At 46.3% G+C, this 260,707-nt stretch overlaps 2 protein-coding genes, 1 long non-coding RNA gene and 1 other non-coding gene across 5 annotated transcripts; 3 read left to right on the plus strand and 1 right to left on the minus strand.

Moving 5' to 3' along the window:
• Positions 1 to 1,607: 1,607 nt before the first annotated feature.
• On the plus strand, positions 1,608 to 131,695 carry LOC8032723 (protein 5NUC). The gene is made up of 9 exons (XM_029976679.4): positions 1,608 to 1,847; positions 81,830 to 81,967; positions 84,683 to 84,899; positions 94,623 to 94,823; positions 99,167 to 99,361; positions 117,891 to 118,150; positions 125,955 to 126,126; positions 129,486 to 129,689; positions 131,410 to 131,695. Exons 1-9 carry the CDS (start codon positions 1,644 to 1,646, stop codon positions 131,616 to 131,618), a joined length of 1,800 nt encoding a protein of 599 aa, XP_029832539.3. The 5' UTR covers positions 1,608 to 1,643; the 3' UTR covers positions 131,619 to 131,695.
• Positions 131,696 to 160,584: 28,889 nt separating this feature from the next.
• On the plus strand, positions 160,585 to 161,346 carry LOC121836690 (the record flags this gene model as incomplete). The annotated part of the gene is made up of 1 exon (XM_042291653.1): positions 160,585 to 161,346. A coding segment is annotated over exon 1 (762 nt), but the record flags the coding sequence as incomplete, so codon positions are not given.
• Positions 161,347 to 224,413: 63,067 nt separating this feature from the next.
• On the minus strand, positions 224,414 to 227,662 carry LOC121836426. Of its 2 annotated transcripts, none has more exons than XR_006077931.1 (3): positions 227,631 to 227,662; positions 224,676 to 224,734; positions 224,414 to 224,552 (listed from the first exon to the last, which is right to left on the minus strand). It is a non-coding gene; the product is annotated as an uncharacterized LOC121836426 (long non-coding RNA). The 2 variants fall into 2 exon arrangements; XR_006077930.1 differs by lacking the exon at positions 227,631 to 227,662 and adding an exon at positions 225,117 to 225,274.
• A 27,187-nt stretch (positions 227,663 to 254,849) lies between these two features.
• On the plus strand, positions 254,850 to 259,869 carry LOC115317128. The gene is made up of 4 exons (XR_006078045.1): positions 254,850 to 256,527; positions 256,783 to 256,884; positions 256,978 to 257,157; positions 257,611 to 259,869. It is a non-coding gene; the product is annotated as an uncharacterized LOC115317128 (transcript).
• The last annotated feature ends 838 nt before the right edge of the window (positions 259,870 to 260,707 follow it).

Genomic DNA, 260,707 nt, shown 5'->3' on the forward strand with positions numbered 1-260,707 from the left:
AAAACTATCGATACTATCAATAGTTTTTCCAGAACTATCGATAGTGTCGCAGAACTATCGATAGTCAACTATCGATAGTACTGTCGATAGTTTTTCGGTAGTCGACTATCGATAATTCTGCGACTTTATCAATAGTTTTATTACTATCGCTAGTCAGGTTTCTGGCGACTATCGATACTATCGATAGTACTATCGATAGTTTCGCACCACTAGAGTGAACACAGTTGCCGCACCGCCGCTCGACCCCCTCTCCTCCTCTCTTTGCCCGAACTCCCGTCTTCGGCATCACTGCAAGCTGAACCAAAGTTGGGATATGGGCTTGGGCTAGTTGGGTATCCCATTTGAAAAAATAAAGCGAGAAACAGAGAAGAGGGAGCGACGCAAAGTACAAGTGTCGCAAAACTATCGATAGTAAACCGTCGACAGTACCATCGATAGGTTTACGATAGTCGACTATCGATAGTACTATCAATAGTTTTTCGATAGTCGACTATCGATAGTACTATCGATACTTTTTCGGAACTTCTTCGATGGTCGACTATCGATAGTGCAATCGATAGTTTTTCGATAGTTGGCTGTTGATAGTACTATCGATAGTTTTTCGATAGTCGACTATCGATAGTACTATCGATGGTTTTTTTTACTATCAATAGTCAAATTTCTGGCGACAATCGATACTATCGATAGTACTATCGATAGTTTTGCATTATTAGCAGGTATACGACGGGAGAAGCGGCCGACGTTTTGCGACTGGTTGGTCATCGTCGTCTTCTTTGTCTTAGGCCTTGACAGAAGTAAGCCGAATATAGGAGCCTATCCCTGGGTGCTTCCGCTGGCCCGAGTTTCAGCTTCCTCGTAAAGTGGTCTTCTCACCGGCCTTGGAATCGGACTTGCACTGCGGGCCCCGGAGGAGACGCTGCTGTGTTACTCCGCACCTACACCAAAATGTCACGAATGGAAAAATGACGAGGCGGCGAATAACTAAGGAAACTAAACGTTTAAATGGGGCCAGCTTGTGCACCAAACAAAATAGAAGGTGAACGTCGCAGGCGACGGCGTCGCCAATACAGCAGAATTGAGCGCTGGGGCGAGACTGACTCCGGCTCGACACGGGGAGGCCGTTATGTAGACGCGTGAGCTTCTGTAACAATCAGCGAAAAAGTTCGGCGTGTAGAACATTCTAACCTCGAATAAGCAACAGGGCTCTCGAATTTACCAGAAAGAGACATTACAGAAACAACAAAAATATGTATTAGCGGCCAGGAGTTGGAACCTCGGCTTTTCGCGTGGGAGGCAAGCACAATAACCGTTAGGCGATGGGCGTGTGGCAATATTAGCGGCCGCCCTTGTGCCCAGCTGATAGCCGGCGGCGCTTGACCGACTGCTCTTCGCTGCCTTGGCCGCTCGCCGCGGACACCGGCGACTGGTCGAGGCCGGCAGCTAAGTTCCGGTCGTCGCGACGTCATCGTCGCTGCTCCGTGGTTCCTCCCCCCCTCGCTGCGCTCGCCAGTCGGCTCAGGAAGGCAGCGCAGGCCGTGGGATTCCCAGCGTACTCCGACGACGCAAGCGTCGTTTGTTCGCTCGTAGACGTTGCGGCCGGCTTGAAGCACGCGGCGACCCATCGAGATTGCAACTGGGAAAGCATGGCTGCGCCGGTGTGCTGGTTGTTGGTTGCGGCGGCGCTTGGCGTCGTCAGCGCCGATGGTGCGGACTTCTCGATGACGGTGCTGCACACCAACGACGTGCACGGGCGCTTCGAGGAGATCAGACCCGACGGCACCCGCTGCCCCAAGACCGACGCCGAGAAGGGACTCTGCGTCGGAGGCATCGCGCGCCACAAGAACCTGGTGAGATATGAGGGCTCCTTCATTTTCCCTCTTTGTTTTCTGGACGCGATATGACAGCTTGCAAGTAAAGCTTAATGCCTGCAAATCGGCATAAAATTTGTAGACCAATAAAAGTACCTCGGCGTAACCTTCGATGAAAACTTATCGTATGTTATCAACGTACCGGCTCCAATATAATTATATTGCAGCCGGTACGTTGATAACATAAAATCTGCATGTTAAGAACATTGATCAAGGGTACAGGTCAGTTACTTAACTCTTAAGGCCATGTCGCTCCAAGGCAACAGTTGGACAACTCTATCCGGCAACACGAGTAATCATGTTGCCGGCGATCCTGTCACATTGCGGCAACAACAGCGGTCGGGCAACATGTTGCTGCCGTCCGGCAACCGTGTTGGCCGAGTTGTTGTCCGGCCACCCTGTCACACCGCGCTGACGGCGTGGACAACACGGGGAACACTCCGCCATCTTGATTGTTTACTTCGTTCCTGTGCAGCGTGGCGGCGCTGGAAATGTGCTCTACAAAGCGCTAGTGCGTTCGAAAGGCTGGAAATTACTAAGGGACGACGTCAACCAGTGACTTTCATTAGAAACCTTGACACGGCGAGAATTTTCTGCACTTTATTTTATAAAAATCTTCTTCGATCGCTGATAAAGCAGATACTCATAACTGAAGAAAGTCAGATCGTTCATATATATGTTCGGGATTTACGCCACTGTATAAAGTCTTTCGCCCGGTTTCTCCCATACAAAAATAGTCTATGGTCGGCTATAAAAAAATCTTTTTTTACGGTCGGCTATAAAAAATTGGCCCAATTAGCTATAGCCGCTTCTATGGCTGTCTATATCTTTACCTATGGTCTCCATATGGCTGTCTATAGCTTTTCCAATGGAAAGCTATCGAACTTTGTATGGTTTACTCTACGCACATTTCTAGAAAGAATGGCTTTTGTTTTGGTTTCTTTAGCTTCTTGCATGGTATGCTACAGCGATAAGTATGGCTTACTTTATGGATATTTTTAAACAGCGTGCTATAGCAGCCTATGGTTTTTCCTATGGTTTCTTTAGTCGCCTACGTTTCTCTGTGTGGTCCGCAATAGCTTATTCTATAGCTCCTTCTATGCTTCCCTTTACCATCGTGCTAAAGCTGCCTATGGTTTTTTTTTACCGCAATCGCATGAAACGCACAACAAATTATTTTTGTCACTGTAAATGTTATTGGAAAAAAAAAACGCCGACATTATATTTAGGTAGAAAAAAGGCTGGCATCTTAAACTTATTTAAGACGTTTTGAACTTAAGAGACCCATCTAAAACGTTGAACAAGCCCTTCAATAAAAAATATGCACTGCCTCAGGTGTTTTCAAAAGGCAGGTAAACGGACACAAGGAATTGTTTTTAAATCTCCTAGAAGTTTATTACACACAACCCATTATGTAGACAAGTACAAACAAAGCAATCTGTAATATTGGAAGAGGTACTACTCAACTGTTATACAACTGAGAAGATTGCAAAGCAAACATAACCGGGGTAAATCCTGGGTAGTGTCCAGTCTCCCGGCAGACGTTTTTCTCCGAAATTCTACCGGCAGTCGCCACTCATTGGCGGTGCGATCAGTTCATCGAACGACATTTCATCAACAGATCGTTTCATCAGCATGCAATGTTTCATAAACCGCCTAGCCGCTGCATACTGACCACAAAGCAGCGCGAACGGGTGGGCTGGGTTGGTGAGCACGCGCCTCAGGAATGCTCGCGCGGCGAAATGTCTCCGTGCAATTCGCGTGGCAAATGTCGATGAAACGCAAATGTCTACGAAACGTGGAAAGGTGTTCATGAAACGTGTTTTCAAAAAAAACGCAGAGAGAATAAGGAGGTCAGTATTCATTCTGCAGTTGGGACATGGTTTCAGTCAGGTAACGGCAGGCAACGGCCGGTAGAATTTCTGGGAAATTATTCCCGCGGCTGCCAGGAGATAGACACTGACTAATTCTACAAGTATTCTGGAAGAGCGCGCACTTACGTTGAAAATACCGAACTTGAAAGATTTAGTCCGAGATATATGTCGACACGGGAACTGCAAATTAACCACTTGAGCAAAAAACGAGAAGGAAGGGATCCATGAAGATTCAACACGTTGTAGCACACGCTGTCATTTGCCGAACCAAATCACTAAACGCATCGCAAGAATATCTTGGGCTTCTTCGAAGAAATCACATGTTGCCGACATACGGGTGGGACATTTCGAACGAGATACCATTTACCACAGAAGCGAAATTCACAGCAGCCCCGCAGGCCGCACCGCGCTCGAAACTAGGTCCGCAAGCAGGCATTCCGGGATTGTCAACGGATAATGCGTCATCCGTCAAACCACGTGATCACGCTTCTGCCGTCAAAGTCTATGGTTGATTGGTCCGGCGATTGCGCACGTTCTGCCACGCTTTCAGCGTAGGAAGAGAGAGAAAAAGAAGTAAAGAGTAGAAAAGCAGCAGGTCTTTCAAGGCCAGGACAGGGGTGCCCTCGCAAAGGTTCATCTTCAAGGGCATCCCAACAATCAACACAACGAGATAATTTCTCACTTGTAACCAAGGTTGATAGTGTAGTGGTTGCTATGTTTGGCCTTGGGCTTCAGGCAGGTGCCGTGTTCTGGGTTCTGCCTTATCACCAGCTTCGAGACTAAACCGCGCACCGGGACAGAATTGGCCTAAACCACGCATAGCCTTTACCTTGTCGTCAATACCGAGTGAACAGGACAGTTTCATGAAAGCCAGCTTTTGGATTTTTAAAGAAGCTGCCCAGCCCAAAAGCGGCCCAAAATAGGCAAGTTTGAACATAGTGTTTTGCATAGTATAACCCATATTCTAATTTAAAAATTAAAAACTAACTGCGACTAGTTTTCGCGCACGATGTCTACAAATAAAAGAACTCGTTGTTGGGCTAGTTGGTGTTGACTGTATTGAACCATGGTTAAAAGCTCTAAAAGCCGTACACAAGATAGAAGACAAGCACGGGCGCTACTCACAACTGTATTGAGAAAGAAAGACGGAAGTACATATATATATATATAAAGTTGAAAATCCCAAGTCAGAGAAACAAAAACACGGAAGGTTTATTTCAACGTTTCGGCAATAGTCTTGCCTTCGTATATATATATATATATATATATATATATATATATATATATATATATATATATATATATATATATATATATATATATATATATATATCTGATACAGTTATCGTCATCGAGGCTACACACGCGCGAGATACAAGAGCATAAATTCGTTTACCCATATATTTATCGAAAAAACGAATCTCAGCATTATATAATGCTATTGACGTGTCTCTGACGCACTGGGGTCCCCTCTTGATAAAATATGCCTCTTGTAGTTCGCGTGCCCTTTGAATTCTGCTTCTAACGAGAATCTTGGTATCGCCGAAGCGTGGCTCGCATTTGCAGGCCCTACAGTGCGCGGGCAAATGTGCTCCGTCATTTGCCTTTAAATTTTGCGCGTGCTCTCTTAAACGGTCATTCGTGCATCTTCCCGTTTGTCCAATGTAAGATTTTCCACACGTTAGGGGATTTCATACACGACCCCCGTGACGCACTCGACGTACGGCCTGGCGTGCTTCGTGCCACCGCCTCGCTCGTTCCTGCTTTCTTTAGCAATTCAAGGGCAAAGTTGGCCGAGTTTCTTTGGCGCTGAAAAGCTACTCCTCTCGCACAACCTTCTTGGGGTTGTGCGCCATTCTGTGTACATATGGTACAACCTCTGGCCGCATGCAGGCCAGCTTCCACAACCAATTGACTGGGCTATTGTCAGCGGGCTTCCCTCAAACGGTCTTGACGAGTGTGGCAGAGGCCACCCTACAGGAGGTAAAAGGTCACACAGCCAGGAAAGTGACGCAGTCGGCACTGAGCAACATGAGGCCAGAGGTTAGGCGCCCATTTCCGGCTTGAGCGGCGTCGGCGTAACCGTGCTGTGCATGATGGGTAAATTTCTCCGTTAAATTTAGCTTAAAATTTTTCCCGGTAAATTCAGCGAAAAAATTTTCTCGCTAGATTTATCGCAAAAAATTTTCCCGCTGAATCTAGCGAAAAATATTCCCCGCTAAATTTAGCAAAAAATTTTCCCTGCTAAATCTAGCGGAAAACTTTTCCCCGCTAAATTTAGCGGAAACAATTCCGCGCTAAATTAGCGGAAAATGTTTTCCTGCTAAACCTCGCGGAAAAGCTTCCTCGCTAAATTTAGCGGAAAATTGTCCCGGCTAAATTTAGCGGGGAAATCTTTCCGTACCTCCGTACCTCCCCCCCGCCCCCCCCCCCCCCCCCTTCTCCTCAAGAGCTGTGCTCTAATTCGGCGTTACAGGGAGTTGTAGACGGGTATTTTTTTTTTTCCGACTGTTAACATGCGTTTTTGTGTATACTTGGTCGTTCTCGACGCGGGCGTCGAAGGACATTGCACCCCTGCTTACGACCCTGCCGAGGTAAGCTCTGCCGTTGTCACGGCACTCTATCGCGCTATAGATTCGTCTATTTGGCGAGTCTATAGCCTCTTCAGTAAGCTCTCGATAGCCCCACGCTCGCATTTCCGCAGAGCGAGCGCGGCCGGCCAGATCGAGGCGCAGTCGGCTCTCGCGTCACGACTGCTACGTCGTTGCTCTGCCTACTCTGATGACATGTGTACTGGCAGTCGAAGCAGCACTCTCGAGACTTCATTCGAGTCCAATAGATGACCTTATAGCGCCGTAGATTGTCGTGACACGGGTAGAACTCACCTCGGCCGAGGCGTACGTAAGCAGCGGCTTCATGTTTGTTGACGCCCGCGTCGAGAAAAACGAAATATACGCAGGAACATTAAATATAAAAATATACAGCACGTAGAAAAAAGTAGAAACATGGCAGGGACACGGACAAAGTAGAAGACGTTAACGCTACGAAATACATATACTTACAAAATACACTGCAAGAAAAAGAAATAATTAAACAAAAAAAGAAAACGGGATTGTCATGACTTCAACGCCGAGGTAAGACAATGCGAAGGGAAGCCGGTAAAACTGCTATAGTCCTAAAGGCAGCTAAGGACGCTTTTGTGATCGCGGGTGTATTGCTTGCCGACGTACGCCCCATTAAGCGGGCTCAATAAAACACTCGCCCCGAGCGATCGCATGAATGACACGTTTCCACCTTCCTGCCTCTGCAGTGCAAAAAAGAAGGCCGCGGATCTACAGCCTAAGCGCCCGGCTAAACAAATTGGATGGTCGCGAGTCTCTAGCTCGAGATGTGCAGTGTTCTTGGACGTGTCGAAAGCTTTCCACAGCATAAATCACAAAAGTATTTGCTCCGAACTATACAAACTGGGCTTTCAAAATCCGTTTTTTTTTCTTTAACTCTTAAAAGATTACTTTTCAAGACGCTCCCTGATTGTGGTTTTTTAAAAACCACGAGAGTAGTAGAACTTTTTTAACGGCTGGAGTACCGCAACGTTCAGTGCTGTTTCCTTTACTTTTTTAATGTTTATATAAATGATCTCCCTAGTGCTATTTCACAATGTAAACTATTTCAATACGAGGACGACGCAATGTTGGTGTCATGTCATGCAGATTACTTTATCGTCAATCAACATCTTCAAAAGTATATTACTTGTACAACGGACTGGTTTACTTCGAACCTGATTAATGTGAATGCGTCAAAGAGAAAACTGGTTTGTTTTAAAAATCCACTTAAGACCGAAGACCAGTTCGCGCTTTCCCCTTTTCTCCCGTTTCCTCCTCTCCCTCCTTCTACCTTGTCCACCGTTGCCTGTTTCCTCCTCCTCCAGGGTGAGGAGGATCTTCTGCCTTGCAGAATCTGGTGTCCGGCCATCGGCTTTTAAACGGGTTGAACTCCCACTTCCTGTAGCGCTGCATACAGCTGCAGATTTTGTCATTGCGAAACTATCGAATCTGTCAAATCTCTAAAATACCTTGGAATATACTTCGATAGTGTACGCACTTGACGTATTTGTGCAAAAAGTTAGGAAGCGTTTTGTCCTTACTATACAATCTTAAAATGTTGCTGCCTCTTGGTTAGGAAAATGGTAGCAGAGGCTTTGGCATATAGTTATTTACGGTACAGCATAGCAACTTTTATGGAATATGCGTTGTTCTGGCGCGCAAGAGTTAATTCGTTGTTGAAAAGTATTTTGAAAAGTGTCACATTTGACATACCAGACCTCTCAAGTGCAGATATATTTCAGGAGCTTCACATGTCGTCTTTTGATGGGCTTTTTAGGGAAACCGTGCTGCTGCGTCATTTCTGAAGCTCCAATTTCAACGTTTCTTACCTTCAACAGCGTCCAATGAGGCGATCTCTTCGTTTCGAGGTACCGCGTATTCGAACTCGGTAGGGTGAGCGTGTGAGAGTGTATTTTGTGCCGCAAGTATTTAACCGCCTACCAGAGTCAATGCTCCTTATAAGTTATAACGCCGAGAAAAAAACTTAGGAATGCGTTACGGAACTTAGAGGAACAAAGCTAAATTTAAAAGTGCATTTTTTTTTTTTTAACATTGCGGTTGCAGTGTGTCCGAGGTGTTTGTTCGGTGTGTACGTATCTTTTCGGGTTGGGTTAATATGCATTGAGGTATCAGAGAACGGGTGTGCTATAAAATGTAAGTTGCAATGCTTTCAATTAATCTTCTTCGTTATGTAATCTATATGATTTCGTCACCTGCCGAGCCAGGTACACAAGCCCTGGAGGCTTATTCCGGCTCGCTATTGTATTTTGAAGAATGGTGTGTTCTATGTTCTAGACACACATCCCTCTATAGCCGGCTAAAGCACATTGAAAGTTCGGAGGCCTATAGTTTTTGGTGGCATAAAGCACTATTCAGTCGGCTTAAAAAATTCAATGGTCGCAAGTCTATATATTTAGGGACATAAACCGCTTTATAGCCTGCTAAAGCACGTTGAATAGTCGCGGATCTATAGCATTGAGGACATACATCTTTTTATAGCTTTTTAAATGCAGTTTAATAGTCGGGAGCCTATAGCTTCATATGCACATATTATTCTATAGCCACCTGTAGAAATCTGAATGGTCGAGGTTCTATAGCTTTGAAGACATAGATTATTCTGTATGCGGCTATAGCGCGTTTTAGGGTTTCTATGGCTGACCGTAGAGGGCCATATACGGAGATAGCTCACCATAGGATTTTCCATTGACGTCTATAGACCATTTTTGTATGGGTTTCTTTTATGCAATTTCCATTTCTACTGTAAAATTGAGTTAGCACCGGCAGTACCCAAAAACGTAATTTGTAGCGTTGTGTTCAGCTGAACTGACAGTGCTTAAGAGCTGCGACACCGACACGATCGGCCTTCATAACAATCGGTGGAATACATACATTTCAACGCTGTCTATTTGCCTACCTCCTGCTATGCGATGGCTTCGTTCCCCAAAACGTTCTGGGTGTTTTTTTAAAGAAATCAGGAGTCTGGTAGCGGCTGTTTCCAAGTTCCAAGCATCAACAATCATTATCAAAGCAGTCGTTAAATGCTTCGATTTTTCAATGTTTGCTTTTCTGGGTGATTTTTATTATGCTTCATCAGCGCGTGAGTAGGCATGCCACTTATCTGACTAGCAGTAAGAGCTGGTATCTCGGCAGTTCTCAGTTCAACACCAGTCTGAACGTTACGACCGGAGCTGTGACCATTCGGACAACCGCTTTCCGTAATTACGCAGTAAAAACATTCATCACATTATTTTAGCTGCATGCTAGCATTAATTATTTTTAAATAACGTTTTCAGATCCTTTATTTGAGTAAGACGTTATTGATAGGGAACTAGCTCTGCCATCAAAGCTATTTATGTTGTCGTTTTGCCGGCCCGAAATTCCCACAGCCAGCAATCAGGGCAACGCACGTCGTCCAACACAAGTTGCTGCTGTTTTGTTTTTTTTGTTGTTTTTTTTCGAAGGTTGTTATACTGAGGCAAAATTTTCGTTGTCATCCATGCTGTGCTGCTGTTACCGCGATGTGAAAGGTTTGACGGACAACACGGAGCGCGAGCAACAAGTTGCCCGACTGTTGGACAACGTGTTGTGTTGCTGTTGCCGTTGTGTTGCCTCAGTGTGACAGGGCCTTTAGGCTAGCCTTGAAATTAACAAATACGAAAACGAAAAGTATATGCCGTATAAGACACATACTCCGTTCACCCTTAAGCTGAGACTACGGTGGAGCTAGGTTCCCACCGGACCAATCAGCCGCCTCCTCCTTATCACCTCACCCGGCTCTCTGCGCCTGAGTATGGGCGGGAGCTTGGTGACGTGGCGAAAAAGAGGCGTACGACTGGTCGAAGGAGGACTCAGCTTAGGGGTGAACGGAGTATATTTAAACCAATGCTGTAGTGTGCTAACAATATTCGGTTTCCCCACATGACCGAAGGGCCCAGAAAACGCTTATGAACATTTTTCTCGAGTTTCTGATAAAAGAGTCATTGACAAATACCATGGAGCTCATTTGACTTTCTTTAGATTTCTCGTTGAGCTTCCTGATGAGTACTTGATGTGCTCTAAAATATATTCACCACCAAATGTCTAAGCTATTTTTTATAAAAAAAAAATATTTTGCCTTTTTATCACTGATAAGTCACATAGAAGTCTAGAGACTTTCTTAAGATTTCTTGAGGAGTTTCCTCGTGAGTTCTTGATATATTTCTAGAACATAATGCCACCGTATGTTTTTTTTTAATCCATGCATTTCATTATAGTTTGACCAATCAAGAAACATTATTAGGTGAAGCGATAAAACAATAAACACACGTATGGAAAACTGCTAGAGGGGAAACGAGCCTAGGGGTTCATTTTAATACTGGACATAATTAATTTGTTTGTCTACCCATTGCAACTATCCACTTCTGATAATATCGCGAATGTCAAAGATGCCTCTTAGAAACGAGCAAGGCCAAAATAGCGCAAGGAAAACTTTATTTGTAACGACCATTGCAACCAGTATGCAAAACTAAGAAACCAATACTATTTCGAAAGGTGGCCTCGAGACGCGACACATCGCACGGATTTCGATGACGGAACGCACGAACGAACGTGACACGTGAATACAACTTGACGGGGTACTTACCATAAAGCAGCAAACACGAATGTATGCGCCGCATAGCACAAGCAGAAATCAACCCTTTGAATTACACTCGACAGCGCTTGAGACGAAGCGCGGTAAAGTTGTACAACCCATCCCGCTGCCCCGATTCTCGAAATGGACGTCTGCCAGGGTCTCCCGAAAACAAGTGCCAAAAAGGCTGGAGGACTTGGCAGTCTGTAGGCAGTTGGACTTGCGACTAACTCCGACCCCGGGCCTACGATCCGGGTCAGCCGGATTGCCTCTTCCTCGTCCTCGCCCCACGCCGTTTCCTCAGGACAAATTCAGCGCTGCTTCATCGGCAATGCGCTGACTGCCTTTGCAGATGTAACCGGGTGCTTACGTGCTGAACATTCACTTGGACTCGGACTGCTGCTGCGAAAAGGGCAGCATCAAGAAGCACCAGTGCTGAGTGTGGCCACTTGCGAAGCCGCAAAAAAGTTAGTCCAGCACCTCGGCTGCTAGGCCAGACGTGTACAAAACTCTCTCTTGTCAGACGCGGCCGCGGAGATGAGTTTCGCGACCCTCGCTTATTTTTCGAACGCACGGGATTCTCGGTTAAACTACAATCACGGCCATCCGACCAAAATGCCTAATACTAGCACATCAACGCGAACAAAGTCTCACTTAACGCAGCCCTGCAGACAACGCCTACCTCTACAAGAAGCCAACGCGTTCTCCGATGCGTCCCCCGTCCCCTCCCGGACTGACGGTCAGAACTCAGAACCTTGGCGCGGCAAAGATAAGAGTCTGCATAAAGGCTGCGCTCCCTCTCCTCGCTGTTAATTTTGTAAAAATACAACTCGAAGGAGGGTAAGGGGGCGCTGACGTTTCGGCCGCCAATCAGAGCACGCGTTAATGCACTACGCGCAGCCTCGTAGGCGCTACTAAAAACAAATTAACCGCTTACAATTAAAAACAATTAATTAAAAAAGTGCAAGTTATTGCAGTTATCAATAACTACATCCCAAAAGTAATTGAAAATTTATCAAAGACTAACTGGTTACTTTCCACGCTAGTTTTTTTTCACTTTTCGGGCTCGATGTTCAGCTGCGACGTGTACAATTGTTTCCATCGACGCCGCCGAAGAGAAGTCGAGTTTGCCTTTTCAGGTTTCCGAGCCGCTTGCAGTTGTACATGTCGCGACTCTTCTTGGGGCCGTGACCCACAGTTCTAGAAAAAATGTATTGATCTATTAACATATCTGTATTCCTTCTTCCGTTACAAATTCAAAATCAACGCTGAAAAACATGTCACCCTTTCACTCTGTACCGTCAAGGCTCATTTACGCAAGATCAAGTTATACAGATTTAGACACGTTTTAAAACATTACTTTTTCCCTCGACCAATTTAGAATTAGAAATTCCTTACAAATAATAACGTGTTTTTTTTTGTTTTTTTTTAAGTTTCTACTTGTGCACTCCAAGTGTCTTTTTATAATCGCTTCCCGAGTGTTCCTTTTCTTTTTATGCACATTTAAAAACGGCACCTGTTAAGATTTTTTTCACTCTTCCAGTATAGACGGATCTTCCTTGCAGTAATCACGAAGGGCTCCTCTCATCTAAGAATATTGTAGTCTAAGAGCCCCCCTGGGGTTTTTGTTTCTTGTAATATAATAGTCATTTACCAAAGACATGAAAAAATTGGAAAACATGCTACTCTATGGCGCGAGTCGCAGCGCGATTCAACGGGTGGCTGCATTTAATTAACATCCACTCATTTGAGGGGTTGAGCTAGAATCATTTATTGTCTGGCAAGGTGGTATAACAAGATTTTGTTGTCATACTGCCGGAAGTTCGTCAGCTTCAATAGGCATCTGGTGAAGCTGTAAATGAGCAATCGATAAAATGTGTACGATCTTTGACTGGAGTGATCCCTTCCAGCAGCGCAGAATTTGGTCAATGGCTGCCGATGGCCTTTGAGCCAATGGCCAAAGAGTGGCCATTCATCGGCTAATGCATGGCCGATTCCTGATGGCCAGTGGATATTGGCCAATGGCCAGAGAAAGGCTAGTCATCGGCCAATGGCTGGTCACTGTCTGGCCACTGGCCAAAGGACCATTGCCGGCCATCGGCCAATGATTGGCCAAACCTGTGCTGCTCGGGTTAAAGGCGTAGCAGAATATAGATGAACGAGAAATATTTTCATAACACTACGTGTAACCGCGAATTTGAGTGGCCTCGCTCAAATGGGTGTGGCAAAACGAAAAAGAACCTCCATCTTGCGCTATCGCGAGATCGGCTTCTTGCAAGATTTAGCGCGGTGCAAGCTCCGCCCATCCGCCAAACTCTCTTTGTGCAAACGGCTCTACTTACAAGTAGTGACATTTTTGAAGCGCCGACTGCGTGACGGGGCAGGCTTCAGAAGCGAATAGCGGCACACAGCAGAATTTTGAACTGAATGGCGCCGTTTGAGTGCTTCGTCATTCGTATTGGTTGCTGTTACTTGTAAAATGAAATATCGGGGGATTTTTTTAGACTATTTGAGACATTCGAAGTCACAGAACGACGCAGCAAAGCACGAGCCCAGGCATTCAGCACTAAAAATAAATGTAAGTTTAACATGCGGGATATTTTTTAGGCTTTACATAATGCTCAAAAAAAAAAAAGCAGCGAACGATATATGCTCCTGCTGTCGGTGCAGGTAGGTTATATGGCCAGGCGGACATAAATTTGGGCGTAATCGCCACGATAAGTCAAATATTTACCTAAAATTAGTGAATTTTCTCCTTAATTAGCGGAAATAAACAAGTGGTTCCGATTTCAAACTGCCTTAGCATCATGGTAAGCAATTAGATCAATAAATTGTACAAATATTTATAGCGCATGGGTAGTGCGTTGGTGAGATGAAGTTACCGCTGAGGCAACATGCTCAAGACATCCCCGTGCTCGCCATGTGCTTCAAGTTTTTTCGTTTAATATTTACTCATTTCGCCGCTATTGATAACGCCCAGTAAATTTCTACTTGGAACCATATATTTATTTTTAATAGTGGAAAAGTTAATAAACACAGTTTAGGTAGTTATTGAACTAATTGTGGCGATTAACCACCCTGTTATGTCTCCCTAGTCGTATAGCTCACTCGCATTGATCAGATTGTGTAGCTTTCACAGCTTTTTATTTTAAAAACCCTCTCTAAATAAAAAAAAATTACACTTTGCGTATTTTAAATTTATAATATATTTATTTTAAGATAACTGTAAACCGGAGAGCAACCTTATGTTTACAAAACAGCTCCGATGTTCAGCAATCGCTGTATGGTACTTCCAGCACTTCACAAGGTTTTTCGAGTAAACAATCATATAACTCTACACCCACTCACAACGTTAACTCTGTCATGTCGGTTCTAGATTCAGAACAGGAACGTTTCTTTTTTTCGAACACGAGTGCATGGTGGTATACATTAGCGTTTGGCGCAGTTCTGCAAGGCTTTTTCTTTTCTAAACACACTGCAAGGACGGAAGGTGAGCCACCCCTGCATCTTCTTCCAAAGCTTAGCTACTCTTCTAGCTCTGATGATTCCTATGATTCAATGTCCAAATTATATGTGAGCTTTTTAAAAAACCCGAATGCACGTGCGCTAGTGCTTCCAGAAGTGATTCGGTGATTGGGCATCGAGCGCAATGTATTCGCAGCTTTCCCGACATTTAGGAAGCGGACTGGCGCCTACCGATATGTAGCGACATATGCCATGCATAGAATAATAATACGGGGTTAGGTCTCTGCACGTCAGTAATTTTAATTCCGTATGCGTCACGTAAGTAATTCGACACAAGAGACATTGGAGTCCACAATTTCTTACCAGGAAAGTTATAGGAAGTATCTTTATTTTGAGGTCGATCATCTATGAACTAGATAGAGTCATTCCTGCCCCGCGGTACCCAAGTCGTTTCAAGTTGCGAGTACTTTTTGCAAAATGCATTACTGCCTCGTTAGTCGGGCAGCAAGCGTTTCGTGTCGAGAATTTGCGTGTGTCGTTCGAATGAATGCTCGAGCAACTAGCGAGGTATCAACTAGACCCTCTACGTGAACTGAACGATCAACGGGCTTATCAAAACACTGTGGTCAGGTTTACAGTTCTGAGTTGATTCACCTTGCTGTGTACACAATTACCTGACGCGAAGGAGTTGCTCTAAAAAAATACAAAACGATCCATTGGTGGATTCTTCAGAAATGCGTTAGCGGGACCCTTGGAATACGCTTCAGTTCCGACTGCGCCAAACACACGGAAGCCTCGGTTGCATCACGTCCTCGGGTATCGGCAGCAGTATAGCAAACGAAAAACTAGAGAACCCTCGGACTTCAATTAACGCCACCGAATACATTCGGGTGCTGCTTCTCAAGGAATGGTACACCATCATGCGCGCAACTTCGGATGTGGACATCCGGGCTTCCGGGCAACACCGCACCGAAACCTCCGTAAAAATAATGCGGAGCGTCAAGGTATAGCGCCCATCAAGCCTCTACGAACAATGGTGCTATAAAAAAAGGGAGCTGTCGTATAAGGAAGCACTCTTTAGAGAACGCGCGTGTACACGGAACAGAGTAAAACGGTTAAAGAGCAGGCTAGCTGGTGTAAGTTATACAGATCGATTGAAACCTGAGATTATGGTTTGAAAAACTGAAACTCATGGAGGAGGAAAAAAAATAGACAGACGCGTTGTCTGCCCCTTTTTCTTCCTCCTTCACGAATTCACACTTTTCAAACCAGAGTATCAGGTTTCAATCGTCATGTATAAGGAACACAGTTTGGGATGCGAACGCCTTCAGGGCAGTGTTCTAATAGTATAATCGGCTGGTGGTTTTCCAGCACTCCAATTCTCTGAATCGAATCTATGAGATCCGGGAGCGTCTCCAGATCCGAGCTAGAGGAACGGCGCGCCAGTCGAATGCTTGGCAACATTTCTGAGGGACCACACCGCCGATAAGGAACCGGATACCGAGGGCAACTTCCCCAAACGCTCCACTGCCATAGCGCAAGCTACTGCCCCATACGAAGGGTTTATCCAATATAACTCAACCGTTCATTCAGCACCCTTTCATGTCTCACCACCAGCGCCACCACCGCATGTCCACTCAAGAAATGCCAGGCTTCAATGCGCGCACTTGTTTTCAATGCGAAAGTCCTCCGTCAAACACGGAACACCTCCTGTACTCACTGCACAGCGAAATTGGTGCGCTATTTAAATGCGGCGGCACCCGACGTTTAGCCTCTCGGCCGTATCGGCTTCTTTCTCTTTTAACCAACAGCGGAGGCGGCTGGAGTCACGTGATCAGTCCTTTGGCACGCTCTCCCGCCGCTCCCACTTTGAAGTCAGGGCGCCTTACAGCGCTACGAGTCAGAGGACGGCGCGATCCGAACATTTAAGAGCGCTCTCAACAAACCCGCTCAATATAGTGCGCCCGATTTTGACCAAACGAATAGGCACCTACTTTTCAGAGCGCTACAAACTTCCGGAAAGCGACCAGCCGCATATACTATGAGTCACTCTTGGCTCCAAGTCTTCCCGGCCAGTCTCTCGGTAACGTGACAATACGCTGAGTGAATTCCATGCAACTGAAGCAAACTCTAGTGTAGATTTGAGAAGTGTTGATAATAAATCAGGTATGCATGCAACCTTTACAAAGTTTCGAGGTATACGAATGATTAGTTCCAACACTCTAACGGCAGGGCAGGCAGTATTAGTGACGTGGCAGCTAAGGCGAAAAAAAATAAGAATGATTCAAATACACTTCGAGATCACGAATCACTATTTTATTAGAAGGTTTCAAGCCACCTGACTCTTGAAGTTTATTTTGTCGAACAAATGAGATTGCCGTATAGCGTGCCTAAAAAAGTTCATAGCCCGCAGATATCACATGCTAATTTGTTTCTCTGAATATTAGATATATGCCCTAAATTGAGAGAATATTTTGTTGTAATAAAGCTTGCTTTATGTTCTTGATTTAAATAATAAATATATGCGCGAGTCGGGAATTTGAACAAGAACGACAGATACACTTCTTATTTAATTTCTGGGCTTTTTAGCAAGCAAGAAAACTTTGATCAAATGTGACTGTGCTTGATTGCAATAAAATAAATAAATAAAACAAAAATATGTTAACATGCGGCGAAAGTGTTTAGAGTCTACATCAATTATGCTACACGAATAATGCCTAGCGCAAATGCGAGTTCTGTTCTCGACCCCTCAGCGGAAAATTGCCGTATCCGTTTTGTAGACCTCAGGGTCAAAAATGTATTAGCTTCCATCGGTCGTTCCTTAAAATCTAAAAGTATTGTTTGTTTGTTTTCTATACCTTTTTTTTAATTTTCACGTTTCCGTCGGCTGACATAAATCATCCCAGTGAACAAGAACCTCAAAGTTTGACGGATTTGATTTCTAAATCAACGCTAAGAAGCAGTTCTAGGTTCTTCCACCCGGATAACCACCGAGGATGTGAGTAACATCCTGGGCTATTCGTTGTAAAACTTCGTGATTGGGTCCATCTTTATTGCAAAATTTTGATAAGATACTGTCTCTTGTATTTGCTCAAGCATTGTAAAAAAAAGCTTGAGGGCAAAGTTTATTGATCAAGTGGGGCAGATATATGGAAGAAACCATTTGTAATTGGCGCTGGGTAAAAGCAGTTCTCTTCGATTTTTTGAGAGATGAGCATTTTAAAAAAAGCGTGAAGGTGCTGTGTACAATATCCGAGTGCATTGACGCTACCGCGCGAGGTGCGCCACAACGACAGCATTTCGGCCCTTTGGCAATTCGCTATCATTGTGGCGCCGTTGTGGCTTCAGCGCCACCGGCTGTGCACAATTCCGAAAATTTTCACGCCATTTTCGCTTCTGCTCTTGATCCCATTCCCGTGCCTCATGCGCACTTCGTCTACGACGAATCTCTTTGCCGCGTCGTAACTGAAATTCGCGTCTTTCGGACCTTCTACGGACTTTTTGATGCCGAGCCATACGGTGTGCTAGTTCGTCTGCTTGGATGGTCGTGAGCCTGCGCCGGCACCGCAAGGTGTCGACTACGGGAAAGGAGAGAAGTGTCGTCACATTCGAAGGCCCAGCTTCCTGGACGCGCTCACTGCCTTTTGCCGTGCACGAGGGCTCAAAGCTCGGGAGACACCAAAGCCTTATCAAAAGGCGTACCGGCGTTCACGAGAAAAGTGAACCCTGTGTCTCGGTCCGCGTAAAATCATCGCAGAGAGCTAAGGGTGATTCCACGAGCGATGGAACCTGCATGTCCACTCGACATGTTTATTTTATCTGTTTTTTTTTAATATATATATGTGATGTACACACAAACTAAGCGCACGAGTCTGAACTTTTTGTCACGAAAGAACGTTTTAACTACGAAAATAAAAAATGCTTTAAGATTACGCGACTGCCCTGCTCCCACCGCGGACTGCAGTCGTTGCCAAATTTGCGGTCCTGTGAAAGGCATGCAAAGTACGCCAAAAATGTTCCTGTTTCCTGTAACGCACAAAGGTTTAAGTGAACTGCATGCAATTATTAAGTGCTCTATGAATTAAAACAGTATATAAAAACTCAAAACTTTGAAACAAATACACTAAATTTGAGACCTTCTACGTCAATATGAATGGCATTAACTTGTTTGAAAAATGCACATAGAATAGACCAGGGCATCTAATATATTACTGCAAAATATGAACTTCCGATAAAGATATAAAGATAAAAACAATTATTTTGAGAATCACATTTAAAAAAAGTCTCCCTATTGAAAAAAAAACTGTCTCGATTTTGTTAAAATTTTGGTATACTACTCGTACCGCCAGGCAAAAACGAAGTACAAAAACGTATTGTACCATTTCCTTGGTGCAAACATTCTAAGCCCCCTAAGTGACGGTTGCGAAGCGTCTGGACTCCGGCGTTTTCCGCTTCATCCCGCTGCTAATATATTTTTTGCCACAAATAAGAAATGTATGTGTAGTATGTACCTTTTTGTAATTAAAAAAATATTTCCAGATGTTGTTGTTTTTTTCTTTTTCTTTTTTTGCTTGTAGTTGTTTACGGGCGCTCATGAAGGTTTACGTTCATGCGTGCAGTGCACGTTCTGGTGGAGAACCAGCACATCCCACTTCCGTGTTCGCATCAGGTTTCTAGCTGTTCCGGGAACTTGTGAGGAACATACCCGTTGTCTAGAAGAGTGGCCAGGATTTTTAAATCGACCGCAAGAGTCGGTTTCTTTACCTATCTCGCTACGATTTTGTGCAGCGTTGCCCAGAGGTGGTCCATTTTTTCTATAAACTTGGCAAAGAGCGAACCTACCTGTGGAAAAAGTAAAAAAAGAAAAAGGCCTAACTCCTATGGAAACACAAAGAAGCCACCGGTATTCAAACAATAGGGCGCCCTATGCGGTTTGAAGATCGGCTGGTTCGTTGCGTTTTAATAGGAGTAAGCCTTTGGGTTTTCTTACTTTTTCCTCGGTTCGCTCTTTTCAAATTTTATAGAAAAAATGCCCCGCCTCTGGGCAACGCTGCACAAAATCGTAGTGAGATCTGTTAAGTTTGGGGGATGAACAAACGCTCGTGGTGCGCAAGCAGAAGATGAACTTGCACGCCGTATAGACCATTCAATTTAGCGCTCTCTGTGCGGCACCATTTTGTTCGACAGCAGCGCCCCCTCCATACATCCGGGAAGTTCAGTGGGTTTGGCGGGGTAAAACGAGGAAGAGGGCACGCGCCCTAATCCGCTAGCAGACGACAAGCCGGGAGGTTGCCATTCTCCATCTTTGGGCTGTACCGGCGGGCTGTACGGAACATCGAACTCTCGCTCGTGGCTGCCGTTGTGAAGTGGTTCGCGTTCTTAGAATAGTTATGGCTACTCCAAAATCAGCCTATAGCTCTCTGTTGTTCTATTTCGGTAAATGATCAACTAGCATATCTTTGTTCCGTTACTTAAATAGCAGTTGAGTCAGCCGGCAGTACTATCCTCAACTACTGCGTGTATTGCGGCAGGAGAGCACGTTTTTATTTATTATTTCAGACTTCCACTCATGGTCGCTAAAGGCCTACACCAGTACGAACTTTGTATAGTAAAAAAGGTACAGCAACCGGATTTACTTTTCGCCGGAGAGACCGGCCAGTATGACACAGTTTTGTCTATTTTTAAGTTTTATTAGCACGCAGGTAATAGAGCGATTGGACCCTGTTAGTATTTTTTATCTAACATAGTATTACACGATAACTGGCATACCAAAATCTGCGCATCTGCGCTTGAAATTCTTATAATGACGCCATTTTAAACAGAGTTTGCACTCCAGCCGGATGCTACGTACAGCCCACTCGGCGGTGCAGACGACATCAGGGGTGAAAGGGCGGGCATTTTTTTCTCTCTATTACCCTGTCTGCTATGACCCTAATGGAACGGTCTATACATCGAGGGTTTTTTCGCCTGTTCACAATGGACACAATTTTGGTGAGAATGTCTCACCAACATAAAAATAGCGAGAGAGGTCTTGCGGTCTTTGATGTGCTTGTCCTTGGTGATCCTTCGTCGATCGGCCGATGTCGTAGCTTCCGTACGGCAGCAAAACAACCTGAGATTTGCAAACAAAGCGCTAGTTGTCAACGGCACCGAACGGGAAATAGCAGTCGATCACAATTTCATCCTGCATCCTATCTGACTCCGTCGCAGCGCTCGCTTCGTAGCGGACGATAAACTTTTTTCCCGGTCTATTTTTTTTTTTTTTTTTACGCCTGCGAATGGCGCTTCGAGCGAACGAAGCATCTGGGAACGCAATCTTGGCTCTCTCCGTGAAAGGCAAATTAGATCTCGCTCTTGCTCTTGTGGCACCAATATCACACCCCTGGCATCCTGTCAAAGTCATGACCGGCTGCAAATTGCCTTTTTTTATTTCTTTTTTTTTTATTTGACGCATTTGGATACTTGGTCGTTGCGGACCAAATATCCAGAGAAAAAAAAATGCATACGAAAAAAGAACGATACACGTGTTCGCCTCGTCCTAGTGCTGAGATGAGTCAAAGCGCACCTTTTATTAAAATTGTTACGCATCGTCTATTCAATGGTCAGTGTATTTCAAAATCAATGCGACCCGTACCTACTCGTCACATCTGTTCACTGCGGCACATATCTTTGACGTTGGAAAACTGGTAAAACAATATGATTTCATTTTCTATACGCACTGCAGTGCTGCGTTGGGAAAATGAATAGTATTTTCCCCACTCAGAGACGGCTTTTCGCGAAACATAATAACGCGCGATACCGCCACGGCATCCGAGAGGGAGCCGGGGGACCATCGCTACGGCGCTTTCCACTTCTGGCGCGAGAGGGTAAGCGACGAGCTGGGACGCGAATAGCTCCTCACCAGACAAGAGGATATAAAGAAACCTACATATTTATATCCGTGTTACGAAATCACTCACGGTTCGAAGTTTACGAAATGTTTGCGAGAATTATACCCATACCCGTTGCTTTCCACGGTTACACTCAAGCGAGGAGACGCCGTTGTGGAGATTTTCTTTTTGCAGTTCCTAGGAAAAGTGGCACGTGTACAGAATGCGAAAAATATATCTGTCAGCATCCATAGAGCTGAAGCATAGCGTGCGTGGAATTCTTTCTGACGAGGCTTTCTAATGAGAGTCGACGATTGCAGCCGTTGGAGCCTTGACCTCCGGAGCAAGTGGTTGTTTTGCGACGTGACTAGAACTTGTTTGGCTCTTGCAGCGCGGATCGAAATTGTTCGCGTCTTTACCGCGCATCTTGCAGCATGTAAAAAGTCTCGTCATAATCGTATATTTTCCAGCACTTGTAGAACAAGCACCACGACGTGCTCTGGTGTGCTCTTAACACCTATTCTGGACCTGTGTCTGGTAGACTGGCCACTCAGACATGCTAAACCTGGGAATGCTAAGCGTGTCAGTCAGTTTTGACGACCGAATGAGTACGTTTCAGGAGCTTTTCTAGGAATTCGAGCTTCTGCAGAGCGCCTACGAATCAGTTGGCTTTGTTTGATAATATAATAATGATGGAGAATCCTTTTGATTATCTGCCCAGGAACAAGCAGACGGCATTGGTTCTGGCGTACCGAAACTTCCACGCACTACAAATCGCGTATAAACTGAAAACACACAAAAAAAAAACACAACGACTACAGTGAAAGTACCGTATTTCCTCGAGTAATAGCCAGTCTTTTTATAAACAAAGCTCCAGGGTCTGCTTTCCCGCGGAGCATGTGAAAGGGAACCACACCGATCGCTAAAGAAATGGCACCGATTTATGGGACAGAGATAAAGTCTTCACGCGAAAATGATATTTCCTCAGATGGCATTTTTACGGATAATCGTTGTCTTAACCTTGTTACTCGCTGTTTTTTTTTCTGTTTTTTGACAGAGCGGGATGATACGTTGTATATGTATTTTGCAAGAAAGTAGACGCATGACCTTCTGCATAAGTGCGGCAATTACTTGAGCAAGTACGGTGCATACACACATACATAATTGTACACCGAGTAGAAAACGCAGTCCGATGTGCATGGCATGAATATAAGTAAATAAATACGTATAATGAAACGAGAGTAGTGTACTTACGGCATTTACAACATAGTACAAAAGTCCGAAACATTTGAGTATACTGGCCTTGAAGACAGAAAATATTCAAGTGTTGATTTGAGTGCCTCAGCACCGTAAAGTAAATACACTTCATATAATCCAAAGAGAACCAACTGCAGCCGCATAATATGTGAGGCTATTCGTTTAAATAATTCGTGTTACTTAGTTCCGTGCCGACACGAACAGGAGCTTAATCTGTTTACCAACCTTCTGACGGCGGGAGTTCAAAATATCCAGTTATTCGGTATAAACGTTGTAACACTCTAATAGATTATATATTGGGTTGAGATGACAAAGATTCTAGCAGCGTAAAATCTCGATTTGAGCCGTGTAGACACGCGTAATGCTCTAATACACACTTCCTAAAAGAGACCTGAAAAATCAATCAAACCACACACAGTTTTAAAACGGAACAACAAGTCTGCTTCTTCCGACGTTGATGTCAGGTAAGTTCGCGCGTCCCAGCACAGCCTCATGGTTCAGGCGATGCTCATTCTCATTAAAATATTGATAATTGAAAATGGAGATTCATTTTTTTTACCCACGCTCTATTCTTAACGAGTTAGTTTTGCAGATGCCTTTCCACCCAACTGACTCATATTCGAACTGGGGGCGACTAAACTAACAAGAGAATGCCAGGAGTGCAGATGGGTTGTCAAACTTCCTTGTTAAGCGCAGACGTGTGCCTATGTTAGATGATTCACTCAACATACTGTATTTCAAATACTTTTGGTAGTATTTAGGTATCTTGCAAATACATATGGGTGGTTTCATATCAAATCGGGCAGGCTAAAATGATCTAATTTTTTTAATTTTGACGAAACAAATATATGTTTTGGGGGAATTTCTCAAATGAAGGAGGGCGCAAACCGCATGTTCCCCAGATTTTTGGTTCCCGAGTTACGAAGCCGCAGTGGCAGAAACTAGTGTTTTTGCCTGCCGTCGCAGGTCGCGTGTTTGACACCCTCTGCTGGCGCTAGTGTTTTTCCTACACCCTTTTAACTTTTCCCCTCATTTAATAGGTACTATAAAGCTACCTTCAGGTATTCGAATATTTTTAGGAATTTTATTGTTTGCGAAAACAAATGTCTAACTCGTCGGTCGCTTTTTGGTCACCTTTGACAGGTCATTACTTTGTAGGTACTTAAGGTAAATTTTCTTTCTTTGGCTCTACAGAAAGCCTAAAGCAAGCCCATTATAGGTATAATAATATCATTATGATCTGTTGACTAGCCGCTCCGCCACCTTCACGAAAACGTTGTAAAAGTTAACAAATGTTGAAAGTTTGAAATCGATTTTCTCAAAAAACCCATATTTGTAACATTTTGTTTTTTATATTATTTTAGACATTGGTCGACTGCAAGAGAAAAAACATTCTAGAAATGTAATATTTTGGTTGTATGTTTCCTATTTGAGCCGCAATCACGTGAAATGTGTGAACATTTTTTTTTTTTTTTACAACGTTTACGTGAAGGTGCCGGAGCGGCTACTCAGCAGGTCATAGTGATATTGCTCTGTCTATACTAGGCATGCTTAGGGCTTTCTATACAGCCATAGAAATAAAATGTACCTTAAAGGGGTAGGGAAACGAAATTTCAGCGCTCATTTTCTAATTTTAATGTGTTGCATGTCGCACCCTAAACTCAAAAACACCAGTCTTCCGTTGAAAAGCACAGGAAAACTAATTTTAAAGCTAAATAAACGACTTTCAATGTGCACCTGGTGGATGCATGCGGAGCCTATTCGGGAGGTAGTCTAGCAGCGTTGTGGAATCTGCTACGTAGTCGTGACGTAGCAGATTCCTTCGGAGCAGCGCCGCTCTTTGGCATTTCAACGTTTTCCTTCTTAGCTTTTCTCCTGAGCTCACAAATCGCGTATTGTACCAAACGGTCCAAGAAGACGGAAAGGGAGACTCCTCTCGTTCTCGGACCCTCGTTCGTGCAACCGGACACAACCATTCTCCCCCTAGAAGATTAGCTCGTCCCTCAAAACTCGAGCAAAAGTCGCTTTCCCCACCCCGTTCAGCCCTAAGCTGACAGTGTTGTGGAAGCTACGTGCTCCATGGACCAGTCACACGCTCGTCACCCCACGGGTACTTCGAACAGCTCGGTTGTAATGCGCTGACGCTATTAACACCACCACAACGCTGACAACGCCACCAGGGGCAAAGCTCATAACCCCGCCTGCTTTGCTACTCCACGAACGCGGGAAATCTTTTCTTTCTGTTTTTGTTTGCGCCGGATATCCCATGACGCATCGCGCTCTCCGTTCGCTTCTCTTCGAGCGCTTGCTCGAGTGCACCGTTTGAAACGAAAAATATGGCCAATCGTTCGAAATACAAACGCGCGATTATCATTTACGGTTATTATCCGTCATGCTTGACTCATTTCCGAACGAAATCTGAATATTTCAATTTATGTTTCCGTACCCCTTGCGGGCATCTTCCAGCTCCGATTCCCACAAACCCTGTCTCCGGATGAATATGACACTTCAATGCTTCGCTCTCGGCAAAGGGTTTATTCACTCACTCATCACCTTGGGGGGCTTTCGGGATCGGGGGACGGTCATCAGCGAGGCCGGGGGAGAGTCAGCTGCCCGTGCAGCTTCTCCGAGTCCCAGCGGTGGTCGTCCACACCGCGTCATGGGGACGTCGTCGTCCAGGGTCGTTGTCCGGTCCGTTTGTCGAGTCCGCCACTCGACGTAGTGCCCGCACTCCCTGCGCCAGCGTCCAGCGCCGTCCGAGCTCGCCTCCATGACCCGTCCCTTGTGAAGTCGGCAGCCCCAAGCCCTCTTCCTTTGTCTCCGTTCGTCTTTTAAGACTTTCCCAAGTCCTTGTCCCGCCGACCGTCCAATCGGGAACCTTGCTGCGAGCCGACCCTCCGACGTCAGCGCTGGGTGAGGGGGCGCTTGCCCCGTTCCTCCCGGAGAGCTCGGACGTTCCGCGACAGGACGGCGACGGGAAACGGGAAGGTCACGGGGAACGAAGGAGCGCCCGACAGTACGGCGGCAGGGAGCGGCAAGGTCACGGAGAGCGGAGGAGCCAGGGAGAGGGTCCCCACACCTCCCCTCCCTCAAGGCTCGGACCCCGGGGGGCCTGAGGTTGCGTGGTCCCCAGGACCCTTGGCAGGGAGCTCGTTCAGCTGAGTGTCACCGATGACGACGAGCACCCTCGATGATGATGATGGCATCAAACCAAGCAGGTCAGCGGTGAACGTTGATTCACTGGGAAGCTCGTGACCGACGGAGCACGGTCCACGAACTGGTCCGGAGCACCACAGCTCACAACACGGACGGGCACTCAGGCACACACAACACGCCGGCACTTAAAGTTCGCTTCCGTCCCTAATGTAACAGACAGCGAAATGCGCAAAAACGAATAGCGGCACGCTATATCAGACAGCGAGACGAAACCAAAATCTTTCGATCGTTGGACATGCCACGAAATAAAAACAAAACTTTTCATTTCAATACTAACGGGCAGGCAATCATCAAGAACGTCAAGCTACACGTTCAAGAGGTACATGAGAGGAAAACCATTCCTTAACTAAAAAGTATGAGCACTCATTGTATACTCAAATCGTACATACGCCCACTATACAACATTTGCTCCTATTAAACTCAACCGCATTCTTTTAAAACAGTAAGCAATCTACCAGAGCGTCAGAACCGCACACCTCTGACAACAGTATTAATATCCAACACACTCGCGAATAACGCACAAAACCTCAAAAACTAACAATAACCTTCCGTAAAACAGAAACAGCACAAATCCTGTCCCGTTCGCGAGGTGCGACTCGGAAGGAACACGCTGCCAACAACCCATGACGGGCACTCATGCACTCGGCGTTCATTCTACCCGAGCTACAAACACGCTACAGCCAAGCAACGCAGCACGCCTTCATCAGAAGGTGTAATCACCTTACTGAGAGGCCGTTGTTCCGTGGTACCGGCCTCTTACACCAGTACAAAGGGAACAAACAGTACCTGGATCGTGCGAACAGCAGATCTCATTGGACAGCCTATTTACACGGCTATGTCCGTAACGTCTGGGCATGTACCAGACGTTACCGCTTCACCGCTCGGAGGTGACCACCCAACAGGAGCGACGAGCGCGTAACGGCGGTCCGCACCGAACCCCGCACGGGCTCGACAACCGCGACAAGCGCATCGACGCACGTTAGAGTTCTCCCCCGGCCAAACCCCGCCACCGCATAACTAAAAAGTCTTCCAGCTGATGTCAAGGCCGGCCGGGATCGAGCAATAAAGGTACGCCGTCAACGCGTCTCGCGACTCTTTAACGTTCTCGAATCGAGCAACGTGTCCACATACAAACGCAGTAGGTTACGCACAAAGCTCGCCCCCAGCCAAGTCAACACGCCGCATGACTGAAAAGTCTTCTTGCGACTGTGAGGACAGGCAGGGTCGAACAATGTAAGTATCCCACACGCGCACCTCTCAACTTCCGCGCAACGAGCGCGATACCGAAATGCCAAATAATCTAACCGGCCAGTCTTGGAAATGGACGAGCTAATAAACTATATTTGCTCTGCATAAACAGTTTCCGCAGCGTCGAAGTGTCTACAGCATTTACCGCCGCATTCCAAAACCCGCTACCTATTCATGCAAAAGCTGCAGTTACTACAGCGACGGGCTGACCCAACGCACAACAGTTATAGGCCGCCGACGGCCATGCCGCTGCCATAATTTCTAGGCTTCCCGGGCACGTACCCGCCGACGTAAACCGTACGTTTTCGCGGGCCAACCGCGCATCTGTACAGGATAAAACTTTGAACAACTCGTCACATCATCGCAAGACCGCCACTCCCCTCGTGCAGGTCTTCACTGCACGAGCACAGCTCTTTCCCCACCTAGCTGTCTTTTCTCCCCTAAATTTATAATTTATCTCTAATCCAGGCCTCTGCACGACCAATTACGCTCTTGCCGCCGCTCCTCCGGAGGCGGAGAAAACGAAATGAAAGAGTGACTCCCGCCGCGAGGCTCAACCATCGATATGGCGGTGTGAGGATCCGGAACCAACTGTGCGCACAATTAAACGGAATCAACCTCACATCTCTACAACCAGAAACGCACGGGTCATGTCCATCGCGTCAGACTGGACTCCACGGAGCATTACACACGCACAGCCCCTGATAAAGTGAACACGGAAACTCTGTGGTTTTCTGGATTCCAATATCTGCGCACCAGACATCGCGTATCCGGCACGATTTAGTGGGCTTAGCCCCTAAATGTAGCCTCTGGCCACAAGGTACTCGCTCAAAGCGATCTTGGTCGGAACCACAAGAGCGCATCCGTACCTTGAGACGCTGTCAACTAACGAAGCTCAAAACCGCGCTGACAGCTCAAGCAAGGCCAACTGGGAGCTAGCATGCGGTCAAACCGAGACGCTAGTCTCCACACGGACAAAATGCAATGCGGGAATAATTTCCAAACACAGTCCATGCAACCGCCATCCGCAATGGGAGCGTTCTCCACCCAAAGCGATGCCTCTTTAACGCGTCCGATCAGTAACAAGCGTTACAAACCATTACATCGATACGCGAACAAAGGCGGTTAGGCGCGTCACATCTCCCAAACCGTGAGCCGGCATCTTTCCCAGCGGACGTGAAGGGCCGGAGTCATAGGTGGGGTAACGCCCGAAGCTACAGGCATCAAGAAGTGCAGTAATTTCCACCCACACGGCGCTCTTGCGCAGCAGGATCAACCTGCCAACATCCAACGGTGCGCTGAGAAGCAAATACTCAAGGCGCTTCTCGTAACGGGGGATAAGCAAATTCCTGACAGGCTGGGGAAAAGGGTTTATCCCTAAAAACAGCGGTCAAAATCCGCGCCTCTATAGTCAGACAGGCGATAATGTCAGGGCCTCCGTGCGGCGCTCCCGCAACAAAGATGACCCCAAAAACGAGCGGGAAACAGTGCCCCAATTCGACCGGAAACAGGTTAGGTATCGGAATGCCAGCCTGATCTAAAATCAGGCCCCACGTTGCGGCGCCAGTTTATGCGGGCATCTTCCAGCTCCGATTCCCACAAACCCTGTCTCCGGATGAATATGACACTTCAATGCTTCGCTCTCGGCAAAAGGGTTTATTCACTCACTCATTGCCTTGGGGGGGTTTCGGGATCGGGGGACGGTCATCAGCGAGGCCGGGGGAGAGTCCGCTGCCCGAGCAGCTTCTCCGAGTCCCAGCGGTGGTCGTCCACATCGCGTCATGGGGACGTCGTCGTCCAGGGTCGCTGTCCGGTCCGTTTGTCGAGTCCGCCACTCGACGTAGTGCCCGCACTCCAAGGTCACGGAGAGCGGAGGAGCCAGGGAGAGGGTCCCCACACCCTTTAAGTACAGACAAAGTAATGACCTGTCAAAGTTTACCAAAATTGGACCTGATTGACGAGTTTGACTTTTTTTTTTTTTTAAACTCAAACTATTAGAAATATTTGAATACGTGAAGGTATCTGTATAGTACCTATCAAACGAAGGGGAAAAGTTAAAAGGGTGTGGAAAAACACTAGCGCCAGCAGAGGGTGTCAAACACGCGACCTGCGACGGCAGGCAAAAACGCTAGTTTCTGCCACTGCGGCTTTTACGCTTCATTACTCGAAAACGAAAACTCTGGGGGAAAAGCGGTTTACGCCCTCATTCGTTTGAGAAATGCCCCCAAAACGTATATTTTTTTCGTGAAATTAAAAATTGGACTCTTTCAGCCTGCCCGATATGGTTGGTTTCATCTCAAATGGGACTAAAAGGATCTAATTTTTAATTTTCACGAAAAAAATATGTGTTTTGGGGGCATTTCTCAAATGAAGGTGGGCGCAAAGCGCATGTTCCCCAGTTTTTTTGTTCTTCAGCTACGAAGCGTAGAAGCCGCAGTGGCAGAAACTAGTGTTTTTGCCTGCCGTCGCAGGTCGCGTGTTTGACACCCTCTGCTGGCGCTAGTGTTTTTTTCTACACCTTTTTAACTTTTCCCCTCATTTAATATATACGATAAAGATTCCTTGACGTATTCAAATATATCTAATAATTTTATTGATTTCTAAAACAAACGCCAAACTCGTCACTCAGGTCGATTTTTGGTCAACTTTGACAGATCATTACTTTGTCTGTACTTAAGGTCATTTTATTTCTTTAGAAATAAAATGTACCTTAAGTACATTTTATTTCTAAAGAAATAAAATGAACCTTAAGTACAGACAAATAAAAAGCTAAAGAAATAAAATGGACTTAAGTTACATTTTATTTCTTTAGCTCTATAGAAAGCCCTAAGAATGTCTAGTATATATATTATAGTAATATCATTATGATCTCCTAAGTAGCCGCTCCGCTACCTTCACGTAAACCTTGTGAAAAATAACAAATGTTCACACATTTCACACGATTGCGGTTCAAACAGAGGACATACAACCGAAATATTAAATTTCTAGACTGTTTTTTTCTTGTAGTCGATTAATATGTCTAAAAGAATAAAACAATAAAAATGAGAAAACCGACATTTGTTATTTCTTACAAAGTTTACGTGAAGATAGTGGAGTGGCTAGTCGACAGATCGTAATGATATTATTATATCTATAATGGGCTTGCTTTGCGCTTTTTGTAGAGCCAAAGAAATAAAATTTACCTTAAGTACAGACAAAGTAATGAACTGTCAAATTTGACCAAAAAGCGACCGGAGTGACGAGTTTGACATGTTTTTTTAGAAAACAATCAAATTTCTAAAAATATTTTAACACGTCAAGATATCTTTTTAATTCCTAATAAACGAGGGGGAAAAGTTAAAATGGTGTAGGAAAAACACTAGCGCCAGCAAAGGGTGTCAAACACGCGACCTGCGACGGCAGGCAAAAACACTAGTTTGTGCCTCTGCGGCTTCTAAGGCTCGTAACTCGAGAACAAAAAATATGAGGAACATGCGGTTTGCGCCCTTTTTCATTTTAGACATGCCTCAAAAACATATATTTTTTCGTGAAAATTAAAAGTTAGACCATTTTAGCCTGCCCGATTCGAGATGAAACCACCCATATGGTCTAGAGTATTTACAACTCTATCTTTACAACATTTGTTTCTATCTTTTACTGAGTATCTCAAACACATTTTTCTACATTCGAAAATATTTGTCGCTGGGACATCTACGAAACTATGGATCGTCAAACTCAAGGCAAAGCGGAACCGATTGCAGACTTAAAGGCGAACATAGAGCCAAGCGACCAAACACGGGAGAGGAAACAAGGCGCGAGCTTAAACGCACTCTCCGAACGCTACCAAAAGACCAAATGGATAGACCCAAGAACACCCGCCTTTATGTAGCCTCCTGCGCGTTTTTTTTTTTTTCTTTTGTCTTTTTCAATTTTTTTTTTTTCGAATTACACATTACTCTTGGGGTTAGCAAAATGCTGGTGACTTCATCGGGATTTTTCACTTCTTGTTTGAAGCTAGCATGATTCCGTCAGAGGGAGATTGTGATGCCTACCGGAAATCGCCGCTTCAGGGGTCCTGGTATGAAAATGCGCGACCACGTTTTCGAGTGAGCGCGAACACTCCCTCGGCCAAGGAAACTAGATCCCTGACTTTATTGACCTGCAGTGAACTAGATTGGGCATGCCCTAAGCCCCTTAAGTGCCTATTGTGGCTCAACTTTGGGTCCCAAGTTCGTTCAAAGGCGTTCTCTTTTTTATCTTCTTCCGAGTGCGCACATTGTTGCATCCTCGGATTCCCTCAACCCATTTTTTTCGACAGGTAGAGCAAGGAATGAAAAGCGGTCTCGTGGACACTATCTTGTGTTCCTCGTGTAATCCTCTTGACCTTCCTAATATTCATTGGCAGCTTGAAGGTAGAGGCGCTCCTCCTCGCCCTTGGCTGGGGAGACAAAATACTTGCTCTTGGTTCCTGATACGCGACAGTGGCTCCTGTCCTCTAGCCTGTGTTTCACCTTCGCGTGCACGTTTGTCATTCAGCCGCTTACTCATCATCAAGTATGGCTGCCTGATCAACTTCTAGTTCGGCTGTTAGGGACATGCGATGCCGGACTACGTGGCACGTCCACCGAATCGCGTCAAGGCACGTGACAAACTTATTACGAAATGTGTCATGAGCCTAGCCTGCCGCAAAATGGAGCACGCCAGTTTCCATGCCTACAATACGTCAGTCCCCCTTGTGCCTAAAAACGTTCGGTACCGATTATATAGCATATCACGAATTATTGCAAAGTAAACTTCGACTGCAGTGGCTATGTAGCTTCTTCAAAGTCATAAAGATCACAACAGAATGTGATTTTCAGCGAAGTCGTAATAGAGCGCCCCGTTTGAATTTTTTTTGTATTCTTATATAACCAGCTTGCTGCCTACTGGTCGAGTATCGTAAAATGTTATTTAATTACTTTTTCAATATATTTGTGCTCTACTCAAAAAGTTCGTAGTAAAAGTAACTTAAATACTACTCTAAATACATATTGAAATGGGTATTACGCATCTTATTTTGGCAGAATTGGCAGAACACTGGTTAAGCGACATGCAAAACCGAGAGCTCGTTAAGGCGCTCCAACTATTTTGTTTACGCGGTTATCAAATCGTAGGCTCGAATCAAATGTAACGCAGATATCTCTTGCATTACTCACGCGACACAGTAAATCTCCACGAATGCGGTAAGGAAAACAGGCGTTTTGAGTTTTACAGACAGATGGCTAGGTTCCATCCAACATAGAACCGTGTGCAGAAACATGGTATCCGTGTGCAGAAACTAAATTGCATGTAAACGCGCTTTCTTGTACGAAAAGGCCTATACGCTCCGTCATTTCGATATGCATTTTGACAAGAAAAGACGACGAAACGTGTGATAAATGAGAAACATTCGAGAACAATGGGCCTTCTCCCACTCGAGTCGGCCAAAGTCACTGCTTTACCTATATAGAAGCAGGAGCTTTTATACATGTAAAGCAGAGCTTTTATATATGTAAAGCAATATATGTGTAGTTCCGGATCAAATACAGCGAAAAAGACGAAGGACCGGACGAAGAAGTAACACGGACGCAGCGCTGACTTATAACTAAAACGCATTGCGGGCAGGTGTGACGTCGACGTGTTATTCTCTGCTCCGGACAAGTTGTTAATGTTGTGCAGAGCCGCTAACCCCTCTTCGAGGGAGGCACAGCTTGCAACACGAAGCAATATTTATTACATGTTACCCCGCAGCGCCCAGAGGCATTATTGCAGGGGGGAGGGGGGGGGGGGGGGGGTGAGAATACATGTGCACAAGAATTAGAGTCGTCAAATACAAAACACATAAAAATCGGGATCGCTTCGTCGCGTGTTTTGAGGGTGTTGTTTATTATCTTCCCCTGACGTGTAGCAAGCGTTACGTCGGCGAGACGGGCCGCTGTCTGAATGGCAGATTAAAAGAGCACGCCTACATTGCCTTCACATCCGTGTCTGGTCATCTTGGCATTCATTGCCGCGACTGTGGTTGCCTATTCGACTTCCTACGGTTGGTAAGCGTCACAGGGACCAGCTTACTCGTGAAATTCTGGAGGCTGTTGAGATTGCGAGGTTGGGCGCTGCATGTGTCAGCAGTCCTTCTGTCGCCCTATCAGGCAGAGAGATGAATTTTCTAGCTCCTTGACTTGCTTGTTTTTGAACATGTGCTCTGCACGGCTGTGTCATGGCTTCTTTTTTGTTGGTGATGTATCGCGTGGGCTGAATTCCTCCTTCAGTTTCTCTTCTTGCTTTTTGTTCGTGACAACGCATGTAGGCTATATATTGCGATTTTGCGATCAATGAACTCAGTTGTAAGTCAGCGCTGCGTCCGTTGTACTTCGGCTGGTCCTTCGTCTTTTGCGCTGTTTTTAATCCAAAAGTATGTCGTACCAACTCACCCAGGCATCAACCTTAGTAGATGTATGGATTTAGGTTTAGCAAAGAATCTCACCATTGTTGTAATGAAACCCATTAGTGTATATCATAGTGATCACAAAGCAATCACACTCTAAAAATAGGGTGTCTTGGGGTACACCCATAGGGGTGTAAGTGCTTGTCACATATACTACACCCTTTGGGTGAACACTTGCACACCCCAAATATGGGAGCACGTGTACACCCGCTGATGCGGTGCACATGTACGCCTTTTTCCTATACAAATCTCACACGAAGGAAACACAAGCGCACCCAATCAATGGTGTACGGCTACACCTCTTTCTACACCCAATGAAATGAAAGGGAACACAGATGCACCCCGTTCGAAGGTGTACCATGCACCGCTTCATAAACCCGCCTCACTCAAAGGGAACACAGATGCACCCCGCTCAATAGTGTGCCATTACACCCTTTCTACACCTACTGCTCTCAAAGGGAACACAGGAGCACCCCGTTGAATAGTGTACTGTTCCACCTCTTTCTACACCCACTGAATTCGAAGAAAACACAGATGCACCCGCTTCAAAGGTGCATGGTCACACCACTTTATGCCATCCGCTTCATAACTAACTTCATAAAATGTATGCGCCCCGGTGATCGCAAAAAGGCCGGTAAACGGACACACAGGATTGTTTTGAAATCTTATACAAGTTTATTAGACAGCCTCGTAAACAAGTACAAACTTGCAAGCAATCCGTGATATGTGAAGAGGTACGAAGAAGCTGCTACACAACTGAGAAGACTACTAAGCAAACAAGAACCGGGGGTGAGTCTTAGGTAGTGTCTATTCTCCAAGCAGTCGGCAGAATTATTCTCACGAAATTCCACCGGCAGTCACCATTCATTCATCGAACGACATTTCATCGACAGCTGTACCCGCCAAGTGACGTGTACGGGGAGGACAAGTTGGTTAACATTTTTGTAATGAGCCGCCGCAGACTGTCGTCACGAAGCGGCGTGAACGGGTGGGCTGGGTCGGTGAGCACGCGCCTCAGAGATACACGCGCGACAAAATGTCCCTACAGCGTGCATTTCCCGTAACGAGTGACGATGAAACATTAGTGTCGACGGAACGTGTCTACAGAACAACGAAAACGTCTTTTCACAGAACGCCAGGATAATAAGAAAGCCAGTATTCTACCTGCAGTTGCGATGAAAAGAGCACTTACGATGAAAATGTAGGACTCGAAATAAGTAATCCGAAATATAAGTCGACACGGGCACTGCACCACAACAGAAACCCAAAAATGAAAGGAAAGGGGTCCGTGAAGATTCAACACGATGTGGCAGAAGCAGTAATTTGCCGAACCAAACACTAAACACATCACATGAATTCCTTGCGATTTTTTTGAAGAAATCACTTGTTGCCGATGTACAGAGCGCGACACTGTTAACGCGAACAAGCGATCGCCGGTTTTTCCAGTTTTTCTCTTTGAAACCAAGAGTTGTCATCCAAGTTATTATTGCTAGGGAAAGAGCTTATTTAGTTCTATAATGTAAGCGATAAAATTTTGTGCTCGCTAATACTATTTAGAAGTAAAATGCGAAAATGCGCCGATGTCGTGTTCGCGTTAACAGTGTCGCGATGTGTACGCGTAGGACTTTTCAAACACTTGTAGCATTGGTACACTCGAATACGTTGCCGCGGACGAAATCTGCGGCAGCCCCGCTGGTCGCAGCACAGCACACAAAAAACTAGGCCGGGAAGCAGAGATTCCCGGATCGAAAAGAGCTACTACGTCATCCGCGAAACCATTACCACATGATCACGTTCCTGCCGCCACCCGCGCCCATACAGCGGAGTCGAGGGATGAAAAAGTCTTCGGTTTATTGGTCCGGCAACTGCGCACCTTCTTCCATGCTTTCAGCTTAGGGAGAGAAAGAAAAAAAATAGGCCAAAAGGGGGGCGCCCTCGCAAAGGCCTATCTTCAGGGGCAACCCAACAATGAACACAACGAGATGATTTGTCACTTATATCCTCTTGAAAGTTCGACCGAAAGTTAATAGTGCAGTGGATGCTATCCATGGCCTTGGCCTCCAGGCAGGTGCCGTGCTCTGCCTTATCTCTAGCTTGGAGACTGTAGTCACGTGATCCTACCTGGAGACCCGATTGGCCGAAAACAAGCATAGCGTCCACTCTACTGTCAATACCGAGTGTACAGGATAGCTCCATACTTCCTAAGAAACTGCCCAACCCAAAAAGTGACCCCCAAGAGGGAATCCAAGCACAAACGGATCGGCGCGCGTGGCTAGCGTGAGGGTGCACTGATACACCTAGAGGTTCTTAAAGGGCCGATGAAACGAATTTTCGGTTGGGATAAATCATTTTGAATTGGGATTTTACTAAAGGCACATCGTTCAGTGGGCCAAAAGGAAAAAGGTAGAAAGTCAAAAGTCTGACTTTCAGTGCGAAAATTTGAAAACACAGCGGACTACTTCGTACCTCCTCCCCTTCGTAAGCTCCCTCCCTTTTCACTGTGATACATCCGCGGTCCCAAAAGCACGTCATCGGGTTTAAACGCCCGTCACACGAAACCGGACCTCACTTAGTCCCTTCACCCCTACACACTTAAAATTTTTACACCCTTATTCGTGTAAATGGCTCGTCCTCTGGCTAACGCCTTTATTCGTGTAAGGGTGTTAGCCGCCGGAGGTGGTGAAAATCGTGTTAACTGCTAACACCCTAAAAACAATATGGCGGCCAGTATGCGACAGGCGATACGAGCCTGGCGAGCCGTACGCGGGTTCTCGCTGGAGCAAGAGCATACGGCTCGCACGCTCGTTTGGTGTCATCTGTAGGCGCAAAAAACTTTCCGAACATCTCTATGTCCAAGCGCCAACACCGCAAATAATACGAGTAAGGCCGAAACCGCAGGAGAATGAACAGCTAAGACTGTCGCCGAAGTCTCGCTCGGCCTGCTCGATGCCGGTCGCATTTTCATCGCATCAGAAGCGCTTATAAAGAAGGGGATAGCTTTACAAAACACTGACAGGCTGGCTTTATTGAACAAAGCGCCCGCTTGCCGTGGACGACAAGTTGACAACGAATCGCTCCGACACCCTCTGTCGACAGCGGCTAGGAGGTATCGCACTCGCGCTCCGTGTGGCTCTCGATTAACTATTGCCTGTGCTCACCTCTGTTACGTGCGTTATCCACTCATGAACGCTTGTGCGTGAACAGCGGCAGTCAGCACCTAGAACACGCGCTGGGGAAGCCGCCTAACCTCCTTTTGTGGCAATCGGGCAGCATAACACAGTGTTGCCAGATGGAGAAAAAAAAACTCAGCAGATTGATCCCCAAAAAGTCAGTAGATTTGCACAAAAATCAGTAGATTCCACGAAATATGTGTTTTGCCATGTTTTGCTATCTCCATTAATACACACTTAAAGAAATAGTATAGAGTAACAAATAACATGGTAATAAACACAAATAAAAATGAAAGAAAAAACAAGACCAATTCTCAAGTAACTCTATATGAAGGACAAATTAAAATGACACCATAAATGTTTTTGTTTTAGTCATTATTGACTGTTTCGAGGATTATTCTTTAGAATCGAGACTGAGGCACTTTTGGATCACAGATGAAGGCGACAGTGCGACGTCCACCTGTCGCTATGATTGAAACAAAACCGAAACAAGACGCTCCGGCAAGTGCGCGCGAACATGTCCAATGGAAGTCCTCTGCATGCTGCCATCTTTCCTCACTGGGCTGTGGAAGGTTTTTGAAGCAACGCTGTTGGTCCGGAGCACTGTTGAGGCTACGCGTTGTCTGCTACGAGCTTATTTCTTTTTCGCCTGACCCAAAGTTTGCGTTCAAACGTGGCGAAACTTCATTCGTTAGCTTTTTAAGCCACCGAGGAATAGGATTATATCATTTTCTTGCCACGGCCTGCCAAATAAAAGCAAATAACTGAAATTTGGATGTCGATCCCATGCATTCCGCCGAACGAATGAATGAAAATTGCGGCTCTCTCCGCTCAACTCGAAGCTATTCTAGTAGATTGTATAGGAGCAGCCGAGAGTTCAGGCGCATGCGCAAACACCTCTCGCTCTGCGCCGCGGGCTGATTGGCTCACTCGGGAGAGGGACGTTACGGCGAGATCATAGACTACCCAAACTCTCTCCGTTTATGGCTCTGGCCCGGATGTCACCGTCGAACCTGCCGAACCTGCTCTGGGTGAATAGATAGATGAATATACGACTACGTCACTCGAATAGGACGGGCTTCTGGACCATCTAGCCAGTGCTTCGTTTTTAATTCTGGGACATTATGAGTTTCCTTTGGTGGGCGGCACTGGGAACTGAAGGGACCATATAATAAATTTTTAATATGTTTACTAAAAAAAAGTCAGTAGATTTTCTTGTTTTTCAGTGAATCAGTAGACCCGGAACGGAATCAGTAGATCTACTGATAAATCAGTAGACCTGGCAACACTGGCATAACACGACGACACAGCTACTAGCAAAACCGAAAAACTCGGAGCGATCAACATGACGGATGGACGGAGGCATCCAGCCCTCTAATAGTTATAGACCACCAACCGGCACACTTTTCGAATTGGGCGGCGACAGCCCCCATCTAGCGACGAAAAAAAAAGGTGATCAACATTTGAAAAAAGAAAACAGCAGATTTTTTGCTGCCCTCCGCGCGGTTACATTCACTTACGCCATGGACATACACACAACACTGTACATACATAAGGGCATACGAGCACTGATCAATTGAACAATACACAACACATAGTACATACATCCTACTTTTTTTTTTTTTCTTTATTGCCGTTTTTACAAGTCACTCACTGCGTACATGTCTGAGGTAGTAAAACAGCAGAAATGACAGTGTTACTTTCTACCAGCCGGCCTTTGGGCTAGTAGAATAAATTAAAATGATTTCAAATGCCTAACGGTTTCCGCACATTGAATCCAATCTGGCACGCAGCTCTGTGCCTTGTGTACTTCTACAATCAAGGCAAGACTCTCGCCGAAATATTCCCGAGCCTCACGCGCGTCGATATCGGCATGGCGCGTAGCCATCCGAGACCGCCAAATACTATGCAGGCCCAGTAACATAATCATATCAAAGGGCTACATACATCCTACTTATACAAACCTACAAGTGCCCCGAGCGGTATATATGCCCTCCTATTTCGCGCATCGGTTAGCCCGGTGACCACGCTGGTCTTAATCAAGATATGAAAAGATTACGCCAATTTTATTTTTCAATAATATTTTTTCTGCATTTGTCTTAGGTAGGTACACATATCCCTTAATAACTTCTTACAGCATAACGTATTATAATGATACGCGCCTGACTTCTAGTAACTCAACGTGAGTGACGAGAAAAAAAAAATCGTGTGAATTCTGTCTGGCAACCACACTCGCGGCGTGGTTGCTATGGCGACGCTGTCGGTACGCGCGCCGGCAGCCGTCCAGCTGGTTCGGCCGTTCGGCTACGGCCGAGTGCGCGAGTCCACGGTGAACGCCGCGAACGCAATCGAGAAAACAAAGCGTCGACTACTGAAGCTGTACGTAATCTAGTTTCCGCCCGTTCGCTGCCGAATTCTTCGTAGTCTTCTTCCGCCCGCTCGAAAGGGAGCAGCCTACCAGTCCCGCCGTGGCTTCAGTGGCTTCGTCAGCTTCATCTTCGGAGGGAACTGTCAACTGAATTAGTTCCAAAACGCGGGTGCAACAGGCAGCGCAACGTGGCGCGGTCCACGCACAAAGTCGGTAAGTAAACAAAACACTCAATGCCGTTCCATTCTTTTTTTTTTTTTTTTTCTCTCTACGGGGGCGCGCGGTGTTTCTGGGTGGCTCAAGGTATGGGAAAGCAACCGGAAAAATCGGCGCCTAATCGACCATGGGGTGAAAATTTCAAGGCGTATCGTATGCAAACGACAGCGTTTGCCAGTGGAAGACTCGGTCGTCCGTGGCGAACGCATTTTTAGTATTTTTAAGGATGTTCTAGCTGCAAAAGAAAGGAGCGCCTTAAAATTTCACAAGGTAAAATACACTGCTGAGGAAACGACGCCCCTTTGCGTGCAGGCGCCGATTTTTCCGGCAGAGTTTAGCACGCTGTGAAATGCAGTGTGCATTTAGGGAGAGTTTTGGCATAACATAATGTTGCTCATTGGAAATAAAAAAAAGAAATGCTGGCATCATATGTTTACAGACTCTTAGTTATTTTTGGAATCTTAAGTACCCTTTTTGTGGCAGGTATTGGACGCCAGCACATTTTACGTAGGAACGAAGAGTGGAATCCGGCCAATTCCCTTCCACATTAACATCAAATGAGTGCTGTGAAAGCAAAGAAGAAAGTGAGGGTGAAACAGTTCTTGCAGTAGTAAGTGCCAGAAACAAGAAAAGTGCCCCGAAATGGAAAATATACTCCCTTGAAAAGGATCCAAAAGAAATAGAAGTTATCAGGTATACCGCCGAGCGTCACAGACCTGGACACTCCATTTCAGTTTTTTAAATGCCCATGCCCTGATGAGCTGTTTACAGCAATATTTGAGGGGACCATCCTGTATTGAACTCAATGCCACCATGAACACCATTTTAGGGTTCTGGTCACACCTCCACGCAGGATGTCCTGCTTCAGATCAAGGAGGATATCCTTGACAGAATCTCCTGTACGACAACGCGGGCAGTCCTGGCCCTGGATATAAAGGGCGCCTTTGACAACGTCAGTCACACGCTGGTGTTCGAGAACTTGGCCTCAACTGGGTGCGGGCCCTGGATGTATGATTATGGGCGGGACTTCCTGAGCAACTGGATGGCCACCATCGGAATCGAGTCCATCCGCTCAAGCACCATCCCGATACCGAGCAAGGGCAATCGGCAAGGCTCGGTCCTGTCACCCACCTTGTTACCTGGCGATGTGCAAGCCGCCTCCTCTACTGGAACGGATTCCCCGGATGAAGCATACACTCTATGCCACTCTATGTGGACGACCTGACGATTTGGGCTAAGTCGAGATCGGACAGCGGGAAGCAAGACTTCCTCCAAGAAGTCATTGAGACGGTGCAGAACTACCTCGAGGCCGGCAACCTCCAGCGCGTCCCCGATAAGTCTCAGCTGTTGCTCCTCCGCGCGGGCAAGCCAATTCCCGAAGAAGAAGAAGGCGGACATCCGCCTCACGTTAAAGGATGGTACCCCCGTGCCGGTGGTGAAGCGGGTTCGTATCCTGGGGCCTTCACCTCCAGCGGGACGGCGGACCCAAGTACACGGTCGACCGACTCGTCAAGACAACCACGCAAGTCATGCGCATGGTGAGAAGGATAACGAGTCACAGACACGGGCTCGAGGAGTCGGACCTGATCCGGCTGACCCAACCACTCGTCGTGAGCCACATCGCCTGCGCAAATCCGTATCTCAACCTGCTGTCGAGAGGTAAGGGCAAGATGGACGTGATTATTCGCAAGGGGTACTAGCTGGCACTGGGGGTGCCGCCATACGCGTCGAACACCAAGCTCCGGCGGCTAAGTGTAAACAACACCTTCCAGGAAATCGTCAACATGCACCTAGCCAGTCAGTGGGAGCACCTGGCCCTCACACTGAGTGGGCGGCATGCCCCGAGCTCGCTCGGCATCCCCATCCCCGCATCGCAATGCGAGGCTATCCAGCTGCTGCTGGCCCTTTGGGACAAGGTCCAGGTGGCACCAATCCCGTGGAAGCTGAACCCATCTTTGCATCCAGGTCGCTGGATGGCTCCCGGTCCCTTGATTCCGCTTGGTCCCATCGTGTAGCACAGGGCCCCTGGTAGCAATTGGGCTAGCCCAGCATTTAAGCATACTCCAGCCTTTTTGTATGTAAAGCAAAACAATTACTGCAACTGAATACTTCTTACCTGACAATAATCGTAGTTTGCACTGCTCAATGCCCTTCCGTTTTATCTAAAATACTGCAACTAAATACTTCGAGTACTGGTCGGAGCACTGCGGTGCAGGTGAAGTTTCTACTTCAGCTGTTGCCCTTCTGTTTTATCTAAAGTACCGCAACTAAGTACTCCGAGTACCGGTCGGAGCTCTGCGGTGCCAGGTGAAGTTTCTGCTTATAAAAAAGTGTCTGCCCAAAAGCTTGCTTCGGTACCACAAGCTGCAACAGGAAGCCTGATGCAGAGGCTTAAAGAGCAAGCTCCATGCTTTGAATGTTGCTAAGCATGCGCGCTTGTGCAGTGCAACTGTCGTTAAGGACAACGTGCTCATTCTTGGCATTTCAGTTTCACTTGCACTTAAAGGGATGTTGAACCGAAATCTGGATTCCATAAAACACGGCGGCAAAAGCGTGTAACAAGATGCTACAAACACCAAAACATCACTCATACAGCGATATTTTGAATGGATGACCTTATTTTTAAAAATAGGAGGCGCATTTGACAGATTTGTTTGTCTTGTTTCTCCGAGAAGGAAAGGGAACGACCTCGCGTCTCCTCCACCTCGCCGCCTTGAAAGGGCGAAGCAGAGAGAGGAGAAAACGAGATATCTCGACGTCACGCGCCTCATCGGTCTCGTTCAATCTCAACCTCTTTCTCCAAAAATATGGCCGTCCATTCGAGACATCGCCTTGTGACTACGAGTAGTGTTTTAGGGATTGTAGCGTCCCGCCTACGGCTTCTGCATCGTTTTCTGAAATCCAAATTTCGGTTCACCAGCCCTTTAAAGGGAAACGGAGTGTGGCAGCGATGGGATGATTTCTTGTGTCAGCCGGAGTTGCCTACCATTACCACTGTAGGGGAACAAAGGCTACAGGCATGCAAGAGCGACTTTGAGAAGCGCTTTCGCAGAACAAGAGCTTGCGATAGAGCGTGTACTAGCTCGCACTTGTCGCCTTCGACCGCGCTGTCACCCTGGCAAGCCTTCGGCAACACCTTCAGAATGCCCGCATTCTTCAAGAAAGCCACAATGTTATGAATATACCACAACAATGCCTGGCTTTTATTTTTTTCTAAAAAAGAGCATTTATGAAACTTTGAAAATGCAGCAGTGCACGCTCATTACCTTCGGTACTGCTGAGTACGTGCTCACTCACGCTCACCTTATCCAGGCTGAAAAGCTTGTGCTCGGACGGGGCATATTGAACACTGGTGGTGTCTTTTGACTGAAGTAATATACAAAGTATGAACAGGAGTGATAAAGAAACACAACATTTAATGCAGGTCATCTCCACTTTTAAAAAGTATCTCAACGTGAGATTAATTTGACATTTCGTAGTAAGGGTGATGAATTCCAGACAGGGTGACAAACCGTTTTGATAAAAACGTAAAAACAAAATGTAACTACTCCATACAGGTGCCTAATACCTAGTTTGATGACTAGGAAACAACACGGAGGGCTAGAGAAATGTGATGAATATAAACGAATAAAGCTGATCATGAATTGAAGCATACTTAGGTATGTGAGCCACACAACTTGCAGCTGCCATCTCAAGAAAAACAAACAAAGCCTTTAATGATTTCGAAAATCGGAACAATCCTGGCAGGAGTTTCACAGACTTTGGCGATTGCACTCTGTGATCAGCAATCAGGCTACAGGTGTTTTCTTGATTGTATTAATCACCTTGATTGCAACTGGCCGTAGCTGTGAGTAGATTCCCTATTGAAAATCGCTCTGATGGGACTTCAGGATTTTTTTAAAGGGTGTGAAAGGGACTTCAGGAATTTCTGAGATGTTTGACGGGGGCACCGATATTTCCTGGTGGGTTCACTGGCCCCGTCAAAGGCTCTCCTGAAATGTCTAAAGTCCCCTTTACGATGCCTTGAAATGTCTGAAAGCCTGTCAAGAACTTTTCTAATGGGGTCGGGAAAACCTTCAGGCCTCTTGATATGTCTGTGTGGGCAACGGCCCAGGTGGAAAAAACACATTTCGCAGAATTAATGAACATAGCTGCTTATTGTACGCTACGGGGGAAAAAATAAGTATTTGGAGAATGCCGATCGTGTGTGAGTACGGTCAGATTTTTATTACTGCTCTTCTATCAAATACGAGTGGGCTCCTGGACCCGTCTGTCACTGCCCGGGTGTTCGGTCGCGAAAGAGCTACTGAGGGCGACCGCCCATGTGGAGAATTGACGAGCCGCGGGCCGAGTGGTGTTGGCCGAGCGGCGTTTTGAGGCGAACGCAATCCTGTCCGCTCGAGGCGAAATACGTGCAACCATGTATAAAAAAAAAAAAGAAAAAAAACAAGAAAAAAAGAAAAGAAAAAAAAAAAGAACAAGCCGAGAGCAGTGCGCGCTTTCCAGGAACAGGGACGCACGCGGGAGCGACTCGTTCCGGGAACCGGTCCCCCCACGGGGGACTGTCCCCAAAAAGCAATCGCCTCTCTCCGCCCGGCGATGGGGAGAGGGTGCAGGGCTGCCAGGCCAGCGGTCGGGGGGAGGAGGGTGGTGTGTGCAAGCGGGGGAGGCCATAGCCATTTTCTCTCTGCTCGTGTGCGGTTCCGGTTATCCCACGAGCCGGGATGTTTGGAGCGGACCAATTTCCTCCAGGAAGGTGAGCATGCATGGTTTTGAGGGCTCGCCCCTTGGTCGGTTTTGATCCGTGCAGTTTCTTTCTTGGTACCGCAGGTGAACCATAGTTCGGCGCAGGCCGCCTTCAGCACCGCTCGAGCGCCTTTGTGTTCAGCGCATTCAAGGAGATGGTGGCCGGTGTCGGCTTACTCGCTGCAAAGCCTGGCAGTCGGGGTCAGCGTCCCACCGCATGTTGTGCCTGCGCACCGGGATTATGGCACTGTGGGTGTTGAGACGGTGGATGACGGCCGCTCTCCGGACTTGTTCCTTGCGCCTCTTCGTCCGTCCGACTTCAGACCAGCGAGCAAAGAATACGCCGAAGACGCCGGCGCGACGTCATCATGGACGAAACCGTGACTGTGCCCGGGATTTCTCAACGGCGGCGGGTGCTGCTTACGAGTTTGTGGTTTTCGCTAAACGTGCTTACTGAGACTGTGTATGTGTCCGTGAGGTGCACCTGCTCGGTTTTATTAGCTGAACTACCGTACATCAGGAATATACCCAGCGGCATTGTGAGTACTTTGAAAGGTATTTTTCTTTGTGATAAGGATGTCAGTGGTCCCTGTTTGATGTGATCCCTTTCGTCTACAGCTCCTTGCGCCGGGTTTGAACAAGCGTTGCTTATTGAGTTATAATATGCATGTAAAACTAAATGTCGGCAATAAATTTTCAGTGTTTTGACCTGCATTTTTGTCTATGGTTCACAGTCATTTGGGCGTCTAAAGGGTTGATGGGCTAAAGGGCCTGACGGGTTAAAGGGCTGTGGGGCTAAAGGGTTTTTCTATGGGGTATCCTTGAAGGGTTTTTCTGTGGGGTATTTTTGAAGGGTTTTGAAGGCCTGTGAGGTCCCATAATCCTTCAAGGCTGACGGGCCCTTTAGAAATATTTTCAATAGGGTTAGAATAAGACAAAGCCTCTCAAGAAGGCAGCTCGTATTGTACGTCTTTTGGCCATGGGCGAACCCGAAAAGCCAGTCGGCCGCCATGATTACAGTAAAGCCTTCGAAAAGCCAAATGGTTCCCTCCTGCATATAAAAGCAGAATTGATTCAGTCAGAGAATAATAAAGGCCGCACTGATGAGTATGATTTTAAGCATGAAATGCTTTTAGCTCCCGGCCACCAAACTGATGACATATCTTTTTGGGAACTAATGCCAAAAATCACTTCAAAACATCCCAGGTTTCGAAGTTGACTTTTGCGTTGGTTTTCTTATTTGAAACCGGCTTTGAAACCTACTGGGTCTCGAAGTCAGTTTTGGATCAGAAAGGTGTGCACTAGCAGGGTTCAAAATTTACTGTCAAAATTTTGTTTCCTTGAGACAAGGAAACAAAAAAGAACATACACACCACCGTCTCAAAACCAGCACAGCATACAGCTGTCATTTATTTCCACAAGTCTTCTTCCTTGTCATCCCACACGCTACACATGCTATGGAACCTATTCCTATACACACTATGAAACCTATTAATTCCGAACTACAGCTTTAAAAAAATTATCCAACATTCAAATTACTTTTTTGTATGCCATCTCACTACCGAATTCTAAACCAAGAGCGCATCATTCGTTTAAACCGTTTGAAGCAATCGCCTGACGAGGAGCCCGTTGTCGTTACGCTTTGACGGCACACTTTAGTTCACCTTTCTGCCGCCGTCTTGGGGGGGGGGGGGGGGGGGGTCTCAGGCATCGTCCCCGCGCGAATATTGCCACAACTGTTTAATTGATTGGTGCGGCACACAAACTTCTGTTCGGGCTGGAACTTGGTCAACAGTGTCTGAGATGAGCCCGACGCCCGATTCAGACGTCAAATAAACTTTCGAAATTGCTTTTATAATCTCTTTAAGAGTTTGAATGCAGGCGTCTATAATTCGCAAAATTTAGTGGCCGCAATTATGTCCTCTGTGACCGATTTGCAAAAATAAGTGGCTTTACAGTAATGATTCAGATTGTGATTTATTGGGAATTAACCAGTGCTGTTAATAACATGCTCTGTATTGTCCGCTCTGCTGGTGTTTTTTCTGCCGTCATTGCATCCACGCAGCTTGAAAGTGCACTGCTTTATGCGACAGGTGGCACGCACACACCGTGGCACTCACTTCATAGCGTGGCATGTGGTGGCAGCAAAAGCCTCTGCCAAAAACATGCTAAGCACAGCATTTGTGGCGGCAGAAAAGATACAAGGCTATTATCTTGTTCCCGAGAGTATGGTATGTTGCAGGTTAAGACGGTACGGTGAGGGGAAGAAGCTCCGTCTACACTCTTTCCACTTTAGCAGAAAGGATGCTATAGAGAAAAGAAGGAAACCGCCAATCGTGGCAAGCAAACCCTTTTTGGACTGGCAGAAGTGATGGGAGGCGGCAGGCAGTGTAGAAACAGGGGAAGGGGGCGGGGGGGTGGACTGCAAACATGTTTACCAAGAATAAAAAGGGGGAAGAGTGAAAAGAGGTATTCTTCTGTAGATTCCTTTTTCTCCCGGAGCTGTGAATGTGCCATGGCCGGGCTGGGCTCAACTCAATGCCCCAAATCATATTTTTAAAAAAAATTATTGCCGGCAGAGTTTTGCGGACTCCTAAAATGCCTTTACGGAGAGGTTCCACGAACCCTCTTTCCAGAACCGTTGGCCTAAATTGCGGGCATGGGCATCTGCAGTACGTTTTGCAGGAAAAGGAGGGGGAGGGGGGCAAACCTTGTTTTCTTTTAAAGTTATAGGTTTGAAAGCTACACCCCTTCAGAATAATCCCGCCCCCCTTTTCCGCCACTTTGCTGACGCCCCCGATTGTGGGCACCTCATCACTTACAAAATGTTTCCTAGGACCCATGTGTAGAAAGTAGGAGCCACCATTCAAGCCCCTGTCATGACTACAGTGCAGACATATCACAATAGCAGGGAAGAACAATAAATAATAATGGACAGTCTGACCGGAAACAATATTGGTACAGTTTCAGACTCGCCACTCAGCTTGCCAGCTGAGCCAGGCTAGAAAAACGAAATTGGCAAAGTGAATGAGTTGCGAGTATAAAGATGCAACAACAAAACCCTACTGGCATTCTTAAAAAATGCTGGGGCCTTCTTGTCAATGGAAAAGGCACTCAGTAATTAAATCCAATACTCTTTCGGATAGTGAGATTGATATCGTGGTAGGGTGGGTGCTTGTCCCAAGCTCTTGTTTTAGCACCAGTGGGTGTCAAGTTACACACAGCCAGAAAACAAATCAGCATAGCCAAACGAAGCACAGGACAATTGCACCCGTAAAATAGCCGATGTTCCATATTTCAATTAGTTTTTGATCTCACTCCGCGCAGCACACAATTTATAGCAGACGATTGTCCCTTTTTGGCTCTGTTCGCAGATGACTTGCCAGACTGTTCGTCGTTTTGTTTCTGTCAGAGAATGATACCTACCTAGTAGCAAACAAACTCATTATTATTCCCTCATGTTAGCAGGCGATGCGTCTGGTAGCGGTATTTTATAGCGAGTTCGTTTCACACGCACTGGCACCGTTCGAGTTCTCTCCCAGAATGCATCGCACTCGCAGAGTGTTGCACTGAAAACTAGACTCAAACGAATTCGCCAAATGCACCAAGTGCGGAAGACTGATGCTGCCGCCATCTATGTTGTAGAAAGAATACCGACCTCAAACCGAAACTGGCGCCTTGCTGTTCGGAATGATGGGTGGGAATGCGAGAGTACAGTCGCTACCAACGATTATCTACAAACGTTGGTCGCTGCAGCCTTTAGTTTATAGTTGCGATTACTTCAAGCAACACGGCTGTCATAGGGATAGTTACAGACGGCGTAAATTTCCGCAACCAGCTGTCTACAAAGCAGCTGGTTGCGATCTTTCAATACTCATAACCCTTTACACTGAAGAAAATGGATGATGCTGTCCGAGCAGAAGCTTGATCCATTTCAGCATGGCATTATGCGTGGACCACTGAAAGGGTACGCATTAAAACTAGTCTGCTGGAATACCCAGCAAAACTTTTCGATTTCGATCGTCATTACAGGTGGATCAGATATTAGCTTTGGTGAGGGCGTCGAGAACGAGAGCTTTCTCGAACAAAATATGACGGGGCAAGTTAGCTGAAGTAGGTAAACGTTAAACATGATGATGTTGCCCAAGCCTCGGGTAAAATCACTAAATTTAGCTTTCTCTGATGCTTATTGGGCAGTCAAAGTTTCTGCTGGGGCAGTTTTTTCGACAAATGTTAAATTTTTCACCCGCACACGTTGGTGATAAACATCTCGGGGGCCGCTGATGCATTTGTTCTGAGCATTTCTTTACACACTGGTATATTTCAGCGTTTTTATGGCAACAGAGCGACTTAAAACCTCCAAATAAAGCACAGTTTGTCAACTGCTTCCTTCATGAAATAGGAGACGCTCACAGTTCAAGCTCGCGTTTGATTCCGTTGCCCGCGGGACGCAATTTCTATCAGAAAATCTACTTTTTTTCCTTTCAGTTCTGCGACACATCGTAGCAGACAAACTTTCGTCATCTGCTCCAGCACCTTGCCGGCCTAGCCGGAGCGAGGCACGACGGGATTGCATTTTGGCGCAATCTCGATTTTCTCAGTGCAGCGAGTGCATGCACGCGTGGGGTGTCAGCAATGAAACGAACTCGGAGAGTGCAACCACTTGTGGAGTGCCGGCTGAAACGAACCCGCTCCACGCTGCGAGTGGACACGCGTGGGCACGAGTGCTGTGAAACGAACTCGCTAATACTTCTTCAGTGCAAGCCGGTTGAGACCTCAATGACCAAAATCGGCCTCTCGGTGAGATGGAATGGCAAACTGAGAATGATTTCATGACCAGGGGCCAAACAAATAACAGGTGCATTGTATGGTGAGAGTATTAGCACCGAGAAGTTTGGGTGGCGACCTTTTACAGCGAGCCGGGGTGACGTCCTGCTGAGGACAAAATTTACCCCCTCACTCGCCCTACAAAGGCCGAGACGGCGTTAGCTGTCGGCAAATTACTTTCGGGTTTTTTTTTGTTTTTTTTTTTTTGTGCGCATTTTACGTAGGAAATGTGAATTATTATATGCGGCCTTATTGAGGTATGGTCTGTAGCTGCAGGCGAAACTTCAACCAACATTCCGAGCATGGTTTCCAGGGCAGACAGTGCATGAATCACAGATGGTATATGAAAAGAAAGAAATGCCACCACACTTGCAGGAGCATTGCAATATATTTACATCCTGCACAATCAACGCTGCTGATGATTTGAATAAATTAAGAGGTTTTTTTCAACTTTGTTTCTAAACAAAAACGTCTCAGCGAAAAAGCTGCACTCTGCTCGAGCAACATGTTAAATATATTCTGGGCCATGGGGAGAAAATTAGAAGTGAGACCGCCCAAAGGCCTTTGACTTAAATGCCATTTGTATGCCCGCAAAGCGGGGTCTGATGTTCTCCTAAAGCGCGAGACAAATGGACGGCAGAATCGTCCAATTCGACAGTCCGAACGCCGCTCCGAATTGAGACACACGCACACACTTCCGATCTTGCAAGCGACACAACGATCCGTTCGGCTCCGCCCAGGAGATCCAACTTCCAAGCACTCCAGCGGAGGTCCGCGTTCATAGATCTCTGGTCCCAGATTGATGGTTTAGCTCGCACGAGCGAAGCTAGGAGCTCGTTCTTGTTAGCGCGTGCATTCTTTGCCGGGGCCATCTTTCTCGAATGGATCAGCGGGATCCACGCGTCCGGCTTCCCGTCGCCCGTCCCGTTTTCTTATTCGTCCCGACAGACCAAGTATGTCATCATGACGTCCGCGCTAGCTGTGCTGTCATTGGCTGGACGCATCCGACAATCTGTCCGCCGTGCAAAACTATCTGGCGCGTTTGACGCATGTCGGATCGCCGATCTGACGCCTGAAGCGACCAAATTTTTCGGATCAGGCAGTCGTACTGTCGGATCGGACGTCGGATCGAATGGATTTTTCGCGCATGTGTCTCGTGCTTAACTCATGAATCTGCAAAGAACAGAATTTCAGTGTCTGAAACATTTACACCGCCGCTTCCACAACCCCTTGCACAACCGCCTTATATCGTGTGGAGGGGGCAGGGGGGGGGGTTCATCGACGGGAGTTGCCTCCACCGATAGCTTTGCATACTTATAACCCAATTATAAGGGTAAACGTGACAAACACGGTTGGAAAAGCTATGAAAATTCTGTCGGCATAAGTCTCACCCAGTGCCTTTTACACTGGGTAAACGAAGCCCCGCTTCTCAACGTGCTTACAGCTCACAACGGCCAATGTTGACGGTGCCTTTCCCATCCTTAGTCTGACTGTCCATGCTCTTTTTAATCTCAAAGTTTTCGGGTGGTGGAATATGATACCAGCTTCTTTTTGGAAATTGCATTGCAGCGCTGAGCAGTAGGTTGATCACAAACCTCCGATCGTGAGGAAACGGGCGCAGGGAAGCCAGCCAGATGCCAGAACGCGAAGCGGAGTCCGTCACCAGACGTCACGGTACACCTGACCCAATCAAGACGTGGCGACCGCAGCGACACTTGTGTTTGCTCTGAAGACTAATAGTACGCCGTGCAAGCAATACCATTGATCTCCATGACAATTTGCTGAATCGCGTGTCTCCGCTTGGTCGTTGCAGCTCAGGTGCGGCCACCGGATGGCCACCTTGGGACAAAGATTATCAGTCAACCTTTTGGAGCGTTGCGGAGGATGGGCGGCAGTAAGCTGAAGACATGTTTTCTGCTCGTTCGTTGTCATTTACCGAAGAAGTTTGTTAAAACCCCGAACGGTGAGAATTGCGTTTGAGAACACGTGGAAATTTTTACGAAATCTCAGCACCGCAAGAAAAAGGGGCAACTCATCTAACGCAAGTCTTACCGTTCTGGCGGCATGATCAAAGCTTCCTTGGCATGCCAAAGTGCTGCATCTTTGTCTTCGCACGCTTGAATACCGATCAAGAATTAACGCCGTGTGGATTTGTTTCGTGAGTGCAAAGAGCATGAAGATGCATGTGCCTCTGGAGCAGCATTTTACTTTACTCTTACGACTGTATTTGTAACTTGCGGCACTTGCAGTCCAGAAGCGGGCATGATCCAGTGGCGACAAAGGAGCGGTAGGAAGCTATGGCGACGATGACAGATTGCACACAACCATATGGACGGGCCACGTTTGAAAAACTTCAGATATCGCCGCTTCATACTTTTGCCTTCAAAAACCTACCTTCTTCCACAGCATTGCTCTATTTGTGCTGTCATGTGATCCATTTAAATAGATTTGGAACATAGCCATGGTTAATCCATAATAGCAACCACCGATTTCGTTTCCTATTGATAGCAACTCGCTGGAACAGCTGGGTGATAGAGAAGACGCCTATGTGCGACATACCTTCAAAGCTCTGCCATGGCATCGATTCTTGATAAGTATCCAAGCGTGAAAAGGCACAGAGACGCAGCAGTTTGGCAGGCCCAGGAAGCTTTGATCACGCCGCAAGACCGGCGAGACTCGACGTTCGACAAGTTGTGCCTTTTTCTTGCGGTGCCGCGCTGTTGCAAAAAATTTTATGCGATTTCAAAGGAAATTCTTATAGTTTACACATTGCGAGCGTTTGGCGCTCCTTTCACTAAACAGAGGGGAGCACCGCCGGAGATTGACACTCGAGCGTGCTCTTCGTGCTCCGAGCATTTCTTGGAGCACAAGTGACTTCTTTGCGCTCCGTGATGTGACGTCCACAAACAAGATGGCTGTGCCATTGTTGAGATTGTTGAAACAAAAGGCGTAGCCAAACAGCTGCTCCTTTTCAGTCATTAGTGGTTAATCCAGCAGGTAAAAACAATTTGATTTGAAAGCCAACCCTATTGAAAAAGGCCAATATGAACTCGGCTTATTGGAAATATTGTATTCCAATGAAGTTGATGGAAACCAATAAATACTTATTGTTATCCGATTAACCCAATACGCACGATGGGAATTCATATCGGAGCACAATATCCCGATATAGTATGCGGTTATTGGTATACAACAGGATGTTGGAGCACAATATCCCGATGTAACTTGCGGTTATTGGTATACAACACGATATCGAAGCACAATATCCCGACAGAACGTACGGTTATTGGAATAGAATACGACACCGCGTGCATATTGGTGACCGACATGGACATACTGTGCGGCCACACGATATATAAATATCGGTCGTCGATCACGGGCCCAAAGGAGAATACAATATCGCCTGGATAAATCTCAGAACGAATTCCAAGTTACCAACATGAATTACGTCGGCATATACCGCGGACTAAGAGGATACGTAACACAGTATTGATCGCCCGTGAAGCAACATGTGGATATCGGTACGCCCACATATACGACATCGCGTGAATGATATCGTAGAACGGCAGGAGTTACCATACGGCAATACGAGAGAGAACGATATTGGAGGTGGATACACACAGAACACAAACGTTCCGCGTTGCAAACACATTCACATTGATCGAAAGCGCAAGTGTACTACGTACGGCACACAGTACACACAGCCTCGAGCGCTTGAAATGCTAGACAACCACCAAACCATTCAGAATAACTAGCTGGGACACCCGCGACCTACCTTTCAATGAGAAAGCCCAATAACGACGTGCTCATTGGAGTGATCGTTTTCAAACAAATGTTTATTGCAGTTTTAATGCAACAAAAGGTAGGTTACCGATGTTGGAACCCAAATCGAACGCGATACGTGACAATGCCAGTTCGCACGATAAAATAATGAGGATTAATGGGCTTGACAGGTCACGTGCTTCTTACCCGCACATTTATCGATATTGACCCACCTTTCTGAGTAATCCTACGTGGTACACAAAATCCACGACGACATGCGAGCACATTTCACCCACCACTTTTCGTCGCCTGTTTCGCGAGATTCACACACTGTCCAAAAAACGACGTGAAAAATACGTGCACTGCGCCATCAAACGATACGTTACAGCCTCGTTTCTCGAGAAGACAGTTTCCAACGCCAACACGCTCGCGCGCGCAGTTTGGACTTCGAACTGTTCGAACTTCGAAGGGAGCGAGCCCGGCCGCCCGGCTGGCCCGTCGCGATGCCGGCGTGCTGGCGAGCCCAGCGAGCCGCCAAGACGAGCATGCGCAGTGCGCATGAGTGCGCAGCGGGCGGGCGTCGGTTGCGCCACTGTCACCACTGTGTCTGTGTCAACGGCTGTGTGTTGCGCGACCCGGCCAGTCGGCGTGATTGGCGTTCGTCGCGCTCTGTACTCGTGGGCATCGAGCGAAACCTACACACTTTCAATTGCTTCGAAAGGTACGTATACACGACTCTATTACTTGCAGCATTGAGTGCTTTGGCGTACGCGGATCAAAGTAAACACCGAAGGACAGCAAGGAGACGAAGTTTTTAAATCGAGGCCTTTTTGAACGCCTGTGTCCCCTGTTGAAAGCACCTAGCTGTGCTCTGTTGCAGGCGTCATTTCGACTGCGTGTGCTCCAATGTAACGTCAGTCACTGTTCACACTCGGCTAGCTTTGCCAGTTTGTTATCTCATGTGCGAAATAGACGTAGAAACCAGCGCCGCGTCTCTTTCGGATACTCTGCCTCCAGCCTCCTTCCTTCCGGCGTGCTTTCTGCCGCGCCCGTTCGGCGCATTGGATTAGCGGGCGCGTCAGGCTCGTTCGAAGAGGCGTCGTTTGAAGCTGACGAGTCGCCGAAGTGTACCGGAGCTTCTCTTTAGGAAAGTCGCAATCGACGCTCGGCGGCTCGGCTCTGAGCTCGTACTTTTCTCCTCCCGGGTATACCATGAGTGCCGACGAACGAATTTGAAAAAGCGCCAGCGAGTGACTTTGTGACGCCGCCCAACTGTCCTTCTATCAACGGCGCAGAGCAAATGATGTACAGAAAAAAAAACAAAAAAAAAACGCGTTTTTTATATTTTGTTGGCCATGTTTCACCTCAACACAAAATGAATCGCGGCTGTACGTCGGTTGACTCATTACTGTGCCAAGATTGTAACGGAACCTTTTTGGTGTGATCTTATTCTGGTATCGTTATATCTCGCCTTTTCATCTTGGCTGCACACCTCTAGACGACATTCTACACATTGCACTCCTTGTCGACATGTCGCTGGTGCTTGAGACTAATTGGAAGTCACTGTTTGCTCACTCCTTGGTGCACACATTTTATGTTCAACATCAGTTATCTGAAGGAGGCTCCATGAAACCCTGGAATTTGTTTAGAGGTACCTCTACATACTGTGTTAGAGTGCTGTTTTGTGCGTTGTAGGTTCGCACAAAACCAAATTGCACCTTGTAATATACCCTTTGACTGTTTACTACAATTAAAGTTGCAATGAAACATTGGCCACGAGAGGTGACTCGGCCAACGTGGCCAACAAATTCCTCACATAATTTTCTCCATGGGTCATTTTGGATGTTGACAAATTTTCTTGTGAATAATTAGTGTTATGCACGTATGTTTCTTCTACTTTTCAGACAGGTACTTAGCTAGATAAACCCCAGCAAAAGCAGCAAGAGAGTCTCGTAGGGTCACACCAAGGATAACGGCATTCCTGCTCGAGTCCCGGGTCTTCTCACCGAACTTCACTGAGCATAATGGGACATTCCCTTTCCTTAACTTTGTGGGAGCCAAGGGTGAAAGACGAGGCAGAGGGCACGTGACAGGCGGTCGGCGGAGAAAGAAGTCACGAGCTGGCGCGAGAAAGTGCGTGCTGAGCGAGGCTGGAGCTGGGCAGGAACATCGGAGCCGGGCTGCCCAGCTTGGAGCGGTCCACCAGCGAGGTTCAAACCGGACCGGTAGAAACGGCAAGTCCTGGCCATCTAGCCTAGGCCACGACGATCCCGGGGTGGTTCCGCAGCGAGACTCGGGCAGTGATAGCCCGGGACAGCCAGCCTACGCAGCGCTGGCATGGGAAGGACGATCCGCAGGCCTGGACACCGACTCCGACTGTGAGCTCTGATCGACGGACGGCAACAAGGGTTGGCGTGCCTGGACTGCTGGCTCTGAACGACGGGCAACCGTGAGGTAGTAAACTTATTCGCTGTCTTCTCGGTGCTGTATGTCACTCCCTGGGTGACGGGCGGAGCGCATACCGATTGGGCGGTGATTATTAGTAGCTAAGCGAACTCCATAAAGAAACCAGTAATAAAATGGCACATCCAACGTGGGGCTCGTTCGGTATGCCTCTGCTTGTAGTCGTCCCCAGGGAGTCTCACGGATTCGTTGAGCGGGTTGTTCACTAACGCTAACGATGCCCGTTGAGACAAATATGTTGGAATTTTGGCGACTTGTCTCACGGCAGAGCTCAGCAGGTGTCTCCTCGAATCAAGTACCTAAAGGGCTCGAAGAACGAGGTTGAATACACGCTTTCTCGGGTACCCTAGAATAGTGGTTGGCAGGAGACGGGGAGTGCGGTTAAGATGTAAGAAAGTCGTCTCCAGAGGCAGAGGAGAGTCACGGCATGTTCGCTGGAAGGCAGGATAACGAGTGGCGGGAGGGGAAACAGCCAGGACTCGTTGCAGATTTAGGATTTAGGCTTGGGGTGATGGGGTAGGCAAGTAAGCGCTTGTCGAGGCCTGGAGTGCAGATGGGTTTTTGACAGTGGGTGTTGGAAAGATTGCGGAAATGGCAGTTGACACCGGGAACACTGGCAGACGAGATTGTCAGCGGGTGTCGGGTAAACTGGCGGAAATTGCGGTTGGCACCTGGAACGCGGGCAGGCGAGTTAATGAGCACTATGATTTGTAACTGCTGGGCCAAGACGGCTAGTTTCTTCGCGTCAGTCCAACAGTCGACAAAAGGCGGAGGGACGACTCTCCCTTGAGGGGGGTCGTTCCAAGAAAGCTACGAATTGATTTAGATGATTCTTTCTCGACTTCACTCTGGCCGGTCGTGGCACTGGCAGCAGGACTTTTAATAAGTTATGTCGCGTCACGGCCTGGCCGGGGATGGGGCGGTAGACATTTAGGTGGCTTGTAGCTGTCCAGCTTGCCTTGAGGTGTGAACGGTTGAAGCGGGCTTGCTCGCTGAGCGTGAACGGTGGAAGCAAGCCTAAGGCCCACTTCAGACGGGGCAATTTCCCCCAGCAACTTAACGTCGCAACACCAGCAACACAGGCCGCCTGCGTTCAGACGCTGCAACCAAATTGCTACGACTTGCCATCATCATCATGAAATTTGATTTTTCTTGCACTATATAGCCGCACAACTACGTGCTAAAAACATGTTTTTATATCTTTGACTGGCATTAATACTCACTCATGTTTCTGGAAAAGTTTATTTCCAAAAACGATCCATTTGAAACCAGGACCAAGTCTTCAGCTGTCATCCTCACCACCACAGGGGTGTCAAGTGAAAATATTGCGTCCCTGATTGGCTGCTGCCGCTTCAAACTTTTCCAGTTTGTTCGAGTTGCGTGTCTGTTTTAAGCTGAACCTGATCTCAGAAATTTGTGCTGATCTGGGAAAGCCTAGGGAACTACCCGCCAGCAACCTCAAAATTGCTAGAAAAGTTGCCCCATCTGAAGCGGGTTTTAGGGAACTGAAATCAAGGGCGGTGGAGCTCTGGGCTGAAACCCACCTGGAGACGTTTATTTTTTTTTTTGCCTTTTTTTTTTAGTATACAGTAATATATATATATATATATATATATATATATATATATATATATATATATTTATTTATTTATTTATATTTATAAACAATACTTTTTTTTTTAAGTTTTAACGTATAGACGCATAATTTACACACTAATTCACATTCAGAAGTGCTTTTATTCACACACTGTGGCTTCCTAGTGCTTGCAATAGCTTCTTGCTAAGCTATTGCAAGCTCTGCAAAGGGAGGGGCTGTAAAGCTGTGGCTTGCACAGCTCTAGCAGGTCGCACCTCGCACACTGGCTCCACCATCAAGCATAGGGGCTGCATGAGTCGCGCCACACCGTAAGGCTATATACGGTCGGGTCACAGCACCTGGGACCATTCGTCGCTGCATTCAGCTGTGGTATGGTGGCATGGTCAGGGCATGAAGCAGGGGTACAACTTGGAAATGCTCATCTTCATCACATTTGAAGCACATTTTTTTATTACTTTTGTGTCGAGTTGTCAGCATTTTAAGGGTGAGGAAGCAAGCAGCAGCGAGAGCAAGAAAAAAATCGAAAGCCGCTCTTATTGAGAATTTATTACAAGCACTAGGAAGCCGTGGAGTATTCTTAAAATGCTTCTAAAGCTGACTTAGCGTATAAATTATGTGCTAGTGCCTCAAAAATAAAAAAAAAAAAAACAATTTAAGTATAATTAATAAGGATAAAAATATACACCAGGAGGACTTCAACCCGAACAACACAGTCTGTAAATTTGAAATTTGACACCATAAACCGCTTGGCCACCACCCAATTTTATTTTTAGGTCGTTTATCGAGGTATATGAATTTCGTTTGCAGCTGTGGGCTGCAAGAGAGATAGCCTTATTTTCATTTACTTTACTATTCCCATCAAATATGGCAAGTGACCAAGAATAGAACCTCATTTGTCGGCCGAGGCACTGTGCTTGCATCAAGGCAAACGAGCCTGGCTTGGTAGGCTTATATTTTGTTTCATCACCCGTTTAGGATTCTGTTGTCGCTCATCAAAAGAAAAAAAAAAACTGACTAAGTCTGACTTATTCTGGTGTGCAGGTACCCTTGGCAGTAAACTCTGCTAAATGGGGCAAAATATAAATTATACATTTTTTAGCAAATATGCATTGTTTTAGCAAAATGAGCTACACTATTTGACTAAGGTGAAACAGAACGAGCCTTTCCACCTGGGTCTGTTTCCATCTTTCGCAGACACCATTTCCTGGTTTTTGTGGTTTGTATCAGACTTTTTTGTCTCTGACCGGCCAGAGTGGTCTTGCATTAGTATTTTTTGTCTCCATTCTGCAAAAACACCCAAGTTTGATTAAGACCGGGTTCTTTCTTATACATGCAGGTCTTGGTGGCAAGCACCAGCCAATCAAGGCCAGAAGTTTGCTCTTTGCCGCTCATCGCAAGTGTTTTCAAGGTGAGTGATTGATGCCTATCTGAGTTGTGTGTTTTATTCCTCACAGACCCTCTATTTCCGGTCTTTATAGTGGTCTTGTGTCAGGCTTTTGTGTCTCTGTCTGACCGAAGCATCTGTATTAGACTAAGACTGGGTTCTTTAGGAAATGTGCAGGTATCCTTCGCAGCAAATGGCTGCCAATCAGAAACACGAGTTTGTTCTCGGCCACCAAGAGCAAGTATTTTCAAGGCGAGCTATTGCCCGCCTATATCAGTGATGTGATGGCTGCGCCAATTGCGCCAAACTGCACCAAGGGGCTAACCCTGCTACATTTTGTCAAAATATGGGTAATCTGCGCCGAGCCTGCGCCAAAGGGCCAATTTTGGTCGCCTTTCAAAACCGAAACTAAACTAAGTACCGTAATTGAGCATGCATGAGCTAGGCGGCACAAACAACCGCCCGACACAAAATATCCTGCATCAATCGTCCATGGTTTTTTTTAATGGTCTTTTCCCGCCATGCCGTCTCTTCTTTCACGCTCTCGTCGTCTCGTAAGCAATAGTCTCGTCTCGCAATTTTTTTTTTTTTTAGCGATAGATGTTGGCGTGTGTGTGTGCTGCAACGCTAGCGTGCTGGGTACCAGCCATGACGTGGCGCTGTGAAACGAAACTATGTTTTGGCGCGGCGGGAGTTGCTTTTTGAGCTGAAGCTCTCGCTCCTGAAATCAACGGCCACACGACATTGCAGATATGGAGCTTCCTAAACTGAAACATAAGGACCGCCGCATGTTCATCAACATTCATGTTCTTGTTTAAAACATACGCTGCTACAAAAATCCCTCTCTAACTCAAAGACTGCTGTGTCGAAGTATCGATTACCTAGGTTTCTCTTGGTGGGCTTTTTTTCGAGAGGGACCCCGGTACGTGAAAAATGTGTTGTGAAGAAAAGTTGAAGTGAGCTAAAGCAAAGAAGGGAATGTCCGCACGCTGAACCCGCAGAGAACGCTTGTTTGTCTTGAGTTCAGTCGTTGCACAAAGCGACCCTGGCTCGCGATGTCTTGCATCAATGCGCTCAGGTTCTTTTTTTCTGTGTTTAGCTCGTACCTCGCCTGCCGGCCTTGCAAGCACGCGGCGCTGGACTCTTTTTTGTCGCATGCTGGGCAGTTATATTTTGCATAGATTTTTGGCAGCCAGTTGGGACGGAGCGGAGAGGCATGCTTTCGGTTTCGATTAAACAGCCGTTTCGCTTGCGCGACAAAGCACGTGCACCTGCAAGCCTGCCAAAGTTGCCCTCGCATGCATGCGAACCAACGATGCGAACATAATTGCACGACAGAGGCACCAGCCGGGACGCTTGCAATTCAGTGTTTTACATTTAATTACTTTTGTTGAAAATCTGGCATGTCGACAATCAGTAAAACGGTGGCAAGCGGTTTTTCGGAATTGCTTGGCAATGCCTACAGCACTGTACACTTGTGGGATGTTGCAATGTCTCTTTGGAGACATTAAAATTGGACATTCAATACTACCCTAAGCTAAAGCAAAGCTTGCTCCAGCTTTGCAGAATGTTTCGAAAACCAAAAAGAAATTTGTCATGTCATTGGCATTTCAGTTACATCTTGAAAGACTCCCAGGTGGCCAAACTTGACCATAATTGGTTTATTTCGGCGAGCAAGGTTCCTTTCGCGTGTCCAGCATTTAAAACAAATATTTTTATTTTTATTAGACTATCTGCTTTAAAAGCTACTTTTGCTGCTCCAAAACACTGTTTTGGCTGCTCCGAAAGGTGCTCCAAAACGGCTTAGGCCAATCACATCACTGCTATATGAGTTTCAGCATTTGTCAAGGAGCGCAAAAATCAAAGCCCGGGGGTTGGCCATTGCAAAAATGTTGACTCGGAAGCGCATAGGGAGGAAGCTTTACAAAAGTATCCACCTGCCTCTACAAGTGAAACCGAAACTAAGGATGTGGGTTCCATTTGAAAAAAAAACATTGTCAGCCCGAATTAACTTGGGGGCGGCTCGAAGCAAACAAGCCACGTTACGAGTAGGCTTGGTTCAGGCTTTTGTAGGGGTGGTCGATGACTCTGTGTTTTCTAAAAAGCATCTTTTTCTAAAAGTGTGGTGGTCGAATATTCGGGGATGGGCATTGAGTCGGGATGTTAAGGTAAAAATTTCATCCACATGCTGGGATTCATGTGCCTTGTCCCCCTAGCGAGGTGGACAAGGCCTTCAAAATTTTAGGTTCGCAAAATTGGTGCGTCAGTATTGACGTCTCATTTTACATCAGGCCTCTCATTTTAAAACTCACTATAACTGACATGTCTAAAATTCGGTTGGGTGTACTTCCTTCCAGCAAGTATATGGTTCTGTCTCAAAAGGTCTAATCTGATGTTGACTGCACCTCAGGTCTCCACCGACAATTCATCAGGACGAGACCCAACCGGGACATTAGGGATGAGTGGCTTAAGCAAGGAGGGCTACATATACGACAGCTTCTTGCGGACAAGAACCGAAAATAGATAGACGGTGGATGTTTCATTTGCTATGCCTTTTGGCATGCACATTCTGTTTGTTATGATTGAAGATTCCTGCAGAGTTCAATTTCAACTATTGTAAAAAACCGAGCATGCGCTCAGATCGCAGAAGCGCCTACCCTCTGATTCGAAACGATCCGCAAATAAGCAAAGGGCATACCAGACACCCATACACTTGCATTGAGCCATGCTCAAAATATTAAAAGAGCACATCAAGCGCCAGGTGCTTTGGCGTCTTTGCCACAATGGCGCCGGTTGCAGAGCTGACAGACCCGTGACTGGCACAAGCCATGGCATGGCCTTTGGGAACCAGGGAATCGAGATTTAAAAAGTAGCACAGAAATTGGAGGCGGGTGGTGAAGGTGGGCAGAGTTAACAGAAAACAAGGATGAAGGAAGTTCGTCGCATGAGGCATCTATGTCCCGTGCATATAATTTTGAGTGTGCTGTAGTTGGCTACTCAAAAAAATTGTTACTTGGACGTAACTAATCGCAAATCTCTTGCAGTTTCCACGGCCCACAAGCCAGCAGGCGCCAGTTTATTCTTGTTCAAAGGTGAGGATTCTAGATTTTCTAGATTGCTCTGAAGCAGCAATACTGAAGCCAGACAAGCGGTACGGCATATTTAATTGACGGAGCCCAGAACGACTGGGGACGCTTTCACTGAAGCTTGTTTTGCTGCAATACACGCTTGTATTGCAGCAAAACAAGCTTCAGTGAAAGCGTCCTCAGTCGTTCTGAGCTCCGTCAATTAAATATGCCGTATCGCTTGTCTGTCTGGCTTCAGTGTTGCTGTAGGCGACAAAACATGTGCCAAGTTTTGTCACAAGAGGCATATTATGTCACGCACATGTAATTTTGATTTTATCCGGCTTAGTGTGCTGTAGGTGGCTGGTCAAAGAAATTGGTACTTGGACGCAACTAATCGCAAATCTTTCTGGCAGTTTCCAAGGCCTAAGGGCCAGCAGGTCCCAGTTTGCTTTTCCTCAGAGGTTAGAATCCCAGATTCCCGAAGCAGGAATACTGAAGCCAGACGACTGATACAGCATTTTTAATTGACGAAGCTCAGAATGGCTGGGGGCTCCTTCATTGAAGCTTATTTTTCTGTAATACACGCGAGCGCAATTGACGTATGCCTAGTTACGTCGCAAGAGGTTATCTATGTCCCGCGTATGTAATTTTTTTAATCTTTCCGACTTAGTGTACTTGAAGGTGACAGCGCAGGAAAAATCGAACTCACACCAAACACTCAGGAAGACAAGCACACGCGCTGAACTTACAACTCTTGTGTATTCGACTGCTTCATTTTTCTTTTCAGCGTCTGGGTTGACTTTTCAGAACGTGATAAGTAGAAGAAGTAGCACGAAATACAAAGGAAAATTCTAAAGAGAAGGCAAAAGAACAGTAAAAGAGAAGACAAATGAAGAAACAGAAAAAATATCTATACGAAACACATTTACAAATCGTCCCTCTCCCTCATCGCTATCATTTAGATAGAAATTGCAGCTCTTTGGTCGACAGCGCTATAGAAGGACTACTTACACACTTGTCCTTCAGCTGTGCTATCCTTTCCGCTTCCATTATTTCTCTAGTCAATGCGTCTCTACTCCTACCTATTACAGAACAATTTTCAAAATGTGCTATACAGCCACAATCGCGACAATGGATTCCCAAGTGTCCAGCTACAACTCTGGCCTACATACTCTCTAACACATGAGAGTGGGACAAAATATACAACTCCTTCAGTGCAATTTACAAAGCTCTTTTGGTGCTTTTTCGAACAACCAACTTCCCGGTGTGCCGATCCGTTTACCTTCCGGCACAGGCTTAGAAGCTTATTTGGTGCTGAAAAAGCAACATTAATGTTAATGCGGTTACCTATCTTTTTTAGACCGTGCGAAACTTTATGTATATTTGGAACAATGGCCGTCCTTTTCTTTTCTGTATTGCGTTTAGGTCGTTCACCCCATCTTATTCTCTTTAATAAATCCTCTGCCACGGCTGTAAGTAATGCACTAGGATATCCTGTGGACTTTAACCTGGCGATTTGAGCATCAAAGCTAACCTTAATTGAATGAATACATGACTTATTGCTTTTCAGACCGCGTCAGGATTTTTGCAAGGTGGTTTCCTTGAACTGCTCACCGTATATTTTAAATCTATGTTTGCGTGTTGGGAGGGTAACACCTTTCTCCAAAAAGCAGGGGTATGCATTGGTTCATGCATAGTACCAGTTTTGAGTAACCTTTACCTCGCGCATCGGGGCCGGATCCTTTCACGTAGCTTAGATGCTTCTTCTGTTGTGAAGGTGTTTTGTTTTGTAGATGATTTTTTGATTGTGCTAGATTGTGCAGCTAAGGACTTTCAAATAATAGTCTCTAATGTTCTTTCCTGTAGTAAATCCTGTATAGATCCACCAGAAATCACTCATGAGCCCTCCACAGAAGGTTCCTTACGGTTCTTGGAACTCAGATTAATTTTTTCGGAGCATCATGTATGTTGGTCATACAAACCGAGAGGGAAGAAACCTCTTAATTTTCAGTCAGCACACTCCAAGCTTGTTAAGCGAGGCATTGTTAAATTATGTCTCACCAGTGTGCTTAATAAGTCTTGTATTCATTCACTTAAGGTTAGCTTTGATGCTCAAATTGCCAGCTTAAAGTCAAGAGGATATCCTAGTGCATTACTTACAGCCGTTGCAGAGGATTTATTAAAGAGAATAAGATGGGGTGAACGACCTAAACGCAATACAGAAAAGAAAAGGACGGCCATTGTTCCATATATACATAAAGTTTCGCACAATCTAAAAAAGATAGGTAACTGCATTAACATTAATGTTGCTTTTTCAGCACCAAATAAGCTTCTAAGCCTGTGCAGGAAGGTAAATGACGGCACACCGGGAAGTTGGTTGTTTGAAAAAGCACCAAAAGAGCTTTGTAAATTGTACTGAAGGAGTCGTATATTCTGTCCCACTCTCATGTGGTAGAGAGTATGTAGGCTAGACTGGAAGGTGTTTGAATGATCGTTTAAGAGAGCATTTTTATAACACCCACCGAGGCGTAGCTGGACACTTGGGAATCCATTGTCGCGATTGTGGCTGTATAGCACATTTTGAAAATTGTTCTGTAATAGGTAGGAGTAGAGACGCATTGACTAGAGAAATAATGGAAGCGGAAAGGATAGCACAGCTGAAGGACAAGTCTGTAAGTAGTCCTCCTATAGCGCTGTCGACCAAAGAGCTCCAATTTCTATCTAAATGATAGCGATGAGGGAGAGGGACAATTTGGAAAAGTGTTTTGTTTAGATATTTTTTCCGTTTCTTCATTTGTCTTCTCTTTTACTGTTCTTTTGCCTTCTCTTTAGAATTTTCCTTTGTATTTCGTGCTACTTCTTCTACTTATCACGTTCTGAAAAGTCGACCCAGACGTTGAAGAGAAAAATGAAGCAGTCGAATACACAAGAGTTGTAAGTTCAGCGCGTGTGCTTGTCTTCCTGAGTGTCTGGTGTGAGATTAATTTTGCTGCGCTGTCACCGCCAAGTATGGTTCACCAACTCGCCCAAGCTTCCATCCTATCGACTTAGTGTACTTTACGGGGCTACTCAATGTAATTGCTACTTGAACGCAACTAATCGCAAATCTCTCTCCCAGTTTGTCCCAGTTTCCACGGCCTACAAGCAAGCAAGCACCAGTTCGTTTTTCCTCAAAGGTGAGCATTCCAGATACTTTAATTAGGTGCACGGTGTAAGATAATACTCTTCAGGTGAGGACAGCGCGCTCTTGGCCCCGGCCCGATGAAGTTCGCTCTTCACGCTCTCTCACTTTGGTTTCAAGCAACGCCAGCAGGTGACTCGTCGACCCGTGGGCACGTTCAAGACGGCTCGTGCCGCCTTATCTACCACACGCGCAGAGCTCCAGCGAGGTTGTCACACGTGCAGAAAGACCCTGGTGTACCAGGGTGTCATGACAACGAGATGTTTTTTTGCTGTCACACAGTTCGGCCGTTTGGCCGCCGGTGACACTGTCAGTCGCGGGCACGGTGGCAGCCGAATGATGCAGTCTTTCGGATGCCCGTCGAACGAACACTATTTGATTCCTCGCGCCGCGCGTTCAGCCCCGGCGTGTCCTCACCTAAAGAGTGTATCTTTCACCGTGGTTAGGTGCAAAGCAGGAACTGTGAAGCCAGACGAGCGGATAGGTGTATTTAATTGACCGAGCTCAGAATGACCCGTGGCAGTGGAATGGAAGCTTATCTTTCCGCAATCAAACACAGACATAATTTTGAATCTATCCGGCTTGGTGAAGGATTGCTACTTGTCGCGAACTAATCACAAATTTTTATTTTGCAGTTTCTATATGGCTACAGCTAGCAGGTGCTGTTTTCATTAAGGTGAGGATTTCACATTCTGTTTTCAAACAGCAAGTTTTTGAATGAGGGTCCTAAACAATTAACTTTCTTTTGCAGTAAATGCCAGATCCTCCAGTTCAGGAATATGGTAAATATATTTGCTATGGATAAGCCCAGTGTTTTGCTTCTTTATTCATAATTTGACAACAGCAACATTTTTATTTTATTACTCGGAAATACACACAAGAAGAGACTGCGTTGCGGAGAAATGCTGCGCTGAACGTGATTTTCCAACTCGTGTATAGTTTTATTGGTAGCCGATATAATATATTGGATTCCAATATCCATAATACGCTGAGTATATTGGAATCATAAACCCTTATTGGATCCCCATACGACATATGGGGATCCAATAAGGGTTTATACGGTATTGGATTCCAATATTTTCAGCGTATTATGGATATTGGAATCCCATAACAAATCCTTATTGTAATACAATACAGTAAATGTAATGTTTTCCAATACACTGTCTATATTGTATTGCAATACAATAAAAAGATATTGTTCACCAATATCCATAATACGCTGTTTATATTGGGGTTTTCCAATAGGGAAGACAGCAATTAGCATTGCGGAAAAGGTTTGTTCATGTGCCTTGCCTGAGAACAAAGTGATCTATCGAACGAGCGTGCTGATAGCTCGGCGACAGAAAAGTTGCCGGCCGAGAAGACAGTGGGACGGCTGCCCTTTTTAAACTGCTTAGTCCAGCTGCAGCGAATAAAGATACTTAGATTGGAAAGCCGAAGCATCAGTTAGCATTGCGGGAAAGGTTTGTTCGTGCATCTCGCCTGAAAACGAATTCATCTATTGAACGGAAGGTTACCGACAGCACAGCGACAGAAAAGTTGTTGAGATGAGAAGACAGTCGGAGCGCTGCCCTTTCTAGGATGCTTTGCCCAGAGAATCAAGATACTTCGAATGGAAAGCCGAAACATCATGTTCATGTCTTGCCTGAAACGAATTGACGTGCTATCTATTGAACGACGGTATTCCGGTATCGGCATAGCACATCAACAGCTTCCATCGCATTCCGTCTCGCTGCAATACGGAACCACGAAATATCTGGCAAGTGTGAGGGTTTCGTGCGTCGACAAACAAGTTCAAGAATGTTGTCTTTAATTCAAATATAAACAGCTTACACGGTCAATAAGTAGATCAGCCAAGGTGCCTTTCCCCGCACGTGCTCGAAGCGAGTGTCCAAACGTCTAAGAAATACTTAAACGTTCGTAGAAACTTCATAACGTCGCCGTCTCTTTTACTTTGTACCCTGCCGCTCTACACTGGCTTTAATTAATTTACCACCGAAATAATTTGGGCTTCTCCCACCCGTATCCACGGGATGCCAGGTTCGTCAGAACCGTGCGATGGGAAGGAGCTTGTGCGGCTCGTCAATAGATTCGGTGTGTCGCGCTCCTGTACGCCATGCGCCGTTTAGTTGCTGTGCCTGGAGTATGAAACTCGGAGCGTCAGAGTAGGAGTAAAGGAGTGTGGACTTAAAGGGGAGCTGCAATCATACTTAAGCGTCTACCTCTTTTGCGGTTTCCACGTCTCTTTGGGTTCGGGTAAGCCAGCGGGCACGGAGAGAATAACTAAATATCAGTGAGTCATATTTTAACCGGACGACGCGGAAACCTCCTCCACCTACGAGGGTGACCCGCGTTGCCGAAAGCGCGAAATATGTGACGTCTTTGGTCCTGGGCTTACTACTGGTCAGAGTCGCTAAAAGCTTTTTTTTGAAGTCGACATACAAAATACAAGTGTCGTGAACCGTTTCAATTATGTGTGAAAGTAGTTTTTGTTCAGTATTTTAGATCAGAAAAAAAACAAATGCAGTTTATAAAGTACGGAAACAAGAAAAGACCCGTCGAAAAACCCGCCACCAAGCGTTGAAAAAAACGGCGCATACAGTAAAACCTCGTTATAACAAAGTTGAAGGAGCGGTCGTAATTATTTCGTTATAACCATTAGTTTGTTATAGCCAATGTCCATTTCTTCCCACTATTAGCAAGCAAGGGGAATTATGATTGCTTTGTTATATCCCGTTTTGTTATAACGAGGTTTTACTGTACTAGAAAGGCGTAGTGGGATGAGGCTCCGACGAACAATGGGCTTAGAAAGGTCCCGGATGTACGCGGTGGCGCTGCGGTCGTATACCGGCTCGAGGATCCGACCGGTTCCGAGCGTTCCCAAGGCTTTTGGCGCGGGCTTTGCTGGCGATTTGACCCTTTGGCGGTATGGCAGCGCGAAGTGGCTCCCGTTCTGAACTGATCTTTACCCCGTGTTTACCGTCGTTTGTGGCCAATGAAGTGTTATGCCGAATTAGTCTTTAATCGCGCGGCAAATGCAATGCGAGCTGCCCTGGCCGCCCACTTCATACAGCCTAGTCAACACGTGCTTTAGTGGCACCCTCTCGAGCCGTCGACACTGAGTGCGGCAGCCGTGAGCGCTCGATCAGCTCACTACTTCACGGCCACTCAAACCAGGACCTACGACGTCATGAAGGATGTTATTTTTTGCTTGTTTTTGTAAGTCTAATTTGCCTATAACTTTTAAAATAAAGCGAAATTTGAGAAAAGTTTTTTTAAATTACTACGTTCAGTGCGCTCAGGTTCAGTCCAAATTAAAAACCAGTCCAAAAGTTATTGCAGGGCCACTTTAACGCTCCCAATGGCGACAAACAAGCAAAAAACATGTCTGCAGCACGCTGCCGGCCAGCCTCTGCAACGCTCCAGAAGGTTAATTTTCCACGTCCCAAGATGGTCGTCCGGCAGCCGCAATCACGGAGCGGGGAAGCGCAATTTAGCAATCGTTGCAGAGATCAGTAAAAAAATATGGAATGCATACCCTCCTAGCATCCATCAGGTAGGGATAAGCATTCTGTGCAGTCTATATGCCCATCAATATCAACGCATGTAGCCATTTGCAGGCAGTCGCATCCTTTCGAAGATCAATCTGGCCTTCGTCAGGCACCAGCTTTCGCTCTCAGCACACAGCCACTGTTGGTGGGCTTCGAGGCTGCTCGCATCTTCACCCTCCACAGGCGGGGCAGCCCCGGTCTGTAAATGTAGAATATGAATATGGCAGGTATTATTTGATAACACTTTATGTTTTGGCCGTGTAAAGAAAATCTGCATTCCATTTTCTAACATATCTGTTATGAAATAACAAGGTCAGGTGGAACGGCTCGAGTTCGCTGACTGAAAGACAGAGGGCTTAGCCTGAACCAATATCCTAGCAGCCTTCGATATTGGTGTGGGGGAAGAGAAGGCTGAACCTCTAAAGATGTCTTCAAATGATTCTCTAATTGCTTAACTCCAAAGTTTCAGGCTGCTGCACTTTAACGTTCTGAACTTTTTCCAACATATATTTGCGCTGTCGCTAACCATGTTCCATTTGCCAATTTTTTACACGCCCCTTCTCCTCCAATCAGAACAGCACGAGAGTCCGCCGTGAACAGACTTGGCATCATCGTGTGTCATATATCCCCGATGATTGCCTTCCCCACTAAGATGCATTAAAGCCAAGGCTCGAGCACAAGCTCTTAGCATCGCTAGATGGTCGCACTGCACGAACCCTCGTGCAGCCTGAGTATCTACTAGTACTGGTAAAAGCGAGCGAGTTGAAAATGAATACTTAAAATCGAAAGAATAAAGCGCGAGGGACAAGCCCAGGACAACCACGTAAAGCCTGGTTCAAACAGTTGCGTTTGACCGCGTTGCGGCTGCGAGAAACCAGGACATCCCTGCTGCTTATATCGCGTGCCAAGATGATTCTTTGAATTGGAATCCACGCTTCATACGAAGCACAGATGTGCCGGTGACTCGTTTTCGGTTCTAAACGCAACGCAGACAAACACACTCAAACGCAAGTGTCGGAACCGACCTTTACGGTACAGGCTCACAGTAAAGCTGTGAGCCCAAACCGTCTCGCACGTCTAGCCTTCGCTTTAGTACATCTCAGGATGAGACGGAATGTATCATAATAGAACCGATGTGGTCTCACCATTCTGAGCAGAAGTGCGTGAGTAACCGATGCTATTTTCGTGGTCGCTTGCACGTAAACAACCAAGGAGCTTGTACACAACGCCGGCATTCATCTGGCTTGAAAACAACTTGAGCGTTGGCTTGGCTTGGATGTCAGCTGCCCATTGTGCTTACTTGAACTTCACGAAATCCTCTAAATTGAGCAGGCTGTTTCTTGACTTCTGCTGTCGGTGCGTATGTCTGCAATTCGGCGGTTTCCGAGTTCGACGATTCGGAAATCATGGGTGTACCACCGCAACACCCTCTTAACACGATTTCGGTAGCCATAGGGTGTAAAAAGGATGTACGAAGGGTGTAGGCCTTTCCGTACACCCTTGGATATTCAAAAATCATGTAAAAATGGTGTAGGAAGGGTGTGAGCTCGGAAAAACACCCTTTTAACACGAACATGGGTGTTGAAATTTTTAGTGTGTAAGCTGACATTGTGGGGGAAGCTACACGCCTGCCGGACCAATCAGCCGCCTCCCTTTCATCACCTGACCTCATTTTCTGCGCGTGAGTATGCGCGAAGGAGCGTGATCACGTGGCAAGTATGGCTGGCCCAACGAGCACGTAGGTTCCACAGCACTGTCAGCTTCGGGGTGAACGAGGTGGGCAAAGCAACTTTTGTCTGAATTTTGAGCGACGGGCTAATCTTCTATAGTCAGTTACAGGTTAAGAAGGTAGCGGCAAATGCCCCTCAAAGGGAATCAGATATCCCTCCGCCACCTCCGCATCCAATAGCGTCCCACCGTTTCCGTGACGTCGCGGCCAACGCGCGAGGAGGGTCTTGCCTTTCTTTACATATTTGCTTTATCTTTCGACTTTGACTTAGCATTGTGGAAGCCACGAGAGGGAGATTAGAGTTTTACCCCACCGACGGAAACAAATACGACTTTCGGGGATTAGCTTCCCCCCTCCGATGGATACAAAGGCTGCTTTCAGGGGCTCGGTTCCCCCTTCAATGAATACAAAGGTCGCTTTCTGGAAAAGTGGAATCGGAGACAAGTGGGAAACCATTGAAGCGGAACAAGGAGCGTTTCCAGTGAACTCTTCTTTCGACTGCGGAGAGATTTGAAACGGGCGCATCACCGCTTATGGGAGGAGCTTCTCCTACCTTCTTGACCTGTAACCGACTATAGGGCAGTGGTTCCCAAATAGGGGTCCGCGGACCAGCCACTTCTAGGGTCCGCGAGATCCTCAACAAAAATTTTTTTTTTTTTTTAGTTGGCACCTATTTTGTAGTTTGAAGCGCGAGTGTGCCACGTATTGATGAACTGACCAGAATGAAGTGATGTGGCACCTTTGTTTTATGTTTTTCTGCTACGTAGCAATAAAAGGCACCTGTTTCATGCTCTAGATGTGTTAACTTACTAACGTCCCCCCTCCCCCCCGCCGGAAGGGGTCCCCCATAACTGCCAGCGGGTCTGCAAGGGGTCCCCGACACATCCATGGCTGGGAACCACTGTTCTAGGGGGACAATGGCTCTGTCCGGGTACATAAACCAGATTCCGAGCAGGAGGGGCCCCCCTCTTTTCGTCTTCTTGAACTATTTGATGGAATGCGCGATTTTTGAGTTGAGGAGGAAAGTTAAAGAGGAAAAAGTTGTAAAAGCGTTTCATGACCCCTTGAAGGGAGAGGAGGATGCTCATTGTCGGTGTACAGGTGCACTGGCTGTGCAACGCAGGGTGCATATTTCAGGAGAAGGGTGCATGTGCGCCCGATGCACCCGACTACACCCTTTTTTTCTTAGAGTGCATAACTACCGTTTCGAAATTATGTATATATACTGTAAATAAAATGTGGTGAAGTGCTTTTGTGTGTTTCTTGGTGAATCATTTGTGGTGGTGCTTTATAGCTTCGCTGGCTAACCACCTTCACACATTGGAATGGCTCACAATTTTGTGGAATAAATTTCATTACTTCTATTTGTGAACAAGACGACGGTTATTTTGTCATCTCTATTACTATGGCTCATTTGCAATTGACAAAAAGGGCGGACATCCACCAGTTTTCCCATGAGGAGATATTACTGGCAAAAAAAATGAGAATCATTAAAATATGTGATGTTTCAACGTTGTAAAACCGGAGACGTCTCGGGTTTTACAATGCTGAAAGTTCATCAGCTCGCTTGCGTCTTCTCTGTAATTTCTATGTGATGTGTTTGTTGTCTCTTAGAGTAATGGAAACATAGATGGTTCCAATTTTATTTGATCTCACATCAACTGTATTAAAAACAAATACATATCAATGGATAAATTGGCACATTGCCACCCGCAGGGCCGAGAAAGCAACGCTCGGTCACAAACTTTTAGAAGATTCGCGTTTATTCTTGCTCCGGACGTAACTTTTCTCATTTCGTCCTGCTTTCTTGTTCACAAAAGTGCATGTTCATTCTCGCCCTGGTCTCGCGACGCTCGAACCTCCTTTTCTGAATTTTCGAAATAGTGGCGTGCTGCTGATAAGGAGCTGCGCGGTACCTTGTCGAGTCAATCTCGCTCTCGCTTGTTGTCCCGCCGCCAAATCACCGCCCGCTTTTCTGCTGCCACGGCGTACGATATTTATTTTGTTCGGCACAATCTCGCCAATTAAACCATTATTTTCAGCTCCCTGCTCATCTTTTCGTCGCCTTCATTCGTGACACTTCTGGTGGAGGTGCGTGGTAACGCAGCCCATGAAGCGTGCCCCTCTGAGGCCTCGCAGCGCAAGCCCAGTCCCAGGCTTAGGAAGACCGTCCGTGGAAACGACCGAGACCCGAGGAAGCCGCCGTATTCAAAGTTTGCCCCCGGAATTCGGTCCACTGCCGAAGAAGGCCCACCAATCGACGAAGCCGACGATGAGCAGCCAATCGTCGCAGGCTCCTGCCGCTGCCTCCCCCGTCGTTTCCCTGCCCGTTGCCCTTAGAACTCCGGCGACCTTCAGAACGAGATCTGTGAAGACGTCGAAGACTGGTTGCAGCAGTACGAACGGGTGGCACTGGACAGCCAATAGATTCCCGAATAGCGCCTGCAGAACGTCCACTTTTCCCTCACGGGAACCGCGCGACGCTGGTTCGAAAATCACGAAGCGTCACTTACCAACTGAGAGGTCCTTAAGGCAGAGCTGCGACGAAGCTTCGCCAAGCAGCAACGACGGGAGCGCGCCGAAGAGAAACTGCAGTCGAGAGCTCAAGGACCAAACGAAAGTGTGGTGAGCTTTGTCGAGGACGTTCTTCGGTTATTCAGCCACGCGGATCCCAAAGTCGCATAAGAGAAGAAACTAAGGACCCGTATGCGGTGCGTCAAAGAGACGATCTTTGTGGGCCTCGTACAAGACCCACTTACTACCGTCGATAGTTTCGTAAAGGAGGCAACGAATATCCCGAATATCCAGCGGGCCCACCAAGCCCGTGCTGTTCACTACCAGCGACTGCCCAACGTCGCTGTTCCTGCGCTCTCTGGCCTAGACGTCGGTTCCAGCCTTGCGTGTATCCGAGAGATGATCCGCGACGTCATCCCGGGGGAGCTGAAAAGATTGCTGCCGGTTGCCGAAAGCCCCGCTTCGCTCTTTGTCACCGAAGCGGTCCGAGAAGGGGTTCAACGGGCGATCTAAACAGAGATCCCCGTCAGCATCACGGCGCCCCAGGAACCGACCCTGAACTACGCCGCCATAGCCCGACGACCGCCGCAAGCTCCTCGCGAACTCTCAGCGCCATCGGGACGAGCCACTGTAAGGCAGCAGTATCTCCGACGCCAAGACGAACGCCCTCAGTACGCTCGCCTCGAGCGACCGGGACCCAGAAAGACCGACGTGCGGACGGCTGCAGACCGGCGCCCAATATGCTTCCACTGTTGTGAGGCTGGTCATGTCTATCGCCCCTGCTACTACCATTAGCGTGGGCTCAGAGGTCTTCAGCCGAGAGACCGACGCCCAAGGTACGGCGAGCAACCTTGGAACATCGAGGAATTCCTCCGTCGATCGCAATCCCCGGGACCGTCTCCCCGCCGCTGCTTCCGTTTGCCGTCACCTCACCGCCCAGCATAACATCTACGCAGGTCCCGCCGTGAGAGCCTGTCTCCCCTCGGCCCTCGTTGAGGAAACTAAGTGCGGCAAGCCCTGGAGGGTGCAGTTGCCGAAGGCGACCATCGGAAACATCCTCCAAGAACGTCGGCGATAGCTTTGTCGTCAGTTTATGATATTTAGCAGTTTCAATCACTGTACTTTAAGAAAAAAAAAAAAAAGATTGACGTATATCTAAATTTTTGCGTGCCCGTAAAAAAAGAAAACAAATTGTTTGACAACCACGCGACAGTGTTATCGGGAGATGACTTTTAAAAACAGCCGCTTTTCAGCTCAGATATCAACGGCATTTGTCGTCATACATTCAATGACGTTGAAGCAAAGGCAAGGAGTGATAGATCTGAGAGGATCAATGACGGGGAGAACAGATAAGACATCTGAAGAAGAAACCGTTATAGACCCCTTTCGGAATTTTGGCAACACTTAAAAAAATTTAGCCAGAATAGTAAAACATCTAGCAACATTGGGTGATTGCCGCCATTACGCAGGGTTCGGCTCATTCGACCGGTGGGCATGCAGCGTAGCCGCCGTAGCGTTTTGAGCTATGGCTTGTACAGGTGTTTTCCCGATCACCTGTTGGTCTAATGATCTGTCGATACTGCCACATATAGGTGACAGAGAGGTGGAGCAGTTTTACACGAGCCGGTCAGGCACAGACCGGTGCATGGAAAGAAGCTGCAACTTCGCCGAAGCATACGTGGTCCCCGCATCGATAAGGGCTAACTACTCGCGGAACAGGCAAGTTTCTTGTTTTGTAGTGATTTCTTTTTTAGTAACATTCCATAATTTTATTACAGTTAATCATAGTGATCGCGCTTTTAGCGTGGCCACTCCGAACGACCCGGTACGCTGCCCCCGTCGTGAGCTTGTCGGTCGGTGACAGCCGAAAACTCGCTCGTTTCGTTTTTCGTACCCCTCCAATAAACTTACGACCGCGTACCAGTAACTGCAAAAGGTACCTCACGAGTCACAACCTTGAGTGTTCAAGAAATCGCAATCGCAGATCGTACAGAACAGCAGAAAAGGTTCTAGGGGTGGGTGGCAGGCAGCATTTTAAATTCCTTCCTCGGTAACCTGTTGAAAACTAAGAAGTTAAGCGGTTTGTGGCAGTCCTCACAAAGTTACAAAGTAGTCTTTCCAGAACCACTGATGTATTGGGTTTATTTCACGGCGTTTGTAAACGTACCACGTTTGTTTGAACCCACTCAAAATGCGACATTGCAAAAAAAAAAAAAGTGCTGGGGCTGATTTTTATTTGCACAGAAAATATGCACAGCTGTTTTGGAGTGTAAAACCGGTGTATAATTTTTTTTTATCCCATTTAGTGCAGGAAGATTCTTCATCAAGGGTTCCCGCGACCGAAGCAAGAAGAAGACCCAAGAACAACATACAATGTGTTCAGGAATAACAACCGTTGAACAGAATAAAAATTGTTGAACATGCTCTAAACACCAACTCTTTGGCTGCATTCTCACAAATTTCCAAACTCATTAGTAGCGTAACGTCCCTAAACGTCTAGCGGTACGGCCTTGGCACTCTGTTCAGGCCACCACTCCAAAAGTTTCCATGATCGCAAGGCGGGTTCGAGTGATCTTCAGATTCGGTGTACACTGCATTTAGTCTGTACCCTACGTCTGTATTTTTGGAAAACTCTTTACCGGCGTGAGTAAAGAAAACGAACTTGCGGAGGAAGTAATCGTGCATCTACACGCCGAACACGCCGAACGAGCAAAAGAGGAAATGACCACGGGAGAATGGGAAAAAGCAGAAAAAGGGTTCCGGCTGGAACTGCGACAGGTCCAGACGGCATATCAATTAGATTGATAAAAGTTCTAGGCAAAACAAGCTAATTGAAACTAAGGCATGTGATTGACCGGATCATTATGGGCGGGGAGGTACTAGTAATGCGAAACTATCGATAATACTATAGATAGTATCGATAGTCGCCAAAAATTTGACTATCGATAGTAAAAAAACTATCGATAGCACTATCGATAGTTGCCTATCGAAAAACTATCGATAGTACTATCGACAGCCAACCATCGAAAAACTATCGATAGTCGACTATCGTAAAACTGTGTACTGTCGACGGTTTACTATCGATAGTTTTGTGAAACTAGTAGTTTGCGTCGATCCCTTCTCTTTTTGTATCGCTTTATTTTTTCAAATGGGACACCAACTAGCCCAAGCACTTACCACGGTGTGCAAAACTATCGAGTACTATCGATAGTCGACTATCGATAGTTCTGCGGCACTATCGATAGTTTTGGAAAAACTATCGATAGTCTTGATAGTCAATTTATCGATAGTTTTGCATCACTAGGAGGCACCCAGTGACTGGAAATTGAGCAGAAGGAGATTATTAGATAAGGGCAAGGGAGACAAAGACAGTATCAAATCATACCGACCAATCACACTAACTTCAGTAATATACAGACTATAGCTATGCAAATTGTAAAAGGGAGAGTGGAAGAATGGGGGGCAAAGAGAAAGCAGATTCTGGGGGAGCTTCACAACGGTTTTAGGAGGGATAGACGGCTAGATTATAACTTATTCGTAATCACTCAATGCATATAGATAGCAATGACAAGTCAAAGGCCATTATGGGCAGACTTTTTGGACATCAAAGGGGCATATGACAATGTGAATCAGGAAAGCTCTGGGACAACTGAAGGGATATGGGCTAGGGGGAACCATGGTTAAGTTTCTAGAACGGGTATATACGGAGAATAGGGTGATTATAACATGGGAAGCCGAAACTACAAGACCAGCAGCAATAAAAAGAGGACTTAGATAGAGTGGCCCATTGTTTCTTCTGGTCTTTATGATATACGTCAAGGAGATAGAAAAAAGATTAGAGCTGTGCAATCTAGGTTTTAATTTGCCGTACATGAAGGAAGGACATAAGGTAAATCAAGTATTGCCAGGGTTAATGTATACAGTCGACATTGTACTCGTATCAGAAAGTCGTGAGACAATACAGAATCTAATTAGGATTTGCAGCAGAAAAGGAGAAAAGTTTAGGCCTAAACTTAGTAGGGACAAGTCGGGTACAATAGTTTTTAACGACGAGAAGGGGGAACCCCTGGAGCTACAGGACACAGTGGTAGAACACGTAGAAAAGTACAAATATCTGGGCGTATGGTTAAATGAGGGAAAAAAGTATCTAAAAGGACATGAAGATATTGTAATAAAGAAGGGGAAACGAGATTCAGCTATTCTGAAACGCAGGGCAGTATGGAACTACCATAGATATGAAGTCGTTAGGTGTATATAGAAGGTGTACGTAACTGAACCCGCAACCTGAGATTTAAATACATTCGACAAGATAGAGCCGATCAGAGCATATCAGTAAAAAAGAGAGTAAAGGAAACTGAGAGGAAATTGTGGGAAGAGACAATGCAGGGGAAATCAGCTTTAACCATATACAGGGCACAAAAACAAGAAATAAAGAATAAAGTTGTACGACAATTCAGTGGGGAGCTCTTTGTTGTTTGAAGCTAGAACGGGGGTGCTAAGAACGAAAACATATAGGACTAAATTCCAAGAAATAGACACCCTGTGCGACGTATGCAACTGCGGAAGGGAAGCTATAGAACGCGTAATTTTAAGGTGCACGGGGCTTCGTCCCACCCTCTTGAGGGGGATGACTACGGATTTGGAGGAGGCACTGGGTTTTCCGGACATGAATGGACAATGGATAGGAAAGAATTGCGGTAACTAAGAAGAGATTGTAAGATTGTTGGAAAAGATCTAGGGAGGGGTGAAACTACAGGTAAAAATAAGCAAGGGTAGCACTTTAAAAAAGGCAGGGGGGTGTTAAAACAAAATTCATACAAATAAAAATAAATGATGAAATATTAGGCTAGGTGGCGTAAGCTGCCGCCCGCTAAAAAGGATAACGCCTTTACCATCCATCCATCCATCCGGAGGTTAAGATGGTCCGACGCCACTTCATGAAATCACGCTTGCTTGAAATTATATAATTTCTGAGCTCGAGATATAATTCTATACGGAGCGTCGGTTTCGGGATTGCTAACGGCACAAATAAAATATAAAGGTGTCTGGTCATTTATTTTTGAGGTGTCGCGTGCAGGGAAAAACACTTTTTATTAGAAAGTAGTGAAAATTACTCCGATTATTTTAGAGGACACGCGATTTCTAAAAAAAAAAAAATATATTGTTAATAGGAAGTTTTAGAATAGCGCACGCTAAATCTTTGCGTACGCAAAGAATATCGTCGTTGGCACTGCGCATGCGCCGAACGCTAACCACGTTTAGCGCATTGCGTGCGCTAAATTAGCGTGGGCTATTTTTCGGAAAATGCGTGAGTACGCAAAGAGTTTTCTGCGCTTCTCCAAGGAGGATTCGTGATGAGAAGTTGGTAAAGCACAGAAGAGCACAGTTAAAAAATGGCGGCTCTCAGGACCATGGCTGTGGCCGCTTTGGCGGCGGCGTGAACGCGACGTCGGCGGCATCCTCGTGACTGCGATTTCTAATACAGGACGACATTGAACTCGGTTTGGCAACGATCACGCGAACATTTCTCGGCGAAGGCAGCGAAGGTTCGGTGTGCGAAGGTCAGTACACCTCTCTTGCCCAGGCGACGCAAGCGGACACGGCCGGTCGACCGTTCGCGTCGCATTCTCATGTTTAAACAAATCGAAAATGTTACTCTGGATCAAAAAAACTTGTTTGTTTTTTTGTTAACATAGCAGCTTTTCGTTGCTCATTTTTAACACACACTACAGCGCACTATTGCAAACAACACTCACTCCTTACTTTATTTTTCTTTTTTTCTTTTTTTGCTTTGTTTTTCGTGTGTAAGGAGTGAGTGTTGTTTGCAATAGTGCGCTGTAGTGTGTGTTAAAAATTGTTTCTTTTCTCAAGTTACAGCATTTCGTGTGTGAAATAAAACATGTGACTGTACCTTGGTGGCGTTGCAAGCGGAAGATGCTTGGGTTTTTGCGTCGCGGCAGAGTAACGCTAATCTAAAACTCTCTTGCGTAGCGTGCGCTAACGCAAGCGCTAAATTTAGCGCTAGCGTGCACTAAAATTGCGTACGTCATTCTAAAACTCCCTGTCTAGACATACCGCGTATATCGCTATTATTTAGTGAAATATTGTTGACGTTTTGAAAGCCATTTAAGTGATTCCGAAACAGGCGTATTTTTCGTGGTCGATGTCTCGGAATAGCTCATTTCGAAATCGCTTTTAACTAAAAATGTGTCTCGCGACGTTTATATCGCGTTACAAAAATTAATAATTTGCTTTGTTTTATGAAAAGTTTTGCTTGGGGAATACAAATTGTATCTAGAAACATGAAAAAAATGTGTATTTTTTAGAGTGCAGTGCATTTTAAATTATTGGATGTGTACGTTTGGGCAGGTAAGTGTTTGTTCGCTTCGTATGCTGCCAGAATAAATAACCATATATTAAAGTTACCTTCGGATAAATATACCTTCGTTCTCTATTATATTTAGCGGAAAGTTTAGCAAAAATGTTTCCGCTAAATTTAGCGGGAAATGAAGCGATGATTTTCCCGCTAAATATAGCGGGTTGAGTTTCCCCTCTAAATTTAGCGTGGAATATCGCCGCTCACTTTAGCAGAGAAATTGTTCTGCTAAATTTAATGGGGGTGTCCTATAATGCAACGCGCGGTTACGCCGACAGCGACACCGCTCAACCCGGAAATGGGTGCCTAGGAGCTACGCTCGAAAAACAGATTACATTTTGTCTGGCCTCATATGAATTTCTGTTAATACTGCAATTCGAACACGAGCGCTCTAACCAATAACTAAGAAGTTAATTAACCTACCTCCCATGACAATTATCCTCTCATCTAGTGCCCACCGAGCGTGTTCGAATTAACATTAAGCACGCTGCATAATATTCAACTAATGTATTTTAATATGCCAAACATACTGAGCCCGATTGCCGGCAGCAACCTTGGATAGACCCCTTAAATTTTTAGTAGTTTGTAGCAGACTATTTAGACGGTCTGTGGGAAAAAGAAGGAAAAGTGCTGTGACAAAAAAAAAAAAAGAGGGAAACGAATGAAGGGTCAAACTGGAACAAAATGTATATGTTTCAAATATATTTGTTTGCACAAATCTTCACGCTTCAACTCTCCCGGATTCACCTGGCGGTTAGTTAGCACCACACGTGGAACCCACTAACTTTCATTTAGATAAGAAGCTTGTGTTGCGGATAAATGAATATAATGGCTTTTTCTACGCTGACATGAAAAATCCAAGTTAGCATTTTAAATACATTATAATAGCTAAAAAATAATAGTTTGTTTCTCCTAATGTGCATGCGAAGCCGAAGCTACAAGCGCGAGCACTTTTTCCTACACGATCCTAGCACTGTACGAGCAGTCATGCTTTGCAGGGATGCTGAAAGCCAGAAGCTCGCTCCTGTATAGCTTTTGATACGCTCGCACTAAGAGTGAAACGGTGTATAGTGTAGTGTTCCTTACAAAACGGGCCATAAGTAGTGACTTATATTTTAAATTTTCTTTATCGGCTTGGACTTTTACTCGGATCTTTGGGTCGTGAGACCCGAAGATCCGAGTAAAAGTCCAAGCCGTATTAAGTAAAAGTTTTGTTTCTGCATTGTACCGTATTTCATTTTATTTCATTTATTTTACCCTCAAAGCACCCGAAGGCATTACATGAGGAGATCATAAAATACACTGAAAGATGGTAGCAGAAAAGTGAAGAACACATGGCACAAAAACCAGTATGTGACAGATCGCGCAAACTTATTCACAGCTACACGCGAAAGGAGCCGATAAAATCAAAAGGACTTCAATAATTCCCCCAATCCACTTCTAAACAGAGAAAAATTTCGTGTGCTTACAGCATTTTCAGGGAACTTATTCCATTCATGAATGTCCAACACCAAGGGAGATTCGGAAAACTCTTTCGTGCGACGTAAGTCTAGGCTGATTTTGTGCTGGTGGTCGTGCTGTGGAAAGATTCGTTGCGGAGGAAGTAAAAGTTCACTTTTAATGTATGAATTACAATAATACATTGGATGGATAAAATTTAGGTGTGATACTTTGCGCTTATTGCATAGGTGATCGAGGCCAAGTCTGGAATTTAATGCTGAATCCTGAATGCTCAGAATGCACAGAAAATGGACCCTTCAGAGGTACCGTATGTTCGTGGAACTGAACTACGAGAGCTCTGTCGGGCCCCAGGGGTATTTTTACATATTAGTAAACATGCCCTAATTATATTCAATAAGACCACTACATGATGGAGGCTTCTCGGACGGCATTTTAAAATACATATAGAAAGAAAGACGAGTATTGCACGCACGCTCATATTTGGTTATTATTACTTCTGATAGCGGCTACTGCCGCCAAGGTGGTTTAAGGGTTTATTTCGAGGAGGACAGCAGCCAATAAAATCAGCCCAGCCGTAAAAAGGGCTTTTAGGGTTCTTGCCCTCAACATAGGCAATGCTGATAGTCGGCGGGGATAATTAAATTGAAAACACCTTAAAACATTGCACCTAAAATTAAAAACAAAAACAAAAAAAACGTGAGTTACATGATATCGGTTTTCCATTTTCGGAGTATATTTCGTGGTTTGTTTTGTGACATTTAATTTTAACTTTATTCTCGACCAATTTTTAATTCTAATTTGACGAGGAGATAATTTCCCAAGCAGTAGGGACCTGTGCGAAAGGTTTTTCGCAGATAAAAAAAAAATAAAGAAAAAAAATTTAATTATATAGCAGAACGGTCGACACGCCCAATTTGTTCACTATCACGTTTTTTCGTTATGCAGTCGAGCATGTTCGGGGCATCGTAAAAGCACACAAAAACGTTATCTACTGAAAGCCCAGGCGTTTCAATCGGCCTTCCTATGAAAGAGGAAGGCATATTGTGTACTTTTCGCAACTCAGCCCTCTCTCGAGCTCGAGGCCAGAAGTTCCGCGACGTCCAGCTCCGTGCCGAATAAGCATGGTCTGTCGGGAGCGACACTTCTTGAAAACGATTTTATTTCTTCTAGAAGCCTAAGACGTAGCACATGCATTTTGCTAACTTTTTTCCCGAGTTCTTGAAGGTGGCACGGAATCATAAATGAAACGAAGGACGAGACAAGTTCGTGCCATTAAAGTCTTTCGAAAGTTCGTGTTTCAGGGTCAAGCTCAGTTTCCGTGCTAAACACAAAAAGAGCTATGATTGCGGTTGAACTACGTCTCGTGCCGCAGGCTCGAAGCCGCGGTGTTCTGTGTTCAATCCACTTTTGCATGTAAGTACGCGACAAAGAACTGCTCCGAGTCGTTGTGACTTGACGACTCGACATGGAGCGTAGAGTTTTCTTTGACGCCAAAATCGCACGATTCGAGATTAGTTAATAAAAGAAAAAAAAAAAAGAAAACGAAACGGCACTAAGACGACTATTCAGAAGGGAATTTCGATTAAGAGTCTTCTCTGACTAAGAAAAGCGAGTAAATATTACTGACAAAATAAGCAAAAGATGCCATGAAGCGGGTTCACGGATACATATGATTTTTTTTATTTTACTTCCCACGATTAAAGTGTCATACAGCAGGAACAACTAGGCAAGCCCTCCTTTGACTTTGTGGTGGGATTGTCGTTAATTTATTTTGAAACTTCCCTGCAGTCTGGGCTAAGGACAAATACAAACTAAGAATTTGTTTTATTTATTTAAAGTGTATGAAGACCAACGACGAAAAATCTCGTTAGGTCACATACCAGCTATCGACGTAATTTATTACGCAGTCAGACTTACCTGTCTAGTCCCTATTGTCCCTTATCTCGGCGGTTGCTTTCTTCACAGGTGAACGAAGTTCGGAAAAAGGGAGGGAACGTCTTGTTTCTCAACACGGGCGACTACTACCAGGGCAGCCTGTGGTACTACTTGCTCGGCGCCGAGATCGTCGTCGAAGCCGTCAACTACCTCAAACACGACGCCATGGTCTGTACACTTCTTTATCGTGCCGGCAACGTACGTTCTATCCCAGAAGCATTGCCGATTCGGACGCCAAATTTCGCCTTGGTAGGCAAATTTAGAAGCACTGGATATAGTTGGGGCGTAAAGAACGCAATACTCCTATGGACTACAAGCAATCGAGACCGAAACCACTAAGGAGCAATATAGCTTAGAAAAATCACTTACAGCGTCTTGGACTACCTTACATGGTAAGAACAGTGCAAATTTGACGAAGTACAAGAGCCAGAAAGTGCAAAGACAGAGCGCTGACTATAAATTGAAGGTTTATTTCCCAGAAAACCAGAAATTCAAACAGAAGGGAAGGAATGCAAAAAGGAGGCCATAACATAACCCATAACAAGACTCCTTCCGCGCCATATCATTTTTACGCAGACCTTGCCATGTAAGGTTCACAAGAAAACGCAACCTTCTCCAGTCAACGTACACTTTATACGGAGAAACTTTACTCGTTAAAAAAGAAGCTAAATACTTGGGGGTAATTTTTTCTAACGATTTGAGATGGCTTTTACATGTGAACTACGTAACAGGGAAAGCTAGTAGAACGCTGGATTTTCTAAGGAGAAACTTCTCGCGCACTCCACCATCCCTCAAACAGACTCTCTATTTTTGTGTGTGAAGCCCATTCTCGAGATATATGCTTGCCTTGTATGGATCCATCTCAACAGTATCTCATTGATAAAATTGAAAGAATTCAAAACCGTGCTGCTAGAGTTGTGACAAATAATTGCAACTTTCGTAGCAGTGTCTCCGCAATAAAAAAGGATTTACAATGGAGATCACTTGCAGTTAGGCGTAAGTATTTGAGCCTAAAATGTGTTCAGAGTATTTTTTATGGTTTATCTAAAATTGAAAGATCACATTACCTGTTTGAGCCCTTTCATGTATCGCGCAGAGTAGATCATGACCAAAAAGTTCGGGAGTACACGTCAAAGTCGGATTTGTTTCGTAACTCTTTCTTCCGACGAACGATAAAACAATGGAACAGCTTGCCAAGCGAGATTGCTTCCTTGCTAAGTCCAGATTCGTTTTTTTTCGCAACTCGAGCATTGTCTCTGAACAATATATTTGAGTGTACATATATTATCAACGCATTTGTGTTTCTTTCCATGCAGACTAAGGTTGTTTCTTTTCTATGTATGTTTATATGCGTGTGCGATTTTGTATATTACTTAGCGTACTTCAGAATCAGAATCAGAATCAGTGTATTTTTGTCACAGCGCTTTTAACACACCATAGGTCATCAAGACACTTATGTGTCTTGATGACCTGTGGTACGTTAAAAATCCTTTTTTTATTGTATTGTGACTTCTCCTATTGTAATGCCCTCCGCCGCGCTGTAGGAAAGATATAAATAAATAAGTAAAAATAAAAATAAATTTAACAATTTTTAATAAACAAACATCGTACCCACCCGGAATACCGACGGCGCTGACACATTGGTCTGCCCCTATCTATAAAAGAAATAAAGCCGAATCGGTTTTCATGGAAGTTTTATTTCTGTTACACGCCGAGGTCGTCGAATCATTGAACGAAGGGACACAGCCTCACCTCCTGCAATGTACCACAAGTTGGCATGCGGGGAAGGAACGGAGAGAAAGAGAATGCTCTCTCGCTCTCATGTTCGCACATTTCCCCGTCTGAGCAATGTACACTCTAGCACAAATGTGGGGCATTTACACAGCACCAGTGGCACGTGGTATGAGGGGCGCGCGTTGGTTGACATCACATCGAAAGTCACGGGATCCGCCTGGGTTAACGACTGTGCACAGCCGATATAACTTCCGCGGTGCCGAAAATACCACCGGCACATTGTAGTTGTTGGCGGGACGGTTGACTTGGTGGGGAAGGACGTGAACATATTTCTAGCACCGGTCTCGATATTGGTTTGTGCCTAACCTTAGTGGTGATTCGACCCCTAAACATTTAGCTAGGATTTAATCCTTTCAACAGAACGTTTCCTCACATAAAGACAACCAACTCTGTCCGAAATCTTACTACAGTCCCATCCAATTTCGATCGCCCGCTTCACCAGCTTGAAATGCGCCGAATCATATGGCATTATCCCCTTCTCTGACCGTGGTTCATAAGACAAACAGATGTAAGATGGATCAAGAGTAAGCTGTAAGTAAAAAACAGAAGTGAAAAAACCTTACTCGTGGGAGTCTCACACTTTAACCCGGGGTCTCACTTTAACCCGGAGTCTCACACTTTAACCCTTAAAATAGCCCAAAATGTCCAAACAGACACTTAAGGAGCCAAGAGTCTTGCTGTCATTCCCACTTCTTCCTCTCGGTTTCTTATACCTTTTCTCCCTGACAACTTTTAACAGAGACTCAGCCACTTCGAGAACTGTCGTCACAGAGAAACCAAATGAGGTCAGCCTGGACACTTATATACGTAGGCTGTTCTCATATTTACGTCAGCATGGCTTCAACGATGAAGATCGTATGCCTGATGTAGCGATCGCCCCCTTTACCAGCTTAGAATCACCAGAAAAATCAAAGCGAATCATGTCTTCAGACAGTATGAAAATGGGAGAGGACTGTCGTATGGGTGTGTGCATGTTGCATTAGCAGTGTGACCATCGCTTGAGTTCTTGTCCTCGCTGAGCCACCGTCAGGTTTTCCTCGATTCCCAAGAGGGAGCGAGAATCCAATGCCAGGCTCTGGGCGCATGCAGACGCTGGGCAACCACGAGTTCGACAAGGGCGCCGAGGGGATGGCGGACCTGGTGCGCAACAGCACGGTGCCCATCCTGGGCTGCAACGTGGACTTCTCCGGAGAGCCGCTGCTCAGGGACATGCCGCTCAGGCCCTCCATGACTGTGACACGCGGGGGCCTCGAAGTGGGGCTCATCGGCTACGTCACGCCCAACACGGCCTCCCTCTCGCGACCGGGTGAGTAAGGCGCTTTCGTGGCTAGTCGGGGCTAAAGGAATTAATACCATCTAGAAGACAAGCGCCCCCCCCCCCCCCCCCCCCCCCGGCAAACGTCAGCACCGGTGGACTCACGCCGCACCCTCACGTCAACGTTCGCGACAGCTCGCATTGCAGCCTCTCACGACCAAGGCCGGATTAAGATACGGGCTAAGGGGGCTGCAGCCCTGGGCCCCAGGCTGTCAGGGGGCCCCATGATGGCCCCTGGAAATTTTAAATTGTTAGTCTTATTTTACTTAAGAAAGCTCAGACAGAGAGCAGAAGAAACACACCAAAGCGCCAAATCTTTTTTTTTTTTTTCAAGAGGGGTAGAAGGATGTCATAAAGTTTGCACCTCTAGACAAGCTGGCGTTTGTGAGCTCGTTGTACAAGAGCGTTCCAGAACAACAAAACGTAACACGACCTCCTATGCCCCTTGTTAAATGGAGTGTTTTCTAATTGAAACTCGATGGAAGGACGGTCATGGGGCTTTCTTTTGTTCTTAGGCCCCCTTGGCGTACTGTTTGGAGAGAACAGCGCAAAAAGGACGTAGGACGAGGTCGAAGAAACACACAGACAGGGCGCTGTCTGTGTGTTTCTTCGACCTCGTCCTACGTCCTTTTTGCGCTGTTCCCTCCAAACAGTATGTACCACCAACTAGCCCAACTACATGCCTTGCCCCTTGGCGTGTTTTGCGGACAATGGTGGGCAGGAAGTTTAGCAAGCGTCGCCGAAGACTACTCGAGCAACACAGATGGTTCACACATGTTGTTTTAAACCTTTTCGCGAAACTCAATCTGGAGTTTATACCTTGTTCCAGAACAATACGTTTTGAACAAGCAAAAAGGTGCCCGTAAATCATCCGGACACCGTCTCTATGACCACCAACAAACAGGCGTTTCAAGGGGCCGGCTCTTGCTCCTGAGACGCCCCTCAACAGTTTTTGATTTGTACTGACTGCAACCATGAGATATAGAGTCGGTGCCTGGTATACCAGTGCAACTGAACACTCTTACTTCCAGCGACTGATACGAATACTGCAATCGTTTCACCAACCTTTGAGGTATAAGCTTTTATTTTTTTTAACTTTGAGTCATACATCAAAATGGCCGCTGACGTCTAAATTACTGCATTTAAAAAGAACAAGATTACCACAAATTTGATCAAAACATTTTTCACATTCAAAAAGGCAGCGTGTAGCTACAACAAGAAAATATATTCTCTGTTCTCATGATAAATTCTTTAAATGTAAAGATCCTCGAACGACAGTGGTTGATGTCTTAAAATCGCACGCAGTTTCTCCTATGGTTTAAATGTAGAAGTGTGTGTTTTTTGTGAAACGAGGGTTCAGTTATTAGAAGAGCGTTTACGAAGTAGTTTGATCCCGATAAAGACTGCTTCAACCAGTGAAATTGCTTTCTTGCCTATATCACTTCCTTCACTGTTCACACTAGTAATTAATTACCAAAAAACTATTTAGACTTCCAATAATTGGGAACAATTACAAGAATAAGTGCTTTAGGTGTTCGTGACAGTTGTCGAGTTCCGAGGCATGGTCATTTGGGGGAAGCGAAATTTTAATGATAATTTTGCAGGTGTCTTTTCGGTTGCTGCATAACTCAATTCGTGTGTGATTAATAATGTCACTAGACATGTTAGCAAGAGGGTCACCTGTGTTACAAGTCGACATAATAATAAATTTGTGCAAACTGACCCGGGCATGTACTCTATTAATCTAGCTGTAATTCTAATCAAACAAGTTCAAGAACGCATTCAACAATTTAAACGGAAGCAATTTAGTTCTTTGTTTTTTCCTGTTAAGTTGCTGGATGTGAACAAAAAAGCTCAATATTTTCCGCAATGTTTATTTAATTATAATTTTGTATCTCAAAATTACTATATTATAGAGTGATGAAGCGGTTGATTATTTCCAAAGTAGATTCTAATCAACGATCGCATCCGTCTCATTGTCACCAAGGAAAACTTGAATTCCATTCAATATACGGATCTAAACAAGGTTCGACTTTAATCGTTAGATGAAACATATCCTGAGTTAACAAGTTAAAAAATGTACATATTTCCGTCCTCATCGTTACCTCCACCACCCCCATCATCGTAATCACTACCACCACTATGGTTATTATTAATACAATCGGTAGGGGCCTCATAACAGCCTTAGCCCAGGGCCCCCAAATGCCTTAATCGAGCACTGCTCACGACGAGCAAGGCGTTAGCACAAAGCGAAACCAAAGACGCACGCGTCTGTCGCATTGCGGCTAAATCGTTTAAAATAGATACGTGGTAACTTAGATAAGGGTTGTTCGTGTTATATGTGCACGAAAGGGAAGATACCGGTTGTCTAGTTCCCCCTGTCGGATATTTTCCTATCAATATATTGTCAAAGTTTAATCAACGAAAATTATGGGAGTCATATAACACGCAACCTAACCTCCACTGCTGCACCACCGTGTACGTCTTGGTGTGATATGGCATCATGATTGGCGAACTGTGGCTGCGTGCTAACCGTTCTTGTAAGCCCAGTGCATTATTTCATAAAATGAAGAGTGTATCACTTTACCATATCATTTTTAAAAGTCAGCTACGTTGACGACGCTCTCGTAAACACTAAAGCGATTATAATATAACGGCACATTGCTATAAAATGGCGAAAAGGAATAGCGGGTATTGATCTACGTCAGTATTTTTTCCTGGGCGAGGAAACCTCATGTTCTTGTCATGAGGCTCAACTTCCTGAATATAAAAGGCTGAAGTTGTCTCGATTTCATAGCTTACAAAGCAGCCATAGGGGATGTCGGTGACAAGGCTAAGAATTGCGTAGATGTTCCGCCTCCAGCACGGGGACCTCGCTGCCTCCCGCCGCACTTTGGGGCGCCAGTGGCCGAGGGTTATCGAAGGGACTCCACTGTAGGCTGAGCATCTACGCCATTCTTTGTTCGAGTATAGATATTCAAATTACAGTTCTTAGGGTTTGGACGACGGCAACTGATTGGTTCAAACATGCGCGTGCCGCGGAGAAAAAGTCCATTCGAGCGCAAGGAGTTAGCAGTTGATCTGAAAATAGGTTATTTTCAATTCACGAGATTATGCGGAATCGCTTTGAACATGGTTATACTGTTGAGAACTCTAGACCAGGGTTCTCCAAGAACTTAGGGGCCTTGACTGGAGATCTGTTGCTGCATCGAGGGTCAAAAGAATATAAATGAGGAAAACAAAAGAAGCCTAGCTAGATAGATACAAAATTAATGTCAGTGAAAAAATTTTAAAAATTACAGTTGTATGAATACTACTTTATTTTTAACATCAATATCTAGCTAGTTATAATATTACTCGATAACTGGGACCCAGAGGACACACCAGACACGAATTAAAGCGCATAAAAACTTGGACATTTTCGCACAGGACAGAAGACTAGAGATAGGACTAATGCTGACAATATGAAATAGATACGACGCCGGACACTAAGCGCCATATACATTTGTTTGTGCATTTTAGCATGCGCTATTACCCAGGTATAAAACAGGGGACTAAGAACAGCGATATTAGTCATGACAATGTCCAATGCATAATAGGAGGCAACACGCATAACGATAGCTCTCTCGTTTTTGAGCGCAGCACTAAAGCGCAGACCGCATGGCGCGTTTTTGCTTGCGATTCAGGCGCGTCGGCGTCGAACTGACGTCATTTCCTGCGCGCGGGCGCGCGTTTTCGCGTGAGCGTTGGTTTCTAGCCGACCCAGAAAAAGACGCGCGCGCCGAGGCGTCGAAGCGGCTCTCGCCCAATGAGGGTCGGTCGAACTATCACGTGATCCTGCGCGGTCCACTGTTTCGTATTCAGCACATTTCAAGGTGTTCAAAAGCATTTTTATTTTCCATATAAAAATTGAAAAGGTGTTTCTTTTAACACACAAACCCGTTTTATTTAGTTATTTGCTTATATAATTCTCATTTTGTAGTACTTGCGTCAACATTAACATCGCGTGTTGGGAATTCTGTTATCTGGCAAAGCTGATAACGCGCGGCCGACGGTGCTTGGCTTTGTCTGCATGCGGGTGCCCCCGCGTCAGCTTCCGCGCGAGCGTTCATAGCGCGTCGCGTTTTCGCGTGTAGAAAAACGGGCCATGCGGTCTGCGCTTTAGGCGCCGTTTCCGGGTTTCAAGGCGTCGGCGTAACGGCCCCACTAAATTTAGCGGGAAATTGAATTGCTGCTGAGGTCATGCGACGTCAATTTTCCCGCTAAATTTAGCGGCGAAAACGACGTCACGTGACTTCGAGTCACGTCACCCATAAACAAAATTAGTTTCTCCACTAGATTTAGCGGGAACACTGACGTCAGGTGACCTCAACAGCAATGCAGTTTCCCCGCTAAATTTAGCGGTGAAAACAATGTCACATGAATTCGTGTCTCGTCACCCATGAACAAATTAAGTTTCTCCACTAGATTTAGCGAGAAAACTGACGTCACGTGACCTCAACACAAACTTGAATTGTGCGGAGGAGGAGGGAGGGGCATACTATCCCCTCCTACCCTCACCTCCTCCTCCTCAAGAGCTGCGCTCTAATTTCGCGTTAAAAATATTTGTAAACTTCTTTTTTGTTTGTATCTTCGTAAACATTATTGTGCGAAAAAAAGAAACGCCCCCGCATTCCGCATCAAATGTGTTAGAGTTAGTAGCAGTGCGCTTTCTGGGAGCGGCCTGCAGGCCGGGCTTCATTGGAGAAACCGCGGCCAGTCACGGGCCGGTCAGAAGACGTCCGCGGGCCGAATTTGGCCCGCGGGACGGGGTTTGAAGAACCCTGATCTAGACTATAGTTACAATCAATTTTTAATTTGTTATGAATGCACATTGAGTTTGCCGGCGTTGGATAGATGGCATTAATGGCAATGCAATGCTTCATCTGACTAGTATATCGGCGTTAAGTATATAATAATATTAATATTTAAATATAATATTGTTTTTTTTCAACAAAAGTAATACCTTTTGGGTGGAGACTGGGGAAAAGCCTTTGAAACAGCTTGAATAGCCCCAAGACCCAAGACACAGAAGCAGAGCCTCGTAAATGAAACTTAGATATCGAGATACAACTAAAAATAAAATTAATGTAAGAAAGAAATATACTATACACAAAAAGCACTCACACAATCTTAAAATAATATTTGGAAAGAAGGCGCAATACAAGGAAGCACCAACAGACTACATTAATAAACTATAGTAACTAGGACGCAAACGAAAACGAAAGCATAGGGAAGAACAGTAACTGTTAAAATGCACGCAATTCGGTTAAAGAAAATCAATTCGATCCGCTTAGCGACAGTGTGGAAAGTTTTAGTTGTTGTGGACTAAGTTTATTAAAATTGGTCGGGAGGGTGTACGCTGTAGTTTGATTAATGTAATTTGTTATAAAAGAAGCTATTGACCAGGGTTTTGTAACACGTGTTAGGTATAAATGTACTTTTATTGCTAGAGCAACTAAGTCTACAAAATGATTCGTTTGCATGTGCAATTCTCTCTTATATTTTAAGCATAGGCGACAACAGTATGAATCAAAACAACATCCGTTGGATAGTCGACTCAAACAATGCAATACACCTCCGTACTTTCTTTTTCTTTTCTTTTTTTGTGGGAATACTGAGCAGTCATACCACGTACTAAATGACAATTGTTTATATATGAATAAAACAGTGAGTCATATACTAACAACTATGTTCTGGGAGACAAACGATATGTTTGTGGCGATATATCTGGCCAATTATGCTGGACAGTTTGGATGTGCTGTACTTTATATGACCATTCCATAATATTTCTGTGAGAAAAGTACATTTAATTCAATTTTAAAATAATTCAAAAGGATGTCATTGCTTATACTAACATATATATTCTTCGGTCGAAAAGGAACTGCCTTAGCATTATATTCACATTTGTTTTTAAAGCATTGGACTTGTCCATTTGTCTAATATTTCTAGTGTCGCATTATCTGTGAGTTCTGAGCGCTATCACCAGTGAACAGTAAACTGGTATGACCGACACAAATAATCACATTCGTTGATTTGCTTATGTTGGCAATGTCATTTATATAAAGATTCAATAAAAAAGTCCCCTGATTACTCTCTTGAAGAACGTCTGATTCAATTGCTTTCATTACAAACCTATGACCTTTTATATGAACATATTTCCAATGCGAAGACAAGTACGAGCTAATGAGCAGTGACTATTGACCACAAAATCTCTACATATTTATTTTTTATTCAGCAAATATGATCAAGATAGTCAAAGGCTTTTGTAAAATCATGAATGAACCAAAGATTATCTCTTTTATTTTCAACATGTCTTCGAATATTTTATTTTTGTGTAAGACCAGCACGTTCGATGGATTTTTCTTTTTGCGAAATCCTAATTAAGAAGAATTTAAGCTATGATGATTTAAAAAGGCTTTAATTCAAATAAGTTTTTTTTTAAAGACCTTTAGAATGCATTGGCAAGATTGAAACATGTCTGTAGTTGCCAATGTCATTTTTGTTACCTTTCTTATATAAAACTCTTACTTTTGCCAGTTGCATTCGTCTGGGAAACACCACATTTATATGCGTCAAGCAACGGGAAATTATATCAATGACATTTTTCACTTTGGAGACGATGTGCGGGTTAAAACAGACTAGTCTTCTCCATACAGCATTGGATATTTTACCACGAACCAGATAAAAATTGCAAAAATATTTTCATCTAACGTTTTAAAGTTTTTTTTTTTTAGTTGGTTTCGATAACGTCTAAGAATGGTAAGATTCTGAATCTCCTGTTTTACAAATACTTTATATAAAGTAGGTTTTGTGTTTATGTTGTAAGTAATTCTTTCGTGATCCATATATATATATAGTTTATAACCTTTTCCAGAGGCGCCTCTCAAAGTAGAGGGAAAGCAGCTTGACTAAAGTTTTTAAAACTTAGTCATAAACATTTATAAGCTTTATCAGCATCCGCTCTTTGAAGAACACCGCTTCAGTTCAGATACGATCATTGAAGTCTAAAGTCGTGTAAGCTATTTGGCGTTATGTTCTAATTAGTTTATTGGCCACAAACGATTTTTTTATACTGAAATATATACTAAAGTGATCGTGTATGTTAGCTATTACGATGCCAGATTTAGTTCGTGAGCATTTGAATGTCAGTTTATTATCAAAACCGATGGTTTTTGGCCAGCACAGTACAATAAAAGGCGCGTATTAATTGCTAAATCGCTCGTGTTTGCACGTAATTTGACCTAGTCGTGGTTTATTACGAACGTATTAAATATTAATCTTATATTAATGCCTTTCACACATACCGGATTAAATAGGTTATAATATCTCGAAATCAACGACTTTGGCGGTCTCTTTTAGTGACTTTCATTTCTCAAGCTCACAATTTGCTCATTTTGTTTTTAGTGTTTTCATCGTACCATTTCAAACAGTCGCAGAATACAAAATCTTTTCAAAGCGCTTTTCCTATGGTTTCTAAAATGGAATGCAACAGCCGTCATCGAAGGTTCGCATAGCCTTTTCTAAATAACTTCTCATTAAAATGGAGATTTGGGCCAATTCGTCCATTGCAAACGAAAAAAAAAAAACAGCGCCGAAAAATACAGGGACACAGAGAAGGGAAACAGGACATGTACGCCTAAAGCTAATTTAGGGCTGTGCACAACTTTTTGCACTTTAACTCATGCACAGATACGGACGCCCTTCAGAAGGCCTTTTGAGACCTGCTTTGTGCCTGGAAACAACAGACGCTTTCAAGGAACACACGCGAAGCAAAGCCACGTCGCCGCCTTTCAGTCGACGGAGGTGCAGTTGTGATGATTGCAGTTGGCGGGGTTTTCTTCTTCTTTTTTTTTTGCAATTTGTTGCCTTGTGAGCGCAGTTGCCATTTTTTTAAGGGCGCTCTAAAAATGTTTAACGGAAGTTGATTCTTTATTTAACTGTGCCCAGCACTCAGATGACAAAGGCAAGTTTTTCAAGGAAGTCGGAAAACCCTGTATAGGATCTTCCAGAAAGGAAGGGATGTTGTAAAATAAGCACTTGAGATGTTCTGTCGTGACAATTCGTTGTGATATTGACTTTTGGTTCACCCTCAAATTAAATTAATGCTACGATTTTGCCATATATTTTACGTGAACGGGCGCATCGATGCACATCTTAAAATCAACGGTAAAATTAATTTTGCTGCGTTTTAGTGGCAGGAGCAGTGGAAATATTTTGAAACAAAGTACGTTGATCGCCTAGTTGGTTGAACACCATAAAAATATTAGCGCAAAAGAAAAAGGAAGCGAGGGCAGGACAGGAGAAGCGCTGTAAAATATTTGGCTTTTACTTATTCGTCTTATATTCTTAATCGTCTTATATATATTCGGCTTATTTGTCTAGTACTTTTATCCGTTCAGCATGAATGAAATGAGTTCGACAGGATCGTCAACATTCGAACGGGTTTAGTCATTCATTTACAATGAATTTAAAGATACCTTTATAAACTAATAGGGCCATGTTTGTTGTCCTGAGTGTCGGTGTAAAGCGATTTTTGTTTACTTCAAATCTTTGTGCACAGGCAAAGATTCACATTCGACTCACTGTCAACACTTCAGTGAGGTACACAATATGTAGGTAGATGCTTAGGTAAAGCTGCCTCGTATTTGCCAAATACGAGGCAGCTTTGTGAAGCCATAGCAAGAATATGTCGCAATACCTCCGATCGCGAAATCACCATCTCTCAGTTAAGCGCGGGAAATTTATTTTTGTTTACGATAAAAGCTTTCAGAATATACAGTTTCACCGCGTGTTCATCAATGCCACAAAACAAATTGCCATTGACGAAAACGTAAGGAAAAAACACCTACTAAAACGGCCAGCAGGATAGCCCTTCCGTAAATGGCCAACTGCAGCCCTTTTTTTTTTTTTTGTATTGCTTATTTTGCTAAGTTTTACTGACGAAAGATGTCTCTCAGAGCGGTGGAAGCTACGAGCCCGTTGAAGCGGTCATTCAGAGCGCGTAGCTCCCATCGCAATCAGAGTGCAGAGTATAGCACAAGTTTCGTGACTCTTGGAAGGGTAGCAGTGCGTTTCCAGTCTCGAATATTTCTCTAGGCCAGTACCTAACTTTTGTTCTGGAGCAGCAGTGAACATAAACGTAGAATTAACGGGGTAATAGGTTCTGTGGGTAGGTCTAAACATAAACCGTTTGCTTATTGTTTTTTGTAGTTGAATGCTTTGCGTACTACATCGCAAGTGCTAGAGTCCAAGAAGCAAACACACGACAAAGAATCTTGGCCCAGTCACACAATTGCTTTGCGCGAGATGCTGCAGCCGGTTTTCTTATGCCACGCTTGCGGAGATGAACATAAAACCCTTAGATTATTCGCATACTAGGCCTCTAGTAAGGGGGTAGGCTTAGCGTCTCAACCAATTGTGTATTATCAGTTTACCGGCATAATAAAAAAAAACAGGAAGAATGGGGTAGCGTGAGCCCTAGACTCGAGCAGTAAGGTAAAGAATGGTGGGACCGATTGTATAATGCACACAGATTACGCAGCAATTTTTATACATAAGAATACATTGAAAGAGCTAGGAAACCTAATAGCTTTATGGCATCGCTGTGAATAATATAAAACACATATTAAGGATTTCACTCATGTACTATGTCTTCTGCACGTGTCCCTCCAGGCAAGATTCGCTTCACGGACGAAGTGGAGTGCGTCCGAAGGGAGGCCAGAAAGCTCCGCGCCCAAGGGGTCAAGGTCATCATCGCTATGGGACACTCCGGTCTGCCCAAGGACAAGGAGATTGCCGAGGCTGTGCCGGAGGTCAGCCTCGTGGTGGGTGGACACACGCACACATTCCTCTACTCCGGGCCCACCACGGGAGGTGAGTAGCGCCTTCTGGCGTGGTCCATCAGCAGAATGAACTCATTCAAGAGACCGCGTCCATTTGAAACGGTTTCTTTTTTTTTTTTTTTTCAGCCCGAACACATTTTTCTAAGGAAATCCCCGAAATCTAATTACGGTATGTGCAAGTGATTATACGGCAGGGGTAAAATACAAGGGGATAATCGTGAAAATAATTACATAAAATTCGTTCATTAGCTTTTAATTATTAGTTCGATGGGCCACGTTGCCTTTGAGAATGGACGCCAGTTATGTATATCGATTAAAACGATTTAAACCTCTTTAGAGGCGCTAATGTACTTCGAGATAATCGTCGATGAAATCCATGCTTTTCCCTTTCAGCAACCAGGCATTGGAGATAGACATAATCTTTTTTTGGTATTGGTGAATATCTTGGCCGTTCACAGGCGGTCCACCAAGGACGCGCTTCCGAGGTCTCGTGCGCACTGACTAGAAGAAATTTACAGTCCGAAAGTTGTTTGCTTTGAAATCGAAATTGTTTACGCTGCAGCGCAAGGAATGTAACGCGTTTCGCGTGGCTAACGGTGACACCGATCTCTTTCGGTCCTCTATTTCGCTTAGCGAGCAGGGCTCCTTTAGGTTACTAAAATCACCAATCGCAGGCTCTCACAGGTTCGGGTGGGAAAGATCCCATAAACAAACTAATTTGGGATTTGAATTGGACCGCTGTCCAGCTGCTAGGGCCACACCTTGGCGATGGACTTCCAGAAAGGTGGTAGGAATTGAGAGCGAGTCGTGCCTGGCGTTACGAACACCACTTAACAGCAACGTAATTCAAAAGTAACAAAACGTGCACGGGGTGAGCACACACTCGGTGAAAAAAAAAAAAAATAGAGCATATCTTGAGAACGTTCCGCGCTTCGTAACCGCAACAAGAAAGAGCCCAAGGTTTCGAAAGCGTAAGAAAAGGAACAAAAGTCAAATCGAAGCCGAAATACAGTTCGGAGGAGGAGGGTACTCGAATCAGAGTCCCAAGATGTCGGTGGTAGTCCGGTTCAGTGCGCAGTCGGGGTCGAGAAATAGTAGTGGCTTGAGTGTTTAGAGTGCCGAACAGCGCCCACTCACAAGAACACACGGACCGTCGAAGACTTGCTCGAGGCTGACCGACCACACCGCCGAAGGCTTGCTGAGAGCCGCCACACCGCCGAAGCCTTGCTCGGGGTTCGACCAACCACCCGCGCGCGGCTTCCAGTTTATCCTTTTTTTTTTTTTCCTCGAAGCTCGCCCGGTAAAATCCTAAAGTAGGCGGCGCCCGCGTCCTCGGCGCTCGCGCACCCCACTCACGTCCCGAAACTAATACCCGTGCCACACCGGCAACTCGAATGCCATTTACAACGAATGACATTCGTGTGATCAACGAATCGACTCGTAATCTGTCGCGCGTGGAACGCCTCACGCTCGGAGTGTCGCGCGCTGATTGACCGATCGTTCAAATGTCATTCGTTGTGAATTGCATTCGAGTTGCCCGTGTGGCACGGGTATAAGTGATTAGTAATAGCAATTCCCACAAATCATCGAAATATACTCATATTTCCATCCGCTTTGCTTACGCCCATTTAAACCCCCAAATACACCGAGGACGTTAAAGGGACCATGAAGGCAGTTTCGAAGTTTTATTCGACGATTGAAATGGATGGCAGGCACGTCTCAGATACTGTTGACCAAGTTCTAGCCCGAACAGAAGTTTGGGTGCCGCACCAATCGAGCAAACAGGCGCGGTAATAAGAGCGCCGGGAACGATGCCTGAGACCCCACCGAGGCGGCGGCAGAAAGGTGAACTAAAGTGCGCCGAAGCGTGACGACAACGGGCTCCTCGTCTGGCGATTGGTTCAAATGATAGACGCGCTCTTGGTTTCGATTTCGGTGGTGAGATGTGATGAAAACATTTTATTTGAACGTTGGATAATCTTTTGAAGTTGTAGTTGGGAATTAATAGGTTTCATACCGTGTATAAAAGCATAATCTGAAGCGATCCCTCCGTTTGTCACTGGTTGAACGCATCCCGTACTGCTACCTCGGCCGCGTAAAAAGCATCGACCAACCATGGACAAAAAAAAAAAGAGAAAGGTACGAGCGCCGGGGGCGGCGGACTTTTGGTTTTGGTTTCGTGCGTCGTCTCGTGTTCGCTTTGCGAACTGGTGTCTCACCAATCATGCCGCGTTTATGTGCAGTAGTAGGTTGCGCGAAAGGTCGGCTAAAGACGTGCGGTCGATCGGGCGACGTTAGTTTGCATAAACTGCCGACCGATGCAGCAATGCGCAGCATTTGGTTGCGCGCCGTCGTCTTGCGTAGAGTTATAGACAGCGGTGTCAGGATTTGTTCGTTGCATTTCCGACCAGAAGACTTTGAGCAGCACCTTCACGTCAGCCGGAGTCTCGGTAAAAGTGGGGCGGGGAGTCGCTCTGGAGGCGGCGACCGAGGAGTTGGTGGTATGTCCAGGGCGCCCTCGTAAAGCGCCAATCCAGGGTTTGGCGCAGTCTTGTACACGTTACAAAAGAAAAGTAATCGATTACAATTACTATTACTCTTGGCTAAAAAGTATTCGATTAGATTACTTGATTATTCGACAGCGAAAGTAAAGGAACATTACTTAAAGAAGTAATCGTTACTTTTCCGATTACTTTATTGTGTGAAGACACATCTTTAGCGCTCATAACAATGAACTACTTCCAACCTATATTTCACATTTGCACAAGTATTGAAGAAGAAAAACTGGCTCCCTCTTCGTGGTCGTTGCACCTTCACAATGCGGACACAAGCATAAAATTCGTTTGAAGACGTTTAATGATTTGGGCGTTCGCCAGTGTGTGTGTGTGTGCGGGGGGGGGGGGGGGGGGGGAGCGGAGGGGGTTCTAGATCTTGTTAAGCTTGAGCAAGGCTTGTCGCTCAAAGTTTGCGTCGCTCATTTTATTATTCACATGTGGATGTTATACAAAAGAGCAGCAGCCCCAGGATTTGAAACGGATCATGTGTAGTATCGATTAGCGGAAGAGATCGCCCCGACCACTACTCAACTCGAAACATTGCTTGTCACAAAGACCATGTAGGGGAAGTGGGGAAATATTTCAACTGCCTTTGTTATATTTTGCATCCGCTTTATGCACTCTTCGGTTCTGGTTCTCCTACGGGCTGCGAGTAGGTACCCTAAGCAGGAGTTTTTTAATTTTTTTATTTATGTGTGTGTATGTGCGTGAGGGGGCTAGTTTGAACGAAGGACTCACAAAGCTACATTCTGCTTCCTCAAACTTCGCCCTGAATGGCCTTTGTCACGCACTGTGGCTTCCCTGGGGCTTCCCACTCGCAGTCCCTGCTCGAAAAAAAAAACAAAAAACAAACGGACATTCTACAGAAACTGTACATAGAAAGAGATTGGCCTCGTTTTCTACAGCTCCACAAGAATCTTTCTTTTTTCCGTTCGAAAAAAAAAAAGCAAATTTTATTTTTGTCCTTTCATAAAAAAAGGCGTGTGCCGGGGGGGGGGTCCCGTGGACAAATTGTAATGGTTACAAGTAATTTTTTTACTTCAAAAAGTAATCAGATTACTCGTGTGATTACTGCCTAATAAAAGTAATCAACTGATTACAAAATTACTCCAAAAAGTAATCGATTACAAGTAATTTGATTACTTGTAATGCGTACGGTACAAGTCTGGTTTGGCGTCTTTAGCAGCCTCTCCCGTTCAGTCGGCGTGAGGTCGCTGAACGGGACCTCAAACTCGTTTGCGAGCGCGGCGTTGTCGTCCATTTCTTCCAGGTTTTCTCCACAGACCGCAGTGCACTAGAGCGAACCACGGAAACCACGCTGAGTGTGCACTAAATCCTACCGATGCCGATAGTGCTCCCTGACGTCACTTCTCTTTCCAGAGGCGAAAAAGGGAAAAAATCGGAATGTTTGTTTCGGTTTCGCAAATTTATTTGCAGGTACAGAAATAAGAGTCACAACGTTCTAGAAAAAATTGTGTGGCATGCCAGGACCCCAATGCTTCCGAAAACACCTTCTTTTAAAAAAAAAAAAAATTAAATTGCCTTCATGGTCCCTTTAATTCACTATGATCGTGAACTTGCACCCTACACCTGTCACAACCTCGCTTAGGTGTGAACAGTGTTCATAAATAAATAAATAGCACGAAGACTCTTGCAAGGTATATCCTGCAACTTTGGTGTCTTCGAAAGCTAAGCTAAATTAAAGCTCCGTTCCTTTCTTTGTCGCAGCATGAGTTAGCCAAATCTCGTGGCCGTATTGCGGGCCGCGGTCCCGACAATGCTGCACAATGAAGTGACTCCTCGCTGTTTTCCGGCTTAGGCAAGATCTCGGGCAACGCACCCCAGGGTCCATACCCGGTGGTGGTGAAGCGGGCCGACGGCACGCGCTGCCTCGTGGTCCAGGACTTCTGGCTGGGCAAGTACATGGGATACATCAACGTCACCTGGGACGCGCGGGGAGAGCCGCTGCGCTGGGAAGGGCAGCCCCTGCTTCTCGACAACAGCATCAGGCAGGGTGAGAATTGCCGAAACACACGCGTCATGGTCCACTTTCTGGAGTATCCCGTGGAATAAAAACATTTCGAGGAAGTATGAAAATTGGAATCGATTTGCGTTCTATGATAACCAGGCAATTGCACTCCTGGGGAATATAAGAATCTTTTGTCAAGAAAAGCAGCAATTGATAATTTTGTGAATCTGGCCTATATACTCGATGCCACAAAAATTGTAGAGCCGTGGAATTAAAAGTATACTTGTCCAAAAGTATGATAACTGCTTATTGATATTCTAAGACTGTCATTTAAAAATATTCCCGGGACGCATTGCGATGCTTGTTGTTCAGTTGGAACTCTTATTTTAGTGCATGCGTTCAGGCATTGATATCCAGGGTTAGGTATATTAATCGGGACTCCAGCAGCGTGCATTGAATTCCCTTCTATGAGTTTCACGATTCTGCCACGAGGCGTCTCGAGTTTTTGCTGCATACCTCTAGAGAGCCTAGATTGAACTGAGGTCCCATTTCAAACCACGAGGAACGTTTGCAATAGAATGGTGGACGCCTTGCGCGGAAATTGGTTGGAAGTACGCATGCGCTGCGTTGTCTTGTGGCGAGGAGGAAAGCAGGTGGAAAGGAGGAGACGTTAGCAGACGGTGGTTGCTTTCGCCTCCTCCTCGCACCTCGTTTTGCAAACGCGGCCCATAAACATAACCCATGTGGCGCTCATCGAGCAGTTGGAAACTCTATGTAATACAGGTTCTCTACGTACTTCGATACGCGGTATCTTCCTGCTTCTCTCCTTCACGTCTTTTCCGTTGGGTGGCGTCGCGCCTCCTGTGGAGTTGCGAATAACTAGGGCTTCTTTGGGTTTTTTATTCGTTTTACACCGGGTTGAGGAGCCTTTTGATGTACTGAAATAATTATTAATAAATCAATTGATAATAATGTGGTTTTTAGTGACATTTATATTATTGTTCTCCCAAAGATACAGATTTCTGTCAAATGTTCTTGTTGTAACCTTAAGCATTATCTGTAACATTTCTATCCACCGTTTCCTTAAAGTAATTAGTTGTTACTTGTATATAGAGGGGTAGGTTAGTCTGTCCGAGCATGGCGACATTGTTACCCACTGTAGATGAGCAATATAGCCAGTGCAGCACAACCGCTAGCCTGGGCTCTTTAACGTGCACCACGCAGTAGTGATACTCGACCGCACGCCGGTGCTATGCCCATCCAGGTCGAAGCCGGCAGGGGTGGGGATTGAACCCTCACCGTCTTCCGTTGATTTCGCTATATTTAAGGAATGGCGTACGTGTAGAAATTGCGGGAGAGAAGGAGAGGAAATCAGCGCGCGGGGACATCGGATCACCCAGCTCTTGCCGGGCACCGCCGTTCGGCTTTCGAATGCTTTCAAAAATTGATTATAAGAAAAAAAGCAGCTAGCTTTAAGCCCACCCCATAACTCTTCAGAAAAAAAGAAAACAAAAAGCTCGGTGTTTCGATGTCCCCGCGCGCTCTCATTTCCCCCTCTCCCAGAGTTTCTACCCGCATAATCTCCGTCGTTGAGCTGCCAACGAGCCAGGGACTATTTTTAGAGCGAAACTCTTAGGCGCCTGTTTCCGGGTTTCGCGGCGTCGGCGTCGCCGCTGGCGTAACCGCGCTGAATTTAGCGGGAAAATTGACGTCGCGTGCCATCAACATTAATTCAATTCCCCGCTAAATTTAGCGGGGAAAATGACGTCACATGGCTTGGTGTCACATCACCTATGAGCAAATTCAGTCTCTCCGCTATATTTAGCGAGAAAATTGACGTCACGTGACTTCAACAGCAATACAATTCCACGTTAAATTGAGCGGGAAATTGAACTGCTGTTGAGGTCCTCTGGCTAAATTTTTTAGCTAAATTTAGTGGGGAAACTGTGGGAGGAGGAGGAGGAAGGGCATACCCTTCCCTATGTACCCTCCCCTCCTGCTCCTCCTCAAGAACTGGGCTCTAATTTCGGATTACAGAGATTTGTAAACGTCTTTTATTTTTTGAACTCATGGTGTATAATCAACAGGGTAAAGTTGTTGACGACGTATTACCTGATACGAAAAAGACCGCCTTTTAGCGCGCTCACAAAACAGTTGAGGCTGCATTCGGGGTTTTGTTTTCATAGGTATTCAGGAATCTTTTTCACCTGTAATCGGGGATTCTTTTTCTGACAGGAGCATAAGGTACGTAAAAGTTAGAAAAACAATTCCTTTGGCACACAGATTAATAAAGGATCGGGCGAGCATTTTTTTTTTTATTTCCAAATAAAGCATTCAGTTCCACTTAAAGAACAGGGAACACAAGCTAACTAAACTATTCATTCGTGCAACTGATTCATATATTCTTACGGAATCGTGAAATAAATGATCCACCCGATTTTGACTTCTTTTTTTTTTATTTTGCCCTGGTTTGTTTTTTAACGTGGTTTTTCCGAATTCAAGGAAAACATCGCGTCAGGGTTACTAACAATGCTAATGTCACGCAAAATATGCAGCTGGAGCAAAACTGAGTTACGAGTGGCTAACGCTAAAACCAAAGCGTCAGAGAACATTCGATGGCGTATAGGCTCTGATTATATCGTAGTATATGCCGTTGCATTTAATGAAACTAAAGAATAAAAATCTTTCTAGAATATGCATGTCCTTCTACTAAAGTGGCATTTGAATTAAAATAATTCATACGCAGCTTGCATTCACCGAATCGTATTTTGGTATGGGTTTTATCTAAAGACAATGACCAATTTGGCCCGTAAAAAACAAAACAAAAAAAAGAAAACGTGAAACGAGCTTGGCATTTTAATTTTAATTTTGGAAAATGCCTTTTACCGAAATATTTCGCATGAAATATAACATTTGGTCACGGTTAAAACATTAGATCTCCTCAGCTGCGTCTAAAAACTTCGGTCTCGCTTTGATATTCCTGCCCACGTTGCTTTGGTGTCGGGTGTTCCCAACTCTCGGTGCTGCATCGTTCTGTGTCACCTTCTGCACTGATCGACCGTGCAGGCTCGTGATGTCGTCAGTCCGTCTGGTTTATGCGTCGTTGTTCTCACTCCAGCAAAAACAATTTCCAAACGGGCCTGCCCTAAAATTTCTTGAAAGTTTGCACTGCCGTCGCCAAGTTGGAAGAACCACGCGCGTTTCCAAGCCCTTTTATTGGCCGAATATGGCGCGTGATCCAGTTCATTCCGCTGCTGCCTCGCCACGTCCCCTTAAATGCTGCTTTACCCCGTCAGACCTGGACGCACTTTTGTTCTAGGAGCGTTTCTCTTGGCCAGGGGGCGTAAGCCCGTCCACGAAACGCGACCATGGAACGCTGGTTATCTCCCAAGGCCAGGCCAGGACGCGGCCGCGCTGTGGCGTCCGATCAGGCACGAGTCAAGGTCGAATACGAGCCCGTGCCAGCGTCTCTCCTCTCACTGTGACCAAGCGTTTGAAAAAAGAAAAAGAAAAGAAAGTTCAACCAAACAAAAGTGCAGCTTGAGGCTTCAGCGTCCTTGACCCGATAAAATATTTGTTTTAACTCCTTTGCGCTTGTTTTGATATAGGCTTCGTAAGCAATCTTGGGCAGCTAAGTCGCACAGAACAGAAACACGACATAAATACATATTGAATTTGGCACGCCAGAATTCGAAATGTGAGAGCTACAGTTCTACGGACGTTCGTGAGATTCATCAAGAAATGCGAAAGCGTAACGATGAAATCTGGGCCGGCTTCTTGGCATCAACGTCTCGGCTAAGACTGTGTGAAAGAAAGCACCGCCAAAGCTAGCCCACGAGCGGAGTGGCACGTGAAGTCGAGTTTCGAGGGCTACCGCCCCCAGGCTCGGCATGCTTTCTTTCATGCACAGTCTAAGCTGAAAACTGCTTCACACGGAACCCTTTTCCTACGTTACGTTTTAAGTCACCGAAATATTCGTTTCTCCAATATCGCGTGCCAGGCTATCTGCTTAATTCGATAACTTAATGAATTCAAGAACCACTCACAGGCGGCCATATCCGTGTACGCTGCTGCTGAGTGCGTGCTGACGGCGAGCTTCCGCAGTCCATTTGGAGCGTGCATTTAGCACCATCAAGGTTGCCGGTCTTAGCAGGCTATTAATGTGAGCTCGTTCTGAGCATGCGCTCTAAACATCGCCCTCAAATATGGCGTCCAGTGAATACCTCCTATAGGGACGGTTTTAACAGTAATGCCTTTAATTATATGAAACATGGGTTTGAGAAATCTATTTCTGAGCCATGATACTGATGTGAAATCTGAACTGTTTTTTCTAATTGAATAACTGTGGAAGCTGCGATGCAGACGTATAATAATTAAGTCAGTGAAATATGTTTTAAATTTGATATCGCCATGTTTAACTTATTAATTCAGCATCTGCTTATCAAAAGGAACCTTCCCTAAGCGAATGCAGCTCGAAGACGAACCAAAACGACATGGGAAACTACAGACCTGGGTTGATTTAAATCAACTAAAAAGCGTGCAAAACTACCTTTCTTTTTTTTCAAAGGGACTAAAGAGTGTTAGCCTTTCCAGAATGCCTAATTTCTGCGATAGGCATTCTACACTTAAAGCAGCCCAATATGTTGTTTTTCTTTCGGAAAATCATCGGTCAACAGAACATGCTCTTTTGGAACAGAAATACTTTATTTTGAACTTGTTTGAAAACAAGATAATGAAATTTTGGCATTTTGATGAATTTCAAGAAAGCTTCCGATTACTCAAATCATGCTCAATAATTAATGAAACTTTATAGGTATTGTTTTCCTGTAAAATATTGGAACATGGATGCTCTTCATGTCGTATTTACTCAATCAAAAATAATTTGTGCAACTAGAGGTCATTGTTCCAATGGAAAACTAATTTAACAGGTGTGCAATAAGAAAACATTATCAGTCCGTTCATTGTTTAATGTCTATTTGAACGATATCATAAACATAGATAAAACTGCAAAAATTTTTATTTATGCAGATGACACTACATTATTGTTTACAAGTAAATGTTCTCCCGAACTAATTACGAATTCCGATTAAACCCTTCTAAATCTGGAAAAATAGATAACATGTAATGCGTTGAAAATAAACGCACATAAAACAAAAGCTTCTTCAAGAACATAGGTGTATGTATCTCTAAAGGCATCAGGTTGTGCAACTCAAAAATGGAAATACAGCAAAATCCCGAGAGGTGCCCCAAACCCCAAAGGTGATCTATCCCTACTTTTGGCTTTATTTGGTATTTTTTTAAACACCGAAAGATAGCCCGCTCCTAGTAATCATAGTAATCGAAGAAATCATGACCTCGGCGTAAATGCGCCTAGGTAGCTTTGGCGGGATATAAGCGAACATTGCTGACTGTCAAGTACAGTCATTTTTGCTTCATTCCCCCCCGCCGCAATAACATATTTGACAGAGACACATAATCGAAAAATAGAATTTTTGTCAACTTTTTTTAGTGCAGACCGAAAGTTAGCCCACTCCTTATTTTCGCACGATTTGCTCTCGATTTTAGGTGGGCTATCTCTCGGGCTGTCGCATTTCCGCGGTGCTACGGGTCTCGTGAGCTAATAAAGATTAAGATTATTATTATTATTATTATTATTATTATTATTATTATTATTATTATTATTATTATTATTATTATTATTATTATTATCATCATTAGTATTATTATTATTGGTATATTACGGTCGTCAACGCCTGTAAAACGCTTGGCATGTTATTCACAGAACGGGTGACTTGGGACGACCACACAATCTATATGTCACGTCAAAACTTTCAAGCATCGTAGGCTTAACCTATAGACATCGTCACACTGCACCGTCTGCAGTGAAACTTCTTCTATACAGCACACTATTTTATTCGCACCTAAATTACTGTTATTAAGTGTGGGCAAATAGCAATCTCAAAAACGTACAAAAAGTTTACGCATAGAAAACATGCTCTGAAATATAGGAAACGTTTCATATGACCACCCTTCTGCTGCACTGATTCAGAATATTGAATAATGTACACTCACAACATGTATTCCTATCGTTCAAGCTTGAGTTAAAAGCACGAAATATTAAAGGGACCATGAAATGACCTTTTTACTTTTTCCAGATAACTTTTACATTAAACCGTCAATGTTCACTGAATGCCGAACAGGCATCCGTTCTCGTCTCGGTTAATAAACTTCTACACAAGAAATTAATGAAATATCGACTTTTTCTTTCTCTCCATCTGACCGCAAAACAAGCCGTGACGTACGCTGTTTCCGGAACCGGAAGGTTTCTCGGCAGTAGGAGAATGGGAGCGTTAGCGGCGACGAGTTGGGGTGCGCCGGTAGGTTTTACTGCGCTGAATGTCACCGACGTATTTTCTGAATCGGCGCCTCTCGTCGCCGCATCGCAGCTGAGCGAAATTCAATGAGATATGTTGCGCTACAGCGACAGCATGGGACTAGTCCCTTACGCCGGTATGCCTGTTGGGAAGTGCAGCGAGTCTTCCGGTGAGGACTCCAGAAGTCAACCCAACCGTCATTGTTGGTAAAAGGCGGCCCGTGTCAGTCGTTTGCAAAGCGACGTAGATGGAAACAAATTGCCGCGGCGTTTTTCGCGGCCTCGGAGATGCAGGAGCGAGCCTACGTTAAAAAAGATACGTTTGAACTACGAGTGTCTGCAAGAGTCACGTAAATACCTGTTCACACTTGGAGCGGACGCGCGCGTTTGATGGAAGTGCTGTATTCGCGCTGTTGGTAAGGGCTTCGGGACCGATCTTTTACGATTGCAACTCGATACTGACGCGACACTCGGCAAAGCAAGGTAGAACCGGCAGTGTACGTATACCTCCCACGAACTGTTATAGCTCGACAGTGACGTGTAGTCTGTCAGAATAAAAATGGCATACCAATAACAAAGTGTACATACTGTGTTACGAAGGTAATCTATACGGCGTTTAATTCAGCTCTATATCACACAAAACAAGAAGATAGAATCGACGAGTGTTCGTCAACAGTGCCTCGGAAAACAAGGGGAAGAGATTGACCTCACCTCTTAATCTAAAATTGAGGTCAGCGATCAAACTATAATACGGGAAGGGTCCACAAGCGTAGCGCGGGCATATTCCATTCAGCACGCCAGTCGGTCGTAGGCAGACGGTCTTGCGACGAAGCAACGCTGCGCCGAGTCGGAGTGCCTGCTAGGCCTATATTCTGAGCAGCTCGCTTCGTCGGAGTCGGTGGATTCGTCGCCGTTGTCGCTTTTCTCGGGTGTTTGTGGATCCAGCGTTCTTGTTCGTCGTGGTCTGTTTTAAGTACTCTTTTTTTTGCTGCTTCAAGTCGGCACGCACGAGAACACGTAGAAAAATAAACGCTCAGTCAGTCAGTGTTTCGAGAGGAAGGAAATCAAAGGAAATAACCGTACGTCGGTCGTCGTGACCCAAGTAACTGAAGTCGGCCCTGCCCTACTGCGCACGCGCAGTAGTTGCTTCGTTTACCACACGATAGATGGCGCTTGGCTCTCAGCATTATCAAATTTGGCAATTTTCGCCACACATCTCTAATTATGCTACAAAATGTGGATCTGAATATTATTTAACAAAACTTTTAGGAAAAATTCGCCGGCTATTTATTGTTTACGATCGCGGTGCTGGTGAGGTAGACTCTTACCCAATAGGCGACGTGGATTCGGCTGACGTGCTCCGTTTCCGCGGATGCATCGTAGTGAAAAGGCAGCGAGCTTTCGAAGTAAAGAAGGCGCAAAAGAGTCCAGTTTTCTTTTAAAAGTTCTATAGCAAATAATTTTTTTGGCTCCCTATTTTTGGGTTTTTGTGTTTCTTTTCACACTTTCTACGACGTGCGGTGGATGAAATTCAATTTTAAAATCCTTTCATGGTCCCTTTAAATGATACGCTTTTTCTTGTTCGATCAGCGTGTTTATATAGAAACACGGTCACTTATTCCACGCGTAGCAACGGCATTTGGAACACATTATTCGTGCAAAACTACCTACGGTGAACAAATGATTAATCTTAAACTTTCAGAATTTAGAATTTATTGAAAAATTGCAATATACGACTTGATTTAACAGTCATAAGACATTTGAGTTATTATTTTTTATGCGAATATGACTCAATAGAATTGCAAATATTGACTTTTTAAAACCATTTATAGTCATTATTTGTGTTCTTTCGTTGTGCTCTATTTATTTGCCTCTGTTTAAATCTGTTGCATAATGATGTGTTTTTTTATATAGACCCGCCGTCCCCCACTGCGCGGCGCCGAAATTGGCGAAGTAGGGCGTCGCCGGTGATCTTCGGTTGCTAGGTGTTACGTCACGGCGTCGCTCCTTATAACCAGCCAATCCTGTTCGGCCTTGGTCGCTAAGCGTCCTATCTCCAAGCCTCTCGAAATATGTGCCCCGCCGCCATCTGTCAGCGCCTGCAGAATGTGTTTACTAGCCAGTTTCCATCCCGTGACGATGTAACGAATTTGATTTACGTGTGCGCCAAACCAGACCAAGTTCAGCGCATGTGCCAGGGCACTAATGCTAACGCATTAAAAACAAAAACAAAAATAGCGTAATATTTACGCCGCCAGGCACATCTTAAGGTAGGAGCGATTTAAAGACTAAGTTCGATTTCGAAGCCAACGTGTCAAAACCGTCGTTAAAAAAAAGTGAATGGATATAAGTTTTGCAAAACGTTTGCGGCGCCGGAAAGGTTTCCTGGAATATTGTCGCGTGCAAGATCGAGAAGATACGCTTCTCCGTTCATCTAGATAAAGTCCCTAGATAAGAGCTTCCTGGAAGTAGTGACATTCTTTGAAGCGCTGACTGCTTGACGTTGCAGGTGTTAGGAAGCGAACGCCGGCGCACAATAGAGATTTGAACTGAAGGACACTATTTTGTTCCAGCGGAGTGTGCTCAGTCATTTGTGTTGGTTGTCGTTACTTGTAAAAGAAGTATCAAGGGACTTTACATCTAGAAGATTCGTGTACTCTCTTACCCCGAGCATAAATGGTAAGGAGGCCAGAATGACCTTGCCTACTCAGTCTCGCCCTAGCACTTTCCCGAGCATTCTAGGTGGAGTCGAATACTCGAGATGACGAGCATAGTAAACAAAGAGCCGAGCGCCGTATTGCCAATTAATTCACTGACTCTCTCTGGCGATAGCCAGCTGTTACGCCGACGCACGGTCACTTGCCTCTGCCGCCGCCGACGCTCGCTGCTGCTTTCTCGACTTGTGTTCTTTTTTTTTCATTTCTGGCACAAGTTCGCCCCATTAAGGCTGCGGTCCCACGGCAGCCATCTTGAACAAGGCGTTAGTTCAACCAATAGATGGCGACACGCACCCGTGGGGTGGCCGAAACATTGGTTCACAGTGGGATGGCTCGAGCACCATCACGTTCCCCTCGTGGCCTTGCTCGCGCCGCTGCCAGCTGTGCTCAGCTAGCTGAAGTAGCGTGGCCATGCAAACGGATGTATGCGAGAATGTCAGGCTGGGTATAAATTGTTCTCTGATATAGGGACATACGGTTCGGCGGTTGTAACGAGCTTTCGCAATAAATCTTACCAAGAAGGAATCAAATGTTGATTGACATGTCAATATTCTATCAATGAAAATTTCCTCTGCAGGAATGCACGCTCAGTAGACTCAACCAGTGGAAGCGGACGTCAAGTAAACTGCTTCGCGATTTACGGTACTCACCTCACCATTTTAATGACGACTAAAATAACGTCACGAAATATTGTGTTTCACGGGGTCCGGAAGATGTTGTAAAGGTTGTTACATTATAGTTCCCGGAAAACAAACGCCGTTGCAATATTTTCGGAAGTACCGACACACATAATGTTATAAGTACAGCTTAGGAAAACCATCAGAAGAAATAGGAAGACGTTTATTTGCAATGAAGACGCTATGAATGAACGGCGTTTAGCGACGGCAAGTTAGGAGCGTTCGGGAATTTATAAGTTGACGTGATTGCTAACTATGGACGTGCGAACAATGAAGACCAGTTTTGTCGGGAGATGGTGTTGCGGTGATGACCTGATATCGGACGACTCATGGCAGACGAACAAGCAAGTTTCTTCTCAGCGAATGGTAAGTGTCCAGTGTCAATCACAACACGTGGCTACCAACGTTGTCGACGTTTCGAACACTTGCCGCTTTCGACAAAAGTCCTGGCACCTGGGCTAACTTTGTGGAAAGACTCGAAGTCTACCTTGAATCCAACGCCATCATGAACAGTAACTGAAAACGATCCACTATTCAGTCGGTGGGTGGCGAAACGTATCCGTCTACGGAGTCATGGGCGGTGCGTGCTCTAAGTGGCTCGAAGTTTACACGATGCCTGCCACGACGTCCAAACACGTCATTGACGTTCTACGGTCTCTTTTACCGACTTTTGCCCTACCGAAAATACTTTTCCCTAATAACGCGCAAAATTGTGCTTCAAATAAAATAAACAAGTTTTTGAAGAAAAAAAACCGGCATGAGGCATCACATTAGTGCACCATACCATCCTGCAACTAACGGGCAAGCAGTGCAGATGATGTGCGAAACGAAAAAAAGCCCTTTTGAAGCTTACGGAAGAAGCAGTTCATTGAAGAATCGCCAGGTTCTTGTTCCGGCTGCACGCGACAGTCTCATCTTACACGGTAAAAACACCCGCCGAAGCAATATTCGGCGGACGAAGAGCCACACCCCTCGATCTCATGATACTATGGCTTACAAACGAAGATCGAGAGATTCCAAGATGGGGAGTAATTGCAGTTTATTCGGTCGGACAACTCGTCTACGTAAGGAATTTCAGCGGAAGTCGGGCCTTCCATATAAAAAATTAGTAGAAAAGGCTCTATGTTGGTTGACCACAAGGTGTCATCTCTCTGAATACGTTGGATATCAATGCCATTGAGTGTAAATATAACTAAATCACAAAACTCTCTTCGTGTGTTATGTAACTGCCCTTGTATTTGATAGTAGAAGCTATGCCGGTGATTTGGACCTTTCACACCAGGCTCCTTTTTCTTATTTTTCGCCTCATACTCCTTTGCGGTTTAAGTATGCTTCAAGAATCTTGAAACGGGGACACTTCACGTCAACGAGGCCATTTGTTCCAAGTAGTCAATCAGGGAATGCTGCTTGAAATCCGTCCCTCATGTTAACGAATAAGCCGCACTTCTGCACAATGCAGTTTTCCTGTTCCACGTACAGTTGTAAAGCAGCATCCTCATTGATTCTACCACATTCTGTTGCGGGTGAAGAAAGTCTTTGAATACACGATACTTGAAACAAGTCTGGAACTCTACGTTGTGGTTCGACATCCACTAATGTTGTCGTCCTTATAGAGCCTCATCATTTAACCATTACCTCGTCACCTCATATTGCTCTTCATCAACAGTAAGCACAATAGGCTACCGCCACATTACAATCTAAGAATTGAAAAATTGAGTCGTTCAGTCCTTCAACAAGTTTATTATTTATATGATGTTATTACGTTACATTACCTCGAGACGATCGACGTCCATAGTCGATCTTCAAATACTTATACCTGTATATAAATTAGACGCACTAGAAAGGGGGGGGGGGGGGGGGGGGGAAGGGGGGTCGGTGGCCGACTGCATGGTCTAGCGCACACCAGTCTGTCTATGCTGGAAAAAGCTGTGGAGAAACTGCATCGTGACGTCGCCGGTGGGAGGAGCCTAATCTCTATCGCCAACAAACTACGTCGGAAGAGAACTGCACCGTGACGTGTCCGATGACGTCGCCGAACAGTGGCGATTGAGTTGAAACTACATCATTTCTTTTTTCCCTACAGGGAATTGCGGAGAGTCGCCGAGTGGGCTAGCGCACACTAGAGCCACTCGATATGGCAGCGTAGCTGCCAGAGTACCGCCACGCTTTTCCCTGTGCCGCCTCTCACCGCGATTGGTCACACGCGGTACCATGGCAACGAGCTGAGCTGGCTCGGTTTCCGTAGCAACCAAGTGACGACTCGTCCCGTGACCTCTCAAGAGCTGTGATGTCATCGGTAAGATGGCAGCGCCCAGAGCTGGTGGATGCGAGTTTGTTCGGTGCGGTGGAGTCGCGATGTGCCGCAGTTTGCCGACGATTTAGGGCTTCTACGTGCTTTCTGACGTAGGTATAACGTGAAGATCTGAAAGAATGATACTTTATACCCTTTCTGTGCAAGATCGCTCTGGATATTAGCACCTGTGCGACAGCATTAGTAATATCGCCTTAGCGGTGCTCGGGTTTCCGGATGTGTTTGAGGATCGATAAGACATTTAGCATGCAATTTTCGCATTCTCTTAGTTTTATTTGAACGTTCGAGTGTCTGAGAATCGATGCGAAATCTATGCGTCGCATGTTGGGCCTTGGGGAATTTGTTTTTGCCCCAGGTAACCGCATGATCACAAACTTTTAGCGAGGTGTGATGTTTACGTTTTCTACTAATCAACCAGGGAACATGGGTTCAATACCCACCCCTGCCCATTTCGATCTGGATGAGCATCGTAGCGGCCTGCGGTTGTGTATCACTACTGCGTGGTGCACGTTAAAGACCTATAGACCCCAGGCTAGCGGTTATACTGCATTGGCTAAATTGCTCATCTACAGCGAGTGACTCGTAGCAACTTTGAAATGGCTGACCAACTACACGCTGTATAAATATTCACACAACTCCCAAGTATACAAATCAACGATTTTACGATATGCGCAGCGCAAGTTTGTCTGCTTCTTTTAGTAGGGGTTGTGGTGACGTCAGAACGCCGAGCTCTGATTGGTTCTGAATAAAGAATAGTGGCTAGGCCTCAAGGCACCTTGCTTTTAAGTCTACCCAATATCCTTCAATCGGAGCCACTCAGAACTCGGCGTTCTGACGTCACCACAACCCCTGCAAAAAGAAGCAGACGAACTTGCGCTCCACATAGCTTTTAGGATAAAATTTTCGCATTTTTCTAGCTTCCTTTGAAAGTCTGAATTTCTGAGAATCACAACGAAAGGTATACGGCACGTGTAGGGCGTAGGGGAAATTGTTTCAGCCCTCGGTCACCAAATAATGACAGCATTTCTTTTTAGCGATGAAGCTCCTGCGATCTTTATCCTTTTTTTACTAATCGCCAATTTTACGAATTGGCAGTTCTGAAGATTTTGATATAACTTGCTTTCGTTGCAATAGCTTGCATTTGATCGCAGTGTTTTTTAATTTGTTCTTCAGGTGAAAAACTGGCGTTTGCTCAAGTGATATATATGAAATGTCCTGCTATATAACAATGCATCAACACATACTATCAGAGGTGTGTTCGTCTTTGTAATTAACAAGTTACAGACGTATTTATTTCTTACGAGTGTAATATTTATTTTCTGTAGCTGGGCCCGTTTTGTGCTCCTTAATGTCAGTGTGTTACGACGTTATCATCATGTGTGTATGGTTCTAAATATCCTCTTTACAATGCCTACAAAAGCCAAAATGACGTCAGCCGACCCCAACTCACGCATTGGACACGAAAACTGCGTCGCTCGGATGTATGCGCTCGTCAGCAATCAATTCGTCCATGGATATTTGAATTCGAGTTCCTGGCCAATAAATGTCCTGACAAAACTTATCATCATGCACTTGCGAATGCCAAGTTCTACGGTGTGCTTAAAAAGCACGCTGAAAGCTTGGGGTCATCGCACCAGTGCCCTAGCATATCACGACTGCGTGATTTCACAGTTCTCTTCTGAGTTGAGGATTACAGTTAAGAAAGAAGAAGTTTGAAAATAATTTCGTGGCCCCTTTAACACGGATATACGTGCTACACCAGATTGACTTTTTGAATGCCGGTAAACTTCCGAACGACTATTTGGCCTGCCGGCAAGAACACCTCATATCTGGCGTCCGTCTCTTTTGATGGCGTCAACAATTCTGGGTGAACCCCGTCGACGTCGCTCTTCACCAGTCGGTGAGAAAATCTCATCTTGAAGGGATGATCGGGTCTTGAAGAAATATGATGCTAAACATATACTCGCTCACTATGGGGCAGCCGAGCAGTAGTCATGTTTGTTCCATCGGTGCAAAGTTCGAAAGTACTAGGATGGTACTTTCGTCCCACGAAGCGGCCGCCATACCGGCGGCGCCGAAAACCACTCGCCTTGTCCGTGCACGTACGATACCATAGCAGCTCTCGTCGCCCGAATGTCCCCGGGCTCCAAATCGTCTCACTTTTCAGAAAACACAGGCACCGTTCCTCGAGAGGTTCTTGCCATACCGCGATGCCAAGCGTCCACTTTTCAATGAACGAATGGAGATATCAACTGGACTACAAAGGTTGCCGCCCGGCGTCGCTAGAAGCACGGTTACCATGGCAACCTCCCAGGCCCAAAATGGAGAACACTATCAGCGCATCTGACGTCGTGTATCTAGATAATTTTGCGTCGTGTCGCTACTCTGGCAGCTACGCTGCCATATAGAGTGGCTCTAGCGCACACCAGCTCGGAGCACGTGGAGCGAAAGCTCGCGCTGCAGAACCCAGGGATCCTGGGTTCAATCCCCGCCCTTGCCCGTTTCGATCTGGATGAGCATCGTACCGGCGTGCGGTCGTGTATCACTACTGCGTGATGCACGTTAAAGACCCCGGGCTAGCAGCCGTACTGCACTGGCTAAATTGCTTATCTACAGTGGGTAACAATGTCGCCATGTTCAGGCAGACTAACCTCCTGCTTTTATACAACTAACGACCAATTTTACTTTTTGGCCATATTTGACTGCGTTAGTGCAACTTCTCTCGTGCTGCACGAGAAAGAAAAAAATATTCCTTCTGGGGTTAAATTTTCGGTGAAGTAAGAAGCAAAAAAGAAGAAAAGAGAATATTTCCCTCAAGTTGGGTTTGTAGCAGAAGAGGACGAAAAAGAAAATCAGTTGTTAGTCCCACGGTGTGTATGGTCTTTTCTTTATGTGTATGTTTATTATAGTTCAGCTGGCCTTACCTAAAGTAGCTGCTTTAAAATAAAGTATATCTCTCTTTCTCTCTCTACCTGAAGTATGAACAAACTAGCCCAACTTAAGCCTGTTACCATTGCTTTCTTGGCTTTTCGCTCAGCCAAATCGCTTATAAGGGGTGAAGTCAAATGAAAACACAATCGTGTTGAATCGTGTAAGAGTATTTAGAATATTTATCGATCACGCCGCTGAACTTGCATCGCTCAAAGAACTTCCTTTTTCTGAGCGCCTTCTCTGCTTGAGTTTGTTGGAAACACAGCCACTTCGATCCGAGGCAATCGATGATACCGTTGGTGCCATCACCAAGTACGGGACTCACAGAGCACTGGTGAACACCAATGTTTTCGTTGCTCCCGGCGGGTCCCTGCAAGTCGCCTGCGGCGTAAAAGCGTAGAGCTGCGAGGTCTTGTTGTTCGACCGTCAGCAGACGGGGCCCTTCACGACAACGCTGGAGCTTTCCGCGAAGCTGGTTGCACAGCCAGCGAGTCACCCCTTTGGTCAGCCGGTATTCGCCCACAAACCACGCATCGCTCGTCTCGAAAGCATCCCGGTGATCTCTAAAAACTCGATCTGCTGGCGAACCCAACAGTAGAGATGCATATGTTAGGGTCGCCATCTTTTACGATTCAGATTGATCTCTGGCTTCGTCTCGACCACTCAGTTAACTGCATCGTCAGAGTGCATCGTGACGACATTTTGACGTCACCGCCAACTGCATCATTTTACGAGCATAGCTCTAACTGCATAGGGAAAAACTACATTTCAACGTCATGTCACGTGACGTGAGAGAATAGCCAATCAGTGCCCAATGCAGTTTTCTACATCATGTAGTTTGCGTTCCAGCATAGATAGACAGCTCGGAGCACTTGGAGCGAAAGCTCGCGCTGCAGAACCCACCCCGCCCCTGCCCGTTTCAATCTGGAAGAGCATCGTACCGGCGTGCGGTCGTGTATCACTACTGCGTGGTGCACATTAAAAACCCCAGGTTTGCGGCTGTACCGCATTGGCTAAATTGTTCATCTACAGCTGAGACACCAGACGCCCACTAAGGCAGATTAACTCCCGGCTGTATAAACATACACACAACAATTTGCAATTAGACGCATAATAACAAAGAACACAGCGTGCCGCATCTTTTCTTTTGGTGCTTTTTTTTTTTTTTTTTTTTTTACCAGTGCAAGCTCGTGCGTTCTTTCTTTTGAGACGGTTAGAACGGTCGCACATAAAACCCGCGTTTCTCCTACCCGCCCGCTTCCTCCTCTCATTATGTGTATTTTGTTTTAACTAAATAAGCTATAATGATGGTGTATTATTCATATTTACTTTCACTTTCAGTCAGGGAAAAGGAGTTTCGCGGGAACTAGAGCCAATAAATGAGCTGCACTTAGAGTATCACCACTCTCTTCCCCGACAGTGTTGTGAACGCCGCCATTTTGTTGCTTGTGCAGAGCAGGCGCAACTGCCGATCGTCATGATTCAAAAGTGCGACGTCCTCAGCATTAGATTCGGTGTTAGGAAGCTCATGTAATGTTGCTTTGCTTTGTCGAAAACTGTTTAAAGTGGAGGACGGAAAAGCGTTTCTTGTGACTTCAGATAAAGCTTCAAATAACTGGCAACCATGATTTTAAGCCACAATATGACCAAGTGTCGCTACTCTGAAGCGTAGCTTATTTAATGACACTATTCACGCTCTTGTTCAAGAGGCTTGTAATACCTGGAGGGGCCATGACGTAAGCCCCGTGGATTCCACGAGCCACTACCTTTTGACACCTGCCTCTTCTTCATTGTTCCCGCTTGTGCCAGTAAATTAGCTTGCTGTTCCGAGTAACGACACTTGGCTTAAAATTGTGGCTTAAAATCATGGTTGCCAGTTATATGGAGCTTTATCTAAAATCACAGAAAACGCTTTTCCGTCCCTCACAAATGTTTAAACAACTCGCGACAGAGCATTTCCATATTGCATCAGCTTCCTAGCACCGCATCTAATGCTGAGGAAGTCGTACTTTTGGATCATGATGATCGGCAGTTGCGTTTGCTTTTGAGCAAGACCCAAAATGGCGGCGCCCAAACCCATTTTGGGGAACTGAGTGCCGATACTTTAAAGCTCATGTAGTGACTCTAGGCATAAAGTGAACTCGGGTGTATTATTTTCCTCTTCGTCTTTATTGTTTATTGATTTCAATCATATCGAATAATGAACAACAATCACGCTACGCTTGTGTAATTATTTGTCTTAGATTTATTAGCCTGACCCAATACTTAAACCATTCATTTATCGATAGTAAATCTTCCAATATATTTTTTAAATGTGAAGGTAAAAAGACGCGGAGATTGATGATGATACAGATGCCAACGCCGCCCTCGGATATTTTTTGAACACTAGAAATCAGCAGTTTGTCTGCCATCCGCCAGGTAGCGCAACAAAACACCCAAACCGTTTTTAATTGTTTTTAAAATTAGCTAAGCTCTGGACCTATTAAGAAACCAAAGCAAGATCATTGTGAAAATTTAATACATCGCAATGTATATCTATTCCAAACAATAAATGTTATTAAATGCCAATAAATCTGTCTGATGTCCAAAACAGATATGCGTCAAAAACAGGTAAGTTTGAGGGGCTCCTGGAGCGTTATGACTTTGAAAATGAAAAAAAGCCATCGTCCACCTCTTGGGCAACCATTGTAGCTCTAAATGTTATAAAAGATTTTATCATAGTTTAATTATTTCTTCAGTGGCATTTGAACTACCATGACTCGAAGCACAAAAAAGTGCTACGTTTGATATAAAATATCTAAACAAAAAAATTTTACACAACATTAAATTTTTGTCTGCATATTACCAATCATAAGCACTACATCTGTAGCTAATTTCATTGCCCTAGCGCTTGTCATTAAAAACATATTTGTGCTGAAGAATGTCAATTTTAGGGCAATATTTGGAGGGATGAAAAAAACAAAGTAGTGCAAATATCAAAAAAGTGGACCGTCAGATTCTGCTCCGACATCATCTTAACAAAACTGCTATATTGGAATCGTGCTATCTTTAATGGATCGTTCATAAAACATGAACTAGCGGAGCAAGTGAGGGTCCGCGCCATCATATTCGCAACGCTACAAATGCGCATGAACAGTAAAAACCAACACATACATAATATCAAATGAAAGAGGATTGCATTGCCTTTTGAATGACATAAATCCCACAAAACAGTATTTAAAAGGAGATGAGTAATGGCCTGCCAAAAAGTACCTAAACTGCCACATTCAGTGGGACCGTGGCCTTAAACCTTTAGTTCATTCCATTTCCTCCTGCCTCGTCTGCAATTCGTGACAATATCCTGTAGAGAACCGGCTGTAGCGGATGGCGAAGGCGACCTCGGAGACGACGGCAGACAGGGCAAGCATGGCGAGCAACTGTGCTACCCTCTTGCTTTTTCTCGCTCTCCGAAATGCCACGTGTTAGTAGGAGTCAGGATACAGGGCATTCCCGTGGTTGTTAGCGCGATACACGCAAGGCCTTTATGATTTTTTGTGCAAGGCCTCTTGGCGGTTTCTTCATGCAGACCCCGACGGACTCGCGCTTCTGGACCACTACCGGCCTCTCTTGGAGTCCAAGCGCAGCGAAACCGTGGCCAGCACGCAGGTGCTGTTGCAGGGAGACAGGCCGGTGACGCACTTCGGGGAATCAAACCTGGGCAACGCGGTCACCGAGGCCTTCCTCAAGTTCCTGGCCCAAATGACACCTAGGGCGAACGGCTCGTGGAGTTCGGTGGCCGCAGCCATCGCAAACGGCGGAGGCTTCAGGGCGCCCATCAGCGACGAGGTGCGGGCGGACGCTTGCCAACTACCCCCAAAGCCTAGTTGCTGGTATCCCTGCTGACTATATGAGCTAAAAGGCCCAATAAGGCCTTTTTCTGCGTTGGCGGTCCTCACAAGATCTATCATCTCTCCAGTTTCCGAAAGAAAAAAAAAACCGAAGTAGGGGACTTCATTTTCGATTCCTAGATCGAACCACAGCTCTTCCGAAAACTGGCAGGTAGGCCGAAACGTGAAGGACTCTTTCATTCCATATTGTCCGAGATAGTACATTGAACTCACAACAAACTTAATTTAGGTGCGCAAATAGAAAACGTATATACCCAAATTTATTTTCACCTAAAACAAACTAGTGTGTATAACGCCTTGATGCAGATTTCGAGCTAGCTGCTATCCCAAACTTCTATTTCGAGGGATATTTTTCAAACTTTACTTATAAGTCGGGGGAGGCGAGCTGGTGGACTTTTGCCACGATAGTAATAAAGAAATTTATTAGATCGTTTCGATGACTTCGATATTCCACCGCCGCCTTTGAGCATGCGTCGTATCGTTATCGGGGGTGTCGGAGGTATCGGAACGATCTACTAAAACTCTTTATTAACCCCAGGCTAAAGAAAAACAGAACATTATAAAAATATTAGAAAAAATTAAAGCCGTTTACAACTCCCTGTAACGCCGAATTAGAGCGCTGCTTTTGAGGAGGAGGAGGAGGGAAGGGTACTGAGGGGAGGGTATACCCTTTCTCCACGTGGCCTCACAGTGGTCACGTGACGATGCCGATGACGTCACCAGTGACGTCACGCGTCTCATAATGCACCGCGCGGTTACGCCGACGCCGACGGCGACGCCGCTCAAGCCGGAAACGGGCGCCTAAGAGCTGCGCTCTAAAATGAGACAGCGCGTGCTTTCCGTCCCTATCTTTGTTTCTGTACACCACTTTCATGTTTCTGTATCGTGCCCAGTTTCGCGTTCAGATCACCATAATCATAATGTGTCTGGGGACGTAAATAATCCTCTAAAAATTGTGCGTACGGTGAAACTATTCTTTAAAGCGGTATTAAAGCGGTACCTTTGCAGGGCCAACCAACCACAGGAGACGTGTAAGCACGGAATGTGTAGGTGGGTCAGTTCGTAACCGCTGAACGATATTTTAAAAAAAGATGAGCATCATGCGTTAATACACACGACGGTCACAGCGATAACTGCGGCACGTCATGGCGAAGTCGTTGCCCTATTGAAAATAATTGTAAAGGGCCCATCAGTCTTGAAGGATTATGGGACCTCACAGGCCTTCAAAACCCTTCGAAAATACCCTTCAGGTATACCCCTCAGAAAAAAAAACCTCTAGCCCCACAGACCCTCAACCCAAACCCCTTAGCCCATCAACCCTTTAAGGAGTATCCACACAAAGGAGAAATCCGCTCCTTTCCTCCGCGGAGCGCGCATCACGTGAGACATACGTCATCCCTTTTTGACGCCTCCCTGGCCTCGCGCCGCCGTTCTCCTCCGTGGCGGAGGCGCGGAGGCTTCGTGCTGTCAACACGAAAGCCCCGCCGGTGCACGCGGCGGAGCCGGGGACGGAGTTTCCCGGGTTGTTGACGTCACGACATCCGTCCGCGGAGTTCTCCTTCGTGTGGATACCCCTTAAGACGCCCAAATGACTGTGAGCCATAGAAAAAATTCAGTTCAAAACGTTATTGAAAATTTATCACGGAGATTGAGTTTTACATGTGTATTAAAACTCAAAATGACGATAAAAACCAATGCTTTTTCAAACCCGGGCGCAAGCATCTGTCGACGAAAGAGATCATATTAAATAGAAACAACTGACTTCTTTATCACAACGAAAAATAAGTTTCAAAGTACTCACAATGCCGTTGGGTAAATTCCTGATGTACGGTAGTTCAGCGAATAAAACCCAGCAGGTGCACCTCACGTACACATACACAGTCTCAGTAAGCACGTTTAGAGAAAACGACGAACTCGCAAGCAGATCCCGCCACCGTTGAAAAATTCCGAGCACAGTCACGGTTTCGTCCATGATGTCGTCGGGGCGGCGTCTTCGGCGTATTTTTCGCTCGCTGGATGTTTCTGAAGCCGGTCGGACGAAGAGCCGCAAGGAACAAGGCGGAACAGCGACCGTCATCCGCCGTTTCAGGACCCACAGTGCCATGATCCCGGTGCGCAGGCACTACATGTGGTGGGACGCTGATCCCGACTGCCAGGCTTGCTGCGAGTGGGCCGACACCGGCCACCATCTCCTTGAATGCGCTGAACACGATGGCGCTTGAGCGGTGCTGAAGACGGCCAACGCCGAACCGGGGTTCACCTGCGGAACCAAGGAAGAAACGGCACGGATTAAAACAGACCAAGGGGCGAGCCCTCAAAGCAGTGCTTACCTTTCTGGATGGAGGAAACCGGACCGTTCCAGATCTCCATTGCGGTGAGAAGCAAACCGCCCACGAGTGGAAAGAAAATGCCTATAGCGGCCTCCTGACTTCCTTGGCTTCCTCACACCACTCTCTCCCACCGACTATTGGAGAAGCGTGCTGTCCGGCCCTGGCGGTTCTGCACCCTCTCCCTATTGCCGGGCAGAGAGAATTGCAGTGTGTGTGTGTGTAATTATAATGCAATTAAATGCAAATTTGTGTGTGTGTGTGTAGGCGTTGCAAAAAAAGGGGAGGGGGATTTGAGTTTCCTGCTGGTGTTCTTGACGACGACGAAAAAGAGAGGACTTCCGACTCTGGTAAAAAGCAAAATGGTTCTGTTTATTTTTTTGCTCCTTTTTGGGGACCGTCCTCCGCGGAGGAACTCCCGGGACAAGTCGCTGCCGCTTCGCTCTCTCAATTTCCTCCGCGCTTCTGTTTTTGAACGACGCGCTGCTCTCGGCTTGCCCTTTTTTATTATTATTAGTGCAACAAGTAAAGCTTGTTTGCCTCAAAACATTACTCGGCCAACAACACCCGGCCCCCGCGCCTCGTCAACTCTCCACATGGGGCGATTGAACACATAACCCCCTTGGCGACCGAACACCCGGCCAGTGACAAACGGGTCAAGGGGCAAAGTGATGGTTGATAGAAGAGCAGTAATAAAAAAACCTGACCGTATACACATACGATCGACATTCTACAAATATTAATTTTTTTCCTTTTGCGTGTTTTCTCCACCTATGCCGTGGCCCCACAGACATCTCAAGAAGCCTGAAGGTTTTCCCGGCCCCATTAGAAAAGTTCTTGACAGGCTTTCAGACATTTCAAGGCATTGTAAAGGGCACTTCAGACATTTCAGGAGAGCTTCTGACGGGGCCAACGAACCCACCAGGATATATCGGTGCCCCCTTCAAACATCACAAAATACCTGAAGTCCCCTTCACACCCTTTAAAAAATTCCTGAAGTCCCCTCAGAGCGATATTCAATAGGGTGGCCATCGGTGTCGCGTTCACGCACCGCGGCGTCTTGACGGCGAATTCTCAAGTGGCTTCGTTCTCGAGAGCATGCACCTCCCAGTTCTCCCTACGATGAAAGGCGAGAGGTGTCAGCGTCGCAGCCAGCTCTTCCAACAAGCGCGGCGGTAGCAAGTGGAGACACCAAGACATCCGCGTCTCTCGCCTTGCGCCGTACTCTCGTCAAGCTTCAGCACGTTGGCCCCTTGGGGAGGCTCAGAGATCCACTAACGATGGCGTAATGCGCAGGCCTGTCTCATAGGTGCTCTTGCATGAATGGACAAGGATGCACCCTTTTAATCGGGCGCTGGCTTACGCCACCTAGCCGAAGCTTGTGATTTTAGCAATTAACTTCGATGATATTTCGAATTTATGAAGAATGACGAATTGTCTTTATCGCGATGTCACAGTAACTGTGGCCGTCTAGCGGGCACCACGCAAGACTCACACGGCATTGTTTTCCACAAATACAGTCGGCAAAGAGGATTGGCGAGGATGTGGTGGCGTAGCTTCGATCTCTTTACGAGCAATTGGCGATATCGCGCTGAACACCCTACGCTCTATTACACCAACTACAACATCAACAACGAAAACGACAACGTACGTGATTTCCAGAGGTGAGAAAGTTCATAACAGTTATCGATTTAAACAACGGCATCCGGTGCAAGAGATCCAACCCCGGTGACCGGCGCGGAAGCAGAGTGCGCTGCTGACTGAGCAGCAGACGCGGCATGCAGGAATGGGAGGCGCAGAAGCAGGTGGTATGAGAAAAAGCGCGGAGCGGAAAGGGGTGGATAAGGCAAGAAAGACAGGAGCAGAAACAGATGGTATGAAGAAAAAAAAAACGAGCAGAACGAGGAATGGGCAAAGGATCGCTTCCCCTCTCTTTGTGGCCCAGAGAACTCAGCGCAAATAGAGGCTCTGAATCCGGGTGGTGCCGAAAGGAAGCGCATGCAGCGTCAGAAAAAAGACAATGGTGTTACGCAATCTGTTCCCACACAAAACCCTGCGCTAGGCACTCTTCCAACGAACAGCACCACCAACCCCATAAAACAACCTCATTTAAACGCGTTGGACAGAATGACCAAACATGCAGCCAATTGTTTTTACGTACATGTTTCATCTGGGCACTTGGAAATGTTTTTGGGGAGATAAGTACGCCTTCAAGTAACCAAGTATAGTTGTTCAAAGCACTTAAGCCACAACAGAAATCCCATATTCATAACAGTAGCTGGGTAAATTACCAATTACTCGTGACTTCGAAATTTCTCTTTGCAACGTGGCATTAATTTTAACTAGAGAGGATTTGACGTTCCTTTTCTTAATCGATTAGGCCTGCGCTTGACAGAGACGGAGCCATGTCCAATCGGGGTTAAAAAAATCAAATGGATTTTTTTCAAATAAAATAAATTATATTAACTTTTTTAATCAGGTTAATTATATTTATGTAGCTGTAGCTAAGAAACAGTGATTTTTTATTACTATATGTATTTATAAAAATGGAAGATTGATTGATCAGTCCGTCCGGTCATTGGAAACATTGCGGAAGAATGAGTTACTGTAACATAAAAATATAGTTTATTTAGCAACGCTTATTAATTTAAACCCAGCTTTGCTGAAACAACAAGTGCTTGATCTTTGTAGCTAGTTTTTAAGCTTTTTTTGTATTTTGCGTTTTGATTTGCTTGCAAAAGGACGTTGCATAACTTACGAAGGTGGAAGGAAATGTGAACGCTCCGATTTGCTCACAACAGCACTGCTTTATAAAAAAAACGGTTAAAGAGCAGGCGAGCTCGTGTAAGTTATACATGGTGATTCAAACCGTCGACTGTGGTTTGAAAAATAAAAACTCGTGAAAAAGAAAGAAAAAGGGACAGACAACGTCTGTCCCTTTTTTCTGTGACTGTGGTTTTTCAAACCACGGTCTCAGGTTTCAATCATTATGTATAACTACTTTATGATCGTGTTTAGCCTGATATAATTTATTTTTGCTGGATGAATTTGATTTAAATACAAAACAAATGCACATGGGTGATTTCTTCCCAACTCAGGCACAAAGTTTGGGTCGAATTTTTAATTTTCTTGAAAAAAAACATACATGTTATCTGGCAATTCCTATAATAAAGAAGACGCAAACGGCAAGTTCGTCGAATTTTTTTTCTCAAGTTTTTGACGGTTGAAGCGGCCAAGGTGGAAAGTGTCGTTTGTCCAGCTTATTGGGGTGCCATATTTCACTCGCATCCCTTTTCCTTACTTTTTACGCTACATCAATATTACTTTCTCGGAACGCTCTCGGCATATGCTTTTTTATGCTAATTAAGCGTCTAGGTCAAAACATTCTTAATGTATTTTTTTATTTGTCAAACTTCCTCTCTGCGACGATATTTGACGAAGTTCAGAAAGCTGTGCTGTCTGACCTAATCAACATATTTTTATGATTTTTAAATCACCGTAAAGCTCCAATTAAGCTCTTTTTTAGTATAATATCAATATTGTGCAATAAATGTATAACGCGCTACATGTGCCTGAAAAACGGATATTTCGAAAAACTAGCAAGTTTGTAGTCGATTTTCTAAACAAAAACACTTTTTATTTCTTTTATTTTTATTCATAGATAGGTAATATAGTAATCTATCAGGAACTAGCAACAGAAATTCTAATATATTGTTTGTATGGCCGCTATTAAGGCTGGAATCTCGTGCTATGACCGTTTTGAATGGGACTTCGCACAGGCGCTCTGCTGAGCAGAGGTTTGGCCTATGTAAGGTTTCTGGGGCATCCTGGTTACGGCGTTCACGTGGACACCGTTGAGCCAACACCGGGAGGAGAAACTCATGATGTCATTGTTCAATTTCGCTCTGAGAAGCATAAAAAAAAAGCCGTTCACAACTCCCTGTAAAGCCGAATTAGAGTGCAGCTCTTGAGGAGGAGGAGGGATGGGGACGGTATGCCCCTTCTCCTCATCCGTACCCTCTCCTCCTCCCTCCTCATCTACTCCTCTCGTGCTCCTCGCCTCCTCCCCTCTTCTCCTCTCCCGTCCCTCCTCCTCCGTCCCGCGCGGTGCATTATGGGACGTTTCTCATAATGCACCACGCGGTTACCCCGACGCGTTACGGTTACGGAGACGCCGACGCGTTAAGGTTACAGCGACGCCGACGCGTCACGCCGATGCGTTAAGCCGACGCGTTATGGTTACGGCGACGCCAACGCGTCACGCCAATACGTTACGCCGACGCGTTACGGTTACGTCGCCGACGCCGCTCAAGCCGGAAACGGGCGCCTAAGAGCTGCGCTCTAAATCAAACAAAACGTGAGAATGACGTAGACATGCCTCTGACGTAGTTGCTCAATGTTGGCTGCTCTAACATCGTGGTATTGACTGCGCTGATGATGGCGCAGTCAATACGAAATTAGTGTTGTAATATTGACATCTGGTCTTCCTAGAAAATACTGAAGAACGCTGCATAGTTTTCTCAATATCAAAATTGAAATGGAATTGCCTTTTAAAGAGCCCGTGTCACAGGAAAGCCGGCGTCGGTGTCAGTGGGACCGGAAAATACTGATTGGTCGATAAATAATTCATTTGCCATGAAGAAAAAAATCGAATTTCAGGTCGAGCGTGATCGAACCCACGAAACCATCCGTTGCGAGCCAGACACGCATGCACGGCCTGGGAACGAGCGAGGGTTTATGTTTAGCTATCGTGTTCAACTCCTTCTCATTTTTTTCCCCATTCAGCCTAATTTAAAATAAATGTTTCTTCTTTTTTTTTTTTTTTTTTTTTGTAAGGTGCTTTTGATTTTGACTATTAAGGTCCTTACCAGTGTATCACCGTCGAAATTCGTTTGTCCTTAGTATTTTAGACGGAGCTCGTAGGTGCCCGTTGCCGGCTTGAGCGGCGTTGTCGTCGCCGTCGGCGTAACAGTAACGCGTCGGAGTCACGCGTCGCCGTCGACGTCGGCGTAACGCGTCGGCGTGACGCGTGGACGTGACGCGTCGGCGTAACCGCCCGGTGCATTACGGGAAACGTCCCATAATGCACCGCGGTGACGCGCGCGTTGCATTATGGGACGTTTTCTATAATGCACCGCGCGGGAAGAGGAGGGAGGAGGTGAGAAGGAGGGGGAGGGGGTGGAGGGAGGAGGAGGAGAATAGGGGGAGGAGGCGAGGAGCACGGGAGGATTAGATGACGAGGGAGGAAGAAAGGGTACGGATGAGGAGGAAGGGCATACCATCTCCTCCGTACCCTCACCTCCTCCACCTCAAGAGCTACGCTCCAATTCGGCATTACAGGGAGTTGTAAACGTCTTTAATTTTTTTGCAATCGTTTTCCTGTGAAAGTATAAAATCGAAATTCCTTCGACGCAGAGCCCCGGTGGAGCGATCACCTTCGAGGACGTGGTGAATGTGATGCCTTTTGGCAACACCCTGGTGCTTCTTAATGTGACCGGGGCCCAGCTGAAGCGGGTCGTCGAACACGGTGTGGCTCTGCACGACATCACGGGCCTCATCGCGAAGGGAGAATTCCTCCAGATGGCCGGTAAGCGGGGAGCAATGCTCACGAGAGAGCGATTGCATTAAGCTGCTCAATACAATGGACGAGGAGGGTTGCTGGGCCTCAAGTGAAAACTCTCTGGAAAAGGGAACAGCGCCTAGCTAACGCTAGTATTCGCTCTGGCAGGGCTCACCTCAGACTTGTCTAATGAGGTTCTCATCAGGCTCTGGTTGTCGTGGCAGCCTTTGACCACTGCATCCTAATCCATTGGCAGCTTTCCTTGTCAGTTGGCGTTCTGCTGGCACGACCAGGCAGGTTGCGCGCTTGCTCCTGAACGTAATGGCTTGGGCAGTCGCCAGTCACGTTCATAGTCTCCGAAATATTCGAGCCCTAGACGTGGTTTGTTCAAGCATCATCTCAAGTGCGTCTCAACGCGCTGGCGTACATTGAAGTTTAAATCTGTCATATTGTAGAGAACGGCACTGCCCTTGTATGAGGCTCTTCTATTGCAGAGTCCATCTGCTGTCCGTTAATTCTGTTCTATTGTTCACAGGCAGCTCCATGGCTTAAGGCGGCCGATATCTAGCGATACAGGTTTTATGTGATTAAAATAAGCACATCGTGCGAACGTCATGTTTTTATTCTTTTGAAGTTCCGAGTAATCTTATAGAGTCGCAATAAAACGTCTGTGATGAAAGGCATTAAACTTGCAATAGCATAAGGTGGAATATTTATGAAATTGCCTTAATTACCACTGATACGAAGAACTTTCCAAGCGGACAGAATGGATTTGTGCATACAATGCGTTAAATCAGAAGACTTGGGAAATGTTCTGAAACATAAATAATATACAGACAAAAAGTAGATATCTAAAACAGAAATGTGTTAAACAAATTAATAAAATGTCTATTATCTCGTATAATAAATATTTCGCACATCTTTTATTTTGTAAGCTGAATGAGCATCAAAAAGAAGCCAAAGGTCAGAACCGGGTACAAACAAACAAACGCCGCAAACTTCAATTGAGACCATTTTATTTATGAATTTGCTAGGACCTTTTGACTGGGAACTTTTACCAGGGCTATTTAGTCCGAGATAATTTTTTCAGGGCCTGTCTCAAACATTTTAGGCCATCGGGCAATCCAATGAGCCGCTTTGGTTTGCCCCTGATAAGGGCTAGGACTTTTTATTGCAGGACGTTTTGTTGAGGTCGCTCCCGTAAGGACTTTTCGACCCGAGAATGTCTTGGTGTAAACATATTTTGGTGCACGAACGTTCAGGCAAACCCGTCGACCATTCGGTTGGATCTTCCATGGGACAGCATTCCTTTCGGCAGCGTCTCTTCTTTTCCCCCCGGAAACTTCTCATCTGTGACACGAAGCGATCTGTCCTGTCCTGTCCCTGTCGCGGGCTCCTGCGGGTCGTTAACCGCTCCGCGTGTGCGTCATCGTATTAGGGTTGGCGTATTACGCAGTTGTGTCTTTCGATGTACGCGCGTGTCCCGGCTTCTCTTTATGATGGAAGACAGTGACTTGATAAAACGGTTCCAGACGTCTTCACAATGCCTCGAAAAACAATGGACTACAGAAAAGGATATCGTTAAACAAAAGCGGCGATGCAGTGAGGCTCAGCATGTTGACCGTGCCAAGGACACGCCGAAAAAAAAGAAAAAAAGAAAGAGAATGGCGTTTGGCTGGGGGCAGAAAAACAAGGCGGCCTCGTTCTGGTTCTGCTCACGAGCGAGGATCGAGTGAGGGAACGAGGTTCGTCTCATTTTATTCTGCGGAGCACGTCCATCACAGAAATTAAAAAAAAAAAAAAAACTGTTTTTGACGTATTCTGCAGCGAAATTCCGCAGGAACGTACAGCCCCATTTTTTTCTCTCGTGTATTAATCAGTTTTTTTGTTGTTTCTTTTTGCAAAATCTGATTGTATGTGCACAGTACGTTGATTTCAGAGCAGTAGAATTTTTCGTCTGAAATATCGAATGTGGGGTTTACCTAGGGGTCAAGAAAGTTCAACAAAACCTAGGGCACGATGTAGATTTTTTTTTATTCGTAAGTTCCTCAGCAATTTTTTTAACTTCTATAAAAACGCAATATGGTGAAAAACACATTGATAATTTCATAACAATTCAACGGATACGGGTCCATGCTAAGCGTTTAGTGTCAAATGATAATAAAGAAAATACGATTAATTTTCGCATAGTATTTTGAGACAACCAGAGGGTGAGGAATACGAAAGTTAACACAAGAGAAGGAGAGCGTTCTCCTCCTCTTTTCTTGGTGTCAACTTTCGTATTCCTCAGCCTCGGGTTGCTTCGAAAATTTCAATATAGACCAGCTCACTGGCGCCCTTACGTTCTGTTTGTTAACATCTTTTACATGTGCAAGCTATGTTTGTGTTCGTTCTGTACAGATCCTGAGTGTCGCGCTTAAACGATCGTTCAATTAAAATAGCGCCACTGATTCGAAAGCGCCTTCTGAATAACAGGCTGCGAAGTAGCAGAGAACTGAGTGAACCTTAGAGCTATCGTGTTTCCGAATGACACTCATACCGACGCGCTCAAGTCCTTTCATCAAAATAGTTGAAATAACCATACACTAAATTTCGTCTACTCTGTGCCAAAAACTCGGCGTGTCGAAGTATCTGGAAACCCAAATGACCATGTGCTAACCGTCCAGGCACCAAATTACCTACGTGCCAAGAGGTCCATGACCCGAAAAGTTCGTGCACCAAATTGTGTGTGCACCAAAATCTGTACATCGAAACATCCCACAACCGAACTATCATCAATTTCTTTGTGATGGCGACGTGCGGAAGCACGAAGTGCTCTAGCGCTTTTCCGTCGGTAGTTAATGACGGCGAATTGAGACAGGCATCGTTACCGCCTGCCGCAGCAGTGCCCCTTCCTCGAACCGCAGGAACCGAAAATAAGCCGTTAGGAAAGCGTCCCTTTAAAGCGCCCACTCCCGCCGAAGCCAGAAGACATACTCGAAGAGCCACCTTCTAGGCTTCGCAGTATGACATAATGCACCCTAATATACGAAACGTGAACACACAAATGTTTAATTACGAGCACGGTGAAAGAGGGGAGAGGTGTCTGAACGGCGGCGCCTCGCGACAAACAAAAGAAGTCAAAGCTTCGCTCCCCTTTCTGGCAAACGCCGTGTGATGGCGCATCATGACAGAGTCTGGAGAAACCGTTTTCATTCTCGCACACCTTTTCAAGGCTCCGCGGAGCCCCAGCCCGAAAGTGCCCGTCCCAAAAGACGCGCGAAATCCGAACGGAATTCCGACTCCATTGAGGGCCGTTTTCCGACCTCTGACTTTCTGCACCGTGGTTACAAAGTTTTCGCTTATGCGCGAATACTGAGCACGTTTTCCTGCGGCTGTTTCCGCAGGCATGCGCGTGGTATACGACATCAGTCGTGAGCCTTGGGACCGAGTGGTGAGCTTGCGGATCCTGTGCACAGCCTGCCGGGTGCCCGTCTTTGAGGACGTGGACCCAGAAAAGTGGTACCGCATCGCTGCAGTCAGATACATCGTGAAGGGAGGAGACCACTTCGACTTCTCTTTCGTGAAGCCGCAAGACCGCCTTGACACTGGTAGGTGCACTGCCTTTACTTCTGAAGCCATCAGACAAAGTGCAAGCTAAAGTTGTTGGGTGCGGAGATGGTTTAAAACCCTCTGGTTTCTGTGCCGTCTTTTGCTCGCCCTAAAACTCGTAACAGTCCGAAATATAATTAGGGTGACCGCGTTGCAAATATTGATCCGCTATACCCGATTTACTACGATTTGCTCGCTTAGAGACACTGAAAAAAAAAAAAAAAAAAACTAGATGAAAAACGTTTTCAGAAAACAAAAACAATTTTGCGCAATATTTACTTTGCCGGATGAAATTTAGGTACAGGTAGCCGTGCTCCAGGCCCCGCCCATAACAAAAGGACCGCAGCTAGCTACGCTCCTTTTCTCGGCTCTCATTGCTTGGAGAGATAATGCACAGGTGAAACGTTCGTTGTGAAATTATTTCTTCGTGCCGCGCTAGTCTTTTCGTCGGCATATTTTAACGCGAGAGCGTTATGGGGCTCGTGTCGCAAAAAAGCCGCCATCGGTGGTGTGCGCTAAAATACAGGATTGGTCGATAGGGTAATGACGTCACAGCCACGTGACCTCGCGCGGGAATTTCAAACAACCCACAACGCTCACGTGACGTCACGCGTGAAATAAAAGTGATTAAAAGCACGACATAATGCGAATTAAAGGTCGTCGTATGTCTCAAATGATTTAACTTTATAAAGCAATTAATTTGCATTAAACCTTTTTTTGAAGAATTTTAGGGGAGATTTGAACTCTCGACTTTACAGTACCGAGCGAAACACGCTACCGACAAGCGTTTTTCTTTTTTTTTTTACTCCTTTACTTTTTATTTTTTCACACTCTACCGCCATGGTCATGCAAGGCCTAGTTGGTAGCGTATCTGGGAACGAGCGGGAGCTTATATATTTATATGTTTCGCTATCGCGTTCCACATTAAAAGCGCGTCCTCCATGTTTTTATGTTTGACAAACAAACTATAAAGGTTAAGTCATTATTTTTTCACAAAATTATCACGAGAGCGTCCTTTCCGCTTCAATTTGAAACAATTGCGAACATGGCTGCCGGCGCCTGCAGCGAGCAGTTTCTCACACCTTGTAACTCGTTGAGGAGAAACAGGAGCTGCTGGGCAAAGCTCGGTTTCTTTGTCCCTCCCTAGTTGGCCTATCTGGCCTCGCTTCCTTAGGAATTTTGACTACAGTTTAGAGCATTCTTTCAGCCTTATTCTTTTGATTTGGTGCAATACTTTTCCGATATAGTCGTCGTGTTTTTTTTTGTTTTTTTTTGTTTTTTTTGTTATAGCTCTTGATAGATATTTAAGTGGTTCTCGTTTTCGTATTCCTCTCGTTATCTGAGGGTGTTCCGTTTTTGTTTTTTTTGACATTTTGATCGTATATGTGACACCACGACGTCACTTGACAGTGCAACGTCATCATGCCACGTGAAACCACGCAACCTGATAGCGTGACGTCAGGTGGCACCATGGCCAGATACCAAGACGTGCCGTCCGTGGCCTGCCTACTAAATTCTACGCATTTAGAACGCCTTTGGGGAGCACCTTTGACGAAAGTAGATTTCACGCGTCTCCTACCCTCCCCATGGACCACCCTCCTTCACCACCCGCTCACCATCCGAGAGGAGAACACTCGTGTTCCTCCCCAAGAATGCAGACCCGGACAGGGGTCGTACAAATAAATGTTGATCTCTCTCTGTCTCTCTCTCGGTTCGCAGGCTACGAGGACGTGGAGGTTTTTGTCAGCTACCTGAAGGCCATCTCCCCCGTGACCACTGGCCTTGACGGGAGGATCTCCTTCGCGTCCGCGCCCGGTGCGGCGACCAAGCCTAACCACGCGGGACGCCCAGCGCCGACCGCCTTGACGGCCCTGCTGTTGCCCGCTCTAGTACAGGTCGCCATGCTGCTTCGGCAGTCGCTGTCGTGATCAGGGAAAGCAGTGTCACCGGCTCACGTGGGACTTCGGCAAGCTGCCGCCTCAACGACGCGATACCAAGAACGAACAGCGAGCCACGCTGTGAACTTGCACTCTTGGAGCGTTTCTGCAGTGCTCGTCGGGCACAAGGGGCACTAAAGGCCGGTTCACACACGCAGCGCAGCGCGGAGATAAAAGAGTCATACGCTCCATTAGCGATGCTGTGAGCATTAACTCAGCACCGGCTCAGTGCTGCATTCCGTGTGCGCGCTGGATAAGGCGGGGTCACGTCCAACGGAGCGCTCATACATCCTGCTACACTGCCAAGTCAGCTCAGTGGCTATAGAGATTTGTTAGTGCTCTGGTGTGCGTGTGTGAACAGTACTTAAAGTGGATTTATAAATATTTTGTGACGGTAACTCAATTTATGTTCCCTGCGTCCTAGGTAACCGAATATTAGGATCCGGCGTGGATTTCCTTTCCGATCGAAAACGTGGCCAAAGATCGCGACATGCCCTTTTACTAAGGTGCAAATCTAAGAAAAAGGGGCCTGTCTCGATGTCTCTTCACATTTTTAATAGGAAAAAAGGCAACCCGCAAGGGTAATTTTTAGTTTGCTCAGATGGTCAGGGCGCTTAGATTGTTTGCGCCACAAGAAGACAATGTCAATAACCAATTTTATGCCCCTTCGAATTTGGTTACATCTGTAACGTCGAAATATATGTCCAGCTGATTCACTGTTCTTGCTGAGGAGTGTAATTGCCATTGGTTTCGCTGCCTTTCATTGTTATGTTGGGGACCAAAGCCCCCAGTGGTGAATCTTTTGTCGACCAGAAAACGTTTGTATTTTTAGAAAATTACTTTTTTCCAATAGACCTTATATTTCTTTGTTTTGGTGCCAAATTATGAGGAGCAGACTAACGTGCTGAAGGTAATACTCTACATTGCAAAGAAAAAATACACATATACTACCAGTAAATCCTTAAATTTCAAGATTCCAGCATTATAAAGGGATACCTCAACGAAATTTGAAATCTTCACGTCGTGTTCAAAAATAGGTTGAATATGATCCACAATATCCGTGAATGACAATCGCACATTTGTATTTTTAGCCTGGTGGCTGTATTTTTCGTTATAAACGGCCCTTTCTGGCAAGCGCTCGGAGAAGGCCCGGCGGAGACCACGTGACATCCAACGCAATCGTGACGTAGGTCGTCTCAGGACGAGCAAAACTACGGCGAGGCTGACGTCGAGAAGATGGCCTAGTTGTTCCAGCCACCAAAGCGGCTGCTTTTGTACAAATTTTGAGTGACGAGTTAATCTTCTATAATCTTGTAGGGGGACAATAGCGACTTCTGCGACATACAAATGGAATTCTCGGGAAGAGGGGAGTTCCTCCTTCCCCTCTTCTCTCGTCGTGGCCGGAGGCGATACACTCACCGTCACTAGCTATCAAGGTTCCTAGACGGGCACCACAAACGAGGCGTTAGCGACATCCACCAGGTGCTGTTTGCTAATCGTTTTAATTCGTTTTAAAATTCCTTTTCGAGACTTTTTTTAACAAGATACTATTGGTATGTTCGATGTGATACTGCTCCTTTGAACACACATAGACCAAAAAATGAGCGCCGAAATTTCGCTGATGTGATACTGCTCCTTTGAACATGTATAGACCAAAAAATGAGCGCAGCATTTAAGACTAACTGCTGCGCCTCATTAGCAGCGTCAGTGTCGGTTTAGTAGCAACGGTTTCTTTTGTACGGAGGCGCTTTTTGTTTTATGTTTTCGTAACTTTCAGATGGCTACCCCGTTAATTTAAAGCAACTTTTTTTTTTACTTTTGAGCAAGAATTCACCGCCATGAGAACAAAGTATCCATATGTGACCATGACCGCTTCACGGATGCTAAAGGATTTAATTTGGGAACGCGGACATAACTGGGATCGACACTAACCCCCGGCAGAGAAACAGAGAGAAAGAAAAAGACTGCAGCCGCCGAATGAGACGCTGCAGCTCCTAAACGGACATAATCTCCCCTCATGAAAGATTTGAGTAGATTTTGGAAAACCAGTAGCCTGGATCTGGTATTTAGTGCTTGTTTTGTCGTTTATCTTTGCTGTTTAGACTCGATGCGAAGGACTGTAAAAATGTTTACTTTTATTTTGTATTACACCTTTTGATCTTAAGATGCCAATAAAAGTATTTTCATCCAAGACATTTTAGAGTACACCAGCATTTCAACTGTGTTTAAGTATTCACACATTAATAAGGTAAGTAGTACAAAGCGCGCTAGAGCTCTCGCTCTTTTTTTTTTTCGTAAATAGGGGTTTGTAGATATGTATTGTTCCTCGTAGAAACTGGTCATGCGATAGTTTTAGATTATTCAGAATTTGTGTATCAAGCAGTTGCAATCAAACTAAATAATTAAACTGCTGAAAAAATATGCGCTGGGGTCAGGGGCGTTGCCAGGGGGAGGAAATCTAGCAAACCCTATAATATACAGATGCATTTTGGCACCCCCTCCCCCTCTCCGTACCCCAAGTAATGAACATCCCAACCACCTCAGCTTTCCCTCCCCCCCCCCCCCCTCCCATTCCTGGCGTAGCCAGGAATGTTTTCTCTCTCCCTTCCCGAAAAAACATCTCTCCCTTCCCGAAAAAACGGGGAGGGAGAGAGGAGCATAGAGTGTCGTAGGCAGACTTGTACACGTTACTGAAAAATAGTAAGGAATTACATTTACACAAGGCTAAATTGCAATTTTTTACAATTGAAATTACCCTCTCATAAAAGTAAGTAACCGTTACCCCCAAAAGTAATCCGTTACTTCCGTGGCGTTATTTTGAACAATATTTACCTCTATTAAAAAACAAAGGGAAGAAGGTTATTCAAGTTCTTATTGTTTCCACCTGTTCCATTTACTGAACTTGAGTATTTTGAGCAACAGCTGGCTCTCGAAAATCTAGTCAAACATTTTGCGTCATTTCTTACAGATGATGTCGACTGCTGCGCTGAACACCCTTCGAACTGTGGCACTGGATGGGAGTGCCATATTGTGCCTCACGAATATTTAACGCTCTGTATTGAGCTTTCTCAGCGAAGCAATGGAAGTACTATTTAGCTTATGGCGCACCGTGGATTCACGAGGGCACCCATCAAACCACTCTGGCATAGTTGCCGCGAGGGGGCAATGCAGTTGCCTCGCCTCAGACACGATCACATGGTCTTATCGCCACGGGGTCGATCGGGACCTCGAATTCAGCTCCCAGCGTGCCACTTTCTCTTCTACCACTGGATGGCGCTGCAGGCGCCCCATGGCGGGCGAGGAGAAAACTCCTCGCCCATCGATCGAGATATACTCGGTAGAGAGGCGGCAAAGAGTCTCTTAGAACTTCGGACGCTACTGAGTTCAGGCAAGTCTGGGGCGACCGGATCTAGGGTAATCACGGGACACGAGGCCTGGAGGCCCTCGTCGCCCCACACTTGCCTGGGCTGAGTAGCGTCCGAAGTTCTAAGAGACTCTTCACCCCCTCCCTACCGAGTATATCTCGATCGATGGGCGAGGAGGTTTCTCCTCGCCCGCCATGGGGCGCCTGCAGCGCCATCCAGTGGCTAGGAGAGAAAGTGGCACATCGGTAGCCGAATTCGAGATCCCGATCGACCCCGCGGTGACACGCCCATGTGATCATGTCTGAGGCGAGGCAACTGCATAGCTGCCTCGCGGCCAAGATGGCAGAGTGGTTTGATGGGCGCCCTCGTGAATGCACGGTGCGCCATAAGCTCGAAGATAGAGCAAAGCTTCATCGTTGCAGCCGTTTCTTGATATTGGAGAGTTTTAGTAGAGTTTGTAACAGTAAGGTGATAATTAAATAATAAATAAGGTTTCGATTGATATTCTTCTTTCTTTGCTTCTGAACAGGTCAAGCCTCGGTTGAGACGTTGGTGAATAAGAGTTTCCAATATTGTCACGAATGAAGAGTTAGTAAAATAAAGAATAACTGGGGAAACTAAACGTTTAATGGGGCAAACTTGTGCCCAAAACAAAAATGAAGAAGATAACAACAGAGCGTCGCAGGCGTCGAAGTCGGCGAGGCAGTAGGATCGAACGCTGAGGCGAAACTGCCTGCGGATTGCCACGCAGAGCTCCTTATGTACACGCGCTGGGTTTTGGAACAATCACCTAGAAGGTTCAGCGTCTAGAACATTCGTACCTCGAACAAGCAACCGAGTTCTCGAATTTAGCAGAACACTAAATTGCAAGAATAAATAAAAGACGCGTCACTCCCAGGAATTGAACCTTGGCTCTTCGCGTGGGAAGCAAGCTCGATAACCTTTAGGCCATGACTGCGCTTTTTTTTTTTTTATTGCCAGGCATTATTTATTCACAAAAAATACACTTTCAGAAACACTTATAGAAAGAGGGCAAGCTGAATTACGATTGACGCAGACTGATTAACATGGACTTAATGTGACCAGTCCGTTATAGGATTGGCAACCAATCAGGCCCATCTCCCAAAACCTTATACACTTCTCTAGTCTGAATAATGCCGAGTAAAATAGTGACACATAGGTCAAGCATCTACATCAGCATACCTGCTTTTGCGCAAGATACAGTTCACAGTCCAGGGAACAAATATGCAGTTTTCGTCCAACCAGGTTTTAACCGGAAGTGTTTTCTCGCTCTACCTGGGAAGAGAAGAAGAACGGCTCCGGCCAGCGCGTCGTCCCCTCTCGCTCCTCACTACCAAGCAGGGACTCTCAGTCTGCTGGAGTGACTGGTCGGTTCCCTCCTCCGGGTCGCTGAGCAGCCGCTAGACCGCCTCAGCCACGAAGTCCATTGCTGTTTCATCTACGGCGTCCAGTGCGTCAGTCGCGTCCTTTGCAGTCGGTGTCGTCTCACTGGCGGTCTTTGCATTTAGTAATGCTATATGCACTCCGGAGTGCAGCTCGGCCGGAAATTGCTATATGCACTACGTTTGTCTCGTATAAAATGAATAATCACAACGAGTTTCCAACCGGTGGCATAGCGTAGGGCCGAACGTGCAAGACGTTCGAAACATGAGCTCCGTGGAAGCGTCTGCAACGGCCCTTGCTGGCCGCGGTTCTAATCACTCCGGTGAATCGACGAACGATGACTATAAAATTGTTTTACCACAGATGCCTACAGGAATTACGAGTGAAACATCGGTGCTTTTGCATTGCGATTTGAAAGGGCGCCCCTACCGTATCCAGGATTTTCGACAAGAGATGGCCAGGTGCGGCGTACTCGGCGACATCGCAGCACTCGGTGCGTACCAAATGAATCATGTTTGGATGGCTACCCTCCGAACGGCAGAAGCAAAGAGACGACTCGTGGACGCCAAAGAACTGCAGGTGAAGGGTCTTCGGTGCCTCGTCGTGGATCCCAGCATCACGGAGGTACGGCTTCGTCTCCACTGGATCCCGTATGGTGTGCCGGACGACGTTGTGCGTAAGGAATTGGAGCCGTATGGCAAGGTCCTGAAAGTGAGCCGGGAGAAGTGGAATGTTGAAGGCTTCCAAGGGATCGAATCAACGACCAGGTGTGCGCGGATGACACTGAACGAAGGCGGCACGGCCGATACCATGCCACACCAGCTTCGGATCCAAGGTGGTAACGTACTTGTTGTGATCCCTGGTCGGGCGCCCTTGTGCTTACGCTGTAAGCGCACAGGTGATATTCTCCGAGAATGCAGGGCGCCGAAGTGCTCGGTGTGTTTTCGCTTCGGGCATTATGGCACCGAGTGTGTCAGGTCGTACGCCAGGGTGGCCAGCGGGGCCGGGACGGCCGAGACCAATGACCACGCCATGGACGCCGAGGAAGCGGAGCGTACTATCCAGGGCTTGGCGCCAGAAGTTTCAACCCCTGCCAAAGAACGCAAGAGTGAAGGGAACAACTCCTTGGAGGCAGCCAGAGAGAACGGAGATCAACCGGAAGGCGCACCTCCCAGCGGTGCCGACGTGAAACCCTCTGATGCCGGAGCAGACAAGGAATCGAACGAAGCAAGCACCAACGGACCTTCAGATATGGACGACACCAGCGAGTCAACTAAGCGAGCCTTCGATGACGATACGGCAGCAGGAAACGAAGCACGCCAACTACACCCCTGGATGGAACGCACGAAGAAGGGGCGTTACCAGCCCGCGCCCAACAATCCTAAAGAGGAACGTCGGCGCAGGGAAAGCAAGTAAGGCGTTCTTTGCCTGGTTTCCATGGTGTTCAAGATTGCTGCATCAAGACAACTTCGATCCTGACTGCTTAGGTTTTTAGCGTCTGCACCGAAGCACAGCGCATGATTTGTGAGTCCCAATCAGCCATTACAGTTGCAACGCTGAATGTTCGTGGTTTATGCACTAGGAAAAAGCAGTACCAAATACAGCGATTAATGTCGAAAGAGCAACCCGATTTCTTGGCGTTGCAAGAAACTAAATTGGCTGAGGCGGAACAGGTAGAGGAAGCAGTCAGACCTTTCATGCCTAACTACGAAATCTGTGTGACGCATGCAGTTGGTCATTCGGCAGGGTGTTTCCTGCTTCTGAAGAAGTCGGTACCGTTGTCGCAGTTATGCGTTACTACGGACACTGAGGGACGTTTCATTATGTGTGATTTTGTGCTAACGTCAAATCAATTCAGGCTTATTTGCATTTATGCCCCAAATGTGACCACTGACCGCGTTTTATTTTTTGGCGGTTTACGTCGGTATCTTGATTGCGATAGAACCCTAGTCCTCGTGGGTGACTTCAATTGTGTTCTACGACAGTTGGATAGATCGCCAATAAGACGGAACGCTGATAAAAGTGAACTGCTTTTGGGCGAAATGTTGGAGGATTATGACCTGATTGATGTAGGCACTGTAAAAAACGCGAAGAAGGAAATGCGCTTTACCCATTTTCAAGCGTCGTCCAGTGCGCGTTTGGACAGGGTGTATGTTTCTGCCCCTCTAGCAGAACATTTAGGAAAGTACCGTGTCACTCCAGTCTTTTTCTCAGACCACAGTCTGATTATCGCGACGATAGGCGACAGAGCACCTGAAAAGAAAAAGTTTAATTGGAACCTATGGAAACTAAACATAAAGCTTCTGAAAGACAACGTCTTTCTAAAAAACGCAGAACAGTTTTTGAAAGATGCTTTTAAAGAGCCGGGAGGGGACATTTTCGAGAAATGGGAACTGGCAAAACAAGAAATTAAGGCAATCGCCATTGAGAGGTCATCAATTCTTTCGTACAACGCCCGGTGTGAGGAACGCAGTTTAAATAAGGACTTGATAGAGCTATGTAAAGCAGAGTGCGAAAGACCCGGTAATGGGGTAAAAGACGTGGAGTATGTCAGAGAAAAATTAGATCAGCTCCACCGCGAGCGCTATCGTGGTGCAGTAGTGCGCGCCCGTGCAGAAAAATACACAATGGGCGAGCAGCCCACTAAGCGTGCCTTGGCAGACGAGAAGCGTTACGCACTTCAGAACGAAATAGCCGAAATTGAATTCAAGCAAATGATTACTACGGATCCCGAGAAAATAGCACAGGCCTTCCTCGAGCATTACGCACAGCTTTTTGCTAACAAAGCGCAAGGGTGTCATACGGACATTTATGCCCAGCTTTTGGAAAAACTGCCAAATCTATCGAATGATGAACGCGAAGAGCTTGAGCAAGAAATTACGATCCAAGAAGTGGAGCGCGCAATCGACGACCTGCCGAACTCTAAGACGCCGGGACCGGATGGATTGGGCGCAGAATTTTACAAGAACTTTAAGAGCCTAATAGCTAGTGTTTTTTTGAACGTCATTCATACTGCCTATGAAAGAGAATGTTTGCCCTTTTCGTTTTCTCGTGCCTACACTGTCCTGATACCGAAATCTGATGACCCCGTGAAACTGCGCAGCGTCACCGGTTATCGCCCAATAACGCTATGCAATACCCATTACAAGATCTTCGCAAAATTCTGGCGCGTCGCCTTCAAGGTGTCGCATGTGAGGTAATAGGCGAGCATCAAACGTGTGGGATACAGGGGAGGACTATCTTGACAAATGTGCATGTGGCTCGTAGCGTCCTGGAGGCCTGCAGTGACAGCACCACGCAGGTTGCAGTCCTACAGATAGATCTAGATAAGGCATTCGACCGTGTTAGCCATGATGTACTCTTTGATCTTTTGAGTCATGTCAATGTTGGTGACGCCATCCTAAAAGGTGTGAAAATGGCCTATACGGACTGTACAACAAGGCTTATAGTGAACAAAGAGCTCAGTTCTGTTATTAACGTACGAGAGTCGGTACGACAAGGTTGCCCTATGTCTCCCCTTTTGTTTGACTTGTATTTAGAGCTTTTCTGTTTAAGCGTAAAAAATAGTCAACGTGTCCGAGGTTTCCAATTTTATAATGCAGAAGTAAAAATAATGAGTTACGCCGATGACATTGCTGTTTTTTGTAGGGACAAAGAAAGCGTTACCGGTCATAACTTTGGCTAAAAGGTTTTGCCACGCTACTGGTGCTGTTATAAACTGGGAAAAGTGCCGTGGTTTCTGGCATGGTGCTTGGGCCACTACACCCTCAGATTTTGAGGGTGTATGCTGGGACCCAGTGCCGTGCAAGTACCTCGGGGTGCCATTGCAAAGTTTCCGCAATAGCCAAACGTACTGGTCGGGTGTCGCTATCGACCTGGACAGGCGTGCTTCTCGTCGGAAGCAACGCGAGCTGTCCATTTTTGCCCAAGCGACTATTTGTAACGTTTTTCTGATTGCGAAGCTCTGGTATGTTCTTCAGGTCATCCATTGTGCGCGAACTAATGTTCAAACATTTCATCGAATTTTCGCCACGTTTATTTGGAACTCGAAGTATGAGCCGATGAGACGAGACAATCTTTTCCATCGAGTTTGTAACGGTGGCGTGGGGCTTTCCCACCTTTTTGTCAAGCAGCTTGTGTCACGCTTCTTTTTTTTTTTTTGAGAGACCAAGAGCACCCGTTCATTCGCACACTGATTCAAACAAAAGTGTCAGCACATTTGCCATCTTTTCTTGTTTCTTCCCATGGCGGCGAGCCAACAAGAATCACTGGTTTTTTTAAAGAAGTTGTTGACACGATGGGGTTTCTGACAGCACGTTTTTCTTTGAATTACCTTTGTGATGTCAGTAAAAAAGCGTTCTGTCGCGATTTAGTTGTGAGTGTTTTCCCCATGCCCTTGTATCGAGGTGTGTCCCAACATGGCAACGATGTGCTTAGACGTGTAAAAAGGATGTGTGTTCCCGCGGCTGTTAAGACTTTCTTTTATAAATTACACACGAATACCTTGCCAGTTAAGGTTTGGCTTAAAGAACGAGGGATCTATGTGCCATGGTCGGTAAATTGCCTTCTATGTAAAAAACCTGAGACTATTGAACATGTGTTTATTTTTTGTTGGGACGCGGTATTTTTCTGGGATGTCCTCCAACGCACTCTAAAGAAAGAATTACCTGTAACCCCCACAGGGATACGTTTCCTTAGTGTGGATAATGATAATGAAGTTCCTTATGACATGATTATGTTGTTAGCTTTGTGCAGCATTTGGAGATCACGTATGGCTGTTGGACATGCTGACCTCGACGCAAAAAAAAAAAAGTGGCATAGCGTAGGGGTTAGCGTGTCCGCTTCCTACGCAAGTGGACGTAGATTCGAATCGCGGTGATCCTACCTTTTTTTTTTTTTCTTTTTTTTTTTCTTGAACGTTGTTTTGACGAGGCATTTGGAGATGTTTACATTTTTTTTTTTGCGATGAACACTAAAAAAAAAAAAAAAACACCGAATGTTGTCGACGAAACTTCGCAGACTTCGCAGATCGGGGACAGCGGGGCTTGGGTTGCCGGCCGGACGCCGCGAAGCGGCGTGTACTGGTTAACTTTTCTAATTAGCAGCCGCATACTGTCGCCGCGAAGCGGCGTGAACGCAGGCGGGGGGCTGGGTTAACTAGAGCCCCTCTATATGGCAGCATAGCCGCCAGAGTAGCGACACGACGCAAAATTATCTAGATACACGACGTCAGAAGCGCCTATAGTGATCTCCATTTTGGGCCTGGGAGGTTTCTATGGTAACCGCACTGCTAGCGACGCCGGGCGGCGACCTTTATCTAGTTGATATCTCCATTCGTTAATTGAAAAGTGGTAGAAGACATGGCGGTACGGCACGGGCCTCTGGAGGAGCGGTGCCTCTTTCTTTTGTGAAATTAGACGATTTGCAGCGTGCAGGAGAGACGACGACGAAGTGATCTGGGCCGGACGCATCTCGCATCAGCTCCGTGAACTTTTCAAGCTTTCAGCGAACCTCTGGAGTATAGTTCCAAATCTTCACCACCAACATGCGGTGGAACGCGAGAGAAACCCCCGGACACCAAATTCTTGGGTGAGCGGGCTGTTTTTTTCTCAAGATTTCACCGTTTTTCTCGATGAAACAAGGCGCCGCCTTGCTCAGCCTCGCGCGCCATCAAAAGACAAATGGAGGGCGGCCGTAGCTGCCGCACCGACGACAAGATGGACACTCGAAGCTTCGAAATACCTCTTTTGACTCCCGGAAACGGAGTCGTCGAGGTAGAAGGAGAAGAATACACTCCGGAGGAGTTTCACTCTGCCGGGGGAGGTTGGATGCCGGTCTTACTCAAGGCCCGAGCAGAAAAGAAAGCGCTAAGCCTAACGTCCGGTTCCCAGCCAAACCGCACTCTTGGTAGGAACAACGGGCGGGACGGCCGAGCTCGAATCAAGAAGGCGCCAAGGCCTCCGAAGCTTCCGGAAGACGATGCGAAAATCGTTTTTCGACTTCGGGGAGGACTAGACGTGCGGAAATAAGACAGAGTCTTGGTCCAACGCAGCATTCAACGCGCGGCGCAGCTCTCATCGGAGAACGCAGGACACGACGCTTTTCGCTTCAACGAGGAACAAAATACGCTCATCGTGAGCACCCCGGCACTCGAAAACGCCGTCAAATACGGAGGAGTGCACTCTATAAGCCTCAAGGGACAAACCTACGAGGTTGTAGCGTACGCAATACCGCCAGACGACACCATAAAGGGCGTAATTCACGGGATACCGGACGAAGACTCCGAGCAAGACGTTCTAAACAACCTACACTGTAAAAAATTTTCACCCCATTTTACGGGCAAAAGTTGCCGGTTCAATATTGCCGGTATGATTTGCCGTAATCTAGAAACGGGACTGTCTGTAAAACCAAGGCATATAATTCCGTAAAATGACGAAACGTCCGTAGTTCACTTTACAGACAGTTATCCGTTTTCCATTTTACGGGTAAAAGTTGCCGGTTCAATATTGCCGGTATGGTTTGCCGTAATCTAGAAACGGGAACGTCCGTAAAAACAAGGCATATAATTTCGTAGAATGACGGAACGTCTGTAGCCCACATTACGGACAGCTATCCGTAGGAAATGTGAAAGCTGTCCGCACTAAATACCGAAGGACTATACCTTTCCGCCTTATAAGGCCAAAGCCTCGAGCCATCCGTACCACCTGCACCTCCGATACTTCAGGCGACTCACCTGGCAGAGCTCTAGATCTGCCAGGGGTGTCACCTGACTTATCAGAGGTGCAGGACTGGCGCGGATGACTCGTCGCTTTGGCCTTATATAATTCGGAAAGGTATAGTCCTTCGGTATTTAGTGCGGACAGCTTTCACATTTCCTATGGATAGCTGTCCGTAATGTGGGCTACAGAAATTTCGCCATTCTACAAAATTATATGCCTTGTTTTTACGGAGAGTCCAGTTCAAAAAGACGTAAATGTCAAGTGTTTCATTATTTAGTGCAAAAAGCTTTCATATTCAAGCAAGCCTAAGTCACATGAAGCTTTTGGGGTAGATTGGTATGGAGAGTTCATAGCTCCGTCATTGTAGATATGAACTTGAATAATCTTTCATCCTCAGCCAAAAAGTTCATGTTTTGCAAAAGAGAAAGAGCACACAACCTGTACTTCTCACTGCCAGGATTTTGTTTGTGTGAGCTCAGCTGTTCCTATAGATGACAGCTCAACAAACGAACCAATTAAGAAGTTTCGCCACAATACCTTTATTGGAAGAAGGCATGCCTCGCTTTAGCTTTGGAGAAAATTTACATTATAGTTGTCCTTGTGCTGGCCATTTAGATGCCCCTCCATGTTTGTGCTTGAAGTTGTCATTCAATTGAAGACCTCCTCGGTATCTTCATGGTGCATGTAAGGGCAGCTTGAAATAAAGAGCAGAAGAGAATTTGCATTCAAACACAATCGCAACAAATTGTATATGACATGCATGGTTAAAGTAAGTAAGCAACGTGCTTACCAACTAGCCTAGCTCCTACTAAACATGACATATAAAATAAACCCCCCATAAATTGAACCAAAGTAAAAATTTGCAATGATTTGAATACCAAACATATCAAGTGCTTGAGAAATAGAACTAGCCAATTAAAATTACACAACTATTCAGTGATGTTAAGCATATTGGATTGAGCCAGATCTCCCTTAGTATATACAGTAGGCTCGCGATATAAGCACATTGGATTAAGCCAGATCTCCCTTAGTATATACAGTAGGCTCGCGATATAAGCACATTGGATTGAGCCAGATCTCCCTTAGTATATACAGTAGGCTCGCGATAATTCAAACTCGGATATTTAATACTTCTGGTTAAGTCAAACAAATTTCAAAACTTTGGTTGACCCGCTACGTTTTCAATGTATTTATAAGCCGCTTAACTCGAACATTGTTTTCGTGTAATTCATACTTTTTGTTCTCGCAGCACCATTGAGCGCACTTCTTTCGGAGCACCGGTGCGCTGCGGAAAAGCAACACCCGTGGAGCTTGCTTCCGCTGGTGTTGCTTTTCCGCAGTGCACCGGTGCTTGGTAAGAAGTTTGTTTAACGGGGTTAAAGCAGAGCAGAACCGTGTATACACTGTTTTACAAAAAGAGTGCGAGAGATAAAAGGGGAAAGGGCTACCGGCGCTTTCCCCCTTGCTGGAGCGTTAAAGACAGTGAAAGCCCCAGATGAGAGGCTTTGCCAGTGTTCGGTGTAAGCATTGCCCGAACTTCGTTCGTGTTTTGTTCTCTGTTTTAAACTCCCAAACTTAATTAGAGCCACGGGCTTCGATGGCAACAGTTCCCCGGTCATCAAGACACCATTGCTCAGTTATACGGTGCACGAATAACGACAGAAAGCGTCGAATACTGTCCGAGAGCCTGTGTAGCTTGCACGAAATCCGGCAAGGCGAGTGCTGCTGCAGTGTCTTTAAGCTCCATCGCTTTTCACATGACCCCGATTTCCGGCAGTAGTGGCTTGCGTCCCTAAATCGAAAAGACTTTTCCCCAACGCCATCCTCTTGACTGTGCTCGGAACATTTAGTGAATGGAGTGGGCATCACATTTAACGCTGTACCGTCGATGAACACGGGGTGCGCTCGCAAGGTGTGTGCAAGTTTTCTCCTGATATTTGCTTTCAGCTTGGAACATTTTGGAACTGAATTTATTTTAATATAGATATTTCGAAGTGGTGACATTGACTCAATTTTATTATCTACAGCACTTAGTTGAAGGCTGATTTTCGTCGCCAGGTGTGGCTGGCGATTGTCAAAAAGTTAGTTCTATTGCTTTGCCTGAATCCCAATCTCCTGCGCAATACCAGAGAGCCATGAGCCCATGCTGACCGTCACAATGCGACTAGATTCTTCTTATTTTCAAAATTAGTACATAATGTAGCTGGAAAGAAACCTTCAATTTCTGTTGCTTAAAGTTGAAACATGCTCATGCATCACTGTTTATAAACATAGAAACATGCTCATGCATCGGTGTTTATAAACATTTTATTTGAGGATCCCGTGCCAACGAGTGTGTCTTTTGTCGAGAACTGAAAACAGCAAAGTCGAGATGGGCCTTTTGCCGGAGCGAGTCGGTCAATGATTCAACGATTCGAAATTGATGCATGAGCATATTTCAACTTTCAGCAACAGAAATTGAAGGCTTCTTTCCGGCTACATTATGTACTGATTTTTAGAATAAGTATCTAGTCGCATTGTGACGGTCAACATAGGTTCATGGCTCTCTGGTATTGCTCAGGTGATCGTGATTCAGGAAGACCAATAGAACAAGCTTTTCGACAATTTTCAGCCACACCCGGCGGCAGAAATGAGCCTTCAACTCAGCGTTGTTGATAAAATTGAGTCATTGTCAACACTTTGAAATATCAATATTAAGATAAATTCAGTTAGAAAATGTTACAACCTGAAACAGCCATTATCTCGAGAAAACTTGCACGCACCTTGCGATCGTACCCCATGTTCATCGACGGTACAGCGTTAAGTTCGGTGTGCGCTCCATTCACAAAATGTTACGAGCACGGTCGAGAGGATAGCGTTGGAGAAAAGTCTTTTCAGTTTACAGAAGCAAACCACTGCCACCGGAGATTGGTGTCATGTAGAAACAGCCGCACTCACCTTGCCGGATTCCGTGCAAGATACATAGGTCCTCAGACTGTATTCAACGCTTTCTGTCGTTATTCGTGTACCCTAAAACCGAGCAATGGTGTCCCGATGACCGAGGGACTGTCGCCATCGATGCTTGTTGCTTGAATTAAGTTTGGGAGTTTAGAACAGAGAAGAAAGCGCAAACGAAGTTAGGGCAATGCAGATGCCTAACACCGGGATGCAAATAGAGGGCTTGACAAGATCTCTTGGCCAACCAGAAGCCGAAAAGAATCTTCTAGCCGTGGTTTGGGATTGGAGGGCAATGTTAAAGAGCACCTCATGTTTAAGAGAAAAAAAAAAAGCCGCTCACCTGATGTGCATTTCTGGAAACAGGCTTTGACTAGCAATAAAGTATTGCCTCAGGAATGAAGTGCTGCTTCAGTAATGGTTCCTGCACAAACAATTCAAGTGTAAGAACACAAGCCCCAAAATTTTCTTGCCATCCTCCTCCGTCTACTTTTTTGTGCATCTAATTAATTTCATCCCTTGGCAAATCCTAAAGATTTCGAAGTGCTTATCCTACGTCTTTCTCTTAGAGCCTAGTTCATGTTGCAGAAACTTGGCTGAGTGGATAAGCTGGAGCGTTCATTGTTCATTGAGACATTTTTTCTTTCACCCGATCCTGTTCTTGAAAGCAGAAAATCCTCTCCCTTGACCACGGTCATTAAGGACTTTTTACAGATCATACATAGGAGGTTGGCATTGCCAAGACAAACTCATGTCTTTACTTTGAGCATGGAATAAATGTATGCCTGATCTACGGAAAGTTCCTGTTATACCAAGGCTCGTACTATTCCGTTGTCAAAGGAGCAGGCATTGTTCATAAAAACTTCGCTTCATTACATTGTTTCAGAGAACAATTGTTATTTTTTTAATAGGGATCAATTAATCATATTAGGACAATTGTCAAATAATGGCAGATTCACGCGATGGATTGAATCGCAATTTTCATCCGTGGACCGTTTGTCACGTTACCATCATGTCGGCTATTCCTCCGATTTGCACCTCGTCAGCAGACGCCCAGACTTAAGGGCAAAGTGCCCTTCCATGCCCAGATTTTTAGCGGGTGAGTAAAGGCCCGTTCACACTCTTGCGACCGAGTTAGACCGAGAGAGACCAGACCGGTTTTTAAGCCTCTTGCGACTTCTTAGGTCCAACTCCGCTGCATCGCATTCGGTCCTAAGAAGTCGCAAAAGGCTTAAAAACCGGTCTGGTCTCTCTTGGTCGAAGTCAGTCGCAAGAGTGTGAACAGGCCTTAACAGTAAAAGCGTTTACGGTAGAACACCAACAGCAGAGCAATATTTTTGGTTTTCGAATGAGCCAAACAAAGATAGTGCACTGTACTTTGTCCATTCGCTGTTTCATTTTGTCGAATCATTCTTATTTTCCACTTGTGAAAGAAGCTGCAAGAACTTTGCCCAGCCGACAAGCCGCAAGTTCTGGTACTCCTCAGGGTTGGTGTCAAGAAGCTTCAGTGAAAACTTGCCTAGCAAGCTGCAAGCTTCCCTGCATGTCCACCCAGTTTTCAACCCAGCCAAGACCTTTCTTACGGCTGTAGTGTGCTGAAGAGTGGTGCACAAGCAAGCAGTGCGTGAAGGTATTTCCAAATGCCCCTCCGCAACACCAGGACTTCATCACTTAGACGCTGAAGCCTCCTGGAGCAAGACGATACTTGTGTCATATGGTTAGTAAAGCTAGTAGCGCTTCACGCTAAGCCTGTCATGATGCTTTCTCTTGCTCGGTATATAACAGCAGCACACAATACTTTTTCATAATAGCACAGTGATCGTAGTCGCAAACATCACTTCTGACCTTGGAAAACTGTGCCACAGTGCGATGTTGGCATTTTGCGGAAATGCAGGGCCAGGAATAGGTTCAGTTTGTCCTCGCTGTCATCTGCTCGTCTCCTCCGTATGGATGTGCTTGGAGGACTGATGTTCCGTGGACGTCTTGTCACTTGATCAATTTATCTGCGGATAAGTTCATGTGAATCGGCAATAAGTGGACAGCGGAGTCTGCGGTGACTTAAAGGGGTTATAACACGAAAATTAAACGGATCTATTATTCTTGAAATGGATTGCTCATAGACTACATAGTATATATACCAAGTTACGCAATTTTAGAGCTCTGGTAATTGCACTATTCAATTTACGAATTTGTATCATTTTCATCTGGCGACCAGGCAACACTGCCCAAGTTAGTCACATCATGGTGCCCATAAAGCATGTGACCATGAACGCTCTTTCATTCTAGGGGCCCCCATGATCGCCCAAGCTCTCCTCGCCGCGGTACGATCAAAACCGCTCGCGCAACTCGGTAACCCAAATGCTTTTCTCGCTCTCGCCGCCGGCCCGTTGACCTTCCACCCTGCATGCGCCTGCGAGATATTCCCAGGCGACAGTGACCACAACGAGTTCGTCCGTAACTCGCCGTCACTGGAGTTTGTCGCCAGCGGATCGCAGTCAAAATGAACAGCTTTCAACATCTCTTGATAGCAATTATGCTCATCGCTGCTGCAATCAATGTCGAACATTTTGACAAGGCGAGCGATGTCGTAGACGTAATCATCACAAACCGCATGCTCGAAACGTGGAAGGTAAACGAGAAAACTGAAGCTCGAGACGCCAAAATAGCCAAATTTGTCAGTGCGTGCAAGGAGACATCGCGCTGGAGGCTGGCTACAAAGCCAGCCTCCAGTTCTGCTTGGATCCGCCCCTCCAAGGGATTCACATTTAAGTGGATTTATCCACGAAGCTATTGCGCCATTCTCAAAACAAATCTAGCAGGGTTACAGGAACATACAATGGGTCCTAGCAGTATAGCTATCTTATATTGTATTTTTGGCATGTCATTTCACGCCAAACATTTTTGTTGACGTTGCCTGCACGTCATAAAAGTGTGTCTCGTATCCAATTAGACATTGTCGAAGGAACGAGGAAACTGCATAATAATGTCGCACACTGTTTACCTTAACCGTTTCTTTTTTCTTCAGTTTTTGATCCTAAGTTGTTTTTTTTATATTTATTGCACGTACAGCCCAAGCTGCACATGTCTCCACAATCAGTCGCCATCCTTAAAAATGTGTACAATAAAAAAAATACATGCTGCCATCTCTGAGCAGCACCGCAAACTATGCTCGGAACAAGCCTGGGATGTCCAAAAAGAGCCAAGGGGCGAGGTATAGTGCGCGGATGAGCTACACCCATCCTAATTGGTTTAGGAACAACCCTAGGTGGACGAGCGAGGCTCGTCCAAAATGGGTTAAGGTGCACCAACACCTTCCACGTTGTTGAATCTTATGTAGTAGTATATGATCCTAAATTACCAGACTAGGTTACAGAAAGTAAAGAGTAAGAGGAGGACGGGACGTCATACCTTTTCATGTTCTCATTTTTTCGCCAGTCCTGTATTAAAAGGTTTTCATAGTAAAAGTGACGGTTGTATTTTATCTACCCTTTTGTTTCTCGCAATCTCCTGTTTACCAACTCAACCAGCAAAGTAATGCCCCCCCCCCCCCCCCCAACACACATCCAACCCACAATAGATATCTTTGGATACAAGATGCCATGAATGTGCTGTGCATGTGAACCAAGCTGAAGGCAAATTTGCGGTGTGAGGGAATAAAGAGTTACAAAACTGACAAACATGGCAGTAGCATACTTTTCACTTTTGCACATGTACAAGAACCGCTAATTTCTATTAGAAAAGCGGAAAAGCCCAAGGCTATCAGGTTACTCACCGACAGCAACTACCAGGAAGAGAAAGGGGGGGGGGGGTCATGATTGTGAGGGCAGCTGGTCTGTAATGCTTGTGCTTTCCTGAAAGTTGCAAGTAAGACTTTTAAAGAAAAATGACCCAAACTATTGCAACAAAATATTCTTTCATTTCTCATACCAAAAAGGTTGGCATGAGGAACTTTGCCCAACTGACACGACGCACAATCTGGTACTCATCTGCGTCGAAAAGCTTCTGTAAAGACGCGTCTACCACGCCGCAATCACTTTGAATCTCCAATCAAGCTTTCACCCAGCAAGCCCTTTCTTGTGGCTGTGGTGTACTGAAAGCGCAAGTGCAAAGTGAGTGAAGGCACCTCCAAATGCCACTTAGCGGGCCCAGGACTTCACCGCCTCCACGTCTAAGTCTCCTCGAGCAGAACCATGCTTCTGTCTCTGCCATGGTTTGGTTTAGTAAGGCTAGTGGCGCTTCGCACTAAGCCTATCATGGTGTTATGTCTCACTCCGCACGTAACAGTGGCACACAGTTCTTGTTCAAAGCAGCAAATGTCGATTTCGATCTTGGACAACAGTGCCACAGTGTGGTCACAAACATGTTCGGCTCGTCCTGGCTGTCATTTGCGTGTCTGCTCCTTCGTGTGGATGCGCTTGGGAGACGGACGAACCGCGGACATGATCAATCCGTCTGTGGATCAGTTCGTCGTGTGAATCAGCCATCAATGAAGAGTGCTGTTCATTTTGAACTTGATATAAATAGCCCTTTTGCAAAATCCCCCAAGCACGAAGATTTGTGCGAGACTGTCCCTCGCCTAGCCGCTCTGCCTTGAGATTGCATTGCCTTGTCGCTTGCCTCCTCTTAATCCTCTGTTTTTCGATTCCATTACCTGTCCTTATCTATTCCAATGTATATTTTATTGCTTCTAAGCATAGGCGTAGACTTCGGGGGGGGCATCGAGGCTCGTGCCCCCCCTGGTGAGATCCGCGAGGGGGAGAGGGGGGCAGGGCAGGGCCTTACCCTCGGGCCCTGCCCTGCCCCCCTAAGATACAGCGGTGTGCTGTATCTTAGTTAAGTAAGCGGCAGTCGAAGGCATACGCTACAGTGCGAGTAAATGGAGCGAGCGTGGGTGGCCAAATCACAGCGCGCTCGGCTCTCGCATCACGATAGTTGATTCAGAGCTGTGCCTATCCCTATGACATGTGCGCGGCTGTTCATAAACGGCTCCTCTCGACTGTACGCGGGTCTAATTGAACCAACACAAACAGCTAACAGTGCGATAGGAATCTGTAGCAATGGTAGTACTCATACCGGGAAACGACGCGCGAAGCGGCGTGTTGTCCGTCGGCACTCCCATCGAAAAAGGCAAAATAAAGACACAAATACTATATATATACAAAAAATATTGTGCACAGAAGAGAATAGAAACCCTTGGAAGCGATAAAAAATACACTGGAATAGATAAAAATATGTAATGGAATCGAAAAACAGGATTAAGAGAAGGCAAGCGACAAGGCAATGCGATCTCAAGGCAGAGCGGCCAGGCGAGGACAATCTCTCCCACAATTCCTCGCGGGCGGGCCGGGGCGCTCGGGAAAATAGCGAATCGTCTATTAACTGAGCAGCACCTTTCTGTAGGATGGCTAACCCAACCTAAAACCCCTGGATATGTTTGTGTTAGTTTCCTAAGTGGTGTCAAAGTGCCAGTGCACGAGGCCCGTGCAGCACTTGGACGCAAATGGAAGTGTAGCCCTGAAATGAAAGGCATTTGGAAGTGAGTTGCATGTGTCTCGCGTTCATACAATTCAAGCTGAACCGTATGTATGCGATTTAGCGAGCGACGGCAATGAGCGATGGAGAGCTCTCATTGCTCGGTTTTTGGATTTCTAGAAAGCTTTGCTCATCGCCTCGGTCGCTTGCTCCCGTCGCTTTCATGTGGCTTGCCTCGTCGTGCAGCTGATCGAGCGATAGCAAAAAGGGTCGCCATCACTTTTCTAGTTGCTCGCTAAATTGCTTACATGCGTTTTATGCTTTATAGTTGTTGGCACTTGCCAAAATGTGAAGCATGCATTTTATTCAGGGCTTTGCCCTTGCTGACTCTCAGACTGCTGGGATAACTTTGGGTTCCAGTGAAATACGACCACGTGATTTCTCCCTTTGCTTATGAGCTGAGGAGAAAGTAGTTTAAAAGACTTTTTTTTTCTGTTTCTTTTGACACTAGTCAATGCGCGTTTTTTTTTTTTCTCTCTCCTAATCTTTACAGTGAAGTACTGCCAGAGGGTTAGTAAATAAGTGCACCATACACAGAATTTTTTTTATAAGAAGTCAGTGCCCCAGTTGAGAGAGAACTCGTTTATACTCTTCGCAAGCAACATCATCAATAGGTTGTATTCGTGAAGCGGTGCATGCTGGGACCAGCGCCATCTTGCCGTCCTCGGGAGCAGACAGTCGCACAGTCGCGTACGGACAACCGCATCCTACCTTTTCAAACTTCAGGCGAAGCCGCAGCCGCGCTTTCTGCCTCGGGTATGGTGTCGTGTGTGGTGGTAGGTTGCCACAACAAGACGCAATCGTCAAAGAAGAAGAAAGAGTGCAAGGTCGCAGACGCTCGGTTCTTTAAAATACCGAAGGTACGGACTCGTGAATGCGACACGACGCGAACACTGTCCGCGAGGAGACAGCGAGAATGGTTGAAACGCATCAACAGAAAAGACCTGGACGCTAGCCTGGAGTCTTTACTAGGTGCACCACGCAGTAGCGATGCACGACTGCACACCGGTACGATGTTTGGGTCCTGCAGCACGAGCTTTCCACGTGCTCCGATCTAAGACGCGCTAGGCCACCATCATCTCCTTCGCGCTATCACTATCACTGGCTACTACACGCTCCTGAAACAGACCGTTTCGCCGTTTCAAACGAAATTAAGCGAAGATACGCGTCCGCAAAAACATGAAAACTTAGGCTCACCTTCGAGACGATGATCACGCTGTCCGCGTTCGCTGCTTTCATTGCCGGCTCCTGGACCCATCCGCTCGTAAGGTAATTATGGGCGTCTAATGATTTGTACGCTTTTAGCTGCTTGCGCGTCACGAAACTTGTCTTGAGGATCAGGTAGTTGTGTATGTCGCCCATTTCTACCTGCGGCCATAGGTTGCTGTTCCGGACTAGGTCCATCGGCGGCAGCGCGAACGGATCCGCGCCGCACATTTTAACCTTTTCCTCGTAACGTGTGCGTTCCCGTCCGCTTAAACTTAGGCCGTATAAACCCAGCGGTGGACAACCACTTGAAGAAGACATCTTCACGTTAGCGGGCGAGCAAACACCATAAATACGTCGCACTGCAACGGTGCGTGCGTAACGCGACCGTCACCTGTCGCTGGGCGCTACGGGAGTGCGCGCGCGGCTGTCTGCTCTCGAGGACGGCAAGATGGCGCTGGTCCCAGCATGCACCGCTTCACGAATACAACCTATACAGACCTTACTTCTAAAGGTGCACGTCACGCAATGTTTCGAGTAGTTTCCGAGGACGAAAATCGAACTTGAATCTAACCTCGCACAGTGGAAGCGAATACAAGCGCCATCACACTAACGGGTACCTTTAACAGTCATGGGTTCCGCAAAACACACCGCCTAGCTGTCTGGTACCAAGCCGCCACCCGATTTGCAGAAATCAAGCTCCCTGATACACTCACCAAGTGTCTCGCTTGGCCCCCCTTGCCTCCGGTGGGACCTTTGCCTTTGGTTGCGTTCCCGCAATCTGAGTGCCCGTGCAGTGACAGGTCGGTTCCGTGGCTTCCTTGGCAAAAGCTCGAGGGTCATCCAATGCGGAAAGCACCTGTGCGACAAGGAACCGCACACGTTCGCTTTCACGCCGACTGCACACAAAAGGATCACGTTATAAACGCTCCGAACAGAAAGGACTCAAAAAGTAAAACGAGTGAGCGAGCACTCACCAATTAGACTCATATCCACAGCTGGTTTTATGGGCACGCCGGCACCTAGGACACTTCCTTTTTCCAAGAACGTTCTTCGATGTTTGTTCCTAAAGTCTGAAAGCGCCCGAAAGTTGCGAAAGTTTTGAAACTCGCTTCGTTTTTGAAAGTTTTTGCGTTTTGTTACGATGGCGATGGCGATGCGGCGACGCTCGTTGGTTTCGAGTTCCGACCAAGTTTATTTGACGCAACGTGAATTTGCTTGTTTTATTCGACTTAAATTAAAACTTTAAGATATAAAAAAATTGTTTTAAGATTTATAAAATTGTTTGTAATAAAGCATGTCGAAGCGCAATGTGTACTAAACTGGAGCTTGGCTTCGTCAGCTTCGTTTCAATTTGACATGGCGGCGACCACTATTGTGCCGTGTACCGTGCTCGACCTATTTACTGTGCATTGGTTGTCCTGTTATCCACCTCTTGCGATCCTCATCAGCCCCAAGCATGCTGTCTAAGTATTGTGTCCTCGCCGGAAAGAATATCCATTCTTCTTGGAAGCGTTGCTCGAATGTCGTCGGCACCCACGAACCGACTCGGCAAGCCTCACGTCGTTGCTTGGTTCCTCCGCGTTTCCGGCGATGGATCCCCCAGCCCTGGCCTCAGCCCTACAGGACGTAGCCGGTGAAAAACAATCTACGACAACGCGGTGTCTTTGGAATGCGATTGCTACGATCAGTGGCTCTTAAAACCTCAGTAGCCCCCCTTCAATAGTGAACTCTGCGATGTGAGCGCCCTTACCTTCAGTGTCCGGAGACTGCTGCAAACCTCCGACGAGAGCGGACGTCTTCTCCGGGCTCCGCAAAGCCCAGAGAACTGTACGCGACTGTACGTGATCCTGGTATAAACATCGCCGCGCTCCGTCGGCCCGCCGCAGCACGTCCGCCGAGAGATCGGTTCGCTCGAGTCTTGTTCTGCGAGCGGCACGCCCGTTTCTGCTTCGAATATGGCTACAGCCGACATCGCCGCTTCGCAGCTCACCAATATCTCTGCGTCCATCCTGAGACAGGACATGAAAATCTCTCTAGAGCGAGACGACCAAGGTGGGAAATGGATCACCCCTGGAAAGCGCCGCAAATCTCGTCTTCCGGCCGACTTTGACCCCAAACTTCACGTAGTTATAGTGCATCTCCCAGTCCGTCCTGCTGGCGCAGCTGCGCTGCCTCTTGACAGTTTGCCGGCGTTCTTGCAAGCCGCACAGCTCCTTGCTCATACATGTACCGACGTGTCGCTCCACCTCCGGCAAAATAACCGTCATCCGCACCCATCACGAAGCGATCGTCAACTGGCTACTTCGCATCACCAATATCACCTTACAAAACATTTCCCCTCCCGTCCACTCCTTCCTACCCCCGACGAGATCATCAATGATCTGGAGTCTTATCAAGGTGACATCCTTCACGCAAGGCGAGTAGGCACAGCAGGCTCAGCCATCATCACCTTCATCGGAACCCATGTCCCTTACACAGTGTACTACCGCCGCCTTGAATTTCGCTGCCGTCCCCACAAACCTCGAGCCCATCATTGCAACAGCTGTGTCGAGTATGGACACCGCACTCTGGCCTGCCCGGGCAACCAGCGACGCTGCCCCCCGTGTTCCACCACCCTGGCCCGCCCAGACGAACCCCAACCCTGTACTCCCTGGTTTGCGTTGCTTCAACTCGCAGTGTGGTTCTCAAGCAGGGCACTTGGTCCCGAATAAGCTGCTGCACCTTCACTCACTCCATGAGACGCATCCCTGAACAGTTCTAGCGGCATGTAAAGCGTGGATGCAGGATTCGGTTTATGGCAGTCACCTTGACAATTGCTGCAGTGGAGCACACTGCTTACAGAAAGGATCGTGCTAAGAACTGTAGGGGTGTGCTGGTCATGGTACCTTTTCTACTACTCTTTTGGCGACGCCACGACCTGGAGCTGGAGCTGGAACCTCTCACAAGCATGGCAAGGGGCTGCTATACTGTGCATGCTACCTGGCTTCCGTGAAAGCTGAGTCCTATGACCTGCCCAGCGAGCCACTGGTGCTCATTAACACGATTTAATTAAATGTGTGCTTACTAGACGTCTTCAAGTTGAGTCGCTCGGAGTGCAGTGTATACCATGGAACCATTTCCAGTGGCCCCAAATACTCGACAGTTCGACGGTACAGTGTGCTCAGTCCACTTGTTCTCAACATGTTTATTAATTGTGATCCCTGCAATCAACTCCACTGCTGTTACGAACGACCTGATACTGGTGCCGCTTATCAGGTGGCCCAAGAAACCACCAGGGTTTGCAGAACAACATCGACAAGGTCTACTATAAACAGCCAGCTATGCTTCTTCGCACAGCCTGACGACAGTTTTGTTCAAAACGTGTGGAACACTGGGTTTTGTACTTAGCGTGTCCAGTAGACCAGGCCATAACAGACTTACGTGCCTTTCACCAGTGGCGTACCAACTTGGTTTTGAGTGGGGGGGGGGGGGGGCAAACTAAACCCCCTTCCCCTCCCCTCCTCCCCCCCCCCCCCCCCCCGGGACCGAGGAGCGGTGCCCTTGGTATCCCTTGGGCGCTGCCAGCCAGTGTTTGCCCTGCCCAGTGGTGGCTGTTTTAGGGGGGGGGGGGGCAAAACACATGACTTGCTCCCCCCCCCCCACTCTAAGAACTGGGGGATAAGCGCCCCCCTTGACCACCCGGTTGGTACGCCCATGCCTTTCACAGCCCTGGTCCTGCCACACCTAAAGTATTGCAGCTCCATATGAGACTCCTGTGAGGTTGATCTTGTAAGATCAGTTGAAAGTGTTCATCGAAGGGCAACTATACACTATTCTTCGGCAGCCAAGCTCACTCCGGATCACTCACTGCTTTGACATTGGCTAGAATTCTGGCCCTTCAATGGACGACCAGAGTTGATCTCAAGTGTGGCCCTCCAGCGGGTTGTCTTATTATGCCTCCTAAACAGCGTTGTGGAACTGCAAGTTCATGAGACAGCACTGAAGGGAGTTGTTTGCAAGAATTGGGCTGGTGCCTTTCAACCGTTTCGTACTGTAGAGCAACAGCCTTCCTTCTTGGTGTGGTCTTCACTGTTCTGGCAATCCCTTTATTTGCACTCACGCAGAACCCCCCTAACAATCATCACAAGCTCGAAAACATCTGTAGACAGGAAACTCGCTACCTTCACTCCCACTGGGGTAGAGCAGTGCCTATGTGCTTTAACGTGAATTGCAGACTTTTACTTGATTTCTATTTTGTGTTTCCCCCCACTTTTATTTGTTCCTTTTGCAGGGTACTGCGGGTTTCTTGGTATAGTCTTTGGCCTCTTTACTATAACGAATTGCTCTTAGCAGGATTAGACGATAAAAGCACTTCTAACGCTTTTATCCTCTAATATGGTACTCTTTGGCACACAACTGTACTATTTTATTCAACCTAACGAAAAACGGGTTTTATGTCCGTTAAGTAAGAAACGGACACATTGTCCGTCAGAATTACGACAAATTGTTTGTAAAATTACGGAAATTTTTTACAGTGTAGTCACGGCGAGGAACCCAAACGTGCTCCACGCCAGACGGATGGGCCGTTCCAAGCCGGCGGTGGTACTTTTCAAGGGCCAGAAGGTGCCGTTCTGGATCATGTACGGCAACGTGGAGTACAAGTGCAACCTGTACAAGAAAAAGATCGAAGTATGCGGTACGTGCGGCGGAGTCGGACATCGGTCCGACGTGTGTCCGCGACCGAAAGAGCAACGGTGCAAGGTTTGCAACACTCTAAACCCGACAGACGGCCACGCGTGCTCGCCGTCGTGCGGCATCTGCGGCAAGGCTCATCCCACGGGTGACACACGATGCAAGCAGCGTTTCAAGACGCCGTACATCCTGCAACAGCGGCAGTGGGAGAAGAAGAAGAAACAAGAGGAGAGCAGGTTCAAGGAAGAGGACTTCCCGCCGTTTCCGAAAGGACGGTCGCGGTCGCGTTCGCGGTCACGGAGCCGAGCATCCGTGCGGTCAACCTCGCGGCAGCGGTCCGGCTCGCGGCGGAGATCGAAGTCCAGGAGGAGGTCCAGCTCCCGACAGCGAGTCAGCTGGGCCGGGGTGACCGACCGCAAGGCCTCGGAAAAGAAGAGCAAGGAGGCCAAACGCAGAACGACAAGTTAGACGAGATCCTTGTCATGATGCGACAACTCCAGGAAGAAAACAAGGCTCTACGCGTGATGGTAGAGAAGACCGAGAAGGAGAACGCATGGCTGAGGACACAGCTTCAGCAGAAAAGCAACGAGACGGAGAAGGAACCGGAGAAGGCTTCGCCACCCGCGAAGAGGAAGATGGTCGTAAGACCGGGGCAAGAGACGGTCGCATTGGATAAGGCCGAGGCGCCGCTGCAACAGGGAGTTAACAAGCAGGTGGTCGAGCTGATGTGCAACCCCGAGTGGCTGACGCAGCTGGCTAGGCACATGGAACAACTACGTACGGCACAAGTCGTTAGAAACCAAGATGGTGAGCAGTAAAATGTACATAATTTGGCAGTGGAATTGCCGCGGGTTTGGCAAAAAGAGGGGCAACCTACAGCAATACGTGAATAACAAGGACGAAAAGGAACGACCGGATTTGATTGCCTTACAAGAGGCGAAACAACTGGCCAAACTGTCGGGTTACAAGTCCTACGGCATGGATACCAAGGAAAAGACGCAAGTGGTCGCGTTGGTCAAAAGGAACATACCGGTCGTCGTTCATGACACAGGCGTTTCAACAGTAGAACACGTGCTAATCGAGATAATCTCGGGGAAGAAGAAAGACCAGCGCAGCCTCTTCGTGCTGAACATCTACAGCAGCCCGGCGAAACGGCACAGATTCGCTTCCCCCTTCCAAGCGACCCTGAACATCGCCAGACGCCAGATACTGGTCGTGGTTGGGGACTTCAACGCCCAACATCCGGACTGGGGATACAAGATCGAACGACCCATGGGCCGAAAACTTGGGATCGACGCTCACGAATGCGGACTATCCCTGATCACCGATCCGGATCATCCGACAAGGAGAGGAGCCGCCCGACAACAAGACACTACGCCAGACCTTACGTTTGTGCGCTATGCAAAGGATGCAGAGTGGACAAACACGTGGGAAGACCTGGGTAGCGACCACTATGTGCTAAAGATAACGATCCGCGCGGGCCCTGGAAAGCCGCGGGGCAGAAAGTGCAAGATCACGGAATGGGATAAGTTCCGAAAGCTTATGGGCGAATACGAGACGGAAGACGTCACAAACATGGGCGAGTGGATGGAATGCCTGCTGGCGGCTGCCGAGCGGACGACCAAGGTGATTCCGGAAGAAGCGGACGTGGCCGCTGCGGATAGCCGACTCTTACACTTATGGGAGGCTAAGGCTAGTCTGCAGAAGCGGCAGCGTACGCAACGTAACAATCGGAACCTTCGAAGAAAGATCGCTGAACTCAGCAGAACGATCGAGACGTACGCTGACCAGGTTACGCGTCAACAGTGGCAGGATACCTGCGAAGGGTTCGACGGTCAGCCCAATGTACCCAAAACTTGGAACATACTGCGGCACCTACTGGATCCGGACGGTTGTAAGACGGCTCAGCGTAGCAAGATGTGCGAGATCATTTGAAGTCACAAGGGTGACGAGGACGACCTAGTAGAGGAGATCCGTAAGCGATATATTGGTGACAACCCGCCGAGAACACCCACGACATACGGCGGTGCAGACAACGAGGTGCTAGACGCGGACATTTCTGAGTTTGAAGTTGCCGAGACACTGCGCAACTTGAAGACCAAGTCTGCTCCGGGACCGGACGGTGTCACCAACAAGATGCTGCGGAACCTGAGCAACGAAGCCATAACCGGCATCACAAAGTACATCAACGAGCGCTGGAGACAAGGCCAGCTACCACGGCAGTGGAAAACGGCCAAAGTGGTCCTGATCCCGAAACCAAGCAAGAAGCCTCAGCTCGACGCTCTGCGCCCAATCTCGCTCACGTCCTGCGTGGGCAAGATAATGGAGCACGTCGTTCTACGGAGAATCAACGACTTCACAGAGAGGAACCAATTGTTCCCTCACACCATAATTGGATTCCGGCCACACTTGTCTACCCAAGACGTGATGCTGAGGCTCAAGCACCAAATCATAGATGGCGAAAAAAGCTCTCATCTCGACACTAGGGTGATCCTGGGCCTCGACCTTACGAAGGCCTTTGATACTATTAGGCATGATGCGGTCCTTGAGAACCTGGAGAAGCTGGGCGTAGGGCGACGCACGTTCAACTACATTCAAGACTTCCTCAGCGATCGGACGGCGCAAATCTCCATCGGTGGCGTCACGTCCGACGACATCAATCTAGGCGGGCGAGGCACACCTCAGGGCTCAGTCCTGTCGCCATATCTATTTAACGTGGCGATGATTGAGTTGCCTGCGAAGCTCAGCAAGATCGAGGGGCTGCACCACAGTATATACGCAGATGACATCACGCTCTGGATGACCGGCGGCTGTGACGGGTTCATCCAAGACACGCTACAAGAAGCGATACGGACGATTGAGGAGTACGTCACTCCGAGGGGCCTAACTTGCTCTCCACAAAAGTCGGAGCTCCTCCTCCTCAAACCTGTTCGGTCCCGCCAGCTGCCGTCGGACATCGCGCTCTACTCGCAAGGACTGCGTATCCCGTCGGTGAAGAGCATTCGCATCCTGGGTCTGCGGGTCCAGGCGGATGGCAACAACTACGAGATGATCGAATCGCTCAAGGCGGCAACTTACCAGATCACCCGGCTTATTTCACGCATCTCAGGCCGTCACTTCGGAATGAGGGAAGGAAATCTTGTACGCCTCGTCCGCGCTTTCGTCGTGAGCCGGCTGGCATACGTCCTTCCCTTCCTACGGCTCGGGGTGGCGGAGAAAGCCAAACTTGACTGTTTGATTAGGAAGGCCTACAAGCGAGCACTTGGCATCCCGGATTCTACGTCAAACGAAAAGCTGGCGGCGCTGGGCCTACATAACACCGTGGAAGAGGTCGTCGAGGCGCAACGGACGTCTCAGCTCGAACGGCTAACAAAGAGCGCGACCGGGCGTCACATTCTCGAAAGCCTGGGCATCCGCTACGAAAGACAAACGGGCGAGAAAATAGACGTGCCGAGACGGGTCCGGGAGAAGCTTACCATCCCAAACCTGCCACGTCACATGCACCCCGTGCACCATGTGGAGCGACGAACGGCGAGAGCCAAGGCCCTTCGAAGACTCCTAGAGAAGGAAGAGGGCGTCTACTACACGGACGCTGCGAGGTACGACAGGGATGCCATGGCCGCAGCCGTGGTTGACAAGCAAGGGAAGATCGTTGCGAGCTGCAGTGTCCGGACGACAGAACCGGAGGTAGCCGAGGAAGTGGCCATCGCTCTGGCACTCAAGCTGCAAGACGCTAAAATCATTGTCAGCGATTCACAGATGGCGATTCGCCAATACGCCAAGGGACGGATCTCGCCGGTTACGCTTCGAGTACTAGGTGATCCTGAAAAGACTGCGAAGGTGAAGCTGATCTGGACTCCAGCACACTCGTCGCTCCCCGGCAACGAGGAGGCTCACAACGCGGCCCGAGGTCTCACTCGCCGGGCCGGAGCAACGTCGGACCCCTCCATCGAATCGTCGACGGGTGGCGACAGACTGGTTACGTTCCGAGACATCCTCGATCATTACGCCGGCGAAAGGATGCGCTACCCTCCGGCGCATCCCTCGCTGGACAAAAGACAAGCGGTAGCTTGGCGGCACCTATCATAGTCCTGCCCAGCTCAGCGGATGGTATCCGGATCGCTACAAGGGAGACTGCCAGCTATGTGGTGCAAGAGCGACTCTTCGCCACATTATTTGGGACTGCAGCCGGCTCGACCGCAAAGCCCAGCCACTACTAAAAAAGATCACCAACCAAGAGAGCTGGGAAGCTCTTCTTCTCTGCACCGACCTTGAGGTGCAGGAACAAGTCGTCCGACTGGCCGAGGACGCCGCTGGAGTCCAAGGGATTCTGGCCGTCGCCTAAGGGGTGATTGGGAGGGGACTCCTAGATGGGCCTCTGACCAATCGCTTAGTCTTTCTGGGCGCAATTAAAGGTTGCCTGCTGCTGCTGCTGCAGCGTGCAAGGACAAGGCGAGTGGTTTTCCGCGCCGCCGGGATGGCGGCGGCTTCGTGGGACGAACGTATAGTCCTTGTACATTCGGACTTCGCTCCTATGGAACAAAATCCGATTACGCCGGTTACGACAGGACGATTGCCTTGGGACATGACTGCTGCTCGACTGCCCCATAGTAAGAGAATGTACGCTTAGCAGCATACTTCTTCAAGACACAATCATTCATTCAAGATGAGAATATCTCACCGACTGGCGGGGACCGACGTCGACGACGGTATCACCGTCGTTTTGGGCGATGAACAGTCGACGGGGTTAAACCAAGAAGGACAGCGCAGTGGTCTACAGAGGATTGTTAACGCCATCAAAAGAGACGGACGCCGGATATGAGATGTTCTTGCCGACAGGCCAAGTGCTCGTCCGGAAGTTTACCGGCATGCAAAATATCAATATATTTTTTTATAGCACGCATACTTGTGTTAAATGGGACATGAAATGATGCTTTAACTTCTTCTTCCTTAGCTCAGAAGAGAACAGTGGAATCACGCGGTCGTGACATGCTAGGGCACCGGTGCGATGACCCCAAGCTTCCACCGTGCTTTTTAAGCACACCATAGAACTTGTCATTCACAAGTGCACTCATGTGCACTCATTGGCCAAGAACGCGAATTCATATATTCATCGATGAATTGATTGTTGACGAGCGCATATGTCCGAGTGACGCAGTTTTCGTGTCAAATGCGTGAGCTGGGGTCGGCCGACGTCATTTTGGCTTTTGTAGGCATTGAAAAGAGGATATTTAGAAACAGACACACATCATAGCACACGGACATTAATGAGTACAAAACGGGCCCAGCTACAGAAAATAAATATTACACTCGTAAAAAATAATTGTCTGTAACTTGTTAATTACAAAGACGAACACACCTCTGAGCATATTGGGGAGCAGGACAGACCGTGACGCCCCAAGCGGTTAACTTTACAACTACATGGATGGGGACAACAAATACAATGACTCAGCGCTCGGCCGACATAGCCGAACGTGGCGTCAGCGTTCGGCTGGAGTTCGTGTTCTCCGGTGAGGGGGAGGAGGGGCCCTTTTGTTTCCACTACGGCCTGCATGAACAATGCAGCTGCACTCTGCCCAGCTCAGCACAAAAGCCGAAGTGGGTCAAGCTCGCATTCTATGAGGATAGATCCGGCACTTAACGTCGCTTCGTTGATTGTTAGTATTTTTTATATTAAACTGTGCCCCGCGCTCTATTGTAGAAGATGACATGGACATGCCTATAAGGCCTGGCGGTATGTGCACAGGCCCTGTGTTGAGTAAACACCGAGCGTGGGGAAAACAAACGGGTCAGAGCGCCCCCTATAGTTCGATCTCCTGCCCAATAGACCTTTTCATTTCAGTAGTTGCCTGACCGGCGGGTAGAGGGCGCTGGCGCACTCGGCGCCAGCGCCCTCTACCCGCCGGCGGAGGCACTGCAGGCCGCTGCTCCCACACCCCCGCTGCTCCCACACCCCTCGCACTGCAGGCCGGCGAAGGGCGCTGGCCTGCAGGCCAGCGCCCTCCGCCGGCCTGCAGTGCGAGGGGTGTGGGAGGTGGTGTTACCTGGAGGAGACGGGTTTCGGGAGCCTGGAGGTGGCGGCGGAGGTGAGTTTCGAGTGTCGGCTTTGTGTGAAGCTTCAGCAGGTAACTGGGGAATGGGAGGGTAGAGTTCGGGAGATTGAGGCCCAGCTTAAGGCAGAAGGAGAGAAGCGGGTGGGTCTCGAGGCCCAGGTAGAGGAGCTGACTAGGCAGCTTAATCATGAGAGGGAGCAGCGGGTCGGCCTCGAGAAGCAGGCGGAAGAGCTGGGGGAAGTATGGAAGGCGGGTTTAGAGGAGCGTAAGAGGGAGTGTGCCAGTAGGGTAGAGCGCCTGGAAGGGGTAATTCGAGCGAGTGAGAGTAGCGAGGGAAGAAAGGAGGAAGTGTCAGTTCTAGCGGGACGAACCACCAGTCTGCAGGATGGGGTCCCTGGTGGTCGGGAATCCGGCCTGTTGGCAGGCGGGCTCGACGACGCTGGAGAGCTGATTGAACCTCAGCTCAATGGCGCCTTCGAGCAGCAGGCGTTGGGCAGTCAGGTGACAGGAGATAAGTCGCAGGACAAAGGCGCGCAGGCACCAGGGGGATCTAGGGTACTGGTAGTGGGGAGCTCTAACGTAGCACGGGTTGGGAGGGGTGTACATAACAGGGTGAAGGGAGACCAGAGGGTAACCGTAGAGGTCCAGCCAGGAAGTGTATGGTGGATGCTATGACCGCAGCACGTGAGGGGGTGTGGGATAACCGGGAGGGAAGGAACCTAGTAATAGTTCACGCGGGGCTTAATGATGTGCTGAAGGGTAGGAGCCAGAACCTCGGAAAGCAGCTAAACGTGGGAATACGTAAGCTGAGGGACGTGTCTGAGAATGTGCATGTGGTTGTGTGCACCATTCCAGAAGTTCGGGGGCAGTCCGGGTTAACGGAGAGGAGGGTTGTCGAAGCCAACGGAGTAATTAAGGGTATGAGTCGACAGCTTCGGTACGACGTAATGGAAGTAAACAGAGAGGTGTACGAGGCTGGCTCCCGCCCTTTTGCAGATGGCATTCACTACAGTGAGGCCACGGGTTACAGGGTGGGGGATAGGATGGGCCGCACGGTGACTGCTTTTTTGGGGGGACCGAGGGCCCTGGGGGCACTGAAGTAATTGAAAACCCAACGAAGTCAGGAGAGGCACCCAGGGTTAAAAAGAGGAGAAAACGTAAGAACAGGTATAAAAAACCAGCACAATCAGACATTGGATATATTAACATGCAGGGTGGTAGAAATAGGTTAAAATGGGAAGAGGTAGAGGAGCAACTAACAAACGAGGATATAATGGTGTATGGGTTTGTGGAAACACATCTCAGAGACATGGAGCAGCCACCTTGCAACCCTGACTATGTGTGGGAAGAAAACTGAATGGAGGGAACGAGGAAGGGAGGTGGAATTGGAGCATTTATTAAGAAGAATATGAACTTTCAAAGGATCAGAAAGGAGTGCGCCGAACATTTGTGGCTGAAAGGAAAAGTCACTGGGGAAGCAACAGTCCTTGGAGTGGTTTACTTATGGACAGGGACAGGTGCTAAAGAGGAAAACAGAAAAATGATTGATTGCATATCAAGAGACATTAGTGAACTACGGGAAGGCTCCGAAATAATTATTATGGGAGACATGAATGCCCATATTGAGGGTCTGGATGGGTATACGGACTCAACTGGAAGCATATTACTAGAACTGGTGGAAAAACATGACTTAGTTTTATGTAATACCAGTCAGAAGTGTGACGGGCACATAACTTGGGAAACTGGCAATCTGCATTCAACTATAGATTACGTACTCATGTCACACAAAATATATGGTAAGTTACAAGTAATGAAAATAGATGAAGAAGGTTCCAAAAGTCTTGGTAGTGATCACAAACGTATTAAGCTGAATTTTGCCAGAGAAGTAAATGCTGAAACTAGACAACATAATTCAAAGCAAACTTTCTGCAGCGACAAAGAGTTGGAAATAGTTGTTGAAAGAATAGAGGCAGCAGTTTCAGGGCAACGGCATACAGATTGGACCTATGAGAGCCTAACTAGGCTTTTTGCTCTAGAACTAGACAAAGTTAAGAGTAAACGAAAGGGGAAGCAAGGACATAGACCAAAAAGCTGGTGGGACAAAGAAGTGAAGCAAGCGATACAAAAACGTCAGGAAGCCTCTAGAGAACACAGGTATTCCAAGCGTAGTGGGGAGTCCGAAACGGAAGTAAAAAGAAAATGGGACAATTTTATAACATGTCGCCGAGAGGCATCCAGTTTGATCAATGCGAAAATTCAGAGAAAGGGTGAGGAATGGATGAGTAATGTAAGTAAGAAAGATAGAAACGCTGCCAAGAAGTTTTGGGAGCACTTGAACTCACTCGGTGAAACAACGCAAGCTAGACAGAGGTTCATACTCTCGCATCAGGGAGATCAATTAGAGGGAGATGATGCGATACAATATATAGGAGCAGTGATGGAGGAGAAATTTCGGGAACGGTTACATGTGGAAGATAGGAGAACCGAAGGAAGTAGCAGTCCAGTTTGTGACATCGCGGATTTTGGACAAAGAGAATGGGAAAAGGCGGAACGAAGAGTCCCTAGTGGCACGTCGACAGGCACAGACGGTATCCCTATCAAGCTGGTGAAGAATTTGGGTCCTAAATCTAAGGCAAAACTAAGGGAGGTAGTGAGTAGCATGATAACAAAAGGAAATATTCCAGATGAATGGAGGCTTAGTAGGATGAGTATGATATATAAGGGAAAGGGAGATAAGTCTGATATTAGGAATTATCGTCCTATAACCGTGACAACGGTTATTTACAGGTTGGTAATGCAGATTATAAAGAACAGACTGGAGGAATGGGTAGATTGCGAGGGCATACTGGGCGAATTACAGAACGGGTTTCGAAAACAAAGAGGGTTGGAGGACAATTTATTTTCTCTAACACAGTGTATAGAAATAGCGCAAAAAGAAAACAGACAGCTCTGGCTGGCATTTCTGGATATCAAGGGTGCCTATGACAATGTGAACCAAAGAAACCTGTGGGACATAATGGAGAACTTAAACCTAGATGAAGGACTAACAGCACTATTAAGGAACATTTACAAAGATAACAAGGTGATTATAACATGGGAAGGAAAGGCGACAGGGAAAATAGAGATAAGACGAGGCCTTAGGCAGGGGTGCCCGTTATCGCCTTTGCTGTTTATGTTGTATCTGAGAGGATTGGAGAATAGACTAGAGAAGAGTGGGCTTGGGTTCAACCGTTCTTACAGTAAGCTAGGCCAAAAAATTCAGCAATCCTTACCGGGATTGATGTATGCGGATGATATTGTACTAATGGCTAACAACAGGACAGAGTTGCAGGAATTAATGAGCATCTGTGGACATAAACATAAACATAAACACGGCCAGCCAGTGTTTGGCCAAAAGTGCTGATTTTCAGTTTCGCCGCAGGGACACCCATAATCTAAACTTTCATCGCGTTGACGAAACTTTGGCATAACGACGGGCAGCGAGAGAAGCATCATGAGCGAGTGATTGGCAGGATATTAGTGCGTGCATCGCGCGAACACTGTTAGCGCAAGCAAACGATCACCGTTTTATTTAGTTTTTTTTTTTTCGTTAGACTAGCACTGTCGTGTGATATGTTCATTTGGAACATTACCAGAAGTGGTAAAATATTGTGCCCGTCGTTGTTCTATGAAAATAAAATACGAAAACAGCGCCCACGTCATTTTCGCGCTAACAATACCACTTTTAGCGCGAATACCACATCCGCGATTTTTCGGTTAGTGCTCCACATATTTACTTCCCAACTGCACTCGAAGAAAAAAAAGTTGTACTCGGGTGCATCGGGCGCACATGCTCCCCTTTCCTGGAAGACGCGCCCTCCGTTACCCAGCCAGTGTATACTTGTACACCGGCCATAAGCCCCCTTCTCACCTTAAAAAACTATAGGTGTATCAATGCACTCAGCTTAGTAAACCGCCACGCTAGCCACGCTTCCCGATCAGCTTGTGCTTGAATCGGATAAGATTGGATATTTCAGGCTTTGTGTTTTGGAATAGCCTAAACAAGACGTCTCTCATATATTGATTAAACTTAGGCTAGTCTCAGTAATGTTTTATATAGGTGCTAGGATACTGATTTCCTGAGGCAACGAAAGCTAACAGCTTCGGTTAAAACCGCAACGGAAACGTTCAAAATTGAACCACACGTAAAAGAAAAAGAAAATGAACATCTCGACCTAGGTGTGCAGAACGCTGGTTTTGTTGTTAACAACGTGGTTGTTGGCGGGTGGTGGGCAACGCCGTGACGCTATTGACGCTATCGTGGTGATTGACGCCAGTGATGCTCGGCATACTACACAGTGAATTTTTTACACATTTAAGGGTGTAAAAGGGGTGTTGTAGCAACTTACATCCTCGGCTACACCCTTTTAACACCCTAAAAACTAGGAATACAACCTCATAATTTTAACGAAAAGGGTGCTGTTTCGTGTTACACCCTACATTTAGTGAAGAATGTGAGAAGGGTGTAGAAGAGGGTGCTAAATAAATAATGTGAAATGGTTTTGGAAAGCTTATTAATGGCTCTGTCCATAATGTACAGGTAAGATTTCTGCTTGAAAAGCAACTGTTGTTAGCAGTCTAGTTTTTTATAATGTCAGTTGTAATTCATGCAAATAGCTGATAATAAAGTGCCTCTTTTGCATACAATTTTTATCTTTGCAATCAAAATTTTATATATCAGTTCATATTTCATTTTCTTACAAATCACTCCATGCTCAGAAATTGCAAAGTAGGGGGAAATGCTCTATACTAGCATTTTTTACAAATATTTATTGATGGAAGTGTACAGTAAAAAATCAGTTAGTCTCGAGTTTATATCTGGCAACATGAAATCAAAATATAGTGAAAATGTTTGACAAATATTCATGACATGCTGCTATAACCTGTCACATGACCATGTCAACCTGAGTAAAATATTCATTTGAGAATATGGTGACATGCAAAAAACTCACACACATAAAGAGGCAAATCCCATAATAAATCAGTCCGAGACATCCCATACAAAAATGGTCTATGGTCGTCTATGGGAAATTCAATGGCAGGCTATCCCCCCCTGTAGCTTTGCATGGTCGGCCTTAGAAATCTATAGATACTGCTACAGCCACCTATAGAAAAGTTTAGGGCCCTGTGTCTAAAGACTCAGGGCTATGTTTCAATAACAACAACAACAACAATGAATAATAATAAATAAATATTTTTTTTATTTCACGTATTTCATAACAATATACAAGAATGCGGGTCCGTCGAAAGCCAAAAGAGGCTTGTAGGACTGGACCCAGCAGCGGCGTGAAGAAAATCAAATTCTGACGCTTGATTAAAAAAAAAAAACACTTAAAAAAACAATTCCAAGAACTATGCATAAATAACTCTTAAAAAAAATTACTGACATGTAATCATACACCACAATAAATACACTAAAGGGAATTAAGAACGGATGGCCACGGAATACACTCTTTGACCACAAAAAAATCTTCTATTCAAGAACTGGGAAGTGTGAAAAAAAAAAAGAAAAAAAAACACGAGATGCACAAAAAGGACATGTTCAGGAGCAGGATATTTAGCAAATTGTTTTTAGTTGTTTTTTCACCTGACGCTTTGACCTGAGTTCCAAGAATGACTCTGACAATGTATTGAAACGTTCAGGGACATAGAAAGAGCGCATACGTTTTCCATACTTTGTGTATACACGAGGAATGAAAAATCGCTCACTTTCCATTAAGTTGCGCTGCAGGACACGGGGCGTTTTGAAAGGGCTGTGCCAATAGTGTTTGTCAATTACACATCTTTTATAAAGTGCTGAAAAACGCGGGAGACACAACGAAGAAAACAACTCTTCACTTGGCAGATCAAAAGAGGTGTACGCTGCGCTTTTTAAAATACTTATTAAGATGCTATCTATTTTGTGATACCAGAGCATGGAACAATTCGCATAAATAGTAATTCCGTAACGTAACAGGCCGTAGGCTAAGGCATTGACTATCAATTTTCGGACAGACAGCGGTAAAAACGTTTTTGTAGTATATAACATACAAGATACACTCCTTAACTTTTTGGCTATGTAGCTGAGGTGTGAATTCCACGATAAATCGCTATCAAAGAAAATGCCTAAGTACTTTGTTGTGTTTACATATTCAAGAGGCATACGGGAGCAGTGAGTGCATTTCGACGAGTGCAATATAAAAGGAATATCAAGGCTTTTGCGTTTCGACGGACTACTGAAACACATAATTTTTGTTTTCTGAACATTTATTTTAATAAGATTTGCTTCGAACCAGTCCATAACTTTGGTCGAATTCTCTTGCAATGATACAGTCGCACTGTTTAGATTTAAATGTCTAGATTCTAGCAACGTATCATCAGCGTACTGATATATTTCGCACCCGGATATAGTTTTAGAAAGGTCATTGACATATAAATTAAACAAAAGGGGGGCTAAAACAGAGCCCTGCGGTACACCAGCTTTCATTAAATTATTATTATTATTTTCACAGCTTTCATTAAATTATTATTATTATTATTAGTAGTAGTAATAATATTAATAAGTTAGTGTTTTAACAGTGTCCAGGGACATCCAATTGTTCTTCTTGCGGGCGCAGTGCAATAGAACGCACAAACAGACGCTTGCGCGCTCGCAGTCGCACTCAGATACGCGCGCACGCACGTACACCCGCATGCACACGCGCAAACCCACGCCCGCGCGCAGACGCACACGCACGCACAACCAGAGACGCACACACGCATGCACGCGTACGCATCCACACGCGCGCGCACAAACACGCACGCGCCATACACGCACACACACGCAAACAATTACGACGAAGGAAACGTTGCTTAAGTTAGTTTCGGTTTCCACAAAAAAGAAACAACCTAAAGTTTAAATAAAAGCTAATATTTATTCAATTTTTGTGATGTTTTACATTATTATTCTAAGGACATTCTTATTGTTACTAATATAATAATAATTTGCTTAGCATCGTTCTAAAACAATAGCAATAAATAAAAAGGAAAAGAGACTCTTGAAGACTGCACAAGGCAATCGCTATTGCAATCAGCTTCCGTTGGGCTCGGTTGAATGGCCGTTGAACTTCAAGAGGTTTCGGAAGTCTCCTTTTTTTTTACGTTTTAGCCGTTTTAGTGGATATTTTAGATATCTTCCTTACGAATACCGTGTTCAAGAATAGCAATCGACGACTGACAGCTGGGAGACGCTGCGTCTTGCCAACGCCCGTAAGTTCAGAACCGCCCATGCACTACTCGTGCAAACGCCGGTAAGCAACTTTCTTTTGTTTCTGCGAAGTGGGCTGCTGTTTCAAACTTTGTCGTGTACCGTGTGCTTGCTAAGCTATGCTTGATTCTAACTATGCATCTGCCCTCTGTTATTTCGTTATTTGAAAAGAGCGTATCTTCTTCAAAACCTGTGGCTCGCTCCGCAGTGTGAGAAAGATTCCCGTGCGGCGGAACCGTGGGCATGTTCTGGGCGCCGTCGTGCGGCGCTCGTCCGACGGCGCTTGCGCGGAGCGTTCAAGTGCCGTCTGACGGCAGTTCAAGGATTCAGTCGCCGTCCCAAAGTGTTAATCACAGGTCATGCTAGTTCTGACGTCTTGTCCTAACAGCCGCTCGCCACCGATTTGTTTCATAAAGCGGGAGCGAGAAAAACGTTACAAGAGCGAGCATTCAGCATGATTTTTTGCATAAGCTAATGCCTGTGACGTAGAGACGCGCGGTCTCTTCGTCATATTTTCGAGGGTAAAAGCGCTGAAAACAACAGACAAACAACGCCCTGTGTTGTTTGTTTCTTTTACTTGTCCGTTGTTCTTAGAGCTTTTACCCTCGGAAATTAGGTCTCTTCGCGTTTACCGAACCGGCACACTTTTTACGTTTACGATTGTGTGATGCAAAAAATAAAAGGAGTTTAGATGTCACGTTTTTTAGTAGTGGCGAAAGCCCTTACAAAAATCAGAGCAGCTAGAAAAAGCAGAAACATAAAAAAGGCGGAAAAATTTAACTAATGTCAAACCTGAATATTTGATGGAGTTCAAAGACTACCACCGTACCAACTCGCCCGGTTATTCTTCCTGTCAAAGAATAATAGCCAATTGTAATAAACAAATAAATGCCAACTATTAATTGGTTACAAAGTCGTAATCAGTGCTGTGCAGTCCTACGTTACTGTACTCTTTTGATGATATCAGGTAATGTGTAAACATATAGGGCAGTTCGTAGCAACCATTTATGCCCGACACATTATATTGAGTTTTTTTCTTTATATAAATGTTATATGAAAAAAAGTGCTCTTCCTAAATTAAGCCGCACCACTGTATGTACAATAGCGTGTAACGTTAATGTATGTTCTCAGCAAAAAAAAAGGATCCATTAAAAAAAGGTCAATCATTTTGTTTCCTCTCTGTTAGAGCTTCTTTCACGTACATGCAAAATGTGGGTGTCTACGTCTAAAAGAGTGGAATTGACATTTCTTGCAGGGCTGGAAGGCCTGACTCAGTTTGGCTAGCAGCTTGAAACCCATGGGAACCTGGGGAACTGAACCACAAGAGTGAGATTGACACCCGACTTGCACTTCCTGAATGATGGCACCATGAGGAAGGGGGAGCTGCCCTAAAGTGAATGCAATAGCAGGTTGGTCGTTCCAGTGAACCCCTATACAGATGATACCAAGCAGAAAATTATTAATAAATGTGTTATTAAAAAAATGGAATGTGAATGGCACGGACAAGAAGGAGGAGATCAACACAGCGCTGTGTTGTGTTCATATCCTCCGTTCCCATATTCTTCATGATTTCTTTTCAATAATTGGCTGCTAACTAGTCCAATCATCAGCACTAGTCAATAAAAGTATGCTGCTATTTATTAGTACGAATCAACACCGTGCTTGCAGTTGAATCCTAGTCATTTATTAATAAACAAAAACGAGGGTGCAAGCTAGCTAAACAGGCTAAACACATAATTTATTAAAGACGGGTTCTCTGAAGGATGACGCAAACGCAGAGAAGTATCAAACGCAGCTGAATATTAATGGGCAAAAAATTAATAGGCGACCCAAAAAAGAAAACGTAGGGGAAGACATGACGTCAGTCTTTAGAATTTCTCTTGTGCTTGCCACCACTTTACAAAGAAAATTCCTTCCTGGGCCTTACAGCGTTTTACTGTTCACAACCCCTGACATACCCAAGGACAGTAAACATAAAAAAGCAACCTACTAACATTTGGGTAAATGTGATTGAACAAACGACAGGGAATGCCTTGAGCTTTCAACCTAGGAAATAAAAAAATATGCACAACTTCAAGATTTAAAAAAACAGACGGACGCATCACACCTGTTTGGAACAAAACTATAGGCCAAGAAACTTCTTCCACTCGATGGCAAAACACAGGGAAGACACTAATAGATTTCTAGGTTTCATCATTGTTAGTGATTCTTTCAGTATACACTTGTGGTCACTCTCTTTCGTCGAAATTATTTCATCATCATCATGCATTAATTCATCATCACTGTTGTGTTCTCTAAAGGGATACGGAAACAAAAATTGAAATATTCAAATTTCGTTCGGAAGTAAGTCAAGCATGACGGATAATAACCGTAAATGATAATCGCACGTTTGTATTTTGAACGACTGGCTATATTTTTCGTTCCAAACGGTGCACTCGAGCAAGCGCTCGAAGAGAAGCGAACGGAGAGCGCGATGCGTCATGGAATATCCGGCGCAAACGAAAACAGAAAGAAAAGATTTTCCGCGTTCGTGGAGTTGCAAGGCAGGCGTGGTTATGAGCTTTGCCCTTGGTGGCGTTGTCAGCGTTGTGGTGGTGTCAATAGCATCAGCACGTTACAACCGAGCCGTTCGAAGTACGTGTGGCGTACGAACGTGTGGATGGCACACGTGGGCTGGCCCAAGGAGCACGTAGCTTCCTCGACACTGTCAGCTTAGGGCTGAACGGGTTGGGGAAAGCAACTTTTGTTCGAGTTTTGAGCGACGGGCTAATCTTCTAGGGGGAGAATGGCTGTTTCCGGTTGCACGAACGAGGGCCCGAGAATGAGGGGAGTGCTTCTTTTCCGTCTTCTTGTACCGTTTGGTACAATGCGCGATTTGTGAGTTGAGCCAGGATTAAAGCTAAGAAAGAAAATGTTGAAATTCCAAAGGGCGGCGCTGCTCCGAAGGAATCTGCTACGTCACGACTACGTAGCGAGTTCCTCAGTGTTGCTAGATTACCTCCCAAATAGGCTCCGGATGCATCCACCAGGTGCACATTGAGAGATCGTTTATTTAGCTTTAAAATTAGTTTTCTTGTGCCTTTCAACGGAAGACTGGTCTTTTTGAGGTTAGGGTGCAACATGCAACACATTCAAGCTAGAAAATGAGCGCTGAAATTTCGTTTCCCTACCCGTTTAAGGCCACACAATTATTACTTTACATCACGTGTTTTGACACAGCTGAATACATATCCTTATTTTTCTGCAACATTTATACTAAGTTCAATCGGTCCTTAACGCAGGGTTTTGTCGCATGAAGTGTTCTATGAGTCGAGCGAGAATTTCTAGCGGTCCTTGGAACATGTCGTGCTGTAGACTTATGTATTACTGGCTTTTCTTTGTTACTTTGTGGGATATGGCAAGCGGTATTGAATTTATTGCAGGTCCCAGCTGCACCAAGCGAGTCGACTCACAGTCAAAGACCGCAAGCCGCTATCTTCAAGCCGCGCAGAGTGTTCTATGAGGTGAGCAATCATGTTTGGCAGTCTTTGGTACATGCAGTACTGGGGGTTTATGTAAAACTGGCCTTGTCCGTTTGAACCAGTTTTACTTCAGAAAAAAGTGGACCTCTATAGTGCGATGGTGCTCGGCTGCATGCACATGCATCAGGTATTTATTATATTTATATATATACATAAATACAAAGCTTTCTATTTTGATTCAAACAAAGTAAAAAAAAAACGACGTGAGTGTTACTTGGATGTTGACTTCAATGTGTGTTTGTGGGGCTCAGAGGACATTACATAAGGGGAAAACCCTTAGCAGTATGTTATTCAAAACTAATTAACCAAAATGTTTAATAATGGTTTTATGGGGTATGTTTCAATTCTAGTTTCAAAGGCAGTGAATATTAATGACTAACACAATTGACACAATTTGCGAATGGCAACAAGTTTCGAAATATTCAGTGATAAAAATCTGCCTTTTCGTCGCCCAATTCCAAAATCTTGCGCTCAGAAGGCCTCAGGATGTCGTGCGGACCTGGTTGCTTCGGAAGCACCTTCACTATCCTGGAAGTATGACGCCGATGCTTCCGCCAAGGACACACTGTCGAGATAGTGACGACGTACCCGGTATGACTAGGGGACTCTTCTGCCCATTATTAACGGCACGAAATCTTGAGCTCAAGCTGAGCACGATTTTTGCATCCGGCATTAAAAACGCAAAAGTTGGACAGTAAATACCTTCAAGCAGCTTGGCTTTTTGTGAATGGTTTAAATAGGGATAGCCTTTAATATTGACTGGCTTTTAACACTGCAGTTGCAACATAGTCCATAAAGCCATGAATTACAAAGCTAACAGATTTTGGTCAATTAGTCAACGTACTGTGACAGTTATCCCCTTTCCTAATGTCCGCCGAGTCCCACGAACACGCAGTGAAGACATCGACAGAACTCTCACGGCCTTTTTTTTAAATTTTGTTAGCTTTCAAATAGAATGCTGTGCAGAGTGTATACACGTAAAACGACTTGTAGAATGTAATCATGCGCATAATTGTTACAAAACTTTGCTTTTCATATAATTAAGTATTGCATTTGTCATTGCAACCTTCCAAACATAAGCAAAGCATCCAGTTTGGTACTCAAAGTGTGTTCTATTCGCCAATAAATCAAAGAACTACTACTAGGTTCGCCTTTGGCTTCATTGTGAAAATAATAGGCATGTGCTAATCATGGATTTTGGCTTAAAATGGATAATAATTTGAGCTTATTAACTTTTCAGTTGAATGTCACATAGTTTCTGCAGCTCTCTCCAAGCCCGTGAATTCTGGTTCCGTTTACATAAAGTCATCCAGCAGCCGCAGGTTACCTTTTGGGCCACCGAGATTGCTCTTCTCTTGACGCAGACAGCTCATTGTAGATTTTGTCAGAACACTTTTGTCTGTCACGGATTCGAGGGATGCATTGAGGTGCAAACGCAACAATGTATCATAGATAGCTGTAGAAATATATTATCACGAGCACCTTTTAATGTGTAATTACCCCCTCCACCGTTGAAAACCGCAGCCGTCAACCTCGACATGGTGCATGCTGGATTTTTGCTGCACCGGTTGGTGTTTGGACGGGGGAGTTCATATGGCCGGTGACTGTACTTAAAATGTAGCTCTTGAAAATTAATTTCTACAGCTACATGCGAAACATTTTTATGTTGAATGTTTTCTGTAACCTTCATTTTTGGGTTTTTCAGTGTAGAGGAGGAGGCAAAAAAATTAACACTGGCCTAGGGACAGATATTTGCATGTACCGTTATGGTCAGTCGGCAGCCCTATACGGTTCATAAATGCGGGGTGGCGAGGTGAGAAGGGTGTGTCTGTGGCAAACATAGATTGTAGCACCTAAGCTCCCCGCCTTCTGTCGGTGTTTGTCCCTTTTTTTTGCAACTTGACTTCCCTTGGCTATGTTCGCTGATACCGAAAAGAAACCATTATCGCACCCAATGAACGCTGGCGACCGATGACACCGCCTGACAAAACGTGTCTGCCCAAACGTCCCTGCTTTTTGCCTTCTTTTAGACATATTGTTTCTCATCTGTGCATTTGTTGGTGGCCTCTTACCCATACAATAACCTCAAATGTACACAGGAAGACTGCTGTCAGCAGAAAGAAAACCGGCCGCTGTAGAAGTTAAAAGTGAGAGCAAAGCAACAAATCACTCATTGCCAAAATAAACCAGTGATACGTCGGATTTTTCAGTAGCTTTTTTTTTATCTCCAAACCTGTCAGCTCATTTCTAACAATAAATGTAACAAGATACATAAGTCTAGCAGCGTATCATAATACATCCCAAAAGTATTTCACTACTGAAACACAAATAGATTTCGGAAATGCATTTTGGTACAGAAATAGAGATACTCACAAGTGCCCCTAAGATTACATCGCAACGCTTGCATGTTGTGATTTTGCCCCGATTGTAATTCTTCATTCGTTTTACATTGCTGCAGACGCCGGTTACTTGTTCCAACATAAGCACTGTATGCTAGTGTGGAGGGTGATGATCATGGCCTTAACTGCAGTGAATAATAGCAGTTGACAAGAGCAAACATGTTTTGGCCTTCTACATTAAAATATGTTTTGCTTTATCCTTTTACCTAACGCAGGACGAGAACACCCCACCGGCACCATGTGTCCTCTACAACAAGCAAGAGCTGGACGATGCAGACTTTATTCACCTTGTTGAGGATCGTGAGCGCTTGTTCTCCCTTTTTAATGCAGAAGAGGGGCTGTGCATGTTGTTGGCAGCATATTGGCTTTTCAGCATCCAGTACGAATGCAAGGCCTCCAACACACTGGTTGCTCTGGAGAGGATTTTCCTTGGCTTGAGCGAAACCAATCCAAGGACAGTTGTAATTAAATTTTTGAACAAAGTTTGCAGAAAGGTATGTGGTTGAAGAGATGTTTTGTGAGCCGTTTTAAAAGTGTATAATCCACTTTTCTCGCGAGTATTATCAGGTTAATTTTTATTTTGCTTCCAGAACGAATGATAGAAGGTTTTATGGAGGCATGTTTTCTTTTTATTTATATAAATGTTGGGCACTTTCTGTGATAACTAATGCTTACCTCCTGTAGACGAGGTGCTTAGAATTTAGCTGTACGAGTTCCTTATCCATAGTCGTCTTCCAGGACTTTATAATTTTCTTTGTACGTGAGCAAGAGGATAGCGTCTTCTATGAAACGTTTGCTTTTTTGCTCTAGAGTGCAAGTTCATTCTGTAATATTTTTCATTACATGTTTGCAGATACCATTCTTTATTTCATGGAATGGCATACATTGTATTTTCCATTTCTCAAGGTTCAATAAACGTTCAATTTAACACATTCTAATTGATGTCATAATGAAATACTGCTGTGGTTCAGTCAAGGGCTAAACCGCCCCCCTCTACCCTGCTTCCAATTAGTAAACATATGCGCGTAGGAGACAAGTGATAAGCGAAGCGTTTTGCCTGCAATCCTCTGAGACAAACAAAACATGTCACTTGATCTCCAAACAGGAAAGCTTTACATGCTTCGTTTGTGGCAGACCATGATGTTCACAATGGTTCAGCCGTGCAGTGCGATGCTTGGGGCCACTGCTTGCTCACTTAGAGTTCGAGAAAGGGGGGTGCCGTAACACTTCCCAAGTGCCCACGGGGTTATGATGTGGCTTGCAATGAGCTCTTGTATTACTTCTTCATGAAGTGAGTTGTGTTTAGTGTGACTCATTATTTCTTTATCACGTGCCTCGTATGTGGTGATGTGGCAATCCCTCTAAGTGAAAAAAGTGTAAATGTGTTCAGTAAACATAATAAGCTGTAAATCATATAATATTAATATAAGAATATGCAATAGCATATATGATTTTCGTACAATTTAGAAGTTCTAATATGTGTATTGGACACATTCCAATGAAATGTATACTGGGGTCTATACTTCATTTCACCCTTCGTCCGAGCGCGGCGGACGCTACCAGCCAATCCAGCGTCGAGAGAGCGTCATGTGACCTTGAACTCCACATAACCAAAACGTCGCATGATTCTCTCCCGGCGCCAGATTGGCTGGGGTGGCCCAGCAGGTGCCCATTTCATGCCAAGCACCCTTCACCAAGGGTGTTAGCCCAGGGACAAACTGATTTACACCCTTAAGTGTGTAAAAACCTTTACTGTGTACTCAAGGCTTCTCTTTCCCATTAGTGCCAGTAAGCTTATGTAAAGTGAAAAATATTGTAACTGAACAGTAGAGAGTTTTAGTAGATCGCTCCCATGACTCCGATAACGATACCCGATACTCCGCCACCGCCTCCCTTGCGCATGCATGGTATCGTTATCGGGACTATCGGAGGTATCGAAACGATCTAATAAAACTCTCTATTGTTGCACTGTCCCTTCACCTAAAGTTACTTCTTTTTATTTTTTTTACTGCTGCACTACCGGGGGATCTTAATGGTGGGACAATATACCATCCCTAAACCTACGACGACTGGAATGGTGGTCGCAACCAGCGTCGTAAGACTTAGTACTCAAAAAGCCCAATACATATTGAGCAGCCTTGCAGCAGCTTCGCGTGTCATTACTATGTAAGAGTTTCTGGGGTTGAGTTATAAAACATGACCTCCCGAAACGCTTGACAGTCTTCTGAGAAACACTGAGGCAGTCTGTGATAAATTATGTGTTAAGTGTATAACTACAGCCACTTTCGGCCAGTGACTGGCCGGAAGCCAGTGGCCAGTGGCTGGCCGAAAGTGACTGACCAAAGGTGAATGGCAAGTCACTGGCCTAAAGTGAATGGCTAGTCATTGGCCAAATATGAATGGCCAGTCACTGGCCAAAGGTGAATGGCCAGTCTCTGACCTAAAGTGAATGGCCAGCCACTGGACAAAGGTGAATGGCCAGTCACTGGCTTAAAGTGAACGGCCAGTCACTGGCCTAAAGTGAATGGCCAGCGACTGGCAAAAAGTGAATGGCAAGTCACCAGACGAGGACGAAAACACTTCTATTGCCGAGCACTTTGGCCAAGCTTGCGCCATTGAAAATCTGGTTGGCCATAGTACGCTTGCCAGCGATGGCCCATTCACAACGTGCTGCTTGGGTAATTTCCGAGGGTAAAAGCTCTAAAAACAACGGACAAGTAAAAGAAACAAACAACACAGGGCGTTGTTTGCCTGTTGTTTTCAGCGCTTTTACCCTCGGAAATATGACGAAGAGACCGGGCGTCTCTACGGCACAGACATTAGCTTATGCAAAAAATCATGCTGCATGCTCGCTCTTGTAACGTTTTTCTCGCTCCCGCTTTATAAAACAAATCGGTGGCGAGCGGCTGTTAGGACAAGACGTCAGAACTAGCATGACCTGTGGTTAACACTTTGGGACGGCGACTGAATGCTTGAACTGCCGTCAGACGGCACTTGAACGCTCCGCACAAGCGTCGTCGGACGAGCGCCTCACGACGGCGCCCAGAACATGTCCACTGTTCCGCCGCACGGGAATCCTTCTCACACTGCGGAGCGAGCCACAGGTTTTGAAGAAGATACGCTCTTTTCAAATAACGAAATAACATAGGGCAGAAGCATAGTTAGAATCAAGCATAGCTTAGCAAGCACACGGTACACGAGAAAGTTTGAAACAGCAGCCCACTTCGCAGAAACAAAAGAAAGTTGCTTACCGGCGTTTGCACGAGTCGTGAATGGGCGGTTCTGAACTTACGGGCGTTGGCAAAACGCAGCGTCTCACAGCTGTCAGTCATCAATAGCTATTCTTGAACACGGTATTCGTAAGGAAGATATCTAAAATATCCACTAAAACGGCTATAACGTAAAAAAAGGAGATTTCGGAAACCTCTCGAACTTCAACGACCATTCAACCGAGCACAACGGAAGCTGATTGCAATAGCGATTGCCTTGCGCAGTCTTCAAAAGTCTCTTTTCCTTTTTATTTATTGTTATTTTTTTTAAACGATACTAAGCAAATTATTATTATATTAGTAACAATAAGAATGTCCTTAGAATAATAATGTAAAACATTACAAAAAGTGAGTAAATCTTAGGTTTTATTTAAACTTTAGGTTGTTTCTTTTTTGTGTAAACCGAAACCGAAACTAGCTTAAGCAACGTTTCCTTCGTCGTAATTGTTTGCGTGTGTGTGCGTATATGCGCGCGCGTGTGGATGCGTCCGCGTGCATGCGTGTGTGCGTCTCTAGTTCTGCGTGCGTGTGCGTCTGCGCGCGGGCGTGGGTTTGCGCGTGTGCATGCGTGTGTACGTGCGTGCGCGCGTATATGAGTGCGACTGCGATCGCGCAAGCGTCTGTTTGTGCGTTCTATTGCACTGCGCCCGCAAGAAGAACAATTGGATGTCCCTGGACACTGTTAAAACACTAACTTATTGATTATTATTATTATTATTATTATTATTGTTGTTGTTGTTGTTGTTGTTGTTGTTATTGAAACATAGCCCTGAGTCTTTAGACACAGGGCCCTAAACTTTTCCATAGCTGACTGTAGCTGTATCTATAAATTTCTAAGGCCGACCATGCAAAGCTGCAGGGGGTGATAGCCTGCCATTGAATTTTCCATAGACGACCATAGGCCATTTGTGTGTAGGATGTCTCGGACTGGTTTATTATGGGATTTGCCTCTTTATGTGTGTGAGTTTTTGTGCATGTCACCATATTCTCAAATGAATATTTTACTCAGGTTGACATGGTCATGTGACAGGTTCTAGCAGCATCTCATGAATATTTGTCAAACATTTTCACTTTATTTTGATTTCATGCTGCCAGATATAACTCCAGACTAACTGATTTTTTGACCGTACACTTCCATCAATAAATTTTTGTAAAAAATGCTAGTATAGAGCATTTCACCCTACTTTGCGATTTCTGAGCATGGAGTGGTTTGTAAGAAAATGAAATATGAACTCATCTATAAAATTTTAATTGCAAAGATAAAAATTTTATGCAAAAGAGGCACTTTATTATCAGCTATTTGCATGAATTACAACTGACATTATAAAAAACTAGACTGCTAACAACAGTTGCTTTTCAAGCAGAAATCTCACCTGTACATTATGGACAGAGCCATATATAAGCTTTCCAAAACCATTTCACATTATTTATTTATCACCCTCTTCTACACCCTTCTGACATTCTTCACTAAATGTAGGGTGTAACACGAAACAGCACCCTTTTCGTTAAAATTATAAGGTTGTATTCCTAGATTTTAGGGTGTTAAAAGGGTGTAGACGAGGGTGTAAGTTGCTACAACACCCCTTTTACACCCTTAAAGGTGTACAAACTTACTGTGTAGTACGGCCGAGCATCACTGGCGTCAATCACCATGATAACGTCAATAGCGTCACGGCGCTGCCCACCACCCGCCAACAACCACGTTGTTAACAACAAAACCAGCGTTCTGCACATCTAGGTCGCGATGTTCATTTTCTTTTTCTTTTGCGTGTGGTTCGCTTTTGAACGTTTCCGTTGCGGTTTTAACCGAAGCTGTTAGTTTTCGTTGGCTGAGGAAATCAATATCCTAGCACCTATATAAAACATTACTGAGACTAGCTTAAGTTTAATCAATATATGAGACGTCTTGTTTAGGCTCTTGCAAAACACAAAGCCTGAAATATCCACTCTTATCCGATTCAAGCACAAGCTGATCGGGAAGCGTGGCTAGCGGGGCGGTTTACTAAGCTGAGTGCATTGATACACCTATAGGTTTCAAGGTAGAGAAGGGGGCTTATGGTCGGTGTACAAGTATACACTGGCTGGGTAACGGAGGGCGCGCCTTCCAGGAAAGGGGAGCATGTGCACCCGATGCACCCGACTACAACTTTTTTTTCTTCGAGTGCAGTTGGGAAGTAAATATGTGGAGCACTAACCCAAAAATCGCGGATGTGGTATTCGCGCTAAGAGTGCCGCGCAGCGACAGAGCGGTATTGTTAGCGCGAAGATGACATGGGCGCTGTTTTCGTATTTTATTTTCATAGAACAACGACGGGCACAATATCTTCCCACTTCTGGTAATGTTCCAAATGAACATATCACACAACAGTGCTAGTTTCAAGTCTAACGAAAAAAAAAAACTGAATAAAACGGTGATCGTTTGCTTGCGCTAACAGTGTTCGCGCGATGCACGCACTAATATCCTGCCAACCACTCACTCATGATGCTTCTCTCGCTGCCCGTCGTTATGTCAAAGTTTCGTCAACGCGATGAAATTTTAGATTATGGGTGTCCCGGCGGCGAAACTGAAAATCAGCACTTTTGGCCGAACAATTGCTGGCTGTGTTTATGTCCCTGGCGGCCAAGTGGAAAATCAGCACTTCTGGCCGAACACTCGCCGGCCATGTTTATGTTTCCGGCGGCCAAGCTGAAAATCAGCACTGCTGGCCAAACAGTTGCCGGCCGTGTTTATGTCTCCGGCGGCCAAGCTGAAAAACAGCACTGCTGGCCAAACACTCGCCGGTCATGTTTATGTTTCCGGCGGCCAAGCTGAAAATCAGCACTACTGGCCAAACACTTGCCGGTCGTGTTTATGTCTCCGGCGGCCAAACTGAAAATCAGCACTTCTGGCCAAACACTATCCGGCCGTGTTTATGTCCCCGGCAGCCGCGCTGAAAATCAGCACTGCTGGCCAAACACTTGCCGGTCGTGTTTATGTCTCCGGCGGCCAAGCTGAAAATCAACACTTCTGGCCAGGCGCTTGCCGGCAGTGTTTATGTCTCCGGCGGACAAGCTAAAAACAACTAGTTTGTGGCCGGATTCTTGCCGGCCTTGTTTATGTCTCCGGTGGCCAAGCACTTAAAGTGGCCAAGCTGTCCAGACAATGGCCAACCGTCGGCCGATCAAAATTCACTTTCTGGTGCTGCTTGGGTAATTCCTGCAACTCTGTCCTGTTGTTAGCCATTAGTACAATATCATCCGCATACATCAATCCCGGTAAGGATTGCTGAAGTTTTTGGCCTAGTTTACTGTACAAAAGGTCGAATCCAAGCCCACTCTTCTCTAGTCTATCCTCCAATCCTCTCGGATACAACATAAACAGCAAAGGCAATAATGGGCACCCCTGCCTCAGGCCTCGTCTTACCTCTATTTCCCCCGTCGCCTTTCCTTCCCATGTTATAATCACCTTATTATCTTTGTAAATGTTCTTTAATAGGGCTGTTAGTCCTTAATCTAGGTTTAAGCTCTCCTGTATGTCCCACAGGTTCCTTTGGTTCACATTGTCATAGGCACCCTTGATATCCAGAAATGCCAGCCAGAGCTGTCTGTTTTGTTTTTGAACTATTTCTATACACTGTGTTAGAGAAAGTATATTGTCCTCCAACCTTCTTTCTTTCCGAAACCCGTTCTGTAACTCGCCCAGTATGCCCTCGCAATCTACCCATTCCTCCAGTCTGTTCTTTATAATCTGCATTACCAACCTGTAAATAACTGGTGTCACGGTTATGGGGCGATAATTCCTAATATCAGAATTATCTCCCTTTCCCTTATATATCATACTCATCCTACTAAGCCTCCCTTTCCCTTATATATCATACTGATCCTACTAAACCTCCATTCATCTGGAATATTTCCTTTTGTTATCATAGTGCTCACTACATCCCTTAGTTTTGCCTTAAGATTTAGGACCCAAATTCTTCACCAGCTTGATTGGGATCCCATCTGTGCCTGTCGACGTGCCACTAGGGACTCTTCGTTCTGCCTTTTCCCATTCTGTTTGTCCAAAATCCGCGATATCACAAGCTGGACTGCTACTTCCTTCGGTTCTCCTATCTTCCACATCTTCCCGAATTTTCTCCTCTTTCACTGCTCCTATATATCGTACCGCATCATCTCCCTCTAATTGATCTCCCTGATGTGAGAGTATGAACCTCTGTCTAGCTTGCGTCGTTTCACCGAGTGAGTTCAAGTGCTCCCAAAACTTCTTAGCTGCGTTTCTATCTTTCTTGCTTACATTACTCATCCATTCCTCACCCTTTCTCTGAATTTTCGCATTGATCAAACTGGATGCCTCTCGGCGATAAGTTATATAAATGTCCCATTTTCTCTTTACTTCCGTTTCTGAATCCCCACTGCGCTTAGAATGCCTGTGTTCTCTAGAGGCTTCATGACGTTTTTGTATCGCTTGCTTCACTTCTTTGTCCCACCAGCTTTTTGGTCCTCCCTGCTTCCCCTTTCGTTTACTCTGAACTTTCTCTAGTTCCAGAGCAAAAAGCCTGGTTAGGCTCTCATAGGTCCAATCTGTATACCGTTGCCCCGAAACTGCTTCCTCTATTCTTTCAGTAACTATTTCCAACTCTTTGTCGCTGCAGAAAGTTTGCTTTGAATTATGTTGTCTAGTTTCAGCATTTACTTCTCTGGCAAAATTCAGCTTAAGGCCAACATGAGCCCGAAACTGGTCTTTGGTTTGTTTTAAGTCATGGCCAAGTACTGTTAATATAATATTAAAATAACCAGTTGAGAAGACAGCGATGATACTTGTGTCACTTGGTCTCCAGCTTTAAAAAACATATGTTTACAGATTGGCATAGCGAAGACACCCTTTCAAACAGATTTATCTCAAACAACCATAGTTACATGTGATTTACCTTTAGCATGAGTAGTTACATCGACCACGCAAACGGCACAACTTTCCTCCGGTTTTGTCCCTTCCCCTATCTTTTCTTTTGCGAAGATTGGAATTGATAAGAATAGCGTAGGCCCTGACGACAGCAAACAGAGCTTGTTAGTGGTTGTCCGCACCAATTTAATCATAACAGTCTAACCCTCTTTTTTAAGAATGCAAACAAAAAGATGCCCTCCCCCTGAAAACAAAAAGGAGTAAAGTGGATTAGAGTATGATTATAGCACTTCTAAATTCACAAAGCCTGCCAGTTCGACGACGGAGTCATAGAGTGCCTGGTCAGATTTTGGAGCGTGAGGATTTGGTAGCACAGAGCATTAAAGAGCCATTCCTCGCGGAACCCGGACGTCAGCACACAGCTTTTGCAGTGGCGAGGACCCAAAACATACTTTTTTCGTGTTTCGCGTCCGCTACGGCGAGACTCTTCTCCGTTGTATGCCACTTCACCTTTTCCATTTCGGCGACCGCTTCTCCTGGCAATCTGCCATGTTTTGTCAGTATAAAGGAGGCTATGGTACGACATATACTGGTGCTCTGTAGCGGGGCGCCATCCTGCTGTGTAGTCTTTGGGCAGCCCCTTTGTCTACAGAACTCCGAGAATGTAGAGGTTATCTATACTACCTGTGACATTATCTGCAACTCAAAAATTTCAGTGCTGCAATGGATTGTTTACAGCAAGGCATGCAAGTGAGTCATGTTTTTTTTATCCGCAAAAACGCAAAACTTTCAAATGGCCCAATCGTTTACCTCGGCAAAAACTGCACGGTTCGGGGCACAGCCACGCAGGCGGCAAGGCGTTCACACCAAGAGGTCCCGTTCTCTTTCCCTCGCTAGCTGTTGTGGTACCCTTGTCTGCGTCGACTGAAAGGAAAGTCCCTTCAGTGTCGTGCATACTTGAACCTCCACTGAAGCAAAAATGATTCCATATGAACCTACTTGCCATTAAAGAGTAAAGTTCACCTCACTCTTATTTTCTACCTACCTAATACAATGGTTTGTTAACAGGAACACCACCGTTAACTAGAAAACTCATTCGTAATGCAAGTCCTACATAGTAAGGAACCATGTTCAAGGTCTAATTAAACAACAAGCATGGGCACTAAAGACACCCTCCTACATGGGTGGACACTAGTGGACCTGATTTGGCTAATATTTGCGAGGCCTAGCTTGACAACATAATAAATGACATTGTTTCTGGTCACATTATTTTTTTTAGATGCCTTGGCATTAGTTCTGACCTTGGACTGGTTTTGAGCATACCAATATAATGTTTGCAACTTCGCCATGGGAACCACTAAGTTCTTTCAAAACTAAATAGCAAGCTTTAAAATAAAATAACAAAAAAAGTTGTACAGATGCACGAATATAATTACGATTGTCTATGCCCGTACCTGTTGGCACCCGTTTCCAGAAAAATCAACAAATACCAAAGTAATGCACATATTATACATCGTGAAGAGGCTTGCCGACAACCTGATGAAATGCCAAGAACGCATGAACTGTTAAATTTTCCGTTCACTGCATGGTTCTCTAAAGGCCCGTTCACACTCTTGCGACCTCTTAAAATAGGGTTCCTTAAAACCTCTTACGAGAGGACACACTGGCACCATCTATTGGGTAGCAGTGTAAACTCGGCGGTCCGGCATATTTACTATTTCTCTTGCGCATTATCCTTTCTTTCTTGGCTCGAAAAACTTTTGTCAACGTTATAAACAAGCCTTTCCTACAGGTATTACACACGTTTGACCTCGGAAATTCCGCGAAACCTTCGCTCTTGTAAAATGCAGTTCCAGGGTCAACGCATAGATGGTGCCAGAATGCCCCCAGTATGTACCCTCGTCCTAAGAACTTTTAAGAAGTTTTAACAGATCTCGTCTCTCTCGGTCGTACTCGGTTGCAAGAGTGTGAACGGGCCTTAAGACTAAAGTTTTTGCCAACTGTGTTCATTTTCTTTAATCTTGGAAAGTGCTTCCAAGATAGCAGTGCCCATGTATCCTCCCGAAGTTGCTGGTGCATGCTTGGGGCCGTCTCGGAAGCTTCTGCCGTTGACATTGGAAACCTGTGGATGCACACATACTGCGGTTCCATCCTCCAGCCAAGGTTACCCGCTTGCGCTTGCACAACTTTTGCAGTTAGTTCATGCTGAGGCGAGACAAGGTATAGTGGCATTTGCGCATTCAAGATATCAAAACCCACCACATGTCGCTCCGAGCGGCATGATGATGATACCCAAGAGCTATTTCGCGTATGGTCTATAAAACCTAAATAATGCACGATGCTGAACCTTCCAATTTCTACATAGTTTAGAACCGGGAAGGCGGACATGCAGCAAGGCACGCACCTGCAGTTGCATCCACTTTGACAGGTGTAATGGGCTTCCCTCCCACGGCGCCATACTTTGTCACGCCTGGAAGGTTGGCCTGTCACACTCCTATCGACCAGGTCCTCGCCCTTGTAGAGGCATCGGGACAACAGGATCAGCAGCGCGAGTCGAACTTGGCCTTGCCTATGGCCCTGTCAAATTTTTCTTCTGGTCGGGAAACCCCGCCTTGGAGGTAACGCTGCAAGTGTAAAGATAATCATAAATAAATAGGTGATGAAGCAAGTTTTAGTACAGGTATAGTGCCTGGACGTATTCTCCACTGGTGCAATTGCCATCTTGTTCCTCCCATGTATTAAGAATTGTCCCAATGAAGCAACAATGATGTTACAAAACCGAAAGTGTCATGCTGCCGAAAGTTTGCAGTTGGTCTTCAAACCTCTAGTGAATAAAACAAGCAGGCACAAGTGCCGCTGTCATCATGGCGTCCCAACTTGTTACTGTGAAGTGACTGTGGACTGTCGAGGCACCGTAAAGAATGGTGCGGCAAACATACCGGATGACTAACCCCACCTAAACCCCCTTGACGAGTTTGTGCTAGTTTCGTAAGTGGCATCAAAGCGCCTGAGCAGGAGGCCCGTGCAGGACTTGGAAGCAAATGGCAGTGTAGCCCTGAAATGAGAGGCACTTGGAAGTGAGTGGCAGCACGGTACTCACTCGTGGCAGGTGTCTCTCGCTTTCAGACAATTAAGGCTGGACCGCATGTAAGCGATTTAGTGAGCAACGAGACGAGCATCGGCAACAGCGACGGAGATTTCTCACTGCCGCTTGTAACGCTGCTCGGTCCTTGAATTACTAGAAAACGTCGCTCATCACATTGGTCGCTTGCTCCAGTTGCTTTCATGAAGTGTGCCTCATCGTGCGGCTGAGCGATAGCAAAAAGGGTCGCCATCGCTTGTCCCGTCGCTCCCTTCATGGTTGTCAGCACTTGCAAAAATGTAAAGTGTGAAATTTATGTAGCGCTTTGTCCATGCCGGCTTTCAGACTGCTGGCAGAACTTTGGGTTTCAGTGAAATACGACCACATGGTTTCTCACTCTGCTTATGTACTGAGGAGGAAAGCTGACGAGGAAGTAGTTGAAAAATCAGTTCATGAACTCTTCAAGAAAGTTGTTTGAAACACCTCATTTTCTGTTGTTTTTTTGGCTGTCTACAGTGCCGTCCGACGGCACTCCACCCGTGCCTACAAGTGCCGTCCGAAAAAAAGTCGAACAGCACATGTATCCCTGGGGAGCTCGTTAACCAACCCCCCACATACATTCATGCTGCCTCGCGGCAACAGTATGCGGCTGCTAATTACAAAACTATTAACCTACTTGGCCCCGTTGCACATGACGCCTCGCAGCGTCCAGCCCCCCTGTCCCATACCGAGCCCCGCTGTCCCCCATGTACCTCCGGAAAGGGACGCCCATACCATTTTGTTAAAGGGGCCCTGCAATCATATTTAAGCGCCTACCTTCTTTGCGGTTTCCACGTCTCTTGGGGTTCGGGCAAGCCAGCGGGCACGGAGAGAGTAACTAAATATCAGTGAGTCATATTTTAACCGGAAGATGCGGAAACCTCCTCCATTTATGAAGGCGACCGGCATCGCCGAAAGCGCGCAATATGTGACGTCTTTGGTCCTGGGCTTACCACTGGTCAGAGCCGCTAAAAGCTTTTTTTAGTCGAAATACAAAATATAAGTGTCGCGAACCGTTTCAGTTATGTGTGAAAGTAGTTTTTGTTTGGTAATTTAGATCAGAAAAGAAACAAATGCAGTTTATAAAGTATGGAAACAAGAAAAGACTCGTCGACAAACCCGCCACCAAGCGGCGGAAAAAACGGCGCATACTAGAAAAGGCTTGTGGGATGAGGCTCCGACGAACAGCGAGCGTAGAAAGGTCCCGGATGTACGCGGCGGCACAGCGGTCGTATACCGTATCGAGGATTCGACCGGCTCCGAGCGTTCCGAAGGCTTTCAGCACGGGCTTGGCTGGCGATTTGGCCATTTGGCGGTATGGCAGCGCGAAGTGGCTCCCGTTCTGAACTGATCTTTACACCGTGTTTGCTGTAGTTTGTGGCCAATGAAGTGTTGTGCCAAATTAGTCCTTAATCGCGCAGCAAATGCAATGCAAGCCGCCCTGGCCACCCGCCTCATACAGCCTATCTAGAACATGCTTTAGTGGCGCCCTCTCGAGCCGTCGACACGGAGTGCAGCAGCCGTGAGCGCTCGATGAGCTCACTACTCCTCTAGTTCACAGCCACTCAAGCCAGGACCTACGACGTCATGAAAGAGGTTATGTTTTGTTTGTTTTTGTAATTCTAAATTGCCTATAACTTTTAATATAAAGCGAAATTTGAGAAAAGAAAGTTACTACGTTCAGTGCGCTCAAGTTCGGTGCAAATTAAAAACCAGTCAAAAAGTTGTTGCAGGGCCCCCTTAAAGCAAAGTTTCGTCGACAACATCTTTTTTTTCCCCAGTGTTAATGGTAAAAAAGAAATGACGTAAATATCGCCCTCGACAAAACAAAATGTTCGAGAAAAAGATTTTAAAAAGTAAGCCCACACTGTGGATCGAATCCGGGTCCGCTGCCTATGAGGCGAGCTATGCTACAATTTCCAATAAGCTACGCTACAACTTCGAAAAACTCGTTTTGACAATTCGCTTTACATAAGACTTTCGGACGACGCTTGAAGACGTGAGGGGAGTGCCACTGCAAGGCACGTGAACGCTCTGCAAGAGTGCCATCGGACGGTACTCGACACTACGTTATATATATATATCTTTTTGTAATTACTCAATGCGCGTTTTTTCCCACAACCTTCGCAATACACTACAGCCAGAGGGCTACCAAATAACTGCAACATATACAGCGTTTTGTATAAAAAGTTTGTGCCCTAGTCAAAAAAGACCTCTTCGAAAGCAACATCAACAATGCGGAGAAACGAACCTGATTTCGAACACCCGCAGTGAAAGCAAACGGGGTGCAAATACGAGCGCCAGCACATAATGGGTACCATAGCAGTCATGGGTTCCGCGAAACACACCACCTAGTTAGTTGGTACCACAGCCGTACAAAGGCGCCACTCGATTTGTAGAACTCGCCTTGTCCACCGATCCACGAGATAAAGCTCCCGATACACTAACGAAGTCCCCCCTCCGGCTTTGGTGGGACCTTCGCCTCTGTGTGCGTTCCCGCAATCTGACTGCTCGCTCATTGACAGGCCGTGCTGACAGGTCGGTTGCGGGACTTCCTCGGGAAAAGCTCGAAGGTCATCCCATGCGCAAAGCACGTGCGCGACAAGGAGCCCCACACGTTCGCCGCGTTCGCCTTCACGCTTCCTGCACACACACACAAGGACACTTCGCAAACGCTCCCAAAAAAAGGACTGAAAAAGTCAAGCGAATAGACGAGTACTCACCTAGTAGACACAAAACCCTTAGCTCGGTCCATGGGCACGGCGACATCTGAGACACTTTTTGTTTTTCGGAGAACGTTCTTCGAAGGCACTAAAGGCCTGAAACTGCCCGAAAGTTTGCAGCTTGCTTTGTTTTTGATTTTGGTTAAGGGCTGTTTATACTCCGTCGTAACGTCAACGAGCGCACGCGCTCGTTCACGCTCGCTGACGCTGCCTGCGAACGGGGGCTCTATACTCCAACGTCAAGTTGAACGCGGCGCCGCGATGAGCAGCTCGACGCGCGACGTCGTAGCTTGCGAGGGACTTGGACATGCTCTACGTTCGACGTTGGACGTCGGCGCCGCCGACGCAGGCTATCCCAGAAGCCCTCGCGCGAATGCCTCCTTCGGGAATCCGGTTGGCGGGGTCGTCGGGGCCAGTCGGAGTGTGGTGCGAGATGCTCATTTCTGGGATCTGAACCTGTCGTTCTTGCCGTGTGTCGTGTGCTGTTGTCGTGTTCCCGTGTTGGTGTGCGTATTTAACGTTCGTGCGTTTGACCAAGCGATTGAGTGCGTGGACGTGGACCGTTCCGAGGATGCGCTACCCTCGATTCTCGATAGGCCTATCGACCTAACGAGCCGGTGGTGGTGGGCCGTGGTGTTGGGGTGCCGGCAAAAGCTGGAAGCTCGATGACGCGCCAGAGGTAGGGTTAATTAGAATTAAGGATGACCTAATGTGTGTGCTATTTATTATCACGTACCAGTCGCACTTACCGGCAGTCGTCCCCGATCGAAAAAGCGTCGTCGAACGTGCGGGAACGGCGGTCACGGAAACCTCTTAACTGTTTAGCCGGCCAGAAAGTTTCAATTGGGCTGTCCCAGGCTTGTAAATGGTCTCAGCTTGTAAACGATAGTAGCGAAACGCAATTACAATTCGACTGAATCCTGTATTGTTTGTATAGGCTTTGTAAAGTGCGTTACAATTTCGAACGCCTACATTGCGTAATTTAGCCATCGTCCGCTCTCTTCGGTGTCCGTTTCTTAACCTGAAAGTCTACTATGATGATAACATTCCGGCTACCTGTCAGAAAGAGGTTCCTGTGGAATATCGAGTGCATAGATTTCATTGAAGCATTCCGGCGAAATCGCCGGAGTCGCTTGGCAGGATTCCGGTTAACCTGCAAGCAGCTAAATTCAAACGTCATCAAGTTTTTCTTTCTCTTTTTTTTTTTTTTTGTTGTTTTTTCGTTTACATTTGTGTGGCATTTAGGAGAAAATAAATACTGGTTTTCACTCGTTATCACCACCATTTGCTTGTTTTTGAATTGCTAACCGCTACCCCGAATGGTTGTTTTGAAGCGTGACATGACAACACGAGGACGAACCACACTGACCTCTAGACTAGATGGCGCAAGCTACCGCCCATTGTGTGCGTAGAGACGATGCGGTTGCCACGGAGACGCGCATGCGTAAAGTGGGGCAGTTCGTCGGGGCCCGCTGGACCAGCGTTGGTCTGCGCTGGACTGTAAACACCATCGTTCGGGCGCTTTTCGGCGCAACGTAGCGGCCGACGAACGTCGGTCTGCGCCGGTGCGCGTCGCGTTCGTCGACGTTGGAGTATAAACAGCCCTTTACGCTGGCGATGGCGTCGCGGCCGACGCGGCGACGTTCGCTGGTTACGACGAAACTCATTTGACGCAACGTGAATGTTTCTGTTTTAATCGACATACATTAAAACTTTTAAACGTAAAAAAATTTGTTTAAACATTTATCTAATTCTTTGTAATGAAGTATGTTGGTTGTGTACTAAACTGAACCTTGGCCTGTCTCAGCTTCGTCGTATACTAAACTGTAGCTTGGCCTGGCTCAGCTTGGTTTTATTTCAACATGGCGGCGACAACCGTTGCGTACTGTGTTGTGCTTAGGGGTGTCGCGAACTTTCGTCGAACCAGATTTTTTGGTCGAACTTTCGGGGTTCGACTGGGTCGAACCGGTCGACGAACCTTCGAAACTTTTCACCAGATTCGACCGGTTCGACTTTGTGAACAGTGTGGCCAGACCTTTATAAAAGCATGTCTAAGTTTGGAGAAATTTTTTTTATGCGAAGGGTTATTTTTACATTTATGAACAGTTGCAATTAAAGAAACCAATTCTAATCACCGAAGAAGTTAATAACTTAATTGTTTTGTGCTGTATTAACTGAAATAACCAATCGAAATGAAAATAAATGAAATAACCAGCGCTGCACTTAATTCATCTCTTAGCCATTATCATCCAATCCGAAGCCAACTGGCCAGCCTGTCGCGCATGCGCACATGAGTCGAACCTCAATAGAAGGTTCGTCGAAATTTCCACCAAAAGTTCGAAAAAGTCGAACCTGGTCGAACTCGAACCGCGGCCGGTTCGCGACACCCCTAGTTGTGCTCAACCTATTTTCTGTGCATTGGTCGTCCTGTTAGCCACCTCCTGCAATCCACATCAGCCGCAAGCATGCTGTCGGAGTATTGTGTGCCCGCCGGAAAGAATATACAGTCTCCTCGGAAGCAAGGCTGCTACTAGGGCTGCTTGGATCGTGGCTTGGACGTCGTCGGCTCCCACGAACCGCTTCCGCGAGCCTCACGTCGTTTGCTTGGTTCCTTTACGTTTCCGGCGATGAATCCCCCAGCCTTGGCCTTGGCCTCATCACTATAGGACCTAGCTGGTGAAAAACAATCTACGACAACGCGGCGTCTTTGGAATGCGATTGCTACGATCAGTGGCTCTTAAAACCTCAGTGGCCCCCCTTCAATTGTGAGCTCTGTGTGTGTGTGTAGGCGTTGTAAAGAGAGCTCTTCGGTGTGAGCGTTCTTACCTTCACAGTGTGCAAACTCTTCGAATGGTTATTCAACAGGCGGCGCTGCGAGACGCGAGCCTTCGGCGTTGCTTCAACTCGCAGTGTGGTGGTGTGGTTCTCAAAATGGGCACTTATACTCATTTTCATACATAGTGTGCATAGCTGTCAAAGGTACTGAAGTGGTGCGCATAAAAATACAGAAGAAAAAAAAATGTGTCCCTGGGCGCGTTTCGTGGACGAGTGGTAGGGCTGCTCTGGCGATACCGACGTCTCGGCGGCAGTGGTTCAAACCCACTAGACGCGCAGTTTTTTTTTAGTTTTTTTTTTTTTAGCCATTTTTTGTGCAAGATTGTGCGCATTGCCAAACTGCATATTTCGATTCCTCCTTTCTTCTTGCTATTTATTTGTAAGTCGCCGAGAGACGAGAGGCCACATTTCTACCATCTGCTCTGCCGCTTTGCAAGTGTTATTTGCCTGCAGCACCGAGTTATATATTTTTTTTTTTTTCGTGCAGCGTGGAATGAGGAATCTCACTGATAGCAGCCTTGCCCCAAAATTTATAATAGGACGTTAATCGACAATAGTTGTGGCCTGAACAGCTTATTTTGAAATAGCTGTCAAGGATAGGAATCCCCCTCTCGGAGTACTTGCGATGTACCTTGAGGCGAATGGCGTTGTGTGTGAATTCGGCATGCTTGACAGTCCCCGTGCTCGAAACTTCTACATGGCGAGGACTTCGCTCCGGGGACGCCAGCTTGCCAGATAGACACTGCGCCTTGTACTTCGCGACAGTACGGGCGCACACTCCGGTATTGTTACTGACCGTCCCCAGGACTTCACGACCGACTTCTCCGGGAAACGCGTTCTTGTACTCGCGTACACGTTGGCGATCACCTGCTTGCACTCTTTCAAGGTCTGCGCACAACGAATCTTTGAAAATATCCGAGCAGGAGAGGTAATTGAGCTTGTTGCGTAAGACGCCATCTTCTCAAAACCAGCCAGTGCCACACAACCCGAAAACCCGCAGCTGCTGCCGCACGGACGAAAACGAAAACAATTTAAAGTAGTTTACATTATCTTTTCCTTTTTATTGAAAAAAATTTGTGCTCCGTCGAAATCATTACACCACTATCAGTTTCTAGATCCAAGGAGGCACCTTTTTCGAATTTTTTATAAGTGTTTTCGCAGGGGACGCACTATTTTATGGGGTGAACGTGGACACGGTCGGCGATGCAAATCGGTGCGCTAGCTTTGACCGCGTTGCATGCTACGTATGAAAGGGAGTATAGTCTTGAATAAACTGCTGCACCTTCACTCGCTCCCAGAGACGCACCCCACGACAGTTCTAGAAATATGTAAAATGCTGACGCAGGATTCGGTTTTGAATAATGTGCACGACGCGAAACTTGTTGAATCTCGTATAAAACGAATTGTCAAAACGAGTACTCGCAGGTGTAGCTATGTGAAAAGGTGCCCGCTTCTTACGGAGCGAACCCAGGTTCGATGCAAAAAATAAACATACGTTTTTTTTGTTTTGTTTTTTTACAATTATTCTTGAGAAAAATGAATGTCGACGAAACTTTGTGCATTATTTTTTTCCTTTCCTTTTTAATTTTTTTTTTGCACAATTATTGAAAATAAAAGTGTCGACAAAGCTTTGAACTAAATGGTGTCGGACTTCCTTTCTAGAGGTGCATAGGGAAACGGCGGGGCTTGGGTTGCCGGATGGACGCCGCGAAGCAGCATTCATACTTTTTTTTTTTTTCGGTAGGGCAAATGCTGCTGACCTGTGACTCCCGTTGAGAAGGGGAAGAGTCAAAACAGAGTCACACGAACAATCGACTCTCTAAGAGAGTCGTGAAGTGTCAAAGAGAGTCATGGAAGCAGTGACTCCCTTTGGACTCCTTTTTTTCTAAGAGTGTAGAGTGTAAAGGGCTCCAAAAATTCATGTATACTAGAGAAGTGACTTGAGGCCACTTTTTGAAGGAACGTGAATAAGTCTTTGAGTGGAATCTGAGGTTCAGAACCTAACACCAAACACGGATGAAATGGAATGTTTAATCTTCTTAGTGGTGCTAAAAGTGGTTTAAGGAAAGGTTCCAGCTTCCTGCAAACAAACAGATGCATTACTGTAAGGTCTGAGTCACATATTTCGCAGGTAGGAGGTTCATTGCCCATTAAGAGATGCGAGTGTGTTAAGCGTGTATGTCCAATGCGCAGTCGTGTTAACAATACACTGTCATGACGCGAGAGGTGACGATGGTCCTGAAATTTATCTGTAGTAGGGTGAAGGGTATAAAGCTTGTTACCTTCACATTTCTTCCATTGCCGGGACCATTTTGTTGCGACACTCTTGGACATCTCACGGCGAATGTCACTTAAGGGCAAAGGCATCTGTGTTCTGTCTTCGAACGGACCTTGTCGGGCAGTTTTGTTGGCAAGCTCATTTCCTATGCCCTGGAACCCAGAGGAACCAAACGTGTCCGCCTACTGACTGGATTTCTCGTAACAGCGTATGAATATCTACAATAAACGGGTGTTTCTTAGGCTCTATAGCACAGATAGACATAAGTGCACTTAAAGAGTCGGAGCATATCAAAGATTTCTTGATCCGGGACTTTCTGATGTGCTTAAGCGAAGCAATAATCGCAAATAATTCAGATGTGAAGACAGATGCTATTGGAGACAACTGGAAAGCATTTCTGGTGGGCCCAGAAACAAAGGCCGCTCCAACAGCATCGCCCATTTTAGAACCATCAGTGTAAAATGCCCGGTAGTCCTTGAACTATTTAAGAATTTCTAAAAAATACTGTTGGTACACCAGAGGCGCAGTAGATGGCTTTTGGAACTTAGTTAACCGCAGATCACAGGAAATGCTTGGGTCATACCAAGGGGGGAAAGGTGGACGAAAAGTTGAAACCTTTTTGAAAACCTAGTGTCTGACAAAACTTGCTGCACACGAATTCCAAATGGTTGGGCGACTGATGGGCGTCGAGCAAACAGCTCAGAGAAAGATGGGGCTAGGACATGAGTGTAGGCTGGATTGTCCTTGTACATTGAAATTCTACCTGCATAAAATAGACCTAGCAATTCTCTCCTAAGACATAGGGGCTGTTCATGGGCTGTTATGTATAGGCTCTCCACTGGTGATGTCCGAAAAGCTCCCGTGCACAAGCGAATTGCCTGGTGATGAACAGGATCAAGCTGCCGAATTGTGCTTTGTCTAGCCGATCCATAAACAAAGCTACCATAATCCAGTTTTTAACGCACTGTAGCCCGGTAAATATGCAGAAGAGACTCCACGTGTCCTCCCCAAGATGTGTGTGTAAGCACTTTAAGAATATTTAATTTTTTAGGCAGTTTTTGTGAAGATAGGCAATATGCTCTCCAAATGTCAGTTTTCGCTCAAAAATGACTCCCAGAAATTTTTGAGAGTTCTTACAAGTAAGTTGTGTACCATTTAGAGACAGTTCGGGATTGGGGTACAGTCCACGTTTCCGCGTGAAATGTACAATGGCACTTTTTTCTGCCGAGAACTGAAATCCGTTTCGAAAACACCAGTTGCCCAGTTTGTTTGTGCAGAGCTGGAGTTGTCGCTCGGCAACTCGCAGAGATGAAGTCCTGATAGAAATTTTAAGGTCATCGGCATATAAAGAGTGTTCGATGGGGCGAGAAATTTCACGGGATAGTGAATTTATCTGAACCAAAAATAATGTGACACTTAAAATGCAGCCCTGGGGAACGCCCGTTTCCTGCATAAACTCGTCAGAAAGAACAGCTCCCCGGCGCACCTGAAAAGTGCGATCTGTTAAGAAGTTCTTAATGAACACCATCATGTTACTATTAAAACCCATTGACACCAGGTTACTAAGAATACCATGCCTCCATGTTGTATCATATGCCTTAGCAAGATCGAAGAAAACTGCCACCAGATGTTCACGCCTCACAAAGGCCGAGCGAACCTCCATCTCCAAAGACACAAGATGATCAAGGGTGGAGCGGTTTTTGCGGAAGCCACACTGAGCTTGTGATAGTAAGTTTTTTGACTCTAGGCAAAAAACAAGCCTTGAATTTATCATACGTTCCAGCACCTTGCAGAAACAGCTGGTGAGAGCTATTGATCTGTAGTTCTGAGGATTTGTGTGATCTTTGCCTGGCTTTGGAATGGCTATAACGACTGCTTTCCTCCAGGATGTTGGGAACACCCCCGTTTCCCATATTCTGTTATAGAACTTCAGAAGAGCAAGTTTGGAATCGTGGGATAAGTTAGCAATCATTTTATAGTGTATGTTGTCTAAGCCAACTGCAGAATTCCGGCAATGCAGGGTCGATAGCTCCAGCTCTTGAAAAGATAAAGGTTTGTTGTAAGGTTCCTCGCTATTGAGTTTTATTGGCAGTGGTTTTCTTTCTACTTGCGTGCAATAAACTAGAAAAGGTTTTTGGTATGAAGACTTGCTGGATACTACTGAAAAAGTATGTCCCAGCAGATTTGCCTGGTCTATGGGAGAGCACACTTGAACTGTTCCATCTTTGAGAATAGAGAGTCGGGTATCATTATATAAGCCCTCCATCTTCCGGACTTTGTCCCACATTTCTTTTGTTGATGTGTCCTGGGTAACCTTCGAGGTGTACTTGCACCAGGAGTTTTTCTTCTTGCTTCTGATTATGCGGCGGAGCTCAGCTTTGCTTCTTTTAAGGGCGATCAACCACTCAGAAGTGTGATACCTCTTGAATTTTCCCCAATACTTATTCTTATTTTTCTTGGCTTCTGTGCATTCTGGAGACCACTAGGGTTTTGGGTATTTTGGAAACCGTGATGATGTTTTTGGAATTGAAACTGTTGCTGCGTCAATTATGACAGTTGTCAAAACAGACGTGGCCTCATCGATATTAAGTGCGGTGAAACCATCCTCGGGAATCTGGGCCTGTTCACGGAATTTCGTCCAGTCTGCTTTCTCAATGACCCACCAAGGCACTCTTTTCGTGACACAAGGAGTAGCGCACGAGTGTTGGATGACAATGGGAAAGTGATCACTGTTATATGGATTGTGGTGAACACGCCAGGACAATTTCGTAAAAAGAGAAGCTGAACAAAATGATAAGTCTATGGCAGAGTATTTTACAGGTAAGCTTAGGGTAATATGCGTAGGAGACTTGTCATTTAAAAGATTCAGTGAATTTTTGAGCAAACAATTCTCCACCACTTTGCCTCTAGAGTCATCCAATTGACTTCCCCATAGTCTATTGTGAGCATTGAAGTCTCCAAGAAGCAGGTAAGGGCTTGGAAGTTCATTTACAAGCTGTTCTAGCTCTGTCAACGTGATCTGTTCATTGGGTGGAAGATAAAGAGAGCATACAGTTACCGTGATACCGATGTAAATACGTGCAGCAACTGCTTCTAAGTTTGAGGTTAAAGGAATCTGCTCTGAAGGACACGATGGCTGCACAATGAGAGCCACTCCTCCACCTCTCACATCCCTGAGGACGGTCTTTACGATATACTGCGCATCTGCCAAATCTGAACGAGGCCGACTCGGAAAGGAAGGTTTCCTGAAGACAGGTCACTTCTGGGTCTAGGGCCTGCATCAGATCCTTTAAATATTCAATGTTTGAGCGTGCTCCTCTGCAGTTCCACTGCACAATATTCACTGGCATTATGCTAGGGCGGACCTGTTATGCGAGGGCTGTTTCTTTTTTTGGTTGCTTGTCAACTTCCATAGGAGTAGCCTGATCTGCAGGATCAGCGCAGGATTCAGCCATCCCTCCTTGTACACCAGGGGCTTCACGATGCGAGCAGGATCCACCACGATTACACTCCGATGCATCCAGAGCATTTGATTGAGGTGTACTATGTTGTTTTTCATGTAGTATGGGAAGGTTGAACACAACCTTTTGGGAGCGTCCAAATGAAGGTGACTTGTTAGATTTCACCTTCTCCTGAACCTTGGCGTTGGGAGTGGCCGATGTGCTGGCAGCGCTCCCAGAGTGATGAGAAGAGGAGGATGGGGACCCCCGAGGTGCCTCCTCTGCACGCCGTCGGGGTTGCGAGAGACCACTGAGACGCATCGACGTGTCGGTTGTTTGCGTCATGGGAGTCTGTAAGGGTGTGTTATCCACCCTTGGTTGTGCAAGAAAAGGGGGGCTAAATGGGGCCACAATATCCTGAGCGGAGTATTGTGTACCCACGGAGGTCTTTGGCGGAGCAGCCCCCCTGGCTGCCGCCTCAGCATACGTGCCTCCTTGCAGGAAGGAGAGACGCTTACGTGCTTCCTGGTAAGTCAAGTTTTCCTTTGTCTTTAGAGTTATTTCCTTTTCCAGTTTGAATTTAGGGCACGAACGAGAGTATGCCGGGTGAGGTCCTCGGCAATTCAGACAGGTGTGTGAGTCACTAGAACAGTTGTCTGTGGGGTGATCGTTGCTTGCACATTTGGCACATGCCGTTTTTCCTGTGCACGTGGTTGACCCATGGCCAAAACGTTGGCAGCGGAAGCAACGTCTTGGATTGGGGATGTAGGGCCTCACTTTGCAGTTAAGGTAGCCAGCCTTGACTGCGGAGGGGAGACTTGTTGAGTTGAACGTTAAAACTATATGTTTAGTGTCCCTTTCCTGGCCATCACGACGAAGAGTGATCCGTCGCACAGCGATGACTCCCTGATCTTTAAGACCTTCAAGGATCTTTTCGTTCGGGCTTCCAAGTAGATCATCCTCGGAGATGACGCCCTGCGTGCTATTGAGAGAGCGGTGAATGGTAACAGAAACGGCATAGTCTTGGATTTCGTTGAGGGCAAGTAATGCAGTACTCTGCTCTGCAGTATGGACTTCAACAAGGAGGTCACCAGAAAAAAGCTTCTTTGCTTTGAAATTTTTTCCAACTACCATCTCCAAAGTCTTTGCGACTAGGAAAGGAGAAAGTTTTGCCAGCGGTTTGTCCTCGTTGTCCGAGTGCATAACCAAAAATTTTGGAAAAGTTTCCGGTGCCGTAGTACGATTTTTAAGAAGTTTGACCTCGGTGCGGGCCCTTTTCAGAGCCCGATCAGAGTTTTTGTAGCTTGGAACCCATAAAGATGGAAAAGGGAGTTCAGTGCCCGGGTGCACCGCCCACCACGGAGCCCAACAAGGGGGTAGGTAATGTGCCATAGCAAGAAGGGCTTGGCTGACACAATTACTCTACCAGTGCTGCCCGGGCACTATACCCTAGTGTGGTTGCAGGGACAGGACCTGTTTCCACCCAAGATTAGCCCTTGCCGCCAAAGAGGCGTGAAAAGGGAGTAAGAGAAATGAGAGAGAAGAAAAAGAAACAGGAGAGGTAAAAGTGAAAGATCGGAGGGGATAGTAGAAGGAAAGGCGACTAGACTGAATCATCCTGGCCGGGCCTTACCAGGACTCCCGTCTACGAGAAGCGGGGGCCAAAGTGGTGTGTTGCCCCACCCAGGGGGCCCCGAAGGGTCCAAACCTACCCCGGGTTCGGCTCAATTACCAGGATGCTCTTTTCCCCGGACACGGGCTCGCCACGCACAGCCAGACGTGGGTGGGTCTTACCCACTTCTTACTCGGCGTCCGTAATGTAGCCAATGTGGCTGGGGTCCGTGGTGTCGCTACTCACCAAGCACCTAGCACCTAAGGCGCAGGCGCCCCCTGTGGGGCTCGGGGTCCGTGGAGACGCCGCTCTCCAAACACCTGCTTTCACAGGTGGCCCCTGCGGGGAGGTCGTGGTGGGTGGCGTGATGATGTTCTTGTTCCGTCGGGCATCACCTCGTAGTTCAGCTCCCCGAGGCGACGAAGTACCTTGTATGGTCCAAAGTACCGTTTCAGCATTCTCTCACTGATGCCGCGGCGACGGATGCGCGTCCACACCCACAACCTGTCTCCGGGCTCGAAGTGGACGTCCCTGCGACGAAGGTTGTAGCAGCCCACGTCGACGCGTTGCTGGTCTTAAATCAGGGGTCGGTCGAGCTGGCGGACTTCTTCCGCCCGTTGAGTACCCACCTGGGCGTCGTCGCTTTCATTGTCAGCTGGCTCATGGGGCAACAACGCATCCAGCATGGTCGTTAACTTCCGACCATGTACCACCTGGAAAGGTATGAATCCAGGGTTCTCTTGAACCGCCGTATTGTAGGCGAACGTGACGTAGGGCAACACCTCGTCCCACGTCTTGTGCTCTACGTCGACATATATACAGATCATGTCGGCGATTGTGCTGTCGAGTCGCTCTGTCAGCCCGTTGGTCTGTGGGTGGTACGCAGTGGTACGACGATGACTAGTGTAACTGAGCCGGAGGATTTCTTGGGTGAGCTGTGCCATGTACGATGATCCGCGATCTGTAATCAGAACTTCGGGAGGGCCGTGCCGGAGGACGATGGATTCAGCGAAAAACTTGGCGACTTCAACAGCAGTCCCTGAAAGAAGGGCTTTCGTTTCTGCGTACCGCGTGATATAATCTGTGGTAACGATTATTCATTAGTTTCCCAGGGTCGATGGCGGAAAAGGACCAAGTAAATCCATTCCGATCTGCTGGAACGGTGCGGTTGGTGTAGGAATTGGCTGCAGGAGACCTGCCGGCTTCGGCGGAGGTTTCTTGCGTCGCTGGCACTCGTGGCAGGATCGGGTGTAGAGGTGGACGGTTTCGGGGAGCTTGAGCTAGTAATACTTGTCACGAATACGGGCCAGTTTCCCGCTGCAACCAAGGTGTCCAAACGTCGGGTCGTCGTGACATGCTTAAAAACTTTCCTCTCGAAGGTCGATCGGCATTACCAGCAGCCACGGTTAGTTGTTGTTTCCGAAGTTTTCTTTGGAGAGCCCACCTTGTCGATTGACGAAGGTCTGCAGGGTTCGTGAGAAAACACGGGGCACGGTACTCCCACGCTCTTCCATGTGTTCAATTAATGCGCGCACCTCAGGATTGTCTCGCTGACGTCGAGCCAGGTCGTCGGTGGTCACTGCTCCTAGGAAGCGCTCATCGTCATTGTCGTCGGCACTGCCGGAAGGTGTTTCGACAGGGGCCCTGGGCAGGCACTCGGCGTCGCTGTGCTTGTAATTTGACTTGTAGACTACAGTCACATTGAACTCCTGCAGTGGGAGGCTCCATCGGGCGAAACGTCCTGAAGGGTGCTTGAGGTTCGCAAGGCAGCAGAACGAGTGATGGTCTGTGACAACACGGAAGGGGCTCCCGTACAAGTACGGGCGGAACTTCGTGATTGCCCAGACGACCGCAAGACATTCTGTCACGATCTTTCTAGAACGTGGACGAAGGGGGCCGAAGCACCCGCCGAGGAGAGACGACACGCAGCCTGGTTATGAGGGTGGACGATGTCTGGCCGGAGCACGTGCGCTCAACGGCGTTTATTGGTGTCGTGAACAATGTTGCCCGCCGAGCCAGGCGGCCGCAGACGGGCGGACTGGAGGGGGGCGCCACTAACTTGTCACACTCCTCCCCCCCAGTTTGTTTGTTATAAAACAAAACTAAACACAATGCGCACGGCCGACACCATCTCGGTGTCTGGTCATGCAAAGTCCCGGCCAGTCGAGAATGAAGGTCACCCCGGCGAGTAGCGGTCAGGTGGCCTCCGCTGCCGTGCACTCCGCCTGGGCACTGGTGTCGACGGGCCAGGTGTGGCAACGCCGGGCGCTGCCTGTCCCGGTCGCGCTCCACCCGATGGAGCTGCAGTGACCGGATTCGGGAGTGGCACTGGTCCAACTGGTGCCACAGGAGTGGCGACGCTTGTCGCCTCTGGGGTGGGTGGCATTCCGCTGGCCACGACTGGTGCTGTTGGGCCCCCTGCAGGCTGGTCCTCTGAAGCGACGGCCGAGGGTGGAAGCCAGGTCCCGAGGCGAGGCCTGACATGGCCACTAACTTGTCACAATTCTTTTTCAGTCGTGGAGTAATTTCTCTCCGATTTGGACAGTGTCCGACTCACGTAGGCTATGACTCGCTCGGTGCCCTCTTGCACTTGAACCAGTACCGCTTCAAGTCCTGCATTACTAGTGCCCGTGTGAATGTCGGTTTCCGCATCCTGATCAAAGTGTCCAAGGACAGGAGGAGCCTGGAGTCTTCGCCTCAGCTCGTCGAATGCCTGCTGCTGCTCCTGGGCCCATTCAAACTTCTAGGCGTTGGTTGTGAGATTTGTGAGCGGGAGAGGTACGGAAATCCTTGCGAAATCCCAAACGAAGCGTCGATAGTAGGCACAAAGTCCAAGGAATCTTCGCACGGCCTTCTTGTCTGTCGGTGCTGGAAATGCCGCGACGACGCAAGTCTTCTCGGGGTCTGGGCGGACGCCTTCGTTACTAACCACGTGGCCTAGGACCTTTAGTTCGCCATAGGCGAACCGGCACTCTGACGCCTTGAGGGTGAGCTCGGCAGTATGTATGGTGTTGCGCTTGGCCGAGCAGGACTCCAGGCCACGGCGAGAAGACGACACCGGGAGCAGGGCAGACGGACTTTTTAATCCAGGCAAGCTTGCCGACAGACGAAAACCGAAGAACAATACCGGCGGTGGCGCGACAGACTTTTATCGGCTGCTGCCAAGAACAAATGAAAAGAAAAAGTGCGATGCCGAAGATATCGCTTTTGGCGCGGCGACTATCAACAATCGCGCGTTCCTGCAGCGCTCATGCGTGACAACGCAACAATGGCTTGGAGAACAGCTTGGAGTCGTCGCAAGTGCTCGTCGAAGTCAGTTAAAAATACTACGATGTCGTCAAGGTAGACGAGACAGCTCTGCCACTTCAGCCCTGCCAGTACGGAGTCCATGACGCGCTGGAAAGTTGCTGGCGCGTGCATAGTCCGAAGGGCATCACTTTGAACTCGTACTGTCCATCCGGCGTGACGAAGGCTGTCTTTTCTCGGTCCCGTTCGTCGACTTCGGTCTGCCAGTAGCCGCTCTTAAAGGGGCCCTCCGGAGCGTTCTGCGATGGTCTATTTATGGCGGTAACTCAATCTACAGGCCTTAAGCATCCTGAAAATCATAAAATTACCGTCATGAGCGGCGCAATTCCCTATTAAAAATGCTATCAAAGTCCCCGGCACGCCCCCCTTTCTGAGATGACCCCGGAAAACGGGAGGGGCATCTCTTTACGTGTCAGCCAATAGCAAGCGAAGGATTCCGGCGTCACTGCGCGTAACCAACGCGGCCGACCGCCGACCCGCGGAGGAATCTCTCGAACACGCGCGGACCGTCGTCAAGGGGCCGGGCTTTGTGCTCGGCAGTCGTCGTTCGTCGCACCGCACCGTCACGCTGCTACTGCAATACGCAGTCGCATTCCACAGATGACAAGGAAAAGTTTGACTCGTTGACGTGGAAGGATCGCAAAGCTGGCTTCGGAGTCGGGATCCATGGGAAAAAGGAACACGTGTCCCACAAACGCACGCCTGCAGACGCCCTGGGAAGCAGACGAGCCGACGCGCCAACGCATCACCCCCTAGCAACAAGCTTGCGGGGAGAAAACATAGTTCGCTGGTTTTGGAGCGATAATTACGGACTATGCTTCCCGCACCACAATCAGTTTATGTTTTTTTTTTTTTCAAGCTCTAATTTACAACAAGCTTAAAAGTGTTGCGATAATAACGTTCGCATTCACCGTAAGATGCAGCATTTCCAATGGTCAAGTTTTAGCGATGGGCAGGGAATGGGGATTGTCTTTCGAGAGAAAATATTCCCGATATATTTCTACTGCCATCTGCTTAATAAACGGTTTTGTAATCTAAAATTTTGTATACATATTAACTTGTACCTACTACGCAATATAACATAAACAACAATCGCAGAAAGCTCCGGAGGGCCCCTTTAAAGTCCATCGATGAGAAATATAGAGTGTGGCGCAGCCGGTCTAGAGTGTCGTCGGGGGGGGGGGGGGGGGGGGGGGGGAGTGGGTAGACCAGAGCCGTATATGTAGAGAGTTCGGTCAATGGGAGGCGCTGACAGAGCCAGGGCGTGCGGCAGACCCGGAAAGAGGGCTTGGCATGCCCTCTTGACCAACCAGAAGCCGAAAAGAATCCCCTAGCGGTGGTAGCGAGAAACAGTTCTGATCAAAGGTCTATGTTCGTATATGGTTTTAATAAGTGAGTAAGAGTGAAATGGAGTAACTCTTTGTGGTTGAAAATAGGGTTCACGTGTTGTTTTAATCATGATCATGCGGAAAGATGTAAGAAACGAATGCGCCGCTCAACTCTGTTTTGCTCGAACAGAGTGCGACCGCTCGGACGGCAGATTCCCGGTCCTCGGCGCTTGGCGTACGGATTATGTCGATTGTTCCGCTAGTCGCACTCTTCCACCATCATTTCGGATGAGCGTGATTGAAACATCACGTGTACCACATTTTCAGCCATCGAGAGTTACTCTGATGCAGTTATCAGGTTTGTTTCTTGCGCCCACCGCCAGGGTATTATTTCCGGCTTCTGGTTGGTCAAATTCGAATTTCTGAAGACGCCCTGGAACACGCCCAGCCCGCTTTTGGCCAATGGCGCCTCTTCATTTGTCTCCTATACTTCCCAACGAATGGCCAAACTCTCTACATATACGGCTCTGGGGTAGACGTCTTTCTCTGCCACCGCGTCCAGCTGCCGGTAGTCGACGCAGAACCTAAGCGTTCCATCCTTCTTTTATTGCGCAGCTCTTAGGCGCCCGTTTCCGGCTTGAGCGGCGTCGCCGTCGGCGTAATTGCGCGGTGCATTGTAGGTAAATTTCCCCGCTAACTCTAGCGGAAAAATTTCCCCGCTAATTCTAGCGGAAAAATTTCCCCGCTTAATTTACCGGAAAAATTTCCCCGCTAAATTTAGCGAAAAAATGTCCCGACTAAATCGAGCAGAAAAATTTCCCCGCTAAATCTAGCGGAAAAATTTACCCGCTGAATTTACAGGAAAAATTTCCCTGCTAAATCTAGCAGAAATATTTCCCCGCTATATCTAGCAGAAAAATTTCCCTGCTAAATCTAACGGCAAACTTTCTCCGCTAGAACTAGCGGAAAAATTTCCCCGCTAAATCTAGCGGAAAAATTTTTCTGGGGGTCACGTGACCCCACCGAGGGCACGTGACATTCCCCAGGTCACATGACCCCCCACTCCCGAGGTCACGTGGAGGGTCACGTGACCCCCTTACCCCAGGTCACGTGACTTCGGGGGTTACGTGCCCCCAAGGTCACGTGATCCCTCCCCCAGGTCACGTGAACCCCCCCCCCCCCCGAGAACACGTGACCTCAGTACCCTTCTCTCCTCCTCCTCAAAAGCTGCGCCCTAATTTGGCATTACAGGGAGTTGTAAGCGGCTTTCATTTTTTTTAACCAGCACGACTGGAGAGGCCCACGGACTACTTGAAGGTTGGATTATGTTGTCTTTCAGCACCTCTTGAACTTGCTCCTAGATAACCTTCCTTCCTTTAACGGAGACTCTGTACGGCGATCGATGCACAGGGCGCGCGTCGTCCTCGGTAACGATGCGGTGCTTCGCAACGGCGGTTTGGCGCACCTTCGACGCCGTCGCAAAGCTGTCGCGGCATTCGGCAAGGAGGCTAATCAGCTCCCGTCATTTCGGACCCGGAAGCTTAGGGTCAATTTCGAGCTGCGTTGGCGACATACTGTCTTGCTGAGGTGGAGAGGATTCGTCAGTAATCGTGGCGACTTTGGCGGCGTTTCGGAGTTCCTCGACGTGGCCCACGGCTGCCCTTTTCGTGAGGTGTTGCGTTTCGTTTCGCAAGTTCGTCACGAGGACCACAGTCCGCCCATCCTGAAGTTTAGCTACTCCTCTTGTGACGCCTATCCCTCTTCCCAGGAGCCATTGGAGGCTTCCCTCTAGAAAAACTTCGCCGCAGAAAGCTTCATCAATCCCGACGAGTACGAAAACACTCGACCGCGGTGGTAAGCTTACGTGGTTTGCGAGGACTCGGACCGCGGATGACGTCGCTTTGGGTTCCCCCGGTGGTTGAGCAGGTTTTCGTAGCGTCAGCCGGTTTGTTCCGAGGTCAATGACGGCGCCATACTCGCAGAGAAAGTCCATTCCGAGGATAACGTCCCTCGAACAGTCTTGCAGAACGACGATCTGGACAGGGCACATCTCACCGTGGATTTCAACCCGAGCAGTGCACCTCCTGACAGGCGTAATGAGGTGTCCTCCGGCAGTTCGTATCTGAGGTCCATCCCACGGCGTCACGACTTTTCCAAGGCGGCGGGAGAGACTCCCATTCGAGACTGAGTAGTCTGCAGCGAAGCAAAAAGAAAAGAAAGATCTGTGATTCAATTAGCCTGCAGGTTCGATTTTGCCAGGGAGCGCCACCGTCGATCCGCCATCTTCGAGGTCACGGTTTGACTCAACGTTTGTTTGACTGGCTTGGGTACGCGGTCGTTCGTCGGTAGTGTGTGCTTATTTCATATCGTTGAAGACGCTTCGTTGAACAGAAGAGAGAAAAAAGTTTATCTCGGGGGCGGGCCGTTTTAATTTCTTTGTTGTCGCCGAGTACAATGTGTAAAGGCTGACCCTCATTAAGCAGTTTAGAGAGCGACGAGACAAGACAAGCGACGGCGACAGCGACAAGACAAGCGACGACGACCCGCTTCGCTGTCGCTCGGTCACTCGCGCGACGAGGCAAACCGCATGAAAGCGACGGGAGCAAGCGACAAGGGCGATAAGCGACGTTTTCTAGAAATTCGAAAACCGAGCGACGCAAACAAGCGACCGGGAGAAATCTCCATCGCTCGTCGCCGACTCCCGTCACAGTCACCGTCGCTAGCTAAATCGCTTATATGCGGTTCACCCCTCACAGCCGCTCGTCGCGTAGCTCGGTTTTTGGATTTCTAGAAAACTTAGCGCTCGTCGCGTAGCTCGGTTTTTGGATTTCTAGAAAACTTAGCGCTCATCGCCTTGGTCGTTTGCTCCCATCACTTTCATGTGGTTTGCCTCGTGGCGCGAGTGACCGAGCGAGGTCGCCGTCGCTTGTCTCGTCGCTCGCCAAATCACTTACATGCGGTTTTCAAATCGCTTGGGCTAATGAAAAATGCGGTGCATTTTTCATTAGCTGCGCGCTCAGTGATCTGCACGGTATGTTTCTGCACAGGAACGAACACCGAAGGCACGAAGTACGACACGGAGGCGATGGGGCAACACGGTTACACTGGTTACACGGCCGTAGTGCAGAAAATCCGCTAGAGAAAAAGCAATAAAGAAACTAGCAAAACAAAACAAAAAGTAATCACACCGTGCTACAAAAGCACCAAAGTAGAAAAATCACAGTGCTTGCCAAAGAGCCGTGGGCACGGCGCGCGACACGGAGCGCTGCAGAGAGCCGATGGAGCAACGCGGCTGCGGTGGATAAGTTCGATAGCGACAAAAACGAACTAAAACACACACACAAAATATTCTTACGGCGCTTCAAAGCACCAAAGTATAACAATAACCCCTAGTTTCGGCCAAAAAGACCCTTTAAAGTTGTAAAATGCTGCTAAACCACGCTGAAAGGTCCGGCCAGGCGACACGTGACACATACATGGGATAAAAAGAGACATCGAAGATGGCGACCGTGGTGGCCGATGCCAGCGCACCTAGCGAGTGACGTCAAGCGAATGTCACCTATTGTCTGTTGTTCCTTGCCCGTCTCGTTATTTTTAATGCTGGTCCACAAACAACAGAAAAAAAAGTGAACTGCAAAGGCCAGTGTGGGTACTGGAATTCACTATTGTCCGTTATTCGTTGACCGTCTATTTTTGATGCGGGTCCACAATCCCAACCGAGAAAAAGCTTAGCAAATCCGAGGTTACAGTGTGTACGCGCAACTCATTATTGTCCCTTGACCGTTTTGAGATAAGACGTGGGCAACTAAAGGTGGTAGGGTTCTTTTCGGTTTTTAATCCGAAAGGTATGTCGCCCCTTTCCGGGATGAGATCTGTGATCAGTCACATTCGAGAGCATAAAAGCCGAGGCCGTGCGCTTCTCTGGTCAGTCACATTATGGACGATGTTTTGGGGAAGCGAACACATCCATATTAATGAGACATCACTGTACCACTTACCAATGCAATTTGGTATATTCCAGCATTGTAGGAAGCCCCTGGCAATGTCGTTCCATTCTTCGGGTGTTTTTGGGCATTTTACATACTCGTCCTTTAGGTTTTCCCAAATTTCCTGGGCCGTCTCGGAGATTATTTCAGATATGGTTGATCTTGCCACATTAAATGCATAGGACACTGTCACGGGAGCACGCCGGGGCGGGGACGCGACGGCAGGGTGTCCTGATAGGCCGCACAAGCAAAGCGACGGCGGCCGCGACGGCAGGATTAGATTAGATCGGATTGCGACGCTGCTGTCGTTTATGGTCATTGAAGTGCCGTGCCGAATCGACGTCGATAACGCCACTGCTTAGCTCCGGGGTGCCAGAGGGGCTCTCAGTGGCGGAAAGGTGAGCAGCCGTCACTGTTCTCAGTACCTTAGGAGGAAGAGCAAAGAAAAGCTTGGGAACGGAACTTGCATCGCCAGGATAAGCTCCTGGACGAAACGTGTTCGCTGTGTGAGCTTTATTTTGAGCCATCGTTTATAACGCGAGACTTCGTTCACATTATAAACGATAAAGAGGTGCGCATTCCGCGTGGAAAGTCGCAGCTCTTGCCGGACGTTGTGCTGACGTGGCTTCCGGATGCTCCGAGCTATACCGATCAAAGAAAGCGTCGCAGCCAAGGCCCACAAGAAAGCGAAAAAACGCCGATGCTTCCTCAGTTGACGGTAAAAAAAGGCCGAACACTGCCTCTCCAACTGCCTGCAGCACCACCACACTGGCTGCAGCCAATACCGGGGCATTTGATGAAGCCTGTATGCCCGAAGAATACTCCACGCTGCGTGTACCCTCCGAGTACTGGAGCCGTCACAGAGTTCCAAGGGGAGGCACTCACTTGATCGAATGACGTTTTAGCGAGCGCCCACGTTTCACCGAATGACACTTTAGCGAAGAGTCGAACGCCGCGAAGCGTCGTTTTCCGGTGGGCCAAATGGGTTCACATTTTTGTAATGAGCCGCCACAGACTGTCGCCGCGAAGCGGCGTAAGCGCAGCGCGGCGGATGTGTTAACGCGCGCCCCCGTTATTAGCTAAAACGTCGATTCGCTCAAATGTCGCTGTGGTTTCGTGTATTGTAAACTTAAAATGGGTGACAATGAAGTTTTATCCGTGGGAGTAGCGATCTTTTCACGAGACAGCATGCCTCGTGTTGTATATATAGACCAGTGTCTAGAAGTGCTCTTTTTAACCTCAACCGCTAGGAGCAAAAGCGAACAATAATCTCGAACCCAGACGCTCACGGGAAGGGGGGGCTGCGTCGGCCTGCTCCGCCACCAGTGTTGCCAGGTCTACTGATTTATCAGTAGATCTACTGATTTTGTTCCGGGTATACTGATTCACTGAAAAAAAAGAAAATCTACGGACTTTTTTTTTAGTAAACATATTAAAAAATTTTTATTTGGCCCATTCAGTTCCCAGGTCGCCCATCAAAGGAGACTCATATTCTCCCTGGCTGGATGGCCCAGAAGCCCGTCGACGGTGACATCCGGGCCAGAGCCATATATGGGGAAAGTTTGGCCAGTCTATGATCTCGCCACCGTAACGTCCCTCTCCCGAGTGAGGCAATCTGCCGGCGGCGCAGAGCGAGAGGCGTGAGCGTATGCGCCTAAACTCTCGGCTGCTCCGAGCTACATGGCACTGTATCCGAGCTGAGCGGAGAGGGCCGCCATTTTTATTCATTCGCCAGGCGGAATGCATGGGATCGACATCCAAATTTCGGTGCTTTACTTTTATTTGGCAGGCTTTGGCAAGAAAATGATACATTGTTATTCCTCGGTGGCTTAAAAAGCTTAGGAATGAAGGTTCTCCACGTTTGAACGCAAACTTTGGATCAGGCGAAAAATGAAAGCCGCTTACAACTCCCTGTAACGCCGAATTAGAGCGCAGCTCTTGAGGAGGAGGAGGGAAGGGCACTGGGGGGGGGGTTAAACTAACCAGGGGGGGGGGGGTCACGTGACCCCCCATGCCGATGATGTCATCACTGACGTCACTGATGACGTCATCAGTGACGATGACGATGCGGGTACCGATGACGTCATTAGTGACGTCACTGATGACTTCACCAGTGATGATGACGATGACGATGCGAATGTCGGTGACGTCATCAGTGACGTCGCTGATGACGTCATCAGTGATGATGACGATGACGATGCGGATGCCGGTGACGACATCAGTGACGTCACTGATGACGTCATCAGTGATGATGACGATGACAATGCGGATGTCGGTAACGTCATCAGTGATGATGACGATGCGGATGCCGGTGACGTCATCAGTGATGACGATGACGATGTGGATGCCGGTGACGTCATCAGTGATGATGACGATGACGATGCGGATGCCGGTGACGTCATCAGTGATGATGACGATGACGATGTGGATGCCGGTGACGTCATCTGTGATGATGACGATGACGATGTGGATGCCGGTGACGTCATCAGTGACGATGACGTCATCGGGGGGTCACGCGACATCGGCGGGGGTCACGTGACCTCGAGGAGGGGGTCACGTGACCTCAGGGGAGTCACGTGACTTCGGGGGGTCACGTGACCCCGGTGGGGGGCTCGCGCGGTGCATTATGGGACATTTCCCATGATGCACCGCGCGGTTACGCCGACGGCGACGCCGACGGCGACGGCGACGGCGACGGCGACGGCGACGCCGCTCAAGCCGGAAACGGGCCCCTAAGAGCTGCGCTCTAAAAGAAATAAGCCCGTAGCAGGCGACGCGTAGTCTCAACAGTGCTCCGCGCCAACAGCGTTGCATCGAAAACCTTCCACAGCCCAGTAAGGGAAGATGGCAGCTTGCAGAGGACCTCCATTGGACATGTACGCGCGCACTTGCCGGAACGTCTTGTTTTGGTTTCGTTTCAATAATAGCGACAGGTGGATGTTGCACTGCCACACTCATTTTTTGATTCCAAAACTGGCTCAGTCTCGATTTCAAAGAATAATCCCCGAAATCGGTGGCTGTGCTGCGACACAGTCAACTAATCCACTCGCTTTCGCTATGCAGGTGTTTTCCCCCGTCATCACCCGTGTGCTACTCCCTGCTCTACTGATTGCCTTCCCCAGCGTCACCTCGGAATGTGTGCCTACGTACTGTGGACGCGATACCGATGATTGCCATCTGTCCTCCCTCTGCGTGACGGCACGTGTGGCAACGCCTTCGATCGGAAACTACACCCTCGACCCAGCACAAGGAACACCATCACCATCATCAACGGACCCAGCCATGTCAACTATAAAGCTACAACAGCTACCCGCGCGGCTCTGTGGGCTCGGTGGCTGTGCTGCGACACAGTCAACTAATCCACTCGCTTTCGCTATGCAGGTTAGTAAACCGTATGTTATTTATTCTAAAAAATCAAGTGATTACTTTCTCGTACAGCTGCCGAGCCCGCAGTGTTGTGTGTCTCTTGCCATTGAGTGCGTTGAAGTCATGCATTCCTTGTTAGTGGTATTGTTGTCTGGCGACGTAGAGACCAACCCGGGACCTACGGAAGCTATACTTGTTGAATTAAAAAAACTGTCTGTCGGGCAGGCTCAGATAATTTCCCAGGTACAATACCTCAAAGCCCAACTGCAAACTACGGACAGAAATATAGCCAACCTGAATGAACGAATGGCTGAACTAGAGGTTCATTACAAAAAAATTGACACCTTGCAATCGGACCTCGAGACGGCACGCGCTGATACCGCTCAAGCATCCCATATGGTTTTAGAGATGAACGCCCGAATGGACGATGCTGAAAACCGCTCACGAAGAAACAATTTAATATTTTACGGCGTTCTTGATCCCGTCCCACATGAGACTTCTGTCCAGTCCGAAGAAAAAATAATTAAGTTATGCTCTGATCATCTCCACGTGACGCTTGAACCTACAGATACAGAGCGAACTCACCGTCTCGGCCATCACACAAACGGACGCTGTCGCCCATTAATCGTGAAACTAACTTTTTTTAAAACCAAGGAGGCCATTCTTTCGAACGGCCGTAAGTTAAAGGGCACCGTCTTTAGCATTGGCGAAGATTTCTCGCGCCCCGTCCAAAACGCCCGGAAGCAATTAGTTACATTTGCTAAAAACAAGGCAGTCCCATTCTCGCTACGCTACAAAACATTATTCATTGGCAAACAACGTTATATGTTTGACGAGTTGTCACAAACTGTCAAAGAAATTGCATAACAATCACCAATCTATCAACGACCAATAAACCGCCCTCAATCCACCCCTCGTGTAAATACTTCCTTATCTGTTATATTTACCAACATACGGAGCTTCCTTTCAAAGCGGGATCTTGTATCTAATCTCGTGTCGTCATCCAGCAGCAATATATTACTACTAACTGAAACATGGTTAACTGCCGACGTCACTGACGAAGAAGTCCTTGCTGACTTGCCAAATTTTCAAATCTTTCGAAATGATCGGAAAGGCGCACGAGGTGGAGGTGTACTCATCGCCGTTAGCCAGCAGTTGTCCTGTTCTCTCATTACCATTCCCTCTGATATTGAAGCATTGCGGCTCATCTGTCGGGCCTCTCCGCAAACAGTTGTACTGGGCATCTGCTACAGACCACCAAATTATAGTACCGAATTTTCCCGTAAACTAAATGACCTACTATGTCAACTTTCTGCAGAGTACCCAAATGCACGAATTCTTCTTTTTGGTGACTTTAATTTCCCAAATATTAATTGGATTGACCCATCACCCTTAACTGTAAGCAACTCAGAAGAAAAAGAATTCATTGAGGTTTGTCTCAATTTTAATCTCACCCAGCTGGTAACAGAACCAACGCGCGTCGCTCGCGAATCTGCAAATATTTTAGATCTCATATTAACCAATCAACCTGACAGTCTATCATCCATAAACTACCTTCGAGAGATTAGTGACCACAAAGTTATTCATGCTGTCTTTGAGCTTACTCCTGCAAAACGTCATATCGAAAAGAAAACAATTCGCCTGTACGATAAAGGAAATTATGAAACTATAAATAACGAGCTGAACGCCTTTTTTCCAGTTTTTGAAGCAACATTTCACCACCAGTCAATTCATGAAAATTGGTTGATTTTTAAAAATAAGTTAAACGAGCTAGCAAATAATTTCATCCCCTTGTTCAGTTTCCACGCAGATCAACATAAACCGTGGTTCACTAAAAGCCTCAAAAGATTAAAAAACAGAAAAAAACGTCTTTTCCGCTCAGCGAAGCTGTCGGCTGGCCCTAGTGCATGGGAAAAATACTACGCGGCTGAGGATGCATATTTAACCGCAATCCGAAACGCCAAGTACTCTTTTTTCCACGTGGACCTACCAAATATGTTGATTAAAAACGCCCGAAAATTCTGGCAAGTGATAAACCCTCAGCAAAAGCGTACTGTTGCCATTATCAATGAATTGGGCGAACCTGTGAATGATGCTGAATGTGCGAACGTTTTCAACACCGGGTTTTCATCGGTTTTCACTGCAGAATCTGATGTGTCATTTACAATGCTCCCTGCAAACACCGAGTATCCAATGTCTCCCGTCACTTTTTTTGCTGATGGTATTGCGTCAGTAATTGATAACATTAAACTGTCATCATCAGCTGGCGTAGACGAAATTAATTCCAAATTTCTAAAAAATACTAAACACATCTCTGCAGCATATTTGTCCTTGTTATTCTCTCAGTCACTTTCTACAGGTAACATTCCGGAAGACTGGAAGGTGGGAAAGGTCGTTCCCGTCTACAAATCAGGTAATAAAGAATCCCCATTAAACTACCGCCCTATCTCTCTAACGAGCGTGCCTTGTAAAATCATGGAACACGTCATTTTTTCTCAAGTCATGTATTTTCTGGACTCGATCGACTTCTTCCATCCTTCGCAGCACGGCTTTCGTAAAGGATTCTCCTGCGAAACTCAGTTAGCCCTCTTTCTTCACACTCTAAAAAAAGGGGGTGTAGTACTTACACCCAGTGGGGTGTATGTGACTTGTCCCATATACGACACCCCCATGGGTATATATGCGACACCCCACAAAGGGGTGCATACATGCACCTCATTTTGAGGTGCACATGTGCACCTCAGCGGGTGCATAAGACACACCCCACCCCGGGGTATACATATATTCCGTTTCTCACTTACTGGGAATACTGATACACCCCATTTTTAGGTGTACATATATTCCGTTTCTCACTTGCTGGGAATACTGATACACCCCATTCTTAGGTGTACGTGTATTCCGTTTCTCACTTACTGGGGATACCGATACACCCCATTCTTAGGTGTACGTATATTCCGTTTCTCACTTACTGGGAGTACTGTTACACCCCATTTTTACGTGCACATATATTCCGTTTATCACTTACTGGGAAGACTCATACACCCCATTCTTAGGTGTACATATATTCCATTTCTCACTTACTGGGAATACTGATACACCCCATTCTTAGGTGCACAGATATTCCGTTTCTCACTTACTGGGAATGCAGTTACACCCCATTCTTAGGTGTACTTATATACCGTTTTCTACACCCTTCTCACTTACTGGGAACCGATAAACCCCACTCTTAGGTGTACATGTGCGAAGTCAACAAAACTAACACTAGAACATTTTCCATCAAATTGACAGGAAATGTCTTTGCAGCTCTTTTCCAAGCTTTTAACCGTCAAACGACGGTGTTTTGTGTCATTTTCATGTCCCATTTGTCAACCCGACAACAATTAAGCTGCCAATCCCACATTCTATCGTCATTTCATTACATGGCCTGGCATCATTTTGACGTCCTAAGTGTCAACCTGAAATACAATTGAGAGCTTTTGTGTCACTCCTGCGAATATAACATTGGCAGGATCATTCAATATTTTATAAAATAAGCTACGAAAATTGGAATCTGTTCCTACATATTTATTGCTCATAAACACTGGGTGAAACATATACTACAAAAATACACATTGAATGCATGCACCAGAAACATCGCTTGTTTTTTTTCTTCTTCTTTTTGCATGTCTTATCTTTTAGTGTTGTGCCTTGGGTGTTGACCACCAAAAAGAGCCATGGAGCATTCCTGAAAAGCAAAACCCAGTTGTATACCATGATTAGATACATATAGGACACTGTCCAGGCCCCACACCTTACTTAAAGCCACGGTCCCACTGAATGTGGCAGTTTAGGTACTTTTTGGCAGGCAATTACTCATCTCCTTTTAAATACTGTTTTGTGGGATTGATGTCATTCGAAAGGCAATGCAATCCTCTTTCATTTGATATTATGTATGTGTTGGTTTTTACTGTTCATGCGCGTTTGTAGCGTTGCGAATATGATGGCGCGGACCCTCACTTGCTCCGCTAGTTCACGTTTTATGAACGATCCATTAAAGATAACACTTTTCCAATATAGCAGTTTTGTTAAGATGATGTCGGAGCAGAATCTAACGATCTACTTTTTTGATATTTGCACTACTTTGTTTTTTTCATCCCTCCAAATATTGCCCTAAAATTGACATTTTTCAGCACAAATATGTTTTTAATGACAAGCGCTAGGGCAATGAAAGTACCTACAGATGTAGTGCTTATAATTGGTAATATGCAGAAAAAAATTTAATGTTGTGTAAAATATTTTTGTTTAGATATTTTATATCAAACGTAGCACTTTTTTGTGCTTCGAGTCATTGTAGTTCAAATGCCGCTGAAGAAATAATTAAACTATGATAAAATCTTTTATAACATTTAGAGCTACAATGGTTGCCCAAGAGGTGGACGATGGCTTTTTTTCATTTTCAAAGTCATAACGCTCCAGGAGCCCTTCAAACTTACCTGTTTTTGACGCATATCTGTTTTGGACATCAAACAGATTTATTGGCATTTAATAACGTTTATTGTTTGGAATAGATATACACTGCGATGTATTAAATTTTCACAATTATCTTGATTTGGTTTCTTAATAGGTGTAGAGCTTAGCTAATTTTAAAAACAATAAAAAACATTTTGGGTGTTTTGTTGCGCTACCTGGCGGATGGCAGACAAACCGCTGATTTCTAGTGTTCAAAAAATTTCCGAGGGCGGCGTTGGCATCTGTATCATCATCAATCTCCGTGTCTTTTTACCTTCACATTTAAAAAATGTATTGGAAGATTTACTATCGATAAATGAATGGTTTAAGTATTGGATCAGGCTAATAAATCTAAGACAAATAATTACACAAGCGTAGCGTGATATAATGCGCTCATTATTCGACATGATTGAAATCAATAAACAATAAAGACGAAGAGGAAAATAATACACCCGAGTTCACTTTATGCCTAGAGTCACTACATGAGCTTTAAAGTATCGGCACTCAGTTCCCCAAAATTGGTTTGGGCGCCGCCATTTTGGGTCTTGCTCAGAGCAAACGCAACTGCCGATCATCATGATCCAAAAGTACGACTTCCTCAGCATTAGATGCGGTGCTAGGAAGCTGATGCAATATTGAAATGCTCTGTCGCGGGTTGTTTAAACAATTGTGAGGGACGGAAAAGCGTTTCCTGTAATTTTAGATAAAGCTCCATATAACTGGCAACCATGATTTTAAGCCACAATTTTAAGCCAAGTGTCGTTACTCGGAACCGCAGCTAATTTACTGGCACAAGCGGGAACAATGAAGAAGAGGCAGGTGTCAAAAGGCAGTGGCTTGTGGAATCCACGGGGCCTACGTCATGGCCCCTCCAGGTATTACAAGCCTCTTGAACAAGAGCATGAATAGTGTCATTAAATAAGCTACGCTTCAGAGTAGCGACACATGGCCTTATTGTGGCTTAAAATCATAGTTGCCAGTTATTTGAATCTTTATCTGAAATCACAAGAAACGCTTTTCCTCCTCCATTTTAAACAGTTTTCGACAAAGCAAAGCAACATTACATGAGCTTCCTAACACCGAATCTAATGCTGAGGACGTCGCACTTTTGAATCATGACGATCGGCAGTTGCGCCTGCTCTGCACAAGCAACAAAATGGCGGCGTTCACAACACTGTCGGGGAAGAGAGTGCCGATACTCTAAGTGCAGCTCATTTATTGGCTCTAGTGTCCGCGAAACTCCTTTTCCCTGACTGAAACTGAAAGTAAATATGAAGAATACACCATCATTATACCTTATTTAGTTATAACAAAATACACATAATGAGAGGAGGAAGCGGGCGGGTAGGAGAAACGCGGGTTTTATGTGCGACCGTTCTAACCGTCTCAAAAGAAAGAACGCACGAGCTTGCGCTGGTTAAAAAAAAAAAAAAAAAAAAAGAGCACCAAAAGAAAAGATGCGGCACGCTGTGTTCTTTGTTATTATGCGTCTAATTGCAAATTGTTGTGTGTATGTTTATACAGCCGGAAGTTAGTCTGCCTTAGTGGGCGTCTGGTGTCTCAGCTGTAGATGAACAATTTAGCCAGTGCGGTACAGCCGCAAACCTGGGGTCTTTAACGTGCACCACGCAGTAGTGATACACGACCGCACGCCGGTACGATGCTCTTCCAGATCGAAACGGGCAGGGGCGGGGTGGCTTCTGCAGCGCGAGCTTTCGCTCCAAGTGCTCCGAGCTGGTGTGCGCTAGACCATGCACTCGGCCACCGAACCCCCCCCCCCCCCCCTCCCTTCTTGTGCGTCTAATTTATATACAGGTATAAGTATTTGAAGATCGACCATGGACGTCGATCGTCTCGAGGTAATGTAACGTAATAACAATGTATAAATAATAAACTTGCTGAAGGACTGAACGACTAAATTTTTCAGTTCTTGGATTGTAATATGGCGGTAGCCTATTGTACTTACTGTTGATGAAGAGCAATATGAGGTGACGAGGTAATTATTAATTGATGAGGCTCCATAAGGACGACGACATTAGTGGGTGTCGAACCACAACGTACAGTGCCAGACTTGTTTCAAGTATCGTGTACCCAAAGACTTTCTTCACCCGCTACAGTATAAGGTAGAATCATTGAGGATGCTGCTTTACAACTGTACGTTGAACAGGAAAGCTGCACTGTGCAGAAGTGCGGCGTATTCGTTAATATAAGAGATGGATTTCTAGCAGCATTCCCTGATTGACTATTTGGAACAAATGGCCTCGTTGACGTAAAGTGTCCCCGTTCCAAAAGATTCTTGAAGCATACTTAAACCGCAAAGGAGTATGATGCGAAAAATAGGAAAAAGGAGCCTGGTGTGAAAGGTCCATATCACCACTACAGCTTCTACTATCTAATACAAGGGCAGTTAAACAATACACAAAGAGAGTTTTGTGATTTAGTTATATTTACACTGCAGGTCATTGATATCCAACGTATTCAGAGAGATGACACCTCCTGGTCAACCAACATAGAGCCTTTTCTACTCAAGTTTAACATGGAAGGCCCCACTTCCGCTGAAATTCCTCACGTAGACGAGTTGTCCGACCGATTAAACTGCCATTACTCTCTATCTGAGAATCTCTCGATCTTTGTTCGTAGGCTACATGTAATATGAGATCGAGGGGTGTGGCTCTTCGTCCGCCGAATATTGCTTCGGCGGGTTTTTTTTTCGTGTAAGGTGAGACCGTCGCGTGCTGCCGGAACAAGAACCTGGCGATCCTTCACTGAACTGCTTCTTCCGTAAGCTTCAAAAGGGCTTTTTTTCGTTTCGCGCATCATCTGCGCTGCTTGCCCGTTAGTTGCAGGATGGTATGGTGCACTAATGTGATGCCTCATGCCGTTTTTTTTTTCTTCAAAAACTTGTTTATTTTATTTGAAGCAAAATTTTGCGCGTTATTAGAGAGAAGTATTTTCGGTAGGGCAAAAGTAGGTAAAAGAGACCGTAGAACGTCAATGACGTGTTTGGAGGTCGTGGCAGGTATCGTGTAAACTTCCAGCCACTTATAGCACGCATCGCCCATGACTCCGTAGATGGATACGTTTCGCCACCCACCGACTGAATAGTGGATCTTTTTCAGTTACTGTTCATGATGGCGTTGGATTCAAGGAATACTTCGAGTCTTTCCACAAAGTTAGCCCAGGTGCCAGGACTTTTGTCGAAAGCGGCAAGTGTTCGAAACGTCGACAACGTTGGTAGCCACGTGTTGTGCTTGACACTGGACACTTACCATTCGCTGAGAAGAAACTTGCTTGTTCGTCTGCATGAGTCGTCCGATATCAGGGCCGGCTTGCTAGAAGTAGTGTCTCAGTTGAGACTGCTCAAAGAAAGCGCTGCCAAGGCTCGGGCGCGCGAGCGTCTGAGACTCGGCTTAAGCTCGAGCGCTAGCCTTGACAGCGCTTTCTTTGAGGAGTCTCAACTGAGACTCTGCTTCGAGCAAGCCGGCCCAGGTCATCACCGCAACACCATCTCCCGACAAAACTGGTCTTCATTGTTCGCATGTCCATAGTTAGAAATCACGTCAACTTATAAATTCCCAAACGCTCATAACTTGCTGTGGCTAAACGCCGTTCATTCATAGCGTCTTCATTGCAAATAAACGTCTTCCTATTTCTTCTGATGGTTTTCCTAAGCTGTACTTACAACATTATGTGTGTCGGTACTTCCGAAAATATTGCAACTGCGTTTGTTTTTTGGGAACTATAATGTAACAACCTTTACAACATCTTCCGGACCCCGTGAAACCCAATATTTCGTGACGTTATTTTAGTCGTCATTAAAATGGTGAGGTAAGTACCGTAAATCGCGAAGCAGTTTACTTGACGTCCGCTTCCACTGGTTGAGTCTACTGAGCGTGCATTCCTGCAGAGGAAATCTTCATTGATAGAATATTGACATGTCAATCAACATTTGATTCCTTCTTGATAAGATTTATTGCGAAAGCCCGTTACAACCGCCGAACCGTATGTCCCTATATCAGAGAACAATTTATACCCAGCCTGACATTCTCGCATGCATCCGTTTGCTGGGCCACGCTATTTGAGCTAGCTGAGCACAGCTGGCAGCGGCGCGAGCAAGGCCACGAGGGGAACGTGATGGTGCTCGAGCCAACCCACTGTGAACCAATGTTTCGGCCACCCCACGGGTGCGTGTCGCCATCTATTGGTTGAACTAACGCCTTGTTCAAGATGGCTGCCGTGGGACCGCAGCCTTAATGAGCATTACCAAAGACCAGGAACTCAGCCAACTTTATAAATATTTTGCACACCATTGAAGAATAGTGGGGTGGAAAGTTGACCACTTTAGATACAGGTGCAAGGCTGGAAAACCGAAAACACAGATAAAAAGCATGTGTTTTCAATATGTTTAAACAACTGATTTTGGCGGTTTTCAACAATGCCAGCCTGTTTCTTATCGCAACTGTGTTTATTTTTTACTAATAAAATGCACAATTAGCCGAAAAATGCCATAAGCAACCTTGTACTCAGTGGCGGCTAACCAGATAAACGAATGCCAACATCAGGGGTGTCCTAATGCAAGCTGCCTTTAACAAAATTTTGAACCATCTAAAACAGTGCTCTCAAGCACATTTGAGTGTAGAGGTCAGATAGCCCACCCCCAAAAGATCGAGAGCTTCTGTAAGGCATGGGGGTCAAGAAATTTGTTAAAGGGACCTTACGCTCTCCACATTTTGTAACTTTCAATATTGACAGTGACATTTTTAGCCGTGATTCATTTGTAGTGCACCCCTTATCCCTTTCCTGATGCAATCGCAAGAATTAAATTGGCACTGCCGCCAACATACTGGCATTTTGTGAGAGGACAAGAGAACAAGTACACTGTTGCTGCCGTTGCTTATTTCACTCAGGATATATTCAAGCTCAACATGTCTCGAAAGAATGCCTTTTGCTTTTATGAGAATTTCTGACAGCACCAGTCTGAGCGAATACTTGCATTTTAATGGTGATATTTTCTGAGGGCGAGAATCCAGAGCTCATGAATTTATCTTTGGTGGTTGCTTCTGTCAAGCGAGAGTTCATGCAGTTGAGGTGCATCCTTGAGCAAAGAGCTCGTGGTTGTAGCCTACCAGCGGAATTGTCGTGCAGGTGCTAAATACTAAAAAGAAAGACGGGAAGGAAAAATAGAGACTTAACACCTGAAAAATAAAAACGAAACTACATTAACTATGTGGATAAGTTATAAGAGCATAGCTACGTTTCCAGCGTAAATGAATGGACCGATCCCACCAAGCGTTCCACGCATGCGTGACGCCGCCATAACTGTAGTTCGTAGGAGGCAGACTCCCATTCACGCGACAGCTCATGCTGCCTCATGGTCTGCTCGCGCAAACCTCCAGCATGGTTGTCGCGCGTGTAGAAAGACTACAGCTCCCACGATGCATATCAGCGGCGGTGGCGTACTTAAACTAGCTGGTGAGATCGGTCTATTAGCGACATATTATAATGCATGCCATTTGTAATGCTCGTTATGAGAACGGGAGCTTGCAGCTGGTTTCCTGTGGGCCGTGTTCAAGCAAGTCGCGAGCTGCGTCTTCAAGCACTGAGCAGATTAATTTTACCCAGTTATCTATTACCTGCCAGTGCATCATAATCTGTACAATGGTGAATATATTCCCAGTCACTACTTGCGCGCAGCACAGGCTAAGGCAATGCCCGAAGAGGGGAAAGGGCAAGCGCTAGAAAGGCGGGTGAGGTGAGTAACCTCCTCTCCTATCTAACATTCATAGTGCTTTCCCCCTCTCCCCCAGCCCTGCCCTCCCCTCCCATGTGCCTTCCTAGTGCTCGCCTTTTCTCTCTTCGCATGGCCGTTGCATTTACCTGCACTACACACAACTAGTGACACGGAGTATAATTGAAGGACGGTACACTCACAGATGTCAAAGCACTTGAAGAGTTCGCAACTTCGGTGCAATGCCACTGGTTGCACTTTTGTATCACACTTCTGATGGGTTGATTTGCCCGAAGTACCTGGACAATAATAAGAATGATAGAATAAATTAATGTGCCATAAACCAGGGCTGGGCAGACACACTCCAAAAAAGTATTCGGGAATACTGAGATACATCTGCTTTAAGGCCAAAAATACAGATACTGAGATACATTGTCTTTTATGCAATGCTATATCCCCGAGACGCTTCTGCGAAACTGGTGAAAAAGTATTCAGGAATACAGATACAATGTGTAGTTGTATCTGTATTGTAGAGGGTGTAGTTCGTGGGGAATATGTACGGTCAGTGGCGTTCCAACTTGTTTTCGAGTCAGGAAGGGGGGGGGGGGGGGGGGGGGGGCGGGGGAGTGCTCTTGGTATCCCTTGGGTGCCGCGGGCCAGTCTTTAACCTGCCCTGTGGCGGCTGTTTTAGGGGGGTGGCAGGGGGGGGGGGGACAACACATGCCTTGCGCCCCCCTTGCCCCCCCCCCCCCCGGTTGGTACGCCCATGTGAATGGTATCTATGCTTTGCTCCTTTTTTGTGCCATTTTATATGCTGTCCTTCTTACTTCAAACTCTTTATTTATCATTAATGCCGCTAAAGAAAACATGTCGCCCCCGTTGAATCAAATAGTTACAAAATGGTAAAGACTGCATACCATGCTTGAAGAATGGCATCTGCCAAAATTAATCCTGTTTTGCCGTGATGGCAGCCTGTGCATCAGAGATTTGAGTCATCAGTACATGTAATCTAACCAAGTACAAAGCCTAATCACACAATATAAGCCCAGCAGTCTGACAAGTAAAGAAGAAAAGAAAACAGTGTCCACCGGATAGTCAAATTGCTCACCTTGCCAGACGGTGCCTCGGGACAATGGCGGCATCTGCTAGGTGCAGAGCTTCTGGTCTGTGCATCAGGGAATAGGCATTAGCAAACATGATCTATCCAAGCACCAAGCCTAGTTTTACAAGATACGCTAACAACCTGAGAAAAAGAAAAACAGTCTGCAGCATAGCTGATTGCTTACCTTGCCAGACAGAGTCTCGGGACTATGATGGCATCACAGCTAGGTGCAAATAGTCATTAGTAAACGTGACCTAGCTAGGCACCAAGCCCAATTTCACAATACATGCATTACAAACTAAAAAAAAACAGTGCAGGATAGTTGGTTGCTTACCTACCCAGAAAGGGCATCGGGACTATGGTAGCGACTGTGCTACAAGCAGAGCCTCTCGCCTGTGCAGTAGAGATGAAAGTCATTAGTACAAGTGATGTAGGAAAGCACTTAGCCTAATTTCACAATATCTGCTTAACAATATGACAAGAAAACAAAGATCAGCAGGCTAGTTGATCGCTTACCTTGCCAGATAGTGCCTCGAGACTATGGCGACATCTGTGCTAGCAGCAGAGCTTCACTCCTGTGCGTTAGAGATTTGAGTCATTAGTACACGTGATCTAACCAAGCATCTTATGTCATCTCACACTTCACAGGTGCGTGAGATGACTTGCATACTACAAGCACAAGGAGACGCTCGCGTTTTTGAACCATTAACACTTCGACACCAAATTGTTGCTGTAGTGTGACAAAGTGTATGCTTCACAAATGAAAAATGCAGTAAAACGTGTAGTCTAATTTTACAAATTTTGCCCAAGAAAGAGTCTGACAAGTAGGGTACCAACATGACAATTCAAAGTTAGCCAAACTCGAGCTTCGCAAAAGTTAGCATCCGCGGGTACAGCCACTGCACATGTTTCCGAATAGAGCTCTCAAAGTAACGCCAAACTGAGCACCACAGACACCGAAGCTGGTGAATGCTGTCCTAGAGTTCCTGCATAGGCTCTCTACGGGAGTCAGAGTTGCGCGTCTGTTATCCACATGCTGACACGCCGCTATTCGCCTAGATCCGATCATGTGAGGAGCAAAATCCAAATACTGTGCAGGAAAGCCGCCGATACGGCCGTTTCGCCGACGTTGCAATCTCCTCAGTGTACGTTCCCCTGCTTTTGTCTCTTCCTCCTTTCCTGTTTTCCAGGGAAGGAGAAGGAGCACGTTGCTATTCGCCCAATCCAGTGAGATGAGGAGCAGAATTTTGTCCCATGCAGGAAAGCCGGTGCTCCGGGGTGAACGCGCAGCTCTGGCTCAGGGTTGGCAGGTTGGGCTATAAACAGCCCAATTGGGCTACTCAGTTTTGTAATAGGCGGGAAAATCTGGTGGTTGGCTATTAAGCTATTGCATACCCGATATTCAACAATTTTCAAAGCCTTAAACATGATATTTCTGTGCCGGGTAGAGAAAAACAATCAACTCAAGAGGTTAGGAAAGGAAAATATCCAAATCAGAAGCGTGAAAATACAATATGTGGACCCTCATTGGTGTTGGTTGCGGAGGTGCAATATCGTGTTTTTGAAGTTTTTTGGCACGATTTAATACCGCAGGCAGGGGTGGAGGCACGTGTTTCCAGAAGGAGGGAGGAAGAGGAGTGGGGGCAGCTTAACAGATGTTTGAGAACCCCCTTCTTTCGCTGCACTAAAATATACGTGGGGACGCTTTATCCTCTTATTGCCTTCTTCTGTAAATAATTGTCTTATGTCATGTATCACGTTACCCGTGTTCCAAAGAGTTGTAAATACCTTGTATGAAATTTTATGTGTTGGGCTATTTTTATAGCCCGACATTTGGCTATTCTTGGGCACAATATCAGGAAATTTTGACGGGTTAATCTGCAAATGCCTGGCAACCCTGCTCTGGCTACCGTAGGTGGCCTACGCAGGAACTCCATGCTGCCCTAGAGTTCCTGCAGAGGCAGCCTACGGGAGTCAGGAGTTGCGCGTTCATCCCAGTAGCTCCGGCTTTCCTGCACTTCAAGTCTGCTCCTCACGTGACTGAATTCGGGGAATAGCGGCCGCCGGGCTCTACCTCCTCATTTCCTGGAAAGCAGGACAGGAGGAGGCAAAAGCGGGGGTATGCACACCGAGGCACTTGCACCGTCGGCGAAGCCGCCGTACCGGTGGCTTTCTTGCACGGCATTTGGAGTCTGCTCCTCACGTGATCGGATATCGGCAAAGAGCGGCGCGGCGGTACGTGGAAACCAGACGCGCAATTCTGGCTGGAGCCTTTAATCTCAATGCTGCACTAGAGTACCAGTTCCTGTATAGGCTCCCTACAGGAGCCAGAGTTGCGCGTCTATTTTCTACGTGCCGCCGCGCCGCTATTTGCCGAGATCCGACCACGTACCGTGCAAGAAAGTAACGTTGCACGCGCCCCGCCGTACGCACCCCTGCTTTTGAGCGTGCCGCGCGCCTCGTCGGTTCGAGAGTCAATGGTTCCAGTACCCTCTCCCTCTTCGTAGTGGCCGAGCAGGGATGGAATATGGTTTCGTTGTGTCGACCTCGGGGGCGGAAGATTACGCACGATGGGGACAAAGGCGAGTTTGGGGGAGCAGCATCTAGGTCACAGCGCCTCAATGGTTGAACAGGATGTAGCTGACGTTTTGGGTGTCGAACGGGTGGGAGAGGCCTTGCGCGCGCGTTGTTTTCTCGACACTTAGCCTCGTGTCGAGGTGGCAGCACATACTCGCCAAGAGGTCCAAAAGTCGCGTGAGGAGCTGGATCAACATGCCGTGCACGAAAGACGGCGCTACGAAGATGAATGCGCAACTCTGACTCCCGTAGGAAACCTATAAAAGAACTCTAACTGCCTTGTCCCGAAGCGCCACCTTAGTTCCATCATCCCCACTGAAAATCGCATTGCATAACCATACGTGCGAGCGAAGCCGGTAACAAGCGCGAGCATGTTGCTCTGCAATCGAACTACGTTTCACCGACAGATCGTTTTGTAGATACGCGATGATTCATCGACAGCACAAACTACCTTTTTTTCTGTAAGGAGCTGCCTCACACTGTTGCCACGAAGCGGATAGTACGTGTAGGATACACCCGCGACGAAATGTCCCTACAACGCTAAATCCGCGTAATGACTGTCGATGGAACGATAGTGTCGACGAACGAGAGTCCATGAAACGTCTGTCCACAAAAAGTGTTTTTTTTTTTGTTTTTTTTTTGCGAAACGATAGAGATTTGTTGCTCTGAATGACGCCAGCTCTACACGCAAGAATAATGTCTCGAAGCTGCGATGTCGTGCTCGTTTGTACACTCATAGAACCGGGCACCGCCACCGCGCACACATGCCACAAATACAAAAGCGAAGAAACTTTGACATAAACAGGAGAAAAAAGGAAAGCACGTCCCCAGCTAGCAGGCCCCATGCCTCGCAAAACGCAGCATCCAACGAGTGCATGTAAACGGCAGACTTACCTTTATCGGGCGGGCACATCTTGGTTTGTGACTGCAGCTACGTGCCAAGCATCGCTTCGTGAACACGATCCGCTTTGTCCAACCACCTTCTAAAAAAACACGCAATTCAAAATAGCGCGAATGAACAAAGGCGATGTCACCCGCCAGCCGAAGCAAAAGTATGGCCGCCGAAGCACGCCGAGATGGAACGCAGGAGGTGAGGAGGTCAAGTCTACTAGCAACACGAAGGCCAGATAGCGCGCGAAACGCGATCGCTATCGCGGTAGGTTGTCAGTCGGATGACGTGTAACCAGTGACTGCTAATCAGGATGCGCGCTGTACTCTATTACCGCGCGCATTTTGTTTGTTTTCTTGCGCTCTCCTGATAGCACTCCCTCTCCCCTTTTTGAAAAAGGAAAGGGGAGGGGGTGTAATGGTGCACCTGGCAACACCCTCGCCTCGCCCGCCGATTCCTTTGGGAGAGGAGGATTCGCGTGATGGGAGTGCGGTTACGCTCGCCGGGTGTCTCCAGTCGAAGGGGGGTGTAAGGGTGCGCGATACACCCACATACGCCCTTTTTTTCTGAGAGTGATATGATCTGCACATTAACCTCGACTCTAACATACAAACTGACGCCATATTTTTAGATTTTTCAAAAGCATTTGACAAAGTACCTCATCAGCGCTTGCTACTAAAACTTGCTCAGTTGAACTTAGACCATAATATCTTACGATGGATCAAAGAATTTCTTAACAACCGCTCCCAATCTGTCCTAGTTAACAACCAGTCTTCTAATCTCATCCCAGTCACATCGGGCGTCCCCCAAGGGTCTGTTCTTGGTCCGCTTTTATTTTTAATATATATTAATGATTTACCGCAACATTTATCCTGTAATATTCGCATGTTTGCAGATGACAGCGTCATCTATCATTCCATCACTAACGTATCGGACCAATCTGCTCTCCAAAACGACCTTAACCGCGTGCTGCAATGGTGCGACCGTTGGTTAATGTCACTTAACTCTACTAAATGTAAAGTTATGTCCTTTCACCGCCGCCGCAATCCCCTTTTCTTTCCCTATACCATCACTACCACCCCCGTAGAATTAACCGAATCATATAAATACCTTGGTGTCACCCTTTGCAGCGATTTATCTTGGCGTATGCATATTACTAACATTACCTCATCTGCTAACAAAACCCTGGGATTCCTTAAACGTCAACTACGCCACGCCCCTCAGGAAGTAAGACTACTCGCCTACAAATCACTAATAAGATCAAAGCTTGAATATGCATCCGCCGTCTGGGACCCTCACCAAGTATACCTCATCAACGCAATCGAAGCAGTCCAAAATCGCGCAACTAGATTCATTCATTCTTCATACTCGTACCATACCAGCGTATCACCCCTGAAAGCTGAATCAGGTTTACTTAGTCTCGCTTGTCGTCGCCGCATCGCTACCCTCTGTTTGTTTCGCAAGTTATTCAATTCCCCCCTCTGTATCTCACCTTACATCGTACCTCCCACACGCATATCTCACCGCACCAGTCATCCTCTCCAGGTTGCTCGCCCACGCGCTCGCACTGTCACTTTTTCTGCGTCATTCTTCCCCCGAGCAGCTCCAGACTGGAACGGCCTTCCCCACCACATTGCTGCCATCACCTGCCCATCAATCTTCTTCGAAAATGTTACCAATCATCTCTCATCCTGAAGACCAGCACCTATGTTTGATTATTTTTGTAACCCCACCCCTTATGTAATACCCCCTAAAAGGGGGTCTTTAAGGTAATAAAATGAAAATGAAATGAAACTAGTCAACGCTAATCAAACAAAGCAAAAAAACAAGAAAACAAAAAAAAAAAAGAAAAAGAACATTTACCGCGCCATTTCACTTTGTCCTCTATAAAACAGGTTAACTTTAGTTGGGTATACGTAAATTACTCGAAAACTGGTCTTGTTTCTTTTTTTCATTTTTATTTGTGTATATTACCATGGTATTCGTTACTCTATACAAAATCTTCGAAGTGTGGTTTAATGGAAATAGCAAGACATGACAAAGCACAGATTTCGCAGAATCTACTGATTTTTGTGTAAATCTACTGGCCGCACTTCCTCCGACACCCGTCGAAGGAGTGACATCTGTGTGCAAATCACTCCTCCGACGCCGGAAGTGACGTAACGGAAGTGACGTCACCTTGTTAATTATTAATAACTAATATAAATCATTACTACATACAGAATATAATGTGCCTTTGAAAATAAGTACAAATAAAAATAAACCTGTTCGATTTTAATGTAGCTTTACAGTAAAAGGTCACGTAACTAAACATTTTCGTCACAACATTTGTTTATTTACAACTTTTTAAACGCAGCCTGACAAAAGTTGTGAGTTATAAAAATAGTATTAATGCATATAAATACATTTTTATTGTCTTTGTGTCACGTGACGTTATTATTGTGGGCGTGGCTGCCGTGGCCCAAGGCCCTAGCGCGTGCGTCGCGTGCGGTAGTGTGCTCCGAATCGGCTGTCCCTTGCATTGTACATTGCACGCTCCTCCAGCCCGGGCGCTGGTCCTGTGAAAAAAACGTCTCGCAGCTGATCTCGTGCCCGTAGCCTTCGTTACACTGCCAGCGAGCGGAACATAGCACGACGCTCAATGCTTTCTTGCACCAGCGTGACCGGCGGTAGTGACGGCCGGCCGAGTGCGCCCGCGCGCTTAGATGGGTGTTCGCTGTTGCAAAGACCTTATCATTGATTATCGCACCTAATGAGTAGTTTTCAACGAGCCAACAGCTGAGTTACGTTAAGGTTCTCAGTTGCAGGTGGTAAGTGTGCGTAACCCAGCTGCAAAAAGGTTGAACGGATAGGAGCGACCCCCGGGACCTCCCGCGGAACCCCGGGAGGGAACGGGGGTGGGAGGGGGGAGGGGGGTCGTTGCGGGTACGCCAGTTAGATTTGAAACTGCGTCCACTTGGATTCACTACTACTGAGATATGCCGGTTCCAGTTGGGAACCAATGGAGACCTAACTGGGAATCAACTTGAAGCAAAGAATTGTAACTGCAGATTTAACTCAATTTGTAATCATGCATATTAATTTTACATATTATGCATTTGTTCTTTGTGTTTGTTTTTATATAGAACCAGATTTAGTTTTTTCTTCTGAGGCTGATTTTTGTGTAGGTGTTTACACTTGCGCCTTCGATCAAACCGAGCAGTACTGAAAAGGTGTGCCCACCATATGACACACTCACAGTTAAAGCTGACCGGACCACTCGGTCACATATGTTGCCTGGCCCTGTCACTGCAGTAGAATGCGTAGAGTGTTATCAGAGTAGAATGTGATACATGGTAATAAAACCCGAGACCCAGGAACACAGAAGGGGACGAATGTACGAATGTGATACTCGACTCATTCAGTGAGCGGGTCGTCCTCACCGTCCTGCAACTCTATTAAATAGCAGCGTATACTCTCTGTTGTGTCTACAAGCTGATCCTGGCTGCTGGTAGACGAGGACGAAGAGGAAGGGGGATACGAACGGAGCACGAGATGGAGCAGCTGGTTTTTCTGTACTGTCTGACATAGGCGTTCATATTAAAAACACAATTGGTGCAGTCGACAGGACTCTAGGACTCCTCCTAGAGTCTGAACTTTCCCTAGAATCTGCTCTTGCCATCGCCTCTCAAGTTGAGCAAGCGATGAAGGAGGCCAAGCTCTTGACGGAAGAGGGATCCAGTTCACAAGTGGCAAAAATAAAAGCCAAAAATTCGAGGGCAAGTCCCAGCAAGTCGTCCGGCACTTGTTACAGATGTGGATCACCGCACCACATGGCGGACCATCCTAAGTGCTGGTAAAGAATGAAGCATGCAGAAAATGCAACAAGAAGGGACACTTCGCCTCCGTTTGCAAGCAGGGAGTTTCACAAGCAAAATCCCATGTACGAAGAGTGGAACAAGCGCACGACCAAGTCCAGGTGCTAACTACCAGCTTTACCAAACAATCGGTTACGTGCGAGATACATCTGGCACATGTTCCCACCAAACGTTTAGTCGACACGAGTTCATCCATTTCAATCCTGCCAAAAGACGTCTACCGAAGACACTTCCACTCTTACAAGTTGGAATGTTTGAGTACAACACTTCTGGACTACTCCGGAAAAGACATTCCAGTTCTGGGGAAATTCGACGCACCGGTGCAGTTTGCTCAAAGACGCAGCACCTGCACATTTCACGTCGTACGAACAGGCGTGGCTGTCATGGGCCTAAATGCCTTTTGTGCATTGGACATCCAACTAAACTTTGCTCCTCCCACCGGAGGACAGCCGGCAACGGTCTCCGCGAGAAACCTTCCAGAGATCACACAAGACTTCCCCCATCTGTTCTCCGAGGGATTAGGTCATGCGAAAGGATTTGTACATAAGGTAAAGACAAAAGATTCCGTCGCTCCTTTCCAACAAAAGCTACCAAGACTACCTTTCGCAGTGCGGGAGAAAGTTTCTGAGGAACTGGTGAAGCTGGAACACTCCGGGGTTATCGAGCGCATCGATGCTTCGGAGTGGGTGTCTCCCATCGTAGTGGCCCGCAAAAAGAATGGGCAGATCCGGCTCTGTGTAGGCCTATGCAAGCCGAACACTGCAATAGTTTTGGATTCCCACCCTCTACCGTGCCCCGACAAACTTTTTCATCAGCTTTCCGGTGCCCACATCTTCAGCAAGCTAGACCTCTCATTGGCATATCACCAGTTGGACCTGGCAGAGGAAAGCAGAGACCTAACGGCAGTTGTGGCACATGAATGTCTCTTCAGGTTCACCAGAGTATGTTTCGGGCTGGCATCCGCCGCCCCTGCCTTTCAAGAATGATGGACTACATACTCTGAGGTACTCCAGGTACCATCGTCTACCTGGATGATGTACTTATTTTCGGGCGCACAAGAGAAGAGCATGATGCCCGCCTGAGGCAAGTTCTTTCACGCCTTCAAGATGCAGGCTTGAAACTAAACTAGCACAAATGGTTTTTTTTGCAGTCCAGCAGCTTCAATTCCTAGGACACGAGCTGACACCGCAGGGAATCAAGCAATGCGAAGATAATATTGAGGCTATCATGCAGGCTTCACCCCCCACAAACATAACATCACTACGATCATTACTCTGCCTGCTCGCATATTACGTCAAGTTTGTACCAAACTTTGCGACCATCGTGGAGCCTCTGCACGTGCTCCTGCGGAAGGATGTTCCCTTTTAATGAAAAAAGGCACAAAAAGAGGCATTCACTGCTGTGAAGGATCTGATACGAAACAGCAATCTACTGACTTTGACGTGGTGCTGCCCACCGTCGTCACAACGGATGCATCTAATTACGGATTAAGCGTGGTTCTGCAGCAAGTACATCCGGAAGGAATTCGAACGGTGTCGTTCGCATCGTGAAAACTTTCAAGCGTCGAACGCAACTACTCTGCAGGGGAGAAAGAGGCATTGGCGTGCCTTTGGGCCTGCGAGAAATGGCGCTTTTTTCTCTTCGGGCGCCATCTCACGCTCAAGACAGATCATCAGGCTCTCGTTACTTTGCTTTCTACACGAGGATCCGGTCGACAACCAATGAGGATAACCAGGTGGGCTATGAGACTCCTCAGGTACGACTACGAGGTACATTACCAGAAAGGAAACAAGAGTGTCGTAGCAAACGCACTGTCACGCCTGCCTACTCCGAATCCTTCGGATTGCAGCAAGTTTAGTGACGACAAGGAAGAATTCACTTGCCGGTACGCAATCTATGCACAATCGATCAAGAAGAAATCAAGAAAGAAACCAGGCAAGACCCTAATTTGCCTCGAGTAATCCAGTGTATCTGCACTGAATGGGGTCACGAGGAACAATGTGATAAAGTACTATCTACATACTACAAGTTGCGAGAAGAGCTTTCCTCCGTGGATGACTTACTACTATGTGGTGAAGTGTTGGTTCCACCTATTTGGCTACGGCATAGACTCATTGATCTAGCTCATGAGTCACGCCCTGGAATTGTGCGGACGAAGCAGCGTCTACACCAGCACTTCTGTTGGCCCAGAGTCGACATCGAGGTCGACACCTACATTAGAGACTGCAACACCTGTCAGACGAACGACAAGACAGCTGTGACGGCAGCGGCACCCCTACAACCAGTTCCATTCCTATCGGGTGCATGGAAACAAATAGGAATAGACATTGTCGGACCTTTTTACAAACTTCCATCGCAATTCAGATTTGCAGTCGCCCTAGTCGACTACTTCAGTAAGTGGCCAGAGGTAGCTCTTTGTAACCAAGTTACTGCTGAAGCTGTATGTGAATTCCTCATTAGAATCTTCAACCGAGAATGGTATCCGAAGGTGATTGTTTCTGATCATGGCCCATAGTTTGAATTCCGCATATTCCAGGAGTTCCTGAAGTCCAGAGGGATTTACCACCATCGGTCTCCGACATACCATCCACAAGCCAATGGTCAGGTCGAGCGCCTCAACCGAGTGCTTAAGCAGTACGTCCAAACTATCCTGCAGGAACAAACCAACGTTCGTACAGGCCTTGAGTTTCCGGGTGTCTACCGAAGTACACCACATGCAGCGACGAAGCTCTCCCCCGCTGAGCTCATCCACGGACGTAAAATGCGTACCCGTATGGACATCGTGGGCTTCCCAAGTTTTGACGAGCCCGTTCACATCGAGATGCAGCAACTCCGCCAATGCATTGCTGATTACCAGAAGCACAGCAAGCAATACACAGATGATAGGCAAAGAGCCAAACCATTTACAGCGGGTGTAGGAGATTATGTCTGAGATTATGACCGAAGGGAACACCATCATTTGACCCCTCTGAAAGAATTCATGAAGCTGTGGGGCCAAGCACCTTCTCTCCTTATTCTTCCATCTCTTTTACCTCTATCCCCCCATAGATTGGTTTATCCTTTCTTTTTACCTTCCCTCCACAATCTTTCATTTATTAATCATATTTTACACAAAGACCACCATCTCCTTCTCATTAAAATTTGCTGATGAAACCTTAAATTTTGTATGATTATTCAGAAAAAATTATGTATGAAAGGGCAAAGCCTGAGTCAGTCGAGCTGGAGTCCTATGCGAGGCTAGGGTAGCTTATGTGTCTGTGCAAGGGAATGATCGATTGAACTGGTGAGTATGGGATAGCTGGAGATGACTTCCTGAATGTAATTATTGTTTCAGAGGTTAGATGGTACTGAATTGTGGCGATTATTAATTATTAAATGAACTCTCCAAGTGTAGGAACTATTAAACAGGCAAGAAATAAAAAGAAAGCATTATTCTAGTACATCGTTACTTATGCAACTTTACATTTTAACATTTGAAGTGTTCCTCCACCACAAAGTTTTATTATTATTACTGTTTTATATTGATTTAATCATTCAAATCTATACCACCATGTGTTTTCTTTTACATACACATTGTATGCTGAGTACAGAGTTTTGGCTGAAGCTAAGACGTGTTTTGTACACCATTTATTTGTACTAACCTTATAATTGGGAGGAAACATGTGCTTCATCACAATAGCAACATTGCTGAAGTAGAGGTTTCAAGGAACAAATACAATTAACTTGGAAGTCTGCTTGCCAGTGGAAGGACATTTTTCTATGACATCTGTGCAGTAAAAAGCCCACAAGCGTGCTTCTAATTAAAAACGCACGCTATCCAGAATAGCGCGACCCGCAAAAGCGGTTCTTCCTACGAAAATGTGCCTTGTGGAACAGTTTGAAACTCAGAAAAGAGCTCGTACCCTGGAAGGAGGGTTTCCCCCTTCTATTTGCTGTACGGCGGGAAAGCGGCGGACCAAGTAACTCGCAAGTGCGCTTCCCCTTGCACGTATTTTCCTTGTGGGAAAGCGCAGAACCAGCAAATGTACTTGTCAGTTGCAGTAAGATGGGAAAGCAGTAGACCTAACGTTCCATAAGCGTGCTTCTCCCTGAAACACCGAGTTTTGCAGGAAAGCAAAAAACCCGCAAGTGCGCTTCACCTTACAAAGTTGTGTACTGCGGAAAAGCGACCTAGAAATACTTCTTCATTATCTACATTTATTGCAAGAAAGCCATGCGCGAATCTCATCCTCCGAAGAGCACTTATGGCAATAGGCCACATTGATTGACTGAACATGACTTTACAACTAACCAAATTACAGATTTCTCACTGGCGAAATTAAAAAAAGAAAAAATCATTGATTAGATTTAAACTCTTTTCTCAAAATAATTCTTTGAGAGAAATATAATTTCTCTGAAAATAATAAATACACTAGAATATGCAAGATCAACCAGAGACATATACTTTAGTCTGTCTGCCTGATTCTATACCTCTCTCTGCTGGTATTTGAGTTTGTATGCGTGTTCACGCACGCAGTTCTTTTGTTGACTCTACCCTTTCCCTTGTTTTGCTATACCTGAAGAACGAGCTGAAAAGTAGAGAGAGCGTTCAATCCTACAATTTTCTTGTGCCTCGAAGAAGTCTTATATTTGCTCGTTATCCCCATATCAATATTACTTGATAATTATTTTACATGGAATGAAAATATAAATACACCTAAAAACAATAAAATATTTGAGGTTCCAGTGGTAAAATTAATGTTTTTTTTAATATATCAAAATGTTTGATTTGAAACATTGGTATTCAAATCATACTTGGGTAGTCATTTAATTACAGTAATTAAATTACTGTAATTTAATTACTTTTCTGGTAATTTGTAATTCATTACTTCCTGCTAAAGGGAGCTGCAATTGTACTTTATTTGCTTTTTAGCATCAGTAATTACAAACTTTGAGGCACAATTACAACTACTTTTGCAAGGATTTCCGGTGCCAACCGGAAATCCTTGCATCATCAACACTGATGATGACATCAGTGACGTCACTGATGACGTCACCGACATTAGCATTGTCATCATCACTGATGATGTCATCAGCAAAGTAATTTGTAATTGCAATGAATTATTTCTCAGGTAGTACTAATTGTAACTGCAGTTAAACTACTTTTGGAGCAAACTAATTGTAATTAAATGACATTATAAAAGTAATTTACCTGTATGATTAAAGTTGTGGTCTAAATCATGATTTCGATTTAAATCAACTTGATTTTTATCCTCCACCCTGTCGATATGTGTGTCAGTGCATGACCACTGCCAATCATTTCATTTGCAGCATGCGACATTGAGCCCTCAATTCTTTATACGAGGGCAATGGGGGATGGCCAAGGGATGAAGATGGGCTGAACAATTTTTTTCCAACATTTTGTTGATATACTATTAGATAACTTTGCATCCTGCAGGTGAAATTCGGTACGGTCTGCTTTTCTGGAATCGATCGGATGGACACTGAATCTATAAGTCAATTGAATCAGGATGTCCCATGCAGGAACCAAACTGTTAAATTTTTTTATAACTAACTTACTAATATTGTAATATTGCTGCTTTTATGCTTCAAGTGTGTAGATAAGTGGGTAGCACAAATGCTCAGAAAAAGTGGTAATGTCATGTTCTTTATATAGTTGATTATAGTGGAGACAAGAGCTTCTGGAAAAGTATTTGCGACTCTGTGTAGGTGTCAATCAGGCAAAGGCAAACGCTGCCTTGTACCGCAGAGACACAAGGAATTATCTTACACCACTTTTCTTTGCAAATAATGATTTACAGCGCTACAGCGATAGTAGATAGTGCTGGCAAAAAAGGGCTGTCATTTGTGGCCCTCGAATTGGGAGGGTCAGCAACAGGTTTATAATAATAATCATCTTTATTTTGGGTGTCATCAGTCTTTATCTTGGATGCCCCGTGGTGCACCAAAACAAACAATAAAACCAGCAAACAAAAAAAATCCTAAACACACTTATAAAGTTAACAAACAAATAAATGTAAGATTATCCAAATGGCGACGGTACATTGCAACAGATGCAGATATATAAAGGCGAGGTGGAGCGATGGCATCATATGACTGAATCCGAGACGTGAGGTATTGCACAGTGAGCACACATAAAAGCATACGAAATGTCTGGTTACACATGAAGGAACATGAAACAGTTCTGCTCTAGTTTGCCTGTAGTTGTTTAGAAAGGCATCGGTGGACATCTTCACAGACTCCTTCTTTAAATAGGGTGGACATGCCTGCAAGAAGCAGTAACATCATTCTACATCGCATAGGCTGTAACTATTTGCTATTACCCATGTGCAATAGGTGTTCGTTGCCCGTAGTAATTACTCTGCATGTGATGTGCAGGAATTTGTGGCTCCCGTGTCGACATAGGCAATGAATTTGTGAGCCAAATATTAATGTCTTATTATTGTCACTCCCAATAAAAGGAATTTCCTTGCATCTTGTGGAAGTGGTACCTGGGCTCCGGATCATTTGTTTCCTGCAGTATGGCACCCAGGCCCAATCCCATGCCATTCAAGAAAGAAAATCGAGACGGCACGTGCAGTTGCCTGGTAGAAAAACAGCTTTTCTACCAGGCAACTAGAACCCAGTTATCTGGTAGCTGTGATGCTTGGCCGAACAATGCAAACAAAGAAATTGTTAGCTATCTGGGCCAGCAGCCTCTGAAAAACATTCATTTAAGGATTAGCAGGAAAATAAGAATAAAGTGTTGGTTTCAAACTTTTGGACATAAAAGGAATAGAATACTAACTCCAGACGACTACTACTTATTTCAACCAGCAACAAAATTCATCACTGTCATTGCTGGTTGAAGGAAGCAGTCCACTGTAGTTTCTTCCCAATCTTTGTGTTGGAAAGTTTTTGTATAATCTACTGATATGGCCATACATCCTTCGACAGTAAAACAAATTTTTTTGAAAATGCTGTAAACAAATTCCTCCACAGCGCACTTCCAGCTTGTCGGAGTAATGAACCACGTCTCTGCAAACTGTGGTGTTCTCAATACAATGCTAGTATCAAGCTTAATACTTTGCGACAATGCTCTCGTGTTAAGCTTTTCCTTGTTGCACCAGTACACGCGGAGAAGCACTCGTGCGCTCGCTGTAAGTTTTCCCACGTCGCACCGGTGCATGTGAAAAGCACCAGCTCTTTTTTGGTAACCTTCTCCACGCTGCGGAGAAAAGCCAGTGCTCTCGCAGTTAGCTTTCTTACGTTGCTCTGGTGCACGCAGAGAAGCACCGGGCATTATTTGAGGAGTGATCAGAAAGGAAAAAAGGGGCCCATGTGCGATAGCTATTGTTGGGGCAGGATTGATATCAAATGCAGTGTGTTGATGTAACTACTAAGGTATAAGACAAATTGGCACCCCCCCCCCCCCCCAAATGTAAGTAAACAACATCAAACTCGATTTGTAATGCAGAACAGTTTATTCACATTATAACACAAAATTCCGATTCCCTCGAAGCACTTCAGACTCGGAAAGAATCCTCGGACTGTGCAGCGCCTAGTTGTTGGTTTCTTCAGAGCCAATTTACACAAGTAGCAACTTGCTCAGTTTTCAAGGGGCCTTGTTTTTGGAACCTTCTTGTTACCAGATGTGAGGCCCACAAACTTTTTGCTATAATTTCCCCAGCCTCTTAGAAAGACTATGTCGTCAGATTAACAAAACTCTGCTGGAAAAGTCGGAGAATTCTGATGAGACAACAAGGCGCGGTCAATAGGGCACCCTTGATGGTCCAGCCGTCCCACGAGCGGGTCCCTGGCATTGCCTCCTTGTGGTCCAGCTGGATCTTGGCCCTGGCCATCTTCTCCAGGATGCTCCGTACTTGCTGGCCCATGAACCCAGCGAGGACCTGCACACGGTACTTGACATTAGCACCAAAGCTGATTGTCAGCTGCAGTCACCTCACTCGTTCAAATTGTTAAAGATGTTGCCTTGAAGATTTCACAGAAAAGGTGCTGCGCCTTTAGCTTTACATACATGGCACCTATGCCAAAACGTCTAACTGGGACCGGTTGGCATCTCGACTGGTTACAACTGGAACTAACTGGTCCCAAGTTGGAATTGGCTGTTATCAATAAGAGTGCAACTGGGACTAGCTGAGGGGTCAACTGGCTTGACTATGCCCAGATGGGGAACGGGTAGGGGTAACTGGGACCAGTTAAGGAGTTAACTGGTTGGAGGGGTTCCCAGGGGAAGTTTCAATTGTTTTCCCATTCCCTGTTAGGGTTCACATGCCGTGTCCATTTCGACAAGATGGGGGTGTATTGATCTTTGCTAGTGAAGGAAAAAAAAAACTTAAATATATAGATTTACAGAAATGGATAAACCTTTAATTACTAGGTAAACATTTATGTATTTAAAAAATATGTCAAATTTTAATGTACATATCCTTTTATAAATTGCAATATAATTAGTGGCATAAAAAATATTTACTCAAATCAACATTTATGTACATGTATAAAAATGTATTAAACATTGAAGCAAAGACCTACTACTCCTTTTTTTTTAATCGTACCCAGCAGGCCGTTGTGACACGCATGCGGATTAGTTTTACGCGTTGTCGACAGATGGCACATGTGACGCAGTGAAAAATCACCAATCATGATTTTTAACGATGATGAAGTTGAGAGGCTGAAGGTACAGAATATTACAGTTGAGAAAGCCAGTAAATACAAGTATCCAGGAGTATGGATATGTGATGGTGCAGAATATCTCAGTGAGCATGAAAAGTATATAATAGGTAAGGGCAATAGAAATGCAGCTGTATTGAAAAATAGAGCACTTTGAAATTACAACAGGTAGGAGGCGGTGAGAGAGATTTGGAAAGGGGTCATGGTGCCTGGCTTGACTTTTGGAAATGCAGTGCTATGCGTGAAATCTGAAGTGCACGCGAGACTAGAAATAAAGCAGTGCAGAGTAGGTAGGCTGGCTTTGGGGACACATTGCAAAACACCAAACCAGGGAGCTAGTACAAGGAGACATGGGATGGGCGTCATTTGAGAGCAGGGAAGCGGTGAGCAAGATAGAATTTGAGGATTGGTTGAGGCAAATGGATGGGTGGCAATGGGCACAAAAGGTTTTCAGCTATTTATACATGAGGAGTATAGACACAAACTGGAGACAGTGCACTAGGGAGTTAGGAGGACAGTTTTTAAGGCTATAGTGGACTTAGGAAGAGCAGGTGTCAGTTAAGGCCACAGAAAGAGATTGGTGGCTAGAGAGAATGCAGACAAAGACGGCTGTGGAAAACTATAAATTAAACAAAACAGTTATTGCCAAAGAAAGCATTTATGACCATTCTAGGGGAAGCTCATTGTTGTTTGAGGCGAGGACGGGTGTACTGCAAACCAGAACACACAGAGCGAAGTACCAGGAAATGGATACAGTGTGCACTGCTTGTGGAGAGGAGGACGAGACGGCTGAGCACTTGATACTTGATACGAAGAGAACATAGATTTAATAAAGTCACTGGGTTTTAGAAACAGCGAAGGAACAGTGGATTTCAAGACAGTAGAGATTACCAAGCAAATATTAAGTGAATGGTGGCAGAAGGCGAGAGAAAACTAGGTATTTTCTTATTAACTGATGGCAAGGGTGTTTTATAGCCTCACTTTCTTTGCAGTGCGGAGTGAATATAGCTTTCACCTTTAAATATTCTAAGCTTAAATGGTAAAACAGAATGGCTAGGTGGCGTAAGCTACCGCCCGATCCAAAGGGCTCAGCCGGATTCATCCATCCGTCCACCCAGTGGTCGGTAGAGAAGGGAAACGATCGCCAAAGTTGGTGTATTGATAAACGTGTCATTATGAAAATGTCAAAACCATATCTGCGCTTCTTGCGACCCAACGGTGAACTTCGAGGGCAGAAAGATGCAGTTCAACGACCGGAAGGCAGCCAGGGAGAAACCAGACGGAAGAGAAAACAGCCGCGGAGAGCACAATGGTAAAAATGGCGGAAAGTCTACCCGAACTGGCAGCTGTTGTGACACAAGCAATTGGAATTGTTTGATTGTAAGGTGGGAGTGCAACCGCATCCTATCAGGACTTCACCTGCGCAACGCGGAAACACGGGTGAGCACCTTTCTTCACGCGATGGAGAGAAGCTAGGGACGTCGTCACGGATGTTGACAGACGCCAGCGGCTAATCTTTCACCTCGCACAAATACTCGCTCTGAAAGGGCGATTCAATCGTCGCAATTAGCTAACGAGGCAACTGAAGCGGTCCTTAGAGCTACGCTGTGCTTCTTTCAATCCGGAAACGTGAACGACACCGAACCTATTTATTTTCATTCTCGGTTTTTGACAATAAAGACTGGTCAACCTTCCAAGTTGTGCCGTGTTTCGTTGCTGGAGTTGGCACCGTTCTGTCAACCAGTTGAATCCAACCAGTAATTTAGCTCGCCACGTGCGCAGGTCAATTTTCAGTTCCCCTATTTACGGCGAGCCTTGCAATCGTAGCCGCCTTATATTCACGCTCTTTAGTGCAGCGACATAACGCACGTGTGCGTACCTTGTTGCCGATCCGGTTTGGGTGGACGCCGTCGCGGTGGATCCACTGGTGCCACTCGTCAGCCAGCCCGTCAAGGAACGTGAACCCTTCCCTGCGACACAACTCTCGAAGCAGCGAGTTCACCTCTCGGTAACGGTCATTCGAAGCCTCGATCTCTGCAGCGTGACTACGCTGCCATTCCAATGAGCAGAACCTATTCTCCCGTCTCGGAAGAAAAGGCGATCTGCATCATTGGATTGCGTTCACAGATCTGGGCAGCTAGACGACGATATTTGTCGATGTACACGCTGGCACTAATATGGGAATTATTAGTGCCAACGTGTAGGATGACAACATCAAAATCGGGTAGCTTCTCAGACACCTGGGAAAACAAGTGCTCGATTCTAATACCACTAAACGGCGCAACCTCAACAGCCAACCGACTATTCAATGGCAAGTACAGGGTGTCACAAAAGAAAATTTACACTGTCTTTTTTACCGCAAAAATAAACCAGGCATCGCCGAACGCTCATTCTCCGCCCAAAGGTAGACCTAGAGGTCACAACCAGATGCCAAAGTTTCAGCCCGATCTGATGACTTAATCAAAAGTTATAAGTTATTTTCTGAAAATTTCAATGGGAAAATGGCGCCCGACGGAGTTTTCAAACACATGGGGCTCTATGGCACCAGAAACCGAAAACGGGCAAAAATGGGCTCCATTTTTCCATTGAAATTTTCAGATAATGACTTATAACTTTTGATTAAGTTATCGGATCGGGCTGAAACTTTGGCATCTGGTTGTGACCTCTAGCTCTACCTTTGGGCGGAGAATGAGCGTTCGGCGATGCCTAGTTTATTTTTGCGGTAAAAAATACCGTGTAAATTTTCTTTTGTGACACCCGGTACTTCACCATCGAATCGCCGGCTACCAAAACTCGAGGCACGTTGGGGGTGCGATCAAAGCTAAAATACAAAGAGTAGCACTAGATACGGAAAAATGTATTGCTAAAAAGAACAAGACAATGCTAAACAAAACGCTTCAAAGAGTGCGAAAAATCAGTCAAAATAGCTTGCGTGACCGGAGCCGACAGCAGCGCGGCCAGGACCCGACCACAGAAGACTACAGCGGCAGACGGGCAGACGCACATGGTCGGCCACATGTCATAACAAAGGCAACATCCGGGGCCGGGGATGATACGTTACTTCCGGCGTCGAAGGAGTGATTTCCACACGGCCGTCTTTCCTCCGACGCGACTACGTCACTTCTGGCGTCGGAGGAACGATTTGCACACAGGTCCCACCACAGTGGAATCATAACCAGTGGTCCCACTCAAGGCCACTTCCGGTAATCGCGCATACACAGCGCTCCTCAAGCCGGATGGCGACAACTGTAGTTGTAAAACAAAAACAAACAAAAAAACAGGGTCAAAAAGAATCCCAATGGACTAAATTGAGTGCGTTAATGTTAATATTTTTAGAAAACATAATAAGCTAGGTAATAATGATAAACCAACATGGAAAGAAAAAATCGAGCCGTTACCGTTAGCTTTAAAATGTTCATTGCCCTAACCGAAGCCATGTCGACTGTCGCGTTGTCGGCGTTGTCGGTGTTGCTGTTCCGCGAATTTCTCTTTCCTAGTACATTTCCCTTTCGGTTGGATCCTCGCTTGGCGTTTTAATGTCAAGTGAGTTACCGAATCACGCTATGAATGTGTTCTAAATGGGCCTGCTCAGGCAAGAAGCCAAAAAGCCGGGGACTCACTTCGCCGTTCGAGATTCCGGGATTCCGCTTCAAGTTCGTTGCTGGTGAGTGCAGACATTTTAAAGTGCTCGTGCTGTCCTTCGCGTCAGGCCATGGCACGATCGTATTTTCTCCAATGCAAAGTATGTGACTCGGTTAATTTCTTAGTCGTATGTCCGTCGGACGTGACTTGTAAAACGGTCGAACGTAATGAATTGCTTGTTCACGCGCAACCTCCACGTATCGGAGCTTGCACACCACTTTACTGGAAAAATATAAATATCGTAGCAAATGACGCGGATCAGGACCGAACCTGGGATTTGCTAATCTGTAAAATCATAAAAGAGAAGTTGGCATCATAAGATATTAAAAAAAAAAGAAAAGAAAACGCAGCATTATAAAAAGTGAATTTACCAGTTGTTATACATTTGCAAACAGGCTAAGCAAGTTGACTGGGCACATTGAACATAATTCTGAGTTAAATAGTCAAATGGATGTCCCTTCAAGGGAATTAACAGAGACACCTCTAAAAAAGTGTTGCTCCAACATGCCAATTTCCTGGACTCACACCTGTCTTCTCTCTCTCCTCAGGATACCCTGTGGGTATGGCAGCATCTGGCACCTGTCGTCCAGCATGCGTCGAGACCCCTCCTTCCCCCGTCAAGCTCCAGACATTATTTATCTCCACTTGTCACGTCATGCAGTAAGACCCACTGTACTTATCAAATTTAGAAGTATAAGCAGGGACAGATCCAAGGGGGAGATCCAAGGGGAGGCGACGGGGGTGGCGCCCCCCCCCCCCCCCCAAACGAGTTCTGGATCTGCCCCTGAGTATAAGGTGTGTCTCACTTCGTCCATTCACTGTATGCTGTTACTTTCTTGTTCCAGTACGATGGTTCCTCGGAGAATCACAGAGAATACCACGAGGGCGACAAACGCGTGGAGGCAAGCTGCAAGGGCCGGACACCCGAGACAAGGACCATCAGTAACCAGGGGGATGAAGTGAGAAAACTGAAGAGGCAGCTCATCATCTGGGCCAGAAGAAGAAAATCGGAGACCGTACGCTGGGAAATTTGTCGACCCTCATCCTTGGGTGGCATGAGCATTTTCTGGTCATATTCATACGTGAGGTGAACTGTTACTGGAACTAGGTTGACTCATCCTTCTGCAGCTTACAGGGCATTACCAAAGCTATGGCACCAACGAGACAACCGGAACATTTGGCTAAGGGACGGGACAACATATTGTGGGAGTATACTCCTCCTACGGAGAGCTCTCACAAAACTTGCTTCGTTGCTCTGATTAGTTCCAAAGGGCGGCAGTGCTTTTCTTTGTAAAATTAGGCTGAAACAGATTATAGCTGTAATAGGGCCACCGAAATTGACATTGCGGCATAACATTCCTCATGAGGGTTCTGGCATCTATTCTATGATCTCTTATCCAATTATGAATGTCGCAGCCACAAGTGGTCACTTGACAATAACCTGCAACTCGTCATATGACAAACTGCATAAATGGTTGCGTAAGTGCAGTAAAGGTGGTTCTGCATATCTGGGAAAAAACAGTGGCTGGGAGGGCTCTAGCTCTTCCTCATCACGATCTGTCTTAGGGATCAGCACGACAACCACAGCTGGTTGTCGTGCCAGTAGACCTCGTTCTGGAGTCACCGGAAGAAAACAATAACCGGTTGCTGCCATCATGTTGTGTTAGCCAGTGGTCAAGGACAAGATTTTTTCTCTTGAGCTTGGACAAAGTGTTCTTCAATTAGTTTTCTCAAAGCCCCTTTGACACACAATGGCACACATAATCTAGCTCAGTGGACACCCTACCTGTTAGTAGTGCTTCCAGTTAGTGCTAAATCACGAAAAGAGCCCTTGAAGAATAAGGTAGTGTGAAAAAGTAAATTTTTATTCCTCATGCCGGAGTTTCCCATCTGTTGGAGTTTGGATAGGAACAAGCTGTGGTCTGCGCTGTCCAGTTGGACCTTTCTGAGGTCCAACTGGACGATCTCTCACAGAGTTCGGTTGTCGAGGCTGGTGCTGAGTGCATAAGTGAAAGCTGCAAGGGCCGATTCGCAGCTCCTGCCGGGCGGAAACCATATTGGCGGGGGCTCCATTCTTTGGTTTAGCCATCGCAAGCCTTCAGACGGAGAACGTCTTAGCAGTTGTCTCCCCCAACGTTGAGGAGAGACAGTACCCAGGACTAGTTCCGGCACATATAACTTTATCTAAACTCGGCTTGAGTTCGCGACACAGACAACTGCTACAACGTTCTCCGTCCAAAGGCTTGCGATGGCTAAACCGCCCTTTTTTTGCTGTCCCTCTTCTTTGTCCTCTTTTCTTCCCCTGGCCGCGAGGCGAGGATTCTTTGTAATCTGGCGCGAACGCCACGGTGGGACACACACACACACACACGTGTGTGCCCGCACGCACGCACAGCACCAAATGAGTCAGTAATACACTCCGTCACAAGTGGATGTTAGACTTGAGGGGGCACCGTGTCCCTTTTTGAGAGGCGTTACTGACTCAACTTTCCAGGATTTAGGAACAGAGCTGTGGGAGAGAAAATCGTTGAAGAGGCGAGTGAGGACGGGGGAGATACAGCCAGCACAGGATTTAGGCAATGCAGGGTGGAGGCTGTCTGGTCCAGGGCATTGAGAGGAGTTGACACAGGCCAGGGCTTCGTAGGTTTCACTTTGAAGAATGACTATGGAAGAGAGTGTGGCCTTGATTGGCTGAGTTGTGGGTTGGGTGGGACAAAGGTTAGGTGCGGTAGGGTCAAGTAATGCTACAGCCCGAGAAAAGTGGTAAGAGAAGAGCTCTGCTATGTCAAGATTAGAATAGGGCCTGCCGGGATGTGTGAAGACCGGCACGTGGATCTTTTTTTTTTTTATAGTGAAAACATGCCCAAGAGTTTGGGCTGGCAGGTTGCTTTTGCTCTTGGTTGGTAGGTAATCGTTATGGGAGATATGAATGAGATGCTTGACTTCGGTACGTGCCTGGTGGGCTTGGTTAAGATGAGTGGAATTTAGAGGCACTTTTTTGAATAGTCAGTGTTTACGTCTGATTAAGACTGCAATCTCCTTTGTCATCCATGGAAGGCTGCCGTGCCTCCTGTTGATCCTTAGGGTGAACACATTTGTGCTGAATTGCTGATATGTTGAGTGAGAGGTCGTCGGCCTCGTCAGCCGATCGGTGATCAAATTGATGAACCAGGGAGCGAGGTGGATGAGCTGATTGAGATGAGGGAAATCGGTTTTTTAGAACTGCTCGAACTTCTTGGCATGATGACCTCGCTTAGGGCAATGGATATTGGTGAGGAGAGCACTGCGATCACTGCCTGGTAGGCTGGATTTCACTGTGCAGGGGTAGGATAAGGTGGGATTATTGGTGCAGACGAGGTCGAGGAATGTAGCGTTGCTGTTTTGAGAAATGTAGAATGAGGCATCATGAAGTTGGGTGAGGCCAGCAGTTTCCAATACGTCTTGCAGCATGTCATCAAGTGGATCAGATGAACAGTGCAGAGAACTTGCTGGGGTCGACGCGCTGTAGGCTCTTTTGGAGGAGGGCGTACGATTGTTCACGGATGGAGGGTGGGCAGTAGGTAGACACCAGAAGAAGCCTTCCATGTTTACAAAATACCTCGACAAAGATGGCTTCTAGACCCGGAGGGGTGAGGTGGTCAAGACGTTGGCAGGGCAGGTGTTATGGCACGGCGAGGACGGACTCCTTCGCCCCAAGGAGAGACAGTTTTGCTGGAATAAAGAGAATTGTGCGAGATTGATTAATTCCCCATTAATTGCCCTCCAAAGACAGGCGTCCAGCCATGTCTCGCACACAGCGAATATTGTATTCGGGAAAGATTACTTCAGCGCTTTAAAGTCAGGAAGGTTGTTTTTTAGGAAGCAAATGTTGGAAAACCAAACGGTATTGGAGTCTGTAGACTCCGATCGCGCACTTTTCACACGACAACTATGCCAAACGCGGAGTTGTCCTGCGAACGGTGAATGCTGCCGATGTCGCTCGCCGGAGGCGGGTCGGAGAACTACTTGGTAGAGCTGGTGATGATGGTGGGGTACACAGGGGCTCCGTGCTGCTTAGGGGATGGAAAGAGGTCATCGGCCAGGGGTGGGAGCTGGCACGCCGCACAGAGCCACTCGGTTGATAATGAGGAGAGGCGTCTATACAAAGCGAGAGATACATCTTCACATTTCTGGTGGAACCACAAATCATAAATGTTGCATTGGAGAGTGGCGACATTGTCGACAGACAGGAAACAGCAGGGGCAGGTGGGACGTGAGCCGGAGTTTGAAGATACACCTGTGAGCGATATGAAGGTGAACAGCCCTCTTGTTTTTGACGCTCCTGCAAGTTTTGGAACAAGCTCTGTTCCAGAAGAGGGCTAGAACGCAAAGTTTAGACCCCAAGCCACTCACCATTTGAGACGTTGAGAGTTAATATAGCTTTAGGGAGTCGTAAAACGGGCAAGAATCCAGGTAAGGTGTTCACTTTCATATTGCCGGCGGGTGTGCTTCACCAGTGATCAGCAATAACGAGATTAGGTGAGGTTGGCGAGGGCAATGAGTGAAGAATGCTGAGCCAGGAGGTTGCTTCCATGGACGACAATGTTCAATGGTGATGCTGCAGTCAGAACGTGGCATTCTAGGTGCTTACGGTTTGTTGATGATAGGTGATATTTTTGTCGAAGGGCTAGTAGCCCTGTTAGGCAGATCAGGAGACGGAGAGTTGTAAAGGTGCGCTGTCATCAAACCTAACAGCTAAACATTGTGCTGAAAAAATTGACTGGCTAGATCCAACGTATCTTGTAGAAAACTGACCAGGGGGGCAATGTTCGACAAATGTCTCATTTCTCCTAAGAAAGGGAAGTGATGGAAGTGACAATATCGCGTCTGATTAGTTAGAGGCTCAAATGACGAAAGCGGGAACTTTCATCATTTGAGCCTCAAACCAATCAGACGCAATATCATCACTTCCGTTTCTTTTTAGGAGAAACGAAACATTTGTCGTCGAACATAGCCCCGAGGTGTGTTGAACATTCATCTTGGGGGGAAAGGACAGGCAGGTCAAATGCACCTCCAAGCACAGCTTTATCCTTTACCACATTAGCCTGTAGTTACTGTTAAAGCAACTGGTTTGTAATCGCACTCGTTATGTAAAACTCGCGTCTGTGCATTTTTTTAATTTTTTTTGCATGGTTTATGAATAGATGTTTTGAAATGCGTTTACCGCGACTTCTACGTGTTTAGACTATGTTTGTTGATCTTAGGTTTATCATTGTTTATGCACATAGCTTGAAGGCTAACATTCAAACTGTTTGTACTACCGTGTACGATAATACCCGTCAGCAACCGCATCATTGCATGTGCTGTTTGTAACATTTTCTTATAAATTGTACTATGTAGAGCGAAAATAAACATTTGCCTGCTTGAAATAACTCTTGTGTGAATAAATTACCTGTTATTGTCGTCCAGTGGTGCGCACGTCACAATAAAGCGAAAGCGCAACGCAAGCGGACGCGAGAACCGGGTACAAAAAATGCCATGGGGGCTGCCATCTTGAAAAGCAAAACAATAAAAACGAAGCATAAAATGTGGTTAGTTACCCCATCCGTGGTGAGAGGGCGCTTTTTCGAGTTTAAATAATTGTTTAAGGAACTTTCGCTCTTTTTGAATTATTAGGTTATACATATAATTTATGTTGTGTGAGTAATATGTAATTACTTTAGTTCTAAAATGTATTTTTATTCACACAAGGCCCTCGATCACGTGGTTTGCGATTACCACAGGCTTATTCTACAGTGGGCAAACTGTATATGATAAACTGTGGGTCCCACTCCTCCGACGCCCGTCGGAGGAAGCACTTCCAAAAAAGGCCCCACTGCCTTTTTGGGGATCAATCTGCTGACTTTCTTATCCTCCGTCTGGCAACACTGTCCGCCACTTCCCGCTGAGGACTTCTTTGCTGGTGTGCCGACTGCCGTTTCGCCGGCATCAGTCCTGTTTACCGCGGTATGTGATTATAGTGCCAGTAATGTGAGAGCCACTTTGCCGCTGTTGGTTTCCATCTAGCCGAGCCAGAAAACATCTCGCGACGAGTTGACCGTGCCGCGAGTGACGAAGAAGAAGCAAACATGGCGACGGTTTGTGCGATTGCTTTGGTGGCTCCGGTGTTGAGTGTCTTCAACGTCCTAGTGAGAAGATTCCCCTGCCCTTCGAAGTTATTGCAAGCACCACGATTGGCACGAAAGATGTGGAATCATCGTCTCAACTACAAATAAGCAGGCCTTCACGAGAAACAACGATGCCGAGCAGGCACTTGGCACAGTTGTGCCGTCAGATGTTCTACAACGCCGAGGTATTTTCATTTATCATTTGGAATGGCTTCAAGAGTGGGAAATTAATCTATTTCGCGGATTGTTAGCGCCGAGGTGAGTGCCCTCCGTTGCAGTGCCATTGTCGCGCAAAGTGCAGAGAAAACCGGGTGGCGATGGCGGCGGTGCTCTTTGATCTTGCGCCGTCGGGTTCATGGAGTCCAGAGTAAACGTACGTATGTGCGTCTGCTGGATCGGTGTTTTGGACTGCCTCAAAACTCTTTCTCACGCGCATCTTCCTTGTGAAGCTTAGTAGCTCATTACACCTCGTCGTCGACTGCGCTCATATGACTACGACGGACGGGCCTGCGTGATGTGAATTTCACTGCCCAAGATCTTTGGTGTGCTGTAACGAGGGCTAATAAAATATCACCGCGAACTTCTGAACAAACGAGTTGAAGTTTCGTCTGTTATCATAACTGATCGCCTGTCACAATATTAATCAGTAGCGTTCCTAGACTCCGCCCCCAAAGACACCCTGCTTCGTTGCCCGATAGTGAGTGTCTCCTGGTACCTCGTAGAATTCCAGCTCTCACTTCAAGTAAGTACCATCCTTTAGAACTGGCAATTAATAGTTTCGAACCCAGACGCTCGCAGCGTGTGTGTGTGCCTGTGCGTGGAGGGAGGGAGGGGGGGGGGGGGGGGGGGGGGGGGACGCGTGCTAACATACTCGGAGCCCCCGTTTACGCCGTTTCGCAGCGGCAGACAAGGCGGCATATTACAAAAGAAAGCTAATCCGAGCTGTCTATGTAACTAGACCCATTCGCTAGTCATTCGATGAAACGTCGTGGTCTCGTTTTCATTCGCTAAAACGTCGTTCGATCAAGTGAACGCCTCCCATTTATTTCGGCTCGGCAGAGCCGCGCTGCCGCAGAAAGGCAAGCAGATCGCGAAAATCGGTCTCAAACGTGCCACGAATGCAATGTTGTATACAAGAAGTCACCAATCAAGCATCTGAAAGCTACAAGAAAGCGGTAGCGAAATATTTACTACGCAATGAACCCGGACTGAAACGCGGATGTCAAGGGTCAGCAGACACCGAGAACATTTAAGACAAGAAAGGTTTTCTCTTGTTTTCTCGATCGAGATGGGTTCTCGAATGTTCACGACATCTTATCTGTTGAAGAACCGGTCGCGAAGGCTTCTGGTGAAGACATCGTTCCCGATGTGCCGGTGCATTCGGACAGCCTGCCGCATCCAGCTCCCCAAAGCAACGCCGCCAACGCAGCCCCCACGGCCCCCCCTCCTGCCTGCCAGTTCTCTCCGCGTGGTTGCGCGAGCGTAGATGCACATGGCGGCGCCCTGGAACTGGCGCGGACACTCTTTGTGGCCGCATAACTGAAGGAGGACGCGTCGTCAGCTGCGAGGAAGCGGAGGTTCTTCTCCGAGACGTCGACCCCTATCGTCTCTGTGGAGGTGCGGTGCCGACGAAAAATAGGTCCCGCGAACAATGCCGGCAAAGTGTAAACAGATTGGAACTTATAGTGAGATCCCACCGCGTCGCAAAAATTAGAACCCGCGAATTATTTCGAAACTTTAGCTTCGACCTAAATCGCGGAATATTGAGTTTAACTAATAAAAAGTGAATTCATGTATAAATAACAGGGTTTGCTGTCACACGAGTTCTTTTGTCCAACAGTATTTACACAACAGATTTCTTTGAAATTGGCTTAACGAGACACATAATGGTGAATCAATAAAGGAAATTAAACCTTGGGGGCTAGCTACGCACGGTTTCAATACTCCTGTTAAAATGATTGCATGCCATTCTTGAGGCTTGAGTCGTGATTGTTTAAATGTCTAGGAAACATCAATATGATCCTGTCCCAATATTACAACTAGCCATTTATGCGCGCGAGTGAAGGACTTCTTGACCATTAAATAGCTTACCCTGTTTCTAATGAAAGACTCCTAACAAGCCCACCCACCATAAAAAAAAAAAAAAAAAAAAAAAGTAGCAGGAACCATTTGGTTTTGAAACGCCACCCAGGAAATTGAACCGGCGGTGTTCGCCTTCCACGTCGCGCATTTCTGCTTCGTACCCCGCGCAAAGCGAACACGGCCAGACGAATTGCAGCAATTTTGTGTCGCGTATTTCTTTTATAGGGTTCGGATCTAAATCGGCAAACATTTTGAGCCGAAAAGCTTCAACGAAGAGTGCTTAGTCGCGCAGCAAATGCAATGCGAGCTGCCCTGGCCACCCGCTTCATCGAGCCCATGTATTCGCGGCGCCCTCCCGAGCCGTTGACACGAAGTGCGGCCGCCGTCAGCGCGCGCTGAGCTCACTACCCCTTTTCTAGTTCACTTTAGTACAGATAGAGCTAGGATGGATGGATGGATGAATACGGCTGAGCCCTTTGGATCGGGCGGTAGCTTACGCCACCTAGCCATTTTGTTTTACCATTTAAGCTTAGAGTATTTAAATGTGAAATCTATATTCACTCCGCAGTGCAAAGAACGTGAGGCTGTGAAACCCCCTTGCCATCAGTGGATAAGAAAATACCTAGTTTTCTCTCGATTTCTGCCACCATTCACTTAATCTTTGCTTGGTAATCTCTACAGTCTTGAAATCCACTCTCCCTTCGCTGTCTCTAAAACCCAATGACTTTATTAAATCTATGTTGTCTTCGGTAGGCATAGGGTGAAGCCCTTTACAGTAGAGTATCAAGTGCTCAGCCAGCTCAGCCGTCTCGTCCTCCTCTCCACAAGCAGTGCACACTGTATCAATTTCCTGGTACTTCACTCTGTATGTTCTGGTTCGCAGAACACCCGTTCTTGCCTCAACCAGCAATGAGCTTCCCCTAGAATTGTCATAAATGCTTTCTTTGGCAATAACCACTGATCTCTATGACAATTGCTGGATCGCGCTTCCCCGCTTGTTCGCTGCAGCGCAAGTGAAGCCACCGGGCTTCACTCGCTTGGGATACGATTTGCCGTTTTTGCTAGCCTTTGCTGCGGTTTTCCAGCGTGCTGACGACACGTTTTCTACTCGTTCGTCGTCATTCGCCGAAGAAGTTTTTTGAAGACTCTGTGTATTGTTGAGACTTGCCGTTGTGAACACGTGGAAAATTTTACGAAAGTGCAGTGTCGCAGGAAAAAGGCACAACGCGTCGAAAGGAAGGGCTGGCGGCGTGTTCAAAGCTTCCTTGGCACGCCGAAGTGCCGTGTCTCTGTGCCTTCGCACGCTTGGATACCGACCAAGAACCGACGCCGTGTGTATGTGTTCAGCGAGTGCAATGTGCGTGAAGCTGTTCGTGCCTCTGGATCAGCGTCTTTTCCTCTCGCGGTTTAGGAACGAGCTTAATCCAGCGTCCACTAACGACGGAAGATGGGGAGAAGGTACGTCTTTTTTTCGTCCTTAGACGATTTACACAATACCGTGCACAACAGCTCCTCATCACTGATCAGTGCTGGCTTATTATCAAGCTACTTAATTGCACTTGACGTTTGAGCGCGGCTCGCCTAATTGTAATTTGTCAACAGATTGCACACGACCATATCGGCCGCGCTTCAAAGATTTTCATTCTCGCCGTCTTGTACTTTTGCTTTCGAAAACCCCCCTGGCTCCACAACGTTGCCCTATTCGTGCTCCCACGGAATCTATTAGAGTAGATTTGGGACATAGCCATGGTTAATATAGTACATAAGAACACGTACAGATCTCCCCCTTTTATTGATAGCAACTCACCGGAACAGCTGGACGATCCAGAACTCCGTGGCCGATATATATAAATGATCTAAAGGCATCTACGCGCGACACACGTTCAGAACTTTGGCGCGACGTCAATTCTTGACCGGTATCCAAGCGTGCGAAGGCACAAAGATGCATCACTCGGCGTGCCAAGGAAGCTTTGATCACGCCGCGACACCGGCGACACGTTTTCGACGAGTTGTACCTTTTGATACGGCTTCACGCACATTGCACTCGCTAAACACATTCACACGGCGTCGGTTCTTGGTCGGTATCCAAGCGCGCGAAGGCACAGAGACACGGCACTTCGGCGTGCCAAGGATGCTTTGAACACGCCGCCAGCCCTTCCTTTCGACGCGTTGTGCCTTTTTCCTGCGACACTGCACTTTCGTAAACTTTTCCACGTGTTCACAACGGCAAGTCTCAACAATACACAGAGTCTTCAAAAAACTTCTTCGGCGAATGACGACGAAAGAGTAGAAAACGTGTCGTCAGCACGCTGGAAAACCGCAGTAAAGGCTAGCAAAAACGGCAAATCGTATCCCAAGCGAGTGAGGCCCGGTGGCTTCACTTGCGGGAGCGGCAAGCGCGATCCAGCAATTGTCATTGAGATCAGTGGCAATAACTCTTTTGTTTAATCTATAGCTTTCCAGAGCCGTCTTTGTCTGCATTCCCTCTAGCCACCAATCTCTGTGTGACGTGTGACGAGCGCCAGCGCTCCCCTGGGTATTCACACGAGGGAGAAATCCCGGGGATTTCTCCCCGGCACGCGCGCATCACGAGATGAAAACGCGAGGCTTTTGCACATCGCAAAGCCTGACGTTTTCGTCGTGGCATGCGCGTTCCGGGGAGAAATCCCCGGGATTTCTCCCTCGTGTGAATACCCCTGGAGAGGGTGGCAACTCTTGTTATGAATGCCCACCGAAGGCAGCAGAGGGCGCTGGCTGTCGGGTGGGTGCTACCGCCCGATCCAAAGGGCTCAGCCGTATTCATCCATCCATCCATCCATGCTGCCGCAGCAGACAACGCGGCTTTCTAGCTTTGGAAGTGTACAAGCGGTTGCTCTTCTGCGTATATGTGATTGTTCTTCTGGTGCGCGCCCTTTTTTGTTCACCGAGCTACAGCGGCTGTTCTTGATGCCACTTCTGCAGGCATTGTCACCATAAAATGTCCAAGCCCAAGAGGCAGTGCAAAGAGAGAACATGTTTTGTCCCGCTGTGCACGAGTGGCTACCGTTCGAACAAGCAGCAAGTGTCTCTGTTCACGGCATTTGCCGACGCTACGCGGCTGGCGGAGTGGGAAAGGGCGATAAAAAGAGAAGACATGAGGTTGACATTAGCATCTGTCGTGTGTGAAAAACATTTCGAGGAGAGCTGCATTGAGCGCGCGTTCAAGGTGACGGTAAACGGCGTGGTGAATGAGATCGCTCGAGACAAACCACGTCTAAAGCCTGATGCTGTGCCAACATTGTTTGAGCAATATCCGAAGCATCTAGTGCCCAAGAAAGCACCAAAGAGAAAGGTGAGGAACCTTTGCTTACAGGAGCCGCCTCCACAAAGACGCAGAGAAAAATCCCATCCGCTGGACGGCGGTGTGATCGGCAACATTGCAACGGATGAAATTGAAAGTTCCGTTTGTTCTGACGATTCGGCCGCGTGTGCCAAACGCACCGAAAAGTTGGATTCACAGGGAGAGCCGGCATCACAGTCTCAAAGCGACAACCAGCCTGTACTACAGTCATCAACCGAGAGTGGCCATCCATTTAGTGGTATCTCGATTCCTGCAACATGGATGGAAGTTCCAAGTGTATCTAATGACTGTTTGTCCTACGCATCCTGCGAAGCCGGGGAAAATAATTTCGGAAACCTCTTCATTGAAAGAATGGTAATTTTTGGCAAGGCCTTGCCTGAGCGGGGGTCCATTTTAGCCACCGTGTATCTAAGAGGAAGGGAGCATAGCAAACAGGTGCTTGCAACCCGAAGTGAGGCAGAATTGTTGGTGAAGAAGATTTCCATGATGATCCTTTGCTGTGGCTGTGGCATGAAGCCAGTGTCAAACAAGTACTCCATGTACAGAAAAATGTTCTTTGCTGCTAGGTGCCTGTTAACAACTGAAACCGAAGGAGGTTCTTGCGCCCAGTGCAAATATCAACGAGTGCTTGCTCAGAACAAGATGAGCAGGTTGAGAAAGCAGAAGGGGTCCACATGTGAGAAAAGAAAACACCACAACACATCCCGCACTCTCACAAGAACAAAAAAGAAATTGGCTCGCGTGCAGGCACAAGTGGCTCAAATGAAAGAGGAAAATAAAACAATAAGCGAAGAGGCTCTTGAAGCGAGGATCCGGGCACTCCCTCAGAAACAGAAGCTTGCTGTCAAGAACTGCTTCACTGCTGCTCAACGGAAGTCGCTCAGAGGAATGACTTACGATGACGAATGGATTGTTGAGTGCATAATGATGCGGATGCGAAGTCCGAAACTTTATGAGCACTTACGTAAAGAAAAAGTCATGATCCTCCCAGGCCGAACCTGCCTTAAGAAATATCTGCAGCGCTTTGAAGGCGGTTTTGGTTTAAACCCAAAGGTGTATGCTGCTCTGGCTGAAAAAACGAAGGACATGGATGACTTCAGCTGCCATGGTGGTCTCGTAATCGACGAGTTGAAGTTATCAGAGCACCTTGATGTGAAATCTAATGGTGAGTTTCACTGTTGAGTCCAGAACCCTACTGAAATAATAGCGTATTGTTGCATTAGTCACATTGGTTTAATTTGAGGATGTCCAGTTCTAAAAGCTCATGAGTATGCTTGGTCTAAGCTGTGCATTCCGTTTTCTGAAGGCCAGCTCGCCTTGGCCTCAATTGATGCCTAGGCAAAAATTCACAAATGAAGATGTGTAAGAAAAAGTTAGGGACTAAATATATGGTATTCTTTATTTTATTTTTGCAATTCAGGTGGCATTGAGGGCTTCGTTGATCTTGGCGAGCAATCACCAAGTGACCAGAAAGGCATTCTGGCAGACCACGGCATGGTTGTACTTTTCCAGCCATTCACCGGTAAGCCGCATCAAATCTACGTTCCTTAGGGCTACGATTTAGGGACTGTTGCCAACACTACATCCATGTTATTTCTGATTGTGCCCGTTTTAGGGAACTGGACACAGATACTTGGTGTTTTTGCTGCGAGAGGCAATGTGAAGGCACCAACTCTTGCTAAGATCATCATAGAAACCACCATCCTTGCAGAACAAGCTGGCTTGGTTGTTAACACCGTAACATGTGATGGTGCCAGCTGGAATAGAAGCATGTGGCGACACTTTGGTGTACAAGGTAAGGGGGTCATGCAAACTTGCAGGGTGTAAAGGGAAGACGCGGGTTCCAAAATCGAAAAAAACCTGAAAAAAATATTGATTTTCTGGAACTGTTTTTTTCTACTTTATATGGTGCAATATATCACCCAGTAAAGTTCCTCTACATTGCTGGGTTGAGTAATGCCATGTTAGCGATAAAAAAGGCGCAGCTTTGGAGAATTTTAAATCGCGAATGGCATGGCGGATTTTCGCCTTCTTGGGCACGTTCGAAAGGACGCCTTTTACACTGCGCGGCGAAACATTAAAAATGTTGTAACTTGCAAACTGGCGGTCGGATATGCCCCAAACTTTGCACCGCCTAATCTAGTAACGAAGTAGAAAACTGGTGCAAATTTCAACAACCTATTTCTAGCATTTCAAAAGTTTCAAACCCATGTCCTCCGTCAAATTGTTATCACTTCTTTTGTTTTAGTCTCTGCAGATGGCCGCATCAAAAACAGCACACGGCATCCTGTGGACCCAACGAGGCAGCTCTTCTTCATTTCAGATTTTCCTCATTTAATTAAGAATGTTCGGAATGGATTTGTCGCAAAGGGCTATTTGACACCATCTGGTCATGTCCACAGTGGCGTAGTACAGGCAGCCTGGGACGTGGACCGTGACAATGTAACATTGAAGGCCATGCCTAGCATTACGCTTGCACATATCAAGCCTAACTGCTTTGAAAAGATGAAAGTAAATCTCGCTTTCCAGCTTTTCGGGGATGAAGTTATTAAGGGGCTCTTTGAATACAGGAAACACATTTTATCACGGTACAGAACAATGGAGCCAACAGAGGATTTCATTCGGCAGATGAACAAACTCATTCGTATTATGACAGCAAGGATGAGCGCCAGAGCATTGAAGCCTGGCAGTCCAAACGCAACGTTTTTACAGAAATTTTTAGTATATCTGAATGAGTGGGAGGCCCGCGCGAAGCCAGCTGGAGGAGGTTTTTTGACAGGAAGTACAGCTTCTGGGCTCAGGGTCACAATTAAAAGCACGCTTGACCTGCTATCTTACCTGAACTCTGTTGCAGGATTTACATACCTTTTAACTGCTCGTTTGAGCCAGGACAAACTAGAAAATCTCTTTGGGATAATCAGGCAATCCGCAGGCTGTAACGACCACCCAACCGTGTCACAGTTCTTAGTAACTGTCAACGTCTTGTCCTTTTACAACCTTGCGAGGTCACCAAAGGGAGGCAATTGCCCTCCTGCAGTCGTTAAATCGCTCTTGAGTACTGCAGATGTGCCCACTGTCACAGCGAAGTGTCTGTCGGACCAACTGGACCATTTTCTGGACAATGGAAACATTGATGAAGCAGAAGACGTTCTTCAGTCCATTCACCCAGAAAATGACCATGAAGGGTATTCTAACAAAAAAAGCAACGCGGCTTTGGTGTACTACGTTGCTGGCTATGTGTCTAGAAAAACGGTAGCTAAGAATGCATGCACGAGTTGCGCAGCCGAGTTGTGCGTGTCTCAAAAAAGAAGCGATGAATGATGTTAACTCTTATTTCACGGCTCATTTTGATAACGGTGGGCTTATTTATCCCACTGATAACCTGGCAAAGACAGTAGCAGCCATGGAGGATGCATTCACTAGCTTCTTCAGCAAGAACAGTGTGCATGAAAAGAGCATGCAAGAGTTTGCACGGAGCCTGCAGTCCTCGAAATTGCCTCAGATAGGGTGCCCCGAGCATGGAAAGAAAACCTTGGCAACTGTAGTGAAGTTCTATATTCTTTTAAGGTTTAGATTTTTCTTAAGGGGGGACACTACCCGGAAAAAAAAAAGATTCTTCAAAAAACATTGATTTTGAAAAATTGCATATTTACATCCATCTACATCCAGAGAGTATTCCCAGAAATTTTCACAAGTTAACACTGCATTGTTAATTTTTTATAAATTATTTTCTGTCCACCAAAGCTAAAGGAAAGGTAGGGGTTGGAGCACTTTGAACACATTTTTCTCCGTTCCACTTTTTTGTATAAATTTCATTTTAGTCAATCTATCGTTTGAGAATGGAAATACAGGCAAGGCTCGTTCTTCACTTTTCCTGACAGAAATTTAATAAGGAATGCGCCTATGGAGTTTGTTTGTCACTTTACGGATGTCTTTTATAAAAAAATGTTGACATTTTGTCGGAGACACAGAAGACAAAAAAGTTAACCAATTTTGCACAAGAGAAAATTGATAGAAATCAATTACTTTTTACAAAAACCTTTCCATAGGCACACCTCCTAGGCATTCTGCTACATATCTAGCGAATAAAAATCTTTAATATTGTGCTATTTTTCTGATGATAGATTAACTAAACAGTGTAGGGGTCCTGCTGATAGAAGCTGCCCTAATTTCCTTCCCACTTAACCGACAGACATAAAATTTTGTTATGCACCCTCTAGCATGACCACCAGCTTACCCTGTAAATTTCATTATTTTTAAGCCAAGGGTTCAAAAGTTGACCCTCCCAGGGGGTGTCTCCCCTTAAAAGGTTTGAACAGACCGCGAAGGCCAAAGGCAGCGACTGAAATATCTTAAGTTGCGCCACTGCCAATAGCTTTTCCTTGCTCAAATTGATGTTAGAAATTTTGAATGCAGGCTTTCATAATTTGTATTTTGTTCCTATTTTGTTGATTCCAATAAATGTCTTACATGCCTAATAAAGTAAAACGTGAAACTATTTCGAGTCCCGTTATTTTTCTCTTCGCGATTATTATTTAATGTTCTACCACAGAAAACTGGAATGGACAGGCTAACAACTGCCACCGGCATGGGCACATCACCAGCCAGTTCCAAAAAAAAAAGAAAAAAGCACGAAAGAAAAAAAAAAAACCAAGCGCAACCTGATGCCACAACACCGCTCAAGTACCTGCAGTAAATGCAAAAACAAAAATACCCGGATAACGCTACCAGCTGAACGGTGCCGGCAAGAACTGCTAACTACGCCTGAGAAAAACATTCCTCGCAACCTGACACTAACACTTAAAAATACGGCCCAGCGACGCCTTGCTCACGACGCGCGATAGGAAACCTGACAAGCGAGCGGACCGGCAGCACCCACCCTTACAGCAGCGCCCCTGCGCGGCCGCCGATGACATTCATAGCTCTCCGTGCCACCCCAGCGGGAGCGCTCGGTAGGCACTGTAGTACAGATAAGAGATAAGAAGTGTGTTCAATTTGAGCTTTTCAATGGCGCCTCCGAGTTCTACCTCGCATACCCAGGCGTATTAAGAAAACAGTAATTGAAAAAAAGTTATATTTCGTTTATGGATGCACAAAACAAACTTCCTGGCCAGCAACACTAATATAAAGCTGCGAGCTCGATGTACGCATATACTTATTGGTTGTTAGAGCTTGTTGACTCGTACACAAGGAAGATCCCCAAGCTTCGCAGCGTCGAGATTCCCAGCACTGACTCGTTCGCATACCTCGGAACGCTAACAGAAAGGCTCAAGTACAAAAATGCAACAAGCATGTGTTAAGACGAGCTATACATCTCGCTCTGTGCTAAAGCTTCGAAGTCTAGC

This window comes from Ixodes scapularis, unplaced genomic scaffold (assembly GCF_016920785.2).
Source record: "Ixodes scapularis isolate PalLabHiFi unplaced genomic scaffold, ASM1692078v2 PGA_scaffold2__306_contigs__length_199485367, whole genome shotgun sequence".
NCBI lineage: Eukaryota > Metazoa > Arthropoda > Arachnida > Ixodida > Ixodidae > Ixodes > Ixodes scapularis.

Bases quoted from the DNA above. Each gene is read 5' to 3' on its own strand.
- LOC8032723 (XM_029976679.4), top strand. From the start codon at position 1,644: ATGGCTGCGCCGGTGTGCTGGTTGTTGGTTGCGGCGGCGCTTGGCGTC. The intron at 94,824-99,166 runs GTGAGTAGCGCC...TTTCCGGCTTAG, and splicing joins CTCCGGGCCCACCACGGGAG to GCAAGATCTCGGGCAACGCA. The intron at 126,127-129,485 runs GTAAGCGGGGAG...CTGTTTCCGCAG, and splicing joins AGAATTCCTCCAGATGGCCG to GCATGCGCGTGGTATACGAC.